The 288,358-nt window shown below is 43.1% G+C and overlaps 2 protein-coding genes across 4 annotated transcripts; one reads left to right on the forward strand and one right to left on the reverse strand.

The window, feature by feature from the left end:
• Nucleotides 1-449: 449 nt before the first annotated feature.
• On the reverse strand, nt 450-31,031 carry NAA35 (N-alpha-acetyltransferase 35, NatC auxiliary subunit). 3 transcript variants are annotated; one of them, XM_054986587.1, is made up of 23 exons: nt 30,950-31,031; nt 30,338-30,471; nt 29,473-29,506; nt 25,398-25,512; nt 24,334-24,408; nt 22,814-22,981; nt 19,709-19,775; nt 19,397-19,440; nt 18,599-18,649; nt 18,158-18,241; nt 16,006-16,120; nt 14,778-14,956; nt 13,079-13,138; nt 12,891-12,997; nt 12,230-12,296; nt 11,304-11,402; nt 10,415-10,593; nt 9,751-9,887; nt 8,481-8,548; nt 7,525-7,665; nt 6,196-6,318; nt 1,397-1,477; nt 450-773 (listed from the first exon to the last, which is right to left on the reverse strand). In XM_054986587.1, exons 2-23 carry the CDS (start codon nt 30,459-30,461, stop codon nt 714-716), a joined length of 2,178 nt encoding a protein of 725 aa, XP_054842562.1. In that variant the 5' UTR covers nt 30,462-30,471; nt 30,950-31,031; the 3' UTR covers nt 450-713. The 3 variants fall into 3 exon arrangements, with proteins under 3 accessions (XP_054842562.1, XP_054842563.1, XP_054842564.1); XM_054986588.1 differs by having other exon boundaries at nt 30,986-31,025; XM_054986589.1 differs by lacking the exon at nt 30,950-31,031 and adding an exon at nt 30,710-30,761.
• A 12,706-nt stretch (nt 31,032-43,737) lies between these two features.
• Nucleotides 43,738-164,922, forward strand: AGTPBP1 (ATP/GTP binding carboxypeptidase 1). Its single transcript, XM_054986326.1, has 26 exons — nt 43,738-44,044; nt 60,316-60,387; nt 74,123-74,250; nt 93,961-94,028; nt 96,032-96,095; nt 96,295-96,441; nt 98,893-99,024; nt 100,081-100,174; nt 103,342-103,379; nt 109,557-109,765; nt 113,502-113,679; nt 116,052-116,149; nt 126,867-126,983; nt 132,737-133,443; nt 143,287-143,370; nt 143,874-143,960; nt 144,044-144,192; nt 145,760-145,847; nt 148,091-148,235; nt 150,781-150,934; nt 151,482-151,662; nt 156,314-156,443; nt 157,855-157,986; nt 159,140-159,316; nt 160,451-160,611; nt 161,905-164,922. The coding sequence occupies exons 2-26, from the start codon at nt 60,356-60,358 to the stop codon at nt 162,080-162,082; spliced, it is 3,678 nt and encodes a 1,225-aa protein (XP_054842301.1). The 5' UTR covers nt 43,738-44,044; nt 60,316-60,355; the 3' UTR covers nt 162,083-164,922.
• The last annotated feature ends 123,436 nt before the right edge of the window (nt 164,923-288,358 follow it).

Raw genomic sequence — 288,358 nt, forward strand, 5'->3', positions numbered from 1 at the left:
GGCTAACAAGGTCTGAGATTCTCTACTTGCATAGCCATATCCCTATTTAAAAGAAAATACCCCAACTATACTCCTCTTTAAGAAACATTTATACTTGTATAAAGCAGGCTTTAAAATGAGAACTTTTTGGTTCCTGTGTTAAGCATCAACAGTGGCTAAAACTAGAATAAAGAAAGCTCAACCTCCTTTTTGGTGTAAGCTGATTCTGGTCACAACCCCTCTAAAACATAATACCTCACAAAGCTGAGAAGGGGAAAATATTAGACCTTTAAGTTGACCAAATTCAGTATAATAAAAACATGCAGCACATCAGAATATTTCAGGATTTGTTGTGTTTAGAGTTCAGCTCTGTTTTTGGCTGTCAAAATGTTACCCCCCCCCAGCTTTAGCACACTATGCTGTCAAGTGTGTTATGAAATGTTTACAAAAATTCCATACAATTCATAAAATTATTTATAGATAAGTCTGTAATAAAATCAATGCACAATGCTTCAACAATGTAGTTGATAAAACAATTTCAAGCAGAAGAACTTTGTACAAGACACTTTAAAACTGGTGGTCATTCAGACCATGTAAAGAACTCAGAGTACAGTAATTCAAGACACAACCGTACTTTTGTCCAAAAGCACCACGTCCTTTTTGAGCACAGTATATAAAAAAGCATACCAGAGGAAGCTCTGGGTTGCACAAGTTACAGAACATTTACTCTCCTTTCAAACAAGCTTCACTACTGGGAAGTATCTGTGAGGGGAGAAGTCAAATTCTGGAGGAACCTAAAAGGAAAAAAAATAATTTATATAATTATATATATATAAATGACTTTGGGGCTGTAGATAATCTTAAAAGAGCCAGCTGGAATTACAGAATACATTGTTTAAAAAAAAGTATGAAGAATAAAGCAAAACCACATCCTAAATATAAATGGCAACAAGGCTAAAAATTAGCTCACATCGCAGGAAGCAAGATCTATGCTAAATTCAGATCTGCTCCATCAGCATTCTCAGAACACTGGCATTACGGTTAGATGCAGCATCAAATTCTATCAGAGGCAGAAAATTTTCATTTCTAGTCCTATCAGAACTACAGACTAGGACTTAGCAGATTCCAATTGTGTCTTTCTCCAAAAGGCATTTATTTACTTACATGGAGATAACCTTTCGATACCAAAAAAATATGTGCACTGTTACTGCAGAATGAAGTATGTTGGTTTTGTCATGAACACAAATCAGTATTTGGAATAGAAAATTGGAATGTCACATGTCACTTGCATCAAAGGAAGGCTACTTGGGCTGAAGGAAGTTTTCAAATGTTACTGAGGGGAATGGTAGAATATACACCACTTCATCTATATGTTTCACTATGTTTTCAAAAAACAGTTTAATTATGATTTGCTTACTTTAGACTCCTTTTTATGACCTCCTGCCAGCAACTTCATCACCACAATATTGGGTTTAGCAACTTTAAGAATTCGATTGACCTAAACAAAAATATTTAAATGTCACATAATTTTTAGATAGAAAATGTTACTAAATATCTTGAGAGATCAACAACAGTTAAAGCTTTCTTCAAGTTATGCTTGCATTCTTTACGTATCATTTATAAACAAAAGTATTTTATACATAGTAATGCTTTGCCATGTAAATAGTTTGTGTATTGTTTCTGTTAATAAGGTTAGGAATGTATGTTGCTGTGGTTTAAAATGCAGACCTCTGAAGTAAAGGAGTGGGCTGGATGGGTGAGTAATGCATGCTGTAATTGGAGGGTAGCTGTACCCTAGAGAGCTGAGTGAACTGCAAGCTATAGTCAGGTTCAATCTGTCTTTTGCTGTATGGTGACAGAGTCATTCTGTGAGGGAAGTGCAGAGAGAAGTATCTTTGTGGATGAAATTAGTCTGTGGCAAATGAACTTTTGGGAAATCAGAATTCCATGTTTTTCTCTTTCACGAATATTTTTAGCATAAGTGGCAATTGTGGGGAAGATTGGTCCTTGTGATGGTCTGTGTATAAACATGTTGGCTGAGGTGGTGGTGCCAGCAGGAGCGCTTTGGGTTTGGGGACCACAGGAGAAGGCCTTCTAGCACATGATGGGCTTCACCTCTCAAAGTCAGGGAAGAAAATGTTTGGAAAGAACCTGGAGAGCTTTAAACTGATGCCGCAAGGGGAAGGGGACGATCGACATGGGGATTTCAATGAAGAAGTGATAACAGCGGGGGCCCACCTGGGTAGGGCAGATCAAACAAAGGTACAAGGCTACAAATGCCTATATACCAATGCCCGAAGTATGGGTAATAAGAAGGAAGAGCTTGAGCTTCTCTTGCAATCAGAGGGCTACAATATAGTTGGAATTACTGAGACTAGGTGGGATGATTCCCATGACTGGAATGTGGTAATGGATGGGTACGAGTTGTTCAAGAAAAAACAGAAGGGTAGAAGAGGGGGCAGAGTGGCATTGTATGTGAGGAGAGGGGCTTGATTGTCAGGACGTTCTGGAGAATATGGTTGACGACCCAGTGGAAAGTATATGGGTGGAAATAAGGGGAGGGAGGACAAAGGGTATTGTTGGGAGTCTGCTACAGACCGCCTGACCAGGGAGAGGAAATGGATGCTGCCCTCCTTGAACAGATTGGTAGAGTATCCAGACATCAGAACCTTATAATTATGGGTGACTTCAACTTCCCTGGTGTGTGCTGGTAGACAAGCTCAGCAAAGGGACAAGAATCATGCAACTTCCTGACCTGCCTGGCCGATAACTTCCTTTTTCAAATGGTGGAGGAAGCTACAAGGGGCTCGGCCATACTAGACTTGATATTAAACAGGGAAGAATTTGTAGATAAGGTAAAGGTGGTGGGGACCTTAGGGGGAAGTGACCATGTCCTCCTTGAATTCCAGTTGCTGTGGGGGGTCAAGGAAATTCGTAGCCAGACTCGTAGGTTAGATTTTCGTAGGGCCGACTTCTATGAACTCAGAGGCTTGATGAGAGTCATTCCATGGGGGAGTGTGCTGGAAGGGAAAGGAGTGAGTGAAGGGTGCGCTCTTCTCAAACATGAGCTTTTGCAAGCTCAAGCCCTCACGATTCCAGCAAGACGGAAACATGGTAAGGGCTCCAAGAAACCGATGGGGATGAACAGAGAGCTCCAGAATAAGCTAATGGAGAAAAAGGAAATGTTCAGAAAATGGAGAGAAGGACAGACCCTATAAGGGTTACTAGGTACTGCAGATCAGCCATTAGAGAAGCCAAACTGGGTCTGGCCAGGGGGGCTTGCTACAACAAGAAAAACTTCTACAGATATGTGAGAAGCAAACATAAGGTAAAAGAGACAATTGGACCACTGTTGGGAGTGGAAGGGGAAACTGATGGAGGACAGAAAAAGCAGACAGGCTTAACGACTTTTTTGCCTCTGTTTTCTCCCTGAAGAACTTCAGCCCATCTGGAGATGGTAGTAGACATGACATCTGGGTGGCTAGTTGACATTGACGGAGAAGTGGTGGAGAGGCACCTGGCTGCACTGGACAAATACAAATCCCCTGGGCCAGATGCTGGTACCCAAGAGTGCTCAAAGAACTTTCTAAAGAACTTGCAGAGCCTCTGTCCATCATTTTCAAGGCCTCCTCGAGGACTGGGGATGTGCCACAAGATTGGAGAAGAGCGAATGTTATCCCAGTCTTTAAGAAAGGGAAGAAGAATGACCCAGGAAACTACAGGCCGGTCAGTCTGACTTCTATTGCTGGGAAGATACTAGAGCAGATTTTAAAGGGATCGATCTGTAAGCATCTGAAGGACTGCTTAATGATCTGGGGAAGTCAACATGGTCTTGTCCCCAACAGATCTTGTCAGACCAACTTGCTTTCCTTCTTTGATTGAATGACGAGCTTACTGGATTGTGGGAACTCTGTCGACGTGATTTACCTGGATTTCAGTAAAGCTTTTGATAAGGTTCCCCATGACATTCTAATGGGTAAACTGGAAAACTGCGGACTGGACTATAGGATAGTTTGGTGGATAGGGAACTGGTTAGAGGACCGCACCCAAAGAGTGGTGGTCAATGCCTTTCATCAGAATGGAGGGAGGTGTCCAGTTGGGTGCCACAGGGCTTGGTTTTAGGCACGATACTTTTCAATATTTTTTTCAATGATCTGGATGAAGGGGTAAAGGGGCTACTCATTAAATTTGCTGATAATACCAAATTGGGAGGAGTGGCAAACACCCAGAAAGATAGAGTTAAAATTCAACAAGACCTGAATGCTCTGGAGAAGTAGGCGGTTATGAACAGGATGCAATTCAACATAGATAAGTGCATAGTATTACATCTGGGCCACAAAATGTGAATACAAGATGGGGGATACACTTCTGGGTAGTAGTGTATGTGAAAGAGGTCTTGGGGTAAGAGTGGACTGTAAACTAAACATGAGCAGTCAGTGTGATGCGGGGGCAAAAAAGACAAACTCAGTCTTGGGTTGTATCAAAAGGGCCATTGCATCGAAATCGCAGGAGGTCATAGTCCCTCTCTATACTGCCTTGGTCAGGCCACACCTGGAGTACTGTGTGCAGTTCTGGAGGCCTCACTTTTAAAAGGATGTGGACAAAATTGAGAGGGCGCAGAAGAGATCAGGGGTCTGGAGACTGAGCCCTACGAGGAAAGGCTGAGGACCTTGGGAATGTTTAGTTTGGAGAAGAGGAGATTGAAGGGGGACATGATTGCTCTCTTTAAATATTTGAAAGGCTGTCATTTGGAGGAGGGTAAGGAGCTGTTCCAGTTGGCAGCAGAGGCTAGAACTCAAAGCAATGGGCTTAAATTACATGCGGAAAGGTACCGGCTGGATATTAGGAAAAACTTTTTCATGGTCAGAGTAGTTCAAAGGTGGAATCAGCTGCCTAGGGAGGTGGTGAGTTACCCTTCGCTGGCTGGATGAGTATTGGTCAGGGATGCTTTAGGCTCATCCTGCATTGGGCAGGGGGTTGGACTAGAAGGTCTGTATGGTCCCTTCCAACTCTGTGATTTAAAAATCTATACCTGTTTTCAAACCACCACGTTTACGAACCATTTTGAAACCAATATTCTGAAACCACTGTGCATATGTACTTATAAAACACTGTTTCTGGTTAAGTAAAATGCCTGTTTCATCTAGAATGGTGGTGGAAAGTGCTGTCAAGTCATAGCTGACTTATGGTGACTCCTGCTGGGGTTTTCAAGGCAAGAGACTAACAGAGGTGGTTTGCCATTGCCTGCCTTTGCAACCCCAGTCTTCTTGGGAGGTCTCCCATCCAATTACTAACCCAAGCCGACCTTGCTTAGCTTCCTAGATCTGAGAAGACTGGGCTTGCCTGGGCTATCTAGGTCAGGGTGTTCATCAACAATAAGTGGCTAAATCAATATGCCCCATGTCATTTTCAAAAATATTTTTCCTCTCAAAATAGCCACTTTTCACACTGAGGGACTGGCAGAGTTCATAATCTTTTAATGTAGACCCTGTGCTAGAATAGGTTGTAGAGGCAGCAGGTAAGCCACTGCTGTACAGCTGATTCCCCTAAAGCAGAAGGAACAAATGGGTCTCAGGGAAAATTTAGGAGGACAAATTGAAACATACAAAGGAAAAAAAAAGATCAAGAGGAGAAGACAACTGAGTGCCAGCATTGAAGGACAGGTCAACAAAAGACAGATACAGTTATCTTGCAATCTACCAGTGGCAACAAAACAATTACTTGATATACTTAAAAGAGGTGCTACTGTTTAAACACCCAGAGAGATTTTCTGCAGATAAGGACCCCACTACAGAATGTGTGACCAAAACAAAGCTAGTCATACTAACAGTAATAACATATTTTGGGAACTAGAAAAAGGCAGGGGTGGAAGAAAAAGATTTTTTTGTAAAACCACCCAAATCAAGTCCACCTACACTCCATTTGGCAACTCAAGGGCAACCTAGAGACTCAAAGGTAGAAGAATCCATCCCTGTCAAAAACTGTCAAAACAATCCATCTCTGTGGAGTGCAGGTACTTGGGGACTGGGTGCACTTACTAGAAAACATTTGCATGACCCTTCCTCCATACTAACTATAAGCAGAAAAAGCAGTAAGTCTGCAGTTACAAAGCTTATGCAAATTTCAGCAGAAACGATTACAAACACTTTCCTATTGTTTAAGTGAGAGCTCATGCATCTAACAACAGTTCATTCTCATGTTTCAAAGGTTTCTCACCTCATAATCTGGATTGGGGATATTCTCCAGTATCATTTTAGCTTGCTGGAAGTGCTTGCTAGCTGCCATGTAAAGATCAGAGGACTGAGGAGGTGGGCTGTATTTGTTTAGATCAGACATTTCCTAAATATTAGAAAACAGTATCATAAAATAGTTACCAAAAAGAGAATAAAGCCTCTTTACAATGGTTCTAATTCCTTAAATAAGTAGAACATTGTTATATTTTAGCACCGCAGATTTTACATGTTAAAGCAGAATACTGTGTAGTTGTAATACGGTAATACACAATAATTATTTGTTCTCAATATAAAAAACAGGACTTTGCTTCTCTATGAAACTTAAAAATAATTCTACATTTTCCTGTTAAACTCATGTCTTTTCCAAGGGAGGAAGATCAACAGGCAGGGCCGGCGTGCCCATGGAGGCCAATTGGGCGGTGGCCTCGGGCACGCGGGCATTGGAGGGGCGCCGGATGGGGGTGTCGGGGGCAGAGGCGCACGCAGCGAAGCTGGCATGACTGGGCTGCAGCTACTGCTGCAGCCAGCCAGCCAGCTCTGTGTTGACACCGCCGCCGCCACCACACACCCCAGCCGGGCGCAGCCTCCGGGCGCCGCCCCAGCAGCGGCTCGCGGCTTGTGCGCCCAGCTGGGGTGCATGGCAGTGGCAGCACGGAGCTGGCTGGCTGGCTGCAGCAGCAGCTGCAGCCAGCCACGCCAGCTCTGCTGCATGCTCCTCCACCCCAGCCGGTCGCAGAAGCCGTGAGCTGTTGCTGGGGTGGCGCACGGAGCAGCCTCCGCGCACTGCCCCAGCAGTGGCTCGCAGCTTCTGCGCTCAGCTGGGGCATGTGGCGGCGGCGGCACGGGGCTGGCTGGCTCCGTTGCATGCTCCTCTGCCCCAGCTGGGCGCAGAAGCTGTGAGCTGTTGCTGGGGCGGCGCACGGAGCAGCATCCGCGCGCCGCCCCAGCAGCAGCTTGAAGCTTCTGTGCTCAGGGCTCTGTGAGCTGCCCAGCCCCCCTGCGGCACGTGATGACATCTGCGATGATGTCATCACGCAGTCCGTGGCGTGTGTGCGCGTGCAGAGCACGCACAGCCGCCTTGGGCGCCAGAACCTCTGGCACCGGCCCTGTCAACAGGGAAGGTCAGCAATACACTTTGGCAATTGAGCATGGAGAGTTCCAAGTAAATTGTTGTGGGCCTCTAGTTCAAGGGAGGGAAATACATTCTATTTGGGAATATTGTCCATCATGTAGAAAGGAAAAGGGCAATATTTTAGCTGTTTAAAAAAGCATTCTTGTAATATGTGAACATCTACAAACTACTGTGGTTCACCTTGAATTGTAAATAGTGTACTGGTGGTGGTGTGATGACACTGTTGAATGGCGCAAACCTGTGCTCATACCGTACTTGTTCACTGTCAAGTTCAAACTTTGGTTTTCTCACTTTGCCGTCCATGTCAAAAGCAATCATAGTCTTCAGGAAAAAGGGGGAGAGCGTAAGAGAAACCAGCACAATGAGAAATTTGCTTGACACAGTACAGCACATACACAGCTGCCTAAGAAAAGCGCCAGACTAAAAATAAATGCAATGAAATCTTACACCTCTAAATTCCACTTATCTGTCACTGCATTGCCTTGAGAGGGACTATGATCTATATGTATTTAATATTCTGTCACCTCAGAGACAAATTACGCTATAACTGTCAACACAACTTCAAGATAACAAGAGAACTGCAAGGAAAGATCCTTCTGGAACACACACATGGAAAACACACTTGCAATTTTGAAAATTCTCAGCACATATTTCCATTTCTTTAATATTATATTTTATCTCATCTCTGCACACAAGCATGAACTCTTTCACTTGACATCTTTAAATGCAAATGAAAAGTTTGACTAACTCAAAACAGCTCTATTGAATTGACATACTAATCCAGTAGTCTGAAAACTATTATTTTACTGGCCTGTGCAGAAATAATACCGGTAATTTTTGAAGCAGTTGGGAACAGAATTGCATGCTTCAGCTCTTCAGCACTGCACATTTCCTCCAACATCCAAATCATAATTAGTTATTATATTGGCACTGTCATTAACCACAATTGGAGCTAACCAATTGCTCTTAACTCAGAACTGAAATGGATTCATATGGCTAAGAAATCAGCAGCACTATGTATGCAGCAGCTCTAAGTATAGCATAATTAACTCAATTCTGGTTTCTTAGCTTAGTTCTGAGACTGAAAAATCTAAAATTTTAAAAAAATGTTTTACGTAACCACATAAATACATCACCTTATACATTCCAGCACACATGTTTTGATAAGCTTGGCTCATGGTGATCTCTCTGCTCAGAGGACGGACTGCAAATTTCACACATAAAAATGGTTTATCATAAAGTTACTATAGTAGTTTCATGGATATAATAAAGTATTGTAAATTAACTGATAAGACAGTTTTCACATCTCAAAGTCTCTCTTGTAAGTGGCACAGTGCCTTGTGGCTGGAGGTAAAAGCAATACTACTGTCAAATCAAATGCTCACTACAAGTCACAAGTTAACATGCTAATGGACAGAAATTACATTGAGCTTTGTAAAGTAAACAATAAAAAAAATACAAAGACTGGTTCTTATAGGGTTTCACCAAATTGTAATACAGATGTAAACAACAGAAAAGGAAGTCTGAGCTTTTATGACTCAGCATCTATATCACTTAGCCCCAGATACTGCAGTTACTGCTGACTGGGAAAATACATTTAGTGATTCAGGAAAACTAGAATTAATTGATAAATTCAATGTACACTAGCAAAGAGTAAAGATTACATTCAATTTAGTTTTGACATTTGATCTCACATACACAATACTCCTCCTATTTTCCAAGAACAAATGTTAAGTTGCCCCATGGGACAGAATAACACACATATAACACAAACATTATCTATCTTAAGTAGCTGAATGAAGCTGAATACAAGTAATAAACTAAGGTTTAGTTTAGATATGACCATCACAGGGACATTTCTATTTTCATGTGACATATTCGTTTATAAGGGCTATCAAGTGCATTCAGCATGGTGAGCAGGTAAGTTGTCCCCGCAGGGATCCACCTCAAAAACTCTAATGATTTCACATGAACTTTTCGACCTGGGGCAATTAGAATGGCTATATTATACTCCCAGTAAAGGATGCTTTTAGAATTGGCTGATCACGGAGTTCTGATTTCAAACTATCTGAAAGAATGAAGAATATCTAGCCTATGCCTCACCTTTCCAATTATTGGCTTCTTCAACTTCCTTTAAGAAACTGCAATAACTTATAGGATATGGGCGCTCCAAGAGAGGGGAGGAGAGGATGCACTTTATACTGGAGAGATTTTTTTTTTTTAAATTACACTACACAGTGCAGACTGATACTTGTGACAATGCACACTCATCTTGCCAGACATCATGCTACCATATAGAACATGTAAGTGGTATTGTGTAGACCAGACTTCAGTTCAGTGTTCTATCAGAAATAAGAGAGTCTAGGTAAGGTAAACCAATGCTTAGGATATTTCATGTACTTATACCTTTTTTCTTTTTCTTTGTTTTTTTATTACTCCGGCCTTTCTGCTGCTCTTCCACAATTCTTTCCTCAGCCATCTGAGAGCTATCGGCACGACTCAATGTTGACATCAACCAGGCATAGAGAAACTCAGAGAGATACCTACAACAGAAAGAATACTACATTTAGGGCCAACTTCCAGATTTAAAAAAAAATATTGAGTTCTTTCTACGAGCAACAGATATTTTTGCAACTTATGGTGATCTGTTACAGATTTGGTGCAGTATACATAGCCACCCAAAATATACATGGACAAGCCTGTGACTTACAGAGCATGAAGGAGATAAATGACTGAAACTTTCCCCTCCAGGATGGTAAGTTCTTAGGATCTTGAACTATTTTCTTCCTTTTTAACTGACTTGCAACATTTTAAAGCAATGAGCATGCTCAACCTTATCAGACAATGAGGAGGCTTTTTAATTTAGGAAGTCATGTTTTTGGCACACCTGGGGAGTCCCCCAAGAACATATAAACCTCCATTTTTGGAGTTTTCATGATTGGCACAAGCCACCATTTTACTACTGATTTTAGTAGGAAGTGATGCTGCAAGAGGAAAGCACTCTGTTTTATTAACAAGAATTTTCTGGGAAGTATATCCTTTCAGCTTCCAAATGTTTTATTCCTCTTACCAATATATGTAGTAATACTCATGCATGCTATACAGCTCCAGTTCAAACCCACTCAGAAGATACTGTATCATGATGCGAAGGTTATGATAAAGGACCCAGGTGCCTAAACAAGCCAAATGTTGCCTTTGGGGTTCTTGTTTCAGTAGCATACTGTGAAGTGCTGCATCTACTTTCTCTGCCTAAGAAGAAAAAACAGAGCAGAGTTAAGCTCAAGTATCAAACTTGCAGGCTAGCAAACAATATAAGCAAAGTGGACTGGATTCCCTGGGTCCATTGTGCTAGTGGAGGTGCTTTCTTCCATTGAGGAACTCCCTAATACAAGAGGCTCTTCTGCTGCATCAGGGGAAGGCCCCTTATACTGCACTAGCTGAACAGAACAGCAGGATCCAAGCCAGCATCTATACCACTATTCACATTTTGTTAATCCAAAGCTGGAAGCAAATATGTACCATGTTATAGTTTTTTTTAATGAGATGAATGGAAGTGTTCAAAGGAATATCATATGACCAAACTATTTTAATTTTGCCTAAAACATCACACGATATTCAGCATCCTGTTTTGCATCAGGCAGGCTTTGTCCTTCTGTCAGCACTATATATTTGTTAAATAATTGTCCCCATGAGTGTAATATGAAATACTGAGAATTCTTATTAAGTGCACAGTCTTTCTGAAAGGGCAAGGTAAGCAAAAGGAACTATTAGCCCACAGACAGGGATGAGAAGCCCTGGGAATGAGCCGGAATAGCCACAGCACGCAGCCTGACCATGAGAAACCCTGCTAAAGGTTCCCAGGTTTTTTGGAGAAAGGGCTGCCTGGGCACTTTGCCTAGAAGGACAAAAGCTAGGAAAAGAAATGGACAGAACGGGCTTCTGTCTGCCTGGTACCTTACCTCATCCTGCAGAGTAGCAAATTCTTCAAGAATGTGGCCAAGTTTATCTCTTTGACGAGCTCTATTATGTCCATGTATCTGAATCAAACTACAGAACGGCTGAAATATTTGAAAATGAGAACACTGATTAATTTTCAGACCTGGAGTTCATTTTTGGATCTCAAACTTTACTTTTATTATAGGTTATAATATCTATCTTTCAGGGAAATAGAAGTGAGCTGACTTTGCCTGCCCAGCCCATGGCCTTTTCATCACTTCTGTTTCATAACCTTCTCTCACTGTATCTTCACTTTGTTTCCTCTCTTCTTTGAAGTCCATGACGAGTGACAGCACTGGGCAGAAATCTCATTGAGATTTATACTATTTTTGATTTCCTACTTTGTTTGTAGAGGGAAACTTGGCTCAGGAGTAGGTGGGAGACATGTAAAAAAAAAGTGTTGACACTTGGCATGTTAACTATTTTTCGGTAATTAATTATAAAGTCTTTGGCAACTTGCCCACATGAAAGAATGTGTGCCATTAAGCATGTGCATAATCCCTCTCAAACACTTATCTTCACTTCTCCCCAAAACTGGGATTAAGGCTAAAAGAGGAATACTGTTCAGGCAGGCTCACAGCCTCTTCATTGCAGAGAGGCCATAACATTCAAGCACTATCACTCTACAGAGTTGAGAAGACATAAATTTGAGCCAAGAATCCCTTGTCCGAATGCAGGTAAACAGAACACTCTGGTCACGTGCATAGTATTTCCCTCACTTCATAGTGACCACACACTTCTACAGACCTGGCATTCAGGAATGAGTTTCTAGGTAAGAGGAACTGATCTGCAGACAGGTGTAACTCTGGAGTATCCCATTTTAAGAATAAAAAGGGAAGAAAGGCAGGATATCAATCACCTAAAATAAAGCAGTACCATCAACACTCACTCGAACACAATGTGTGACAAAGGAGTCAATGTAGTCCTTAGCCTGATGGTTGTTATACAGACAACACCTATGAGAGAATAAAGAAAATTATTGTAAATTTAAAAAAATCAAGGGACCTGCAATGTTCTGAAGAGAAGAGTCTGATTTGGAATCATGGAGCTGTTCCACCAACATTTGAAGAAAGCCACTGGAAAAATCAGCGCAAGAGATTTACTGTATATCTATTTCTTATGACAGCATAAAAGACAGGGAGACCCTAAATGTGGAAATAGCTACTAGCAGGCACTTTAGGATATAAGTACAGTACTTCTAGGAAATTTACATTCTAAATTCTCCTGGCTTGTGTCTGTCTTGAAATGCTGGCATCACTTAAGCATAACTGAAGTCATGCTTAACTTTTCTGGCATGGAAGAAGATGTCAGCTTCTATACTTAACAGGTACTTGGACATAAAAAAAAAGTGGCTTGCCAACATTTATGTACCAAGAATGTATCAATCTCCTTTGTAATTTGGAAAATCATGAACAATTTTCTGCTATCCTAATCTGGAAGGAACAATGGACACAGAGAAAGAACAGTGGACACTGGAATTAAATGACAATGTGTTTTAAGTATTTAGAGATCTTTTATACAAAATACCAAACATACACTGTAATACTCACTTAGGTGAAAGGACTGGAGGACTAACAAAAGATCTCAGGGCATCCTTTACCATATCTTGCATGAGATGAGTACCGAACACCTTTTTGTTATCCACGAGAAAAGTGGTCTGCAAGAAATATTAGTTTTGTTACTGAAATGTAGTTATAAACACACTTAAAACTATATCCAGTATATATTTCCAACTTGCCTGTAACAGTGATCTTGAAAGAACACAAGGTGATTGTTCACTAAATTCACAGAAAAAATCCTATTATATAAATAAAAAGAAAAGAAAGCTAAAGTTAACACTATGCATGAAGAAGCAGACACATTAAACAGAATCTTGACTATATAAGAACCCAAATCTGATTTATGTAAGTATTTTATAATAGCCCATGCCTATGAATCAGTCACTTTGCCTTTTCTTGTTGAATGAATTTGTTGATGGGAGAAGCGGTGGTTCTTTCAGAAAGCTTAGAGGAAGAGATAGTTTGGAGAACCAGCAGTCTTTCACTTGAGATCCCTAATCCTTAGGAACTGTATAAGGGAATATCATAGTTTCTCCTTGCTTCAAGTAGGCCATCACTGCCACTGATACATCTGCAACCATTTCACCAACCCACCACTTGTCTCAGAATAATTTGCATGCTTAGCAATCAATACTGCTCCAGCTACAGAAAAAAACCCAAAGACTGCCAGGCTTTAAAGCTCTGGGCTTATAGAAGTGAGCAATATCCAGCACTGTCTAGAAATACAACTGAATCAAAAAAGGGAAAGATATGGGTAAAAATATCAATACAGTATGCAAAGTTCCAGGCATACAGAAGCTAACAATCTCTGAACAACACAGAGTATAGCACTCTCTATGCTACATTTTTGTAACATTCATATGTGGAATGTCTTGCTAATACTGCACAGAAACAGGTTATTATAACAGAACATAACAGAAGTGGCAAGTGGAAAGCTGAAGATGCCTGAGCTGAGACTGAGAAGAGGAAGCAGGTGCCAATGTAAAACTAAGTCAGAGTTAATCCAGCTAGACAAGGAAGTCGAGGCTGGGAAACACCCACCAAATTACAGCTCGCTTTAAATAACCACATTTCAAACACATTCTCTACTATAGGGTAGGCATGCCACTAGTAAAATTGTAATCTTCATAAAGCCACCATAATTACATTTAATTTTTAAGGCCTTTATCGATAAAGAAGCTCATCAACCTTCAACAAAGTTGTTTTTCCTACCTGAGAATATATATCATGTTTGGGTTCTAAAAGAGTTGGTTTATGAGATCACAGAGTTAAATAAACACAGAATTTTATCTGCTTCAGCTCAGCACAAGACTAATGCTTTACTTCAGTAACAGTAATTTAGTTTATACCCCTCTCTAAACAGCACTGTATTTGTGAGGTCAAATTAACCAGCAACTGCAGAGAAGGATTACATGTTGGGAGAAATCCAGTTTCTAAAGTTCAGTTAGTACCAATATAGTTTACCACCACAAAGGAGAGTCTAAAGTCTGATTTATATATTACCACTGTGATGCGAGATCCCCTTCCAGGTAGTAAATAGAAACCATGCCAACTGGGCATATGGGGTGTTATTACTTATATCAACACAAGCTTCCCTGGGACTAGGGAACAGACTGTATCGACCAGCCCTATCAAATAATGCTGGTTTAGATGTTTCCAGGAAAGTATGGTATAAGCCACTGCAGAAATCACTCACTCCAATGATAATGTATAAATAGTACATTGTCTCTCCTTGTTTCCGAAATAATCATGAAGCAGAAGAGAAACAAGGGCAAAAAAATCTATGAAGACTTATGCACACATGCACAATACCACTGTTTTCGTAACAAGCTCTTTTACTCATATGAATAAAAACAAGTAACAAGGGTAGACACTTACCAGAATGCAATGCAAATTAGTTAAATTGACAACTTCACATACAGTTTTTATTCGGTCTATAAGCTTTGAAAAATAGTTGACCATTTCTTCCCTTTTAATAATTTTTGCATAGCGAGGAAAAGTTGGAGGAAGCAATCTCTGATTAACAAGAGGCTCAAACCCCATCATAATAGGATGATCTAAAAAAAAATTCTCTGTATTAAACTTTGTTAACAGCCAAGTCACAAGCTAGTTATTTTGCCGGGGGGAGATTTTAATTCATTAACTTAATTAGGCTAAAAAGCAAGGCAAGGCCTGTTAAGCCATTTCAAACTGTTAGAAAATAAAACTCCATTGAATTAAGTAAGGTTGCCACAATTCAAGTACACTATGCTTGTGTGAACTATGAAACAAGACAACAAGGAAGCAGAAATGGGATAATATGCAAAGTCCCAATCTTCATTTATAGGAAACCTTTTTTGCACACAGTAGAGAGGCAGAAGAAATCCAGGGGAGAAAGTTATGAAATATAAAGCAAGTGATTAATATTTTTGTATAATAATGGTAGTGTTTAACAGTGTAAGGTGTTTTTACTTAAGGGAGCAGTTTTATTCCTCAATAAGCTTGTCAAGTGCCTGCCAGTGGCGGGCCAATGGGTGGTGCTGCATGTGCTCTTAGCTGGCACAATGATGTCACCTCTGGAACTGATGTTAACAGCTGGCTGCAAGAGTGCTCCTGTGCTTCATGGAAGGCCAATTTTGGCCCAAACAGGCCGATTCTTAAAGAATAAGCCATGTACAAAGTGTGGAGGCACTTCCACAGTCAGTGCAATGTGAAACCAAGTATCCTTTCCTGCACTGGTTGCGGGAGAGACCAGGCAACCAATCTCTGAGGCTTTCAGTAAGTTTCTTTCATACGAGAGCCACTGTGGTGTAGTGGGTAGAGTGATAGACCAGACTTTGAGAGACCCAGGTTGGAATCCCTACTTTGCCATGGAAGTTAGCTGGATAACATTTGGCTAGTAAAACACTCTCAGCCTAACCTTCATGGTTTTTGTGAAGATAAAATAGACTAAAGGAGAATAATGTAAGCCAAGCTGGGTTCCCACAGGGAAGAAAGGCAAAGTATAAATGAAGTAAAAAAAATAAAATAGATAAGCATAACAACAGCCCACAGAGTGATACAGGAATTTTTATTTTAAAAGAACAGAAAAGGGAAGAAGAGAACTCTTCTGAACAAAATTTCTTACCCCCTTTTGTTGTGTCATTCTGAGCCTGGATACCATGATGCAATGAGTTGTGGATAGCAGAAAGCAAGTCAGCTGCTTGAGTCATCAGTTTCTGAGCTTCTGCAACTGCACTGGTCTGTTAAAAAGTAATTTTAAAAATTGTAGTGCATTTTACCAAGTAATAGCTATTAGTTTAATACGAACAGAGGAAATTTTAGCACTCTTTCCATTAATATCTATATACTTAACTCTGAACCTGGCCCCACAGTGTATACCAACATATCCACCATGGGGACCGGGGATTAACAGAGATTTTTCTATACACTTGAAGGAAGCTCTAGGTTTGTAGAAAAATATGAAATCTAAAAAGGTATATATTTGAGGGGAACAACTAACTGAAGTATGGAAGCCTTGTAACAGGAATACGGATTAGAGTATATTATACCTTAGTGATATACATGTATTCTAGTGAACTCTATATGAACTTTAATGTAGTTTTTTTAACAGGTTGTATAATCATACAGATATTCTTTTCATCTTTGACAGCCAATTAAAACTAGCAAACAGTAGCAGATAAATGGTTCTCTAGCTATTAGAATGGGCCAATGATAGTCTGCTCGCTTAACTTTTCCTGTCATCTTCTAATGATTTATACAGGTTATCTTGCAGTTGGACACAGCATCACTTCTGGCCAGATAGAATGTCACGTGATTGTAAATCTGAATAATTAACTAAATCTAAAACCAATCATGTTATATTGTTGTCACGTGTGAAAAATCTTAGATTTCTTTGCAGATCTCGTATGTCAATTACAACGAAAGATGCTAACTCACATAGATCAGGGTCTTGGGGAAGGAAATCTCATGAAGAACTAGATGAAAAAATTGTATTTGTGTGCTTATTGAAATTTCAATGCATTTTATAGCAAATCTAATTGTGAATCACTCTTAGATTTAATTGAGAGATGTTAGGAGAGTTAATCCTTGTTGCTTGTATTTGTTTCATTCTTATTGGGTCTATCTTAATCACTCTATATTTTGATATCTTGCTTTCTTAAAAAGATCAGAGTTTACTTCTAAAGAAAAGTCTGTGTGTGCCTTGATTGGGAGAGTAAAGCAAGGAGAACACACAACTTATTTGTACTAATTGACAGGCTCTCCAAAAGAGAGATCTTTGTTTTTAGGTCTCAATACTAAGGCCTTGGAGCTGCTCAGAGTTGAGATATAAATCTTGATATTGGACAGTTGGAAAGCCTTAATGAGACACAGATAAGCAATCTGTTGCAGCCCCAGCAAAGTTGTCTGGTGTTATCAAGCAACCCCCCAAATGCCCACCAATTTCTCATTATAGAGTCTCATGAGCTCTCAATTGGCAAACAACAAGATCTTCTGAGATTATGTTGCAAGATCTTTATGTCCATTTGGTGGGTTGCTTGGCAACAACAGATAACACTGTGGAGGTTTCCATGCCTCAGTTAGTGGCAGCTGAAGGAGAGAACCAGACATGGAAGAAAATGGTGGGGGGGGGGGGCGTGAATCAAAGTAGGAGGAACAGAAAAGGGTTGGGAGGAAGGGAAGAAAGAAGTTGCAGGAATGCCACAAGGAGGGAAAGCTGAAGACTGGGGAAGGGGACAGATGTAAGCAAGTTGGTGGGAGAGGAATGGGGGGGGGGGGTTCCATAAGGAAGGAAAGAGGAAAAAACATGAGGAAGGAATGGAATCCTATTCGCTGATTCCTCTTGGGTCCCCCTACTTGTAAAATCTATTCTACAAAAAGCTTATAGTCTCATTTACATACTTTTAAAATGTATACTAATTTTCTGTAGATGTACCATTTGATACACATCTCCCATATGAAAACTAAAACGTAATCTTATGGGCTTGATTAGCACAGAAGAAAGCTTCCTTCAAAGAAAATAGCTACTGGTACGACAACATAAGAGCTGCTAATCAAAGGATCTATCTAATCCAATATCCTGATTCTGGCTAGCCAACCAGATGCCTCCAGAATGCCCACAAACAGGACATGAAAGTCACCCTGTATGCCACCAAACCGTGATATTCAGAGGGAGATTGCTTCTGAACAGAGAATGCTCTACTTAGCAACTGGATATTTGAAGCAGCAATATTTGGTATTTCCACAAATGTGATTAAATTGCCACCAGGTAGTCATACCTCTTTTTTGGTAAAGGCTATTAATACAGTCAATAACACTCGGGTAAACTTCACTCTGCTGAATACTGCAAAGCACTGCTGATGCTATGTAGAAAAACCAAAAATAAATAATTTTCAAACATTGCAGAAAAAAGACTGACATTGTTAAAATGTTAATATTCATCAGTGTATTGAAAGCACGAGGTTTTCTAGTTTGCAGTCTTTAAAAGACCAACAAAAAATAAAGTAAATATCTGAATAACTAATCATCGAACTGCTAACACCACACACATTAAAAGCCCTTTACCAAGCACAAATGTTGTGGGATAACTATCCATAACTACGTAATCTGGTGCCCAATTCAATTCCTGCCACAAAAATGGCGATCTGATTTTAAGAAAAAATTTGGGCCAGTAAGGGACAATTTTTATATGATTTCATGTAGGAATCAAGTATCCTTACTTCAAGCTCTACTTCTGGGTCTCTCTCTTCTCCTTGCCGGCTTCTTGTGCTCTGAAATCAAGGGCATTAAGAACTATTCAACAGTACCTTGATACAGTATTCCATAAAACCTCAAAAAGGAGTCTCCCTCTCATGCTCCTATTTCTTAACATAATCTGATTAGATGCCGGTATTCTATATACACCACAATCACAGAATTAAAGGTAGATTTTCTTACAGTAAAAATTAAAAGAAGCCAGTATGTACAGTGCTGACTTTGGGAGAACTGGGTTCAAAGCTCCATTCACACATGAAACCCATGATTAAATTTGATCTCTCAGTAGTAGACATGTTTTGTTTATTCAAGTGTCTGCCTTGTTTATATATAGATCCATGGGAGAGAAGATTGAACAAGAATGTTCAGATATCAGACCATCTCTGCCCCCTTATCTTACCCCATTATCACCCCTAGAGATGTGAAGATTCAGAAAAAAGTGGATTTGGTAGAGTGGTCTCATTAGTTCATGCTTATTTAAGACCATAAGATACTTAAAATAAGACCACTGTAACATTTTTAAGCCCTGACCTGGATAGCCCAGGCTAGTCTGATCTGATCAGATCTTGGAAACTGAGCAGGATTACTCAGTTATTGGTTAGTACTTGGATGGGAGACCACCAAGTAAGACCAAGGGTTGCTACTCAGAGGCAGGTAATGAAAAACTACTTCTGCTCATTTCTTGCCTTGGGAATTCTACTGAGTCATTATAAATTGGCTGCAACTTGACAACAATTTACAGACATGACTTTAAAAAAATGTACCTTAACTCGCCTTTGCATATCATCTTCAACATCCTTTAGCATACCTGGAAAAGAAACATTTTATTCAGTTTGGATATATGAATAATTTCAACAGCTACATGGACATTCCTATCTTATAAACAACAATCTGAACTAAACCAATATCTCAAAATACACAATCCTAAACCATTTATTCTGATTAACATTTGCTAGTTTAAAGACAGTTATTGCTAGAACTTTGACGGCTCTAAATATTCAGAATATTCTGTGAAATAAATGTTGCATTCTTTAAAAAAGTAGTGACAGCATGTCAACAAGTTATTTGAGTTCTACCTGTAACTCGAAGATCTGTCACACTGTTTGCCATCTTAAAGCCATATGTCATGGACTGAAAATCTTCCTAAATACAAAAGGAGAAATTAGGTGCTACCATTAAGACCAAGAACAAGAGCATGTATTACATATGCGTATGGACAAAGTTCAAAACTTTGACATCTAATCAAAATTTGGCTTAGACCTATATTACTCGGTATGTTCAGAATATCATTAAGTCAATCATAGGATGCATGAAATACAACATAAGAGGTTTGTCATCATTCCATCAACGTTTTAAGAAACCAAATAGGTTTTCCTAAAATAATATACACAGGTGTACTCAACATTGCCAAAACCTCATTTGGAGTTCTGCTGAAGAAGCCTATAATGGATAGACAATCCACTGGGGGCAGTTCATACTGGGGGGGGGAAAGTTTAGAAAAAGCCACGGAAGAATTTGATTCTGTGGGTTCGATCCAAAGACCTATTTGCACAAGCACCCTCCCTTACATGTAATGCACCACAGCCCTCACTATTTGGAAGTGTGTTTTGAAATGATTTTTCTGGAAGCACAGGGGTTACAACTGGTGTGTCAGGGACTCTTTTCACAAAGCAGAACTCCATTTTTCTCTAGATCCAGCTCAGTGAAGAATTGGGTTCCTTCTAATTCCAATACAAGATACTTATCTGCCAACTGTTTTCCTAAACTGAAAAATCTAAGTCTGCCTAGAACTAGATAAATACTCTAATTTAAAAACAGAAATAAATTAAATCTATCAAAATCTTCCAAACTGCAAAATGTTGTACAACTGAAACAAGAAATTGTTACTGTTGTATCTCTATATAAAGACATCGAACTTCATTCACTGATGGGGCTACCAAAACTTAGGATATTTCCACATAAATAAATAAATAAATAAATAAATAAATAAATAAATAAATAAATAAATATACAAACATATATGACACTGAGAGGTGACACTGAGAGATCTCTGTCTTTTGGTGCTACACCTCTGAAGATGCCAGCCACAGCTGCTGGCGAAACGTCAGGAACTACAATGCCAAGACCACGGCAATACAGCCCGGAAAACCCACAACAGCCAACAAGAATGTTATTGTAACAGGCTGCCCAGGGTGAGTCACTGTGTGTCATCAGCTGAAAGCATTGCTTGCTGAAAGTGTTGGTAGTAACAGTATTGCCCTTGCTCCAGAATTTAAGTATGGCCAAATGAACCAGAGCTCTAACTGAAGGCAGGCCAAGTTCCGCCCTCATTAGGGCTGCAGGGGTCCCCCTGGGTAGTACAAGCAATCATCTAATAAAAAGATTTGGAATTGATATGTGAACCCAGTCCAAGGGTATATGCAAGGCTACAGAGGTGAAAGGGGCACAAGAATAGGAGCAGCAGCTAATTTACAAAAAGGAATCTACATAAAACCGTGAGTAAACAATGGTCAGCTTCCATGTCCAGAAGAAGTGTGGCCTGATCAATCAGGGTGCCAAACAAAAGACTTCTTTTTGGTGGTGACTACAGCTTCCAACTTGATGAATTCTACTCCCAAAGCTACTGTAGTGCTCATTTCTGATGCCTCCTCATCCAGCTCTCTGGAAGCTTCCTTCTATAAAAGTCCATTTTAGGCAAGACTTTGCTTCCTCAAAGCCTCCCCTTGCCTCAGTCAGAAGGCTAACTTCCACCATCACCTGACCTGTCCCCTGACCTCTATCCCAGCCACAGGGGGGGGGGGGATGAGACTTTTGTTTCTTTTACACTCTGGTCCCTACATAAAGAACTTCCTTCATTGCCTTCCAGCTTGTGCTCAGTAATCTGATCTTGAGGCCCTGCTCTGCTGTATGACTTCAGACTCCTTGCTCATTTCCACCCCATCATGTGGCTGCTTCCATATTTTTCTCTCCTGGATTTGCCTCTTAAAATTTTACCTGAACATGCCAGCTTGGGTCCCATGTGGTCTCAGTGGACACACCTCCTGGTTTGTGAAAGTCTGAGGGCCATCATCTGATTACCTACCTACATAAGCTTGAAAACTATACTCAATGGTTTTTACATACAGAATCATACAAGGAGAGGTTACATAGAACTCTGCTTCTCAGCTACTTTCTCTCTCCCTTGAGTTATGAAGGGCACAGATGTGTGTTATCCCAGGAATAACTGGCATTTCTTGCAGGCCTTTCTCTGTTCATGCTTGATATCATTCTGACTGCATTCACTAAACAAAACTATCCCTGATTATTCTGCTAAATTCTGCCTCTGTCTGCTTCCCTACCTGCCTCGGAGCTTCATCCCTTTGCTTTAAATTTTTTTAGATATTTGTGTGTTATTCTCCTTACACTCCAGAGGAGTTAGCCGTGTTAGTCTGTAGTAGCAAAATCAAAAAGAGTCCAGTAGCACCTTTAAGACTAACCAATTTTATTGTAGCGTAAGCTTTCAAGAATCAAGTTCTCTTCGTCAGATGCATGGTACAGAAACTGGTCAAATATTTGACCAGTTTCTGTACCATGCATCCGACGAAGAGAACTTGATTCTCGAAAGCTTATGCTACAATAAAATTGGTTAGTCTTAAAGGTGCTACTGGGCTCTTTTCTCCTTACACTGGTGGTTAAAACATAAAACTGCAGCTCTCAAGTCAAAGGCAGAGAAAAATTTGTCTTCACTTGGCTTTTCCAAAGTCAATTTGGACCCAAGTAGGAAGCAGGCCTTATTCACAGAGACTTGAGTCTACCACATAAATACCTTCCTGAGCACACACAACAGTATTTGTTTGGAATTTGTTCTTGCACAACTGGTATAAAAATGAAACTTGGTACACATACTGCCCAAGAAACCCCAATCAACAATGAAGTTGGAAAACACAGAACACATTTCATAGATGAAATGGGTAATGACAAATCTTTCTTATGCAGACCAGCATTCCGGCAGAGAGCAAGCTAAACCACAAACGGATTGAATGTAGTGGTATGAAAGGTCTCTATTCACATATGAGAGACACCTTTGGATTGGAGAGGCAGCACTTGCAATGGAAGCCTAGAAACATCTATAAATGCAGAAAACACGCTATATTTATTAACAGAAAAGAAAAAAAAGAACTATCCACTGATTAGAAACTTACCTCTTCAAACACCGCAGCTTTGTTTACTTTTTCTCTGGAAATATCACAAATTTTTAGAATCCCCAGAGCAAATGCCTTCATGGCAGGATCCTCAATAAAGTCTGGATTATGAACATAAAGGCAAGTAAATACTGTCTGAGCCAAAGAGTGGCCTTCCAACCACGTTATCTGAAAATAAGTCAAAAATATAAAAGGTGAACAGGGCAATAGTATATCCCAATTTGTAAATATTTCACTGAACATTAAATATTGAATTTTCTTTCAATTACATTATTGTGAACAGGTGGAGAAACTATTTTATCTTTAAATACTGTTTATTTCCCCCCCATAAACTTGAGAAACAACTGCAGTTTCTAATATTAAAATTTCATTTATTGCATTCCAATGAACTAATCTCTAAATGTTGTGCATTAAACACATTATATCATCCTCTGTGTCATCCAACCTACCTCACAGAGATGTTGTTGTAAGAATACAAAAGAGGAGAGGAGAACAATGTTGTCAGCCACTTTGAGTCCCCATTGGGGAGAAAAGCATTAGGATATAAATATCTAAATATGAATAATAAGAAATGTGCACAATCCAGGTCATGAGAAGGGAGCAGTGGTCTCTCCATACACTAACAGAAGGGATGGGAAGTTTACAATGTGTCATTTGCACGCATTCAGCCCCAAGAGTTGTATATGTACATGATGCTTACTCTACTAAATTTGTACAACAAATCAAACCAACAGCCCAGGAACCGTATGCCTATTATCAGCCTGAGATTTTGTTTTATTGTTCTAATAATTTAAATTGAAAACTACCTTGAAAGCCCTAAAGCAGTATATAACAGCAACAAAATACGGTAACTGGATGCTAAGCTAGCCCAGCACTGGAAAACCATTCATGTCACCCAGCAGAGCACTCAGTTGATTGGGTCCCAGCCAGTCTTTAACAAGCTAACTGGAGGACTTTGCTGCAGCAAATGGTGTGGGACACAACACTTATCAGGGCACAAGCAGTATATGACTGAGAGCAAAAAAAGGGGCCGGCTAGACTGGTAGAACAGCAGCATCTTGGGTCCTACAGATGAACACACACTTACTTCCTGTCCCCAGTACACAGCATCGTAACTAGTAAAAACTATCATCCGCCATGCCTCATAATTCATTCTACATCCATGGGCTTAGTGGTTTAATAGTCAGTGCATAGCTTTCTCTTATTGACACCAGCATGCTAGACTGAAGTGTTGTTTAAGTTTATAAACTGATTTTTATTGAGCAAGCAAAGCAGCATTTCTAAAAGAGAAGGGGGATTTCATACCAAATGCACAATGTGAACATTTTATTCAATGTTTTATTGTCCAAATAGAATAGTGTTTTTAAATAACTAGTTTCAGGATAATTTATTGCAATTTAATATGGATCCTAATTTTAAAAGTTCAAAAATTAAAATGTGAGCTTTTCTAAAGCTTCATTGGCCTTGTTTTTAAACATCTCCCTCTGTCAACAGTGAGCATGAAAATATAATAGTCTTACCAAGCAGCAAAAGCAAGTGTCCATTATTCCTATCAACTCAGGTAAGGATAAGTCTTTAATTTTAATTGTACCATCCTTTAAAAGAACAAAAGACAAAGTGTGTAAGTTTGCATTTATAGCACATGAAGTGGTATTAGCATAAACAAAAATCACTTGCACTCATCACCTATTTAAGTTTAGCTATACATGAGCATATATATGTACCTGAAAAGCGTGGAGACACGTGTAACGCCAGTGGTATATATGCCACGTCTGCTGAGCTTGTGCTTCTGGCAAGCGGAGGAAGCCCATTTGTACAATCCCTGTACATATGACTATAAGAAAGCTCTCTTCCTTTCATTCTCTCCCTCAGTCTTTTGTATGTATAATTTACCACTTATTTATTTCCCTTATTTATAGCTAGCCTCTCACTGAGACACAAAGCGGATTACAGAGTCCAGAAAAGAAACAAAAAGTAATCATACAGTATAGAATATTGAATGAATGATGCAAAAGAACTAGGAGTACAAAACTTAATTACAAATAGAACAACAATGTGAAGAAGAAATACTTGTTCACACAACAGGAATTTGCTGCCAAAGACTGTAGTGATGTCAACATTTATAGAAATCTTTAAAAGGGGATTAGGAAGAATAGATCTATCAGTAGCTACTATCAGTGGCAGTAAACCTCTGAATACCAGTGCCAAGAGGCAACATCAAGGAAAGGCCTCAGCCTCTGTGCCCTGTTGTTGTCCCTCCAGAGTAACTGTCTGGCCACTGTGAAAGAGAGGATTCTGGAGTAGGCGAACCACTGGTCTAATCCAGCAGGGCTCTTCTTACGTTAACACACAGTGTAAGATATACAAAGGAACTAGGAAAACAAAACTGAACAGCAACACTAATGCACTAGGAGTAGGAATACAAAACTAAATGATAATGTGGGGAACTTAGGTCTCTTTTTAAACCTAATTAATGATATTACACATTCCATTAAATATGTGCATTTATTCCCATTTGCTATAATGTTCAACATCAACCTTTTATTTTTTTTAAGAATCTGACAAATACAGAAATGCAGCCAACCTTGATAGCTTGTTCAAAGTTAAGAACTTTTCGATTAACTTGGTTTCCAATCATACCAGCATCCATTTTTGGATCCATCATTTCAATAGCAGACATAGCTTCAAAAAGACCAAAACTAAAGGGCACAATACAGAACAACAACAACAAAAGAATTAGCATTAATTTGTATAAAGCAAAGCATTATTTTCAGATACTCATGTAGAAGCAGAAACTAAAGAATTTGCATACCTCTGTATATAAACAGAGGATTATGTCACATGTGTTATGTGAGAATATTCTCTGATATACATGATACACAATATCATGTAACCTTGCAGGCATATCATGTAACTTTGCAGTGTTGCCAGCCCTCCTCATTTTTGCCTGCGCACCCCCACCCACTCCCAGGCTGAATATATTTTGAAAATAAAAAAGCAAGACTTTTTGAAGGAGAAACTGTGAAGCAGGACTAATGAAATCACATTCTACCAGTTTGGACAATAAAGGCACCTCTCCCTTTATTGTCTGGTACATAGTATGCATCCACTGACTATTAATGTAATCTGGACATTATGCTCTGTGGCACCTTGGGATCCCCGACTCAAATCTTCCCATTGTTCCCAAAATTACTGCCACAGGAAGAACTCACAGTGAAATTCTAAGCAGAGTTACTCTAGTCTGAGACTACTGAAATCAGTGAGTGCTAGGGCTGTGCACGGGTGGGTAGACGTTGAAAATCAAGCGCTCAGCATTAAACATGGTCTCAAATAACAGTTCTTTAGAAACTGGAGAGAGAGAAAGGAGCCAACTACAATCCTCTTTAATTCTCCTTTGTTTTTGCCAGTCGACGTCTCAGGACCATTGCCGTACTGGGACAGGCATGGGAGGAGGAGAAGAAATGAAGAGACGCCTGGGAGGGGTGGGTGGAGCTCGGAAGGGGCTGGTTAGGACAAGCCTTTGGAGCACTAACCTGCCGTTCAGAGATGGGGGCTGCTTTTCTCAGGCCCGACGGGGCACTATAGCGGGGCTCAAGCGGGCAGTGGCCAGTAGTCTTTAGTCCGCGCATTCCGAGACTTACCACGGGCCTTTCCCCTGCTACCTGAAGGGAATGGGTGAGCGAGGATGGCAGATACGGTCTACCGGGCCCCCCCCTCACCCCCCCCCCGTGGCCCCGACAGCCAGGAAAAGAAGGGGCGGGGCGCCCAGCTACCCGCGCCGTTCGCGCTGCCTCGCCGGCTCCATTCACCGGGTGGGTAGATTCGGTATTCCTACTTCGGAATATCCCCAAGCCGCTTCGGATTCGGGGTTCAGGAATCGCTTTGGTATGCTCCTTGAAGATTCGGAGCATACTGAAGCGAGAGGGGGGAACTCCCCCCCACCCCCCTGGGGAGACCCCTCCACCCCCACCCAACCCTGGGAAGATCTCTCCAACCCCTGCCCTCTTACCTGGGTTATCAGCTGGGGAGCAGCGGTGGCGGCAGCACAAGGCTATGTGGCCTGGAGCCTTCTGGCTCCTCTGCCGCCGTGCCGCCGCCCGAGCCTGCGGGGTGGTGGGGAAGGCCAGAGCCGCCGCCTCCGGTCCTTCCTGCCCCTCAAATGGCCGCCGTGGAGCTGGCATGCCGCGGCCATTTGAGGGGTAGGAAGGGCCGGAGGCAGCGGCTCCGGCCTTCCCCACCACCCCGCAGGCTCGGGTGGCGGCGGCAGAGGAGCTGGCCTGGAGCCACCACAAGGTAGGTGGCGGGGGAGGTGGGGGGTTAATTTTTAAAGGGCCCTGCCGCTGCTTGCAAGCAGCGGCTGGGTCCTTTAAACAAGCCCCTAAGCTTTCCGAAGCATTTCCAAATGCTCCGGAAAGCTTTGCTTTGGTATTCCAAAGCGGGGCCAGCATGCTGGCACTTCTTCGGGGAATACCAAAGCATTCTGAATCGGGTTGCTTCGGGTAACTTTACCCAAAGCAAAACCCAAAGCGCACAGCCCTAGTGAGCGCAGACTGGAATAACTCTGCTTAGGATTTCACTGTCAGTGCCATATCTTCAGTTACCCCGGTATTCTGAAATGATTTTTTATTCTGAACTCTAGCTAATTTTACTTGCTTTCTCAACCAGATATTTTGCTAAAAGATTGTGTGATTTTCTAAAGTGTTTAATCAGAATTATTTACATATTTATGATTGACTGTGCAGGCACACCTGATGATTCTTTCATACGCTAATAGTAAGTTTGATCATTTTAGTTGTACAAATGGTTTTCGAATGATTTCTATGAATCCCTAACAAACTTTGGGATGGAATTCTCTGCTTTCACTCCTTTCTGCCTCTCTCTCTCTCTCCACTGTGAAGGCCACCTCTCCCTCACCTCAGTAAGTACCCCACCCCTCTGATTATTTCCCTGCAAACCAAGTTATCCCAAATTGTACTTAGAAGTTAGCTAGCAGGGCTAACTATGACTGTACAAGGCCATGGAACTAAGAGATCCTAATTAGCTGGGCAATAATTTTCCAGAACCATCAAGGAATCTGCTTTACAAGGCAGAGTTCTCTGAACTAATTAATCATAAGGACATCAGCCATCTCCTGGCCTTTTGTTAAGTTAATCAAGCCGTTACCTAGTCTTTCTTCAATAGGTGTGAGCTGGTCAATTGTCAGGTAAACTAGTCATGTTCATATTTGGAATTCTCTTTACCTTCTACTCTAATAAAATTCCAATCAGATTCAAAGTTTCTAGCCTGGGCCCAATCCCATCACAGCAGAGAAATTGCCCTCCTCTCAATGCAACTAGAAGTGCATAAAAGCCATCTATTAACTCCCAAACTTTTGTAACTGGTTTCTAGATCCTACCTGCTAGCCCAGCCCCATGGTTGGCTTACCCTTGCTTAGTTTCCCCTGGGCTTCCCAAATACTGCAACAGACTTCCTACACATTGGATCCTTCCTTTTTCTCCTGATTTCTATGCAGACTAAGAAAGGTATATCTTTGCTTCCCATCCTTACTCTATCTTTCCTTATTTTCCATTTCAAAATGCACCATACAGACAGCTGGCATTCTGATTCTCTAGACACTTCTCTTCTGTCCTGTTCTCCATTTCCCCCACTTTTACACTTTAAGCTTAGAGGTAACTGATGCTGCAATTGGAATAGTTTTGGTTGATATTTTCTGGGCATGTTTTGAAAATGTGCTAGTTACTTGTGCTTTGTTTTAATATTTTCTAGTGGGATAAGTTCCTCCCCCTCTTCCTAATATTGTATCCAATCCTCCAATAAACTCCATATTCATTTTTAAACCTTTAAAATTTGTTTCTGTAGTTCTTTTACTGCTGAATCATGCTCCTCACAGCCACCTCAACAGGAAGAGAGCCTGTTCCCACTCCCTGCACAAACAAGTAAGCTAGCTCCCCATAACAGTCTGAATATGCAAGTTCACATGTTTGCAGGGTTGTAGTAACGTAAGTACAAAAGCAACATTTTTAGTCCAATGTGAGAGATAGTCACTAGTGCCAACAGTACATGCTGCCTTCATCCATTCGCAGAGCTGTCTATGTTCATCTATTAAATCTAGGCACTGGCTAGTCTATCAGTTTTCTTCATGCACTAGTTGAAGGGGCTCAGGATGTTCAATGGAATTAAAAGGTTATGATGCTGTACTTGTTAAGCATGCTTATCTGGAAGTATATTACACCCTAATCAATTAGACATACTCTCGGCTAAAAAGTGTTGATGACTCAAGTGCTTTCGTATGAAGCAACCATTTGTAAAATGTGTATCTTGATCTAAAATATTTAAAATATGTTTAAACTATTGCCTTCAGCACAGTATTAAACATGCTAATACAAAATTAAGTTCCTCTACATTCAATGGGATCCTTAATTCTATTAAGTCTCAGTGTAGCTTTCAAGTTAACAACATCTTAGGATACACAGAATAAATCCTGAATCAGTGTTAGTCTATGTTATTCAGTTGTGGAATACCACCAAAGCTGCAATCAGAAGAAAACAGAATTGGAAACCAGCACCACAAAAATCAACAGAAGCTACTTCTAAATGTTTGTTTTAGACAGTGTGATAAGAAATAGACTTCACATACTTGTATACTTAGGATATACTCACAGTTTGTCATGAAGCAGCTCCCCCAACTTCAGTTCTAAAAGAAATTAAAGATCAACTCATCACACAAGTATTGACATATTTTCACTTCTAAACAAAATAAGCTCCAATTATATAATGTAAGAGAAAGAACACACAATGTTATCATTCAAAGTAGACGGCTAAATGGATAGTTATTTCTTCAGTTTGGTCTTAGTTTCAGTTAGAACCAAAACTCTATTCCTAGTTCCCCCTGGCTTGTCTGTCTTCTGAGCAAGCAGATGAAGTAACAGGGTACCTTGTTTTTCCACTCTGCAATTTACCCTATACTGCTTAGGTCCATTACAAATTCACAGGGAGAAACTTGGTGTGTGAGGGGTGGGGGAGAGCCCAGTTCCAAGCAATCCGTCTGGACTAGCTTAGCCCTTTAAGATGCACTTTTTCAGAAAGGTGGCTGAGATTCTTTGAATGAAGGAAAGGCCTGCTTGCCAACCATCTACCCCAACTTGCTCCAACTAGGGCAATAACAGCACAAGTGAGCATCAGCATGAGAGATGCTTATATGTCCTAGGCCTCTGTATAGAAGAGTCCTCTCCTACATTTCTCTATCTCCATATACGACAGTAGTGCTATGTATATCCACACATGTATTAAAGAAACCATGAGTACTATTTAAGTGACTATCTGGGTATGTACATCTGTCAAAGACTCTGATAGGCTATCAAGGTGGCAGGGAATTTAAAAATAATTTACGCATTCTTATAACAGAACTTTTGCACCAGATTCCACCCACAAGAAAATGCTGGACTCTGCTCCCAAATCAACTACTTTGCCCCAACACCTCCAACAATCTCATTCATTGTTTTCTAAACCTCAAGAAGTACATTACCTCTACAGCAGTCTTCAAAGTCTTGGGTAATGTCTATCCAGCTTGTATTGCTCTTTTCCATCTTCTCAGGTATGCTGGGCTCCCATCCCAAATCATCATCTTCTACGGAGGCTTTCATAACCATGATCCCACACCTGTACAGACGTTGAAAATCAAGCACTCGGCATTAAACACGGTCTCAAATAACAGTTCTTTAGAAACTGGAGAGAAAGGAGCCAACTACAATCCCCTTTCATTCTCCTTCGTTTTTGCCAGTCGACAGCTCAGGACCCTCGTCGTACTGGAGACAGGCATGGGGAGAAGAAGAGACGCCTGGGAGGGGTGGGTGGAGCTCGGAAGGGGCCGGTTAGGACAAGCCTTTGGAGCACTAACCTGCCGCTCGGAGATTGGGGCTGCTTTTCTCAGGCCCGACGGGACACTATAGCGGGGCTCAAGCGGGCAGTGGCTAGCAGTCTTTAGTCTGCGCATTCCGAGACTTACCGCGGGCCTTTCGCCCGCTACCTCAAGGGGATGGGTGAGCGAGGATGGCGGGATACGGTCTACCGGCCCCCCCCTCACCCCCCCCCCGTGGCCCCGACAGCCGGGAAAAGAAGGGGCGGGGCGCCCAGCTACCCGCGGCGTTCGCGCTGCCTCGCCGGCTCCGTTCACCTCCGCCTCCCACCAGCAGCCGAATCGACTTCCCCTTCCAAGCGCCACAGACATTCGTTCAAGACGCATGCGCAAAAGCACTGCTCTAGTCCCATTACCCTCGAACGGGCTCCGGATGCTGTGGCTGCACGCGTGCGCACGAAACGCCGTACTTCCTTTCCCCACAGACTAAAGAAGGTACCGGGCTAATTGTTATTTTATGGGCGGGCCGGCTTGTCTGCCTGTTTTGTCTGTCTCTTGTCAGAGCGGCAGGTGCTTTTAGGCACTTAGGGGTTTTATCATTGCGGTGATGGGGAAGACCGGTTTCCGCCCACTCCGGAAATAAAATTGAAGTAAAGCTAGAAGTGCATACTCAGGTTTTCTTTTGCCGTTTTTAAAAATGTCTTTGTAAATACTTCTTGCACGGGGAGGGACAAATAAGTTATCTGATATTATTGTTGTGTTATAATAGCGTGAGAAAGAAAATAATTTGTGGAATCCCCGGACGGGGACCAATACTGAGAGGCTTACAACAGTCCTAAAGTGTAGTTCAGAGTTATTCCCGTATTGTGCATGGCAGCATGGCTAGAATTGAGGCAGAAAGTTGTATAACTGCCCTGCTGTAACCGTGTGCAGGGAGGCATACTGTGTTCATGTCACTTTAGCATAGATCTCAGATAATACCAGAAACTAGGGGACACGTAAAAGGCGTACCGGCTGAGTTGGCGTACTAGAAAAAAAACCAAACTGTAGTAGTAGCATAATTGTGGAGCCAGCTGAAAGTCAGTAAGTAGTAAGCTACCTTTTAAATTTCACTCTCAAGCTGGCTGTTAAAAATAAAATAGGAGGGAGTAGAGAAAAAGGTAGTACTGGTAAAGCATCTGCTGTATGTTGCAGTCTTAAGGTAGCTTCTGAGGAAACTGCAACTTAACTAAGGCCTGGTTTATGCGTGCAGGAGAATAAGATGGAAGAGTACAGAGATGGAAGAATGGACTGCACCACAACAGATTGCAGACTGAGGATCACGTTTTGGAATACCCCATTTTAAAAACTCCTTGCAAATAGAAAACCAGCACAGTAAACAAAGAGAGGGAGTAAAAGCTTTTACCCTACAGTACTAGTTTTTAAAACTGGGCGGAGCCTTTTTATGTGAAGTAATATTCGGAATGAAGTCTATCACCCACAGTCTGAAATGGTGCATTCTCTTGTATCATCATAGCATCTAGTAAGCATAAACCAGAGCTGAGGTATTTTGTGATGAGTGGAGATGATCTCAGGTTGCACAATGTATACTGCATTGAAGAAGTTCTCTCCCATTGGAAATATACAGCTAGCAGTTATTTGCATCTCTCTAGTCTATCTCCAGTCAGTAATGTGAAAGGAGTACAGGTCATGTCCGTACCACCTAAATAAACATGAGAGACTGTAATATTAACATATATAGAGTTAAAAAATGTCAGTTAAATTTAGAAATCATTGTAATTTTCCTTTGGAAAATAAATGCATGTGTCCTGAGCTGGTGCTATAAATGCACCTCTTTCAGCTAGGCTACTTGCCACCTCCTTCTGTCTTCATATGTTGCTGCATCATCAAGACCAGAGGCAGAGTAATGTAGTCTCTTACTATCTTGATAAATGAACTGACTACTGCCACTTCAACCTGCCCATGTGGCTGTTGTTCCCTGCTGGGTGTAGAGCTTCAATTGTCAGTGATAGTGGAGCTTAAACTCAGGACTATGGCATGTGTGCTGTCCTATTGTCCAACAGTGTTGTTTCAACAATGTCACCTAAACAGGTATAGTTAGGGAGTTGGATTCAAGAGTGATTTTTCTGTCCTGTTGATGCTTGTTCGGAATTTGTTTCCCCACTTTTTAACCTACCCACCCACTGGTTTCTTACGGAGTGCTGTTGATCACTATGATGGGCAACCTCAGGTCAAGTATGCTTTCTTTGTCCTCATTCAGTGAGTCATGCCCCCTCTCCTCCTCTCACCCTCCTATATTTCCAAACCAATTAGTATTTTCAATATATCATTGTGCTTCTTTATATCATTGTGTCTTGTCCTGAAAATGTAACTACAGCAATAGGTTGTCGCAACACAGTTGTGCTGTTGCAGACTGGACTGATGTCTTACCTGGGAAGTTGCTGAAGGATGTTGTCTTGAAGATGATTTCCAACTGTGGTGCCATTACCAGGAAGTCACCATGGTGGGGCACAATGATTGCTTAGAGGTAATATTGCCTCATGTACCAGTGCCACTATATGGTACACTGTTGCCAAGTGTGGTGGAGTAATGGAACGGAAAAATATGTCACTTTTAGCAACCAACATGCTTCTTTCCCTATAATATGCTAGTAACAGTATCCAATAAACCCAGGACATAAATTTTCTCATGCACACCTCCCTCTGGGGCCCGTGCCAAACCTATATAAATAAAATGGTGTTAGTATTTTTGTACGTATTTAAATCAAGTCCAATTAATCCTATTTTTTTAATCTATCTTTCAAGATCATTTTGCACCCAAGATCCTAATTGAGTGATTTTATGTTTGTTTCTTAATGAAAGAGTAATTCAGGGTGCAAAAAGTATGTAAATTATACAAGGTAACAGCCATCATGTATTACAAAATTTAAAACCATGTATAAGTAATTATTAAAATATTGTGTGTTATGTGCCACCAAGTCACCTCCAACCTATGACGACCCTATGAATGAAAGACCTCCAAAACATCCTATCATTAACAGAGTTGCTCAGATCCTGCAAACTGGAGGACGTGGCTTCTTTTATTGAGTCAAGCCATCTCATGTTGGGTCTTCCTCTTTTCCTACTGCCTTCCACTTTTCCTAGCATTATTGACTTTTCCAGAGATTCTTGTCTTCTCATGATGTGACTAAAGTACGATAACTCTAGTCTTATCATTTTAGCTTCTAAGGAGGCTTGATTTGATCTATATGCATTTATTTGTCTTTTTGGCTATCCACGGTATCCACAAAACTCTCCTCCAGCACCACATTTCAAATGAATCAATTTTCTTCCTGTCAGCTTTCTTCACTGTCCAACTTTCACATCCATACATGACAGTGGGAAATACCATAGTTTGGATTATCTTGATCTTCATTCCCAGAGACATCTTTATCTTTAGGGATCTTATCTAGCTCCCTCACAGCTGGTCTTCCAAGTTTCAATCTTCTGCTTTCTTCATTGCAGTCTCCCTTTTGGTTGATGATTGAGCCTAGTAGTAGTAGTTGTTGTAGTAGTAGTAGTAATAGTAGTAATGGATCACAATTACTTATATAACACTTTGCAGCCAGTGTCTTTCTTCAAGCACAAAGTTGCAAACGCTGCAATTTGAAATTAGAAGTTAGTACTTGCTTTCTCCTTTTTCACCCACAGTAAAATTATCAAAATATTGTTCAAAGAATCTGGATAGCGAGAAGTAATCTGTTATATTTTTGTGTCTATATAGCAAAAGTATACTGTCTAGTGGATCATACACACTAAATGTTAAGATGGTATTTGTTTATGGGCAGCCTTCAGCCTTCTATATCCCTGAAGATGAGATAAATTCAAATTTTTCTGATGTGCAACCCACTTTACTCAAATTACTCCTCTTAGCAAAATTTCCTTTGAAATTCTTGAGAAGGATGCATGAGGAAAATAAATTCCTCATGCAAGATAGCATGAAGAATTTATCACTTCATCTCTCTAGCAGCTTATCTCACATCACAGGTTCTGGAGACTTTTGAAGGGACAAAAATACTGATGAAGCTGTATTTCCTTTCATGCCCAAATATCTTAGACACAGATATTTAATAATCTAGGAACATTTTGATTACTATTGAGTCTCGAAATCCTTTGTCCTGCGATGTATTTAGTCACTACAATACTCCATATATTTATTTTAGATGGTCTTATGTGCTGTTGGTGCATCCATGGATATATGCGTAGGTAACCCCCCTCAATACATACTCATTCACCTTTCCCACCCTCACTTTGTCCTAAAGCTTTTGCAATTTGGGAAATGAGAAACAGTGTCTAATGCTTATGAAATTTCATATGAAGAAACCAATATTCAGAGACATAAAATGTTATGAAACATTGAACAGAATTTCCTCTTTTTACACTATTTTATATACTGGCATTGCTTAACTACACTCAGAATTTTGCTTCTTGATGGGCTATGAAATTTGCCATTTCCCTCCAAATTAATGTGAGTGTGGAAGGAAATGCCTGAAATTGTTTACTTTAAAAAGTTGATTGTGGAGAAGCATGTTAGTAAAAATAATTTGGGGGAATAACATTAACCCCTTCCCCCTTTGCCAGAGGCCCAATCTGAATTAGGGTCCCCATTTCTGCAGTTTACCTTTATAAACACTGTGCACATTCATGGGCTTCATAGCATCTCATCTAGGTTAGCCCTTAATCCCCATCTGACTGAGGTTGCAGGTTTATCTGGCATATTGCTTCATTAATTCTTAGAATCCCTATGTAAAATGAGTAACAGTTGCATAATATCTTTTACTAATTTCTCAGTTAGCCAATAATGAATAGTTAATTTACGGTATATACTGTATTTTCTTCTCCAATGTAGTGCCTTTTTCTTGAGGGATGTTCATTCATCTTTGAAATCCTCCACTAATTATATATAATATTTGTGTTTTCAAATTATTTATGACCTCTTCCTGAATTTCTAAAAGTGAATATGATTATGCCAAAATTAATTCAACTGACCAATTTGCCTCTGTATTTTCCTTTTTCATTTTTGGGAATAGATTTTCATTTTTGGGAATAGATTTATAGGCAAAACTGAGAAAATCCCTGACTGTTCTATTTTAGTTGGAAGACCCCTCTCTTTTGAGCTAGTGTCCCTCAAAGAGTTAAGTTGGTTCATATTTGCTGATGAAATAAGTATCCTTCAGACAGAGCAAGGCTTCTCACTTCAGGGAAGGAAGTGGAGTCAACTTATTTTTTCTGTTTGTTAAAACTGTATTTAATAATATCTTATATACAAAATACAATTTTAATCAGTAAAAAAACCTGCAAACATGTAGTCAGCTTCATCTAGAAAACACAAAAAGAAACTGAACACTCATAATATTGCCCAAGTGACTCTCAAGTGTGATGCTAAGTGCACCCTGCTGTTGCACTTCAGCAAACCACTTTAGCATGTGCTGCAGTGGTACACAGCCTTGGAGAAGAGTGAAATGGGTGACCTACAATGCAGACCTGAGGAATATTAGCAGCACTCGGTTAACCTAGAGGCACTTCTCACTTTCTTGCCCTGGGGGAGGCTGTAACATTGGGTATTCTTGCAATGGTGGACAGTGTCTCTTTGTGGGCTACAGTGGACTTACCTTCTCCCTTCTTCTTGTTCTCCTACAAAAGTGGGAGAAAATGTGTTCTATTTACCATGGCATAAACTTTAGGAGGGAGGGAGATGAGATGGTAATAAACTGTGTTTAAGTGGTGGACATAAACCACGTAGTAGTTCTGGGCACTATATCACTACAAAACCACATAGGTGCGATTTCTACTTTTAAAATTTTTAGAAAGTATGTATGACGTGATGACTATTTTTCCTATTGCAGAACTGGGTACTGTACTCTTATTAATTTTTCACTGATCTATAAATAGACTTCATCATGAGTATCTTCCAGCATGGTTTAAGTACTCTGCCCTATAAATATAGCTTAAAGTAGCTAAACCAGAGACATATGATTTTCCAGAGCTCAACATCAAAATGGGTTAGCTATTTCCAATAAACCTGTCTATATTTATTAATAAGATTTAGCTATTTATATCATGCAATATGTTAACTTGCTGGGGACAGCCCTTTAAACTATTCTGCTTATTGTATGTATAGTGTGTCATGTACTGTCAAGTTGCCTCTATCCTATGGCGACCCTATGAATGAAAGACCCCCCCCCCCCCAATGTCCTATCATTTACAGACTTGCTCAGATCTTGCCAACTGGAGGACATGACTTCCTTTATTGAGTCAAGCCATCTCATTTTAGGTCTCCCTCTTTTCCTGCTGTTTTCCACTTTTCCCAGTATTACTGACTTTTCCAGAGAGTCTTGTCTTCCCATGATGTGACAATAGCCTCCATTTTGTCGTTTTAGTTTCTCCCTAGAATCTCCCAGGCTTGATTTGACCTGGAACCCACTTATTTGTCTTTTTGGCCATCCATGATTTCTGCAAAACTCTCCTCCAGCGCTGTATTTCAAATAAATCAATTTTCTTCCTGTCAGCTTTCTTCATTGTCCAACTTTCACATCCATACATAGTAATGGGGAATACAATAGTTTGTATTATCTTGATCTTGGTCCCCAGAGAGACATCCTTATCCTTTTCTAGTTCCCTCACAGCTGCTCTTCCAAGTCTGTCTTCTTCCGATTTCTTGGTTACAGCCTCCCTTTTGATTGGAGATTGAGCCAAGAAATAGAAAATCTTGGAACAATTTCATTTTCCTCGTTGTCAACTATAAAATTGTGTAATTCCTCAGTAGTCATTATTACTTTTGTCTTCTTGATGCTCAGCTGTGATCCTGCTTTGGGGTTTCTCCTTTAACCTTCATCATTAGTCATTTCACATCTTCACTATTTTCCACCAGTAACATGGTGTCATCTGCATATCTCAAATTTTTAATTTTCCTACCACCAATTTTCAGTCCACCTTCTTCTGAATCTAATCCAGCTTTCCTTATGATATGCTCCACATTGAGGTCAAACAAGTAGGGAGATAATATGCATCCTTGTCTGACACCCTCGCCAATTGGAAACCATTCTGTTTCCCCGTATTCTGACCTCAACAGTATCCTCTTGTCCAGAGTACAGGATGTGCATCAAAAGAATCAGATGTTGTCCCCCCCCCATTTCTTTAAACATTATCCATAGCTTTTAATGATCCACACGTTCAAAACCATTGCTGTAATCTATAAAACATAGGTTGATTGTCTTCTGAAATTCCGTGCAGTGTTCCATTAGGCATCATAAATTTGCCATGTGATTTTTAGTACCTCTTCCTTTTCTGAATCCAGCTTGAACATCTGGCATTTCTCGTTCCATATATGGTCAGAGTCTTTGCTGTAGAATTTTGAGCATATTGCTTATTGAAATCTATATAAATGAATTGTGGTGAGGAGTTTTATAATTTAAGTACCATGTTAATGAAAAATAAGTTCATAAAGGTAAAATGTAAAAATGTATATAAAGAAATTAGTAGCACAGTCTATTGCTCAGAAAATTGTGAGGAATGTTTAAGGGATCCAAGAAAAATGGACTAGCGTGGGAAAGAAGGTCACCTGCTATTGCCTATTATTAGTATGTTCATGTTATTCCCCAAGGCTGGATTATTTCTGTTTGTTATTTAAACTTCATTACTTCCTATTTAGGAAGCATTGGGAATAATATTTCAGAAGGGACTAGTTACACGAGACATATAATATGATCAGGTTGGAGATTTCACTCACCTAACTCCTATAACACTCCTGACTGGAAACTCACCTTAAAAATGCTTTAGGGGCTTGGTTCCGCTGCAGAGCATGGCAGAGTTAGAGGAGGGGTTTCAGCCTTCCCTCCTACGTTGCTTTCATGAGCAAAAAATGGCTGGTGGGGGGAGGGATATTTGTTCTCCTGCCAGTCCTGTATACATATTATATGAAAACATACAACATGTATAAAATATAGTTTAGGGGCAGGTTGTGACTCTGTAGTAGAACATCCACTTGGCATGCAGAAGGTCCCAACTCCCAGGTTCAATCTCCAGTTGAAAAAGGATGTGAGAGTCTACTACCAGAGAGCCTGGAAAGCAGCTGCCAATCAGAGTAGACAATACTGACTTTGCTAGACCAACGGTCTGATTCAGTATAAGGCAGCATCATGTCATATCACTATATTTTAGTATGCAAAATATTTTTCAATCCTTATCTCGCCATCTGAGAGCCAATCTGGTGTAGTGGTTAAAGTGTAAGACTGCAATCCTCTCTCTGCTAAGAAAGCTTGCTGGGTGACCAGTAGGTCAGAAAGCTCGCTGGGTGGGCCAGTCACATATACTAGTTCTAATCTACCTCACAGGGTTGTTGTAAGGATAAATGGAGGAGAATAATGTAAGCCACTTTGGGTCTCCATTTGGGAGAAAGGTGAAGTATATATGAAGTAAATAAAATAAAAATCTGAATCATCTGTTAAAACAGATCACGCTATTAAGGAAGATGAAAGAATGCCCTGAAAGTTATTTGCCCACAAACAGTTAATGAGTCCACTGGTAATCAGAAATTCAGTCTTGGGGCTGAAGTCTCTTATGTTGTCTGTCATAATTGTATGAAGGCCCTTCATCAACAAAGGTTTTATTGATACAGAAAACATTACAATACCTTCTTATATACAGGATGCACTTTATGTATCTCTACAGTTGTTTACTGGCCCAACTGAAAACAGACTCGCTATTCTTATTTGGAACCCTTTTGATGCAGGATTTAAAGTGATAGTGTAATCACAGGTCCAAATTGGATATTCTGTTCGATAGAACACATGTTTTCTTCTTACCATAAAAGTAAAAATTAAACCAATGAAATATTACTTTTCTCTGGAAATGATGACTACTTGAAAAGGAAATCTCAGCTATGGCTCACATAGATCTTTAGTTGATATCCTAGGCTGGGAAAGGGTGTTGAAACATCTGTTTCACTCTGTGCGTATGTGTTAAGCTTTGTAAGCTGCATTGAGAATCAGATGTGATGGAAAGGTGGGATAAAAATCTTTAAAATAATGTGTTACATTCATTCAATTGGACTTATGCTCAAGTTTCTGTAGCTTGGGGCTTTTTGGCGGGGCGTGAGCTGAAATCTATCTCAAGGTGGATAGGCAATGTCTACATGATTAGTACTGACATAATGCTATACCTAAAGTATTTCCCTTGTTCTCAAAGCAGCTTAAATATATCCAAATGTCACCACTTCTCCCCCAACTTACCTTGTACCTTTTGATTTGCACAGATCCTAATTTTAATTGTAACAGAAAGAACCCATTTTTAAAATGAACTTTGTGGAAAGGCAAGAGAACAGCCAGCCATCAGGGACATACATTTTAAAGTATTAAGATTTTTCTGTAATTCTGAGAACCAAAAACCTACAAATTTCTTTCAATAAAGTAAACATTTTCTTGACTACAGATTCAGTATTCTCCTGCAGAGAAACAAGTAAGAGTTCTAGCTTTCCAAAGTGTTAAACTCCCTTTATGTCTCTCGTTATGTTTCAGTTATTAAAATACAATATTTGGTATGTGCATTGATCTGGTTTCAATCTTTATGAAAATCCTTTCTTCATTTCTTTTGATGATATCTAATATCATTAGTAATTCTATTTAAGTATTATAGTTTCTTGGGAGCGATTACACATTATTTCCCCTGTACAAGTCTATAAATGAAGATTAATTCTTTTTTCTAATGAGCTATATTTCAGGCCATAAAACAAGGGATATTCATATAGCTATCCAATATGTTCATTCTTGAAAACCTAATAAAAACCATAGCTGGAAAACATGTAGAATGTTATCTTAATCCTCTAGGAATGGTGTGTTCTATGAAATGTTTTAACATTTTAATATTTTGATGACTTCCTCCACTTTACACAAATGAGATCACTGCTGGGTTGTAGCTAACAATGCATCAAAAGCTGCCCATTACTTAGAGAGTGTCCTGAAGATTAGCAGCAGCAAAAAGTGCTTTGAAATAGCATAAACAATATTATTAAAGGGAATCATAAAATTTTACGTTGGAGTGTTGTCATTTAGGTTGACTTAACTTGAAGCAGAAAACAAAAATAAAAAGGTGTGTGACAAAGAGACTGGCTGTGCTGAATCAGTCCAGTGGCACCTAGTTCACTGTCCTATTTCATGCAGTTTCCAGCTACATGCTCCTGGGAAAGCCTACGAGCAGAGCACTGAAGCCAGAGCTTTATACCCTTGGTACTTGTAGTCAGGGGCTTAAAGCCTCTGGCATGGAGGTTCGATTTACTTTTCATGGTTGTCATTAATGGGCCCTTCAGCTATGAATTTGTCTAATCATCTATTAAAGCCAATTAAACTAGAGGTCATCACTATATAACCTGTGGCAGCGAATTCCACAAGTTACTGTTTGAGTGAAGAAATATATCTGTCCTGAATCTACTGCCCATCAACTTCATGATGTGCCCATAAGTTCTACTATTAGGGGAGAGAATGGTCTCTGACCATTTCCACATAACCTATTTGCCCAGGGTTTGATGCTGTTAGGAAGCTGGTTTTTTCCCCAGTTTCTCCACATCATGGTGTAGCTATCTCTGCACCTCCTGGAGTTTCTGTGGCTTTTTCCAAATCCCAAACCTACTTTACTATAAAGTTTTGGGAAAGATTACAGCAAAGTCTGGATGGCTGCCATATGGGCAGGAAAGTTTCCTGGTCTAGCCATTTTCCCCACAACAGTTCTCTGAATTCCCTGCTTTTATTTTTTAAAGTTCTCTTGCCTTTTTTTTTTGCAGAGATGTAAGGGGTAAGGCATATGTCTGCAACAAAAGGGGCTACATATTTTTTTTAAAAAGCTGCAAATTCAGAGAACTTGTTATACATACTGTTATAATATTATATCAATATGATATTAAATTGCCAATTTTTTTTTAAAAAACCCTGAAAAATTCCAGAGGGGAGATTGGGATCAAGGCCAGTTCTTCGTTGGGATTTTGCGGGCAGAGAGTGTGCAGGGCTCCCCCATGTCCAGTACTGGACTCCTTTCTTACTGAGGTATGTGTCCTTGTACCTATGTCTTTCCCCTGCCTACTCGCAAGTTCTCCCACTGCCTGCACTCACAGCTATCCACAGTGCCTGCATGCCTTTTCCCTGATGGTGTTGGGCAGTGGATGATCTGGGTGCTATAGCCACCAGGAGCACCTCAGGTGTTTGTACCATCCTCATGCCCTTCTCCAGCAGTGCTAGGCAGCTGGGATCATGGGTGACAAAGCACTTGTAAGCAAGCAGAGGAAGGGTAGTAATGTGGGTGTCAGCAGCAGTGCACCCACCAGATGTCCTGGGCCATGGCAGCTTCCCCACCACAGAGTATTCTGGCACCAGCGCTGGCTGAGATTATCGTTGCTGGTAGACCTGGGCAAGGAAACAATGGGAAAACCTGCTATACTGAAGCCCTATTGCTTATGCACGGTATTGGCAGCCATAGCAGCAACAGAGAATCTACCATGCCTGTCCTCACATGGAAAACACCTCTGTCTGTACTCTCTATCATGTCCAATATGCCATGCTTGTTCAAATTTGTTGTTCTAGTCCATTGTTTATTAGATGTCTCAACATACTGTGTTGACTTACACTGTTTAATCCTCTTTGAATCTCAGAGAGAAAGGTGGACTATGGATACAGCAAATATTTCATGTATTGTAAACTGCTATCATGTTTTTTCTTAGCCATTTTTTCTAAATTAAAATTTCCAAACTTCTTAGTCTCTCCTTATAGGGAAGGTATGCTAACCTCCTGATAATTTTTGGTCCCCTTTTCTGCATTTTTTGCTCACTACAATATTCTTTTTGAGATGCCACAACCAGAACTGAACTCAGCATTCCAAATGCAGCTAGCCACACCACAGATCTCTTCAAGGGGTTTACAATAATGGCAAGTGCTATCAATCCTCTTCCTAATAATCTCTTGCATAGATTTTGCTTTTTTCTGCCTTTACCACACATTGAGTTGACTCTTTCATCAAGCTAGTAACCACAACCTAAGATCTCTTTCCTGGTCAGTGACAGCTAGGTTAGATTCTCATCAGTGTATATTTAAAATTTAGGATTTTTTGCCCCAATGCACATCATGTTTACTTATACTGAACCTCATTTGCCATGTGAGAAAGACAGCTGGAAATTCTTGCTGATTTTGAGGTGCCATCTCACACAAGCTACTTAGCAATTTCCGATTCTTAACCTTTATTCTTTCTCTTTATGAGTCACACATCCCATATTCCTTGTGTCACATTGTGATGCCTCAGATTTTGTGAGGTAGTTTTTGTCTCCAGGTAAATGCCTCCTAAAGATATTTTCAAGTGGGGAATGTTTTGTATGAACTAATTTCTTTACCGATTAATATGCTGTTACATCTCTGGGAAAATGACTGTGGCAACTGAAAAATGCATTGCCTAAGCCAAAGAAACCATTCCTGCTGCATCTGTGGAGGTCCTACTCATACCAGGTGTTCTCCACATTACTTTGTCCCCAGAGACACTTGGGGAAACACTATGTGGAGACAGAACTGACTGTGTGAACTGGTTTTGAGAGTTCTCATCTAATAGTACTATCTACACACCAGATTAAGATGTCAGGAAATGTTCGTGATGGATGTTCTGGTGTGAGCTCCCTTGCTTACAATTTGCCAAAGACCAAGCAGGAGTATATTTCAGAGGCATTGCAAGTCTCTTATTTAGGTTGCTTTCCTTTCAGGTGTGTGAAAGGGCTGCTTCTTTTCCCCTTGCCAACAGCAGTCCTTCCAATTATCAACGTGCTTTCTAGGGAGAAGCTCAGGCTAGCACGTGTGGGACATGAGATGATGATGCGGCTGTGCTGCAGGCAAGCAGACAATTCTGCCGGGGAGGGGAGCGAGACAGACCGAAACCCAATTCAAAGAGAACGGCGTTTAACCGCCTGCGCTGGACTAGCGCGCGGGCTCGCGGCTCCGGCACCCGCACGCGCCTCTGAACGTGCCCGCGCGGGGAGGGGAGAAGAGCGCAGTGACGTCCCCGGGATGCGGACAGGTTCCTGCCTTGTCCTCCTCCCTCGCTTCGGCTTGGGGTTTGGAGAGCTTGCCGCCTCTGGGCGGAGCGGCTTTCGGCGGCTGTGCTGTCCGGTGCGGACTGGCCGCTTGTCGGCTGCCGGGCCGAAAGCTTCGCTCCGTCTTGTCAGCTGGCGGGGTTGTTGGGCATAGTCGGGTGCGGCTGCGCGGAGGGTGGCGTGGCGCCGAAGGTGCCCGGAGACGAAGGAGGCCGAGCCGAAAGGAACACCGCAGCCTCCCCAGCGGAGAGGGTGGCTGACAGCCTGCGTGGGAGAGACGGGCAGGTTGGTCTCCCCTGTAACGACTCCGTCCTTCCCTCGCTTCCTGCCGGCAAAGCTCCGAACGGTCCCCTTGAAAGCGGGCGGATAAATACGGTGTGGCCGGCGCTGAACCTGGGCTGTGGGAATAGGGTGGGCTCCGCACAGCGCCGAGGGAGGGGCATTCCCACAGGGACCGCGTTCTTGGCTTGTGCGGTTCTCCCTTTACCTTGCTAACTTCATGGCCACGGCATATCTGCTAAATTGATGCCTTAAAAAAAAATTGGTCAGAAGTGCTGGCTCTAGAGTGGAGTTTGCAGCATATAGTCTGCCGAACGTCGGTGTAATGCAAGTTAGTAGTGCTGGTACTAGTAGTACTTTCAGATAGCTCTTCAACTGTTTCCAATTTGTTAAGCAGGCTTTTTGTTTTAATTACTTTTAATCTCTTTTCAGATGATTTACATGAGTAAAAGTCAACCACAATATTCCAAATAATCCAAATTTAAGTAAATAATGCTTTCAAAAACAGACTAAATCAATAAAACGTTTAAGTACTGGATTCACTTGTAGAGAATTCCCTTAGGACCCAACAGAAACTTGTTTAAGTTGGTTTCCCCTTACACCAGTCCTACAGTAAGGGAGTACGAGTTCTCTGATCTTATATGCCTAGCTGGCTCTCCCACTCTGTATATTTCAATTTGTCCCATGTTCAGGAGCATGAGAAAGTTGTAGTGAGGGAGAACTCTGGACACGTGGGAGGTGTCCACAGGCCTTCCTTTTTCCTTAATGGCAAGTTTGCGTTGCCTTTACTGTGTGCCCATGTTGGGTGGAGGAGATGAGGGTTCTGTTGATCCTTATGGGAATCATCCATGCTCTGCGATGTACTGGTGCTACAAGTAGATTAAGTTTATCTGTCTACCTCATATTTTTAACCCCACCCTTCTTCCAAAGAATTCATGAGAGCGTGCTTGGTTACGTCCTCCCCATTTATACAAAACACAGAAAAAAACCTTTAATTTTATCTTTTTCAAGATCTGCTGAATTAAGGTGTTTTGACTTGTTTCTCAAAGGTTATTGCTGTTCTAACCCTGCAGACTTCACTGGGTGCAGTTTCCTAAAAGTTACTATTGAAGATCTGCTTTGAACAGATGTCATAATAGATGCTTGTTGCAAGAAAGAAAGTTGCCAAGAATAGGCTTTTAAGAGGGCACCTTAATTCCCAGAGAGAAGACACTTTCTGTGACACGCTGGACCTAGATAGTTTAGCAGTCAGGGTGAAAACTGGTTGCTCTGATGTGTTTACCAACACCAGTCATGGGAATTTTTAGTTCTAGATCTGAGCTGCTTGACAGTTCATTAGTTTCAGTTTCTAACCCACCCCATCCAGAGTGTCAACATTGAAAGGAATAAATGTCAAAAATATAAAACACTAATATTAAAAAGATGAACTTTTCTGCACTTGTTTAGCATGGGCCATGGAGAATTCTCCTTTAAAAAGATCTTCAGTGCCTTTGAAAGGTGCTGAGGGTCAGATTTGGGCAAACGTCTAGGGGAAAGGAGATAAACAACTGTGAAATGCCTCTGTATACCCTGCTGTTCATACTTCATGTAGTTGTGAAAGCATTCTAAAACACTGTAATAGAAGGCAGAAGCAGTGGGAAACACAAGTGAGTGGCCCGCTCTTGTAAAGATATAGGCTACAAATCTTTTGTTCCAACTGAAACTTCCAGACAAACATCAGTGGCAACTCGTTATAAACTGGGCACCTTATAATAGTCTAGTCCTAAATTGAGATGCTGATAACTTAAATGTGAATGCTCTTGCCAGATGAATTTACTGTAGTCTTAACTCCTTGTTTACATATGTGCCAGTTCATCTCCTTGTTGTTCAAAGTTTGCCTCAAATATCAAGCCAAGTAGTCCTTGCACCTGTACAGTAGCTACTTGTGTTACAGAGTCACAGCTAAGTCATACCCTGGTAAATTACATTTGTAACTTGTGTCTTGCAACAGTGGACATATAAAACCTTCTCAGGCATGTATTCCCTAGGTGCTTGGCTCAGTCGTTGAAGCACCTTAATGGTTGAGGACAGAATCTCTGTGCCCCATCTTGATGCCTGTTATCTCAGAGGCATCAGTTAATTTACCTGCATTGGGTGCACTGCCTGCAGGAATTCACATGTACAGATTGGTCCTGATTAGGACAGTTCAGCTGCCCTTCCCTTTAGGATTGTATGAGAACATGGTGTGCCTGCAGTATTGCGTTTTTTTTAAAAAAAGGGGTGTTTTTTTGTTATTAGTCTAAAAGTTTGAAAAGATGTTTGCAGATGTGAGGAAGTAAGAAACTAAAATTTCCATGAGACAGTGCAAAAGTACAAGTGTGTGGATTTATCCAGATGTAGGCAACTAGGCAGCCATTAACAAACACTGTGCAATGTTGCCATACTTAACTAGTAAAACAATTCTCATCTCAAAATGTGAAAAAGTTGTTTATTTTTAATAGTGTACCTTTTGCTCTTGGAGCTGGTGATGATGGATGTAGCTGGGGGGGGGGAGGGGGAGGAGGTAGTTGTGGCAAATCAGGATGTATATGGTCATGCAGTTTTCCCTTTTCAGAAATCTAAGCTGTTCAGTCACAGACAAATAGTGTTTTGAGCACTGTAGATTGCAAGTAGGCCATACTCTGAATTTATAACAATAACATTTGATTTGTATACTGCCCTTCAGGACAACTTAATGCCCACTCAGAGCGGTCTTTATGTTGTTATTATCCCCACAACAAAACACCCTGTGAGGTGGGTGGGGCTGAGAGAGCACCAGAGAGCCATGACTAACCCAAGGTCACCCAGCTGGCTTCAAGTGGAGGAGTGGGGAATCAAACCTGGCTCTCCAGATTAGAGTCCCACGCTCTTAGCCACTACACCAAACTGGCTCTGTAGGTGATCGAGCATCCATGATCTTAAATACACATGGAAAGAGTGCTGATATTGATCTTCTGATAGAATATGTAAAAAACACTTCTGTCATGTGTCAGTCTGGCCTTCCAGATACAATAATAACAATAATAACTGCACTAATCTGCTCTTCTAGACAGATTAGTGCCTCACCCAGAGTGGTGAACAAGTTAGTGTTATTATTATCCCCACAATACTGCTGGGGAGCTGGGGCTGAGAGGAGTGGCTTACCCAAGGCCACCTATTGAGCTCATGGCAGTAGTGGGATTCGAACCAGTAGAGTCCTGATTCGCAGCCAAACCACTTAACCACTGTGCTACAGTGGAGGAGTCAAGATTTCTAGGTGCTTTAATTGTACTGGAAAGACAGGAGACAAAGAATCTGCACAATTAAGGCAATACATCTTACTGAGAAATGAGAGGAAAGGGTTTCCAGTGAGGAGAAAAATGGAGGAGTGAGCCTCTGACAGGTTTGGAGGAATGACACAGCTAATTCCTGGCAAGGGGAGCAACCCGGACCTGCTAGTCTACCTGGAATGAAGGTCAGATTGTGAGATTTTCTATATGGATTCCTTAGGACTACTTTTGGGGGGAGTATACCAGGACATTAAACTCCCACTTTAAGATTTATGAGAATAATTACCTAAATGACAAAGAGAAGTTTTCTCCAAACAAAAATACTATTCTTTTGGTAAGAAGCCTTTTTACATTAAGTTCTAGTCTTCAGGAGAATTTTTATAAGATGATGTATCTATGGTATATGACTCGTGAGAAATTGGCTAGAATGTATAAGTGTACATCAGATGTATGTTGGAAATGTATTCAGCATGAAGGATCGTTCTTTCATATGTGGTGGTCTTGTAAGTTAGCAAAAACCATTTGGAAACAAATACAGTTATTGAATCAGAAGTTCTTAAAGATTAAAGTGCAATTGAAACCTGAGATATTTTTATTGGGAATGACGGACTTTCGGTTTGAAAAAAGTGCCAGCACTCTTTTTTTATATATGATTGCAGCAGCAAGACTATTATTCACTCAAAACTGGAAGAACTCGAATCTGCCTACAATGGAAGAATGGTTGACAAAGATGATGGAGCTGACTGAGAGCCAAGCTACAAGAGACAAATTACAGGAGGATGCACATGTGAAGGGAGTCTCAATGTTAGCCGGGAAGCTGAGTTTTAAAAGAAATCGGAAGGCTTTGTCAATTTCCCCTCTCTACAGAGCCAGGGGAGTTGGCTCCTCAGAGGGTTTGTTAATTTCCTTTTTGCCTCCAAAGGCTCTGTCAGTTTCACCTCCCCTTCTAGGAGACTAAGAGGAAATTAACAAACCCTTTGAGGAGCATCTCCCTGGCTCTGTAGAGAGGGGAAATTGACAAAGCCTTCTGATCTCTTTTAAAACTCAGCTTCCCAGGCAACATTGCTACTCCCTTCACGTGTGCATCCTCGTGTAATTGTCTCTTGTAGCTTAGCTCTGAGATGGCAAAGCTTACTTCACTGATTAGAAAAAAGTCATTAAGTTCATTTGTTGATGAATGGAAACCCTTCATAGACTGTTTATATGAAATAGATAATAACAATTTGATGATTTCTAGATTTATGGATTTTAATATTAGAAAAAAGAGTTGTTAATCATTACTTAGAGAAAGTGTAGATTTGACATGTTACGAATATTTGTTTTGAAGAAAATCGGAAACATTTTAGTTTGTTTTTGTTTTTTCTGCATTATGTATGTTTTTATATGCTGATCAGTTCTTTTCGTTTGTTTCATTAGTATATATGTAATTGTAGTTTTTTAGGTTTGTTTTCAATTATATAAAACTTATAATTAAAAACAAGAAATAAGATGAAAGCATGACTTAGAAAGACAAGATGAGAGTTCTAAATTGCAGTCCAGGCCATTGTAGAATGAGAAGATTGGAGCACTGATGTAAGCCAAGGAACAAGGGTAAGGCTTATATATGCAGGGAACAAAATACAAATGGGTAGAGGCACATTAGGGAGTGGAGTCTGAGCTACATAAAATGTGTTTTCTGTTTCAGAGACTTTCTAACAAAAATCATGTTCATTTCCCCCTTCTCCCTAATCTCCTTCCCCAGGATTTTATAATTTCTCAGGGGTGAACAGTCCAATTCCTTCATCATCCTTTCTTCCCTCCTCTCCTTCCCCACTTAATTGTCTGTCTCATCAGCTTTCAGTGTTCTGTTCCTCCTACAGGATGCTCAGTTCTCTGCAGGCAGTTTTTGTTTTTGTTTATTTACAATGCTGTGTTATTACGCTTACCTAGGGAATTCCCCCAGGTATATAGGAACGCTTGCGTTGGTTATGGATGGACTTTTTGTGACTGGAACAAACCACTATCTTTACTTTTGGATTTAGTAGTACTGAAACTCAATCACCATCTCCCATGAAAATTGGTGGGTAATGTTAGCCCAGTCACACAGTGTCAACCTAATCTACTTTATGGGGTTGTAAGAATAAAATGAAAGAAAAATTGTGTAAGCTCTTTGGAGGAGAAATCTGATAAAAATGTAATAGAGCACAAAGGAAAATGTGTAGAGATTGTCAAGTGCCTTGGCTAATCTCACATGAAGCTGCCTTACATTGAGTCAGACCATTGGCTGGTCTATCAAGGTCAGTGTTCTCTACTAGGAGCAGCTGTGGTTCTTTAGGGTCTCAGGTATTTCATACCACCTGATCCTTTTAATTAGAGATATTGATGATTGAACTTGGGATCTTCCCATATGGTTTATGTCTCTGAGCCATTATGGGGAGGGGTGAAGCAAGACAAAGATCATTAAGTACTAGAAAGCCTATGTTTTTTAACAGAGACATAATGGTGTTTTCCATACACATAATGTGTATTTTTCTTGTTGCTGCTGCAGCTGCTCATACAGCACCGTGGCAACAGGGCTTCCATAGAGCAGGTTTCCCTAGTATTGCTGCTGCCAAGGGAGCTGCTTCCATCAAGGGCTGGGCTTTCCATCTGCCTGGCCCCGCCCCTTGTTGCTCCAGCCTACAAAGGTTGTTGTAGCCTGCACTGCTGCTGCTGCTGCTGCTGCTGCCAAGGGAGCTGCTTCCATCAAGGGCTGGGCTTTCCATCTGCCCGGCCCCGCCCCTTGTTGCTCCAGCCTACAAAGGTTGTTGTAGCCTGCACTGCTGCTGCTGCTGCTGCCAAGGGAGCTGCTTCCATCAAGGGCTGGGCTTTCCATCTGCCCGGCCCCGCCCCTTGTTGCTCCAGCCTACAAAGGTTGTTGTAGCCTGCACTGCTGCTGCCGCTGCTGCCAAGGGAGCTGCTTCCATCAAGGGCTGGGCTTTCCATCTGCCCGGCCCCGCCCCTTGTTGCTCCAGCCTACAAAGGTTGTTGTAGCCTGCACTGCTGCTGCCGCTGCTGCCAAGGGAGCTGCTTCCATCAAGGGCTGGGCTTTCCATCTGCCCGGCCCCACCCCTTGTTGCTCCAGCCTACAAAGGTTGTTGTAGCCTGCACTGCTGCTGCCGCTGCTGCCAAGGGAGCTGCTTCCATCAAGGGCTGGGCTTTCCATCTGCCCGGCCCCGCCCCTTGTTGCTCCAGCCTACAAAGGTTGTTGTAGCCTGCACTGCTGCTGCCGCTGCTGCCAAGGGAGCTGCTTCCATCAAGGGCTGGGCTTTCCATCTGCCTGGCCCCGCCCCTTGTTGCTCCAGCCTACAAAGGTTGTTGTAGTCTGCACTGCTGCTGCTGCTGCTGCCAAGGGAGCTGCTTCCATCAAGGGCTGGGCTTTCCATCTGCCTGGCCCCGCCCCTTGTTGCTCCAGCCTACAAAGGTTGTTGTAGCCTGCACTGCTGCTGCTGCCGCTGCTGCCAAGGGAGCTGCTTCCATCAAGGGCTGGGCTTTCCATCTGCCCGGCCCCGCCCCTTGTTGCTCCAGCCTACAAAGGTTGTTGTAGCCTGCACTGCTGCTGCTGCTGCTGCCAAGGGAGCTGCTTCCATCAAGGGCTGGGCTTTCCATCTGCCCGGCCCCGCCCCTTGTTGCTCCAGCCTACAAAGGTTGTTGTAGCCTGCACTGCTGCTGCTGCTGCTGCCAAGGGAGCTGCTTCCATCAAGGGCTGGGCTTTCCATCTGCCCGGCCCCGCCCCTTGTTGCTCCAGCCTACAAAGGTTGTTGTAGCCTGCACTGCTGCTGCCGCTGCTGCCAAGGGAGCTGCTTCCATCAAGGGCTGGGCTTTCCATCTGCCTGGCCCCGCCCCTTGTTGCTCCAGCCTACAAAGGTTGTTGTAGCCTGCACTGCTGCTGCCGCTGCTGCCAAGGGAGCAGCTTCCATCAAGGGCTGGGCTTTCCATCTGCCTGGCCCCGCCCCTTGTTGCTCCAGCCTACAAAGGTTGTTGTAGCCTGCACTGCTGCTGCCGCTGCTGCCAAGGGAGCTGCTTCCATCAAGGGCTGGGCTTTCCATCTGCCTGGCCCCGCCCCTTGTTGCTCCAGCCTACAAAGGTTGTTGTAGCCTGCACTGCTGCTGCCGTTGCTGCCAAGGGAGCTGCTTCCATCAAGGGCTGGGCTTTCCATCTGCCCGGCCCCGCCCCTTGTTGCTCCAGCCTACAAAGGTTGTTGTAGCCTGCACTGCTGCTGCTGCTGCTGCCAAGGGAGCTGCTTCCATCAAGGGCTGGGCTTTCCATCTGCCTGGCCCCGCCCCTTGTTGCTCCAGCCTACAAAGGTTGTTGTAGCCTGCACTGCTGCTGCTGCTGCCGCCAAGGGAGCTGCTTCCATCAAGGGCTGGGCTTTCCATCTGCCTGGCCCCGCCCCTTGTTGCTCCAGCCTACAAAGGTTGTTGTAGCCTGCACTGCTGCTGCCGTTGCTGCCAAGGGAGCTGCTTCCATCAAGGGCTGGGCTTTCCATCTGCCCGGCCCCGCCCCTTGTTGCTCCAGCCTACAAAGGTTGTTGTAGCCTGCACTGCTGCTGCTGCTGCTGCCAAGGGAGCTGCTTCCATCAAGGGCTGGGCTTTCCATCTGCCCGGCCCCGCCCCTTGTTGCTCCAGCCTACAAAGGTTGTTGTAGCCTGCACTGCTGCTGCCGCTGCTGCCAAGGGAGCTGCTTCCATCAAGGGCTGGGCTTTCCATCTGCCCGGCCCCGCCCCTTGTTGCTCCAGCCTACAAAGGTTGTTGTAGCCTGCACTGCTGCTGCTGCTGCTGCCAAGGGAGCTGCTTCCATCAAGGGCTGGGCTTTCCATCTGCCCGGCCCCGCCCCTTGTTGCTCCAGCCTACAAAGGTTGTTGTAGCCTGCACTGCTGCTGCTGCTGCTGCCAAGGGAGCTGCTTCCATCAAGGGCTGGGCTTTCCATCTGCCCGGCCCCGCCCCTTGTTGCTCCAGCCTACAAAGGTTGTTGTAGTCTGCACTGCTACTGTTGCTGCTGCCAAGGGAGCTGCTTCCATCAAGGGCTGGGCTTTCCATCTGCCCGGCCCCGCCCCTTGTTGCTCCAGCCTATAAGACTGCTGCTAGGGGACTGCTCGCCTTGTTACTGTTTATTGTTTTTATACTATGTGTGTTAGTTACTGTAGTCTATGTTGTTAATTTGGTAGGGTATTGGGGTTTTGTGTATGTTTGATAGCTTAGTCTGTGATAGTTGGTGGGCTGTTGATTTTGTGAGGGTGGTGGGTTAGCACTATGTTCATTGGTGAGGAGGCCGGCTTGGGGTCGGGGATCCTAGTGATCCGGGGACGCGGGAGGTATAGTGGTGGGAGCAGATTATGGAAGGGAAGGGCATTGAGACATGGTAGGGCTCGGTGCCCTTCCAATCTGCGTCCCATCCCAAGATATACCTGTTGTGGGGCTAGGATATTAAACCACTCTCCGACACTGGCGCTGTGCAATGCCAGGTCCATAAATAATAAGACCAAAATGCTGCAAGATTATCTTGCAGCATTGAATGTGGACCTGGCTTGCGTGACTGAGACATGGGTGAGGGAGGGCGAGACGGTCGCTTTGAAAGAACTAGCCCCCCCCAGGTTATACGGTCCTCCACCAGTCCCGGACAAGTGGTCGGGGGGGAGGCGTGGCTTTGCTCATTCGGGAGTCTTTCTCCTTCAGACCACTCCCCACCCCAAAAATTACTGGCATTGATTGTGTGGGCCTAGTGTTGGACGCCGAGGAGAGGTTGGCAATATGCGTGGTGTACCGACCGCCTACTGCACCTGCATCTTCCCTGTCTGGTCTCTTGGAGGCGGTGGCCAGCTGGGCCTTGGAATTCCCGAAACTTTTGGTTCTCGGGGATTTCAACGTCCATGCTGACGACGATGCCTCCATGCAGGCCATTGACCTGGTGTCCTCCATGGCGGCCCTAGGACTCTCCCAGTTTGTTTCGGCTCCCACGCATCAAGCAGGTCACACTCTGGATTTGATTTTTGGGGCAGGGATGATGGTGGTCCTGGATGCCTATGATGCAGTGCCATGGTCAGATCACTTTGTTCTGAAGGCTCGTCTGAGCATGCCGCTCCTTTCCCAGGTGGGCGGTGAGCGGATTTACGCTCGCCCGCGGAGGCTTATGGATCCAATTGGTTTCCAGGCGGCTCTGCGGGATCCGATGCCCCCTGGCAGTACGTTAGATGAGCTGGTGGATGATTGGCATGGCCGTCTTTCCGAAGCCATCGACGCTATTGCCCCCTGCCGTCCTCTCCGAGCCCGCAAACGGGTAGCTCCTTGGTTTACCGAGGAGCTTCGCCAGATGAAGCGGTCTCTGAGACGACTAGAGCGAGTGTGGAGGCGGGGGGCGCGACGAAGAGGCAAGAACATCTTATAGGACGTTTATGAAAGCCTATGAGGTGGCAGTGAAAGCAGCAAAGAGGGATTTCTTTGCTGCTTCCATTGTATCCGCTAGCTCACGCCCGGCTCAATTATTTCAAACAGTTCGGTCTTTGGTCTCCCTCTCTCAGGGAGACCACCAAATTCTTAATTCAACTATTGGCTGTGAGGCTTTTGCGAGCTATTTTGCGGGTAAAATCTTGTCCCTTCGCCGTGGCCTGCCACCCACTGTTGATACAGTAAGGGAACTGGAGACCCCTTGGCTGTCTTCTGGGTCCGTATTAGATCATTTCAGCCTGCTCTCTCAGGACGATGTTGACAGGATCCTGCAGGGGATGAGGCCAACCACCTGTCCTCTGGACCCCTGCCCATCCTGGCTGGTGAAGGCCAGCTCGGAGGGGCTACGGGACCATCTGGAGGCCATTGTTAACATCTCCCTGAGCTCTGGGGTTTTTCCAGGAGTGTTAAAGGAGGCGGTAGTGCGGCCCCTCCTGAAAAAACCATCTTTGGACCCCACCGACCCGTCCAGTTACCGCCCAGTGTCGAACCTCCCGTTCCTGGGCAAGGTGATTGAGCGGGCGGTGGCGGTACAACTGCAGGAATTCCTGAATGATGCTCTAATCCTGGACCCATTCCAGTCTGGCTTCCGTCCTGGCCATGGGACGGAGACAGCCTTGGTTGCCCTCACAGACGACCTTCGCAGGCATCTGGATCGAGGCGGGTCAGCGCTGCTTGTGTTACTTGATCTCACAGCAGCGTTTGACACGGTTGACTATGATTTGTTGGCCAGCCGCCTTGCCGACGTGGGGATTAGGGGGACAGTCTTACAGTGGCTGGTCTCCTTTCTCCAGGGTCGGGGACAGAGGGTGGCGCTCGGGGGAGATCTATCGGCCCGTCACCCTTTGGTGTGCGGGGTTCCCCAAGGGGCGATACTCTCCCCAATGTTATTTAACATCTATATGCGCCCCCTCGCCCAGTTGGTGCGGAGGTTTGGGCTGGGTTGTCATCAATACGCGGATGACACCCAACTTTTTCTGTTGATGGACGGACGGCCAGACACGGCCCCGGACAATCTGGCCAGAGCTTTGGAGGCTGTGACGGCATGGTTGAAACAGAGCAGACTGAAATTGAACCCAGTGAAGACGGAGGTCCTGCAGCTGGGACGGGGGCTGCCAGATGTTGGGATCCAGCTCCCTGCCCTGGATGGGACACCACTGGCAACTTTGCCAGTGGTAAAGAGTCTGGGTGTGTTCCTGGATGCCTCCCTATCGATGGAGGCCCAGGTCACGGCGGTTGCCAAGTCTGCATTTTTCCATCTTCGTCAGATCAGGCAACTTGCCCCCTACCTGACGCCCCAGGACCTGGCTACAGTGATCCATGCAACGGTCACCTCCAGGCTAGATTACTGTAACTCACTCTACGCTGGGCTACCCCTGGGCCTGATCCGGAAACTACAACTGGTCCAGAATGCGGCGGCGCGGGTCCTGACTGGTATACCTTACCAGTCACACATCACACCTGTCCTGCGCCAGCTGCACTGGCTTCCAGTTGAATTCCGAATCAGGTTCAAAGTGTTGGTTCTTACCTTTAAAGCCCTGAGTGGGTTGGGACCGGCATATCTTCGGGACCGCCTCTCCCTGTACGTTCCCCGGAGATCGCTCCGATCAGCGAATAAATATTTACTTGTGGTCCCCGGCCCTAAGGAAGCCCGACTCGCTTCAACCAGGGCCAGGGCTTTTTCAGTCCTGGCCCCAGCCTGGTGGAACGCTCTGTCAATGGAAACCCGGGCCCAGCGGGACATATTATCGTTCCGCCGGGCCTGTAAGACAGAGCTGTTCCGCCAGGCGTTTGGTGATTGAAGGGGGCGGTGCCATGTCAGCCTCCCACCTTTGGGGTGGGGAAGGTTCTCCCCACCACTGCACCTTGTTAATTTGTTTTATTATTTGTATATTGATTTTAGTTTTTGTTTTTATCAATTTTAACTGTTCACCGCCCAGAGCCCCTGGGATGGGCGGTATATAAATTGAATAAATAAATAAATAAAATAAAATAAATTGATGATTTAATAGTTTACTAGAAAATCAGTAAACTCATGGGTAGCATTAGTAAAGTTACAATGATATAATCCACCTGCCAAATCACATTGGGCTTCTGGGGAGTTTACATGAACTGATGACAGAATTTCTCATTTTCCAGTTTGTACATTTTTTCTGCCAATATTTTTGTTCAACCTTTAAATGTTACATTAAAAACAATATTATGGATAACAGTATATTTAAAAGGGTATTCCCAAGACATCTTTCAGAGATGTTTTATCATACATATCTAACATTTATAGAGATAATTTAACCTTTTCCCATCAGTATTCCAATTTCTCTCAGTGTTTCATAGGTCTGCTTCCTCAGGTCCTTCAAAAAGTTATAGGGGAACCCGCCCCCATATAAACTGACAGTCTTGTTGCATTTCATTTCTTCATATAATGATAAAAACAACTGTGCTTATATACCGCTTTTCTAGACAGTTTAGTGCCCCCATTCAGAGTGGTGAACAAAGTCAGTGTTACTATTATCCCCACAATACAACTGGGGAGCTTTGGGCTGAGATGAGTGGCTTACCCAAGGCCACATTCTGATTCAAACCAACAGAGTGCGGATTCACAGTCCAGCCACTTAATCACTGTGCTATAGCAGCTCTCATATATTCATCACTAAGACAGTCCTTGGTGCCCTAGCCATGGGAATGTTTGACTGAGGTGGTGGGTAACATCCAAGAGTGCATCCATGGAAGATGTGCAGTTTGCCCACGTTCCTCTATGTTCCTGTAGCCCCTGCGGACCTCTGGAGAGAGAATTCCTGGAGTTATAGAGCTTACGTGGAAGAATAGCTTTGTGGACTGAGAGGCTGAATTAAGGAGGGACAAGGGGTTGAAATTGCTCCATCCTCTCTTCCATTTGCAGCACAGGATGAAGCCACGAAAAAGTGGCTCCCAAATTACTGCTATAGTGTATAAAGGAACTAGTATTTTGAACAGTGTGTTTTGGCATTTTGGAAATATTTTCATCAAAGGGATGGCATCAGAGGAAGGGAGCAGAAGTCCCCATTGCATTGTTTAGATTTGTGGATAGGTTTGGTAGAACTTCATGCACTAGCTGTGTGTGCCATTTCAAAATTTGTCATAAGCACAAAACACTGGCAAGGCAGAACAGATGCCAACCCTGGCTGGACTTGGAAAATTACCAGAAGGTGTGTCAGATTGACTAGCTGCCCCTCCTCACCCCAGAGAAGCACTTATGTGAAACAAAGAGGCCTTCCAAGGAGTTCTTGCTATATCTCATGAATGCCCTTCTGTACCTTCCCTCGCCCACCTTCCTAATCAGAGCTGTTCAAGGACCTGATAGCTCTCCCCATTCAGCAATTGCTGGGTCATCAAGCCCCATCCACACCTTTTGTCTACCTCAGGTAGAGCCATTCAGCCTCTCCTAACTTATTGTCCAAACCTCCAGACAAGCCATGAAGCCACTATCTTTGAGGTAAGATGTGAGTTTTGCCTCAGACACATTTTGCCCTATAATTGGGTTGCCTTCATCTGTGTGTTCTGGATACAAACACCCACCTTCAAGTTCACTTGAGCCCCCTCTTCTCTCTGTGAAGTGCTGGTTATTTTGCTGCTGTTCCCACAGACCTTTTCAGGATTGGTAAATATCACCCCATACCAAATACTCTTTCCTACCTTCCTCCCTGTTTTCTAGCTTGCCATGTATGTGTGCCATGTGTGTTTTACTGTATGCTTGCCTTTTATTTCTCTGTTAATAATAGAAATCTTTCCTGTAGAACATCTTCCTGTTTGTTTGAGAGTTCTCTAAGGGAACAATTCTGGTATACATTGGTGGAGATCCCAGTTATCCCCTCTTGCTGTGTCTCCTTGAATGCTAATTCCCCCAACTCAGTCCCCCGTTAGGGTAACAGAGTGTCCGGCGCTGCCGGACTCGGCCCCGAGGACCAACCCTCCCACAGGCTCCCTGACCTCCGCCCCTTACCTGGCCGACGGCATGGGGGGGAGCAAGGCCCGGCCCCTCGGAGGGCCTCCCCGCACCGCCGAAGACTGGCGGGAAGACGCCCGGGTCGGCCACGGCGTCCAGGGGGGCCGCAGCGAAGACGCTGGCCATGACGAGGAGGCTGGCCGCGGCAGCCGAGGAGGCCGCGCCGAAGACGCCGGCCAAGGCGAGGGGGCAGGCCGTGATGGCAAGAGGAGCCGCCGCGGCGACGTTGGCCGCGGCAAGGAGGCCGGCTGCGGAGGTGGCGAGCCCAGCCGCGACAGCCCGGCGGAGCCCCGAGCCGCGGGAGCCGGAGCGGCCGCAGCCGGCGCAACCGGCCGCACCTGGGCCACTCCGGGAAGAGCCTGAGTGGGGGAGGGACTCTGGGGGCGGGGAGGCCCAGCGGGATTGGCCCCAGAGGAAGGCAGACAGGGGAGGAGGCCAACCAGAGGGGCTAGCGGGGACACGGAGGGGTGGGGGGTGGCAGGATTGGTGGAGGTGGTGGGGAGGAAGCTACAAGAGGGCAGCTCCCAAGGACGCTGAGGAGGAAGTGGCTGAGGCGACTGGGGAGAGCCGAGAGAGAGGGACGAGCGCAAACGCCAGAGCTCAGCAGGGAGAGGCGGTGGAAGCCGGGTGCCTTAAACCCCCACCGCTCGCCCATATCTGAGGCCGAGGGAGCTGCCCTCTGCTGGGCCGTGACGGCGGAAGGTGGGAGCGGCGTGGGGACCGGAGCGGGCGCTCACACAGAGGTAGCACCAAAAAAGAGTCCCTGTATCAAATTACCACCTGCCTTGGTTACTCGGCCATTTGTAAAAAATGTGCTATAAGCCCATGTACCCTATTTGGGTAAAGGATTGTGAAGCACAATGAGGTTTGGAGGATGCTTCCTTGAGAGGGGAACCATCTGAGGATCAGAACAAAATCAAACTCCTCAGGAACTGGGAGAGTGGGGCAGTGAAACTGATAGCTGCAGAATCTGTGAACCATGTAACAGGTTGGATCCAGTAGTGGAATTCTGCTAACGACAGAGGTGCTTTTTGCATCTCAAAAGCAGCATTTTGGGCTGCAGTGGGACCAGAATGAGGAGAGGGTCTTGTTCTGCTGATGGGAATAATGATTGGGTCCAACCCAATATCTGCCTCCATGCTAGGATTATCAGGGTTTGGCTGTCCTGAAGGACAGCTTTATGTGATTGGGCAGGGTAGTTTTGAAGATTGTGCCCTTAAAAATTTTCCTTCTAGGTTTTTGACGATTTATCATTCTTAGAATGGAATGCAAGTCTCTATTCTAGAGAGCTAAACAAAGACTTAAGAAAAACAAATAGCTGACTGATAAGGTTCCCTGATGGTTCAAGTGATGTAATATGTGCCAACTAACTTTTTTCTGTTCAGAATCTGCCTAATGGAAAAGTTACTTCACACATAAACATGACAGCTGTCCCTGAAAAAAATATTTTAATCATGCCAATTTCTTATGAAAGGTCTAATGATCTTTAATAGAGATAAATGCAACTAAAGTGCAACTTGTTCTCATATTAGAAATAATTAAATAATTTTCTTGGGAGAAATTACAGCAGTAATTATGGAAGCAAAATACACTGTTCTTATAAAAAAAGTTCAACCCTGTATTAATAGTTGCAGTTGAGAAATGTGCTGTTATCAGTTTTCAAAAACAAGGCTTTCTACAAACATGGGAAAAATAGCTTTCTGCTAAACATTTTTTCCTTTAAAACACTGACATAATAAAAACTGGGTTTGTTTATCAGAAAAGAGAGACTACATTTGTCGAGGCTTTGGGCAGTGTATAAGTTGGTTTGAAAATGAGTTCCAGACATTTTCGTAGAGCAGAACTGTTGGTTTGATGATGTGATGGGTGATAGTAGTCAAAAGTAGGTCTAATGAGGACTGGTCTAAACTTTTCATATGTCATCCCTTAAGTCTTTTATAACTTAGAAAGTCAGTGTTGAAAATAAATCTTGGAAAATCTTGGCTTGAATGAACCCTGTAAATTTTTTATGGAGTTGTACAGTATTCTTAATTTACTGTTTTGTTGTCTTAAACTACAACAGGCCAAAATCTTCATATTGCTGAAAGTCTCTCTTCACTAAGTCTCTCTTCATTAGGTGCTTTACTTTTTCCAACAATACTTTTTAAAGGCACACTGTTTCTCCGTGATGTTTCTAACAGTCTCTCTGACACCTTTGCCACTAATACACCTTCCTCTGCAAACCCTTTCTAGCACCTCGCTGCTGGCTTAACCAAAAGTCTCAACTAATCATTTTTCTACCTCTTTGGCCCCAGAGTTCAGGATGACTATCATAGCCACAGTACTGTTTCTATATCCCTAAGTTTGCAGTTCCCAGAGGCACTCTGTCTTGTTCTCTGTAGATTATATGGATTCTGCCCCTACTTTCTGATTCCAGGTTTTCTTAGTCCCAAATACAATTGTCACGTGAATTTTTAAACAATATTTACTGTGTCAATTTCTCATGCAAAAATGTTACATTTAAGCATGCCATCATGTTCTTCACATCTCATCTTCTTCTTTTTACAGATCACCTGAGATGTTGGAATGAACAGCTAATCTTTCCAAGATGAATAAATTAAGGGCAGTATCAGAAAAAAGGTAAAAAAAACCCACAGATAAAGATATGTATGCTGTTTTTAGGGCTGACTTTTTGGGGCAAATATGTTTTTTGAGAATAAGTTTCAGAGAGATAAATGTATTACTATAAGCAAAGGCCACCGTTGCAACTTAGCCCAACAGAACCAGTGTCATTCACAGGTGCCAGGCAATGGGTTCAGCAAGTGAGGGCATACCACAGAACAGAACCAGGCAGCACCCAGCCACAAACACAAATCATTCCCTTGCTTCAGTTTGGTTTGGTTGGTATGGATGTGATTTTTGTGTGTGTGTGATGTTGGTCCCATTGCTTCATTTTGGTTCTGGGGGGGGGATTCCATTCCATTGCTTCTGTTGGGCTATGTTGCAACAATGTCCCTTTCTTCTAGAAAAATCCTCTCAGTCAGTTCCTGGCCTCTGTGTGTGGATTTTTTTGATCCATACTTTAGGCCTGATTCAAGATTAGATATAACAAGTGGGGGATCCACAAGGACTTAGAGGAGGCATCTCACTCCCCGCCCCATATCATCCTCTTTACTTTCCCTGCCCCTCATAGCCTCTCTCCTTTTTTCTGCTTCCTTCTCTCCTTCCCACCCACCTTTTCCTGCCCTTTCACCTCCGCCACCCGTCAGCAGCCTCTCACTTATGGCCCAGTTGCATGGTGGTGAAGCTGCAAGGACTTGGGGGGGAGTACTTCACTTTTCCATGTATCCCCTTCCCCATGCTATTTCCTCTTTCCCTACTCCTGGCAGCCCCCATATCCTTGCTTTTCTCTTTTACTCCTTCAAACCAACTAAATAACTTTCTTTTTCAAATAGTGACAGGCCCCACACATGAAAGAGACCACACCTTAGACTTTATATTTTGCACTGAGGCTTTGAAGAAACATTTTGCTTCAGGGTTGCAGATTCAGGCTGAACCATGGTCTGTCTGGCCATTATCTGCTGAAGGCAAAAGTGAATATGGCCCCAACACCCCCTAAAAAGGGAGAACCCATTAAAATGGTTGCGCGCAAAATCTTATGGATCCTTCTAGATTCCAAAATGTCCTCCTCCTCATTATTTTTATTACAGTACCAAGACCAATATACAAAAATTATGTTACCAAACCACTTATCAATAAAAAGAAAAACCATCAGTTTTTAAAAAACATTTAAAATACATTTCATGCCGTTTAAAAATTAATGTACAGAATCTGGCTACTTGCCATGTGATCATGTGGTTTTTATCGGCTAAGAGCCAGCAGAGCTTTGCTTTATTTGTAGTTATATGACTGGGAATCCTATCTAATAGTGGAGTAATACTTTTTAAATGAACCTCTCCATAAAATGGACAACTGAAGCACATGTTCTCTGCAGATTCTACGTCTCCCAAAGGGCGTAGACATAGCCTTTCTGCATAGGGGATTTTGTTGTACCTACCCTCAACAACCGTTGATGCCAAAATGTCCTGGAGAATTTTAGGGTTCCAAACATTTGCTCTACTGAGGCTGTGGTAGAAGATTGGAATTTGAAGCTCCTTGAAGCTATTGAGAACATTCATCGCTCCTCACCAAACTTTCCAACCCTTGGGATGGAAACTAGCCCTATGGTTTATCACGGAGCTGGGTGACTTAAGAGGGCTGGAAGACTCTAGGAAGTCACTATTAGAAAACTCGAGGTGAAAATGATATAGCATGCTGCAGAGCCTATTGGAAGACCTAAGAAGTGGTGATGAGAGCAGCAAAGGGACATTATTTCTCTGCAACCATTGCATCAACTAGTTCACAACCATCCCAATTGTTCAAGGTATCTCACATTTTCTAACTCCTAAATCTGAACGTTTACAGTCTCAAGAACTTACAATTAGCTTTGATGCCTTTGCAAAGTTTTTTGCTGATAAAATAGCATGAATACACTGTGATCTGGATGCTAGTTGTAATGCAGGTGAGATGGAAGAAATGCTCCATACACTGCTTATACATGGACCACTTTGACTGAGTTACAATGATGGATGTTGAAAGGATCCTGTGTTGGATCCCTACCCATCTTGGCTGTTAAAATCATATAAGAATCATATAAATAAATCCTTGAGGTCTATCATAAATCAGTCTCTACCTCAGGGAACCTTTCCTCAGCCACTCAAACAGGTGGTTATTCACCTGCTAATTAAAAAACCTTCCCTAGAAAAAATGACATGGCTAATTATGGCCCAGTCTCCTATCTCCCCTTTCTGGGCAAAGTGATTAAGAAAGCAGTAGCTGACCAACTCCAAGTCTTCTTGGATAACTCTGGTGCTTTGGACCCTTTTCATTCTGGATTCATGTGAGGCTATGGGGCAGAGATGGCTGTGGCGGCTTTAGGTGATGATCTCTGCCTGAATGTAGACAAAGGCCATGCTCATTTGTTGCTTCTTCTGTATCTGTCTTCAGCCTTCACTACTATGCCATCTTGCTGAGATGTTGGGAGACAGAAGTTGGGTATCAGGGATGTGCTTTGGACTGGTTTATATCATTTCCCATGGAATGGACTCAAATGGTTGCTGAGGGAGACCGGCTGTCTCCAGAGTGGTATTTAACTTGTGGTTCATCAGCGGTCTTCCTGTGCAGTCCCACATGGGACTGCGCACGCGCAGGCCTGCCAACTTCGGAGATTTTTACAGCTCAGAACCACTAGGGGGCACCCTCGCCCCTTACTGCGCATGCGCGGCCGTCTTTTCCCGCCGAAAAAAGCTCCTAAGAGGCGGGGCGCCCCCGACATACCCTCAGTTCCTCTTTTGCCGCCGACTTGAGAGGTTCTTGCTGGCTCTGCTCTTCGGAAAGTGTTTAATTCTTTGAGTTCCTGAAGATGTCGGATACAGCGTTATTTAAAAGATGTTCTACTTGTGATCGCAAAATGACCAAATCGGACGGTCATTCTGAGTGCCTGTACTGTTTGGGAGAAACCCACAACCCACAGGCCTGTAAGTACTGCCGCACTTTCACACCGAAGGCCAGGGCAGAGAGATCGGGGAGGCTTCAGGCGTATTTATGGCGACGTGCAATGGCGGTGACTGACCAACCTGTACAGGGCAAATCCCCCGCGCTGGGAAGATCCACCACTCCGACTTCAAAATCTTCGGAGAAGTCACCATATCCCCGACGGTCTCCTGCATCGACTATTACGAGGCCCATGAGCCCGACACGGTCGGTTCGGAACGCCTCGATCCCGACTCCTCCCATTCTGTCGGATCCGATTTCGGAGTCAAGGCTTGCATCGGAACCGGCTGGTTCCATGGCGGGTGACCAAGCTAGGAGAGAACGCTCTGTAGCTCCATCGGAACCGAGGATTTCTCAGAGCAGATCGATATCGGACCGTCCAAATACTTCGGGTACACCCTCGGATCCGAAGCGTCCATCGGGCCTGGTGGAAGCGAGTCTGGAAAAGAAAAAGAAGAAGAGGAAGCATATATCTTCTAAATCGGATAAACAGGTGTTAGAGAGTGTTATCACCCCTCAACAAGTTCAGCAGGATGCTTCCAAACCCGATCTTACCTCTAAAGGCCATCGTGGAGCCGGCGACATGTCTTCACCTAGGATAACTCCGGCATCTGAAAGGTCTCGGGAGTCTGATGTGATTATGATCGAGAAACCTCCGACTCCATCAGGGATACCCCGCTCACCTTCCCGTGATCCCTGGTCTTCCTGTTCTTCTCGGACTGACGGGCCGTTCAAGATCTCGTCGCTCCAATAGATACAGTCCGTACTCGGGCAGGCAGCGCTATTACAGAGAAGGATCCTATGGTTCCGAATGGGGAATTAGGAGGCGCTCGCGCTCGCCATCCCTGCATGCCGGCTCCATAAGGGGATCCAGACAAACCCAAGGTTTTTCTGACACTGAATATGATGAGTACCTAGCCTATGGCAAATCTTATGATTACTGACTACTGTTATGGACGAAGGTAGCCACTTTTGTGCCTCACCTGCCGGAGGACCAGAGGGTCTTCCTTCGAGTTATACAAGAAGAGGCCGTTCGATTGTCAAGACACCAGATTACGGTGAGCAGAAATATGGCTACCTCCGCCAGGGCACTCTTATCCGCTCTTGTGTTGAGAAGGTTCGCTTGGTTGAGGACCACTGCCTTGCCCATGGATACACGGGCTAAAGTGGAAGATCTCCCCTTCGAAGGACAGAACCTGTTCTCTGATAGAACAGATGAATACCTATCGAAGGAGCGTAAGAACAGATTGACGGCTTGATCTTATGGCGTGACGCGTCAGTACCAGCCTGGTCGCTCTCAATACAAGCCCTACAATAGGAACCGACAACAACGATACCACCCTTATTATGGGTACGGGTTCCAACCTCAGCATCAGTACCAGAGCCCACAACCTACTTTTCAGAGGAGGAGGCAGGGCACTAAGAACAGGCAAAGCAATAATCAGCATCAACCCAAAGATTCGGGACATGCACAGAAACAATTCTGACAATCACAGAGACCTGACCCCTACTTTGGGGACAGGCTATCTTTTTTCTTTACTGAATGGTGTAATATTACCTCAGATGTTTGGGTGTTGAAAGTAGTTAATGTTGGCTATAAAATTGAGTTTGTTCAGTGGCCTAGTCTCTCGCTCCCTGTTTTTTCTTCTCAGACGCCCCAACCGGGGGTGGTCTCAGAGTTATCAGCCTTATTGTTGAAAGGGGCTATTGAAGAAGTACCTTCTTCTTCCCTCCTTGTTTTTTTCTCGAACCTTTTTGTGGTGGACAAAAAGGATGGGGGTCTTTGCCCCATCCTGGATCTCCGAAAATTGAACAAGTATATAAAGGTTCGAAAATTCAAAATGACCACTCTGCAAATGGTGTTGGCCCTGCTACCCTCTAATACGTGGTTTGGGGTTTTGGACCTTAAAGATGCATACTTCCACATCTCCGTTTTCCCTGAGCATAGGAAGTTTCTTCATTTTTACTTATGGTACTCGGGTTTTCCAGTACCGTGTCCTTCCTTTTGGTTTGTCCACGGCCCCCAGAGTTTTCACTAAGTGTATGGCGGTGGTGATTGCCTTCCTCAGAACTCAGGGCTGCTGTGTGTTTCCCTATCTTGATGACTGGCTGATTGTTGGGAAATCTGAAGGAGATGTTACCAATCAGATTTCAGTCACTTTGGCTACCTGCCTAAAATTGGGGTTATTTGTGAATCAAAAGAAGTCAAAACTTCCCCCGACTAAAGTCATCCAATTCATTGGGGCCATTATTGATGGTTCTCAGAATGCAGGCTTTTTACTCCTGGACAGGGCTGATAAGATTAAGGCTCTTATCAGAAGGTTCCAGAGGTGTAGGTTCCAACCGGCCAGACTTATTCAGGTTCTTCTGGGCTATATGGCTGCCACTACAGCGGTGATACCTCTAGCGAGACTGAAGATGAGACAGCTTCAAATGTGGTTTTCTAGAACCTTTTTTCCTGATAGGGACTCTCAGAGAAAAAGACTTAGTGTTCCCCGCAGGGTTCTCTTGTCCCTGGAATGGTGGTTACAGGATTCTAACCTTCTTGGGGGCGTAGGATTTGGTTATAAACAACCAGACCTTTCGGTCACTACTGATGCTTCTACCCTAGGGTGGGGTGCTCACTGTCAGGGTCTGTATGCTCATGGTTTATGGGATGAACTGGAGTGTGAGGAACACATTAACCTTCTGGAATTGCGTGCAGTTTATTATGCCTTAATTTTGTTTTTTGACCTGATATACAACACGACAGTACAAATCCTTACGGATAACACCACAACTATGTTTTATTTAAATAAGCAAGGGGGCACGATGTCTCGGTCCTTATGTGCAGAGGTGATAAAGATTTGGGAGTGGGCCATTGACCGCTCTGTCTTGCTAATAGCTGTCCACATTCCGGGTATAGACAATGTCACAGCTGATCGCCTTAGCAGGTTGGGGGGGGTGACACCTATGAGTGGTCTCTTCACGACAAGTATTTACGTCCTGTCTTTTCAGAATGGGGGATCCCAGAGTTAGATATTTTCGCCTCGGAGGAGAACTGCAAGACTCCCCAATATTGTTCCAGGGGAGGCGTCGGCCTCGAATCTCTTGGGGACGCGTTTCAGTTAACTTGGTCAGGTCACCTGTTCTACATGTTTCCACCGTTCCCGCTGTTAGCCAGGGTGATATCCAAGATTCAGATGGACAAGACGTCGACCATACTGGTTGCCCTGTATTGGCCACGGCAGCCATGGTTTCATGCCCTGCTGAGACTGCACAGTCGAATGTATCAGTTTCCAGATCGGCCGGACCTGCTGTCATTTCGGGGAGTGTTTCATCACAGAGTTCATACACTCAGACTGACAGCGTGGCTGATTCTTCAGAAGGGGGTTTCTCTGACGGGGTGATGCACGTCCTCCAAAATGCCCATCGCTTATCCACCCGACAGTCTTATTCCCTGAAATGGAACAAATGTACTGAATGGTGTGATAGTAGGGGGATCAATCCCTTGGCCTCCTCCCTTTCTGAGGTCCTGGATTTTTTGTGGGGACTTAAGCAATCTGGCCCATCTAATTCCTCTGTTAAAGTTTACATGGCTGCAATCTCGGCCTTTCATCCTCCAGTTGATCAGAAAACTGTTTTTTCCCATTATACGTCTAAATTATTTTTGAAGGGGCTTAATAATTTGTTCCCCTCGGTGCGGGTGTTAGTTCCTCAGTGGTCCCTGCCTCTGTTATTGGCAAAGCTCCTTTCTAGACCCTTTGAACCGTTGGCTACTTGCCCTCTAAATCTGCTCTCATTTAAAGTGGCTTTTCTTGTAGCTGTCACATCTGCCAGACGGGTGGGTGAGCTGGCAGCTCTTTCCTGCGACCGCCTTACTTGGGTATTCATCCGGATAAGGTAGTCCTAAGAACAAAAATAGAGTTTTTACCCAAGGTGGTATCAAAATTTCATTTAGCGCAGGAAATTTCTTTACCCGTATTCTTTAAGGATTATACATCTGATGCTGAGAGGTCCCTTCATACTTTAGATGTCCGTAGGGCTCTCCTTTTTTATTTGGATAGGGTGAAACCCTTCCGGAAAGATTCCCATCTTTTTGTTTGTTTTGTGGGCCCTAAGAAGGGATTGAGAGCCAATTCTCAGACTTTGGCCCATTGGGTGGTGCAGGCTATTTTGTTATGTTATAAGAGTGCTAACTTACCTTGTCCTTTGGAGATACATGCTCACTCTACTAGGTCTCAAGCATCTTCGGCAGCTCTTCTGAGAGGTGTCCCATTGCAAGACATCTGCAAAGCTGCAACTTGGGCGTCTGCGGATACGTTTGTGAGACACTATGCCTTGGATGTCCTAGACAGGAAAGAGACGATCGTGGGTACAGCAGTCCTGCAGTCCATCTTCCTGTCATAATGCATCTCTACCTACCACCCAGGTATTTTAGCTTTGGAATCTCCCATGTGGGACTGCACAGGAAGACCGCTGATGAAAAACAGTGTTTCATACCGGTAACTGTTGTTCATCTAGGTCTTCTGTGCAGTAACACATACCCTCCCTCCTTCTCCGCTAATTCTCTTGGTACTTACCTTGCAGTCGGCGGCGAAAGAGGATCTGAGGGTACGTCGGGGATGCCCCACCTCTTAGGAGCTGTTTTTCGGCGGGAAAAGACGGCCGCGCATGCGCAGTAAGGGGCGAGGGTGCCCCCTAGTGGTTCTGAGCTGTAAAAATCTCCGAAGGTGGCAGGCCTGCGCGTGCGCAGTCCCATGTGTTACTGCACGGAAGACCTAGATGAACAACAGTTACCGGTATGAAACACTGTTTTTTCCATGGGCTCAGTTTTATCCCCATGTTATTCAACCTCTATGTAAATCCTGTCTGGAGCAGCCCACATCTGTCCCAGACTTGGCCTCGGAGCTCCCCCACCCCCCAAAGACCTGTGCCACCCACAGCCCCCTCATGGCCCCATCCCCCTTACCAGCTGAGAAGACAGGGGAAGAGCAGTTGATGATAATCCCCAAGGCTGCAGTGAGGGCCCCAGAGGCTGCAGGGAAGCCTGCCAAACAGCTGAGCTGCATGGCGGTGTAGCAGCAACCTACCGTCCAACAGCTGAGCTGTATGGTGGCACAGCAGCAACCTGCAGCTCAGCTGAGCCCCACAGTAGCATGGCAGCAGCCAGCACAGGCGCTGCGAGTTCCAGCAGGACTAGGAAGGCTAGGGGCAACTGCCACACCAGGCAGCCTGGCAGGACTACAGCAGATGCCAATGGGCCGGGCAGGGCGGAGGGTGGAACTTGCCTGGGAGAGGGGTCCTGGAGCTTCTGGCAGCGGACCAGCCATTGGCTACAGCCCAGGGTGGAGGAAAGCTTTCTGCCTAATGGACAGGGACAGAGCCAGCCAGAAGGGGAGACCACAAGTGAGGGTGGGAAAACACAGTGGTCAGGGTGGCACAGAGGCAGATTGGCTGCCCTATGGAGGGCCAGACTGCAAGGGTGCTATAAAGGGAAGGACTCCCTGTGAGGCAGGGGAGGAGAGTGCTGGAGTGAAGGCATATAGGGAGCAAGAGAATTTCACTGCACAGGCAGGAGGAGGAGGAACCAGGTGATGCAACCCCCTCCCCTGCCCATTTCTGAGGCTTAGAGAGACCTTCCCTCCTGAGCACCAGGGGAAGAGCACCCAGGGAAGACAGCGGAAGGTGGGGTCAGCGGACCAGGTGGTGCAGTGTCTCACAAAGCCTTTAGAAGAACTCTTTCATAGCTATAGAATTGAATGGCATCAATAAGCAGATCACCTAGCTCTGTAGCTTACTATGCAAATCACCATGGGATGTAATAGAAATGTTGTGCCACTCCTGATAGCTGTGGTCAAACCTAGCGGAAAGCAAACAGTTTGAAACTGAACCTATGCAAGATGGAAGTGATGCTCATTGGGAAGGCAAAGATCTTGAAGAACATTGTGTTCTCCACTTTCGATGGAGTTTGTCTGACCCTTGCAGACTCAGTTAAGAGCCTAGGCACTATACAGGATCCAACACTAGGAAAACAAACTCAGTCTGACCTGGAAGATGGTCCCCTACCTCGACACTGCTGATCTGGCCACCTGGATCCATGCAATGGTAACACTGAGACTTGACAACTATAATACACTGTACATGGGTCTCCCCTCCAAGTTAACTCACACTCCAGTCGATCCAGAACACTGCAGCTTGGTTGTTATTGGGAGCTAGGAAAGTCTTGAATATCATTCCCATTCTACAGTTACTCCACTATCTATCTATCAGTTACTGGGCTCAATTCAAGGCATTGGCTATCACATATAAAGCTCTTCACAGACTTAGTCCATCTTATCTAATGGGACCGCCTCTCTCCCTGTTTTCCACCACAGCAGCTTCACTCATCTGAAAAGGACCTTCTACACGTGCTGTCTTGCCCATGGGCAAAATCAACAGCTGCCCATACACATACATTCTCTGTGGTGGCCCCCAATTTATGGAACAGCCTATCTGCAGAGGTCAGGAAAGCTTCTAATCTCCTGATTTTCTTCAAACAATGCAAAACTGAATGATTCAAGAAGACTTTTTACTTACATGAGACAGCTGTACTATAAGGAAGTGGTCTCAAAAGAGATGCATAAGTAAAGGGTTAGGGACTTTAATATTATGTACTGCCTGTTGCTCTAAGTATGACCCTACTGTTTCTATGTTGTTTAATATGTCAGTCTTAGAGCTGTTTATGCTCTGTTTTAGCATTTCTTAAACTCTTTATTGGATTCTTTCTAGTTTTAAATCTCTGCAGATTTGCATTTATATATCCTATTTAATTGTTTGTTGAAATGTCTTTGCAATTGACTGTACTGTGTTATCTGCCTTGGGTCTCAGCGAGAAAGGTGGGCTATAAATAATTTAAATAAATAGTGAAAAACTAAGATGTTAATAATAAAAAATGATCTACACTCTGGTTTTATGGGAACTCCTACAATGAAGTCCCTTCTGTATCGACGTTTTGTAATGTATGAAGTTTCCCATTCCTGTGTTGATTGTAGGTAAACTTAATTTCAAATAAGTCCGCTTGTCACAATCTCTTCCATTCTATTGACTTAAAGAAAACAATATTGCAGTTAGCTAGTATAACATAGTTACTAAGCTACTGAGGTAATCAGAACATCTCCAGTTCATACTGTCTCTCTACTATCAACTCATTTAGGCAAGCTTCGCTCTCCCTCATCCCTTCCCATCTGCAGTATGGAAATAATAATACTGATTGCTGCTGTAAGGATTGTAAAAAATCAATGTTAATATAAAACATTTCGAAAGCACTATGCCAATCCTAAGTATATATCACTATTAAAGCAAGTTTCTGGTTGCAGACTTCAGGGAACTGTAGTTTTATGACATGGAATGGTTGCCCTGGCAACTTGCCATGATGCCGTTATATCTAGGTTAGACTCAAGAATTAAGTCACTGGGGAGGACATGATCAAGCTGTAGATCATGTTTAGTTTCCAGCTTGGAGAAAACCATTTGTTGAGGAAATAATGGGAACATAAGGCACAGTCATTGCTTCCAACACTGTCACCATGTTTAGACCTCTTGAAAAGTGAGTAGATCTAAACAACTTTGCCAATGGGTTTGCCAGCATGTTTATAATCCCATTTCATACAATACTTCTTCAAAGGCTGAAAAATGTTTCAATAGAAGTCCATATTGTAAGGTGCTACGTTTTCAACACCAAGTTGGCCGAATGTTTGACGGTTAGATGCCGCTCCACTTGGGGTTCTGGTATTGGACATTCACTCATTTGGAAGGCAAATATTTGCTAGAATAGAAAATAGAGAACAATGAACCATCAGTGAATTTTCTTTGATGTTATACCTACTCACCTCCACTACAGCTCCACTTCTTAAAGGAACAGTGATAAAGTTTACAGATGAAAATTTACCAGTTGGTCCTGAAGACTTTTTGTGACTGTGACTCCATTTGTATCTACTTATGATTGGTCTAGAGATATATTCTATCTTATGTATTTATTGGATTGGATTGGATATATGACTATATTTATTGTATTGTATTTCAATAATTAGATGATTGGTACTTTAAGCATGATTGCACTCTGAAATGATAGTAGTCTTATAGCCGTTTGTATGTATGTTACCTTCCTTACATCCCTGGACAGTTTGTTCCTCTGTTCTAGTGACTAAATGAAAATGCATACTAATTGACTGATAGATGGTATTAAAATATGCATTGTATTAGCTGACATGCCTGTTGTATTATGTATTTGTTTTGAAGCAGGTGATAAAATTAACGGATTTTGTGTGTACACATCTCTGCTTTTCTAAACATGCAAAGACACTGACTAGGCTATTTGGTGAAAGACTAAGTAAGGAAGGACTGATAGTTGCAGAAACGGTCATTATTTTTCCATGAGAAGGAAAATGTAAAACATTGATTTAAATAAAGCAGGACTTGAATTAAAAACCTGCTTTTCTTTGTTCTGGTTCTAAGAGAGCACTAATCATAATAGCAGCTTAATTCTAAATGCAGAATCCTTTTCTTACTGCACCAGAACCAGGAGCAGAGCCAGGAACAGTAATCCTTCATAGTCTTGACAGTATTTATTAAACTAGTGTTATATACTTCTGTTTTATTGCAGATAATCATATTTCACAGTGTGTATAAATTAATTGTCACTCGCTGTATAACACACTGAGAGTTAATGACCAGAATGGCTTATACTGCCAAGTTAAAACAGTAGCTTGTGATTTTGTGCAGGAGATGTAAAGAAAGCTATGAAATGGTTGTAGCTTCAAAAATAATGGTGAATTTTATTTGTAGCTTTGCTTTTAGTATGTTATGAATAGGGTTAAAGGTTATATTATAGACACACCTACAGCTGAAACAAGGTGCCTGATGATCAGTAAGAGTTATTCATGTCTTAATAAAATTTGGTATACATTATGATTAATCCCCAAATACTTCATGACTCATCTGATTCCTAATGCTGACCAGTTGAAACAAATTGAGTATAGGCACCAAAGTTCCCTAAAAACATAAAATAACAAAATTGTAACAAATCAGAAACACTAAAACATATTAAAATAATCAGATGTAGACAAACATTTAATAAATAGCAACAGCAGAACAGTAGCTACCTGTGAAAAGCTTTTTCAAACAAAACAGTTTTAATCATTTATGCAATGAAGTATTGTCCATCATGTTTATTTGAAATTAAAGGGAAATGGAGCCAAAATTAAAGATTTATAATTTTAATTGCCCAGTGACTTGGTTCCATGTTAGTAATAAGTAATAAGAGCTTCTAATCTAATGGCAGATTTTGTAAGTCCTGTATAAATGATATGTGAAAGATTGATATATATCGTAAATAGGCACTGAAAGTTAAGGATCAATCCATGTTTGTTTATATAGATGATAGTTATTCCTTAAAAATAAAAAAATATTTTTTTCCTGTAATAAGAATTGTAAAAAACTGAACTGCTATTGTAACCTTGGTTTCTTTTGTTAGAATATGTTAAAAATATGATAGATAAGGAATTTGGAAATAATTATGAACATTTTGGTACTGGTCAGAATTGAAAGATGCAGCAAGAGGACAAATGCCTGATGTACCCACTGATGCAGAATTAGTTTGGAAACTATGGAATGTAGCTGACATGGTGAAGTTCACAAATTCACTAAGAGCTTGCAATGCCACACACATACAGTGGTTTCATGGTGATGGGAAGTGTTTATTAATTATTGGAATACACTATACTGAGGCAAGTTTCTGTAAATGTTTCAAGACTCCTTAGGATGGAACTAGATGTTACAAGGAAACCAGGTAATGCAGGGATGGATGCGTGTACTGATGGTGACAGGTAGGCAGAAAGGGGTGCTTAACAATACTGTCTCCTGGTTCTCCCTTGTATATGCTTTTGACTCCCATCACCACCAGATTTTGAAACTAGAGATAAGCCAAGCACATGGAAAGAGAGTATTTGGAGAGGTAATCTGCAGGGGAAAATAGCAGGTGCAGGAAGGGGTTAAATACCCCACTCTTTCCTGTACTTGCACTCCCCCCATGAACATTTCTGTTATCACAGCAAATGCGGACTGGAAAACATGCAGTTGCCTGGTTGTGCCCTAAATTTCTGGTTTTACTGTTAGATGTCTAAATTTTCTCTTTTTATTGTCTTTCTCTGTTTTTTAAAATTTCTTTTAAGATATTTTGACAGGAACTTTAAAAAATATTATTTGATACAATATACGATATACATAATAAAAAGAGTATACATAATAGAGTATACATAATACATAATAGATATAGACCATGTCTAGCCAAACCATAAAAACCCTGTGAAATTAAGAACTTTCTCACATTTTGCTGCAAGTTCTGTTCTCTGTACAACCCTTGACCATAATGAGTCTAATCTGAAAGTATCTCTGTTTTGTTAGTAGGCCATTGATTTCATCAGTGTGTAGGTCTATCTTTCATTGGCTGGTAATTAATCTGGGGCCTATTCTTTTGCTTCCAGTGATAATCCCATGTAAAGCTACTGCTCGGAGATTTTTAGGCCTGTCAACTACATAATTTAAGAGTAAGGTCTCTAGTTTGTAGAGAATCTTAACTTATGCGAGACCCATAAAAAAAACGGTGTGGGCACACCATGAGATTATTTACTGCACATATGGTAACATGGCCCTAGTATTAAACATCCTCAATCTATGCTGTAGTGGTGGGGTGGGACTTTTACAATGCAAATACATTGTTTATACTATTTCTGTGTTTATAGTATATAATATTCCCCCCTTTCCAGTTTAACTAATAATTCTCGGATTGCAAGTTTATTGACACAACTTGAGAAGATCAATGCAGAATGTTTGGTGGAAACTGACACCGCTAGATACGTTACATCAAAGATACTCCATCTGACTCAAAGTCAAGGTAACTATAAGTACAGTATATTGAAATCAATCAAAATCATACTGTATTGAATTTCCTTTTTAAAGGAGATCTTTTCTTTTACAGCTAATATATAGTGTTTATCATTTTCAGAAATATACACGTTCAGTAAAATGTAATAGAAAGCTATGTTTTGAATTTGTTGTACAAGTCAATGCTGTCTGTAAAGAACAGGAGATCAGGATCTTTTGAAATAGATATATTTGGATTATTGATGGCATGGCTTATTGAAATTGCCATCAACTACTCTTCTGAATCGATCAACAGAACAACATCGGAGACAGAGCAGGACCTAATTCCTCTCTTTGGGGCTTTCAGAGTATAAAATAGCTCTCATCCCTGGAGGGAGATGGTGGAACATTCACTCAGCAATGGGAACTAATCTATTGTGAATGGGAGGGGAAAGGGAAAAATTAGTTGATGTATTTTTTTAAAGTCTTATAAGACATTTTAAGGACATCATATTAAAATGGGATATAAATAAATGTCTATGAAAAGAATTTTCTTTTTTTTAAACGTTTTATTGAGAAGATTATTTACATGCAATAGTTATAAGGATACATAGGAAAAAGGTTTGATTATACATCATAATGATTATACATCATAATAAACTTTACTGTATTAACTGTATACATAGAACTCAATTTTCTAGCACTGATTATATTTAATATTGTTTCTTTTATTTTCCTAAATTTTAAATTGTATTGATTTTGACATTGTGATACCTTCACATTTGTTTGGTTTTATGAGTTGAGAATTATTTGGTATAGCTGGTTTTGAGCCTGTTATAGATTATTGTTATTTTAGGATATATTTTAGATGGTTGTAGATTGTCTGCTATTTTTTCCATGATAAAATGGTTCCATACTTTCGAGAGCCATTGGTCTATTGTTGGAGGTGTTTGTTTATTCCAGCGTGAGGCAATCACTGTTTTTGCTGCTACTAACAAACTGGCCATGAGATTGCGTCTTACCATAGGGATATTGAGATTTTGCCATTGACCCAAGAAAATTAGTTGTAGTGAAAGTGGAATTTTGTAGTCAGTTATGATATATATGTGTTCTGGCACTTTCTACCAAAATTTATTTATTATTGGGCATTGCCACCAGCAACGTGCATACATTCCGATTTATCCATATTTTTTCTAGCATGGGGAGAATATGATGATGTAATTGCAGCTAGTTTTTTTGGTGTATGGTACCACAGTGTTATGATATGGAAAGAATTTTCATGGGTGCTTCCTTTGGAAAGAAGTGTTTCAGAGTTTTGCATTGTAAAGTTCTAAAATGGTTACAAATTATTACATTGTGCTTAAGCATTCAAGTATCAAAAGCTAATCTAGCTGCAGCATTGTGTAGGATTTACCTTGTCTTGCTTCCTCTGCCTGTGAGGTCATTTAATACTGCTTTCCCACAAAATAAGTACTGCATCTTTTTTTTATAATAAATTTTTATTGGATGGGTCAATATATAGTCAAATTAAGATACAAATATAATCCATTTCAATTCCCATGAATATATTCCCCCACCCCTCCCCCCTTTCGATATTGACTTCCAACAGCACTCCAGCCCCCCGTTATTAGTAACACATTATTTCTATACTAAAATTGTTCTTATCTTGTTATTAGTAAAGATCTTAACTATATCTTATCTTACTTAGTATCATTAAAACCCCTCAAAAGACCATAATTGTCCCTTAACATCCCATTTCTTTTCCATATATTTTTTCAACTTTTTCCAATCTTCCAAAAATGCTTTTGGATCTTGATCCTTCAAGTTTCTTGTTAGTTTGTCCATTTCAGCCATGTACAACAATTTCCTTGTCCATTCTTCAATTTCAGGTATCTCTTCTCTCTTCCAGTACTGAGCATATATTATTCTAGCTGCTGTTATCATGTAATATAACAATATCTTATCATTTCTGTTAACATCTTCCAAATGCAAAGATAGTAACAACATTTCTGGATTTCTAGCAAGATTATAGCGAAGTATCAAAGACATCTCAGCACATATTTTGGTCCAAAAGTCTCTAGCCTTATGACAAGTCCACCACATATGAAATAGAGAACCTTCATGCTCCTTGCATTTCCAACACTTATTAGATAGCTGTTTATTGGCTATGGCTAATTTTTCAGTGTTAAATACCATCTGTATAACATTTTATAGCCATTCTCTCTAATACTGGTACATGTTGATATTTTAAAGGTATTTTTCCATAGTTGTTCCCATGCTTCCATCGTTATTTCATTATTACAATTTATAGCCCACTTTACCGTTTGTACCTTGACTGTTTCATCTTCTGTAAACCTCTTCAATAACAATTTGTGCATGTTAGAAATTGCTTTACTATTATCTCCCAACAATAGTTCTTCAAATTCTGGATTCTTGGTTCTAAAACCTGTCTTTCTTTGGTCTGAGTCAAATAAGTCTTTAATTTGTCTATATTGTAACCAACCATATTTGAATGGCAACTCCTCATTTGGTTTGAGTTTCACCTCCTTATCTGCTACTTCTGTTAGGTCCTTGAGGGTAAGCCACTCTCTTCCTTCGTATTCTAGGTTTGGGTTGATCACCTCAGCTGGTATAATCCACAGTGGTTTCTTCTGATCTATAAATTTTTTGTGCTTTAGCCAAGTCAACAGTAAATTTCTTCTCAAATAGTGGTCCTGAAACATTGTATCCATTTTATACTTATCGTATCACATATATGCATGCCATCAAAATAGTTTATTATAACCTTCCAAAGTTACTAATTTATGATTGGTTAACGACACCCATTCTTTTAACCAGACTAGACATATCGCTTTGTGGTAAAGTCGAAGATCGGGTAACTGCATTCCACCTCTTTCTTTAGCATCACAAAGTACTTTCATCTTTACTCTTGGTTTCTTTCCTGCCCACACAAATTCTGGTATCTTCTTCTGCCATTTTTCAATTTGTTTTTTGTCTTTTATAATTGGCCTTCTATAAATATTATGTGAAACTATTCCAAAGTAAGGCAGTGAATTTGGAAGAAATAGGTCGCTATTTCCAAAAAATAGACCCACCAAAAATATCAGAAGAAATGAAAGAGACTGAATGCTCCAGTAACAGAGGAAGAAATTTTACAAGCAATAGAAGTAGCAAAGATTGGGAAAGCACCAGGTCCGGATGGGATCACAGCTAAATTCTACAAAGTAATGAAGGAAGACCTTGTACCGATATTAAAAAAATATAATGAATGATACACTTCAAGGAAAAGGACTTCCAGATACATGGAATGAAGCGAGCATTGCTTTGATCCCGAAAGAATTACTAGACTTGACAGATGTGAAAAATTACAGACCAATTTCGCTTATAAATAATGACTATAAAATAATGGCAAGAATACTAGCAGACAGACTTAAAATATGGCTAATGGACTTTATAGGAGAGGACCAGGCTGGATTCCTACCAAACAGACAACTAAAAGACAACCTGAGAGTGGTTATAAATGCCATTGAATATTTTGACAAGTGACCAGACAAAAGAAGTTGGCCTTTTCTTTGCAGATGCAGAGAAGGCCTTTGACAACTTGAACTGGGACTTTATGTTCGCATCAATGGAAAAGATGGACCTAGGTAAAGAATTTATAGAAGCAGTAAAAACAATATATAAGGAACGACGACCTGACAGAGAAGTTTGAAATAAGAAAAGGTACAAGACAAGGCTGTCCACTATCACCGTTGTTATTTGTGATGGTCCTAGAAATATTACTAAGGCAGATCAAAGGAGATGATAATATAAAAGGAATAAAAATAAAGGGATCTTCTTATAAGTTAAGAGCGTTTGCAGATGATGTGATGTTTATAGCAGAAGATCCACTACAAACTTTGCCAAGATTACTTGATAAAATTAAGGAATTTGGAGATTTGGCAGGCTTTTATATAAACAAAAAGAAGTCAAAAATAACAACCAATAATATGACCAAGAAGAAGCAACAGGAACTGAGTGAATTAACAAACTGTGAAGTGGTACACAAGACTAAATATTTGGGAATAGAGCTGACAGCTAAAAATATTGATTTATTTAAGAACAATTATGAAAAGCTCTGGACACAAATTGAAAGAGATATAATAAAATGGAATAAATTAAACTTATCGTGGTTCGGTCGGATTGCCACAGTCAAAATGAATGTGTTGCCTAGAATTATGTTCCTAATGCAAACAATACCAATTATAAAAGACAAAATAAGTACTGCATCTTTTGTAGCTGTTAGTAGACATGGACACGAATGGGAAAAAAACCCAAACATGCTGTTCGTAGTTCGTTGCCATCGACGAAGACGAACAGTAAAGAACATGTCCCGTTAATGAACATTTTCAGTGTTTGTTGTTCATGGGGGCCAGAATGGCCCCCATTGGACTTAGAGAGGCCATATTCACAGGGAGTGTTCAGCAGGCTCCCCTCCAGCCATCATCCAAGTTTGCTCAAGATTGCAATACGGATCTTGGACTTATATATTCCCAAATCCAATGACCCTAGGAAACTCCCATTTGATACAATTTAAGCCATCAGTTGACATTGGCCTTGTTCACAAGTGGAGGACTTGAAGGTGGGCTGGCTCCCCTCTAGGGGGCGGGGGGGTCTGGACACTCGCTGGTGTCACCCTCCATGTGCCCGCCCGCCTGCCCAGCCTCAGGGTCCTGCAGTGTACTTTCCTGTGCAGACAGACATGGGTGATGAGTGTGGATGCTGGGCCTGGTGGGCTCGGGGAGGTGGCTGTTGGCCACCTCCCCTCTAGAAGGTGGGGGGTCTGGCGGTGCCAGCTAACATCACCCACCTTTCTGCTTTCGCGGAAAGGACAGGAGGGAGAGGAGAGGTTGTTTGGAGGGTTTGGAGTGTTCCAGAGAGGGAGAGGTCAAAAGAGGGACCGGGAACTGGGAAGATCCTAACTGTTGTGAGGCCTCATCCAAGGATCCCACTGAGGTACTCAGTGGCAGCAGCTAACATCACCCACCTCCCTGCCTTTGCAGAAAGGATGGGATGGACAGGACAGGAGAGGTCTTTGGGAGGGGCCGGAGTGGTTCCAGAGAGGGCAAGGTTCAAAGAGGGATAGTGAACTTGTCAGGGAGAGAAGGACAGAGGGTTACCACTTCCTGGCTGCCTTGCGGAGAAGGACCAGTAAACACCCAAACATTTGTGAGCCTTCATCTTTGAAACCCACTGATCTTGTCAGTGGTGAAAGCAGCCATCATCCACCCTCCTGCCTTCATGGAAAGGACAGGATGGACAGGGCAGGAGAGGTCGTTGGGAAGGGTCAGAGCGGTTCCAGAGAGGGTGAGATTCAAAGAGGGACAGGAAGCTTGAGAAGGAGATGAGGACAAAGAGGACCCCAACATCCACTGTGTCGGATTGTGTAGACTGCTCCGGCAGAGGCTTGTCCGCCCCTCCTGTGTCGCAGTAGAGACTGTCGCCAGCATCACTCACCTTCCTGCCTTCACGGAAAGGACGGGATGGACAGGACAGGAGAGCTCGTTGGGAGTTGTTGGGTGTGGTTCTAGAGAGGGAGAGGTCGAAAGAGAGACCAGGTACTTGTCTGGGAGAGGAGGACAGAGGCTTCCTGGCCACATTGTGCAGCAGGACCGGGATGGAGGACCCCAACATCCACCCTGAAGGAGTGCGCAGACTGCTGCTGGAGAGGCTTGTCCGCCCCTCCTGTGTTGAACTGGAGGCTGCCGCCAACATCACTCACCTTCCTGCCTTCACGGAAAGGAAGTGAGTCACGGGACCCATTCCCCCCATGCACAGGGGCAACAGCAGGTGCCCATGGATAGGGGGTCCCGTGCTGTACAACCATATGCACAACAGCTCTTGAGGTGCCCCTTGTGCCCAAAAGCAGCAGCAGCAGACAGCACCCACCTTCCTGCCTGCATGAAAAGGGTGGGTGGGAGGGGACAGCGGGTGGGGACCCATTCCCCCCTGCTCAGAGGGGACAGCGGGTGCCCATGGATAGGGGGCCCTTTGCTGTACAACCATATGTGCAACAGTTCTTGAGATGCTCTGTATGCCCAAATGCAGCAGACAGCACCCACCTTTCTGCCTTCATGGAAAGGGTGGGTGCGATGGACCCATTCCCCCCTGCTCAGAGGTGACAGCAGGTGCCATGGAAAGGGGGGGTACCGTGCAGTACAACCCTATCAGCAACAGCAGCAGAGCTGTCCCTCATGGCCAAAAGCGGCAGCAGCTGACATGACCCACCTTCTTGCCTTCATGGAAAGGATGGGGTGGACAGGACAGGAGAGGTCATTGGGAGGGGTCATACTAGTTACATCCAGAGGGGGAGAGGTTGAAAGAGGGAACGTCCACTACCTTGTTGGGGAGAGGAGGACAAAGGGTTGTTTGTCACAGCCACATTGCAAGCGGGACCGGGAAGGCCCAAAGGCGGTGGCAGTGCCATGGTAGTCCCCCGTGCCCAAAGGCGGTGGCAGCTGACATGGCCCACCTTCCTGCCTTCATGGACAGGACGGGATGGGCAGGACAGGAGAGGCTGTTGTGAAGGGTCGTTCCAGTTCTATCCATAGAGGGTGAGGATGAAAGAGAGACCGTCCAGGAACTTGTCAAGGAGAGGACACGATGGGCAGGATAAGTTGTGCGGAAGGGTCTTATTGGTGCCATCCAGAGACGGAGAGGTTGAAAAAGAAAAGCATCCAGAAACTTGTCTGGGAGAGGACAACGGGTTACCAGCCGTGAAAGCAGCCCTGAGAACAGAGGAGGGCTGGAGCCCGCTGCACAGGAGCTTGGGGAGGCTCAGAGGCTAGATAGGTCCAGGTCCAAGGAGGGATACCCAAGGAGGTTGAGGTTGACCTTGAAGAAAGTTAACATGTCCACCAGCTCCGGGTGCAGATGTGCACGGCGAGGACGGAGGAGGTTTCCCAGGTGGGAGAACACCTGCTCGCTCTGCATGCTGGTGGGAGGGCAGGACAGGATGTTGGTTGCCACGATGGACAGGTCTGGCCATACGGCAGATTTACTCACCCAATACTCCAAGAGGTTGGAGTGGGGGTGCTCGGTTGAGCTCCTCAAGGTACTCTCACACCGTAGCCCCCGCCAAGTCCTCTGCTGTGAGAGATGCGCCCACTGTGCTGCAGCCAATCACACAGCCCACCTATGAGGCTCAGAGATCAAGTGGGGCCGTTTGTGTGGGTCTCTCCTGGAGTGGCTCTCTTCCCAACTCCCCACTCCCTCTCCTCCTTCTCTGCCGCCCGCCCCTCACCCCTGCCCAGTTCCCTCTGTCCTGCCTTCTCTTTCCGAAAATGGAGCACTGCTGTGCGTAGCTCCTTTTTCCAGCACTGCATCTGACCCACCCACATGGCAATGCTGCCCTTGATCCAGGGGTCACAGAGGGAGGCCATTCGGTACAGCACATGCGTGCAAGCGCTTGGCAGTGCATGCCTGGATCCTCCTCACAAAGTCCGAGACCCTGGGGAGCAGCTCTTTCTCATGCTTGAGCTCGTTGGCCAGGAAACGGTCGAGCCCATGGATCAGGGGGATGACCTGACCCAGGCTGGCCTTGTAGGAGCACAAGAGCTCTGTGGCCTCTTTAAAGGGTTTCCGCATCCGGGACATCTGGGCAAGGACTCTCCATTCCATGATGCTGAGGCTCAGCTCCTCTCCCCTCCTCAGAACATCCTGAGCCTGCGAAAGCAGGGAGGGCGGAATATAAATATAATAAATTAAATTAAATTAAATCCATGGATGACCGGATGACCTGCAACAGGCCCCTTTGCTCCACCAGACGACATATCATGTCGTAGGTGCAGTTCCAGCGGGTGGGCAGGTCCTGAAAGAGTTGGTGTTCAGGGTCCTCCCCCTCCCCCTACCTCTGGAACAGCTCGCAGGAAGAGTAAGTGGGAAGCAATGTGGCAGCAGCTGTCCAGCAGATTGCACGTCCACAACGTTCCCTCATCCCAGCTGTCCCTTGGCTTGCTCCCCAGCCTGAGCACATCCCTCTTCACCAGGTGCATCTTGTGCGCCATGCACACCAGGCCCGGGAGGGATGCCTCTTTCAGGGCTGCCAACATGTTGCTTCCCCTGTCCGTCACCATAAAGCCATGAACAAACCCTCCCCCCCCCGGCCATCCACTCCCTCAGTGCTGCCTTTATGGTGGTGGCGATGTTCTTCCCAATATGGACCTCATCCATCCCCTGGGCCTGGAGAAGAACTGCCCTGTAGCCCGGTGTCAAGCATGGTACCTTTTTCCAGGTGCCAGTTCTTGGCCTGGGGCGGCGGAGCTCCTCTGGTTGCCACCAGTGGGCAGTGATGGCCAGGTAGCCGTGATGGCAACCGCTCCAGAGGTCAGCCATGAAGTGTTCTGTACGGCCTTTGGCGACTGACAGCTCCCTGAGCACCGTGTCTTTCACAGTCTGGTAGAGGGCAGGCAGGACTCGACGCCCAACGGTGCACCGTGATGGCATGGAGAACCATGGGGCAAAGTGCTGAAGCAGCCTTTGGAAGCCCACGCCCTGCACGACCGATAGGGAGAATCTTTGGAGGGCAATCGTCTCTGCTATGACATGAATGCCCGCCTCCTGAGCCCTTGACCTCACCCTTTTCAACAGCACTATCCTTGACCCGATGGAACAACCTCCCCAAGGGCGGCCTGCCTGACCGTTCTGCTCCCACCAGCAGCACCCTCGGGGCAAGGCTTCTTGCTTGGGGTGGATTCCAGTGACCCTCCCACTGATCCAGGCTCAGAGGAGCTGGTAGCCCTCTGTCTCCCCCCACCAGATGTTTCGCTGGCCGAGGACGGAGACCACAGGCTCGGGTGTCGCGTCTTCAGGAGCCTAGTCAGGACTGTTGATGACAGGTGCTTCGGGTAATTACCCCTGTGCACCAGGCCATCACAGACACAGCACCGCACCACACGAGGGTCATTAGGAAGGGCCTGGAAGGGCCTCCATACAGACAGTTTGAACCATGGCCAACTAACTGTTCCTGGGGAGGGAGGACGAAGGGTTACTGGCTGTGGTGTGGAGCAGGCAACGGAAGACGGAGTGAGGGGTGGAACACAGGCAGGGATAGCACTGGGAGTTTGGGATGGGGATGGGATGGATGTTACATCAAACCCAAACCATTCCTCCATGGATCCCTCAGCTGACAATCTTTGCACTTCCCCCCCATGACCACCCTTGGCCCCTGGCCGAAGCCTCATTACGACAGCAAACAAGAAATAAGTAGGAAAGAAAAGGAGAAAATACTGCGAGCCCTTGGGCAAGGTGCCCACTGAGCTTGGCCCCAGGGCCTGGCAGCAGCCATGAACCAGAGGGAGGGGGTAGAGCCCTAGCCCAGCACTCCCAGAGACCTGACCAGATCAGGCACTAATAATCAGGGTGAGCCCTCAGCCAAGATGCCCACTGAGCTTGGCCTCAGGGCCTGGCAGCAGCCCTGGAACCAGAGGGAGAGGGTAGAGCCCTAGCCCAGCGCCCCCAGAAACCTGACCAGATCAGGCATGAATAATCATGGTGAGCCCTCAGCCGTGGTGCCCATTGAGCTTGGCCCCAGGGCCTGACAGCAGCCCTGGAACCAGAGGTAGGGGCTAGAGCCCTAGCCCAGCACTCCCAGAAACCTGACCAGATCAGGCACTGGTAGTAATAATAATCAGTATGAACCTTCAACCGAGGTGCCCACTGAGCTTGGCCCCAGGGCCTGACAGCAGCCCTGGAACCAGAGGTAGGGGCTAGAGCCCTAGCCCAGCACTCCCAGAAACCTGACCAGATCAGGCACTGATAGTAATAATAATCAGTATGAACCTTCAACCGAGGTGCCCACTGAGCTTGGCTCCAGGGCCTAGCAGCATCCCTGGAACCAGAGGGGATAGATCCCTATCCCACCCACCACACGCAGAAAAAATCTAAGCTCCAATGCACTCTCCCTGTCTCTCTCCCAAAAGGCTATCAACAGCTCTGTCCCACTCCACTGCCTGCTGAAACTGAAAGCCAGAACTGGGAGCACAGTGCCCTTTTATAACCAGAGGTCTCATAGAGAAAAGCAGGAGGTCAGTGGTTGGCAGTCAAAACTGCGTAACAGGGTTTGCAGGGATGAGATTGGAGTGCCCATGGGTACAGAACACCACCCCTCCCCCCTCCCTCCCCCCTGGTGTCTGCTCCCATGTAACCAATTGTAACCACTTTGGAGCTTCATACTTGGAAGGAAGACCTGCCCATCAAGCTAAGTTAGGCTTAGATTAGGGTTTCCAGAGCGGCAGAAGGAGTGCAGACAGAGTTCAGGCAGTCCCTGCCTCCGTTGACAAGGGAATTGATTGAAGGTATTTGACTGTCTGGCTTCACGAACAGCGGACAAAACCAGGCTTGTGATGACCATTTGTTCGTTTACAATGAGGCCTCACGAATGGCTTGTTCGCGAACAGACAAACGGGCTGTTCATGGGGTTTTTGCATTTGTAATGCTGTTCATGCCCATGTTTAGTGCTAAAATTGCTAGTTCTGGTGAGCCAGTCAGTGATCGTCCTTTCTACCATGCTATCCAACCTGTCTTGAGGCTGTACAGTTACAGTAATTACAGTTTTTCCAGTCTGAGGCCGTTGGTTTCAATAGATTTAGACTGGAGTAACTCTGCGTAGGTTTGCACTGTTAGCTTTCTAAATTTAGTTCCTTTTAGGCTTGAAGATATCTCATCTAATGTATGTGATACCATCTCCCCCTTTCAAATTCCTCAGTTTGGGGTTTGACAGAAGAGACAGCAGATTATTTGAAACGTGAGAAAAGAAAAAGGGAGGGTAGTAATTCCTATTGAATTCCTATTATTAGGGGTGTGCAATCCAGGTTTGGGAACCTGGAAAAATAGCCCGTTTTATGCTGGTCCAGTTAAATCCGATTTTCCCAGATCATATTAGAGAATCCCAGATCCAATCCAAGAACATAGATCAAGACCCTTAGATAAATCCAGGTTAGTCCAAGAAATGCAGCTTGGTTAGCTGTTTCCCTGTCTTCTCGTGCATTTTTTCCAAGAGGGGAGGGGGAAGGAGGCAGAGAGTGGGAATTGAACGGCCAATCGATTCAGGAGCTCTCCTTGCCTAGCCATTGGGACTCTCTGAGAAGGAGAAAGCCTTTTTTTAACTTCCTGCAAGAGAGTTAAAAAAGAAGGCTTGGCTCACAGCAGCTTCTATTTTGTATGGTCTGGTCTTAGAGAGAGAGAGACTGCTGTTGAATGCTGCTGGCTCTCTTGCTTGGTTTGCTCTCTTCTCTTTGCCTTTGGGAAGGAATTTACCAATGGATTTGCTGCCTGCCTACTGTTGCACTGCTAAGAGACCTGCGCTGCCTGCTGGAGGAACTGGTTTGAGAGTTGTAGACTCACTTTTTCCCCGTCTTTTAGGGGAGGGGAGTTAGCCTAGTGTCTGGGAGGAATAGGGTGGGAAGAGTCAAGTTTTATCTTATAATTAACCGTTTAAACTGTTTTTACTGTTGAGGGAGAGTGATTTGGCTTTTTTCCAAATTGTTGGTTTGAACTTTGCTGTTAACGTTCTAGACAGTTGCTGTTCATTTATTTGCTGACTGTTCTGCCTGGCTTCTGTGAGTTACACTGGTTCTGTTGTGCTAAGTTGCATCAGTCGTACTTCAGTTTGGTTTCGGTGGAATTAGCTGGTTTAACATGCCTCTGAGGTTTGATGTTGGTCTTGTTGCTTCACTTTGATTCTGGGAGGATTCCATTCCCTTGGTTCTGTTGGGCTTTTTCTAGGTTGATTTGGGAGTGTGCCTTTGGCCAGTGGCAGTCTTGCCTCTATGTGTTTCTGCCTGAGAGCTGGCTTGAAACTTTTCCCACTATAGGAAACAAAGAAGAGTGGCTGGAGTCCATAGAATTGGATCCTGGGGTACAGTTGACCTGAAACTTGAAGGGTTATTTAGAGAACAGTCAGGAGTAGGTTCCCTGCAAATTTGGTGGCTTGATTGAACCCCCCCCCCCAAGTCCCCAGATAGTTTTCCCCATAGGGAATAGTGGCTGAATAAATTTGATATTCTTTAATCTTGCCAAATCTCCCCCAGATTTCAGGGATCCTGGATTTTCGGTGGATCTTTATACCTGGATCTAGATAACCCAATTTGGGGGGGGGGGTGAACACTACCCTCAATGACTTAGAGCAACTCTGTCACTATTGAAGGAGAGTCAATGGTGTATTACCTGCAGTGTATGAAGATGTTATATTTGTCAAGCCCAAGTGTCACCATGTGTAGTTAGGTAGATGTGTATTTTAGACACCTGCCTGTGTGAATGGGGCCTGCTTTCCACCTTGATTCCAAATTTACACTGGGATAGCCTGACTCTAAAGAAGAAAATCTTCTTGCTGCCTCCCACTTCTAAGAGATGGTGGTTTAGATTTTACACCTGTTTTAAGATAATACCTTGGCAATGAGAAAGCCAATGTAGTGTAGTGGTTAGAGTGTTGGATTAGGATCTAGGCAAACCAGGTTTTAATCCATGCTGCCATGGAAGCTTGCCTAACTCTCAGTATAACTTACCTTATACTGTTGTTGTGAGGATAAAATGGACACAAGGAGAATGATGTAATCCATTTAGAGTTCCTTTGGGGAGAAAGGTGGGGCATAAATTAAGTCAAATAAATAAAATAAAAAAAAATGATTCAAAAGATGGCAACATGTAAAGTGACAACACTTCTGACACAAATTTAGAAGAATTAAAGTCTTGGGTAGTGAAAATTTAAGTAAGGGGAATAATGTGCAAAACACTATTATAATAGTATCATGCATACAGCAGCCAAGAATAGAATGCCCAAAAGAAGAGCTAATATTTCACATGCCCATGCATGCATACATATTGTGCAACATTTATCAATCAGGAAAAGGAGGTAAGAGACAGAGTGAAATGGGAAATAGCTACCTATGGGAATGGGAAATAGCTACTTACCTGTGCAGGTTCTAGGCAGGGGTCTGGTATTCAGCAGACATTATCCCAAATTATACATCTAGGGGAACAACAGTGAAAACCAAACCTTGCGGTGCTTCCCAAATAGCTTAGAGAGGCCAGAGACACATCACTGTGTTTAGAACCATGAAGCCTTTGTAGTTGTACGTAAGAATGAAGCCAGCAGGAGTGCATAAGAACTTTTTTGTTATTAAAAATTTTTTTTTTATTGGTGAGTTTATATTTCATATTTAATACATACATACATTCCCATCATATCTAACTTACTCTAACCCCCACCCTTTTCCTCCCCCCTCCTTGTCGACTTCCAACAGCTTTCCAACCCTTAACCCTTATTACTTAACTTCACTTATATTCTTCTATAACGCATATGTCATGATACCTCTTACTCTAAGCATATTCATATTATTTTATATATATACTATATTAAATCCACTAATATATCCATTTTACTCTTCCTTAATTAAACTATATGTTCTAGACGAAAATTTCCTTAAACATAATACTAGCTTAGGTTACAATAATTAAATTTCCCCCTTAATGGTAAAGTCGTTTCTCTCTTCTGTTTTCAACATCACATTTTAATAATTCTCAAACTGCCGCAGTTCTCCTTTCACATCCCATTTTTTTTCTAAATATTGTTTCAATTTCCCCCAATCAGCAATAAATTGTCCTGGATCAAGATCTTTAAGTTTTCTTGTCATTTTATCCATCTCCGCCATGTACAGCAATTTGTAAATCCAATCTTCTATAGTTGGTATTTCTTGTATTTTCCATGTCTGCGCGTACAAAAGTCTTGCCGCTGTAGTCATATAAAATAACAATGTTCTGTACTGCATTGGAACATCTTCCATTCCCAAGTTCAGTAGCAACAATTCTGGGTTCTTATTTGTTTGGATTTGTAAAATCTCATTAATTGCTTCAATTATATCTCCCCAGTATTGCTTGGCTACCTCACAAGTCCACCACATATGATACAATGAATCCTTCATGCTTTTTACATTTCCAGCATTTGTCTGACATGTTGGTATTTCCTAGCGCAATTTTCTTTGGTGTTAAATACCATCTATAGATCATTTTATATACATTCTCTTTAATATTCGTACAAGTTGAGATCTTCAATGTATTTTTCCACAAATGCTCCCACGCCTCCATTGTTATTTCTTTATGAAAATTTATTGCCCACTTCACCATCTGGACTTTTACTATTTCATCCTCCGTGTGCCATTTTAGAAGTACTTTATAAATCTTTGAGATTTCTTTCTTGCCTTCTTGTAATATCACTTCTTCTAGTTCTGAATTTTCCATTCTTATTCCTCCTTTTAAACAGTCCGAGTTAAAAAGATCTCTGATCTGTCTGTATTGAAACCATCCATAACAAGAAGACAACTCTTCTTCTGTTTTTATTCTTAATATTGAATGTTGTATTTGTGTTATCTCCTTGTAAGTTAGATGTTGCTGTTCATTATCGACAGTTCTCGGATCTATTACTTCATACGGAACCACCCATGAAGGAATTCCATCTTCCATGTAAACCTTATACTTCTTCCAGATTGTGTAGAGGCTTCTTCGAATGTAATGATGCAAAAACATAGAGTCCGCTTTTACTGTATCATACCACAGATATGCATGCCATCCAAATATTTTTTTATGTCCCTCCAAAGCCAGCAATTTACGTTTTTTTAACGTTATCCAATCTTTTAACCATGCCAGACATATTGCTTCATAGTATAGTCTTATATTGGGCAGTTGCAAACCACCTCTTTCCTTCGCATCCTGTAATACTTTCATTTTCACACGTGGTTTCTTGCCTGCCCGCACAAAGTCTGAAATTTTCCTTTGCCATTTGTCAAATTGTTTAGAGTCCCGAATAATTGGAATTGTTTGCAACAAGAACATCACACGCGGTAAAACATTCATCTTTACTGCTGCTATTCTTCCCAACCATGATAAATTCAATTTGTTCCATTTTATCAAATCTCTCTCTATTTGTATCCACAATTTCTCGTAGTTATTTTTAAATAAATCTATGTTTTTCGCAGTCAGTTCAATACCAAGTTATTTTACTTTGTTAGTTACCTCACAGTCCGTTATCTCCATTAGTTCTTGCTGCTTCTGCTTAGTCATATGCTTACATAATATCTTCGACTTCTTTTTGTTCACATAAAATCGAGCCAAATCTCCGAACTCCTTTATTTTGTCAATTATTTTGGGCATGTTCTCAATTGGATCATCTACTATTAACATTATGTCATCTGCAAATGCTCTGACTTTGTAGGAAAATTCCTTTATTTTTATGCCTCAGATTGTGTCATCCTCTCGTATTTGAATCATCAATATTTCCAATATCAAAATGAACAACAATGGAGACAGAGGGCAGCCCTGTCTTGTACCTTTACTTATTTTCAGTTTTTTGGTTAAATCATCATTCACTACAATCGCTGCACTTTGGTCTCTATAAATTTCTTTAACCGCTTGTATGAACTTTTCTCCCATTTGCAGCTTTTCCATAGTGGCAAACATAAAGTCCCAGTTCAAATTGTCAAATGCTTTTTCCGCGTCCACGAAAAGGAAACCAACTTCCCTGTCACAGTGCTTATCATAGTATTCAATAGCGTTTATTACTGTCCTTAGATTATCTTTAATTTGTCTATTGGGTAAAAATCCAGCCTGTTCTTCTGCAATAAATTCCAACAGCCATCCCTTTATCCTTTCCGCCAAAACTTTTGCAAATATTTTATAGTCATTATTCAACAACGAAATTGGCCAATAATTTTTAACATTGGTCAAGTCCTGTCCGTCTTTCAGAATCAGTGATATATTGGCTTCGTTCCATGAATCAGGAATCTTTTGGCCTTGCATAACTTCGTTCATTACCTCTCTCAAAAAAGGTGCCAATTCGTTAGCCATCATTTTGTAGAACTTTGCCGTCAATCCATCCGGTCCCGGTGCTTTCCCTAATTTCGTTGATTGGATGGCCTCTTTTATTTCTTCCTCTGTCACTTCCCTGTTTAATTTTTCTTTCCATTCCTCTGACATCGTTGGAAGTTTCATTCTCTCCAAATACTCCGCTATTGAATCTCTATTCACTTCTTTTTTCTGGTACAATTTTGCATGAAATTTATAAAAAGCTTTACTGATAGCTGGTTGATCCAATAATGTTCTATCTCCTTCTCGAATTTTAATTATAGTTTTCTTCTCTTTTTTCTTTTTTAATTGCCAAGCTAAATATTTGCCAGGTTTGTTTGCACCTTCAAATATTTTTTGATTCATTTTTTTCAGATTCCACTCCAATTCTTTGTTATTCATTGCCGTCAATTGCTCCTGCAATATTTTTATGTCCTGATATATTTGCTTCTTCCCTGGTCTTTTCTTAAGTTGCATCTCTTTGGCTTTGATTTTTTCATTTATTTCCTTTCTCTTTTCTTCTTTTCTCCTTCTATCTCTTGCATTCAAGTCCATCAATATTCCTCTTGTTACAGCTTTGTAAGTATCCTATACCTTATAAGTTGACACATCCTTGTTTATGTTATATTGTATAAAGAACTTGGTCTCCTTTCGTAGCAACGCCATATTATCTTCTATCTGCAGCAAGTCCTCATTTATTCTCCATCCTCTTCTTTTAGTATTTTTTCCAAATCTCCACATGATTAGGTTATGATCTGAGCCTGCCTTAGGCATTATCTCCACATCCCTAGTCCACAACATCAGTTCTTTGGAAGCCCAGATCATATCAATTCTTGATAATGTAGCATGCCTTGCAGAGTAGAAAGTATATTGTCTGTTTTTTGGGTTTTGTCTCCTCCATACATCTTCCAGGCTTTCCTGTTCCTTGATCGCAAAAAACGACTTTGGCAAAAGTCCTCTTTTTTTGTGTGCAATTTTAGATTTCTTATCTTCTTCCAAGTTTCTAACTCCATTGAAGTCGCCTGCCAAGATTATTTGATCATAGGTCAGCTCGTCTAATTGTTTTTGTAGATCCTTGAAAAAGTTTTCTTTTGCACCGTTGGGTGCATAAATTCCAATCACCAAGGTCTTCTTCGAGTTCCAAATTATTTCCACTGCTAAATATCTGGCTTCTACATCACTTAAAACTAATTTTGGCTGCAGCTCCTCCTTTATATACAATATAACTCCTCTCTTCTTTTTGGAAGCAGCTGCAAATTCATTTCCAAGCTTTACAAGTTTCAAATACTTTAAATCCTGCTTTCTAATATGTGTCTCTTGGAGACACACTATGTTACATTTTTGTTTTAAAAGCCAGTGGAAAATAGCCTTACGCTTACAAGGTGAGTTTAGTCCATTTACATTCCAAGATATAATTTTACACTCCATGATCACATTCTTATACTTTTTGGTAAGTCCTTTTCATTGTCCCTAATAAAATTTTCCATCTCCTGACCAGACCTGATGTTCCTCCTTACTCCACCGAATTCAAATGCCAGTCCTTCTGGTATTTCCCATCTGTATCTAATTTTCAAGTCCTTTAACATCTGGACCAGCTCTCTGTATTTTTTCTGCTCCAACAACACCGCTCTGGGCAGTTCTTTCATAATTCTCACCACCTTCCCATCGACTTCTAATGGTTCCTGGAATTGTTTACTCACAATTAACTCTCTTGTATTTCTAGTCGTAAATTGCACAATCATATCCCTTGGTAACTTCTTCTGAGCTGCAAATTTTGAGTTAATTCTGTATGTCACATCCAGGAGAGCTGCAACCTCCTCTTCTTCTTTCCCCAGGTAGCCCGCCAAAATTTCTGTAATCTGCTCTTGGGCTGATTTTTCTGCAGTCTCCGGGATCCCACGAAATCTAAGTTGCTTTTCCATTTGTTTACATTCAACTACGGCCATTCTTCCCTTCATTCCTCGCATCTCCGTACTCTGCACGTCTGCTAAGGTGTCAACCGTGTTCTCTACTACATTAACTCTGCTGTGTAGCTTGCAAGTCATTCTGTACTTGATCCATTTTTTTTGTGAGTTCTGCCATCTCCGATTTTAGTGTCTTTAAAGTTCTCTTGCATCATTTCTTTAAGCTCTTTGTTTCCTTCTGAAACTTTTTTGTCCAAATTTTCCAGCGCGGTTTGCCACTCCTTCGACATCGTGGGGCTAGCTCTACTTCGCTCCCATGAGTCCGCTCTTTTCCTCAACTCTGTTGATTTGTTACTCTCTGTTATTTTTAAAAGTCCAAATTCAGTTAATTTTTTTAACAGTTAGTGTTTGCACAGTCCAAAATGTTGGGCGTCTTTTCTCTATGGTTTTATATTGAAGCAATCGCCCTTACCTTCATCCAAGATGGCCTACTTCCGTTTTCTTTGAGGTCACAGCTTTGCCCTGTTTCAAAATGGCGACCTTCTACTTCCGTTGTTAACAAGCCGCTTCTCGCCAGTCTCTCTAGGGTTCTGACGCACTTCCTGTTCCTCTTCTTTTCACAGCAGTTCTCGCGATATTAAAACTTTCTCACAGTCCAATATCTCTTCCTAGCCGCAGGTATGTAAACAATTATTAATTTTCCGCGCTAACTTCTCTTTACAATGTCACTTTTTAAAGTTTAATTTGCTGGAATTTCCTCCTTTGTATAACAAGTCTCTTGCAGTTTTTAAATTCTCTTTATCACTTTATTGCTTTTTTAAATCAGTCCCGTATTGAGAGATAGCAATCTTTACCTTCTTAGACGTTTCTCTTGGGTTGTAATCGCTGCTTCAATTGTCCAATTGATTCTTATTCCCTTCTTGGTTTGCTGAAGTTTGGGTCTGTAGGTCTTATGCCAGAAAATGACTCCAGAGCCGCTGCAGAGATTTTAGCAACCTTTCTTCGGGTGGGACCTCAAGAGCGGACGGGGACTCGTTGTGTAGAACCCCCCTCACACCCGAGATCAACGTGCCCTCAGGTTCTTAAGCGTACTTGCCTGTTCTCCGCCTGAGAACAGGGGGCTGCGGGCAGTTTGCGCCCCTCCAGCCTCCACAAACAGTGGCACGGACAGCCCAGCTCCCTGAGCTGCGTTAGACCTCCATGAATCCCAAACCAGAAGTCAGTGCATAAGAACTTGATTGGGAACAGATTCTCTCCACAGTTATAGGGAAAGATGCTTGTGTAAAAAAAATACATTTCTCTCTCCAGACTTGACAAGTGGGGAGGGGGCAAAATGAGCCAGCAGGAATGCCACAAGATTAGCCAAAGGTGAATCAGGAGGTGGTCCGGAGTCCTAGGAGTATTTCCAAGTAAGGAAGGGGGGCGATCTCCAGGCAGTGGAGGCAGTTTTAGTTTCCTCATTGAGATGAGTTTTTAGAGGGGAATTCAAACCAATCCAAATTGGATTAGTCCGAAGTAAACTTTTTAGCAGTAAAGCTTTAGAGCTAGGGCAATCCAGTCCTTCATACTAGATATTCTTATATTAATTATTGAGAGATCCTGACTGATAATCTGCTGGCCATGTAACAGAAGGGGCTTTATTGTCAGTTCCAGGAAATGAGTGTAAAGTAATGATATTAAGGTGAAGTTATACTCAGTCCTGACCTCTCCCTGCTGACATTCAGTATTTGTCTAGGAGATAGCACCAAATAATTTCAAGGCCTCATGTCACTGGCAAAAAAGAGTTAGTTTGATCACCAAGATGGGCTGGAGTGGGGAAATATATGCCAGAAATGAAGCTTGATGTCAATGGAGGCCTTTAAACAAATCTGCATCTTTTTATATCATCCACACTTGTAATTAATTTCCTGCCTATAATATTACTCATATACATATGCACTAAAAAGCACGTCTTTAATTTTCAGAAAAAATAAAGAAGGAGATGACTGCCAAAGGTTCAACAGGCATTGAAGTTATTCTCTCAACTTTAGAGGTACTGATTTTTATTTCATGGTGAATCAGTTGGACTTCCTTACACTAATCAAAGCTCGTTTCTCAGTTACATAAATAACACTAGTTTGACAAGTCAGTTCATTGAGGTTATGTGTTAGGATTTGAATGGGACTGTTGCTTAAATTTCTAACTGTGGAAACTTATTTTTAAACAACATTGTCCTGTATTGTCGAAGGCTTTCACGGCCGGAGAACGATGGCTGTTGTGGGTTTTCCGGGCTGTATTGCCGTGGTCTTGGCATTGTAGTTCCTGACGTTTCGCCAGCAGCTGTGGCTGGCATCTTCAGAGGTGTAGCACCAAAAGACAGAGATCTCTCAGTGTCACAGTGTGGAAAAGATGTAGGTCATTTGTATCTACTCAGGAGGGGTGGGGTTGATCTTACAGGATGACTCAGCTCAACCCCACCCCTCCTGAGTAGATACAAATGTCCTACATCTTTTCCACATTGTGACACTGAGAGATCTCTGTCTTTTGGTGCTACACCTCTGAAGATGCCAGCCACAGCTGCTGGCGAAACGTCAGGAACTACAATGCCAAGACCACGGCAATACAGCCCGGAAAACCCACAACAGCCAACATTGTCCTGCTTAGGATATTAAGCTAGCCTTTAGATATGGGTCTGGCCTCTAAGCCAGTTTGGTGTAGTGGTTAAGAGTGCAGGACTCTAATCTGGAGAGCCGGGTTTGATTCCCCACGCCTCCACTTGAAGCCAGCTGGGTGACCTTGGGTCAGTCACAGTTCTCTGGAGCTCTCTCAGCCCCACCCGCCTCACAGGGTGATTGTTGTGGGGATAATAGTAACATACTTTGTAAACCACTCTGAGTGGGCATTAAGTTGTCCTGAAGGGCAGTATATAAATCGAATGTTATTATTAATTCATCTCTCTACCCAAGCCCTGGGAAAGCAGATCTCAGGAAGGAGGGCACAATAAAAGTTGGCAAAGCGGTTTACCATTTGCTTAAATTGTCACCTCTCTGAGGGATGTTTTGTTATAACTGACATCCTATGATGAGGAAATGTATGTTTTTGTAATCTGTTGGTCCATCATAAAACCTAGCTCCATGAGATATGTGCCTAGGTTAGACCCCAGCTATGGAGGACTGGTTTTAACTCACAAGGAGGAAAATTCCCCCTTCTAAAGAGAGGGTTTAAAAATGGCTGGAACCATTTGTGTGTGTAGCTCATTGGTGACAGAGAAAGAGGAAGGAAGAAGAAGCTTGTCTCAGTCCCCTGCCTCTCTAAGGAGATGTGTACCCATCCTGAAGGGATGCCAGGTATCTTTTGTAAGTCTCAAGAATAAGTTTGACATTTTCCTTTCCTTTTCATTGGTTGGTAGCCTAAGTGTGATGTGTCTTCTTTTACATTGTACATTCTCTGTATTTTAGATTCTACTGTAATCCAATATAGATCTTTCTTTGGTTAAATAGGAGCTGTGTCAATGGTGTCTTCCTCCACGGGTTTCCTGTTCAGCCATTTGCTAGTACTTTGCACATGCTTAGAGGTTCACCAGTTTCCAAATGGCTGGTGAGGGGTTAAAGCTAAGAATGTTTGGTGGTGGCAGCCTAACCAAAGGAATGATAACAGCGGGGGTGGTAGGAGAAGACCCCCCCCCCGCTTGCAATAAACACACACTAACCATAATAAACATATTCAGGTCATTAAAAAACTTGGTGTGCAGTTGCAATGTTTAAGATAAATGAAAACTACTTGGACTGCAGTTGGAATATGAGTAGAAAATGTAGGGCATGGTACAGTAAGAGTAAAGCCCTTTTAAGTCTCATTTATGTCAGAATAGAGATATGTAATATTTAATATCTAAAACGTTCTTGTATATATTTCTTATCTGTTTGATTCTGAAGGAGAGGTATTTTACAAGGATTTGAATTTAAACTTTGATTTAGTAAATGGTACTTTTTAAACCTTTACTGCAAGTTTAGATATATGGAAGATATTTAAATAATGAAACCCTGTTTTTCATTTCAGAACACAAGAGATCTTCAGACCACACTAAATATCTTAAACATCCTGATTGAGTTGGTAGCAGTGGGTAAGTTTATATCAAATTGCAATCTGTAGAGTTTGTGTAGACTTGGGATATTTTTGGATTGTTGTATTCTCAGATAATTTTAAAAAATAGAAATCGTTTTCCTGACACAAATAAAATAAATAGTTGGTATGGGCTGGAAAATGTCCTCCCACAAGGTTTATATATTTTAGGACTGCTGTTGCTTATATGTTATTTCTAGGTGGTAGCCGGAGAACAAGTATTCTTGCTTCCAAAGGAGGGACACAAATCTTACTGCAATTGCTTGTGAATGTCAGCAAAGATTCCCCACCAAATGAAGACTTAATGGTGCTACTTCATTCCCTCCTTGCAAAACTTGGTCTAAAAGGTGAGCCAAATCTAAATAAAGTCCTGTTACAGATGTGGAAGAAAAATAAATGCATAGTGCTCATTAATATGCTATCTTATAGGATTTTCCTATCTTGTCATGATTACATAGCAGTAAAAAAAAAAGTGGCAATTATACTTTTGAGAGAAACAAGATAAATGATTGATCTATTGTTCCATCTAGGGATGTCTTGGCATCATAGATACAAAACAACAGTGTTTGATACTAATGTTAGGTGAACCCCACCAACAAGGTCCAGTTTGGAATTCGTGCAGTTATTTTGAAGAAAGTCCATTTTCATTTTGAAACTACTTAGAGTTCTCCCTGTCCACATCCCTGGGGAAATGAAGGGCAAATGAGGTCCACAGCAGACGGTTTCAGATTGGCCCTGGAATGGAGGAGTGAGCTCAATTCAGAATGAATCAGTAGGCGGGTATATGTATTCATGAAATCCAGCGTCCGCTCCCCGGTCAAAATTTTAACTCTGTCTCATCACTACTTTATGACAGGCTGTTTTCCTTGTCATCTGCACTGTATGCTTTTTGACAGAGAGAGAGGTGTCCCAGCAGTAGAAGTGTGCAGTTTAGTTCAGAATTGAGATTAAAATACCAAATTTTGGCTGATCTGGTAAAATCTGAGTATTCTGAATAAAAAAACAGGCATCTGGAATTTTTACTTAATTTTCAGAAAAAAATGGTAAAATTTGACCATTGTTTTCTGTGAGAAAATTACTCTGGGGACTATCCAGTGGGCTGAGGGATTCATTTTTCAACCAAACTTCACCAAATTTGAAGGGAACCTCCTGGCGGTTGTCGAAATACCCCAAATTTCACAAAAATTAGCTTGCAACTTAGTCCAACAGAAGTAAACTGAAGCAAGAGCGTGCCTTGTGCTTGTGACTGGGTACTGCTTGGTTCAGTTCTGTGGTGTTTCCCCACTGGCTGAACTCAGTGTCTGGTTTCTGAGATTGATACTGGTTCTGTTGGGCTAAGTGGCAACAGTGTTACTTGCTTCAGTTTGGTTTGAATGGAATGGGTGTGATTCTCTGATGTAATATTGGTCCCCCTCTTTCACTGTGGTTCTGGGGGAGATTCCATTCCCTTGTTTCAATTTGTTTCTATTGGGCTTTCTCTGAGAGCTTTTATTTGGGATTATGCCTTGGTCATGGCAGCCTTGCCCTAGTATGTTTCTGCAATGGGGTGCCAGGTTTGACTTTTTTTATATAGGTAACAATGGATTGGCTTGGGGGTACCTAGTTCAGGGGCCCATAGAATTGGCCCTTGGAGTCCAATTTTCTGGAAACTTGTGGGGTCCTTAGAGGACAGGAGTAGGTTTCCTACAAATATGGTGAAGCCACTTCCAGCCTCCCCCCCCCGGGTAGCCCTCAGAAATTTTCCCCCATAAGGAATAATCAAGAGCAGGAAGGGACCTTCTTTGGGGGCCCATGAAATTGATCCTGGGGTCCAATCTTCCTGAAACTTGGGGGAGGGGCTTTAAGGATAGCCATAAGTAGGTTCCCTAACCCACCGGATAGCCCCCAGAGGTATTTTCCCGTAGAAAGCCATGGCTGAATTTTTCAGAAATAACTGAACCAAATTAGAGAATCAATTCAGAATTCAGGGAAATCCTTTTTTTTCTCAGATTTAATTAAAAAAATCAGATTTACCAATTTTTTTTTATGCATACCCCTGCCCAGAAGTTTCATCTGTAAAGCTGGTTTCTTGAGAAACAGCAGTTTTCATTTCAAGCCATCCAATCTCTGTTCATCATCTTTATTAGACAAACAGTTAACAATGGATTAATCAATATGCAGGTAGGAAACTGATAGATAAACAAAATACCTGAAATCTGATTAGGTCACAGCCATAATACTGTCACTGAGGTAACCAAGAAGGCATAGGTTGGATTTCAAGAGAAAATGCATATAGTTTTAAGTGTTAGAGTAACTGAGTCTTGAAACTTAAATCTTTTGATTTAGTACTAGTCTGGTATTCAAGGTATATAGGGAAGAGGGCCGATCTGCTGTACTGGAAAGGAAGGAACATTGGTTATATGGATTTAAAGAAACTTGTTAAATAGTGACCATTGGGTGAAATAATGACTTGATTTTCTGTTTTAGTTAAAGTAGTGCCATTGGCATGTTTCCAGAGGCAGAGGAGTGGGATTTCCCTCTTCTCACTCTAGCTGCAGTCCACTGAGCCTTCTCTAAAACTGTGTTCCTAGGTATCACTATACCTTCAGGAATAGCATAGGATGCAAATTGGGAAGAATTGTCACCCTTTCATTTGCAGATGGAAATGCTGTTCCATCAGAGGGGACTGTATGGTTGTATATATGCCTCTAAAATTAATTACCTTAAACACAGTAGTTTTTATAATTGAATTCTGAAAGTATATTTCAGTACATTTTAATTGTATATGTACAAAGATTTCTGTTGCTTTTTATTTTCAGATAAAAAAATTGGAGTAAAAGCCAGAATTAGTGGTGCTTTAAATATAACGCTAAACATAGTGAAGCAAAACTTGCAGAATCAAAGATTAATACTGCCTTGTCTTCAAGTGTTACGAGTATACTCAACCAACTGTAAGAACTTTGACTTTTTTCCCTCTGATATCTTCATATTACATTTATATTAATGTTGAAAACTAGTAAAGGGGAATATGCTTCCATACACTGGCACAGTACCAGATCTTGTCTGTCTTTAATTGCTGGTACATTGCTGTTTTATGTTTTCAAGAACTTACCTGCCTCTGTTGTGGCACAAGAGATCTCTTGTTAATGTTAAGTCTAATTTAATTGATTATTAGTCAGGAGAAACATGGATAGAGGCAAAAGGGTTTAGCCAGTTGTAACTATGACTAAATATTACATTGGCACTGTCATTAGGAATTCTTGCAAAGGTGGTTAGGAAAGCCTTGTTGATGTTAATCTGACTAACATAATGTTAAAGTAATGTTTAACAGTGGGTATACAGAATTCAAGAACAAAAATTGAAGTGCTTAAAAGCCTATAATCCCATGGTGTAACCCTATGACAAAAAAACCTCAATGTTTTATTCATGGTTACTAGCATTATATATGTAATTTCTCTAAAAGCAAATAGTGCCAGATGGTCACTTTTCTGAGATAGTGGCTTTATTGCTTTAGTCAGTTTTCAGTCTACCAATTCTAGGTGCTCTGTACGCAAGCCATAAGATTCCATTGATATTTTAAAATTTACAGATAAGATGAGTGCTGTGTAAATGAGAAATCAATTTAAAGAACAATTGTATCTCGAGCATCTTACACTACAGAGCATCATGTAAACATATATGCTTTATATTCCAGTCTGCCCTAGTAACTGCCCTAGTAACTTGCAAGGAACCATTTACTAGGATTGCTCCCACCACTAATGCTTAACATCCAAAAGATATAACAACTATTTTATAGCGTAACGCATACAGACAACTGCATATAGTATTCTGAAAGTTCACTAGACATTTGTATACAGCATTTGAGGAAGCAGGCGTACAATTTATTTCTAGTGATAGAAAAGCTGTTAAGATTGTGTTTAGCTAGATTACTCTTGTTTTAAGTATAAAGGATCACAATAATACTATTGTACTTCAATTAAAAAATCTTTTTTTGAAAAATATTTCAGCTGTAAATGCTGTGTCCTTGGGTAAGAATGGGGTTGTGGAACTGATGTTTAAGATCATTGGTCCTTTCAGCAAGAGGAACACTGGCCTTATGAAGTAAGTAAAATACTCAGTACATTGAATAGAACTTTTAAAATGCCACTGAAATATTTATTTAAATATAAGTGCATCTTGAGATAAGGAACAAAACAACATGATTGAACCTATGTGGCTTTTGTCCAAATTAAAGGAGTTATATGGCTACAGTCATCTTTGAAAATGTTTTGAGAAAAAAGGAAAACAAACTGTAAATATGCTTTTATTTTGTTTACCTTATTTATAGTCCTCCTTTCTCACTGAGACTCAAGGAGGATTACACAGTGTAAGTCAAGGCAATCAATAGGATAGGATGCCCAATAAGCAATATACTAGGACTGCAGAAATCTAAAACCAAGCAGAAATCTGAAGCAAAGTACAAGTATTAACATGATATGATAATTTCTGATAATACAGAAATTTTACAGTAGCATAATATATACAGCAACTGATAATACATATATTATAGTGTACTCTGCTGTCCCATTCTCTTTATTAAAGCATCTTTATGAACCATTCTGCTATAATATAGTCCTCCTATCTTTGTAAAAATGCCCTCCAGAACAAGTCTGATTTGCATAATGCCAGGAATGTGGGAGCTTTCCCAACCTAATCAGGCAGGCCATTCAGAAAGATTGGGGACACAACAGAGATTGCACATGTACAGGCAGTTTAGAAAAGAGTCCAATAGCACCTTTAAGACTAACCAACTTTACTGTAGCATAAGCTTTCGAGATCCACAATTCTCTTTGTCAGATGCATCTAACATGGCTAACTCCTCTGGTACAGGCAGTTGTTGATCTTGCCTGTTTACACGGTTGTGCTTGTAGAAGGCCCTGCACAGATAAGTGAAGCTGTTGTGGCGGAGTATATGAGGAGAGGCTGTCCTGCAGATATGTGGTTCCAGAGCCATGAAGGGTTTTGCATGTGAAAGCCAAAACTGAACTTGTCATTCTGCACCAGCTGGAAGTTCCAAGCTGACTTTGAGAGAGAGACCTATGTAGAACACATGACAATAGTTCAGTCTCAATTTTACAGAATCCTACCTGAATTTTGATATAGCAACAGGAAGTATATAAGAAAATTTTGGACTTTTTTTGTAGTTTCTAACATTTTGCATTTTTATGTTTTTTAATTTCTGACATGCACAAGAGATCCCTTGTTAATGTTTAGTCTAATTTAATTGAGTATTAGTCAGGAGATACATGGATAGAGGCAAACGGATTTAGCCAGTTGTAACTAGGGGTGTGTGCTTCGGGTTTACCCGAATCGGACCTGATCCGTAAAAATTAGGGATATCCGAATCCATTCGGAAATCCCTAATCAAAGCTTTCTGAAGCATTCGAAATGCTTTGGAAAGCTTTGGGGCTGCTTGCAAGCTTTGGGGCTGCTTGCAAGCAGCGGCGGGGCCCTTTAAACTCAGCCCCAAAGCTTTCCGAAGCATTCCGAATGCTTCGGAAAGCTTTGATTAGGGATTTCCGAATCGATTTGGATATCGCTAATCTTTACGGATCGGGAAGCAGCTTCCCGCTTCAGAATTAAGGTATTTCCGGATTTTCTCCCGCTTCGGCTTTACCCGAAGCGGGAAACCCAAATCTCCCCGTGCACACCCCTAGTTGTAACTATGACTAAATGTTACATTGGCACTATAATTAGGAATTTTTTTATTCCTGATTTTCCTTTTACAGTATCTTCTCTTTTTAATATAAAACCTGTACTTGTAGACTTCCACCTACTCACAAACTGGCTGCCTTAGTTATGCTGTCAAAGTTTGTTCTCTGGTGATACTGGGATTTCTTCTGCTCTTTATATAGGCATCTTAGCAATCCTAAACTGGTCTACTCAGAATCAGATCCACTTCATAGGATTATTCCATCACCTGCATTAACTAAGACACCAAAACAGTGATCCATAAAGATAAATGAGCTTTATTATAATAAAACCCAGATGCAGATACCTTCATTAAGACATATGCATAAAGATCTGTTACAGCAGAGAGTCTTATATACTTATCACAACTAATTGTTTACAGAATAAAATATCAAAGGTTAACACAGGGTTTATACAAATAATTCTTTGGATATGCTGTCTTCAGGAATTATGGCACCTGATGGGTCTGAATGACAAGACAGTAAACACTTTTTAATATAAACATGTCAAAAAGTTTGGCACCTTCTTCTTACAGTGTGAGTGTTAGGGACTGCTTTCCAAGGCTATTTCTTGATTAGAGAAAGGGAAAACAAGAAATGTTGACATTCTTGTAGTTGCTGTAAGGTTACAATGACTTTTAACCAGAGACTGCTAAGCTAAATAATGTTCCCTGAGTGCGTGTGAAGGTCTGCTTCAATAGTACTCATGTATGGGTGAAAGGTTATAAAAATTCCCTAACATATTCCCAGGAAGGTGTTTTTAGCTTGTGCTAGTCACAAACCTAATTGCTGTGCGCAATTTGCTGTGCTGGTAGCAACTACTGGTAACAGATTTTTTGTAAGGCTTGGGATGGCAGCCAGGGTGGAAGTGCAGGAAGAGTACTTTGCATTCTCCCATGTACCCAAGGATCCAGTTACATTATTAATGGTGGGCTCTTGTTTGTCTTTAATTCTATGTATTCGGATTTTTTTTTCTTAAGCCAAAGTCAGGGTAAAATGGAGAGCCAGTTTGATGTAGTGATAAAGAGCAGGGGGACTCGAATCGGGATAACCAAATTTGATTCCCCCTCCTCCACTTGAAGCCAGCTGGGTGACCTCGGGTCAGTCACAGCTCTCTGGAGCTCTCTCAGCCCCACCCTCCTCACAGGGTGATTGCTGTGAGGATAATAATAACATACTTTGTAAACCGCTGTGAGTGCCTATTAAGTTGTCCTGAAGTGTGGTATATAAATCAAATGTTATTATTATTCATGAGATCCATGCATACATAATCATAAAAAGAAATACTTGTAAAATGAGAGGAGATATTGTTCTGAAAAGATACTCATAAAGCCAGTAATCTTGTCTCTGTGTGCGTTTATATGCATGTGTGTGTATACCTGGATAAAAAATCAATGAATGTAGAACAGATAAAACGTTTTGAATTAGTATTTTTAATTTTAACAAGGAATTGTATTATCAAAGTTTAGGACTGCGATTCTGTTATATGATGCTTAACAATGATCACAATTATTCCCTAAAGCTGTTTTATATTTACAGGGTTGCTTTAGACACTCTTGCTGCTTTGCTAAAATCAAGTAAGTGTATAGTTTTATATTTAACTATATTTTGAAAATGCAGAATAGAAGCAGTTTCATAAATACATACAATGATAAACTGAAGGATGATATTTTATGGATTGCAGTGTAGTATATCATCTTGTGTGTCGAAATGCTTTGGAATTTCTTGCTGGTAGAGGATTCTGCTAAAGAAATGAAGGAAAAAAGCAAGAGCAATGCCAGTCTATCATATATATTAATAAAATCTTCTGTAATAACATGTTTGTAGTAGGTTTCTTGAATCATATCTCACTGATGCATTTGGAGCGCATAATCATTTTATAAAGGCCCCTTTACTCAAAAGTTATTCCCCCGTCACTTTTGAGTATAAAAGTGTCTGTAAAATGAATGTGCTTCATATAAGTCTGAAAAAGTGAGGTATGACTCACAAAAGCTTGTAACTAAATAAATGTTGTTAGTCTTTGAGGTGCCACTAGACTTCTGTTTTATTTTTACTGTGAAAGACTGTTTGTAGTAGGCAGGCTCATATTAGAATTTATTAAGTTTTTATCTTGTCCTTGCTCCAAGGAGCTCTGGGTGTCCTACATAGTTATTCCCCTCTGCCCTTTAGTCCTTATAGTGGCCCTGTGAGTTAGCTGAGGCTCAAGAAGTGACAGATAGATGATGATTGACCTAAAATAACCCAGACAACTTCATAGCAAAGTGGCAATATCAACCTGTGTCTCCCCCAATCTGAATCCGACATGCTAACCACTGTGTCATACTAAGCTACATTAGCTCCTATCTATTAAGAACAAAAACTTAGTCTTGAAAACATTGGACTCTGTGTCAGGTTTAAGAAAGTTTTAAGAAGCACTTCATATGTTTTATCTTTAATACTTGTATAAACTGGTAATGCGAAAATAAGATAAATATGTATCACAGAAGTGTACTTCATTGTCGTGTCTTCTGTGCAGTCCCATTTGGGATCTGCGCATGTGCAGGCCTGCTGCAAACGTTCCAGAGCTCCTAGAAGTGCAAGATGCTCACCTAGCTTTTTCGTACACTTTTCACTCAGGTATAGCAGCTCCCTCCCTGAGTTCTTTTTTTACTGCTGCTGAAGAAGAATGTCTCTTCACTCTGTTCCTTGGATCCATTTACTGAAGGCGAGTCCAGGCCTTTGATTCCATGGCATTGAAGGCCCTCTTCAAGAAATGCTCCCCATTGTGACACAAAGATGGCCCAATCAAATGGACGAGACAAATGCCTATTCTGCTTAGGTGAAGGCTGTGACACCTTATGGTGTGCAATCTGCAAACAGTTCATGCCGAAAGCTCTCCATGAAAGGGTGTCATGGCTGAAAGTGGCTCTTTGGGAGTTAGCCCTGAAGGGCTGTACTGACTCATATCAGACAGCCCCAGATAAAGAACTGCAACGCCCTGAACAGGCCTCCTCGGTTCCATCTACTTCTTCAGTACCTGACTTATCTTACAAAGACCAGTCAGTTCCAGCTACATCTTCATTGGTTCCACCTCACTGCCATTCAGAGCCGCCTACAAAAAAGACAAAGCTCAAGTCCAAACATATTGAACAGCCATCTACATCAAAGGGGCATAGGTGGAAGAAAATCCTCTTCTTCAGGCCCAGCTACTTTGGATCCTTTGAGCTTGCTCAGGATTCTAAGAACTCCCTCCCAGATGCTGAGATGTCATTCTGCATTGGTACAGTCTCTCTCAAATTCCTGAAGTCACTGAACCATCCACAGCTATTTCCCGCTACCACCATCTCTTGTACAACCCTCTGAAAACCATAGAGATTCCTTAGTTCCATCTGACAATAATAATAACAACCAATTGGAACTGGCACCTCACCAAAGAGGCTATCGGTTTCATTACTCCCCATGTAGCTCTCCATACCATCATTACTATGCCTATGAATATGAAGGCTTGCTAGGCATGTACCCACCCCCTCACTGTTTCTTCCATGAGAAAGTCCCATATGTGCCTGTACACGCCAAACTGAAACAAATGGCAAAATTTTCATCAGTTCTTACTATGGTTCCAGAAGATAATGCAGCTCCAGAGCCAGTGTTGAACCCTTCCACACAATCCAGTGATGACTCCAGTCAGTTCCAATTTTGTGCGGGTACCATCTCCACCAGAATTCCTTACAGAGGGCTCTGCTGTTTCACTGAGAGAAGACCTCTTACACACTGAATAGTTGGTTTAAATGGTGAAGTCCTTAGAAACTGAGGTGAACTGTTTCGTACCAACCTGCTCAGATCTGGCCTTCAAAGTCCTGCACTTGGAGCAATTGACTTTGTAGCATTTCCAGTTATGCAAAGAATGCTTGATGTGACTAAGTATGTGTGGTCAAAACCAACTTCGACTCCAGCAACGTCAAAAACATAAAATCAAACAAGAAAGGTCAGGTTTCCCTTTCAGTCACTCCCTCAGCCAATTCCATTGTTACAGAATCCCTCCCTCCAAGAAGAAAGCCTCCAGAAAATCACAGGCCATTTGGCTGCGAATGATAAAGAAGGAAGGAAATTTGACATATTAGGTAGAAAAGTGTATGCTTCTGCAGCATTAGCCTTTTGAGTTGGCAATTATGAAGCCATTATGGCCCGGTACCATCTTTTCCCATACGTAAATTTAATTCCAGATGACAAACAAAGGCTAGCTAAGATTTTGCAAGCAGAAGCTCTAAGGCTCTCAAAACAACAAATTAACACAGCTAGGCATATTGGAGATTGTTCATCCAGAGCTATAGCCTCTGCTGTAGCCATACGTAGACACAGCACTAGCCCCTCAACATAGGATGAGGGTGGAAGTCCTTGCCTTTGAAGGATTAGACCTGTTTTCGTCTACTACAGATGAAGTCCTGAAAAAGAACAAAGATGGTAAAGTGACAGCTAGATCCCTTGGTATCATGTCTCTCTATCCAAATCTGTTCAGGCAAAGATTATTCCCTTGGCTGTATTTCCCTTATAATAGATACCATCAGTTCAATTCCCAACCATTCGGTTTCCAGATGCATTCAACAGCCTTCATCCTCTACCACCACTCAGCCTCAGAGGGAGATATTTCAGAATGAAGTTAAAGGATGGTTCTCGATTCCCCAAGGACCAGTCTGGTCCAAACAAACTGACTTTTTGATGCCAGACCACCCTGTGCCCCTTCAAGCAGTCCAGGCCTGGGAGCCTGTAACTCAGGAGGCTTGGGCGTTGTCCATTGTCAGCCAAGGCTACTGCCTAGAATTCAAGGCAACCCTTCTGGGCATTCTAACTTTGTCCAATCCTCCAGCTCCCTCCACCTTGTTCATAAAGGAAGTACACACATTGCTGACAAAGGGGGCCATAGAACAGGTTCCTTCTGCTTGCATGGATGGAGTGTTCTCTTGTTATTTTATTGTATACAAAGTCAGCGGGCTCCCACCCCATTTTAGACCTCTGCTCCCTAAACAAGTTCATAGTGTTCAAATAGTTCCGAATGTTATCATTAAGAAATGTTTTACCCCTGTTGACAGTTCAAGTTTGGGTCACTACTGTGAATTTAAAAGATGCATATATTCATGTTCCAATAAATAGTTCAGAAAATTCCTTCACTTTCAAAGTGGCTTCAAAAATATCAATACAAGGTTCTTCCTTTTGGTCTCTCCTCTGCCCCTTGTATCTTTACAAAGGTTATGGCAGTATTGGTAAGTCATCTTAGAGAAAAGGTTTATATTATTTTCCCCTGTCTTGATGATTGGCTTCTAGTGGGCCAAATCAGGGGATCACTGTCCCAACACATATCTCTGGTTCTGAACATACTGGGCCAAATGTGCCTCAGGGTCAATCTGGAAAATCCAACTCTGCATCCCCAACAAAGGGTGGTTTTTGTGGGCGCAGTCCTAGACTCCGCTCAAGGCCTTGTCTTCCCCACTCCGGGCAGGCTAACCAGTTTTCTTCTCACTCTGAATAAGGGCCTCTCTTACAGATACCAAAGCACAAAGCAAATACAAATTATGGCCTCCCATGACTCTGATAGTACCGTTTGCCAGACTGAGGCTTCGTTCCCTCCAAAACTGGTTTGTCAGAGTGTTCCATTCACACAGCTAGAATCTGTACAAGTGGTTCTATATCCCACAGCTCATCTATAGGTCTCTGAAGTGGTGGAGCAACAAGCAGAACCTCCTAGTGGTACACAATTTGGTTCTCCTCCAGTCCAAATTTCCATCAATACAGATGTTTCCCTATCAGGTTGGGAAACTTGTTCTAGAACCAACTAAGTAAAAGATACGGGGTCCTCAGAAATTGTCTCTGCATATCAACCTTCTCAAGCTCATGGTGATAAAATATGCCCTGAAGGCTTGCGTTCGCCTAGTAGAAGGCAAAAAGTACAGATATGGCCCAAGACAGAACTCATCAGTTTCCTCTAGCCCCAGTGCTGCTTCAGAACAATGAAATTCTCCACCACAACTTGATCACTCTAAAACTAGTATCGTAATTTGTCTCTCCCCTGGATTAGATTTTTCCTCCCCAGTCCAAAAAATCCCTTTAGAAGTCAGAAAAACTTCTACCAGAAAGTCATATCTGGCTAAATGAAAGAGATTTTCCCTTTGGGCTAAAGCTAGCAGATTGAACCTCACCTCTTGTTCCTTACCATCAGTTCTACACTACTTGACCCAGCAAAAGGACTAAGGCTTAGTTAACTCCTCTGTTAGGGTCTATCTGGTTGCTGTTTCTGCCTTTCTTGACAATATAACTGGGAAATCTCTCTTTGCCCAATCAGAATGCAAATCATTCCTCAGAGGTTTAGCTAACCTATATCCCCCAGCTGCCAGGCCCATACCTCAGTGGAACCTCCATAATGCATAAGCCCTTTGAACCCCTGCTACCTGCTTGCTCAAAATGCTGTCAGCTAGAACAGGTTTTCTGGTGGCCATAACCTCAGCTAGGAAGGTGAGTGAATTGCAGGCCATGAGATCTGACTCTCCTTTTATTAAGTGCTCTCAGATAAGGTTCTCTGTCAAAGCCTCCCTTTTCTGCCGAAGGTCATCTCTGCTTTCCACATAAACTAAGACATCGTTCTACCTGTCTTTTTCTGACACCTCAGGACAACAAAGGCTTTTCAACACTCTGGATGTTAAACATGCCTTTTGTTTCTATTTAGATAGGACAGCAGTTTTTTGGAAGAACCATAACTGTTTTATATCATTAATAGAGAACAAAATGGGTCAGAAGGTCTCTGCACAGACTATTTCCGAATGGATAGTGGGACTCATTAAGACTTGTTATGAAGAGTGTAGCCAACCATGTCCACTACACATAAGGGCACACTCCATGAGGGTGTAGTCCACTTCCTCTGCTTTCGGAGTGGGTATCCCACTAGTCTACTTATGTAAAGCATCCACCCGGTCAACACTGTCTACATTCATCAAACATTATGCCATTGATGTAGACTCGAGATGGGATGCAGATGTAGGCAAAGCAGTCCTGAAGAGTCTCTTCCAGTAAAGAGCTTGACAGCTTCCTCCTAAGTAAGTCAACTCACTAATCGCCCATGTGGGACTGCACTGAAGACACAAGGATGAAAACAAGGTTGCACTTAGCTGTAACTGTTATTCATTGAGTAATCTTCTGTGCAGGCACACATCCCTCCCTTCTTCCCTGCCATGAGCTCCTGTTCTTATTTTCCTCCTGTACTGGCAGCTTAGAGAACTGTGAGAAGGAACCTCTCACCTTGCCTTTATAGCTGTGCCTGGGTAAAAAACACATGAAAAGACTAGGCAAGCATGTCATACCTCTAGGAGCTTTGGAACATCTGTGGCAGGCTTGCCCTGTAGCACAGTGGTTAAGTAGTTTGGGTGCAAATCAGCCTACTGGTTCAAATCCCGCTACTTCCATGAGCTCAGCAGGTGGCCTTGGGTAAGCCACTCCTCTCAGCCCCAGCTCCCCAGCTGGGGGATAATAATATCACTAACTTGTTCAGTGCTCTGGGTGAGGCACTAATCTGTCTAGAAGAGCGGAATATAAGCACAGTTGTTGTTGTTGTTGTTATTGCACAGAAGATCACTCAATGAACAACAGTTACAGCTAAGTGCAACCTTGTATTCCTGGGTATCCAGGACTACTACTAGGTTGCAGTCAGTTTTTTCTTGAAAAGATCACTTATTTGAATCTTACTGAGTTTGATGGCTTGATAACTTTTAAACCTTTCCCCCCTCGCCAAGAAACAAATGCCAGGAGAGCAGTAGACAGAGGCTATATCCACATGCTTTTAACCATCTATGTAGACTGGCACCGTCATGATAGCCGGCATAGGCATATGTTGATCCGCAAAGGAATCTTGCAGTGCATTAAAAATATTACAAACATCAAACTGGGAAGAAAAGCATTTCTTGATGTCAGTGGGATGAAAATTCTGTACAACACATCACAAGTAAGTACTTGCATCGCTTTAACTGAACAGTGAAGCTTTTTTATATGCTCTTTAGGTGTCAGTGTAAAAATACTTTTATAAATGTTCCAGATCTTTGTATTGCCTAAAATCTTAAAAACTGTGCTAATTATTATTGTTCTTCCCTAACTGAAAAATCATCTTCCTTCATGAGGAAACCTATTCATTCTGATCAACTACTTTTGACAGGCATTGTGCCCTTCAATATACATTTAAATAATTTTGTCTCATGATCAGTATTCTTGCCCTGTTAATTTAGGCTGTTTATTATTATAGTTATAGCCTATGAATGTACATCTTTTAAAAAGGAAAATTGTTGAAGACAGAGGCAATGTTGATTACAAGAACTTTGTACAGAAGCTGTGTCCAACAGTGGTATAACTTGTTCCAGTCTCTGGTGAGGGACAGGCCCAATTTCAAGGTCAAACAATTGAACAGCAATCCTTGCCAGAACATCTCCCTCGAGACAGTGTGTTTGTGCCTATTTGTTTGCTGCTTGGTGTTCTTTTGCTTAAAGTGTGCACTTAAATGAAGTTGTTGGAAAGATTTAATGTTCTCAGTATTGCTTCAGCAATCCACTGTAGACCTTTGCCATTTATTTACATTGCTTTCATGTGCTGTGATACTTTCTGAATGGTTAACTGCAATTATCATGTATGTTGTTCACAGCAATTATGCTGCTATTGTTGTTGATGGTTTCAAGCCCCAAGATGACATAGGAATAGCATTAATTAATAATATCAAAATTGTAGCAAGAAAGCCTCCAACTGAATCATCTGTTTCAAGATCCTGAACCTTATTGAGCTTATGAGAATTTTTAAAATTTTGTACCAGCACAAAATAGCTGCCACGAATGACATGACCAAGCCACAAAATTTCTTGTCCCAGTCCCTATGATAATCCCAAAATATTGTTTTAAATTCCAAGAAGTATGGCAACTAAAATAACCTCAGAGTTTACAGAATGAAGAGTTCCCAGTTGGGAAAAGATAGCAGATAGGCATTCACATTGGGGATCACTGATGTGTTTACTGCAAAGCTTGTTTGCAGTTCTGCTGACCTCAAATTTACTGTAATGCCTAAGTTTGAAAAATATCTGTGCTTTATATTGACTTCTGCACAGGTGGAAAATACAGAAGAGAGCAACGAAGATGCTTGGGTGTTAGAATTAGACATGGGCACAAACGAAAAAAAACCCGAACTCCCTGTTCGTCGTTCGTTGCCATCCATGAACAATGTGTAGCAAGTAGAACAATACTCGGGAGGAACAAAAATAATAACTGTTATAGTAAAGTCTATTAACACAAATATTTACATTGGCAACACACTCCAAAACTTATATAGATTACAATGGATCATACAAAACACAGTTACAGCAGGCAGATCCTATCTGCAAACATAATATACACAGCAAAGTAGTTTTCTTATGTATTTTGAATGTCCAGAAAATGGATATGCACAAAAAGATTCTTAAAGGTGCAGGATGTCTCAGAAATGAGGACATGCAAGGTGGATGTTCCACAGGTAAATTCTTCGATAGTTCAGCAGAGATAGTCAGATCACACCCGATCCGGGGCCAGCTAATTACCACAGATTTCGTGCCCTTGCTTCCTCAGGGGCGTGATTCTTAAGAATGACGTTAATTCTGAAATCTAGTGCAAACAATTCCAAACATCTGTTGCATGTAAGGCGTTATTCTTTAGCGTGCAAAACATTTCTCTGCAACATATGTAAGCTGCTTCTTCAATTTATAAACATGCACTTCTGAGACCTTGGAACTGGCGGCAGTGAATTCTCATGATTCCGGGAGTTGCCTACTCTTGTCCCATCCATGAACAATGAACAACAAACATGGACGAACATGAACTGTTCCCAGACATGTTTGTTGTTCATTGTTTGTGGGAGCCAGAACCACCCCCGATCCCAACCCCCCCCACTTAGCCCCCCTCCCCTCAAACCCACTTACCTGGCCCTTTAAAGATCCCTTTAAACTATCAGCTAGCAGGCAGCGGGGGGGATTCCCCCCTGCCACCTGCCAGCTGATAGTTTAAAGGGCCCTGTCCTGGCAAAAACAGCAGTGTCTGCTGGCAGCTAGTTTGAGGGGTTACAAACTGACCTTCCCAATGTCCAGTACGCACCAAATTTGCAGGGGACATAGTCCTCACTGTCCTCTGAAGACCCCCCAAGTTTCAGAGAGATTACACCCAGGGAAAGGCATGATCCACGGGTCTCCTCATTGGCTGTCATTTTCTCTTCACAGTGGCAAAAAATGGGACTCTCTGCTGGAAGTACTTTGAAGGATTAAAGCCAGAAGGAAAGCCAGGAGTTCAGACAGAGTTCAGTCTCTGCCTCCGGTTGCCAAGGGGATTGATTGCAGGTGCCAGACTGTCTGGCTTGACGAATGGCTACCGAAGGCAACCAACGAGGCTTGCAATGACTACCTGTTCATTTAGGATGGGGCCTCATGAACAGCTTGTTTGCGAACAGCAAATTAGGCTGTTCGTGGGTTTTTTCTGTTCGTAATGCTGTTTGTGCCCATGTCTAGTTAGAATACCTTTCCTATGAGGAAAGGCTGAAGTGTCTGGGACTTTTCAGTTTAGGAAAAAACCCATAATTAATTGGAGGCATGATAGACGTTTATAAAATTATGTACAGGGTAAGGAGGATGGACAGAGAGCTTTTCCCCCCTGTCCCATGATGGAATCTCACTGGATCTCACTGGGTGACTTTGGGCTAGTTATTCTCTCTCAGCCTAACCTATCTCACAGGGTTGTTGAAGTGAGGATAAAATGAATGAGTTTTGTGTGCTGTTTTGAACCCCCAGTAGGGAAAAATGAAAAATAAATACAGACATAGTTTTGTTTCTGTGTTTCTGTCTGCCACGTTTTTTATTTCACCCTTCCTCTGGTTAGCTGGGGCTATGGTACATAGGGTTGTCTTGATTCATTTTATCTTCACAATCCTATAAATTAGGTTAGGCTGGGAATGACTGGTCCAATGTTACCCAGTGAACTTCGTACTGAACAGATCAGAGTCCAGCAATCTTACTGCTATGCCCAACAGGTTCTTAGTCCATGTATCCTTCACTTTTTAAAGTTAGCAGATTAAAAAAAACACCTTGGGAATTAGTGCATTCTGGTTGCTTACTGAAGAAAGCTTTTGTGCATGACTTCAACAGTTAACTACTTTATACATATTCTAGTGCTTTTGCAAAATGGCCTAGATGCCACTGTACCACAATCTTCCTAATCTGTCTTCCACTGAAATAACTACTGTTTGACTGTAATAAGAGTTGCACACTGAAAGTGTTTGACAACAAAAACTTGATTTCTCTCCTGGCTTGAAGGTGGTACCTGGTGGTACATTAGCACAGCAAGTCAACAGGCTAGCAGTCTGGAAGAAAGTACTGAATATAACCAGAACCTGTGTTTATCACTGAGTAGTTCAGTACAGAAATAGGGCAAAAGACTTAACTTCAGATATAATCATAAACATTCTTGTTGATATTTGAAAATAGCTTTCTCTGAAGGAAGTACAGTTTAGTTCATCTTATTTTCTTAAGCTTCATGCACAAATGAAACAAATGTTGCACAATCAAACTATGTGTATCTTTTAAAAAATCACTTTGTTGCGTGTTACCTCTACAGCTGTACTTCATAAAGAGCAAAGCACGTGATATGCAGTGTTTTTAATTTATTGTGTCTTATTTGTGTTACTAGGAATGCCTTGCAGTGAGAACACTTGATCCATTAGTCAACACTTCTAGTCTTATAATGAGAAAATGTTATCCCAAAAATCGTCTTCCACTGCCAACCATTAAAAGTGCTTTCCATTTCCAACTACCTGTCATCCCTGTTAACGGACCAGTGGCTCAGTTGTATAGTTTGCCTCCTGAAGGTATGGTTAATTCTGAAACATAATGGTTTGCTCTGTTTTCAATAGTAGAAAAAAATTATTTGGCTATAGACACTTACAACTAGAGATGGGCATGAAGAGGAAAAACCCCCGAACACAATGTCCGTTGTTCGTTGCCATCCACGAACAGGGAATCACGAACAAGACCGTGTTCACGAACATGTTCGTGGTTGGCTGTTCATGGGAGGCAGGAGGGAGACTTTGAAGGGAAGAAAGTTCCCTGCACCATTTGCAAACGGCATGGGGAACCTCCTTCCCTTCAAAGTCTCCCTCCTTCCTGCTAGCTAGAGGGAGGGGGGGGAGACTCTGAAGGGAAGAAGGTTCCCCATGCCATTTGCAAATGGCATGGGGAACCTCCTTCCCTTCAATGTCTCCCTCCTTCCAGCTGGCTGGAGGGAGGGGAGACTCCAAAGGGAAGAAGGTTCCCCACGCGTTTGCAGATGGTGTGGGGAACCTCCTTCCCTTCAAAGTCTCCCTCCTTCCAGCTGGCTGGAGGGAGGGGGGGCAGACTTTGTCAGGAAACCCCTGACAGGTGGCTGAGTCGGGGTGAAGTGCCTCTCCCTGCTGCTGTGCAGCAGCAGGGAGAAGGGCATTTCACCCCGGCAGCTGCACTTAGCCGCTTGTCAGGGGTTTCCCTGACAAGCAGCTGAGTGGGGGATTTAAATGTCTCTCTTCCTGCATTGCACAGCAGCAGGGAGAGGGAAATTTAAACCCCAGCAGGCTGCAATCAGCCCTTGTCAGGGTTTTTCCTGACAAGCAGCTGAGTCGGGGGTGAAGTGGCCCTGGGATTAGATTGGGGTTTCCAGGGCAACAGGAGTTCAGACAGAGTTCAGAAAGTCTGTGCCTACTGTTGCCAAGGGAATTGATTGAAAGGCACCAGACTGTCTGGCTTGACAAACAGCTGATGAACTCCAGGAACAGGGCTTGGAAACAGCTGATTAGGGTGTTTGTGGCTTTTTTTGGTTTGTATTGCTGTTCGTGCCCACCTCTACTTACAACTACTATGTACTCTTTTTTTGGTTGTGCTACTCAGATACAAACAGTACACAGTTTAACCCAGATTCGTCTTAATATGTACATTTTAATGGCTTGAGAAATACTGTAGTGTAAATTTTTGTGAAAAATGAAATTTATGCATGTATGTAAAAAGATGAAAATGAGAAACCTTAATTTTAATTGTGATCTGTTAAGCAAATAACAGAAATTTCATTTAGGTTTTCTCATGAATAAATTGCCTAATATATTTACCTGCTTACTTTGATAAGTTAGTTTTCAAATATGTTCTGTATATCACCAAAACTTTTTTGACCTCTAGATTAATTTTAAAAAAATGAGTGGGTTTTTGTATCTGGAATGAAATGATTTTCACAGGAATTTCACCATCATCTTAGGTTTAACATTGAGAATGAATTTGGGAATAATCATAAGTAATGGCTTCCTGATACTGGACTTTTTAAAAAGCCACTTTTGCCTCCATTCATACATTACTGAACATGTCATTTTTCAGATATGAAAATAAAGAAAAAGTGGTCCTGAGAACATTGCCAATTATAGATGCTCCTGTGCTTAAGTCTTAGCAATTAGATTGTCTTTCTCCATTCATTCTTTACTGTTCCTCCAGCCATATCCATGCTTTTAATTCATTGCTGCTGCCACTTGTGCCTCTGTGTTCATATCGGGTCAGCAAATGTAGGCATCAGACGATATGTTCACCAAAATAACTAGTTCTGCCCTTAAAGAGCTACAAGAATTCAGAAATTGCTCCAGTTAAATAATCTTGTATTTCCCTCGTGTCTTCCTGCATTCCCTTGTGTTTTCCTTTGAAGTAAGCACTTCAAAGGAAAACAGTGAGGCCCTGAAAGTAAGAACATTCCTGGCATCTTTCTGAATTGAACAGTATGAATTGTCTGCCATTCTTTTCTTCCTTGCATTGTCAATGTGCTCTTATGGCCAGTCTATCTGAGACTGGACATGCAGCATAAAACCACAATGTACGTTTTATGAAATCCACAGTATAATGCTGCTACTTCCCTTATGAAACTTTTATGTTGCAAACAGAATTTTTTCCCTTTTGTGAGAAGACTTGTAAAACAACATGGCATGTGCTATGGGGCTACTACAGATCTATCTGCTCCACATTAGTCTTACTGGTGAAAAAATTAATGGTTTCTGTGCAATGAGGAATCTGTGTAGTCAGATCTACAGCATGTGGTCTCATGGGGATTTTAATACATATGTAGTATTAGGTTTCAGTTGGTGAGTGAAAAGATTCACATTCATCATTTCTTTTCTGGAATGTACATGTTATAGAAAACATACCATCTGCCCTACTTATAGAGCATTTTATATCACAGTGGATGACGTAGTAGATGAAAGTGATGACAATGATGACACCGAAACAGATACTGAGATTGAAAATGATAATGAAGATGACATAGAGCAACATTTTAAGGTTAGTACTGGAGTTAAGGAATTTTGTAGCCTGTTACAGGAATATTTTCATTACCTATATAAATTTTATATATATGCTATATTTTTCAGCATCGGTAATATGTTGAATACCAGAATTTATCTAGCCAAGCCAATAAAACTTGTTCCCCTCTAAGCTTTGGGATTCCTCTTAAGACAGGTGGCCTGGATTCATATTTCATCTTCGTTCTTCTGTGCCTCCACACATGGGGACTGCGCAGGCGCAGGCCAGCCGCCGGAGAATTTTCTACAGCTTCTATAGCTCCGAAGGGGCCGTTTGTCACGCGCCTCAGCGACCGCTTTCCCGCCCAAACGGTCACATGCTCCTCCAGCGACCAACGGCCCCTTCCCTCAGTTCTCTTCTTGCCGCCGCTTGGAGAGAACGTGAGCTTTGTTTATCTGTCTTTTTGTGTGCTTTTTGAACTTCTTGATTGATCTTTCGGCTTGACTTCGGACTTCGGACTACTCTTCTGCTTACTGATTTGGACTTTGTGTGACCTCGGTAATTATAACTCGGACTGTCTGACCATTCTTTTGCCTGCCCCTGAAGACGGCCTCCAAGGTGCTCTTCAAACATTACATTCAGTGCCACACTAAGATGGCCCAGACCGATGGCCATGAGTTGTGCTTATTTTGTCTGGGGGAGACCCACAATGTCCCGGCCTGTAAAATATGCCAAGGCTTTACCAATAAGGCCAGGCAGGAGCACAAGGCCCGTCTGAACTCCTCCCTGTGGCAGAGGGTCATGTCCGAGGGTACTCCGATGCCTTCCCCCACGGCTGGCCCTAGCCCCTCTGCTGAAAAGTGTTCCCGAGCGGGCTCAGTGGCTTCGGCGAAGTCGGCGTCGAGATCTCGGCCGCCGAGTGCTGCGGCGTCGAGAGCGGCCTCTCCAGCACAGGGTTCGGTGAGACCGCCCCGAAGCGCTTCCGAGTCTCGATCGGATCCGAGGGCGTCTGACTCTGAGACGAGACTAGTGGTGCCGAGTCCACGGTCAGATCCGAAGAAGGCGACATCGGTTACGAGGAAGTCGACGTCGGGCAAGCTGTCGAAGCCGGGTTCTGGGGGAGCATCGGTTCCGAGGGCTTCGTCGGAACCACCGGCCAAGAAGCCTAAGAAGGCGCACCGCCATCGATCGCCGCGCTCGGTTCCGGCGGAGGAGGTGATTGAGATCCCTCGCACGCCTTCTCCCCATTTGGATTCGCCGGCTCCGGAGGAGGTGCCTGACCCGGTGGCCTTCGAGGAGGTACCACTCGGGCACCCTGTGGCCGTGGATCCGAGCCCGTCGACTAGCCGTCGGCTCCGACCATCGCCAGCTCGTCGGTCCCCAACAGCTTCCAGCCGTGATCGGCGCCATTCCGGGGCTGGGAGTGTCAGTTCCGGGCTCTCGGTGGAGTCGCGCCATCGTCAGGCCTCCTACATCCCTCCAGCCTACCACTGCCAGTGGGAAGGGGCACCTGTCGGCTTCGGGTACTCGGATCCGAAGCCATCCACGTCGACCCAGGGTTGGTTCCCTCCGCCGTTCTGGGGAGAGGAGTCGCTGCACGGTTCCGAGGAAGGAGAGGCTGAGAGCGTCGGGGACTACGGGTCTGAATCCTGGTTGGAGCCGTCCCCGGATGACAACGTAGCGCCAAGCACCAGCTCTCCTTATGAGGACCTGAGAATTTATTCGGACCAGATGGCCCGTATGGCTCAGGCACTCGAGATGGACATCTCTTCAGCAACTCCCCAAACCAAGGATAAGCTTCTGAAGAGAATTTATGGCGACAACCCGGCTACCATTGGCTTCCCCATGTTGGAGGGGATTGAGGAGATCGTGGATAAGGTCTGGAAGGTGCCCTGTGACCAGCCTGCGACTTCGAAGAGGATAGAGCAGCTGTATAAAATCAAGCAGGGCACCTGGCAGTCACTGGCAAGACACCCTCCACCCTCCTCGTTGGTCACCGAGGAAATCCAGCCTCGTCGGTCGGGCCCACCACCGGACAAGGAGGGCAGGAAGATCGACGCGATGGGTAGGCGCCAGTACTCCATCTCCTCCCTGGGCCTCAGGATCGCCAACTATCAGATGATCATGGCAAGTTACCAACTGTATTTGTGGGAGAAGCTGGCATCCTACGTCGGAGACCTACCTCCTGATAAGAAAGCTGTGGTCTCCCTGCTCCAGACCAAAGCTGTGTGGCTGTCCAAGCAGCAGATGAACGCAGGAAGCCATGCTGCCGACACTGCTGCGTGTGGGATGTCGTCGGCCATAGTCCTCAGGCGTCACTCCTGGCTACGGTCAACGGCCCTCTCGCAGGAGGTGAGGTCGAGGGTCGAGGGCCTGCCCTTCGAAGGGGACTCTCTGTTCTCAACATCGACAGACGACGCCCTCAAGAAGAAGAAAGAGGACAGGCAGACGGCGCGGTCCTTGGGGCTGGCCCCAGCGGACAAGCCCTCCTCCAGGCCACGGTACGCTTCACGGTACGCTCCATACCATTACCAGGACAGGTTCCAACAGCAGCGGCCTGGTTACCAGCAGTATCCTGCCTATCCGCAGCAGCACTACAACCCCTCACAACAACCCAGGAGGCGTAGACCCTTCAAACCTCGCCCGTCACAACCTCCGGCCCAGCAAAAGGATCAGCAGGGTCTTCGGAGGCAGTACTGACGGGTCAACCCAGCCGTACCCCTGAATTTTTCGGACAGACTGAGGCCTTTTCTCTTTGAGTGGGAGTCGATAACATCTGACTCATGGGTCTTAACTATCGTTGATAAGGGATACGGGCTGGAGTTCATTGAGCGGCCTGAGTGCAGCTCACCCTAGTCAGCTGTAAATAATACTATGGCCGAGCTGGATGCGGAGATCGTGTCGCTCTTGGCCAAAGGTGCTGTGGAAGAAATGGCCTATGAGGAGTCTGTAAGGGGGTTCTTCTCTAGGTTCTTCCTCGTCCCCAAGAAGGATGGTGGTTTACGCCCCATCCTAGATTTGAGGGGCCTTAATGCCTTTTTAAGGGTTACCAAATTTAAGATGGTCACTCTGTTAACTGTGATCTCTTTGCTAAAGAAGGGAGATTGGTTTGTGGTCCTCGATTTGAAGGACGCCTACTTCCATGTGGGGATACGTGAGGAGCAGAGGAAATACCTGAGCTTCATTTACCGGCAAAGGGTTTTCCGGTATAAGGTGCTGCCCTTCGGCCTATCCACGGCACCACGTGTATTCACCAAATGTGTGGCTCCTGTGGTCTCCTTCCTGCGGGAGGAGGGCTGTACCATCTTTCCCTACCTCGATGACTGGCTCATCGTGGCTGGCTCGGAATCTAAGCTGGTGCAAGACATAGAGTTGGTACTGAGCACTTGCAACCGCTTGGGGCTCCTGGTAAATTTTGAGAAGTCCAAACTGGTACCCAACCGCGCGGTCTCTTACATCGGTGCACTGTTAGACTCTGTGGAGGGTAAGGCTCTGCTCCCCCTGGAGAGGGCTAGGTCCCTAAGGGGTCTTGTGTCCATGTTTAACAGGAACGGTTTCCAATCCGTGCGTACTATCCAGTGCTTATTAGGTCATATGGCAGCGACCACCTCTGTGGTCCCCTTCGCTAGGCTGCATATGCGCCCTCTCCAGAACTGGTTTGTACAGAGGTACGATGCCATGCAGCACCCTCCGTCCCTCAAGCTCTCCATCCCAAGGGTCATCCTGTCCTCCTTGGACTGGTGGTTGTCTGATGACAATTTATTTAAAGGGACCCCTTTTGGCTATCAGCATCCTGACGTCACGGTGACCACTGACGCTTCTCTGCTGGGATGGGGGGCTTATTGTGGTGATGTATGTGTGCAAGATGTCTGGTCTGAAAGGGAAAAGACCCTCCATATTAATGTGCTTGAACTAAGAGCCATTCGTTTTGCACTTGTGTCCCTTGCAGCATTGCTACAAAATCGCCAGGTGTTGGTACAGACGGACAACACGACAGCCATGTACTACATAAATCAGCAAGGGGGCACAGCATCCATGGCTCTCTGCCGGGAAGCCACGCTCACTTGGCAGTGGGCAATCAGGAATGGTGTGATGCTTCGAGCTATACACGTGGCAGGTTCAGACAACACTCGGGCAGATGCCCTGAGCAGGGTCCTCTTGTTGGACCATGAGTGGGAACTGAACGCAGAGTGCATTGGGCCGATCTTTCAGATGTGGGGCCATCCGGACATAGATGTGTTCGCAACTGCGGGCAACACCAAGGCCCAGAGGTTCTGTTCGAGGGCTGGGAGCAACCCCCTCTCTATTGGGGATTCCTTCCAATTTATGTGGACCCAGGGGTTGCATTACATGTTTCCACCGTTCCCCTTGATTCCCAGGGTGCTGTGCAAAATAGAGGAGGACAGGACAGATTGCATCCTTGTGGCCCCCTTTTGGCCAAGGCAGGTTTGGTTTCCCAAGCTCCTGCGGATGTCCCAACGGACATATGTGAGTCTGCCCCCTTGGCAGGATCTCCTACGGAACGGGAGCCTGGCCCATCACGACCCCGGGAAGCTGCACCTGACAGCTTGGCGGATCTTTCCCCGCCAGTAGCATTTTCAGATCAGGTGGAAAGGGTCTTAGCGAATGCTAGGAAGCCGTCCACTAGGCGCTCCTACACTGCTAAGTAGCGTAGGTTCGAGGCTTGGGCACTTGCTAAAGGGATGGTGCCTGCCAGTAGCCCCCTTGGGCTCGTATTTGATTATCTGTGCCAGCTGCGGGACCAAGGGTTGAAAGTCACCTCCCTCAAGGTCCATCTGGCAGCTGTCTCTGCTTTCCATTCTCGGGTGGAAGGTAGCACAGTGTTTTCTCACCCTAAGTCCCGCCAGTTCCTGAAAGGGATGTTTAACCTTTACCCGCCAGTGTCCCCTCCTGTACCTCTGTGGTCTCTCTCCCTGGTGCTTTCACGACTGATGTTGCCTCCTTTTGAGCCTCTGGCAACCTGCCCCTTGGACCTACTATCATACAAGGTGGCATTCCTGGTGGCCATGACTTCTGCCAGGAGGGTTAGCGAGCTATCGGCTCTACGATCTGACCCCCCTTTCCTCCTATTTCACTCTAATAGGGTGGTCCTGCGCCCCTGCCTAGGCTTCCTGCCTAAGGTGGTGTCCGCTTTTCACCTCTCGCAGGACATTACGCTTCCTGTGTTCTTTCCCCAACCTTCTTCAAAAGGGGAAAAAGCCCTTCATACGTTGGACCTGAAAAGGGCCCTAGCGTTCTACTTGGACAGGACTAAGGTCTTCCGTGCTAGTCCTCACTTGTTTGTGTGTTTTGGGGCCAAGGATAAGGGTAACAGGGCATCTTCACAGACCCTGTCACGGTGGATCGTGTCGGCCATTGCTAAGGCCTATGCTCTTGCTGGGGTGTCTTGCCCACTTCAGGTCAGAGCCCATTCCACTAGGTCCCAGGCTGCCTCTTCGGCACTCCTCAGGGGTGTGCCCCTGGTTAGCATTTGTAAGGCGGCCACATGGTCCTCTGCTGACACTTTTGTGAGGCATTATGCCATTGATGTCAATGCAGAGCAGGATGTGTCTGTGGCCAAGGCTGTCCTACATTCCCTGTTTTCCTAAGGGAGTCTTGTATGGTATGGTGGTGTTACACAACCTCTTGGGTTTGTATGTATGTATATATATGTGTATATATATTTATTGGACCTATTTATTGCACATGTTGTGTATATGTATATATAGACATTACCTGTATAGTTAGTAGTATATTTATTGCACGTGTCGATTGTTACTGTGTTATAATATAATAAAATTGAGTTGGACTTCACCCCACCTTCCTCATTGTGTGAAGCTTGGTACTCTCCCATGTGTGGAGGCACAGAAGAACGAAGATGAAAACAGGGTTGACATACCTGTAACTTATGTTCATCGAGTTCTTCTGTGCTGACACACAACCCTCCCTCCTACCCCGCTGTGAATTCCAATGCATGATACTGTGATGGCTATAACGGAAATTGGTGTCTTTGAAGGTTTATGGCTATGTGTATTGGTTAAGCGGCGGCAAGGGAGAACTGAGGGAAGGGGCCGTTGGTCGCTGGAGGAGCATGTGACCGTTTGGGCGGGAAAATGGTCGCTGAGGCGCGCGACAAACGGCCCCTTCGGAGCTATAGAAGCTGTAGAAAATTCTCCGGCGGCTGGCCTGCGCCTGCGCAGTCCCCATGTGTGTCAGCACAGAAGAACTCGAAGAACATAAGTTACAGGTATGTCAACCCTGTTTTATCTTCCCTACAGGCACCTCATCTTTGCAGAACTTTCTCCCTTGCAAGATTCAACACGATGCCTTCTGCAATCTTATATGATAGATATAATAAGACTGCATAAGCAGATAGAGTTTGCCACTGCGATCACGGCAGTATTGAGACAGTTTCGCACGTTTTGCTTTATTGCCAACTGTATGCAGACTTGCGTCTCGAATACTCAGAATTAACAACAACAACAGGAACATTTGATTTATATACTGCCCTTCAGGACAACTTAACACCCACTCAGAGCGGTTTACAAATTATGTTATTATTATCCCCACAACAATAAACACCCTGTGAGGTGGGTGGGACTGAAAGAGTTCCGGAGAGCTGTGACTGACCCAAGGTCACCCAGCTGGCTTCAAGTGGAGGAGTGGGGAATCAAACCTGGTTCTCCAGATTAGAGTCCTGCACTCTTCTTAACCACTACACCATGCTGGCTCTCTTTTTAGTTAATATGAGGGGCCTCCCAGATTCCTTAAAAGGTCTATCACCTTCTGAATGACTCCCTGCCTAAAACCACTGAGCAATGTTTCTCTATACAGCTATAAAACATTGCTATAAGTAGCAATGTTATAGCCACTATAAGCTCTATACAGCTGTACAATGTATAGCTCTATACAGCTATAAAACATTGCTATAAGTAGCAATGTTTCTCTATACAGCTATAAAATTCCGTCAGGAATGGTTCCAGAAATAATCTTGTTTTTCTATGTTTTTTGTATTGTGTATATTGTACCAACTGATGCCAATAAAGGCTGGCTGCCTGACTATGTTGTTTTGTAGTGCTTGTGGTTGAATTGTTAAAACAATCTTGGAAAAAGTAGGTCTGGATTAGTTTCAGTGTATCCACAGAAATTTGGGTCTATGTATGCATACTAGTGTTTGACTGCAGTGTTCCATAAACTTGTTAAACTTTTGTTCATTCATTCATTCATTCATTCATTCATTCATTCATTCATTCATTTTAATGCATTTCTGTTACCCGAATGGCTACACAAGTTTATCCCCTGCCCTCTCGAGGTGTTTGTCTCCTGGCCTCTGAGCGCTTGCAAAGTCCAAACCAAAGCAGCACTGTTGGGTTAACATTTATATCGGGATCTTTCCTGTGTATATTGGTTCCAATAAAAGGCATGTTCTTGATTACTGAAGGGAAAACACCACTCACAAAGGAGAAAAAGATCTCATAACTCTCTCAACTTGCATCTGTCTATTGGGAAATTAACATCATTAGACCAACTTTAAAAGAACCACTTTGACAACCCATGAGCACCTGGTTTAAAAATGCTCACTAACTCAAGATAGACTTACTATCTCTCTACACGAGACGAATTACACGAGAATGCTAAAGTAAAGGGAGACACAATGTTAGCCAGGAAGTAGAGTTCTAAAAAACATATTGGATGACTTTGTCAATTTCCCCTCTCTAGAGAACCAGTAAAGATCGCTGCTCAGAGGGTTTGTTTATTTCTTCTTCACTCCCCGAAGGCTCTGTCATTTTCACTTCCCCTTCTGGGAGGCTCCCTTTAACGGGGTTGTCCACCCCAAGGCTCAGTGTGCGTGTCTTGGTACCTAATCATGTTCCCCCACTCCATTGGGCTCCTTCTGTTTGTGAAATGCTGGTCATTTTGCTCCTGCTCCATGGATGACCTCCTTCTGCCCTCTGAGACTGGTAGATATCACCCCTTCCCTGAAACTGCTTTTCCATTTCCTCACTGTTTTCTTAGTTAGCTCTGTGTGATTATCAGTGTATTTGCCTTTTACTGCTCTGGTAATAAAGAAACCTTTCCTTTAGAACATACGCCTGTTCATTTAAGAGTTTCTCTAAGAGAACAATCCTGGTATACATTGGTGGAGATCCCAGTTATCCTCTTTCACTGTGTCTCCTTGAATGCTCATTCCCTCCAACTCACAAGGGGACACACACACCCATTTGGTAGTTTCTTGTGCAAAAGAAATAATGTCATCCATTTGCTGGAAGCTCTTCCATTTGGTATGACCATGGAAGAATAATTACCCATTTTAATCAAAGTGGTGAAGACAGAGCTTTGTGAACTTTGACCTTAAAAACAAAGCGTTCCTGGTTCACTATGAGGTTTAGTGACATGAAGTCCCTTTCATTTCTTATAAAATAAGACATCTAACTATCTAAAATGGCCAGATTAATCTTTAGTGTTCATGAGTAGGATATGGTACAATGATGAGATGGAAGGGGGTAGAGCTAACATATGTGGCTGTGTCTCAGTTGCCTTTGTTGCAGAAACGGACAGGGTTGAAGCCGTTCCTCTCCTTGGCACATGCTCATGCTGGTCTTCTTCTATGGATCTTCAAATGTCCATTCTTCAAGGGGGGAGCATAGTGCAGACTTGCTTCATTCTCTCCTCTTTCTCTTGCATATATCATTGGACTACACTATCCCCTGGTGGTGCCCGCTCTGAGAGCTAACATTAAAGTATAGTTCATTCTCAAGGCATAAAAATAATATATAAAATGGTGGCTATGACATCATATTTGTATGCTGCCTTGTAATGTTTTGCATCTAAATAGTCTGAATTTTATTTCCACTTGTTAATGTGGGGTTTGTTGATTGGGACCAGGACCCTCCTGACGTATAAGTTTAAGGTAAAGTAAGGAGGTGCCAGATAAAATTTCCAAAGGCAAAAATTTTAAAGGCTACAGAACAAACACACAAATCATTACATGTCTTTTTACCCAAATTGGGCCGCAAAGACAGTGAACATTAATATCTTAAAAAATTAAAAACATTTTATACTGTGCCAGATTTCTACATATCAAAATTATCTACTAAAAGATCCGTAAAGAAACCTATGAAAACTCAATAGAAGCTACAAAATCTTTAATTTAAAAAGTTTTTCATTACAGAATAAAAAATAACATTATCTGTTGGCACTACTGAAATATTTTTCAAACTCATTTTTCTTATTTATTCTTGACTGCTGTGTCATAAATAGAGATAGGCACGAACAGAAAAAAACCCAAACATGATGTTCGTTGTTCGTTGCCATCCACGAACAGAGACTCACGAACAACCACAAACATGGCCCTGTTCACGAATATGTTCCTGGTTGGCTGTTCGTGGGGGCCAGCAGGCTCTCCTCCAGCCATCATCCAATCAAGATTCCCTACTTCACTACTCCCAGAAACCCTACGTGAGCAGACACCAGGAAAGGTACCAGTAATAAATAATAGCTTGGCCCAGAGCCTGGCAGCAGTCCTGGAACTTGAAGGGGTAGATCCCTATCCTACCACACACAAAGAAAATTCAAGCTCCAATGCACTCTATCAAAATGCCAACAGCAACTGTCTCTTCACTGTCTGCAAAGTCAGAGCTGGGAGCCCCCCTCCCCCCTGCTCTTTGCTCCCTTGTTGTAACAAATTTGCAGCTCCACACTTGAAAAGAAGACCTGCCTATCAAGCTAAATTGGGCTTAGATTGGGGTTACCAGGGCAACAGCAGGAGTTCAGACAGAGTTCAGACAATCCCTGCCTAAGTTGCCAAGGGAATTGATTGCAGGTGCCAGACTGTCTGGCTTGATGAACAGCAATGAACAGCAAATGAACAATGCTTGCAATGACCACCTATTCATTTAGAATGGGGCTTCGTGAACAGCTTGTTCGCGAACAGCAGACTGTGCTGTTCGTGGCTTTTTTTTTGTTTGTATTGCTGTTCATACCCATCTCTAGTCATAAATGCAATTGTGACACGTAATGTATAGATTTTCATTTTACTGTATAGCACAACACTCTTGATACGCTGGAGCATTAAGCAGTATGGTGAGTTCTAATTGTATATTCCAGTTACTCAACACAAGTCAGTAAGAATCTTTCTTGTGTTTCATCCTGAGCCATTTGCAATAGTGCTTTAGACTATTTAGATATCACAAACTTATATCTAAAATCCTTTGACACTCATATACTTTACATTCTTCCCTCATGTGAGATGCAGATTTAAGACCTCATGGTTTGATACAAACAATAGTTGGTTGTGATATCTGAATTGGACAAAACTGTGGTTCATTTCTTCCTACAAACTGAAATTGTTTTACCCTGTTTGGACGTAAAGTGATTCCACACACGTTGGATAATGCACTTCCAATCCTCTTTATAGATCATTTGGAATGGATTTTTTTGTGTGCGGAACAAAAAATCCACCTCAAACGATTGATAAAGTGCATTGAAAGTGCATTATCCAACATGTGCAGAATCAGCCATAGTAAACAACTGCAACTTACCCAATTAGAAATTTTTCAATCTGTGCTCTGCACATGAGAAAGTGGAAAGAGGCCCTGAGTGCTTGAGAAGGCTTCTTTTTCTCATAAACAAAACTGTTTGTTCATGATTTCTAAATTATTAAGAATTGCTAAGCATTCTTAGTGACCTTAAACAGAAAAAAGTAATTCCTCAAGATTTGTTTTTATAATGCAGGTTTTTCTTTCTTGTTTTTTAGAATGATGATATAGAGACTGATATCAGCAAATTGAAACCAAAGCAGGAGTTGGGACGACCTATAGAAGACCTAAAAATGTATGAAAAATTTTTCCCAGAACTTGTGGAGGACTTTCAGGTACACATATTAGTATTTTAAAAGGTATTTTTAATAGCTTGTGAGATACACAGAGAGGTAAGACTTTCTAAGTTTATCTGCCACTTTTATTGAAATATACATGTCCTCCACACAGGGATAAGTTTGTGTTTTGCCCATTTCTGCTGCTTTTTTTGTTTCCCCTTTGCTGCTGCTGATACAGTGCAATGGTCATTTTTCTCCTCTCCACTGGGGCTTTTAAAAAAGATATAATGATATAGCAATTTAATATTGCTATATCAGTATAATATTATAACAATCTGTGTATCAGGTTCTCTGAATTCCCAGCTTTCATGTTCAAAAGGGACATTTCTAGCCCCTTTTATTGCAGAGATACATGGGGGAATGCATTATCTCGATAATGAAAAGGGTTAGAGACTAGAGGTATTCATAGAGAAAATTTTCGTTACAGTTTCAAATCCAGGGTTTCCAAATGAACTCTGTTCCATTATTGGTTTGTTTGGGGCGGGCTGTTGCTGGTTCAGATCTAATCTGTTAGGTTTTTCCGTTATCTTGAGTTTGGGCCTGTTACACACATGCTCAAGGGAAGTGTTGGCTGTGCACAAGCAGATGCACGCTGTCCTTTTCAAGGGGGGTGGGTGGGAAATGAGGCTCTAGGGCAGCTGTTTTTTCACTTAACAGGACCAAAATCCCACAGAACACAGTCTTCCCTCTAAACCATTGGACCAAGTTTTTCCTCAAGTATATGACCCCATACACAACCCCACACACAACAAAAGAGCCCAAAGAAGGTGAGAGTCGGCAGGCATGCATTATAGCAGAAAACTGGTTAGCAAAGTGGTAACAGTGTTGTGGCAGCAGCAAGGCAGTGCTTAAGCAGGAGAGCTCTTCAACTAGTGCAAAGCAGTGACAGCATTAAATAAAATCCTGCTTTTATATTCTTTTTTTCATTTTCCAAGTGGTGATTGCGCCTATAATTTTTTCTTACCTTTGTGTTATTCTGTTGTGTGTTGCTGCCATGTTTCATTGTGCTTTGCCATTTTGTTCCCACAATGATGGGCAGCTGGCAGCACATCCTTCTGTTTGCACTTAGCGTTCTGCTGCAAACTGGAGTGATCTCGCCTTAATTACCACCAAACTCCTCCATCGTCCAAGTGCAGGCAGGCAGCATAATCTCACCTTCGCTACCTGAACAGACTTCTGTTTTTCCATAACTTTTTGTTTTGCTGTGCAGGCCGATGCCAAAAAAAGATACACTCCCCCCATCCCTTCCTATGGAATTGAAGGAACATTTCCAAAGCTGATGGGCAGGGGTGGGTGATGGTGCCCCTCTCCTTTTGATGACCTGATTGGCAAGGAGACAGTGACATTGCCCAGGAAGTGCTCAATAAAAATTCACTCAAGTGCACTGCACACATTCCCCTTCCTGCCAACAGTATTAACTGGTATAATGCTAAGAGCTCTGTCTCTCTCCTTGGGGTCCAGTTGGTTGGTAGACTTATTGTTTAGGAAAAGAAGATACTGCCAGCCCATTGTTTGCCTGCCTGTGCTGCTGCTGTGCAGATAAGAACTAAAATTAGTTTACTGTATTGGAAGCCGCTGTAATGAAACAAAACAGCTAATTCCAGGTGTATTTCTGGCTCATTTGTTTTGTTTTGCACACCCCTGCTTGAGACATTCATTAAAAAAAACAACTGAAAAATCAGACAACCTGATAATACACATTATTATAATAATATATTGATACACAATTGCCAGTTTTAAAAAAAGAGTCTCCTGGTGGTGGGAGGGGGGCAGGAATGGGACAGGTGCTGGGAAAATGGCTGCCATGTTGATGGCACCAGGAAAATCCAAACATTTCTACCTACATAGCAACTATCCAGGTTTAGCTGAGATCTTTCCCAAAACTTTGCAGCAGAGCAGGTTTGGAAAAGACCAGAGAAAGGCCTAGAGAAACTCAGGTTCAGGAATGCACCACTATGGTGTAGAGGAATGGGGGAGGGGATCTTCTTCCCAACAGCATCGAACCCCTGGCTAATAGGAAAAGGTCACAATATAAGTACTCAGTACTGACAAGGTTTTTCAGATGGAACTTGAAGGTACAGTGAATTACAATTGCCTTATTGTGTTGGTACATAGCAAGTTCATAGAACTTAGAAATATTTCTGTATGCTCAGATAGAGATCTTAAGTATTTAGAAACTACCCTTTACATTTTTATGTCAGATTTCCATACATTGACTGCTGATTGCTTCCCTTCTGCTTTCAGATCATCAAATATTTCTTATACCAACAGGAAAACACCTCTTTAGTCAGCTTTTATCTAGCAAATGTTCCTCCTTCTTTACATAGATTTTGGGGAATGGATGTTCCCTATCATGCCCCCTGCACTATTTCCCTGAACTGAACAGCTGGATGCGGGGGGAGGCTTGTTAGCCCTGCAGTGGAGCAAGTAGGACTCCTCTGTTGAGGTTGTTTCAGCTCAGGAAAATGGCATAGGAAGGAAGGTTGAAGCCTCCTTCCCTGCACTGTGGGCCGAAGGGAGATTGGGCACAAACATGCTTGGGAACTTTGGTTTCTTGCTGTTGTGTTTGACTGTGCAAACATCAGAGTGAGGCCTGAAAAACTTTGCCAGATGTAACATCTAGTTTGGGCCTAGCAAGTGATCTTTTCTGAGACCTTATAATTGTGATCTCTTTTCTACTTTTCTTGATTCGTCTTACTTGGCTTAGTGATACTCCTATCCTGCTTCTTCAGTTGCTTGTCCAACTGATCTTTTTCCAGTGACTTTCATTTTCTTCATTCCTTCCTTTTTTCTTATACTTAAATCCAGAACTTGGAGCTGTGAACAGACGAGGCAGATCTTTCTACAAACTTCTGAAAAGCCCTAGGTCTGCAGAAAAATCTGAAATCTTAAAATACATTGGGGGATTGAAACCTTCCAAAATAATAGAACCAGCACCTGTAGTTTTAAGAAATGAATATCCTCAGTATTTGGGAGCCTTCAAGCCTTGTTTTATGTTAGAACAAGGCAGGCAGAAGTGTCAGGACTAGAGATGGGCATGAACTGGGGAAATAGTGGTTCGTACTGGTTCATGGTTCGTCACGTTCCATGAACCACAAACTTTCATGAACTTGCCCCAGTTCATGAACTGGTTTGTTCAGTTCGTGGTTTGTCACTTCCAGAGGTCATAGAACAACCTCCTTGACAGTCAGAGATGCCAAACTCACAGGCAGTCTTCAGCAGGCTGTCCTCCAGCCACTCTCCAAGTTTGGCAAAGATGTCCAAGTTATAGATGTCCAAGCAGGTGCCCTGAAGAAAATACTATTAGATATAATGGGAGCCATGAATGCCAGCTGACTTGCATTGGCTCCATTGGAATACATTCCAGCACCAAAAAGTTGCAGGATGGAGTTAGAGTATCTTCATCTGAGAATGGAATGTCGGCCGCCAGACATGGGTTATGACGGTGGCCGCCCCCTCCTCATGGGCCCAGAAGGTGGTTAACAGTAGCGATCAGACTTTCATACTAGGATTTGGGAGACCCAGATTCAACCCCCAGTTTGCCCTTGAAGCTCACTGTATGAACTTGGGCCAGTTATAAATTCTCAGCCAAACCTATCTCACAGGATTGTGAGGATAAAATGGATGAGAGGAGAATGCTGTAGCCTATTTAGGTCCCCATTGTGGGGAAAGGTGGGGTATAAATGAAGTAAATAAATAATAAACGTAGCTGAAAATGGGGGGAAGATAAAGGGAGGGTGAGTGTGAAGTAGAAAAGGAAGGATGAGAAAGTGAGGATAGGAAGGGGGTTACAAGGAAGGAAAAAAGAGAAAATAGTATGGGCAGAGGGGTACAGGGGAAAGTGTGGCAGTTCCTTCAAGTCCTTGAAGGTTCCCTAAAACGCAACTGGGCCCAGCCTGGTGGCCAGTAGTGCACTGCTGGGCTCAGCCTGGCCCGTCTCAGTGACTGGAACCTTGCAGTGTTTTCCAGGGGACAGGGAAGGAGGGAAAGCTGAAGACCTTGGGGCAGATAAAAGTAGCTTGATCAGTGGGTGGGAAGGCATTAAGGAAGCAGGAAAGGGGAGAAGAGGAAGAAAATAGCAGGAGGCTGTCCTTCCAGGTCCCCCACTTGCCATCATCATCAATATATCTAATTCTCAGGATGGCCAGATCTGTGGATACTGGAGACTAGAACCATGAACAGATGAGAAACATCTTTCTATAATCTGAAATATGCCTCAGGTTTGCAGAAAAATCTGAAATCTTTTTTAAAAAATGTTCATTACTGCAACTCGACCCGCCCCCCCAGCAGTGCCCATACCTTAAAGAAACAGCACCTGTACATTAAAGAAACAAACACCTATTGCTAGGCACCCACACAATATTGCCAACCTTCAAGTATTGGTTTCTATAAAACTGTTGGTTTCAGTAAAAGGAGGAGGAGGGGCAAGGCTCTTTCCAGGATTATTTTGGCCTTTGAGGAAGGAAGAAAGGGCAGACTGGGAATGAGGAGAAGCCCTGGAAAAGAGCCCCAACCCTGGCCCCCTGAGAGGGAGAGAAAGAGGAAGTCCCCTTCCAAAGGCGATGTGTCCCCAAATTAACTAGGTGCCACCTTCCTTGTCCCAGGCAGGGCTTGGGTGGCCCAAACACAGTCTTTCTGGCATAGGATTTGCCAGACTCAAGTGAAAGGAAGATCATCAGTCCCACCAGGAGGCATTGTGTTGCCTATAATGGCCAAGTGACTTTGGTCCAGTTACACATTCTCAGCCTAACCTACCTCATAGGGTTGTTATGGTGATAAAATGGAGGAGAGGAGAATGCTGTAACTTGCTTTGTGCCCCCATTGGGGGAAAAGGCAGTGTTTAAATGAAATAAGTACAGTTAAAGATGGGTGGAGATAAAAGGTAGGTTGGTTGCTGGGTGAGAAAGCGGAGAAACCAGGGAAAAGTGAGAATATGGGAGTTGCTAGGAGGACGGAAGGAAGAAATGCTGTAGGGAAGAGGATACATGGGAAAATATACCCCATGCAAGTCCTTGCAGGTTCCCCTCCTTGCAACTTGACCCATCCTGGCAGCTGGCACCAAGTTTTTCACCTATAGTTTTCCCAAGTAGAGGCTTCCAGGAAAAGGAAGGAGGAGAAGCTGAAGAGAGGGGCCAGATAAAGGGCTAGCTTGGATGTAAGAAGGAGAGGAGGAGTTAGGAAAAGGAGATGCTATGGGGGTTTTCAGGGAGAAGAAAGAGGAAACACTGGGAACACCATGTCTTTGTAGGTCGCTTGTGGGTAAAATTATGAATGGTTTGAAGAGAGCAGATAGAAAAAAATCATCCATAATACTAGAATTTGAAGTTACCCATTTAAATCGATTGGTTGTGTGTTTCTACACATGGTGATGGCCATTAGTTATTAAGCAGATTTAGGGAATGTAGGTTTATTAGTTGCTATTAAACATAGATGGGAGTTTCATGTAGCTAATGTTTCTGAATTGAAGATACTTAGGCAGAGAGATTTGCATCATCTTCACACATACTTGTGATATTTAAATGGTATCCAGTTGACCACTGCCAGAAACATCCTCATCCTTTCACACAGTCAATATTCCCGCCTCGAAGCAGTTTCTCTCTTGCAATTCATTAAGCCTCTTTCCCTGCTAAAACATTAATGTAAACCCTGTGGAGAGGGATCATAATCATTTTGGTGTTATTTCTGCAATTTATAATTCAAGTGATCAAGCATTCCTGACATTCTTTTTCCTTTTCCTTTTTAATATTGAGGAATACAACTTAGTTTCCAAGGAACCAAAGCCTTTTTCGACCAATGTATCATTAGGAAGACCCATTATTGTTCCTACAGCTGGTGAGGAACAGTTGCCCACAAATCATAGCATAGAAATTCCTGTGAAGGAGAGTCATCCCTTGCAAATGGAGGACTATAATAAAAGACCCATGTCTTTGGCTCTGGTAAAGAAAAACAGCAGCATGGACAATAGTTTACAGCATCAAGATGATCAGTTGAAATTGCATTCATCGTGCCAGTGCCTAAACCATGAAATAATCAAAGGCTTGGACAGAATTACTTTGCAGAACACTCCCCAAAATGAACAATCTTACAGTTCAAGAGCAACGACCCAAAAAGAGTGTAAAACTAGCTTTAGTGAAGTCACATGTAATAAACCCTTACAACACATTTCATCCTGTGGAGGTCTTTTGTTTGAGGGCCGGTCTGTACAACTAGGGAAGCTGTGCTGTACTGGAGCTGATCCTGAAGAGGAGGAAGTATCCTGCTCAATATCTTTGGGAGAGCAAGTGATGCTTGATGTGCCTGACCTATTACAGCTCCATGACCCAGAACTTTATATTGAGATAGTGAAAAATACAAAGTCTGTTCCTGAATATTCAGAAGTGGCTTATCCTGACTATTTTGGACACTTGCCACCACCGTTTAAAGAGCCCATTCTTGAAAGGCCTTATGGTGTACAAAGGTGAGTTTTCCTTTAATATCTATTGTTTTGTGTTAATATTAAAGCTATGACCTGCTGCATTTTTTGTGAGTCAAAAGGTGATGATTAATTTTAAAACACTGATTTCTTCCTATCTTGAAAGAAATCTTGAACAATCTTGATTTCATAATTCTTTTTTTTCTTCATCTGAAGGTTGTGCCTTCATATTAGACGACATTCCCTTTAAATAATGATGGCTTTAGAATGGTCAATGATATTAGTAACTTTGTTACCTATAATATAAAGTAGGAGATAGTTTGTTGAAGTCCATTTGAAATCTCTCCTTAGACATGGTGTGGCCTGAAGCAATCTTTTATTTCTTATGCCCATCCTTCTGCAAATATAGAATAGCAACTTAATTACTGGAATATTGTATACATTACACAGTGTATAAAAATTGTTTTGACCATTTATAGGTATTGCATAATTTATAAAATCGTCAAAAGAATAGGGAGCATAGAATTCACAGTTTGTAATCTCAAATGTATTCCTTTTCTTCCACAAGGAAGAAGAGAATGGCTGCCAAGCATATGCGAACTCTGATGTATGTGAAAGAAATACTGGATATTTCTCCTTCATAACATCGGGGTCTCTTGAACTATTTTTGGGCAATAGTTGGTAGTGACTGGGTATGTGCACTTTCCTTGAGCCTTGTGTTCCAAATAGATGGGACAGAAAATTCAGCTTACTTCATCCAAGCATTAGGTATCTTTCCCCCTTATCTCTGATACAATCTCTTTTCTAAAGCCAAAAATACATGCTTTACATTATGAGTTTCTACTAAAGCTTAGGGAATTGTAGTGCATAGGATCTTAGCCATTCTACAGCCCAACTGATGCTGACAAAAAAAAGCATAATCATAATCCATAGAAAGCTAATCAAAACCATAGGTTCTAGTTTTCTCTCACTTCAGATCATATGCAAATGCCATGGTGTGGTAATTGTTTAACTCATTTTTGTGTTGTCATTTCTGCTACCATGTTTGTGGTAATGAAAGTAGTCAGACATTTGCTGTAGACTGATAATAAAGGTGGATTGTATCTCAAGTTATTACTTAGAGGGAAGTGCTTGCTTGAACAGTAAGATCAAGATGTATTTTTAGTGAGAATGCCAGAGCCTCATAGGCTCTTTTGTGCCAAGGAAGTGGGGGAGAGGGGCTTGCCATTCTGGTACAATTCTAAGCTAATTTTAATGTATAAGATCTGACTCAAACACAGTCCTATTTTCTGAAAAAAAGCAAATATTCAAGTTAGTATTGTAATTCTGAATGTCAAGCTTGTCCTAACAAACAAGGCTAATATAAGCTAATTACATTTAATGGAGTAATTAAGACCTTTTCAAAGCAGTATGCCCTAACATTTGTAGTAGTTAAATATTATTCAGCTTGCTACAGTGGGCTTTTTAAAGGAACTTTTCTAAACAAGAATATTCAAAACTCTTTGTAGTGAACTGGCACGCTATAAATTGAACAAATAACATATAGATTGGACAAATAACATACAAATAAATTCCATCAGCCACATGGTGATCTGTTTGGTTGGTACTTACACATTTATATATTTTGTAGTCCATACATCTGATGAAATGAAATCTAGCCTATATAAATGTATCTCATAATAAACATGAAAATTGTTTCTTAATACTTTTGTTATAACAGGCTGACACAGCAAACTATTGGATTTGGAAAATATTGACTTTTAACATTTACTTAAGAGGACGTGGTTATAAACGAACACATTTTGGGAGCCTAGCATTTAATAAGATGTTACTCAGACATCAAGGATGATTCTTATGTTCCTCTAAAAAATTTTTTTATGATTTTCAAAGATGATTTTTTTTAATCTGCTAAAGTTTCAGCTTCACATTTAACAAATGTTCTCAGATACCGGTGCAATTCCCAGATTAATATAGTGTTTGTTACAATTTGCCAGAATTACAATTTGCCCTCAATATGCTGGAATACTTTTGTGCATTTTGATAAGATTGTTCTTATGTGCCTCTAAAATGTTTTTTGTGATTTTCAAATATGATTTTTTCAATCTGCTAAAGTTTCAGCTTCACATTTAACAAATGTTCTCAGATACAATATTGCATATAGTGTTTGTTGCAATTTGCCAGAATTACAATTTGCCCTCAATATGCCTGAATATTTTTGTGCATTTTGATAAGCTTGTTATGTTCCTGTCATGGGTGTGCGGTTTGGGTTTGATATTCAGTAAAAAAAATACCGAATTTACCTGACTTGGTAAAATACCTGAATTGGTACAATTTGGTAAAATTCAGTATTACTGAGCTTAAAAGGGATTACCAAATCAGGTTTGGCAGTCCCAAATTTAAGTTTACTGAATTTATTCAGTAAAATTTGACAAACTTAAATTCAGGATTACCAAATTTGGGATTACCGAATCAGATTTGGTAATACCAACTTTAAGTTTACTGAATTTAGTCGGTAAAATTCGGTAAAGTTCAGATATTGTGGCTGGGCTGTTCTTTGCTATTCCTTTGCTAAGGAACAGTAAAGAAACACTGCTTTCCACCTTTTTTTAACCAGATGGAAGGAGGAGAAGTGGCAGGGAGTGAGGCACAGGCAGGAACTGGATGGGGGAAGGGAGGGGGAGTAAGTGGCCAATCCTTGCAGGAGCTCTCCTTCTCTGACCAATGCGATTCTAAAGAAGGAGAGTGCCTTTTTAAACTTCTGCAAGGAGTTAAATTAAGCAGGCTTGCCTCAGAGTAGCCTCCATTTTACTCTGGCCTGGAGCGTGAGAAACACTGCCTACTTGCTGCTATCCATGGTCTTAGATCCAGAGGAGTTAGCCGTGTTAGTCTGTAGTAGCAAAATCAAAAAGAGTCCAGTAGCACCTTTAAGACGAACCAATTTTATTGTAGCATAAACTTTCGAGAACCACAGTTCTCTTCGTCAGATGCATGGAGGGCAGAAAGAAACTGGTCAAATATAGAGGAGGAGAGGGGAGGGGAGGAGAGGAGGGATGTAAACAACTCCTTTGATATGGAGATGCAAACAGCTCCTTTTGATGTGGGGATCAGTTTGCTTGTGTAAAGGTTCAAAGGAGTTTGCCGTGTTAGTCTGTAGTAGCAAAATCAAAAAGAGTCCAGCAGCACCACCAAGATCATACAATTCCACTGCAGCACAAGCCTTCAATAACCACAGCCCTCCCCGCCAGATGCATCTGACAAAGAGAACTGTGGTCCTCGAAAGCCCACGTCAGGTGCCACTGGACTCTCCCTGACCCCGCCTATGTAAATGAAATCAGTTACCTGTGATAATGAGATAACCATTCATAGTCCCTATTCAGTCCCAGCTTGACAGAGTCACATTTACATATGAATTCCAATTCAGCAGCTTCCCGTTGGATTTTGTTTTTGAAAGGTTTCTGTTGAACTACAGTGACTACACCAGGACATTCCATCAAAGACTTAAAGGTCGCAGTTTACACAAGCAAACTGATCCCCACATCAAAAGGAGCTGTTTGCATCTCCATATCAAAGTAGTTGTTTACATCCCTCCTCTCCTCCCCTCCCCTCTCCTCCTCTATATTTGACCGGTTTCTTTCTGCCCTCCATGCATCTGTAGAAGAGAACTGTGGTTCTCGAAAGCTTATGCTACAATAAAATTGGTTAGTCTTAAAGGTGCTACTGGACTCTTTTTGATTTTACTTGCTGCTACTGGCTGTTGGCTCTCTCTCTGTGGGCTGGGACTCTGGCTAAACTGCAACTGGATCCTGGAGTGAGTGGATTCCTGTTGCTGGCTGCTGAGACCTGCTGCACCCAGATGGTGAGCCAATCCACTCAGCTGAACTCATCCTTCCCCCCTCCAAATGTTGCTCTGTAAGAACCACACTGTGAAGCCGGCCTGCTGCTCCACCAAACACTCAAGCATGGCACAGGTGGAGTTCCAGGGAGTGACAATATCAGTGATCAGATGATGCTCCAGCACGCCTGTCCTGTCCTGCTTCTGGCACAGTTAGTGAGTTACTTTCATGCTGTGTGAGAAGGGACTCATGAGTTGCCGGCATTTAGGGAGGAGACACTGGAACTCATGAGTTGCAGGTCCCTTGCAGGTTCCCCAGAACAAGCATATCCTTAACCAGGAGGTGAAGTAATGCACCTGAGGCCCACTTGCACTGCCGCTTTCTTCATGTTTGCGTCACCATCAGTCACCATGTATCCTGTGGTGACGATACCCTCATCTACCCAGTCCACTAATTCCCTCTTAATGATGGCAGCAATGTTCTCTGCCGTGTGCTCCTCGTTGAGAACCTCAGTGTGGAGGAAAGCCTTGCAGTTGCCAGCCTGGTGGTCTCCCATCTGGCCTTGCCTGATGCTAGTCATCCCACCCCACCCTGCAGGTCATTGGGTTGCCACCAGTGTGCAGGAAGCAAGAGATTCACATGCTGTGATGGAGGGCAAGTCCAGATGTCCGACATGAAGTGCACAGTTCTCCAGACAGCATAAGACAACTATGCCTTCACGTTCTCCTTGGCAGCCCTGAGCAGCCACAGTCCTGCTCAGCGTATTGTGAGCAGGGGGCATGTACCAAGGACAGAGTAGCTAGAGCAGCCCTTGAGAAGCCTAGAGAAGTCCTCTACTATGGAGAAAGGTTGCCCGTCTATGGCAATCACCTCCATGATCTTCCAAGTGATGAGCCTAGATGCTGTCTGGATCTCCCCTCTTGACACACTAGTACCATGCGCACCAAACATCTCTGACAGAGATGCTTGGCATTCCTTCTCTACAGGAAATCTGGGGGGAAGAGTCCCACAGGTGGTCGTGGGATGACTCCTGTTTGCTTGCTGGCAGCCATGTGGTGCCAATGTTTCTCTCTGAAAAAGTACTGCCCGGTGGTGCTTCTTCATGTGGTTAGGCTGGTTGTCAAGAGATGATTCACATCCCTCCTTTGACTGACCTGGGACCTATAATGTTGGCATTGTGCACGACGGGGGTCCTCTGCCTTCTGGAAATGCTTCAAGATGTCCATGCGCCAAGAGGACAAGGGTTGCCTACGCTGCTCTGCAGCTGCAGGCACACCTTGCTTCACTTTGGTTCTGAGGGGTGGTTCCATTTCCTTACTTCAATTTGCTTCTAGTTTCAAGACTGTCCCTTGCTTCAGTTTGGTTTGGGTGATTCTCTGGTGTGATGTTGGTCCTCATAGGTAACAATGGAGAGTGGCTAGTCAGCCTGGTCAGGGGGCACTGGGTTTTTTTGGGGGGGCATCAGTTACGTTCTGTTGGACTGTTTGGTGTGGAGCTTTTATTTGGGAGTGTGCCTTTGGCCAGCTTGGAGTTTTTTTTCCCACAGTAAAAACAAATGGAGTGGCTGAGGGCACCTTGTCTCTGATAATTGGGTGATTTTTAGAGGACAGTGAGGAGTAGATCCCCTCCAAATTTGGTGGATTTTGCTTGCAAAATGCCACCCCAGACCCCTGGATAGCTCCCAAACGGTTTTCTCCATTGGAAATAATGGACTTTGGAGATGGCTGGTGGCACCTTCGTTGGGGGAGCCATAAAGTGCCCCTCGTGGTCCAATCTTCCTGAAATTTGGACTTGTTACAGAACAGGTAGGAGTAGGCCCTCTGCAAATTTGGTGAAATTTAGTCAAAAAATGAACAGGATATACCTGAATTGAGTTTCCCATAGGAAACAATGGCCAAATTTTACCAAGTTTGCTCTGTATTACCAAACTTAACTGGAGAATGAACCCCTAGTTCTTGTACTTACGTTTGTTTCATTGTTTTTTTGTCTTATACAAATTTTCCTATGTAGCTTTTGAACAAAAATTCTCTCCAGATTTTGCAACTTTCCTGAACAATATTATCAAGTATAATTCTGATTCTGTGCCACGGAACAAACATTTGACAGTACTATCAGTCATTGATGGCTAATTCATGGGAGATTTCAGTTCTAAATAGATGCTAAATTTGGGTAGAAAGCTGTGTATACTTGGTATGCATCTGTTTAATGTAATATCAATCATACTTATTTTGATACACACATATGCTGTGGGAACTTCTAAATGAAGCATGGATGACTATATGTGTACAAGCAATGGACCCACAAGGACTGGGTGGGGGTCTAATTTTCCTCTTCCCACTGTTTCTTCTTTCCCTTCTGTGACAGGTCTCATAGCATCTCCCGCTTTCCTACTTCCTTTTGCTCTTCCTACCCACCAAACAACCTACCTTTACTTGTCTCCATCTTCATCTTTCCCTCCCCTGACAGTCTCTCCTCAGAAAAACTATGACCTAATTGTGTGGTGAAGAACCTACAAGGACTTATAGAAGCACCTCACTTTTCCCTATATCCCCCCACTCCAGACTATTTTTTCTTTCCTTCCTCCTGACAACCTCCATATCCTTATCTTTCCCAGCTTCCTTTGCTCTGACCAAACCTCTGACCAAACTTCCTATTATCTGCCCCCTGAGTGGTAATTGGAACCTGGGTCTCCCAGATTCTAATCTAAAACTCTAACCACCACACCATACTGGCTTTCATGTGGTGGCTGCTGTTGAACAATAGAAAGCAAGGATAAGGGAGGAACCTACTCAACCAGAATAAGCTATGTCTTATTTTGAAGTACAAATTGCATATCAAGCTTAACCATAGGAACCACGACTTCTTAAACATGTGGGTAAGCTTGATATGCAATTTGTACTTCAAAATAAGACATAGTTTAGTCCCTTTTAAAGATATTTATTGAATGTACTGATATGTTTTATAGTGAGGTGGAGGCATTTTGCCCCTGAGGAGGTCCGTTGTGACGAAAGCGGAACAAGCCAGTGCTGCGTGTAGGGTGTCGTGGCTCTGCCTTGTGCATCCCCTTCTACATCAACTCCACCTGCAACAATATAAACTTTTCATTACATGGACTTTGAAACTGATATTTATTACTAGAATTTCATACTTACCTGGTGATTGAATCCTTATGGTGTAGCACCTTTGTATGTGATATTTTGTAAACATATCGATTTAACTGCCAACTTACTAACCTGATTGAGTTAAAATAACATTTTGTATTTAATATTTAAATTTCTATATTTATTTATTGTTTCCTAGTTTGGTATTGCACCCTACTCATGTGGTGTCACGCTTTTGTTTTGAAGAATAGAAAGCAGCATGGCCTGCATAAGTCATGCAAGTTGCATGATAGCAAGTTACCTGGTGGCTGTTGCTGGGCCTGGCTCTGATGAGTTAAAGGCCAGGACAGCCCGGGAAAAGGCACCTACCCTGCTTTTTACTAACATAAACCAAGACTTGAAGGCTTTAGGGAAGGGCTATTTACAATGGGGTATAATTTGATCTTTTCTTATCTGATCGAGAAATATGCCTCCAACAAGATCACTTCTCTTTATGCAGCATTTATCGATCTTAAATCTGCCTTCAATTCTATTTCCAGGGAGAATCTTTGGAAAAAGTTAGGGGAGACCTCAATTGATAGGAGACTTCCGGATCCAGGTATTACACACAAATACTGCGATTAGGGTCAGATGTAACAGGAACAGCCTCCTTACCAATCCTATTCCAAGAAACAATGGAGTTAAGCAAGCTGTTTTTTAGCCCCTTCGTTTTTTGCCATTTATATTAATGATCTGATTGGTCTCCTGGGGTTAGTGGATAACCACCCTTCCTCCTTGGCGGATTGTCACTTGACAGCCTTACTTTATGCAGACAACACAGTTCTGCTATCCAGGATACCAACTGGCCTAGAAAGGGCACTAAAGCAATTTGGCTCATTTTGTGATTTAAACTATCTGGAGATTAACTATCACAAAACAAAAATAATGGCCTTTGGCCCAAAACCTAAGGTTAGGAAATGGAGCTTAAATGGTCATAGCTTACAACAAGTAACAACTTATAAATATCTTGGAGTCATAATTCAGTCCTCAGGGGCAAAAAAGGCCCACCACGAGTATGCTGCGAACTCTGGCTGTAAATCTACCCACAGTATTATTAGATTCTTCCATGCAAAAGGGGGGCAATATATACCAGTGGCCCTCAAATTGTTTCTCGCCAAGACTGTTCCACAACTCCTGTATGGGATGACGTTGGGGCCAGTTCCATCAAGTTCTTCCGCCCTTGAAAGAATCCTGTCTAAATTCCTGAGAGCCATATTCCAATTCCCAAAAAGTGTTTCCAATGTTATTCTGCACCTGGAAATGGGATTGATGAAAATAGAGGCTAGAATAACCCTCGCCTCAATTATTACGTGGTTCAAGGTTAGACACTGTCCAGCGGATATCACTTCCGTAATTTTGAAGGATGGGCATAATTCATGTTGGATTGGGGCTGTATGTCAGAAGCTGTCCACGCTTTGCTTCTTTCCTGAGTCTTTACAGATAATGGCCCTGAACCAAGCTAGGGCCTTAGTTAAACAGAGGCTATTAGATGCAGAGAAGCTGAATGATATTTCCAGGGTTTTGAATTTCCTAGCCTCCCCCGCACAAGAAAATATATAGTCTCTCCAGCTCCTTATTTGTCAAATTTGGAAATCCCTTCCCACCGAAGGGCCTTCTCTTTTTCCCTCAGAGGTTTTAGTGGGCTGCTCTAGAAAGGTACCAATGGTCAAACGTGTCTGTCTGTGTGGTACTGGCAAAGTAGAAACAATCAAACATATTTTACTCAGCTGTGGGTTTTATCATCAAATATGAGACAGATTTATTCACCCCCATACAGGAAAGACTGTCAAGTCTCTCGGATTCTGATACTAGTAAGATGCTTCTACTAGATTTTAATCCCCAGGTTACACTCGCAAGTGCCAAATTTTGGGCAGCAGCTTATAGGATCCATAGAGAATTTGTAACAATGTGGTATGAGTGACTTTTAAGTTAATCTATCATATTTTATTTGCTTGGGAATTACCTAGATTCTGCTTTTAGATTGAAATCTAGATATTTTTATTACTATGGTCGTATTTCTGTCTGCTCTATATGCTGGTTATGAACGGCATTAAACTTTGACTTGACTTGACTTGACATTAGTTTCTTAAAGCTACAGATATTGCTTTTATTATTGGGGGTGGTGTTTAACCCCCCTATGTGTTTGCGTGTGTATTTTAGGTTTCAGATTTTTCTACAAACCTGGGGCATTTTTCAGGCTTGTAAAAAGATCTGTCTTGTCTGTTCATGGGTCTAGTCTCTTGATTTTAGTATCCACGGATTTGGCTATGTTAAGAATTATATATTTATATATCTTGGCATCTGGTTCAAAAGTTCTGCAGTACTGCTTGTGGCAAAATACCTATATTGGACAAAACAATGACTGCATGAAGTGCACACAGTTTCTAATACAGAGGTGCTAACATGTAGCAAATTCATATTGCATTAAGCACCTATTTCTTATTTGTGACCTCATCAGGTTTAACTAGAGGTTTCCAGAGGTGAAAGGTTCGCATGCTACCCAGTCACTGCACAATATAGTTTCTAAATTTTTAAAAACTTTATCTACAGTTGTAATTGCATGAATTGCTAATATAATTTGTTCTCTAATCTTAACCTGACTAAATACTACTAATAATTGAAATATGAATTAAACTTATATGAAGTAATTGAAATTAGACAAAATGAAAGGAAAAGAAATCTTTAACAAGGAAACAAAACTTTGGATTCCTAACTCTTGGTGCTGTGTGTACAAGCTGATTCTTCTCTATGTAGAAAGGACTAATGGGCTGGCATAAGTTTTTTAGCAGGCTTGTGTGCCTCCTTTCAATTTCCTTTCCTTTCTTTGTAACTTAGATTTAATAGGCACCACCACACCTTTCTAAATAACAGTTGTGAAGTTGTGCGAGCTCTTTCTGGTGTTTTTTTTTTTATAGGACAAAAATTGCCCAGGATATTGAAAGGCTGATTCATCCTAGCGACATTATAGATAGAGTCGTGTATGACCTTGACAGTCCCAGGTAGGCTTCATTGTAAGAGTCCTCACTCTTCTCTTCCAGTCTTGTATTCTCTTTTAAATTGTTTTACATATGAAGCAAGAATTAAAAGAAGGCAAGTGAGGATGTGATAGTCAGACCATTTATACTGTTCTGAAGGTACTGGGAACCTATCACTATGGTAGATAGTAACAATTATAGATGAATAAGAATGATATAGATGTTTCAGCTAGTGTTGAAGCCATTTGCCCTTGGAATTATCCTATTGATAAGCAGTAAACCAGTCTTACTTCCCCTTGTTTAGATATATCTGATGGAAAGCAAATTTCAGAAATATTAAGGGTTTGTAATTTAATAATTAAGACTAATATTTATAAGTGATGTTTGTAATTAATGATATGATGAACTAGATTATTTTTTTTATCTTAAACTGATGGTATGTGCTCAGGACTTTTTGAAGTCTGCTACTAAGATAATTGCTGAGTTATTTATAAAGGTGGTTCTATTTTTCTTGCAATGTCTTTCAGCTATATGGTGCCAGATGAAGGAGGCATTTTGAAGTTTAATTCCAAATTTGAATCGGGGAATTTGCGCAAAGTTGTTCAGATCAGAAAGTAAGATACTTTTGGAACTTTTATTTTATTTCTGTGTTTTTGGATCTCTGAATTTTAAGACTTTTGTTTTTGCTTATCTTTAGAAACGAGTATGATCTTATTCTTAATGCTGATATAAACAGCAATCATTATCACCAGTGGTTTTACTTCGAAGTCAGTGGAATGAGAACAGGCATTGCTTACCGATTTAATATAATCAATTGTGAAAAGTCAAACAGTCAGTTCAATTATGGTAAGACCTGTTTTAATTTTCCTAGTGCAAAGAATGATTTTGGAAAAATGAGGTCATATTCAGACATGCAAATGCTTCTCTCCCTGCACTCCTGGTTCCTACTTTCTCTTCTCTTGTTTCCCTCTTTCCCCCAAGCCTCCTGTTGGATGAGATTTTTTTGTATTTTTCTGTAAATTTAGGAATTTCCCTGGATTTGTAGAATCATCATCTCTATCTCTACACAGTCCCATTATGTGGATTTTTTTTTTGGTCTATATCCTGGAACCGTAGTCAAAATCAGATATGTAGATCAGTTTTGAAATTTGTGGATCATGGACAGCCACATTAACAATTATCATCATCCAAAAGAGCCCCATGAATACCGTATGCCCTATGTGTGCCACCCCACCAAGTACACGCATACAATCATATAACCATTAATATTAGTTATATAACTAGTAGTATAGAATGCCTTCAAGTAACAGCTGACATGGCAACCCCTAGAAGGGTTTTCATGTCTAGAGACTAACAGAGGAGGTTTGCCATTGCCTGCATCTGCAACCCTGGTCTTTGCTGGAGGTCTTCCATTCAATTACTAACCACGGCCGACCCTGCTTAGCTTCTAAGATCTGACGAGGTCAGGCTCAGCTGGGCTATCCAGGTCAGGGCAGTTATATAACTATATCCTTTTTATTACCAGAGTACCTCTGAACATATAGAATAGACTCTCCCTATCACTGTTTAACTTTATGGATCTGTTGAATTTCTGGGTCTGGAGTAAGAGAAAGGACTTTCCTTCTTTGCGTTCTCATTCTCTCCTCACCATGAGGCACAGCAGCTCAGGCAAGAGAATGAGATCACCAAGGCACTCAAAGGAGAGAGCAAACTGGCTGTGAAGAAAGGGGAGTAAAACAATCATCTCTCTATTGTGGCTAGCTTGCTCTTCTTCCTGGGTGGAAGTGGTGATGGTTTCAGCCTTCTCTGCACTCTGCATACTCTCCTTCCAGCAGCCACCTGGAAGGTAGGATGAGAGTGCAGAGGCTCTGGAGAAGAGTGAGAGGTTGTTGGAGAGGAATGACCATTTACTTCCACCTCAGGCATAAGGCTTGCAGCTTAGGGAGGATTGCAACTAACCCATCCTCCAGGACCTCCAGCAGCAGCTCATTGAAGGTAGGAAACACTTCCCACCTACAAGCCTCAACAGGCTATCGCCTTGTCCACTTTCTTGGAACATGGGGTGGGTGCTACATTGGGGAGCAGTGCTTAAAAGAGCCACAAGTGGCATATCGAAGAACCACATGTGACTCCTGCCCCTTTAAGTATCACTGTATCATAAAATTCAGATATAAAGAGAACAAATGATCCAAAAGAATATTGCAAATATAAGAAGTGTGTCATACTATTTATTAATATTTTCATCTGATTACTTTTATTAAAATACCTTCAGAATGCAGATTCATTCAGTAATATCTTAAATAATATTTTTTCCTAATTAAAGTAAGTGTCTCTCAAGTACTGGAAAACAAGAGGTCAGTGTAGTCTGCTGAATATGTGCATTGTATTCAAGTAAAAATCATTTCTCTTGAAGGTATGCAGCCTCTCATGTACTCTGTTCAAGATGCGTTAAATGGCCAACCCTGGTGGATTCGTGTTGGAACAGATATTTGTTACTACAAGTAAGCATATTTTAATTGAAGGAATGAGAGATTAAATTAATGAACCAGAAAAGTATTTGGTAGGAAAGAAAAGTATTTGATAGGCTAGGGTTTTTACAGTTGGTTAATTTGAAGGATTTTTATGTTGCTTCATGATTTTATCATGTACGCTGGAGAGACAGCATATATATTTTGTAAATAAACAGATTTAGTAATTACTGTTTTGAAAGCCTATTAAGTCAGTTAATAATTTAAAGATACTGAGTTGGTTAGGTAAAGGTAAAGGTAGTCCCCTGTGCAAGCACCAAGTCATTACTGACCCATGGGGGGACATCGCACCACGACGTTTTCTTGGCAGACTTTTTACGGGGTGGTTTGCCATTGCCTTCCGCAGTCATCTACACTTTACCCCCAGGTAACTGGGTACTCATTTTACCGACCTCGGAAGGATGGAAGGCTGAGTCATCCTTGAGCCGGCTACCTAAACCCAGCTTCCGCCAGGATTGAACTCAGGTCCTCACAGAACACAGTCCTTCACAAGCATTGACCCACAGAGTTTGAGAGTGGGGTTCTGTGTTTATGAACTCAGAGGAATGCTTGGGGAAGGCATGCATCAAGGTGAATGCTGAGCTGCGGACGCACACACTGTTCTTTTCAAGGAGGGGAGTGGGGGAAACAAGCTCTATTTGCACTTAACCAAAAACTGCATCCTCCAAACCCCTTTGATCCAATAAGTTTCTCCTCAAACACATGAAAACTCGCACAACAGTGGACCCCAAAGAACTTGAATGTTGGCGGACACGCACAGTGGCGGGAAATGTACTGGCAAAGTAGCTCTGGCATGGCACGCCAGCATGGTATGCAAGCAGGAAAGTGCTCCATTGCCAACCAGGATAGTGCAGCAAAAAAAATGCTTCTTTATGATAGTGACCAAGCCAGTAAATTATTACCTTTTACCTGCTCTTTTACCATATTTCCATGTGTCTTGCTGTTTCATTTCCACAATGAGGGGCAAATCCTCCTCACTCTAAACTGCTTTGCAGGGACCTGGGAATCCACTGGCCTGTCCTTGCACTGTGCGAAAAAGCACACAGAAAGGAATGGCTAGACGCTGGTTGGTTTTTTCTTTACAAGAAGGGAAATAGAGGAAGGATGGCCCTCTTTTTTTCTTATTTTTTACTAGTAAAAGTGGGAGACTGGACAGGTTGCTGGCTGCCAGTCTCCCTTTTTGACTAAAACCATTAACCCAGAGTTAACTGAAGAAGACGATAAACTGGCAGAGAGAACTGAAGTCCCCTAGATCTGTGCTTCCATATGGATTACTATTCTGGAAAAACGGGGGGGGCGGGGGTGCTACTTCCCCGTCATTTAACAGTGGGTTAACAGTTTTAATCAGAAAAGCTTTCTGGGCAAGATGAAATTCCTCCTGCTGTTCCTCAGCCCGCTATCTTTGGGGAACTTCTGTAGTCACAGTGAGTGGCCTTGGCACCACGGCACGTAAGCGAAGGACAACAGCAACATAAGGCCTCCCAATGAGCATGAACGAGCTCCACATGCCTGGGACCTCCTCAATGCAACTCTCCTTTAATAATTTGCTTTTTCTTTCCAATTCTTACCCTAATCTGTATAACATGAGCCTTTGCAGCAGCTGAATACTCAGAGGCTGTAGGATTCCCCTCCCTCCTCAAACTCATGGATGTTGCTGGCCTTTCCTTGCATTGTGAGTAAAAAGCACAGAAAGGGATGGCATTGGTGATGCTGGCGCTGATGGCACCATGCCGTCTGCTGCTCCCCTCCCCAGTGCAAAGCAAACGTTTGATTCCTAGGAGCCACTTGATGCCGTTGCCCAGGAAGCACTGAAGAAAAAATGCACTCGTGCACAGTATACATCCCCTTCCCACCAAAAGAGTTAACGCTAAGAGTTCGGTCTCTTCCTTTTGGATCAAATTGCTTGCATGATAAGTGCAGACAAATTTGCCGTTAAGGAAAACCAGATGCTGCCGGATGGCTGGGCCCTCCCCGCTGCTTGGCCTGCCTGTGCAGCCTCTGCAGGTTAAGAAACTGAACAAAACACATACAAACTTCTTGGCGGGGTGTAGGGGAGTCATTACAGCTTCATCGCCTGGTTTTGGTTCAGCATTCCAGAACCTTATTTAATAAGCCGAACTGGCAATTTCTGTGTGTATTTTTGGCTCGTTTTTTCATTAGGTACACCCCTAATATATACTGTATATTTTAAACTAATGTTTACGTTTTGTTCTAAGGAATCATTTTTCTAGAAGTTCAGTTGCAGCTGGAGGTCAAAAGGGAAAATCCTACTACACAATTACCTTCACAGTCAGCTTCCCACATAAGGAAGATGTTTGCTACTTTGCTTACCATTATCCATATACTTATTCAACTTTAATGGTGAGTTAATTTGAACATGCATAATTTATGTTAGTATATGTGATTTCCTTACGCACATTTATGATTTGAAATATATGTGAAACTACTGTGTACTCATTTGACAGTGATCCTAAATCCTAAAGCACATTCTGTTAGGAACAAACTGATACACTTATACACTTGATCTTGTATATGATGTACAGGTTTGGCATTAAGCTCAGCATTACTGAATAATTGCTCTAAGAAATGCATAAATATTGAGATTAATACTCCTTTTTTTACCTCAATGGTAGCTTTACAATCTGTGTTCAAACCTCTTCAGGATTATAAAATGGTCCTTACACATTCATTTTATGACAAAATTCTGATTTCAGAATAGTGTGCTGACTTCATTTCATCATTTTGACCCAAATCTTCCAGATCTAGGCCCTTTAGGAAGTTGATTCTTGGGAACTATTAAAATGGTCACCTAGGAATAATGTGCTTCACGGAGTAGTTCTTTTCTGCTTATGGTTCCATTTTTTTTAGAGGTAGAGACACAGGCACATCACAACACTGGAGAATATTAAGTGAAATAGAAAGGATCTTTCTCAGCATTTTCCCCCCATTTTGGTCCTGAGAAGTAATGTCTGTTGCTCTGCAGTCTTGCAAATGCTCATACTGAACTACTAGTGGGGTTTCATTCTCTCTTGATGTGTGGAACACTAAGGGTTTTCACTGTGACAGTAAACATATAGCTCCTACACAACTTCAGTGAGCTAGCTGGAAATAGCTGGTATACTTATTTCAGTTACAGTGCTGCAGTAAGGGTAGAAATTGCACTCACATTTGTGTTTCTGCTGTTAAAGGTACAAAATCTCTTGTCCAAGATGGAATTTGATAACCTTTTCTGTGGTTCCTTTTTTTTGTGATTCTTTCAATCTAATATTTCTATTGATGCATAGAAAGCTAGTCTGATAAAGTTAATATTCTTCTTTCCCTGCAAAAGGCAGGATGGGAAAGACCACATCCCCAGACTTAAGAGATGAGACTATAGTCTGTAACAAGTGTCCTGTGACTCAGTGCAATTACAATGCAATGTACCTGCAGCAGTGGGGAAATTATCCTGCCTTTTGGGCCCCTTTATTGTCATGATTCAGGCAAAATTCGTTCAGTGCTAAAGGATGTTTGGAGTCTGGCTTAATATTCATTAAAAGCTTAATTTTCCCTTTTAGAAAGCAGCTCTAATAATTTCTAGACCATGCTTTAGTCAGTAGAATTGCCTAAATTAGGTGTGTCTTTCAGCAACATTCACAACTCTGTTTTACCATGGGTTTCTTTATGTATTGGTATTGCTTATTCAAAATACAGACCCACCTTTGGGCTCTCTTCACAAACATTCTCTGAAGTACAGGAAATTGCACTTGTCCCCTGTTGGCCATTTAATATGTATTAGCCTGTACATTAAGCATGTTGTGTATAAATAAGCAGAGAACTAGGAATGACCTGAGTCTCAGCAGCTACTCTGCTATTCAGACTGTGTGTTTTTGGCTGCTAGTACCATCTGACTGCTTTATGGTCAAGTTGTATAATAAAGTTGGCAGCATCTAGCATTAGGACTTCATTGGTATGGAGCACATAGCCAGTTTGTGTTAAGCCATAACAATAGAGATAACTCTGAATATGATAAAATAATATCAGTAAGAAATACTAGGTAAGTTTCCATCAACAGAAGGTGATATGATTTCCACCAATTTCCGCCTCTCATGGTAGATCCCCAGTTCACACCTCATGAAATTCCTGTTTCCATCAACAGAAGGTGGTATGATTTCCACCAATTTCCCCCTCTCATGATAGATCCCCAGTTCACACCTCATGAAATTCCTGAGGATCTGCAGTATTTTTTGAAGCTGAGCAGACTACATGGACTGCAGTGGAAGGGGAGGTAGAAAAGCTTTCTTTCACTGACAAAAGTGCCTTCCATCAGCGGAAACTAAACTTTGGATCTAATCCAATAAGTGTAAGAAACCATATATCCAGTTTGCAATCTTAAATGAATGTGGATTGGCATGCAGAAAAAATGTAATGTTCCTAGTTTTCAGTGTGGAATTATAGTTTACATCTCAGATTCACATTCTAGGTTTCCATTTAGAACAAAAAGGAAAAATGACTCTACAATATCTAATACACTTATCTGTCTACTGTGTTTCACACATGTACAGCTATAATAGCTAATTTTGTCTTTCTGTAAGCAAAGAAGAGTATGAAAGTAGTTTGACCAGGTGCTGTTATTTTTAGGTAACCTAGAGATATCTTTAAAGTGTGTATCACTGTATTTTTAAAAGGTTATCTATAATGAAGGGATTGTGTGAAAGGGAAAAATATTAAAAGCTATCTTACACAAAACTAACATTAGGAATAGATCAGTTTAATAACACTTAATAGTTAATAACTACATGAGGTTTTCAAAATACATTCAAAATTATTATTATCTAGAAAGCACCTAAAATGGTGGCCTTGCATACACTGATTAAAGCATAAACTGCTGTCCTCAGAGGCTTACAGTTTGATTTTTTTTAAAATAAAGATGCATCTTCAAAAACTGGAATCTACATACAATCCTCAGCAGATATATTTTCGACAAGATGTTTTGTGTGAGACCCTTTCTGGAAACGGCTGTCCTTTACTCACTATAACAGCCATGCCAGAATCCAATTACTACGAACATATCTGTCAGTTCAGTAAGTATAATGTATGCCTGTGTTATGTGCTGTCAAGTCACTTCTGACTTATGGTGACCCTGTGAGTGAAAGACCTCCAAAACAACCTATCATTAACAGCCTTGCTCAGATCTTGCAAACTGGAGGATAAAGGTGTAAGTACAATTGTTTTTTCCTAATCACTTAGATTAATTTGAAGTTATTTTAATTCACAATGGGTAACTTGCTCTTCTGAGTTTGTAGGCTATTTATATAATCTGCATGATCCACCCTGACATTAAGCACCTTTAAAATTTCATTTATTTCAGTGGGTGTTAGGTCACTGTTTAAATTACGCAGTGATGGGAAAATTAAAAATGTTTAATTATGTCTGGAATATTAGATTGTTGATAAATGTCGTACGCTCATAAATTGCCTTAGTATATGAAAAATGTTGCCAGCTGTTAACTGAATTGCTTGAATGTATGTCATGTTTTTAAATCCTATTTAGGAATTCATAGTACTTCACATTTAATTTCTTAAGACAGTTACTACTTAGTTGTACCATTCTTCTTTATGTTGTTTTTAGAAAACCGTCCTTATATTTTCTTATCTGCTCGTGTTCATCCTGGAGAGACTAATGCAAGCTGGGTTATGAAGGGAACACTGGAATATCTCATGGGTAATAATCCCACTGCCCAGACTTTACGAGAATCTTATATATTTAAAATCGTTCCAATGCTTAACCCAGATGGGGTCATCAACGGAAAGTAAGTTTTTTTAAAAAAGTTTTAAACTGTATTTAGGAATTGAGCTAATAAGCTCAAACGCTTCCAGACTGACACCCCTCTTCCATTTCAGTGTGTGTGTGTGGGGGGAGGGGGCAGTATGGACATACTATGTACTTTGCCACAGAACATACCGATCATTTTTAGGGCTTTTCCATCAGAATCTTCATCAACATTCATGTTAGTGTTAGTGAATCTTTACCAACTATCATGCAAGTTTTCATTAACCTAAGTGTACACACCTTTCAGTGGTCCAGTTATTATTTGAATCTCTCTTTTGATATACATATACAATACAGTTTGGTTTGAAATTTTTCCTTTACAGAGTTGAGGTAAAGTCTGCAACACCATTTTTTAACATAGAGTGATCAAACAATGTACTGCTGTATATCTGATAATGAGGGGGCGATACTGTTTTCCACAGAATGGTAAAATGGACGCTGAGTGTAACAGGAACAGAAATGGGCTGAGAAACCTACCTCCCTCCTTATAGAAATGAGATGTCTATGATCCTTTCAATACAGCTTCTGTTATTTTTCAGCATTAGGAACATCTGATTCTCCTTTCTTTCAGAGATGTGGACCAGGTCCAGCGCAAATCCTCAGGTCCTCAATATGTTTATTAATCTAGTTTTATCCAGCTATTTTGATTCAACTCCCTGAACTAGATCCAGGATTCTCTGGTGTGAAATGGCATGGCTGAGTTTTGCAGAATCAGCATAAATCCAGCTATAAAAGTCAGAAAGCCAGATTGCACACCACTAGATGGTATACTTCAGAACAGTACTTCTGATTTTCCACTAATTCTTGTTCATTTTTAGTAAGATCTTTCCTTATCCTATTCCTTCTCAGTTGCCAAGATACAAAACTTTTAATTTGCAGATACCTGAGGGTTGATATTTTATGATTCTCATTTGAGCAAATAGTGTCCTAAGGAAAAAACCCATTACTATTATTAAAACCTTCTCTCTGCCATTGTTTACCATTACCTATATCCACATTCTGGGCAAACTCCTTACCTCTTACCACTGATGCTAATGTGGGAGGTGGCAGTGGCCAATTAATTACTGCATTTACCACAAACATATATTATGTCATTAATAATCAGGTTATCCAGTCTATAACATTTCTCCTTTTTATGCTGATCTAACCATATAACAGCACCATAGGGCAACATATAAAGGCATTTTAATATACTCCTTTTGTTTTCTTGCCCATTCTGATATTAGTTGCAGTTTTGCTGCTCTGAAATGAACAGTATATTTGATAATCCACATTCTCTTTTTTCTTTAATATTATGCATTATATTTGCTGTATTTCCTTCCCAAATAAAGTTGTTCAATAGTCATTCATTGCCCGTCTCTCAGAAGGTAATCAAATACAGTAGTTAATACACTTCTTAAAAGGAAGACCAGTTTAGGTAGTATTATCATTTTAACAGCATTTATATGCTAAAAAAGGTAATTTTAAGGTTGACTGTAATGTTTTGCATGCAATTAAATTTGAATATTTTATGTCTGCTGGTTAATGTGGGTTTTTTAAAATATTTGTTGCTGTGGGTTTAAATGCAGGTCTCTGAGGAAAGAAGGAGGGTGGCTGGATGGGTGAATGGAGTCTACTCTGATTGGATGGTAGCTATACCCTGGTGGCTGGAGGAAACTGCAGTTTTTAGTCAATGTGCTGAGAGAAAGTAGGACGTTCCGGCCAAATCAGGCAAACTGTGTGGAACCTGAGAGAGTCTGTATCTGTGTGTTTCTGAGACAGAGTTAACCAGCCAGGAGATTCTGGCTTAATCAGGCAGCCTGTGTACAGCCTGAGCTGTCTGTGTGTATCTCAGAGAAAATATTTATTCTAAGTCAAGCAAACTGTGTGGAACCCTGAAAGGGTCTCATTCTGTCTAGGTGATGCAAGCTGTGTGGAAAATCCTGGGTGAATTTATGTCATGTGGATGAGAGGAATGTTTGTTCTGTTAGTGAAGATCTGGAAAATAAGTTTTTGTGACTGGGAAACCACCAAGCTTAAGAACTATTCTGAAACTAATAAATTTATCAATACTCTTCAACCATCACACTTAAGTTCTTATAATAAATTATATTCCTGATAATGCAAAAAAAAATCCCTTTACCTCACAACCACCCTCACATGCAGACCATTCTGTCATACTACCGTCTATAACAAAGCCTTCCTATAATTCCAGTTTGGTGTAGTGGTTAAGAATGTGGGACTCTTAATATGGAGAGTCGGGTTTGATTCCCCACTCCTCCACTTAAAGCCAGCTGGGTGACCTTGGGCTAGTCACAGCTCTCTGGAATTCTCTCAGCCCCACCCACCTCACAGGGTGTTTTGTTGTGGGGATAATAATGACATACTTTGTAATCCGCTCTGAGTGGGCATTAAGTTGTCCTGAAGGGTGGCATATTAATTGAATGCTGCTGCTGCTGTTGTTGTTATTAAACAGAACTGATTGAAAATGGAAAGCCTTTGGTGGCAGCAAGAACCTTTTGGGAAGCAGCAATATATAAGCCACACAAATCAGGGCAAAATGCCACAGTGATTTTAGCAGTGGGATTCAAATAGAGTTGCCAATATATCATCTTTCTGGAAATCACCTTCCATATTTTTTTTGTAAAGTGTGGAAAATAAATAACTAAATATTTTTTTAAAAAAACTTTAAAAAATAAGGTTGCCAGGTCCCCTTAACCTCCTGCAAGGTGGGGAGGGGGCAGCACTCATCTGAAGAATTTTGTCCATGCTGCCAGTGAGATGTGATAATGTCACTTTGGGGAGTGATGTCATCATGCTGGCCATGGGAATGTTCCTGGCTTGGCATGGGGCCAATTCTTTAAGAATCAGTCCATTTGGGGCCCAAATCGGGCCCAAGCGAAGCATGAGAGCATTCCTAAGGCCAGCCCAATGCATCATTACCAGAGCACACTCTCTGCAGGCTTGCCCGGGGAGTATTTTGCCTCCCTGACTTGTTCCCTATGCTTCCCCCCCCCCCGCACCAGCCAGGTGAGTGGGAGCGGGGTATCCTTCATCCCCAAAGGGTGACCAGCAGCCCTAGATTCAAACTGCAAAGGGAAGGTGTTCTTCAGGTATAAGCCTGGTTAAAGTAAAGAACAAGTGAAGCTCTGTTTGTGTGGAAATAAAAGGAATGTTGGTTGTGACTAGGACCCTCCTGAGGTAAAAGTTTAAGATAACATAAGGAGTAACTGAATTTAAGGTCCAAAGGCAAGGTTATAAAAAAAGCAAATCATTACATTGACCAAATAGCACATTTAGCCTCATTTGATCTTAATGAGTTTTTAAAATTATTTGTCAGTATTAATATGCTGAAATATTGGGGGTGCATTTCAAGTAAACCGATTTTATGGAAGGTATCCTCTGATAGTTCACACGGTATTGGCTCAACTTCATTAAGTGAGCACAATGGCAGAATGGGGATTCAAACCTGGGTTTCCCAGATCCTAATCTGAAGTGCTAACCATTTGAAAGGCTTTTGTGTGATGGCTGCTATTGAATACTAACAAGCAGTCAGGCCTGCCAGTGGATGCTGCTGAGCTTGGTCCCAATGAGTCCTCTCTCAAAGGCCAAAACATCCCTGGAAATGGACCTGTCCCCTTTGATGGCAGTGAAAACCTTTTGAGAAGCAGCAATATATAGGTCACCCAAACCGGGTTAAATGCCCCAGGTGGTGTTAACAGTGGGATTCAAACCTCCAAAGGAAGGTGTTCTTGAGGTAAAAGCTTGAGTAAAGAACATCTGAAGCTCTGCGTGTGTGGAGGGGGAGAAATGTTGATTGTGATATGGGCCCTCCTGAAGTAAAAGTTTAACAACAACAGACAAAATTGTTACATTTTCATGTATATAATATACCATACTTTTCTTAACTACACCTCTTTACTTGGTAAGACCAGTATTTTCCACATTGACAACTTTTAAATTTTAGTGGTTTTCAATTACCTGATCAAAATAAATCAAAGATTATTGGTACAGTGCTAGTTATATAGCACATTTAGTAATTAAATTATCATTTGAACAAACCTCTTTAAACTTTTCATTGTAGTATGGAAACACATTTAAAAGACTTCTTACGTATGAGCATATTCTTGAATGTCTCTAACTGTAATGAAATAGCTTGATCAAATATGTGAGAATACTTTAAAAAGCACAGCAGTACCATGTGCCACCATTCATGAAGATTTGAAATCATAGGGCAAATCCACACTTATCAGCACAGCGCTAAACAGGTGGAGTGAGAGCATTTTTCTGGCGCGTTTTATGACGTCATCGCACCACGAGAGTGGCATCATGGCTCGATGATGTCATAAAATGCACCAGAAAGACACTCTCACTCTGCCTGTTTAGCGCTGTGCTGGTAAGTGTGGATTCAGCCATAATCTTGAGAACACTTAGATTAGATTAGTCCTTTTCAACAGCTATTTTACTTGATAGTATCTGAATGGTTTTAAAAATGAAGTAATTACTAAAACAATATTTTAAAAACTTTCCTTTGCCTTAATAAACCTTAGGGGAACCTCTCCATAATATAAAATAAATTGTTGCTTAAATTTATTTGCAGAGTAAAATATTTTTCTTTAGGATGTTGAAATCTTATTGTGCTTTTCCTATAGCCATCGCTGTTCCTTAAGTGGGGAGGACTTGAATAGACAATGGCAAAACCCAAACCCAGATCTGCATCCTACAATTTATCATGCCAAGGGCCTGCTCCAGTATTTGTCAGCTATAAAACGTTTGCCACTGGTAAGTTTGTATATGTTTGCCCAGTTTGGTTCACTGAAAGTCATTCTGTCATTGAAGGAAAGTGCCACTCCTTTCATATTCTAAAATCTCATGCAAACTTAGTAAAATTTTACACTTAAGGTTGACAAACATCTCATTAGAAATTTCTCCACCTCATTCCAGCAAATCCTATGATGTTTTTTTTAAAATATAATTCATATTGTAGAAACCATAGATACATGTGAATGTTTGTTTTCCTCAGAATGTAGTTGAAGTATAAGGCTGATTCTCTTCTTTGGATGATTACAAGCAAATGTTAAAGTCTTAGGTTGGAGTAAGCAAATGTCCTATCTGTGTAAAGACCAAGCTAGACATGATTGTGACTGCCATGTTTTGTTTCTTCACACGTTAAGGGGTAGGGGTGGGGAAAACGTCTAACTGTATCATCCAAAGCAGGTGCATAGATGAGGAAAACTGAAACTTCACTCCTTTCACCTTCTTCTGTGTACTTCATCATTTCCATTACAAATCCCATAGATCAGCTTGCAGGGAAGTGGAGAGGATTCAGCATGCACCTCACCCTTTTAATCTGAAAATCAGAGTTCACTAGAGATGGGCACAAACCAGGAAAACGACAGTTCACTGTGGTTCATGGTTCATCACATTTCACAAACCGGCATGAAATTGCCTGGTTCACGAACCAGTTCGTTTGGTTCACAAAAATGTCACTTCTGGGGCAGCAGAAGGTCTGCAGAAAGCCCATCCCCCCTGTCGCCTAGCTAGCTGATTGATCGGCGCTGGGCTGTCTGCAGTGACAAACCGAAAAACAAACCAAACGAACTGGGCTAAAAATTATAGCAGTTTGTTGCAGGTCATCGGAAATGCCCTCCAACAAACCACCGGTTTGCAAACCGAAAAATGGCCAAGTTTGTGATGAACTTTGAAGCGCATTTCAGTTTGTGCCCTTCTCTAGTCTTTGCCCATTATTTTAGATATGAATGGGACAGGCATGTGAACAACAAATATGGCCATGTGCCATCGTGTCTAATGTTTTCTTTTGGCAAAGGGAGACTAACATAGCCAGGGCAACTTGGAGAGTGTAAAGAACTTTCAGAGATGTGAACATTATTTTCCCTTGGAATTAATCACCAGAAGATTCTTGAACAAATTATCTGTTTTATTGTTGCAATTGCTTCTATTGCCTCCCTGTTTTTACATCAGATGGCAGCATCAGAATTTTTCATTAACAAAAAATAGATAAAGCAGGTTAATAGAAGGCGAGATAGAGATCAAACAAATACTTGTTTTTAAGAGCTGGTATGCTTGGAAAAATTATCTCTGTCTTTAGTTATATGAAAGGCATTTTAAATGATTTAGTTAAAACATTTTGAAATGCATTGTTTTTAGTTTTTGGCAAAAATATTTCTTGTAGGTTTACTGTGATTATCATGGTCATTCTCGCAAGAAAAATGTGTTCATGTACGGCTGTAGTATCAAGGAAACAATGTGGCATACGAATGTTAGTGCTGCTTCTTGTGATCTGACTGAAGATCTAAGTTACAGGGTGAGCTTTCTGTTTTATTATGGCTGTGTGCATACAGCCCCAAACTTTATGCAGTAGCTTTATAATTCTTAGATTTTGACTAATCCTTAAATGGTGTTCATTGATACGCCATCAGTAATTTGTATATCAAATACTACCATGTTCTTGCTTGCATTCCATTCTTTTTCAATGGTTCCTAATAAAAATTTATTAGTGTTCAGCAGGAAGAGTTGTAGCTTGATGGAGGAGTGTGTTCTTTTCATGCTGTAGATTGCATGTTCAATCCCCTCCTTCCTGTTCACCTCTGTGGTTCCAGCTGAGACCCCTGGATTGGCAGAGTCCTCAGATGCAGAGTCAGGAGGGGATTATCCACACCATGTTCCTCCTCCCTTTCCAAGTCTGCCCTCTTAGTCTGGAGAAAACTTGGAGCCTCTTCCTGCCGCTTGCCATCTTATATTGACCAGGATTAATTATGTGCATGCCCCATAGCCTTCCTTGAGCTTCCACATCTGTTCCCTGTGTGCCTGCAGCTGCTGCTGGCAGCTCCTTTAGAGAGGCAGTGCCTGGCCTAGTGATGGCAGCCCACTAGCCATTGAGGTGGCTGTAGGAGCTGATGGCAGCCTGACAGTTGGGGCCAGAGTCATGGCCATTTGCTGTGGCCTAGGTAAGTCTGAGAGAAGGACTAGCCTTGGACATGTCACTTACACAGTAAAGAATCTTGCTTAGCAGAGCTGGGTAAGATTCCTGACTTAATAGTTTAGAGAACTGCTGTTGGCTGGAGAAGACAGACATTGGCAAGATAATTTGATATGTTAACCTCACTTACTCTGTGAGGGCAATTCTTTAAACTGACTCACAGGATTAATAAGGTAATAGGATTAGCTGGAATTACATTTATTGTTTAAATCAGGTGAACAAAATTAATTCATTTTGTACTTGAGACAAAATAAGCAATATTCATTAATAGTATTTTTTTGCATTTCATGCTCTACTGAGATGTACATTTTTTCTAAATTCTTATATTCTTATGTTTAAAACATAAATATGTCAAAATTCAAAGAAATTAGTCCCCCAGAACAATGAAAATATATGGTCAGGTAATAGTTAATTTATGTTGTGCTATTTTTACTTTAAAACTATTTCAGGCCCCTTTAAAATACTTTTTTTCCTCTAGACACTTCCTAAGATTCTCAGTCAGACAGCTCCAGCCTTCTGCATGAGCAGCTGCAGTTTTGTTGTGGAAAAGTCTAAAGAGTCCACAGCACGCGTGGTAGTCTGGAGAGAGATAGGTGTTCAGAGAAGTTATACCATGGAAAGCACGTTGTGTGGATGTGATCAAGGGAAATACAAGGTACAGCTTTTGATGAAAAGCAATATAACATCTATGCTCTTAATACTTTTTGATATCTAGGCCCTTTTAGAGGTGTGTACTAAAAAGAAAATAAGTATTTTTCAGATTCAGATAGCAGAAATCCAATAAATCTTGGTGTTCCTGATCTCAGGTCAAAAATATCAAGTTAGTATTTGGATTTGGCTTTTCCCGAGAATATGAATATATTTGCCTCCGTTATTCCCTATTTCTAGAGGGCTAGTCTGTTTTTCAAGCTAACAACACCAAAATTGCAGCATAGTGAAGGCTGCCCTTCCTGAAAGACCCCCCACCCAAGTTTCTAATGAATCAGACCCGGGGACCAAACCCAAAGCCAGAAAATCGTCGTTGTTGGACAGACAGTGCAGCAGCTTTTTCTAACATGCAATCCCATTCGTCTTTGAGAGTCACCTCTCCCCCCCCCTTTCTCCTTGGCCAGGAAAGCAATGGAAAGGGGGGGGGAACTAAGCCACCTTTCAGGGTGAGGAGTACTACCAGGTGGGTTCTGCTGAGATTCCTTTGTTCTTGGGGATGCTTTGGATCAGTTGTTGCTCTTTTGTGTCTGGGTAAGTCTTCTTTGTACTGGAGAAGGAATATAATCCCCCCCCAATAGGTTACAATGGAGAGTGACTATGGGGGATCTTGTTCAAGGGCCTTCAAGCTTGGGGGGGGGACTTTAAAGGATAGGCAGTCTTCACTGTGCTGCAATTCTGTTGTCATTTGTAAGAAAAACAGACCCTCCACCCCCATCCCCCAAGATTTCCCCATAGGGAATAATGGACCCAGTTAATTGTGGTATCTTTTGTCAGAAATAGTAGAAAGATAGAAAATAGGGTTTCTCTTTTTTGATCTTTTGATTTAAGGTTTTATTTTATATACTTTTAACAGGGCACAATATACTAGGAATTAATGTTTCAGTGGGTGGATCCAACCAGCATTTCTGCTGATGAATCATTGGGCCTATGTATATAAAAGCTATGTGCGATGAGAGTTGTAGTATGGAGTAGAATTAAGACTGAATTTAAAAGGTGGCTGGATCCAACCCAATATTTGCTCTATAAATCTGACATAATTGCTATAAACTAACACTCAAGAATATATATTCTCTCTATTTAGGGTTTGCAGATTGGGACACGCGAGCTTGAAGAAATGGGAGCTAAGTTCTGTTCTGGTTTACTACGTTTGAAAAGACTAACATCACCACTGGAATACAACCTTCCACCTAGCCTCTTTGACATTGAAAATGATTTGATTGAGTCCAGTTGTAAAGTAACAAGGTAGTTCAAGTTGATTGTTTTTTGGTTTTCTAAACAGCTTGATCAGGAGCTTCTTTAGTCAGGAAGTAGTTCAAATCGCTGGCACATTCTCTTGCAAATGAACATTTTAAAGAAATGTAACAAATAGCAGCAATAGTAAACATTTTCATCTGGATCCAGAAAGAAGTGGATTGCTCCCACCACACATATGAAAGACTGTACTGTTACTATGTGTGCATGTAGATACCATGGAACATAACTGGATTGCCTCATGTTCATTCTGAATCTGCTCCAAAAAATTGCATCAGGCTCTCTATCTAAAGTACAGAAACACTGTAATGTCAGGTTTTTATAAAATATGTATGTATTAATATTTCTTCAGTTTTTAAGGTTTTTTTAAAATTTAAAATTAAAGTTTGAGGACAAGATTGCTTTCAGAGAGAGGTTTTAATTATTGTTTGAATTTTGAGATTAATTTTGTAGAACTGAGTGATGTCCTACTAAATGAGAACTGATAGTAGCCAAAGGTTCCTATTGCTGAGAATCAGTAAAACTTCTTTTTGGGACCGGTTGGTAGGAAGCTGGACTTCTTACCAGAGAGGGGAGGCATTGCCTTCTGTGGCTTGGTATGCTGACATGAATAGTTTTAAACTTTTTGCTCTCCTAATACCATGTTGTGGTGCAATCTGTTCTTCCTGTTCTCTCATGACATACTATGGCCAGGATTATGTGTAATCTGTTGCATCCTTGTCTGTATTATTCTGCCACTACTTTGAATTTTGTATGGTGGTCTCATTTACTTTACAAAACAATTGAATTTGGAAACAGTATACTCCACAAAATCTAATGAGGAGGGTAAAGCTTTAGTGAAGAAATTTATGTCTTTTTGATTATTGTAACAAAAATTGTTTTCATTGATTTATTTCCATTACTTATACCCTGCCCTTCTTTGTTATACATAGCACAAAAAGAAGCTAACAAATATAAAATTGTATGCCACTCCCCTATCATTTCTCTGCTTAAACTGCAACTTCCCACAGTTGCTTTTCATTATAAGAAAAATAAAGATGGGAGACTGTTTATGGATCACCTATGTAACATCTAGTTTAATCAGCAGTGACAGATTAAACAATCTACATATAAATGTATATAATTGCGTTATCGTTCTAATGCTTCTTTGGTCCCATTTTACTAACTCTTTTTTAAACATGTTTTGTTTGTTGGGGATTATTTCACATGCTAGTGGGGGTGAAGTATGCAGCTTCATTTCAGTATAACTGGCTTAAAACCTTCTCCGCGGTATTCTTGCTCTAGCCCCACTACATATGTTCTGGAAGAAGATGAGCCTCGCTTCCTTGAAGAAGTGGATTATAGTGCAGAAAGCAATGATGAGCCAGATGTTGACTTGACAAATAATGCTGGTGACTATGAGCCCAGTCTTCAAGAAGAAGGACTTTCTGACTCTGAAATTACAAGGACACATTTGTCTTAAGACATCCTTGAAATACAAGAAGAAATCTAAGTATTGTGGCTTTTGGAAGATGGACAAGGGTGGGTTCTATAACTTTGCAATTTTGCTCAAGCAAATTAACTTTGGTCGGTCCAGTTAAAAAACAATAAATGTTCTGGCTTTTAAACTAATTGACAGTTGTTTTATTTGAAGAATCCAGCTTCCATCTTTAGCACTGACATTTCTTTATCTCTTGATTGCCTGCTAAATATTGTTGCATGGCTTTTTGTCTTCTGTATCCCTATAATCACCAACAAATTGTATAAGAAGCTATTGGTGTGTCAGAAGGCGTAAACTAAACCTCATTCTTTGTGATACTGTCTGGTGAGCTGGTTATTAAACACAAATACATACTTTTTTTTCTTAAATGTTTGCAGTAATATAGGAAGCAGTACATTTTGCAATACTGAATTAAAGAAAATACATTTACTGCTTAGTATATATCTTGAGCCTTAAATAAAATGTAATTTCATAGTTTTACTATAGTTTTGATTTGGAAACAAACTGTGATATTGACAGTGGAAACCTAAGCAGAATTACATCTTTCTAAGTCTATTGAAGTCCATTTGTAAGTATTCTCAGGATAACACTGAGAATTTCTAGTTTAAAAAAGGAAACTGCACTGTGAACAATTGTTCCATGGTGAACTGGAGTGTAGTGCTCACAAAAAAGTGGATGAGGTGATGGTTGGAGGCTCAAATAACTGAATATTCATCTGTGCAAAAATATTTTCAGCACATAGAGGATTGGCATGTCACAGAGAAAGAGTCTACTAGGACCTCTTTTCTTAATACTTAACATCTTCCAGGGGAGGGGGGAATTTTTTTTTAATGGAGGCACATTTCAAGCATATGATCAGCCACTTGCAGTCCAACTCCAGACAGATTTACTAGCTTTTCTGATATGTATGAGAACTATGATTTTATATATTTGTAAAACATAGTCTAAGGTACATATTCAAATGTTCCTCCTGCAGTAAATAATATGAAAACTAATATATATTCTTGCTAAGCATAACTATAAACATTACATAGTATGTATACTTAATACTTGCTAATTTTTTAATTTAATATGGTCATAATGAGTTCTGTGTGTTCTGAATATATTGCTGATACTATTCTACATATGTTAAGATTGTAGAATGGTGCTGTGTGCCTGGATTAAAGTTTCTCTATGTAAATAACTTTGGAAGTTATTTTGGTGTGATTCGGAGAAAGTGAACTATGCTTGTATTTAATGCTGAACGTGGCACTAGCAGTGCAATTCTAAGCAGAGCTGCACCCTTCTAAGCCCATTGGTGTGACCATGCATAAAATGGCACTGTTAAGCATGCAGATACTAAAAAAGCTCATGTATTCAGTAAGTACTGCATATACCTAACTTCTTCCTGATCTTTCATAATAAGTTTATGAATCAAAGCAGATGTGAAATCCGTACAATGTAGCTGATACTGAAGAGAGGACATTTCTGCATGTGTAGTCTTTCTTCAATAATTCCCACTCACAGAATTTCACTCATGCCTGTGCATGTGTGCACATGCACATGAACACACACACCATCTTTTCATATTTTGAAGGGGCAGTAGGAGTGGAGTTGGTTTGCATTTGTTTCATAAATCAAACCAGACTTTCCTTTAGAAAAAAAAGATGGTCTAATTCTGTAACTGACAGAATGCAACTGTTTCCCTCCACAAGACACTAGAAGTATTTCACAGCATAAGCTAAAATTAATGAAATATTTGCAACACATGGATCATAATTATGAGATCCTGTTAAGTACTGGATTGGCCCAAACCAAACAGGATAATCACTCCATACACAACTTTGTTTCATATGCAGCAATGCAAAGTGCCATTCAGGGCCTTATTTGCAACCCGAGCACATCCAGCCATACTTGAACTCCAGGGGTGACTCCCTCAGTGAGAGCACATGGGGGTTTGTAGCTCCGGGCTGAGTGGGAGGCAGGTTGAAACATCTTCAAAATTGACCAGGGCACTCCCAGAAGCAGACCCAAGCATTCTCTGGACCTCAGAAGGTATTGAAGGGTGCTGTGCTGAAATTATGTGCTCAGGCCCAAAGTTCTCAGACTTTCTATTAAACTTAAAAGTGGGGGGAAGAGAATGGTGATACAATATTAGCATCAAAATAATTGAGAACTGCTGCTATAATTATTTGCTGTTTACACTTTTAAAATGATCACCTGTGAAATGTGAGGGTTTATAAAATGTTAATGGGACAAGTTGTATCTTTTTTCCTTTTGCCATCTTCTATAATTGCTGAGGTTTTAACAATCTAGTAGTTAATTTGTGGGACTTTATGGAATCATTTCCTTTTTATAAAAATATTTGGATATCTTTTAACTTAATTTTGATTTTATGAAATGGCTTTGATGCAGACTTGATATAAAACACAATCAATATGAATTACTATATAGCTCTGTGTTGTATTTTTATCAGCTTCTGAAAACTTTCTAAATTGAACAAACAGAAGCTTATCAAGATGTAATACACTTTTTCTTCTTCACTAGTAATGTTTTAATGAATGCTGGAATATTCCTCATCTTCATATATGACCTCTCAGGCAAAGGTTGCCATTTGTGCCAACTTTGGATGTAAGTTTAATATAGAATATCAAACAACTAGATGAACAGAGAGAGCGCAGTTTAAATAAGGCTGTCATAATGTTAAATACTTTTTACTAAAGCCAGGTTTCAAAATAATTACTCATTGTGATGCTGTAATGATAAATTGTGGCAATATTACTGTGCATGCCCCAAATATATAATTTATCAAGTAAATGTAATAAAGTAAATTATTATAATCACCTGGTTTCCTTACATGTTTTATTGAGTTGTTAAGAAGCTTTTTACTTGGTAAAGTTTGGGTATGTTTTAAGAACAGTTTATACAGACTATTAATAGGCAACTTGTTTCCTCTAGAAATATTTGTGTAATTCTATTAAACTTGTAGCATGAATCTGATATACTGAAAGTTTCAAACTCGGCTTGAATTGTGGTTGTTGTGGGTTTTCCGGGCTGTATTGCCGTGGTCTTGGCATTGTAGTTCCTGACGTTTCGCCAGCTGCTGTGGCTGGCATCTTCAGAGGTGTAGCACCAAAAGACAGAGATCTCTCAGTGTCACAGTGTGGAAAAGATGTTGGCAGGTCATTTATATCTACTCAGGAGGGGTGGGGTTGAGCTGAGTCATCCTGTAAGAGTTTCCCAGGGTGTGGAATGCTAATGGCGGGAGGCTTCACTGTATCGATGGTTGTTGTGGGTTTTCCGGGCTGTATTGCCATGGTCTTGGCATTGTAGTTCCTGATGTTTCGCCAGCAGCTGTGGCTGGCATCTTCAGAGGTTTAGCACCAAAAGACAGAGATCTCTCAGTGACACAGTGCGGAAAAGGTGTTGGCAGGTCATTTATATCTACTCAGGAGGGGTGGGGTTGAGCTGAGTCATCCTGTAAGAGTTTCCCAGGGTGTGGAATGCTAATGGCGGGAGGCTTCACTGTATCCTGAGGGATTGCATATGGATTGGTCCTGACATTTCACCACAGCTGCTGGCGAAACGTCAGGAACTACAATACCAAGACCACGGCAATACAGCCCGGAAAACCCACAACAACCATCGTTCTCCGGCCGTGAAAGCCTTCGACAATACATCTGCTTGAATTAACATAAATACAGTTTATCCCATGACTGCTTATTCAGGAACCTTTGGTAACTGACTGTCAGAAGCTTTTCTGGAAGTCTAAGCATACAACATCTAGCAGCTCAGCATTAGACACATGCTTATAAATGTTGCTGAAAACTCCTTAAAGTTTGAAACAACTTACCTTTGTGAAAGCTGTGCTGACTCTTTGTATGTAAACTATCTTTAATCTTGGCTTCTCCCATTTACCCAGACCAAACATCAGGCAAAGTGATCTGTAATTTCCCAGATCTCTCCTAGATTCCTTTTTAAAAATCAGCATTATGTTTGGTACTTTCTACTTCTCTGAAAGGGAGGCTGATTTAATGATGTTGTAAACATTAATTGTTCACCTCTGAGAGACCAACAATTTAACATTTGATTTTCTTAAGAATCCTCAGTTGCATGCCATCTGGATTGTGTCTTGTTAGTTTTAATTTGTCCTTTAACCCCAGAACTTCATCTCTCATCTTCTCTCTGTTCTTTACACACTCTCTGAAAATAGCATTTTTGTGATGGATAACCTCTCCATGAGCCACAGTGAAAAGATATTAAAAAATGGTCTTCTCTACAATCGTTCAGTCTTCCTCTAACAATCCTTTGTCATCCATGGGCTCCGCTGCCTCTCAGGTCAATTTCCCATTTCTGATATATGAAGATATTCTATAATTTGTCTCAGCAGGATTTTTGAATCAATATGCTTTTGAATCAATATTCTTTTTGTTAATGTTATTGTCAGTTGACACTTGTACTGCCAGAAACTGTGGTCCTTATTTTCCCCATTTAGTGAAGGCTTCCACTTATAAAGGAAGCTATTTTGCTTTTTATAGCTTCCTTGACGTTGCTTATTAACCATGATGCCATTTTCTTAGATTTTGTGATGCAGTTCCTAGTCTGAGGTACATATTCTATCTGAACTTCATTTACTGTTATTTAATACTTTCAAGAACTCTGAAAAGATTTTTACCTTCTTTAATCTTAACAAATCTATTTTTGAGAAATTCCAGGAAGTCATGTTGGTCCAAAAATAAAATTCATGCAATACCAGCGGAGAGCCAATGTGGTATAGTGGTTAGTGTGCCAGACTAGGATTTGAGAAGCCCAGGTTCAAATCTGCACTCTTCCCATGAGAGCTTGCTGGGTGACCTTGGGCCAGTCATAATGGAGGAGGGGAGAGGAGAATGATATGCTTACATTTTAAGGCCCCATTGAAGGTTGGGTTATAAATGAAGTAAATAAATATTTTAAAAATATCATTTAAACCCCAAACAGAGGGGTTTAAATGGGTTTAAATATCATTAAAATGTCATTTAAACCCAGATGGGGTTTAAATATCATTTAAACTAAAAACAGTGTGCAGGCTTTTGAGTGCTTCAGAAGTGAACTCTTCACCCAGCTGGAAAGGAGGGGGGGGGGAAGATTTCAGGCCATGATGTTGAGGCCTTCTCGGCTGCAGGACGATGATCTGGGAAAAGACTACTTTATAAGTAAAGTTACAGTTTGGCTTTCATTTACCTAATCCATCATATAAAATTATATGGGCTCTCAACTCTGGGCTCATGCCCTAGCCATACCCAGGCTTATAAGTACCTGCAACAAGAGAGAGAGAGAGAGAGAGAGAGAGAGAGAGAGAGAGAGAACACTCAGCCTAGTTAATTCAAGTTTGTAGCCACATTCTCCCATTTCCTCCTACTGAAGAGCCACTGGCAAAACCCAAACCTTAAGTACATGCAGCAGGAAAGAGAAGAAACGCTCAGCCTTGTTATTTCAAGCTAGCAGCCATTGTTTTTATCTTTTAAAAAATGTTTTCATCTTTTTTTCAGAAGGCCAATGATATCGACTCTACCATATGCCTCAACTTCCAAAATCTGTGGATCTATCCAAACAGAAGCAATGCAAAAAGGCCTCAACATTATGGCTTGAAATGTCTTTCCCTTCTCCTCCCCCTTAAATGCTTATCTTGATGAAAAGAGCTTTCCATTTGCATAAATAAAACTTGGTTGCACTTGCCTGTAACTCTTGTTCATCAAGTGCTCTTCTGTGCAGGCACACATGATCTATGCACGCACAGGCCAGCCACAGATGTTCCAAAGCTCCTTGAGGCTTGAAACACCTTTTATCTATCCTGAATCTACTGCTCATCAACTTCATTGGATGCTTCTGAGTTCTAGTATTTTGGGAGAGGGAGAAAAAAGATCTCTCTGTCCAATCTCCCATGTGCATAAAGCATCATGTTTTCTCTACTTTTCATGTGGGCAATTGTTGCACATTTATGCTGAGAGGATTAAGGACCATGGTCAGGGCACAGGTCCCCTTGGAGACTGGTTGTGGGGAGTTTATGGAATGAAGTGATTTAGGAAAATGGAATAATTCTGGGAGGGTTCTCATCCTGCACTTCTCACTTCACCATTCAGGGCTCATTTGGAGCCGGAACGCACAGGAACAGCGTTCCGGTAGATCTGAAAAGAGGTCATGAGGGTTTTGGCCCCGCCCACATGATTCCTTTTCCTCTGAGTGCAAGCTGAGTGGTGCTGGGCTCCAAAGGAACGTAAGCTGCTTCTGCTCTGCTGCTTTACTTTCATTTGTGACTCGTGAGGGCGGGGAGAGAGAGAGAGAAAATGAGTGAATGAGTGCAAGCCGAGTGGTGCTGGGCTCCAAAGGAATGTAAGCTGCTTGGAATTCATGCTGCTTTATTTTCATTTGTGACTTGTGAGAGAGAGTGAGTGCGTGGGTGCAAGCAGGGCTGGCTCTCCAGAGGAGGGTAAGCTGCTTTGAGTTCATTCTGCTTTAAGGAAATACCTGGAGATTTTTGCGGAAAGGGGCCTGAGGGGTGGATGTTGCCTTCTGATACACTTCCGGTGATGTCAGGGGGTGTGGCATATGCTAATGAGTTATGCTAAGGAGTTATGCTAATGAGTTATGCTAATGAGTTCCTGCAGTTCTTTTTCTAGGAAATGACCCCCATCGTCAGTCATCCAATTCAATGCACCTTGAACTAATTCAGAATGTGCGAGATGCTCACCTAGCCTTTTCGCATGCTTTCCCCCCAGGAGCAACTATCAAAGGTGAGGTGAGCAGCTCCCACCCTCCATTTTCTAAGTTGCCAGCGTAGAAGGAAGGTAAGAAAAAGAGCACACAGCAGGGAAGGAGGAAGTGATGCATATCTGCCCAGAAGACACAATGATGAAAACAAGGTTGCACTTACCTGTAACTGTTGTTCATCTCCCACATGGGAGTTTAGTGAGCTGACTTACCCAAAAGGTGGGCATGAAGCTCATAATGGAAGAGACTCTTCAGGACAGCCTTGCCCACAGTTGCGTCCCTTCTGGAGTCTACGTCAATGGCATAATGCTTGATGTGTGTGAACGGTGTAGATCAGGTGGCTGTCTTTACACAATTCCACTAGAGGGATGCCCAAGTTGAAGATAGATGAGGTGGATTGAGCCCTTGTAGAGTGCGCTCTTACGTGCAAAGGGCATGGTTGTTTAGATTGATTATAAGAATCCTTAATGAGCCAAACTATCCAATTTGAAATGGTCTGTGCAGTGACCTTCAGACCCTTTTTGGGCCCTTTAAATGAGACAAAGAGATGACGGTCTTTTCGGAAAGGAGCTGTCCTGCCCAAGTAGAAGCACAAAGCCTGTTTAACATCAAGGGTGTGCAAAAGTCTCTCTGTGTCAGTCACAGGAGTAAGGAAAAATACCAATAAGACAATGTCCTGATTTAAGTGAAAAGCAGAGACAACTTTTGACAGAAAGGGGAGGCTTGGATGGAGAACAACCTTATCTGCAGATATCTTTATGAAAGGAGGGTTATGTCTAAGGGCTTGCAATTCACTCACCCTCCTAGTCGAAGTTATAGCCACCAGAAAGGCTGTTTTAGCTGTCATAACCTTAACAGATCATGTTGCTAGGGGCTCAAAAGGTTTATGCATGAGTGAAGAGAGAACCAAGAAGATACTCAATTGGGGAATCGGCCTGGATGCTGGAGGATATAGGTTTGCTAAACCTCTGAAGAAGGACTTGCATTATGGCTGGACAAAGAGAGATTTCCCAATTATATTGTCATTATAGGCCAAAATGGCCTTGATCCTTTAGTTGGAGTAAATAGTGCAAAATAGATGGTAATGAGGCCAAGACTGGGTTTAAGTTGTTGCTTGTGGCCCAAAGATAAAATCTTTTCCATTTGGCTAGGTATGATTTCCTGGTGGATGGTTTCCTAGCTTCCAACAGGACATTCTGGACTGAGGAGGAAAGTCAGTCCAGGGGGGATATGAACCAGACCATCAGTTTCAGAGTGCCCAGCTTGTGGTAGAGAACCATATCGTCCTGTAGCAGGTGTGGTGTTAGGGGGAAATGGTAGATTCTGCCCTGCGCCATTTGGAATAAAGTAGCAAACCAGACTTGCCTCAGCCAGTAAGGCTATTACAATCACCGAGGAACCTTCCCTCATTATCTTGCTGTGTCAATGTCATAAGATGAAGAGGGGAGAAAGCATACAGGAGGGTGTCGAACCAAGGCATCTGAAAGGCATCCCCAATGGAGGCCTTCCCCTTTCCTGCCCATGAGCAATATTTTATGCATCTCCTGTTGAGGTCTGTGGCAAACAGATCTATGGTAGGATATCCCCACATTGCAAAAACAGGGTGGAAAAAGTCCATGAGGATGGACCATTCATAGTTCTGGGATTTGGATTGACTTAGTGCATCTGCCAGAACATTGTCCTTGCCTGCTATGTGTATGGCAAAGAGAGTGACTCAATGCTAGATAGTCCATTCCCATATCAGTGAGGATTCCCAGTTCTCTGCCCCCCGTCTGTTAAAGTAATGAATGTCCATGCATATCTGAACATCCTTGCCTTCCACTAAGCAAACCTTATTGCCCTGAGCTTGAGGATATATATAGACAATTCTTGGGGGGACCATGCTCCCTTTACCTGGGCAGTCCCAGAACAAGCCATCCATCCTGACAAAGGTATCTGTGTAGATCGAGATGGGAAGTGGGGAGGAGCCAAAAGGGGTCCCCACTAAGAGGTTCTGTGTGTTGTTCCACCACTTCAGGGGCCTGTGGATAAGCCTGCCTCCTAGAGAACTACTTGTATCTCAAGGGTTCTGGCAGTGTGGATGGAACATTCTAATGAACCAGTTCTGCTGGGGATGAAGCCTCAGCCTGGCAAATGGAACTATCAGAGTCACAAACCATAAAATCTAATTTGCACTTTGGTGTCTGGTTGAAAGGACTTTTCTGGGGTATGGAAGGCAAGAACTAGCGAGGAGTCTAAGACTGCCCCCACAAATATCACCTTTTGTCAGGGAACCAGGGATGACTTCTCCACATTGACCCTCAGGCCTAGCTGGTGAAGGATGGTAAGAACCAGAGATGTGTGCTGGGACAGGGATTCTCTGATCTGGCCCTCTAGAAGCCAATTGTCAAGATAGGGAAAACTGGTACACCCTTTTTCTCTGAGGTGGTTTACTACTACTGCCATAATTTTTGTAAAAATATGAGGGGCAGAAGAGAAGCTGAAAGGAAGAACCTTGTAGTGGTAGTTCTTGGAGCCACATTGGAAGTGAAGGAACTTTCTGTAAAGAACATTTACTGGAGCATGAAAATATGCATCTTTTAAATCAACAGTAATGTACCAAACTTGACTTTTTAATAGGGGTAAAATGTCTTTTAGTCTTTTAATGACAACATTTGGAACCTTTTGAAAGCTATAAACTCGTTTAGGGAATGGAGGTCTAAAATTGGACGGGAACCCTGTATGTATGTATGTATGTATGTATGCATGCATGCATGCATGTCATTTGTGGTCCGCCTCTCTCACTGAAACTCAAGGTGGATTACATAGTGTGTGTTTATTACAATCAGTATCAAGGACATTTCCATACAGTGTCAAGGGTATTTCCATAAACAATGCCATATGATAAATAAATACAAGTTTACAAAGACATAGTATTAGCAAGGATTCAATACAGAGCTGGAGAATTGCTGAAACAGAACATAATAAATTCTAGGAATGACATTAGACAACATGAAGCATAGGTAGTATATAGGAGTACATATTTAAGGTAACATATCATATGTAAGGCAACATAGTGGTGAAGTCTATGGTCCCTAATATATTAGCGAAGCATCTGAGACCCCCCTACAATACTGCCCTCCTATCTAAATAAAAAGCCTTTTTGAATAATTCAGTTTTGCATCATTTGCCAAAAGCCAGGAGAGTGGGGGCTCTCCTAACCACCTCAGGCAGGCTGTTCCACAGAGTAGGGGCCACCACAGAGAAAGCCCGTGTACCAGCTGCTGTTGATTTCACCCATGTGCAGGCTGGCACCTGCAAGAGACCCTGTTCAAATGAGTGAAGCTGCTGTTGAGGGACATAGGGAGGGAGGTGGTCCCATAGGTATACCAGGCCAAGGTTGTGAGGAGCTTTGTATGTAATAACCAATACTTTGAATTGAGCACGGTAATTGATAGTTAGCCAATGGAGTGACTGTAGGATGGGAGTGATGTTCTAGCTCCTGTTAACAGTCAAGCTGCAGCACTTTGCATTAATTCAAGCCTCCTAGTTAACTTAGATGGGAGATTAATGTATAGTGCATTACAATACTCAATTTTTAATGTTACCTTTGTATGGATCCAGGTGGCCAGGTCGGCCGTGTCGAGGTAAGAAGCCATCTTCCAGGCTAGAGTTAGATTGTAGAAAGCATTTTTTGTGTCTGCCTTAACTTCTTTTTTTAGTAGTAGCGCTGGATCCAGTATAACCTCTAGGCTCTTAACCAAGTCTGCAAGAGTCAGACGAACTCCATTGAAAGTGAGGTTCTTTCTCAGACCTCTTGTCCACAATAAAATACCAGGAAAAGACCCTGTTGGCACAAATGGATAGAACTGGTTCTATGGCCTATTTCTTCAGCAATGACTGCACTTCCTCTAAGAGTAAGGCGAGAGGAGGTGGAGGGTTAGGCAGGAGGAATTTGGGGTGTTGTTGTCTTGAACTCCAAGCAGTAGCCTTGATTGACTATAGACAACACCCTAGCCTCCTGGATAATTGACTCCCAAGGCTGCAGAGGAAATGAGTGGCAGAGTGACATGGCACAAGAAGGTGTGGCATCAAAAGCCTTGCTTATTGGATCCAGACTGGCCCCTTGAGGATCGGGAACCATCCCTTGATTTGGTTCAGAAGTATCTCCTCGGAGGTTGAACAGAGGCCGAAGAAAAAGGCTGTTGAGAGCCTCTGGAAGATATATGTATTTATCAGTTGGGGATGAAACTGGTTGTATTTACTATTATAAGGCACATATGTCTTTGGGGGAAATCTCTGTCTAAAAGGATTTGGGTAGAGAGTAGAGATGGGCACGAAACTTGAAAAAACGAAATGAGAGTTTCGTGTTTTGTCACATTCCACGGATCACAAAACACAAACTTCCATGAAATTGTCCCGTTTCACGATATGATTCATTAGTTTTGTGATTTGTCAGAACCCGGGGCACTTCAATGGCCCCCTTCATACTCAAGGGTGCCAAACTCGCAAGGAGATTTCAGCAGGCTCTCTTCCACCCACCCTCCCAGTTTGGCCAAGAATGCAAAACGTTGACCGGAACCCACAAAGCTGGGATCCAGAGCCAGGCAGTGGTTCTGAGACTGGGCTTGGAGGGAGGGACTCAAAACCACCACACAGACACCTGCCCAAGCGGGAGAGGTGCACAAAATAAAACCAAAGGAAACAACAAGAGTGTGAGCCCTCAAAAGAGCAGAGAAGGAATTAAGAAGAAACAAAGACAAGCAAAGAAAAAATAAGAGAGGCCTCAATCAAGCTAGGCCCCAGAGCCAGGCAAAGGCCTGAGACTAGGGTGAAGTGGAGTGGAGGAAAAAAGGCACCCATGCCTGAAGGCCTTCCCAGCAAGGACAAGTGAGGAAAATAAGAGATTTACATACAAATTTATATTCATATGTAAATTTGACTCAGTCAGGCTGGGCTTGAATAGAGATTATGAATGGTTATCTCATTATCAGAAGTAACTGACTTCCTTAACAGAAGCAAACTGATTTCCATATCAGAAGCTACTATTTGCATCTACTCCTCCCTCCCCTCTCCACCTATATATCTGACCAGTTTCTTCTTGCCCTCCATGCATCTGACGAAGAGAACTGTGATTCTCGAAAGCTTATGCTACAATAAAGTTGGTTAGTCTTAAAGGTGCTACTCGACTCTTTTTGAAAATAAGAAAGAGGCTTTTCAGTCTCTTTTGAAGCAGCAGCAAATCCAGCCAAAAGCTCCCAACACCACTCTCTCTTACTCCAAATCCCATCAACAGATCCTTGCTCTCTCTGTGTCTACTGGAACTAAAAACACGAGGCAGAGAGAGGTGCCTTATATAACAAATGCTCACATAGAGCAGAACAGGAGGTCTGTGGTTGGCAGACAGACATGCCTAACGAGGTTTGGAGGGATGGGATTGGTGTTTCCATGGCTACAGAAGGCCCATCTCAGTTGCCTAGGAGATTAACCCTCCTGCTCCTCACTGTATAAGGCAGAATGGAAACTCTCCAGTTGGCAAGGAGAGCTGCCTATCAAGGTTATGTGGGTTAAGATTGGGGTTTCCAATGGCAACAAAAGGTCTGCAGACATTCCGGGCCTATGTTGCCTAGGGAATCAATGGATTGGCGCCAGCCTGCCTGGCACCACAAATCGTTCATAAACGAATTGGGCCAAAAAGGCACGAATTTCGTGAAAACTGCGGCCCCACAAAACGCATTTCGCCAAGCACAAATCAGCCCGATTCATCACGAAATTTGATTCCCATGTCTAGTAGAGAGGTGTGATACTCTTGCTGACCTTGCTGTCACTTTATCATCCTTGATCTTTTTGAGTGCTTATCCATGGTAGATGAAAATAGGTCTGTACCTTCAAAGGAAAGGTCTTCTACCCTTATCCTATGGTGAAGTGCTAGTGCTGTGGTTCTGAGCCATGCATGCCTATGTATTACAATTGTGGAGGCTATAGCTCTCAAAGAGCAATCTCCAATATGTCTGGCCATATTAATGTATTGTTTGGAAAGCCTTAAAGCTTCTCCTAGCAAGCATTTTTTCAGGCCTTTGCTGATCATCAGGGATTAGGCTCAAGTATAGGCCTATCTTTTCCCATAAAAAGAGCTGGTAGCAGGCTATAATGGCCTTATAATTATTGATTCTAAAGGCTAAGGCTGTGGAAGCATAAACCTTTCTACCCAATATGTCTAATTTCTTTCCCTCCTTATTGATTGGGGCTGAATGGCCAGTGCTTTTTGGGAACCCCTTACCTTGGAGGGTCTCAGTAACAATAGAATTGGCAGGAAGGTGAGTAAACTGAAAACATGATCCTTCTTGTTTGGTTTTATGCATATTATCCAGCTTTTGTGATGTCTCTAGAGTTGAGGTCAGTCTGGACTACAAATCTTTGCTCATGTCAAGCTTGCCTTGCATGATCGGAAATGCCATCAGTTTGACTGCTTCTGCGTGGCAGACCTTGAAGACTGAATCTGAAGAGGTTGGAGCAGAGCACATCACCTCTATGTCCTGAGTTCTCACTATCGAGACTAACTGCTTGGTGTATAAGTGGAGGTGTTCATTCTCTTCATAGCAGAATCCTCAGTAAGAAATTCTGGTGGAGAAGGTTCTGACGCAAGATCTGAGCCAATATCAGAATCTTCATCAGAGTGTATAGTGTGGTTCAATGTTGTTTCTGGAGCAGCATTGTCTTCTAGAATCATGGCTGGAACTGATGTAGGTTTAGTTTTGCCTCTTAGTTCTGAGCGAACTGAAACATAAGGGTTTTCCGTCATGGAAGAAGTAATGAGGGGTTGGGTACATGCACAGAGAAACTTCAAACCCATAAGCATAGTAATGGTATGGGGAACCATACAGAAAATAATGTAATTGATGGTGTCTATGGTGAAGAGCCAGTTCCAAGCAACTGTCATTTTCAGATGGGCCTGAGGAACCCCTCTGTCTTTCCACAGGTTATATTGTTGCTGGCAGCAATGGAGAAATGCCTGTAGACGGTTCCATGAATTCAGGAATCTCACTTTCTGAAAGGGATGGAACTAACGTAGAATACCTTCTGGGGGCTGGAGATGGAGTTCTCTGAACCCTGGTGGACTCAATGCAACCAAAGTATTCAGAGTTGAAGAAGAGGGTTCTTTTCTTCTTTTGCAACTTAGAAGTTGATGTCTTATCAGCATGCTTGAGCTTTGCCTTTTTTGTAGGCGGCTCTGACTGGCACTGAGGTGAAACCGATGAAGGCAGGGCTGGAATTGACTGGTCCTTCTGATGGTTATAGGCGCTGAACATGCTGGAGGAACTGAAGAGGCCTGTTCTGGGTGCTGCAGTCCATTAACTGAAGCATGATTGGAGTCAGTAGAGCCCTTCAGGGCTGACTCCCAAAGAGCTGCTTTGTATATATGTGTTGGAAAACACTAAAAAATATTTTAAAACCAAAGAGCTGCTTTAAGTTGCGACATCCTTTCATGGCTCACTTTGTGCATAAATTGTTTGTAGACCCCACACCACACACTTCTTGACGAGGGCCTTCAATGCCATGGAATCGAAGGCCCTAACTCGCATCTATAATGATGGAACTGAGGAGTGGAGAGAAGACATGTCCTCCTTCAGTGGTGGTGAAAGAAGAACTGAGGGAGGGAGCTGCTCTCCCCACCTTTTATAGCCACATCTAGGGGAAAAGCATGTGAAAAGGCTAGGCAAGCATCTCATGCCTCTAGAAGTTTTGGAAGTCCGCAGCTGGCCTGCTCATTTACAAGTCCTATGTGGGACTGCACAGAAGACACAATGATGAACATTTTGATCACTGTTCCATTTTAGCAATGCTTACATCTTACACTAGGCCCTGAGCCCTATTCAGGTCAAATAGAAGGTAGTCACTTCTCTAGTGAGTTCTGAGATTTAACTGTTAGAAGGCACAATCATTTAGCTTTTCAGTGTGAAGCTTTTGAAAAAGAATGTGCTTTAATGTTTGGGGAAGGGAAAGCAGGGCACATGTCCTTCAAAGAAATTGTGTGTAAGCAAAAAGTTAATCTCTCACTTTGGAGATGGATCTAAATGGTGCCATGAAAGTTCATGCGGAGGATATGTATTGTTTACTGAAATAAAAAATGTAACCCATTTTAAAATTGTTCCATATCTAGGCATTGTAGAAGAGAGGGGGCATCTTGTCATCAATAATATCACAAAAGTTGTCCAAGAGCTGTTCCTGACAGTAGTATAGTGGTTGACCTTCAGACCAGAACAAACTGGGTTATGGCAGTGTGCCTTCTCAGGTTCTATAAAAAAAGCAAGTGATGTCAATCTGTCACAAACATGTAATGCACATAACAAGAAGAAAAGATTGAATCTACATTTCTGAAAATACCATGCAAGCCTAAACAAAGTTACAGTCTTAAGTCAATGGACTTAGAAGGGTGTAACTTTTTTTTAGGATGGCACTGTAAAACCACTAAGCATGCTCTTATATAATTGTGCATTTATTCATCTCCTGCCCTAGATGGCAGTCTTACACTGTCTGTTTCTTCACATCAACAAGGTTCTGTTTTTATGAGGCCAACAAAATACAACAGCTCTGATGAAATGGAGATAATAGTACTTAGATTGCCATCCCCTAATACATCTGTAATAATTGTGTGGTTGAGGGAAGCTATGCTGTCATGCAACTGTTTAAAGATACAATGGTACCTTTCAATACCAGATTTCTGCATCATCTGTAGGTAGTTGTAGTAAACTACATGCAACCAATAATGCACATAGTATGAACTAGAATTTTTTTTGTAGGTAAGCTCTCCTCTGTAACTAGATCATCCTTGCTTGTCTAAGCAGAAATCTGCACATCCAGCATCATATCATTCCAAAATGGAATTAAAGATTTTGTATACCTGTGACTTTGATCTTTGAAAACGTTATAACATTAGCCATCTGCCTGATAGCAGAATTCAGTCCGGCAATGATAAATGCAAATACTAGGCTACACTTACACTCTAGGAGAATTTATTTCTTTAAAAATAGGAAAAGTATAAGTAAAATATATACAATCATCAAATAAATACAACAGAGCAGCATCAGCCACAGAGCTCTAATATCTTCAATTTTCAACAAAAGTTCCTAAAAAAGGAAGCTGCTCTAAAGAATGCTGTTATGCACCCACTGCCCGCGCCAGGGTTTCTGGCGCCTGTGGCAACCCCCCCTTGTGTGTGTGCAGTGCGAGCGCACCACAGACTGTGTGATGACATCATCGCGCAGTGCAAGCTGGGGGCATTCGCCAGCAGATGTTTGGGGTGGCGGGTGGAGGCTGCTCTGCACTCTGCACGCTGCCCTGGCAGCGCTTGCAAGGTTTAACTTCCTCCCTTTGCTGCTGGGAAGGGGTGGTAGTTTTTGCTGGCTTCACAGACGGCTTTCAGTTCAATTTCCAGGCTGGCTTGTCAAAGGCAGATTGGGTGCTGATTAGGCGCTTTGGGCACTATCGCCCGCTTGTAGACAGACACCGAAAAGCCGCGCAAAAGGAAGCCAGAAAGCCCTTACCTTTCCATACAGCTCCATTGAATTGTGGGCAGTGGCAGGATGCTCTGATTCCCCCGAGGACAAGACAGTTCTGCAAAGAAGTGCCGGTTGAACCGAGCAACCGATGGGGCTGAGTCAGGCAGGCGGGCGCCCCCCTGCACCCAGCTGGGGGCGTGTGGCGGTGGCAGCGGCATGGGGCTGGCTGGCTGCAGCAGCTGAGGGCCAGCCACAGCAGCTCCGCAGCGCGCACCTCCACCCCTGACACCCCTCCAGTGCCTCTCCAGTGCCTTCGCGCCTGAGGCCACCACCTACCTGGCCTCTATGGGCGCGCCGGCCCTGTATGCACTCCATTTCTTCTACCAGCTAGAAGTCCAGTTGCAATACTGCCAGGTTCAGTTGCCTTTGGAAACTTTATGATATATAACCAGAGGCCTTGGGAAGTACGCAGATGCCTAAAGCAGACAACACATTCACTTACCATGCATCTTATTCCCAATGCACACAAGTACACTGAAACATGAATACATCCTGTCCAATGCTACTTTCATTACAGCTAAATTTTCTATCCTGCCTTTGTGTGAATTTAAAACTGCAACTGCTTCTACATACTACACCATATCCATCTCTGAATACACTGTTAAGGTACATTGCTCACTCAGAAAATCCTCTAATAATCATTAGCACCCACAGAGAAAATATTAACTGATTATCTTTGGCAATTAACAAGCAATCTGCATAATAAAGGATGATCTGTCTAGATTGTCCATTTCACTCCACCCCAACCTTCTTAAAATGTTTTAAATTCAGGCTTTTAAAAACGTTTAATGCTTTACCTTTTCTTTATATAAAGGCCAAATATTTTCAACAGATTATTTTTCTGTTTTATACTTCATGCTAATGTTTTCTCTGTTATTGACCTTCAACAACACACTGCTAATTTAGCCATCACAAAGTAAGAGTACCATTGTGCAGGACCTCCAATAGTATGGTTTGAAGTGGTCATCAATAGAGAATCCCAAGCACTATATTTTTATATCACTGCAGGAATTATCCAAAAGCACAAACTATGGGTAAACATTTCTGTGTGCCAATAGAAAGCATAACAGGATGATTCAGGAAGAATATTTTCTGTGATATATCTCTCACTGTGATATATCTTCAATACTCTGTTAAAAAAAAAAGCAGCAATAAGCAACATCTGAAAAAATGACATAAAATGCTGAACCCTTTTAACCATGCAAGTCAATCTTGAGGCATCCCCAAAGCCCAAGTTTATGGATGATTCCAACAGCAATACTTTTTCCAGTATATTCACAGCTATGACAAGTAGTCATGCGCATGAATCAAAATATGAATCAAATTTCGTCATGAATTGGGACGGTTCGTGTTTCATGAAATGCATTTCATGGGGTTGTGGTTTTCATGAAATTCATGACTTTTGGGGCTGATTTATTTGATTCATGAATGATTCATGATGCCTGACAGGTTGGTGCTGATCCATTGATTCCCTAGGCAACATAGGCCCAGAATATCTGCAGACCTTTTGTTGCCATTGGAAACCCCAATCTTAGTCCTCATAACCTTGATAGGCAGCTCTCCCTGCCAACTGGAGAGCTTCCATTCTGCCCTATACAACAAGCAGCAGGGGGGTTAATCCCCTAGGCAACTGAAGAGATGGGCCTTCTGTAGCCATGGGAACACCAATCTCATCCCTCCAAACCTTGTTAGGCAGGTCTGTCTGCCAACCAGAGACCTCTTATTCTGCTCTATGTGAGCATTTCTTATATAAGGCAAAGCTCTCTGCCTCGTACTTTTCAGTTCCAGTAGACAGAGGGAGAGGGAGGACCTGTTGCTGGGATCTGGAGTAAGAGAGTGGAATTGGGAGCTTTTGACTGGATTTGCTGCTGCTTTAAAAGAGACTAAAAAGCCTCTTTCTTATTTTCAGCTCTTGGCCTTGCTGGGAAGGTCGTTGGGTGAGGGTGCCTTCTTTCCTCTACCCCACCTAACCCCAATCTCAGGGCATTGCCTGGCTCTAGGGCTTAGCTTGACTGAGGCCTACCTTTTTTCTTTAATTTTCTTTGCTTATATTCTTTAGAGCATTTGTTCTTGCTGGCTTGTTGGGTGAGGGTGGGTGGAGGAGAGCCTGCTGAAGTCTCCCTGCAAGTTTGGCATCTCTGGGTATGAAGGGAACCATTGAAGTGCCCTGGGTTCTGATGAATCACGAAACTAACGTATCATTTCACGAAATGGGACAATTTTGTGAAAGTTCGTGGTTCATGATTCGTGGAACATGATGAAACACGCAACGCTCATTTCAGTTTTTCCCCATTTTGTGCTCATCTCTAATGACAAGTATTAAATGGAAAACACATGATATATCTCTTGGACAGTTTCTCACAGTTTATTTCCTATCTCTGGCAGTGGTAATACAAACTGGGAAAGTGGTAGAAATGTAACTTTTAAAAATCAATATATCATTAATGATTTTAAAAATACAACTTCATAAGTATTCTATTTTGCTTTTTCCAGATAGGGGCTGTACACACATTGCACAGCTGGGTGCAATGTGTGTAGTTCCATCCCTGATCCAGTTGCTGCTTGGGCTGGTGCATACAGGACAAAACAATCATAGAGCCAATAGGCTGTTTGGAAGTGCAGTGAGGCTGCATTTAGTTGCCCCCCTCACCAGTTTTGAGACAAAGATGTGCATGAACGTCTTGCCAATTTTGAGACAAAGATGTGCATGAACCTAGTTTTCCTTCTGCTGAATATGAAGGACTTTATGCTGTCCCTTAGTCTGAGGTTACAGAGGAGGCCTATATAGAGTCAGAAAGATAGAAGGGTCAGGGCCTGTGCATCCTTTCCTTTCTACTATCCTGATGCTATCCCTTTGAAGTGCAGATTGCTACTCTTAGGGCCTTTGTTCTTTCTGTTTTCATTTTCCTCTCCTCACTCTCTTCTCTGTCTTACAGCTATGAGTAGGGTTGCTAGATTGCATAAAAGAATAAACTGGACCCTGAAGTTCTTCATGCAAGCCTGCTCACAGGCCCAACATTGTGACATCACTGAGTGATGTCATTACCAATCACTCCCCCAGTGCACAGGAGGCCAAGTGGGTGAGTGGGCCTGCTGCTTTCAAGGCATGCAGGAGGAGGCTGGGTCAGCTGGTCACTCCTGTGGCATTCAGGCAGGCAACCGGGTCTGCCACTTCCCAGGTTAGCAGAAGGAGGCCAGGTGCTGGAAGTAGGGGGGAGGGGGCTGCACAGAAAGCACTGCTGGCACTGCTGCCAGCTCATGGATGCCAACAGCCAGCTGCACCTCCTCCCCCATGCACAATTTATATGTCCAATATTTTAACTGTATTTCCCTTGGACCATTCGATAAAAAAATGGACTGTCCAGGGGGAAAGTCAAGATCTGGCAACCCTAGCTATGAGTCCAGGACATGCTTCCTCCATCTCTCAACATCTTAGCCTAGATGTATAAAATATAATACTATCTTTATTCCTTTCCGATCCCAAGTGGCGCTTCTTAAATAAAAGACTCAATGTTTTTGCTAAAGATAAACCCAGGCTCCGTGTGAATATTTGTTCCTCAGCATGCACATGTTTTGCTTTGCTGTGCTCACTACTAGGCTCCTTTGCACTTCACCATCCATTACAATCTCTATGAAAAGAAAGGCAGTGGTTTCAGCGGCAACAAAAGTTAAATAAGTTTAGAAGCTAAGATATATTTTATATGATTTGATTTAAATATCTTTAATTTTTTTTCATCAAGTCCATCTTCCATGTGGGGGGCGGGGCAGGAATGGGCCAGATTTAGGAAGGGTTAGGCTGCAGATTTTGAGATGCCATCAAAGAGAAGCAAACTGTTGAGTGTTTATTATATTTACTCATCCATCCCTCTATAGAGGGGGCATTTGAAATTTGTCTCAAACATCAAAATGTCTTTGCCCCTCACAAAATGTATCATAAAACAAGCCTTTTGACGTATAAACTCAGTAACTCAATTGTCTCTTTAACATACAGGGCCATTGTATATCTTAATGAAAGAAGACATTTCTTATCACAGCTAAAAAATCTGGAACCCTTGCCAAGTTTAATCCTGTGTTTTTTAAAACATCAGTTATGCAATACAGGTGTTAGACTGCTTTCATAACATTTCCATAGAACATTCTTTTTATTAAGAGGCAGGGTCAATTCACTTCCCAGGTAGTCATCAGGGATGCCAAGCTGGCAGAGAACCGTGCACCATCTGATAAGAAGCAGCAGGTGTGGCTTGTGCCAATCCTCACCTCACAGACCAGGACCAAAGCAAGTTGCAGAGTACATGAGAAGAAAAATGTACTCTCCTCCCCTTTTGGCCTCTCCTGCCCAGCTCCAGGGGGCACAGAAAATTTCTGCAGCTTGCTGGAATAGCACAAGTGGGGATACAAGCTGCACCCTTCCTGTTCATGTTGCTGCAGCCTGTCTTGTAAATGGGGGTGGGTACTTGGAAGGGAGGGGGTAAGTTCCCAAGGTGGGTCATCTTGGACCTGGGTAAGCCTCCTCCCATGCTGCACACCCACTGTTTGGGGAAGCAAAAAGAGTTTAGCTGGCCTTGTTAACAAGTCTCAAATTCTCCTGCTAAGAATAACAGTGCAATCCTAAGAACACTTTCCTGAGAGTAAGTCCCATTAACTGAAATTGGACTTACTTCTGAGTAGACCTGTTTAGTTCTCTAAATCATGTCGAAAAAGGCTAACATGAGAGAGCTTTCGTTGGCTTTATTTTGGTCTCTTTTCTATGTCATAAAATTGTCCTTGAAAAGTTTGACAGCATCTTGTAATCTGGAAGGAGGACATCCAGTTCTTGTATGTGGTTGGGAAAGGAACAGTCATCTTTCCCTGTAGCAAATATGAATACATATGAGCCCAGATGTGAGTGATTATCATCCCCACAATGTGTTTTGCTACTTGGACAACATTGGAAGCAACCATGGAGCAAAGCACTTTTTGTGTTTTATGTAGTGTTTTGTGTATAAAAACTATTGCATGGCAAATGAAAAAAGACTGAATGAAAAAAATATTTTTACAGGGGAAATGAGGGGAGGGGAGAACAAAACATGGCAGCCTTCAGCTGTGCCCTAGTTGCTGTAGTTTCTATGGTTACCTGAGATGCATTGCTGTCTGCTGCTAGTTTTAAAGTCAGCTTCAGAATTGATGGGTTCTTATATGACTTTAAATGACTGCCGCTAACGTTCCACTGACTGAGCTGAGGAAACCAAAAGAAGAAACAGTGGAGAAGTGGATTTTGCGTCATAGTAGCTGATCAAAAAACCTAGGGAAAAACACAAGTTATATTACAGCAACTTCTCCCCTGGTTCTATGCACTGTCAGCTTGCAGACTACAGAGATACAAACATTGGTTTTCAAGCATGCTTCATTTTGTGATTTACAAAAGCAAATTGCCCATTTAAAATCATCTTGGCAGCTCCCAATGGCTAATTTTTAAAAGGTAATACTCCTTTTTGAGCTATTAAGTCAAGTTCTGTATTTTTAAATAAATCCACAGGGCTGCTAGACCTGCCTGTAGACTCCCAAGCTTGAAAAATATGTTAAAGTAAAGAGGCTGTTATATTCAAGCCTCCAAAGGTGGCACAATTATGGTGTGGATGGGCACCACTACCTTGAAAAAATAAGTGATTCGATCCAAAGTAGCATTTATAAAAGGAGAATCCATTTTATCTCCTTCAAGGGAAGATTGACAACTTCTTCAATTGATCCCTAGAGTTGTTTTTTGAGTGGTCTCTTTACACAATACAGTAAAGAACAGGTCCCCAAGCACAGGGTGGCATCACTGTATCTCCCTTCAATTTGAAGACTTCAAACATTACAGGAGAGATGCTAGTGAACCCAGAAATCCAGGGCTCCCTCCTTTCAGAAAGATGTGAAGCAACCCTAACATTCCCATTTAAATGAAAAAGAATGAATGTGCTTAGCTCTGGCTAGATGACTCCTTTCTCTTTAGTCCCCTGTCAGTCTGCGTTATGGATCCAGACACATTTAAATACTGAAGAGTGTTGACTATGTAATACAAGGAGTTAACTTTAAAGACATTGCCCTGGATTTCCTGTCAGGTGAGATTTCTAATAACATATACAGTGCAATGTTATGGCATGTTTCTTTTTTCTGTTAACTCATCCAGGGCAAAGGATGTCATGGATAAAAACAGCTCCCAGTACCATTTTATATACTAATATCCAAGTGGCAAAGATCTGAGGATATTATTTCCGGAGACTGGAGCCATGACCAGAGAAGACCAATCTTCCTACACATCTTAAAAATGCCCCAGGTTTGCAGAAAAATCTGAAATCTAAAAAATACATTGGAAGTTACAAAAGCCCCATATGATGAACTCCTGTAAATTTAACCAAATGCCCTCAGTTGCTGTTGCTAGGTAACCGTTTAGCCCATATTTCAGGCTTAGTTTCTGCCAGTAAAAAGCAGGACCCTTACCAGGGCCGTTTTGACCTTTGAGGGAGGACTCGTTGGGGCCAGGCCCAAAAGTAAGTGGGACACCCAGGTTCGAATTGCCACTCAGCTGTGGAAGCTCACTGGGTGATTTTGATCCAGTCACATACTCTCAGTCTAACTCACCTCTCAGGGTTGTTGAGAGGATAATATGGAGGCAAGGAGAATGATGTAAGCAGCTTTGGGGACCCACTGTGGAGAAAGGCAGTATATAAATGAAATAGATTAATAAATATAGATGAATATGGGGTCATATAAAAGGTCAATTGTTTGATGGATTTGAAGGAGAGAAGGATATAGGAAAAGGTGAGCATATGGGGGCTGCCAGAAGGAGGGGAAAAGGAAATAGTGTGGGGAAGTGAATACAAGAAAGTCTTTGCAGATTCCCCACCATGCAACTGGACCATAAGGAAGAGGCTGCCAGGGGGAGGTGATGACTGGGGAGCAGATGAAGGGGAGTAGGAAGGAGAGAAGGAAGCAGGAAAGGGGGGAGAGGCTATGAGGGGCCAGGGAAGGAAAAGAAGACATGGGGAAAGGAAAATGAGGTTAAACCCACACACAAGTCCTTGTGGGTCCCCACTTGTTCAACCTAAACCAGGACATCTGGCAGTGTCAGCAGCTAACATCAATCAGAGATCAAACTTTGCAGGTATAATTCCACCCTTTTAAAAAATAAAAGTATATGTAGCAAAATCATTGTCTTCTTTTTGTTTTGCTGCCCTCCTACCAACTGAGTGTGCTTCTCCCAAGTTTAAAGTGTTCAGTGTTTGCCTCGTCTCTTCCACTAGGTATTTTGCCAGTTACCCATATAATTGAGGGTATATAATTAAGGGTATATGCACAAGATATTTTGTGATTATGTCCATTTAATGCACTTTTCAGCCCTGTTGTACATACCCACAGATGCCAGAGTTGCCGGCTTTTAAACTGATCCCTGTATCTGTACATCCACTTCCTTTCAATGTAACAAGTTTATCTTTTGGCAAGACAGACTTCACTGGCTCATTTATGTACATCAAGATTGAAAAGGACAAGCCTTTTTCAGGTCAACTGAAAATCAGGTTGTAATGATTTGCTTAATTATTATACCTTTTAAATCCTTATAAACCTCTGGACCTTTAATCCAGCTCTTCCTTACTTTAACTTAAACTTATACCTCAGGAGGACTCTGGTCACACAACCAACATTTCTTATCTTTCCACACAAACAGAGCTTCAGGTTTTCTTTACTTTACCAAAGCTTTTACCTAGAGAACCCCTTTCCTTTTGTGTTTGTATGATCTATATATTGCTGCCTCCCTGAAAGCTTTTTGCTGCCACCAAAGGCTTTCAAATTAGATTGCTTCTGCTAAACTGATACTCCAGGAAGGCTTTGTTCTAGATGGTCCAACAGAATGGTCAACACATGAGGGTGGGTGTGAGGTGAGAAAGGATCTTTTTTCCTTAAACAAAAACTGAATTTTAACGTATGTAAGTGTGATGGTTTTAGAGTTTTGATAAATGTATTGGTTTAAGAATACTTCTTAAACTTGATGGTTTAACAAATGATTATCTTACTATATAATTGAGTAAGCGTGTTTCAGACGACTCACTTTATACCCTGGTGCACCACCAGAGGGTGCTGCCACAGAGGAAAGCCCAGGTAACTCACCATATCACTCCAGAAACATGCTGTGGTGGGAAGCCCAGGCTGGGAACAGGAGCGGAGCAGGTGGCAATGCCCACCCCCACCTTAACACAGCCGGTATTAGGAGTGGAGCAGGTGGCAATGTCCACCTCCTACCTTAACACAGCCAGTAATAGGAGTGTAGCAGGTGGCAATGGCCACCTCTGCCTTAACCCAGCTGGTATTAGGAGCAGAGCAGGTGGCAATGCCTGCCCCCACCTTAACCCACTGGTATTAGGAGTGGAGCAGGTGGCAATGCCCACCCCCCACCTTAACACAGCAGATATTAGGAGCATAAAGGTGGAAATGCCCACCCCTGCCTTAACCCAGCTGGTATTAGAAGCAGGTATGAAAGAAAGGGCAAGCCCACGGGGAATACAATGAAACAATGCTTCACAAAGTGTTCAATTTTTAAAGTGCCAGTGCTGTATAATTTAAACTTTCATACATATTTGTGCAGTTCTTACAGGAACAAGAATGAATCCAATACACAGAAAGTGCATTCAAAATTATTGCAACATGTCCGGGTGTAATAAAGTTTGTATAAATTTAAATCCTCGCATTAGTCTCTTTCCTTCTTTCTGGTGTCCTTTCCATGCACAGAGCAAACGCAGAGGTGGGAGAGATGTAGAAATCCTCCTCAGGCCCAATCTGGGGCCGGCTTAGAAACCACAGATTTCGTGTCCTCTTCTACGGGAGCACTGCCTCTGGTTCCATATGGTCGGAGATTCTCATATTACATCAACCGGATAGGGCGGCCGTCTATTCCAGGTATTAGAAGCAGAGCAGGTGGCAATGCCCACCCCATCTTAACCCAGTTGGTATTAAGAGCAGAGAAGGTAGCAATGCCTGCCCCCCCTTCAGCCAGCTGGGATCAGGAGTGGACTGCAAGAACCTGGGTGGATAACCACGTCTAAGGGAACAACCAATATACCATTAAAGACTCTCTTCAAAATTATATTATGTATATTATATTACCGATGCATTTTATTACAGCTTTGAAAATGCACGGGGAGAAGGTCTGATGCCCCCTGATGCAGTCTGGAAACAAAGTGTTTAAAATAAACAGTTCCTTTTCGGGTCCTTAGTCCTTCAAGTTGCGTCATCTCCTTGTTACATCTGTCAAGAAATATGAAAACAACAACATAAATATCTACAGTCAAACAGCAACTATTTGCACATTTCAGCGTGGACTTGATTGGCAATCCCCTATTGAACTTTCAGCACTTTGTGGGAGCCAATCCTACTCCCATTATTGGTCGGACTTTGTGTCTTATAGTCACTTTGTAAATTGGTGTGAATTAAGTACGAAATTGTAAAAAATATTTATTGTCTTATATGCACTGTGCCACTTTAAGAATATTTCACATAATATAATTTTGAAGAGAGTCTTTAATGGTATATTGGTTGTTCCCTTAGACGTGGTATTGGGAGTGAAGCAGGTGGCAATGCCCACCCCCACCTTATCACAACTGGCATTAGGAGCAGAGCAGGTGGCAATGCCCACCTCCCTTAAGCCAGCTGGGATCAGGAGCAGAGAAGGTGGCAATGCCCGCCCCTGACCTAACCCAGCTGGTATTAGGAGCAGAGCAAGTGGCAATGCACACACCCTGCCTTAACTCAGCTGGTATTAGGAGCAGAGCAGGTGGCAATGCCAACCCCCACCTTAACTTAGCTGGTATTAGGAGTGAAGCAGATGGTAATGCTCACCCCCCTTTAAATGGCTGCGATCAGGAGTGGGGCAGGTGGCTATGCCCACTCTCCACCTTAACCCAGCTGGTATTAGGAGCAGAGCAGGTGGCAATGCCCACCCGCCTTCACCCAGGTAGGATCAGGAGCAAAGCAGATGGCAATGCCCACACCCTTCACCCAGCTGGGATCATTAGTGGAGCAGGTGCCAATGCCCACTCAGAGCCTTCACCTGGGTGGGATCAGGCACAGAGCAGGAGACAATTCCCTTTTGCCCTTCACCCAGCCAGGATAAGAAGTGGAGCAGGTGGCAATGCCCACCCCCTTCAGCCTACTGGAATAAGGCACTGAGCAGGTGACAACGCCCACCCCATCTTCACCCTGTCAGAATCAGGTGCCAAGCAGGCAGCAATCTCCGCCCCCCTTCAGTCTGCCAGAATCAGGAGCAGAGAAGGTGGCCTGCACCCTCTTCACCCAGTTGGGATCAGGAGCAGAGCACGTAGCAAAGCCCACCACCCACCTTTGCCTGTTAGGATCAGGCGAGGAGCAGAAGTTAATGCCCACTCCTCCCTTCACCTGGCAGGGAACAGGTGGCAATGCCTACCCCCTTTCACCAATCTGGGATCAGGCTTGGAGCAGACAGCAGTGCCTGCCCCCCTTCACCCAGCTGTAATCAGGTGCAGAGCAGAAGGCAATGCCCATTTTCCCTTTACCTGCCTGGGATCAGAAACAGAGCAGGTGGCAATGCCGACCCCATTTTACCCGGCCTGTATCAGGCATGCAGCAGGTAGAAAAGCCCACCACCCCTTCACATTGCTGAGATCAGGTGTGGAGCAGGTGGCAATGCCCACCCCCTCCTTCACCGGCCAGGATCAGTGACAGAGGAGCTAATGCCTGCCTGTCCGCTCTCGCCTTTCTAGAGCCCATTGTATTTTTTCCCACAACGGGCGTTGTTTCTAGTCTCTTCATAAAGATATAGTCACACAGAAATCTTCATTAGCATACTAAGCTCTGTTCTTATCCACACAGACATAGATTCTATGTAGCTTGCCTGACCTAGACAAATTCAAGTATTTCTCAGATATACACAGACTGCCCCCGGCTCACACACAGTTTGCCTGACAGACATAATTTCTCACAACTTTACACAGACTACTTAGGATCCACACAGATTGCCTGACTGAACCAGAATAAATATTTTTTTCTCAGAAACACAGACGCATGCTATTTCAGACTCCATAGAATTTGGCCGTTTTCCCATAATGAACACTTTCCCTCACCACTCTGACTAAAAACTGCAGTTCACTTTGCCCCCTAGGGTACAGCTACAGTCCAATCAGATCACACTCCATTCACCCATCCAGCCCCTCTTCTTCTTTCCTTGGAGGCCTACATTTAAACTCACAGCAACAATCTTAAAAACCCAACATTCACAAGCAAAAATAAAACTCAAATTTAATTATATGCAAAACATTACACCCCTCTTTTCCCACACTCTACCGCACAAAAGAGGATCAGCCAGATATTGTGGCTCCCCTGCTTTCTAAAACAGACCCCATTCTGCTCTGCTTTCTGAATGGTGAGCTCCTCATAGGGGGAGAAACTTTTTTACTTTTCAGCAGGAATGAAGGTAAGACCCCCTGAGTCCAAACCCCAGAAGTGACCATCTCTGGATTGAATTCACTTGTGGAATCCACCCATTTTCTGGTTCCTGTGATGTGCTCACCAGTAGAAATAATAGTCCAGCAGAAAGTTTTGGAAAGGTGAATAGAGTGCTCAACTACAAGCCAGTAGGTCTATCCCTTTAAGACCCTCTGAAGCTGGGTGGCAAACTCTGAGACCAGTAACCAGGCCAAGGAGGATACAAGGGCTTCTTTCAGTCTGTGGATTTGTAGTTGTCTGATCCCTGTGATCTCTCCAGCAGTGTGCTGAACTTCTGACATCAACTTCCCTTACAAGCCAGCAGAAAATCTCATGACCTTTGACAAGGTCTACTTTTGCTTCTACTGTGAGCAGGCCAGATCCCCTGAGGGATCCAGCCCATTCAATTCTCTGCATGGGCCCCACTATGCCAGAACTGGACACTGACCTTACATTGTCATAAGTGAGTTGCCATGTCACAGAAGCTTTTGATAGTTCTTCAAATGAGTTTGTGTCTTTGGCATGCATATTTAGTGCCTAGACCCATTTATTTATAACAACAGAGTAAATGTTTAGAACCATTGAATTGGTTCCAAGGAATAATTGCAGGTGAACTAAAACACAGAAGGAAGTTACCTTCTTTCACTAGTGTTCCTGGGTTAGTCCTAGCATATGATGGTGTGAGGATGTGTTGCCAAACTAGGGTTGCCAAACTCTGGTGGTGTCTGGAGATCGCCCAGAATTACAACTGGTCTCCAGCTGGCAAGAGATCAGTGTCCCTCAGAAAATGTCTGCTTTGGAAGGTGGACTGTATGACATTACACCCTTCTGATGTCCCTCCATTCCACTCCCCACATCCCACACTCACTAGGCTTGACCACCAAATCTCCAGGAATTTCCTAACCCAGAGTTGGGAGCCAAAAAAACACATTACGTCATGGAGGTGTCATTCTAAGCCACAAAATGTTATTTAATATTAGAAAGCAGCTACAGTGGACCCTGAATTGCATCAGGGCCATGGGACTGAGGAGAGGGAAAGTTTAACCATTCAATCTGACTGTTTCTTCCTCAGAAATTACTCTGCGAGATGATAGCAACAGTAGTGGGGTGGAGTGGGAAGTCCAAATCCAATCTTACGAGAATTCATAACACTGATGGGAGGGGGGTAGATTCCTATGTGGCAAATGGTTAACTCTCCCCACCCCCCATATCCAAACTTCATGGCTGTTTTTAACTTTTTTTAAAATTGGGAAATTGACCAATCTTATATAACGTGTAGTTGATCCATACTTCTTGTTTAATTTATATGTTTTCTGAATTACCCTCTTGCTTTAGCCTTCATAATCTCTTAAAGCCCCTCTCTGCTTTTCATCATGAAAACTGTGTGGAGTTCAGATCTGGCTTTCACATATTTGTTTTGGCCTCCCTTTACTGGGCCAGAAGCTTTTGTGAATCACACGTCAATGCAGGGCTGCCTTTGTTCATTATGCTTCATGTAGGCAGCTTTCCATAATGCTCCACAGTACTCTTCTAGCTGTTTTGGTATGTGACACTAATGTCTTGGTTGTACTTAGCATTCTTCTCATTCAAACATACAAAAGAAATGTCCATTTCTAGACTGTGCTTCAGTCATCCAGACACAGCCAAGATGGACAACCCCTTCAGCTGCTCATGCATTTTGTGAACATTTTCAGCCAGACATTACAGAGTTCTCTGCATCTGGGTGTCCTAGTAAACAACCCCCTTGTAATTGCTAAATAAACAAGGCTCTTTCTCTTCATTCATGAATACACACACTTGAAATCTGTTGTATCTGTTGATGGGCGGCCAGCCCAACTCCGCCCCAGATGCCTTAGAAAAACACTTTTAAAAAAATTACAATGTTTTTCTCAGGGCTGAACTTTGGGGAAGGGCTGTGTCTCATCAGTGACAGAGCATCTGCTTTCTATGCAAAGTGTTCCAAATTCGGACCCTGGCATCTCCAGTCAAAAGGATCAGTAGCAGGTGATGTAAAAGACTGCGGAGACAGTGCTAGTCACAGTTGCCAGTACTAACCTTGATAGACCAATTGTCTGTGTCCATGTAAGGCAATTTCATGTCTTGAAGACACTGCTGAGTTATGATCAGTGTCAGATATCCAAAAATGTCTTCTAATAGCAGCCCTGGGGGGAGGGGGGTTTGGATTGGGGCAATGGTACTGCAAGAAAGGGAGGTAAACTTTTTCATCCATGCTATTTTCTTCATGTGAAATATATCCTTGAAACTGCTACTTGCCTCACGAGTAAAAACAAGTATTTCCTGTCTATCTTGGAGAAAAGAGCAGCTTTGGAAGGAAGATGTCTACTTTGGGAACTCAGTGCAACAGGAAATGTCCTGTCCAAAACCTTCCTGTGGCTGCTTTTTAAAGAAATTAAAAGGGCTCTAATCTTAGATCTCCAAATGTCTCAGTTTGATTCTCAGACAGTTGTATATTTCCTAAATTTTACTTTGTTAGGTATCGATTGTATGTAGATTTGATGTGACTTGAGACATATTTGCAGTAAGAGAGAATCAAAGACTGTCACTGAACTTTAATGGCATTATAATAAAATATTTTGCATTTTATTGGCCAAAGAAAAGATTTTATTTGACATGTTGTCCCTAATCTTTACTTGTTGTGAACTGCAAATTCCTACTTTTTAGGGATTGTTTCATATACATTGCCTGTAATCTATTTATTACCCAACATGAAAAGGCTCAGTACCCTACCTCATGAGGTCTCTCTTTGTCCTCTTCTATCTTGCAAACGGCAAAAATCAAACACCCTCCCCACAATAGCCAACTGGAAAAATAGGAAGTGTTGTATTGCAAATTATGATGTACTTATTTTTTCAGCTAGACAACTCAAAAGCATCATCACTCATGATGTAGTGTACTTAACACACTCATCTCATAAGCTATGTCAGGGTTTTACAGGCAGTATGGGAAAGAAGGTACCATGTGTATATGGCTCAATCCATCTTCTCCCACATGCATGTCTCACACCACTTCCTCTCTGCAAAGCGCCAGATTCGCAGATGGTTCTACCTAAATAAATACATCTATTTTTCATCTTTCACCATTCAAATTTACATGTTGCAAGTTTGTAGTAAAGATTCTACACTGCAGTCCACTTTAAAATGTATGCTCAAGTTGCCAAACATCTGGTATTTTACTTTTCTATTCATTACATCATTCTGTTCACTCTGTTCATTGCAACCCCAGCCGGAAGGAAGAGACAGACACAGGCTTGGAATAAAGGGCCGTTTATTAAAATGACCATAAAGGTAATGCACGGCAAGAGCTAACTAAGCGGTACAGGTCAAGCCCTGGGGTCAGCACACTGACCACCACCTTGCCTGTCTGGGCGAGCCCCAATGCCCCGGGTGTAGGCCATCTCAGGAATGGCTGCAACCCGGCCAGCTAGGCCATAGGATCCCCACTCAAGCACCTGTTGCGCCCCAGCCATCTAGCATGAGGTTAGGCCTTGTGCCAGGGGATCCCCTCAGGCGTCTGCCCCCTGACGGTAGCTGCCACAAGCATACCGCCCTAATGACAGACCCTGTTCCCCAACCTTGGGGAATGCCACAGGGGCTCACCGGCCTGCACCCTATTCCCAAAATCTCCTGCCACCGCAAGGGTCAAGCCTCTGCTTAGACCCTCGCGCCCCACAGGTGGCCTAGAGCCACCCGAAGCCCTTGCCGTAGGTCATCTAGGAATATATCATTGCCCTCAGGTGACAGATGGACACCATCTCCTCTGTAGAGGTGGGCAAATTCAGTCCTAATCTTGGGGTGTGGCAGATAAATGCCCAAGCCTTGCCCCAAAGACCTCTTAATGGCGTGGTTAGCCTTGCGTCGGGCCCTCTCTATTGCCTTGGGATCTAAGGCCTCCTGCCAAACCCGTCGTTGTAGCATCTCTGACCATACTATAAGCACGCCCGGCCATCGGCTGCTTACGTATTCCAGGTCCTCAGCTACCTGTATCGACAGGGCCCTGCCCTGTACGAGCCCAAGGTCATTACCACCCAGGTGAATGACCACAATGTGCAGGGGAGGCTTTGTCCACCCCCTAAACAGGAGGGGCAGCAGGCCAGGCCATCTGAGGCCACGCCAGCCCTGCCACTCCACCGTGGCCACAGTGCTCAATCCCAGCTGGGATCCAATCGGCTTGCTCTTGGCTTGATTGGCCGCCCAGAACACCATGCTGTGGCCACAAATCAGGATTCTCTTCCTCGCTTGGCCCGTCATGGCACCTGAGGAAAGAGCAATTAGTTCGCCATTTAAAACTGCTGCAGGGGCCAGACATAGGACCAAAACGCCCTTGACCACCACCTGCCCACTCTCTGAATCGCCTGCTTGAGGGTATCCCATAGCAGCTGCTGTGGAGGCTGCACCAATCCGGAAGGAGTGGGTTCCAAATTTGACCCCCGACAAGCCAATTTTCTTCAATGCCCTCTCTGTCACTGCCCAAAATTGATATTTAGTCAAAGGGGCTTGATCTTCATGGTGGAATAAGACCCCTTGAGCATCCCCACAAAGTGTGACATATTCCCTGAGGGCCTTAACAGGGCACAGCTCCTGCTCAGCGCAGGGTCCCAAATGCAAAGTGCTCTCCCGCTGCCGCTGGTCCGTCTTGGACCGTCTAATCCCAATAGAGACTTTGTCCTCGATAAATTTAACGTCTTGAGCGGTCAGGGCCCGGCCAGAAGCGTCCGTATGTGATGAGGCCACCAGCTCACTGACTCGCAGGGCCCCAAAGAATGCCGTTAAGGAAGCAGCGTGAAAAAACTTCCTTTCAAACATCGAAGAGCACACTTCCACCCACGCAGTCCCCAACCCCCTCAATACTGATGGGGAGATGGGCTGCCTCGGGTCACTCGTCGTTTTGACTTCCCTGGCCCAGCCTTCCAGCATCTTTCAAATCCTGAAAACACCCGTGAATTCAGGTAAGCCACATGCTGTTCTGGCAAGGCTAAAGTGGCCAGCTGACCCCTGATAGACTTCACAGCCTAACCCCTCCCACGCTGCACTACACAAAGTGCATCAGGTGCTAAGGTGGGATGGGCCACGACTGCTGGAGCCCCGTCGTGCCCTAAACTGATCAAGCTGCCCCACTGCACAGTCGTACGCCCAGCGCGTGCTGGGGGCAAAGGACAGCTGGATCACTCTATTTACTTCCGCCGTCCAAGCTCACATAGCTCGTGGGGCATCCTTGCTAGTTGCCTGTCGGCCCAGGGGGGCAAGCTGCCAGAATCGTTCCATCTGTTGGCGAAACAAAGCGTCTGCCACACCATTGTTAACACCTGGAACGTGTCTGGCCCTAAGTAAAATGTTCATCTGCAGACATTTCAAAGTAAAGGCCCTCACTAGCCTCATCACCCTGGGGGATCCGGAGGCCAGGGTGTTGACCACGTGCACTACAGCCAAGGTGTCACACCAAAAGTGGACAGGCTGGTTAGCCAATTGTGGTCCCCAAAGCCACACAGCCACTAACTAGGGAAAGACCTCCAAAAACATAAGGTCTTTGGACAATCCCTGGGCTACCCAATCAGCGGGCCATTGGTCAGCACACCAATGCCCCCTAAAAAAGACTCCAAAGCCTGTAGACCAGGAGGCATCAGAGGTGACTTGAAGTTCGGCTTCTAGCAAAAGCTCCTCCCTCCAAAAAGTCACCCCATTAAAGGTGTCAAGGAATTCCTTCCCCACCAACAGGTCATCCTGCATGCCCTTATTAATTCTTAAACGCTGATGGGGCAACCGTAAGGCCCTCATAGCATCGCACAGCCACCTGAGGAAAGCCCTGCCAGGTGTAACTGCCTTACAGGCAAAGTTTAAATGGTCAACTAATTGCTGCAAATCAAGGAGAGATATCTTGGCTCCACTCAAGCAGCCCTCCAATCGAGCCCAAGATCTACCACCGTCTCTAAGGGCAACCTTAAGGTCTGTTGAACTGTGTCTAGTTCTATTCCCAAGAACATTATGACAAGAGATGGTCCCTCGGTTTTCTCATGAGTTAAAGGAACCCCCAGTTCCTCAGAAAACTCCATGAACCCTGCCAAAAGCCTGGCACACTGCCCCAAGCCAGCTGGCCCAGACATCATAAAGTCGTCTAAACAATGGATGAATAGTCAGCAGCCCTGCGCCTTGGGGAGACCTGAAGAAACCGTTCAAGTACCCTCAGCTTTACTGGGCTGGGCCCCTTTTCCAGGCCCTTGTTGGCCACCACTGCCCCCAAAGCATTTCCCACCCTGTCTTCCTTTGGGGCAGGCAGATTATGGGTGGGTTCCCATGCATGCAGGGCAGTCATGCATATACTTGCCCACTTTCTTGTTGCAAAGCTCCTCGGACGTGAAGTCCCAACAAAGCAGCTGTAATTAAACCTGCTGCCCCGCAGAAGTGCGGGAACCTGAACCCTGAGAGGGCAGAATAATCATATGACCACTCTCGCTCCTATTTCTGAGGTTGGACTTGGCAAGGGCCATGACCTGCTCCCACAGCTGTATCAACCAAGCCGCCCCCTCAAAGTCCATGTACCCCCTGTATATAATATTCATGTATTGGAAAAGGGGGAGAGCCCTACCTGGCTGTGCCCTAGCCAATACCCCTGCATAAACCAGGAACCCAGACAACCAAGGAGTCCAGTTCCTGACAATCTGCCTACAGCGGATCTTCTCCTTATCCCTATCATACAGATCATCTATATCCTTCTTCTCCAGTTTCCTGAAGAGAAGGGTAAAGACATCCATGTACTAACCCTTTGTATATTCTCCCCCCCCTTGCAGGCAATGCCATATCTCCCAGGGGAAGTGTCCTATAAGGAACCATGCCATATCCCTGGGGTCCATAAGGGGCCAGGCCCATCTGCTTGCCATAACCAAAAGGCCACCCAGTCACAGACAGAGGGAAGGCCTATCCATCCCAACTGGTAGCACAGCCCGATACAGGCAGTACTTGCGCCTGCTGCAGGTGCAAGGAGCCACTGGCATAACTAGGCCAAATAGTTGGGCCTGCAGAAGGCCAACCGAGCATGGGATATGTCTCCAAAACAGAAGATGCAGGAGTGCCGGTAGCAGCTACCTGCCCCAAAGAGCCCCAGGGCCAAGTAGCACTCCACTTGGGCAAAGGATCCTTACCGTCAGGCATGGGTTGTTCCACTGCTATGGCAACTTGCCCACTGTCAGCTGACCATTCCTGGTCAATGTCAGCCACACTCTCAGTTGATGTTGGATGGTCCTGGCTGTTGCTTCCATCACTTGCCACCACTCCTGATACTCTATCCAGGGCAGAAAGACAAGAGGCAAAATCCTTATTAAAATCAGCCCTTGTAATTCTTTTAGCACCCTTGCGTGACTGAACAGGTGCAACAGCTGATGCTGTACCACTCCTAGCCCTCTCAAGAGCAACAATGCGCTCCATAAGTTCCTGCCTGCTTGGGCCATCATCCTCGTCTGAGGAAGACAGAGCTCGAGTAGGGTTCCGCAGCACTGGCCGTTTACAGGCCACTTCCCCATTGATGGGCCACCCCGTTTTCTGGGCGGCATAAACATTCCCAAATGATGACACAGCAGCCGTTAATAACGTGTTGGACTGGCTCGCAGCTTTTCCCCTTAACCAACTGTTAACGCTAGCCCTGACAGGTAGCACTAAGCCCCTGCAAAAGTAGCAATTGCAAGGAGCAGTACCAAGCTGCCACACAAGATGGCGCCGAGCATGGCCCTGAGCAAATCTGCCTGCCAACAGAATGGCTGTCAGGCACAGACAGGCCACCAGGCCCTCTTTTATGGCCCACAAGAATATAGGCTTAGGTGCCGCTTTACCAGTAAGCCAAAGTGAAGAACACAGGCTCTGTTTTTAAGTTACTTTATTTTACTTCTTGCCAGGGGTGGGGGGAGGCTAAATGGAAACAAATAGGCTTATGGCAGGAAGAGGGGTTTATGTGTAAGTGGGGGGGGGAGGGCTCTCACCACCCACTCTCTCCAAGACAACTATTCAGGGGAGCGACCACACCCAAGTTGGGCCAAAGTCCCTCTGAAACAGCCTAGCTGCCCGCCACCCCAGTGCCCAACCAGCCTGCTCAATTAAACCGCTCAATTACTCTAGCCCCAAAAGGCCCTGAAGCCCTGGCCTGTATTGTGCGCTGCAGCTGCAGGTGCCAGCTGCCTCCGACAGCCTCCAAGAGCTGACTGCTATCGCTGCTTTCCAACTGCCTCCACTGCCGCCATCAATGCTTGTTCAGCACACATTCCTCCCTTCAGCTTCACCACTCAAAGGAAGGCAGAGCAAAGAGCTCTTGCTTCACCGAGCACTCAAAGAGACTGCAGCTGGAGAGAGCGGAGCCGCCTGGATCAGGCTCTTGGCTCCGTCCCCCAGCTAAGCCCAGGATGCCAGGGAAGGAAGACTGTCTCCTTTCCTCCAGGGCGGGGCCGCAAAGGACGGCTCCCAGCTTGAGCGGCATTCTGCTGCGCTGGGAGAGCCGCATTCCCTTGAGTTTGGGATCAGGTGAAATAAATTGGATATTTGGGGCTACCTTTTTGTTTGGTTAGTCCCACCACCTGATTTGCAGGCTAAACGGCCTCTTGATATGGCAAATTGAACCAAGCACCATTCCTTGATGCACCACATCCTGTCAGGCCCCATTCTGTTCTGCCCAAAATTTATCAGCCTCTGCTTCAGAACACTTCCCTGGCTCAATGGGATCAGACCAGTGAACTGTCAAATCTAGCATCCTGTTTTATACAGTGGCCAACCAGTTGTCCTAGAGGTCTAAGAGAATAAGGCATAGAGGCCTCTGGCTGATGTAACTTCCAGATATTTTTAAAATCATAAATTGTCAGCTCTACACCCAGCTATGTTAGATAATGCTGTTTGACTTGGTGTTCCACTGTACTGAAAATGCTTGTTAATATGGGTAATTTTTACTTTATAATGACACCCAAAATGGTTAAATCCATTCCTCAATCAAGATCAGCTCCCTGCCATTATTACACACAGTCAGTTCCATGTTTTAAAATATAGGACTTTAGGGGAATAACAGTGTCTTTTCATACAAAGTAAGGATGAAAATAAATACATGCTAGAACACTATGGTGGTAATTTTTTTACAGAAAGTAAAGAAATAGCTCATGCTAATTGCTATGAACAGCCATGTATACATCTCACAGCTGGAACTGCTTACTGTTTTGTTAAAAAAGTAATAATTTGTTTTCTTTTACTAGCATTAACTAGGGCAGTAATACTGCTGTAAAAGCATTGCTTTCTAAAACCTTTAACCATCTAATAGCTCTTTAATGCTCCTATTTTTAAAGCACATATTATTTGCCCTGCTGTTAAACTCAAAGTTCTGACCAGTGTTAGAGCTTTAAACTTGCAGGGCATTTTCCTCTCTTTCAATGAAGCTGCCTACTGGGTGGTTAGGGGAGCAAACCTAAGCCTATGTATACTTGGAAACAACAAGCCCTTCTTGATTTAATGGGGCTAAGGATGGGGTTGGCAGGCTGGCAAAATCTTTATATTTTGTTCTGAAGTATGTTTCTAAGTTTTTAGAAAAAGCTGTACAAACAGGTGATAACAGAGATTATCATGCTGAATTGTGCAACATGATTTTACCCTACACATAACTGACTTTGCTAGTTTAGATTGTTTGTCATTGAATTGGTTTTAAAGCAATGTGAGATGTGAATTGAATTCATTACGACGAATACCAACTGCAGCTTCATGTAGAAGCTAATCATAGCAGTAGAAAGTTCAGTCAGTTTTGCCCTCCTGATGCTTCCACTCTTGCTTAGTTGCCTTTCTGCAGTGATTGCCTCTCACATCATATTACTAAAGTGTAATATTTCTACATCATGTTGGGTATTGGGTTCTTTTTTTTTTTGCCGCTCAATTCAAGTTTAATACTAAAAGTCCAAAAATGCAGAGGTGGAGGAGAAAAGTACCTTTTCACTCTTTTAAACTAGTGAACATTTTAAAAACAAAGAAACTGGCTTCCAGCTCTGCTACCAGGAAGGGCAGTCCTACTTGTGTCCAAAGGAAACTTGTCAATGGAAACTCTTGCACCATGAAAAGGAGGGTTCTGTGGTCTTGCTCCAAGTTTGCCGTTCAACCCGAACAAGGATATATTGATGGTCCTATTTTCCATGAACTTGACCAACCCACTTTTTAAAGCCATCTAAGACCTAATTTATACATACAGAAGAATAGAGTGGAATTAAAAAGTAGAATGAAAAGGTGATAGAATAGATTCACCACTTCTTATTGTAGGTGGAGGGTCATGGTGGCTGAAATTGTGGAGTCCCCTATATAAAGAGTTCACTGCAAACAGAAAACCAGCACAGCAAGCAAAAAGAGGGCGAGAAACTATCTCCCTGGTGTGATAGTTTTCTGTTTGCATGGAGATTTTTTTAATATATAAAAGGAACATTCAAAGCTGGAATCCGTCACCAAAGCCAGCAGCCACCACAAGGTTGAAGATGATTATGGGGATAGAGTCCTGACTATCCGACTACATCTTGGAGAAGAGTGATAAGGCAGGAGAGAGAAGAAGCAGGATATTGCCCTGTTTAGTCCAATAGGAGACAAGACAAGGAAATGACCCCCAGGAAACAAGAAAGATGCTGCTCTCTCTGTCTAAACTAAGTGATCCTTGCTGCCCCCTGCATAGAAGGCTCTTCTTCCCTTCTTGCTGCTGCAGTACACCAGACATTGTAATTTCCAGCAACCAGAACTTCTTTCTATAAGCTTAATCACTTCTCCTCTCTTTCATTTTTGACTATTAAATATATTTCAGAACTATCAAACTTTAGATTATTTGTCCTGCTCTAGAATGGCTTCTTGCTTCAAGGTAATTTAAGGAAATCTGTGACAATTTGAAAATGTGCTCCCTTTATATCTTGTTCGTAATCATGGTATACATTATCTTCATTGACTCACACTTGAATTTACAGAGAAGAATATTACAACATCAGCTTTCCTTAGAGCTATCACCTTTATGTCCTACATTTGAACTTCCTAGTCACAGCATTTGGCTGGCCAATGTTACAGGAGAATGCTGGACTTGGATTTGCTTCAGAAAGCCAATTCTTGTTTATGTTCATAGCTCAAGCAAACTTCTACCTTTTGGAACAATATTAAGGTAGTTAGCAACCCTCCAGAATAACATGGTGGTGGGGGTCTGCCCCCTCCCTTCATTTTTCACAAAGTACTGCCTTGAGAGTGCCACAGTTCCAAAAGTAAGATGCAGACCATCCCTATTTCTATAACTTTTAACAAATTCCTTTTTATTTACAGAAAGCATGACCTCTTTGTAAAATTAGGATTTATAAGAGAAATAAATCTCTCAATTGTTCTCAGGGGGCACAGCTGCTTTAAAGTGTAATCATGGGAACTAAAACAGGTTTCCTTCTGCAATAACATTTATATTGGTTTCCTGACATCTTATATATTATAAAATGAGCTTCTTCAGCAGATTCCATTAAAAAGAAAACAGAATAGCTGAGCATTTTGATTGCCAAAGGTACTCAGGACAAAGTCTCCCAAGTCTTTTAATCTTTTATAGTCGCTGGGCAGCCCAATTCAGATTTTTATCTTTTCAAAAAGTTCTGGTTTACTTGTATGCTGCCTTGGGCTTGGTTGACCATGAAAAGATGGTATATTCCAAAATATATGTTGTATTTTGAACTGTCCAAAAGTAGCAGGGGCTGCAGCTAGCTACAAAAGCATTTCTCATATCCAGCTTTCCTTGTATCTGAAATATCCACCTCCAAGGGTCTCATGAAGATAATAGAACTGGAGGTAGAAAAAGGCCACCTAGTTCAAATTTTAGGTCTTTCTATAATTATATTCATCAGTAGGTCAAACCAATGTGCTACAGAAGGCGTATGCATTGCAGAAGATACTTACAAGGCATTTTAAGCTCATTGTTGCGAACATCAGATTTCATTACGTGTTAGACACAAAGGTGAATACTTCCTATAGTCACTACCAATCTGGCCTTCGAGAAAAATTCTTTGCCTGCCCCAAGCATGATGAGGGATCAAATCCTGATCATAAGAAAACTCATCCACAATGCTATGCCACCAACATCATCCACCCAGATGTCTTCCCAGGACCTCTGTTTTCTTCTATTTGTCCTCATTTTCATTGGTCATTTCCTCCCGGATGGAAAGACAATATATTCTATTGCTTTGAAAAAAATGACAAAGAGGTTTTGCTGCTAAAGTATCTGTAATGAAAATTTAGAGGCACTTGACATGCTACTGAACATTGATGGTAGGTTTCCGGCCAATGACTGGCCATTGGGAACTGCTACTGTAGATGATGAAACATGACTAAGGGCCAAGCTACACATGACAAATGACACTTGAACGGCAAGTGGATTGAGTGGAGGGCAAGTGAACAGGGAGAAATACACTTGCCATTCAAGTGTCATTCGTCATGTGTAGCTTGGCTCTAAGATTCTATCCTGTCAAATATGTAGCACCATGATTAAACTAGCCCTAAGTCAACCCAAGCATCTGCTATGTCTGTAGATGAAGAGTTGTGCACTATTTATTGCATGTTTTCTCATTACTCAGTCAATGACATGAAAGCTACTTAGTTGCTTCAAAAAAGAACTTTGTTTACAGTGTGAAAAGAACACATATACTGTGGTTGAAGCTGCATGATGTAACCACCAAGTAGAGGAAAAAGGCACAGCAAGAATTCTTAGAGCACAACGGGATTGTTAGAAAGGCTACAGGTAAAAAGAAAGGACATGATAAAGCAGAATAAAAGCACAAACTACCAGTAAAGGGAACATCTGTAAGAGTCTCTGTACAATGTCAGAATCACAATGTACTTATTGTACATCGAAGAGTATTTCTGGCAAAGGCTTCTAACAACTCGTCCTTTCACAATGTGCTCCTTGGGATGAGAACAAGACACTGAAACAGAGGATAACTGATCCAACAGACGAATATTCACAGAAGAGACTCGTAACAGATACACTAATATGTACCTCTCTTTATAGCTATTTTATGGCCTGATTCTGTGGCTTGCTATATTATCAGCCAAGTCCAATCACTTAGGCTTTACATTAATACCCAACACTGCAGTGTCTGGATTTGTGTCACAGGCAGGAGCAGACACAATTCATCATTCCATGCATAAGCACTGCACCAGTGCTGATGTGCAGGATGAATTCCCAGCCAATTGTGAATTGTCATAAGATTATTTGTATAGCACCAGTATAGGTGTTTACAGCAAACTTGAAGCTTGGGAACCATTTATACACTAGTCCTAGTAAGTAAAAGATTAGTAACGCCTGGTTTTAGGGGCTTATAAGGTAGTCCCCCATTGACAAGGACAGGACAGTAGTAGTAGTAGTAGTAGTAGTAGTAGTAGTAGTTCAGGTACCTATTACTAGACTACCAAATATTTACATATATTGCAGCTTTCAGGTATATAACAACAACAACAACAACAACAACAACAACAACAACAACAACAACAACAACAACAACAACAACAACAACAACAACATTCCATTTATATACCGCCCTTTGGGAAAACTTAATGCCACACTCAGGGCAGTTTACAAAGTCTGCTATTATTATCCTCATGACAATCACCCTGTAAGGCGGGTGGGGCTGAGAGAGCTCTGAAAGAGCTGCAACTGACCCAAGGTCACCCAGCTGGCTACAACTGGAGGAGTGGGGAATCAAACCCGGTCCTCCAGCTTAGAGTTCTGCACCACTACACCAAACTGGGTCACAGGAGGTGCTGCTGATGGAGGAAAATTTTGTCCAGGAAATGGAATCTCTTCTGTTCTGGATAGGGTTGCCCACTCCCTATAGGAGCAGGTTTATAAGTTAGGGGTACTGCTGGACCCAGATCTTCTGCATAAAAAGGTGACAGCTGTGTCCATGAGTGCCTTTTACCAGCTTCAACTTGTTAGCCACCTAATGCCTTTCCTGGGCAGAAAAGATCTGGCCACTGTGGTGCATGCCCCGGTTATGTCTAGATTAGATTGCTGCAATGCATTCTACATGCAGCTGCCCTTGACATACAGACTGTATTACTCCAGTCTTGACCCATCTACACTGACTCCCAGGCTCTTTCCAGGCACTTTTCAAGGTGCTGATATTGACCTTTAAAGCCATATATGGCTTGGAGCCAGGTGAGGACTTCTTTATTTCCTTTGGCATACCTAGGGTTGCCAGGTCCAGGTTGGGAAATTGCAGGAGATTTGGGGGGTGGAGCCTGGAAAGGGTGGGGTTTAGGGAGGGGAGAGGCCTCAGAAAGGTATAATGCCATAGAATCCACCTTCCAAAGCAGTCGTTTTCTCCAGGTGAACTGATCTCTATAGCCTGGAGATCAGTTGTAATTCCAGGAGATCTCCAGCCACCACCTGGAGGCTGGCAGCCCTGGGCGTACCTCTAGGATTACCAAGTCCTCTGGGGTTCAAAGCAGGGCTGGGGGGGGTTGAGGGGGAGGTTGCGATGTTATTATGTTTTAATTGAAATATTTTATATATCATTTTAAATCCTGTTGTATGTTCAAGTGTTTTAATGTTTTTATGTTTGCTGCCTTGGGAATCCTATTTGGGTGAAAAGGCAGTGTTATGACCCCTTTCTTTCTCTTGGGTAGATTTGGTCTTTAAGCCTTTTATTCTTGCCCCTCTTTTTAGATTGCTGCCACTAGGAATTAAATTCCAGAATAACTTAAATTTCTCCTTTTAGTAACATGCCCAAGGGTCAGGCTTTTTCATGGTACTATGTGTCCCTGAGGAAAGGAATGGGATATAGGAATGACAGATACTCTGGGATTTAAAAAAAACAAAGTAAACTTTTTTTATAAGAAGCATATCAGTTTATTATTTCTAAAACTTGATGGTTTCAAAAAAGTAGTTCTCGATTCTTAAAGTTACTTTACTTAAACCCAGTCACACAGATCTTCTCTCAGGCTTCACAACACAGTTTGCCTGCTTTTGATATTAATTTCTCTCTCAATTACAAGTAAGACCTTTCCTTAGGCGCACGCAGTTTGCCTGCTTTCTCCTGACTGAATGTTCTTTCACAAACACACAGTTCAGGTTTCTACATAGGTTATATTTCTCTCAGACGACATACACAAGCTCAGGCTGCACACAGCTTGCCTGCTTTCTCCTGACTAAACATTTCTCTCAGAACTGCTTAAAAATACTCAGGCTGCACACAGCTTGCCTGCTAATACCAGACTCTATATTTTTCTCAGAAATGCTTAAACATGCTAAGGCTGTACACAGCTTGCATCTCTTGCCCTGATTGAATCTTTTTTCTCCACTATTCAGTCTAAGATGGCATTCACTCCGCCCACACTCTCAGTCATCAACCAACCATCCACTCACTCATCCCTCTCTTTCACCCCCACTCTTCATCTATACCACACCAAGCATTTAAAGACACATACACACATTTACTTAAAATCATTACAGGCAGCGTTAAAATATTTTAAATAAATTTTAAAGGAGATCCACAATGAAAAGGGCTATGGACATACTTTTAGAAACATGAAAGCTGGGAATTCAGATAAACTAGTGAATCATGACAATAGATTGTTTTAAGTGTAATGGAATTTCTGAGTGACCACATCTCAATAATCTGAAACTCACATAGCGACAGTTGCCTTTTTCTGGGCAGAGAGGGAGAGAGATAAGAAAGGAAAGGAAAAATAAAACTAGAAGATCTGGCCTGTGAGTATTGCTCAGGGAAGAGCGGGGATTGAAACAGTTGCAGGAAAGAATGTGTTGGAGTACAGTGACCAAACTAAGGCTGAATGTAGTGTCTTTATTGACTGGGTTAGGAGACCCTAGGAAGAAGGGCCTGCAGCCAGTGCATTCTGCTTCTTAAAGCACAAAAAGCCTAGTTAAAGTAATAACTAGGATTATTACTTCCCACTCCTTCTCAATTGAAGCTTCCCGGTTTACTTACCTCATTAAAGTTCTTGTTGCTATTAACTATGCGTCCTCCTGACACTTGTGAGGAATTAATATTTTTAGATACACATGTATCTCTATACTCATCATAGCTATATTGTAGAATTTAACTAACAGTACGATGTAACTTTTGTAATACCGCCCCCCCCCCCATGTCCAGTTACTGGAAACAATTTAGCCACAACTGATATTGCGGACAGCAGGCTGAGAAAGAGGAACCCTGGCTTTCCTCTTTCCTCTCCTTTCCTCTCCTTTTCTCCCTGTTGCCTAGAGAATGGAGAGATAAGAGTATCCCAATGGCACATCCACCCTTGAGAAAGAGATAAGGAGAAGGGGTAGCCCTCCTCCCCCTTCCAGTAAGGTACATGCTGTCCTGTTTGTGGCTTATGGGGACTGGACTAAGGTGTGAGTGACCATATAAGGGAAATAGGTAACAGATAGTAAGGGGATAGGTTTGGGATGCTAAATGCACTGTCGCGAGAATAAGTCTGAGAACTGGATATTAGCCAATGATATGGTATGCAACAGGTCAGATGTATGTAATGACCAATTAGTAACTGTATTGAAGATGCTTTCTTTTGTGATGTAACCTGCCTTTAAAACTGCTTGTAATCCTCTGTTTCGGTGTTACACACTGAAGCTCACTTTAAGATCGTGTACCCAATGTTGCAATATCTAAATACATTTCTTTGAAGTAAGCCCTTGGTCTGTCTCATTCTTGCTCTGAAGAATTGGGTAGGAGCAGGAAAGCACCTGTTGGTGTAACACTTGCTGGAACCCACCAAGCTTGATAACAGAAGTGCCTGCCCTGAAATGAAGTGCCTTCAGCATTTGCCTCAAAGTTTATCTCCAGGAGCATGCTATAATCTGTATTAATATTACATAATGTTATTGCTCTATAGTTAAATAGCAAGGACCAATTTTTAAAAAGCCCCCAGAAACCTGCTGGTGGCCTAGCAGGAGGAAACTGCAGGGAAAATGGCAACTGATGAAGGAAACTGTACACAAAATGCCCATGGGGACACTCCATGGCCAATGTGAATTTATCTGCATTTGGTGGCATTGACACAGAAACAGAGAATCCTTACTGTGTAGATACAGCCTACTAGAAAATTTAGTGGACTCTTGCTAATCAGCAGGGCCTTGAAACTACCTATTCACAGAAAAATAGTGAGTTCTCTATACTTAGGGGATACCCAAATATGCAGAAAACATTCATTTCTAAAAAATAAAAATACAAATAAGAGAAAAAAATTACCCAAAGACCTCCTGTAGGAACAGAATGTTAGAAACCCTGACAGTGGATAAATCAGGGTGTACATGAACAGAACTTGAAGTTGGGAAACTGTTGGTTATCGTTAGAAATGACAGTTGGTTCAAAAAAACTACAACTAACTATTCAGAACTGTTTCAGACTTTGTGGGAGAAAGAAGGATTACAGATTGAATCAGGATTTTTTTTTAAAGTGCCAGTATATATCAGGTTGCTCCAATTTCCACCAATTTCCCTTCCTTCTACAGATCACCTCTATGCTGTTCATATGGTGGCTGCTTCCACACACGTTGGATAATCCACTTTCAATACTCTTTAGTGAACATTTGGAACTGCTTTTCCATGGCCGTTTCCACATGCTGTTTAAGAGATGGGCTACTTACTGAACGCTGGTGTTTTTTTTCACAGAGCCAAGCTACAAGTGACGCCTGACACAGGTTGGACACTTGTCAGCTTCCCTCAAGTTTTGATGGGAAATGTAGTTATCCTGTTCTTGCAGCTGTAATGGAGAGCCAAGCTGTAAAACCAGGACGCCTATATTTCCCATCAAAACATGAGGTAAGCTGACAAGTGTCCAACCTGTGTAAGGTGTCACTTGTAGCTTGGATTCCAGATGCCTCCGATTTCAAAGCAGAAGCAGGCAGTTTGTCTTCGTCTGATCTGCATCTTTGACCCGGCACAGGAAGGAGCAGGAAATCCCGGTCTCAGAAAAGATGCTGATCAGATGAAAGACAAACTGCCTGCTTCCGCTTTGAAATCGGAGGCATCTGGAATCTGTGAAAAAAACCACCAGCATTCAGTAAGTAGCCCGTCTCTTTAACAGCATGTGGAAATGGCCACGTGTGGAACAAAAATCCACTTCCAAAGGATTGCTAAAGTGCATTGAAAGTGCATTATTCAACGTGTGTGGAAATGGCTGGTGTCTCTTTCTCTGGATGAACAGTGGGTAGGTAGGTGGTGGCGCAGGAGGATCAGGACTTGGGAGAACTGTGCCAGTATTGGAGAAGAATGTAAGATCTGAACCTTCGCCACTAGGGTTGCCCACCACCTTGTGTTTTGTTTTGCTGAGTTGCACCTGCTGTTTTATTGCTTGCTGCCATCTGGTTACTATATCATTGTATATTAGTGTATATTTGTATTTTATGATTGAATGTTTTTAAAAACTTTTATGATTTTATATCGTGTACATTAATTTTAATGTTTTCAAATTGTTGTAATCTGCTTTGAATCCTTTGTGGGGAGGGTGGAATAAAAATCCAAAGCAAGCAAGCAAGCAAGTAAGCAAAGAAACAAACAAATAACTGGTGAGAGCCATCACACATTTATTTATTTATTTATTTATTTATTTATTTATTTATTTATTTATTTATTTATTTATTTATTTATTTATTTATTTATAGCCTGCCTTTCTCACTGAGACTCAAAGTGGACTATATAGTGTGAGATCAGTAAAATCAGTAGCAAGGACAAGGGTAGGTATTTCCATACAGAGTCAAGGACATTTCCATAAACAATGTCACAGGGTAGATGAATACAAGTTTACAGAGACAGCATTAGCAAGGATCCTATACACGGTTGAAGGACTGCTGAAACATACACACCCACAGACAAACACACACCAACCTGGCCTGAACCTTAAGAAAGTTTCTTAGATACATAAAACAGGCAGGATTCAAAGGGAAGAATGAAAAATTATATAAGCAGGGAGAGAGATTAAAATTGTAAAAAGGAATAAAGATGAACACTGTTCACTTAAATTGGAAAGGAAGAAAATAAGGCACAATTAGAAAACCATAGGTAAGATTTCAAAATTAGGAAAGAAATTATAGGCACTTGAGTAGGGAACAGGGAGAAAAAGGAAGGCTATAAATATGAATGTCAAACTGTAAATTATGTTAGAGGAAAAATTGTTGACAACCATTCTTACACTGTCCCAACGATCCCAAAGTCTAGAAATCCATAGCACAGTCTGTGGGCCCATAAAGCATCACAGGATGGGAAGGAAGAATTTAGAAATATCACTTGCTAAAATCTTCCTCTCCGGATTATCTAAACTCTTAGGAACATGAATAGGCTGGTTCCCTTCCTCCATTTTTCTTTTAACTGACATGCAGTTGCATTTGGTATTCTGTCCCTTTTACAACATATTAAACCCTCATCAGGCTCTTTTACCTACTTTAGAAAAGCATCTTTTCCAGCATATTTTGAGAGTACCCAGAGTAGCATATCCTGGGCCGTTTCCAGACGGCTTACCTGCCTCCGGAACGTCACACCATGTTGCGGGGAAAACGCGAAATACCGCGTTTTCTCACGCGAGTTTTGCGCGACATTGTGCAAAACTCGCGCGAGAAAACGCGATATTTCGCATTTTCCCCACAACATGGCGTGACGTTCCGGAGGCAGGTAAGCCGTCTGGAAACGGCCCTGGTTTTGTGCCCAGGCAGTTTGGTTTTATAAAAAGTTAGATAAATTCAGTGAAATAATGGCATTAAAAAAGATGTTCACATATCACCCCAACAGGCAGCAAAAAGAAATCTACTGACAAGAAAAAATACCCAAACCAAACAAAAAGCCTGCATTAATGGACATGTGGCCAAAAAAGCACATAAAAATGTGTGCGCTCTTAAAAACCACCCTTATATTTCATGACTTCCATGTTGCATGCCTGATCATTTGAAATACCTGAAATTAATTGCTCTGTAGACCAAAGTGAAAGTAACTTAAATTTCTTACCAGTGTTGTTGCTCTTGGTTGTGGTGGTGGGGAACTAGAAGTAGAAGCAACATGTTGCAGAATACTTCTGGCCCGGCTGACTTGGTAGAGACTTCATTTGCCTGATTGGCTAGACAGGTAGTTGTGTCTTTGGACATGGGATCAGCTCTCTTTGGTTTCTATTATTACATCATTACATTTAGGATGCTGTGTTTTACAGCTTCCCAAATTGCTTTCTGTTTCTATATAATTTTTAGGTGTAGTTTTGATTTAATGGCTAAAAGGTGGGATTGGCTGTCCAGCATTGTTGTGGTACTTGGATCCAAGATCCAAATTAAATAGCTGGTTTAAAGACTAAGAAACGGAGTTGTGAATTGGAAAGTTCCTGGTTTCATTCATGCCTCTGTTATAGATGTCTTCAGCAGGGCCGAATTTGGGGGAGCAGAGGGGGTCACTTGCCTTGGGTGCCACCAAAGAGGGCAGGAGGCATGGCTGCTGGCCAGGAGCACACAGAGCTGGCAGTAGCAGTGCAGGTGGCTGTGCGTGCGGGAGGGCTGGGAGGCCTCTTGCACTGCCCTGGCTGATGGGGTGGCCAGCTTGCTGGGCACTGAGCTGGCCCTCCTGCAGTGGTTGCTGGCCAGGAGCATGCAGAGCTGGTGGCAGCAGTGCAGGAGGCTGCTCAGGAGGGCTAGGAGGCTGCTCGCACCACCCTGGCCGACGGGGTAGCTGGCTGCCAAGCTGGCCCTCTGGCTCCTGCAGTGGCTGATGGCTGGGAGCTCGCGGCCAAGTAATGGGTGGGGAGGCTAACGGCCTGAATCGCGGGAGCACTCCTGGGGGGGCAGGTGTGCCCTGTGTCAGACTGTGGCTAAATAAGGCACTCACTACAGGGTTCCCTTTAGAAGCAAACACAAGTCCATTGTTTGGAAAAGGAAACTTTACTGCAGAAAAGGTCCATTATAGTCCACTGTCCTGAATAGGAGAATCAGGATGGTACATGATCATTGTTACCAATGAAGAGCAAGCATAAGATACAGAGTAACAATACCCATCTGGATCAGCCTCCCCCCACAGTTCTCAAAACAACATCTCTCAGTCCTGGGAAGCTGCTCTCCTTCAAGGCCAATGCTTGGTGGAACGGTGTTAGACAAAACAGTCTCCTCCGGTGGGAATGCAGCCTGGGAACTGGTGCACCTGGGAAGAGAATACTCAAACACTAGAAGCATTAGAAAATGGAGTCAGTACAGTTTAGATATACACTGGACCTGACATTCTGCCCCCCTTAAAACAAATCCCCCCCTGGCTTATATGGATAGCGAGTATGAAAAGCTTTGGTTAATCTGGGAGCATGAACATGTGCAGAGTTCACCCATTCATCGTAACCAGAATCAAAGTCCTTCCACCTAATGAGGTAAAAAAGCTGATTTCGTTTGAGTTTAGAGTCCAGGATTTGTTGTACCTCATAGTGTGTTTGGTCGTCAATCAACGTTGGAATGGGTGGAGCTTTGACGTGCCATTTGTTGTCGGTGGGAGCTCTTTTTAGAAGACTGACATGGAACGTATCATGCACATGGCGCAGGTTCTTGGGCAGAGTTACAGCAACAGTCACTTTATTTATTATCTTGCGCACAGGAAAAGGTCCTAGGAATTTCAGAGCGAGTTTGCGGCTGGTCTGAGCAAGTCTTAGATTTTTTGTGGAAATATACACATGATCTCCGGGTTGTAATTCCCATTCGGCCGCACGATGGCGGTCTGCGTATTTTTTGTAATCCAGTTTGGCTTTGTCAAGGTGCTTCTTAATAAGATCCCATTGCTGCGCCGCCTCCCCCCACCACGAAGATACATCTGGCAATTTAGAGGAATGGAGGGGGGGGGCATCCAACGGGAAGGGATTGAAGTGAGTCCCGTAGACAATTTTGAAGGGGGCCTCCCCCGTTGAAGCGTGTACACTGTTGTTATAAGAGAACTCGGCCAGAGGGAGAAGGTCCACCCAATTATCTTGTTGAAAATTAATGTAGCAACGAAGAAACTGTTCTAAAATTTGGTTTGTTTTTTCGGATTGCCCGTCGGTTTGTGGGTGGTGGCTTGAACTGATGCCTTGTTCAATATTCAACATTTTCAAAAGCTCCCGCCAGAAGTTGGCAACGAACTGTCCGCCGCGATCCGAAATCACCTTGGACGGAAAAGAATGTAATTTTACGATGTGTTTTAGAAACAAATCTGCTAGTTTTCGAGCGGAGGGTATAGCAGTACAGGGGATAAAATGAGCTTGTTTGGAGAACAGATCTACCACCACTAAAATGCAATTATGTCCTTTTGAGATAGGTAGATCAGTGATAAAGTCCATAGATATTATTTCCCAGGGTCTGTTTGGCGTTTCCAATGGTTGCAGGAGACCCGGAGGCTTCCCTTTTCTGGTTTTGGCGCTGAGGCAAATAGGACAGGAACTAACGTATTGGGAAATGTCTTTGCGCATGCCCGGCCACCAGAATTGTCTTTGGATTAGGTGCAAAGTTTTCAGATACCCATAATGTCCAGCAGTGGGAGCGTCATGACAGCGCTGCAAAACTTCCAGTCTGAGGCTGTCTGGGACATAAAATTTGCTCCCGGCTAGCCAATCCCCTTGTGGGGCTTGGGTTAGTTTGCTTCGCGGAGCCTTATCCCCCTCCTTCTCCACCTCAGTTTTAAGTTTCGATTTCCACTCTTGGTTGGCCGGGAGGGGCTGCTTGGCACGGCTGCGAGTAGTCACCACGCCCCCAAGTTGCGTAGGCGAGAAGACAGTGTCGACAGTCTCCTCCCGTTTGCTCTTATGTTGGGGCATGCGCGATAGGGCGTCTGCCAAAAAGTTAGTTTTGCCTGGGAGATAATTTAGAGTGAAGTTGAATTTGGAAAAGAATTCCGCCCATCGCAATTGCTTGGCATTCAGTCTGCGTGGGCTTCGGAGGGCCTCCAGATTTTTATGATCTGTCCAGACCTCGAAAGGGTATCGCGCCCCCTCCAGCCAATGTCTCCAGTTAGTAAGGGCCGCTTTTACGGCAAAGGCCTCCTTCTCCCACACATTCCAATTCCTTTCCGCCTCCGAAAATTTTCTAGACAAGAAAGCACACGGCCGCAGCCTGCCATCCTCCCCCTTCTGCAGTAAAACCCCCCCTATCGCCGTATCGCTGGCGTCAACCTGTACTATGAAAGGGGATTGTTCGTTGGGGTGGGAGAGGATGGGTTCCGTTACAAATTGCTTTTTTAGACAATCGAAGGCCGCTTGGCAATCGGGGGACCATTGCAGTTTGGCAGAGGGTTTTTTAGCTTGGTCCCCTTTATCTTTGGTTTTCAGCAAGTCTGTTAAAGGGAGCGTGATTTGGGCGAAATTTGCTATGAAGTCTCTATAGAAGTTGGCAAAACCCAGGAAGGATTGCAGTTCTTTACGGGTGGTGGGTTTCTGCCAGTCCTGGATCGCCTGTATTTTGGCTGGATCCATTTTCAGGCCTTCTTGGGAGATACAATACCCGAGGTAAGTGAGTTCGGTTTTATGGAATTCACATTTGGACAGTTTGATGGGCAGCTTATTCTTCATCAGGGTGGCTAAAACTTTTCGTACCGTTTGAACATGTTCTTCCTCGGTGTCTGAGTAAATTAACACATCATCAAGGTACACTACCACCCCTTTGTACAGAAATTCGTGTAGAACTTCGTTTATCATGGACATGAATACGGACGGGGCTCCCGTCAAACCAAAAGGCATAACTAAGTATTCATATTGTCCGAGGGGCGTATTGAAAGCGGTTTTCCACTCATCCCCTGCCTTGATACGAACGTGGAAGTAAGCATCTTTTAGATCTAATTTCGTAAAGATCTTACCTTGGGCCACGACGTTGAGAAGGTCTCGGATGAGCGGTATAGGATAGGCGTTGTTGGTGGACACTGCATTCAAGCCTCGGAAATCTGTGCACAGTCGAAGCCCCCCATCCTTCTTTTTCACGAAGAGGACTGGAGCGGCGTGGGGGCTAGCGGCTGGGCGGATGAACCCTCGTTGGAGGTTGGTGTCAATGAATTTCCGGAGCTCTTCGCGTTCATGGAGACTCATAGGATAAAGTCGTCCTTTGGGCAGTGAGGCTCCGGGTAAAATTTCTACCGCACAGTCCGTTCGTCGGTGCGGGGGTAGAGTATCTGCTTCCTCTTCAGAGAAAGCATTTAGAAAAGGCCAGTACGGTTCGGGCATTTGGTTGACTTCTTCTTGGGTGAGAAGGGCCTTTTCTTTATGAGTCGGATCTTCGCCCCAGTTCTGATTCCAACGGTGATTTTTGCAGTTGGTATGACTGAAGGTAATACATCCTTGTGCCCAGTCTATGTAGGGATTGTGATCACACAGCCATTTGCTGCCTAAAATTAACGGGTACTTGGCAGTCGAGCTGATGACAAAGGACCTCTTCTCCCAATGTTGTCCCATGCCTGTGATCACTGGGATGGTTTCAGTTGTTACAGGATTCATATTGGTACCATCCATTTGCTCAAAGATTACTGGGTTTTGTAGATCCCGAGTTGGTAGGACTAGTCCATTGACTAGAGCAGGGGCAATGATGTCTCTTGAGCAGCCCGAGTCAATAAGAGCTTGCACCCGAATATGCATCTTCCTCTCTGGGTTGATTAGAGTCACTGGCATGAATAAGATGGACCCAGGCGGCCGGTTCCGTGCAGGGACGGGCTTAGGACGGATCTGTCGTTTGGGTCCTTTCACGACAGATCCATTTCGTTTCCCGACTGGGGACTTTCTGGATTAGCTTCTGCGGTTGGGGAAGCGGGATCGTATTCCATGACTTCTTCCGCTTCCAGCCCTCTCTCCGAGGCTGGCCTTTGGGAAGCGCCGCGGCCTCTATTTGCTCGGGGTGCTGGAGTCGGGCGTTGGAGCGTAGGAAACGGAGCAAGGGTTGGACGCCGTAATTGGAGCGGAGGTCTTTGCACAGGCCGGTAAGGGCATTGTGCTGCAAAGTGACCAGCTTGTCCGCATTGCAAACACAGCCCTTGTTGCCATCTAGCATCTCTCGCTCCACGGGTGGCGTAGCTAGCTCCCCGTGTTCCCCTCTGTAAGGTCAATGATCTTCTTTGTCCCGTTTGTTGTTGTTGTTCAACCAAACGGACTTCCAACATGCGATTTTCTACTTCGCAAACAAGTTGGATCCACCCTAACAACGTGGGGGGATTGTCTTGCATGAGAGCTCTGTCCAAAAGTCTCGGGTTAAGGCCTTGTTTGAACAGAATAATCTTGGTGGACTCCTCACACCTAGGGCACTTGGCTGCTAATTGCCGGAATTTTGTGACATAGTCTCTTGCTGACATGCTGCCTTGTTTGATGGCTTGCAATTCTGTTCGGGCCCGGGTTTCTTCTAAGGGGTCTTCATATTGCGCTCGGATAGCATCCACTAACCCCTGAAGAGTATCGAGTTCTGGGGCCCCAACATTGTATAGTCCTACATACCAGTCTGCTGCTTTGCCCTGTAAACGAGATCCAAGATGTTCGATTTGACTGGCCTCACTGCCGAAGAGGTGCCCCCACCGGTTGAAAAACTGTACCACTTGGACTAGGAAAAATCCCAATTTGGATGGATCCCCATCGAAGGTGGCTTCCAGCTTCACCCAACCCATCGGGAGTTCCTGTCTCGGAGCAGGCGCTGGGTAAAAGTCCATCGGCAGTCTTAGTTGCGCCTGAGGAACAGGAGGAGGTAACTGGAGTCTCGGTCGGGGCAACGGTGCCTGCTGTACGGGTGGCGGTTGAACCGGCGGTGCCGGCTGGGGTTGGGCTGGTTGTGCGGGCGGAGGTTGCCGTGGTTGTTGTGTCGGGGTTGGTCTTGGTTGGGCCGGAGGCTGTAGTGGCAGGCTCGCAGGAGGCGGCAGTCTCGGTCTGGCCGGTAACACGGGAGGCGTTAGTGGCAGCTGTCGAGGTGGAGGAGGTTGGTGTGGGAGAGTGGAAATCGGCCGCTGAGGAGGGGGTTGAAGGTGTCGTAGTGGGGCAGGCCGTCCCGGTTGGTTCGGGGGTGGTAAAACGGGCTGGTCCTGGGGCTGCTGCAATAGTATGAGCTGCGGTCGAGGTGAGAGAGGCCGCAGCGGCGAGGGTTGAACCGGTGGAAGGCCGCGCGGGCTTGCCCCTCCGGGTGTTGTTAATCTGGGAAGCAGCGGCTGGCCTCTTGGCGCTGTTAGACCGTCCCCCGTAGGTTGCCCGGCGGGGACAATGTCTCGCGGTTGACGAGGGGCTCCCTCCTCAGATGGAGCCGCGTGTGCTCCCGCTTGGTCCGGCCGGACCGTTATAGAAGAAGTAAGAGGGGGTCTCACCGGTGTATCACTGGGCTTTTCTTCCCCTTCCGTAGGCCTCTCAGCGGGAGTCCCGTCTGGCGGCACATCCCCTGCCTGGTTAGGAAGTTCGGTGGGGGTCTCTCCGGGTGGCTCAACCGGGTCTCCCTTGCTCGGTGGAATTTCCTGCTGTGCTGGAAGTTCCTTGGGTTGCTCTCCCGTTTCGCCCGGATGGGTGTCCCCTTCGCCGGTAGGTAACGGCCGCTGCTGGACATTCTCCATCGGATAGGAGATAACACTTTGAAGGGTAGCTATCTGTACCGCCATCTCTTCAGGGGACAGTCTTTCCCCTGCTCCCATTGCCGAAATTAAATGGATGGCATGAGCCAAACTTTCTTCCATATCCATCAGTTTAGCTTCTAACTGTTGCATTCGACTTGCCCCCGGTTGCTCGCTTATGGAAGCTTCATTCGTTGCACTCACCGGGGACAAGGGGCCCCAAGGAGGAGGGTCCCCTTGGACGACTCTCGATCTCGCAGCTAGGATTCCCTTGGCCATACCCGTCACGGCCGAGATGCTGGTATCCACCGCATAGGTGCGACCTTGTATCTGCTCCCAACTTTGTTCAGGGACCTCCGTTGGCTCTTTCCACGAAACAAGTTCGGAGTAATCCCAACTCAGGGCGCCGCGGCGAGACGTGTCCCCCTCCGCCTGTTCGGACGTCCTGTTCCAATATCGCCATGGTTGGCTGCTGTCTAGCTCCGGGACGGTTCCTAGGCTTCGGCGCCCTTCCATCGAAACTCGTGGATGGAGTCCACCTGCCCGACGCTCTCTGGTTTCTCGGGGTCTGGCTCCCCACTCCGACGGGGTGGGTACCGAAATCAAAGGGAGAGCAGTCGCTTTCGGCCTTGCCCCGAGGTTGGCTTCGGTCTCGGCCCGAGTACTGAGGTCGATGAGAGGCGGGGTGGAAGTGGAGGCTCCGGTTCCGTTCCCGGCTGCTCCCAGCTCCTGGGAGTCTGGGGCTTGCACGGGTTGCACAGGTTGATTGTCGGGAGACGCATACGGATCAAACAAAGGATCCCTGTCCGGGACAACCTTGGATTCCGCTGGGCCCGACTCAGACATGATTGGTAACAAAATGTCAGACTGTGGCTAAATAAGGCACTCACTACAGGGTTCCCTTTAGAAGCAAACACAAGTCCATTGTTTGGAAAAGGAAACTTTACTGCAGAAAAGGTCCATTATAGTCCACTGTCCTGAATAGGAGAATCAGGATGGTACATGATCATTGTTACCAATGAAGAGCAAGCATAAGATACAGAGTAACAATACCCATCTGGATCAGCCTCCCCCCACAGTTCTCAAAACAACATCTCTCAGTCCTGGGAAGCTGCTCTCCTTCAAGGCCAATGCTTGGTGGAACGGTGTTAGACAAAACAGTCTCCTCCGGTGGGAATGCAGCCTGGGAACTGGTGCACCTGGGAAGAGAATACTCAAACACTAGAAGCATTAGAAAATGGAGTCAGTACAGTTTAGATATACACTGGACCTGACACCCTGCATCACACAGTCCTGGGACCATGCACACACAAGTGTGACAGGAGCGCCACCTGCCAGGAGTTGCCCCAGGTGCCTGCAACCCATGCTATGCTGCTGGTCTTCAGTGCTTTTTTTATTTTTAGAGAGTGCTAGTAGTATTAAGATATAAGATTGCACTGATTTCTACCAAATCCCCCAGGTCTTGAGAAAGCCCCAAGAAAAGGTGCTAGTATTCAGTACCAGTGAGAAATATCATAGAAAAAGCCCTGGATTTCCTTAGGTAAGCCATACCCCCCCATCAGCAATATAGAGAAAACAGAATTTGCTTATCTTACAGGGATGTTGGGAGAACCACAAGGGTGTCTGTAAAAATAATTTGGAGGGAGGGCAAGGTCTATTAATTATAACAGCAAATCACCTAACTATTTGCAGTCTTTATTCAACTCATTTTAGGATTCTGAAGGGCAAATATACCTCTCTCCCCACACAGAGACCCAGTGTATAGGAAGCTCTGACCACTTGAAAATATAGTGCTAAATATTATTAATACAAAAAGGAATTATTTATTCCTGTTCTGGGTGATCATCTAGTTGGGTGGATATATGGAAGTGGTATAAAGGAGCCAGTGTTTTTCTGTTTTTTTAAAAAATTAAAATGGAATTTTAAGACTTCCATTTTGCATATGTTTGCATATAACCTGCTAGCATAGGCTTTGGTCCTCTTTCTCTGCTGATATTTCCCTCTTGGGTGTTCCAAGCTGTGCCAGAGTCTGTTCTGAGTTCTGCCACTTACACTACATGCACAAGAGTTGTCTCTCTCAGTTATTAAGGTTGCCAACAGGCCTGGAGAAAAATGTCTTGCTCCTTTAATATATAAAGGGACAGGTGAAGCTTTTCATGACATAAAGGCAAATAACATCTCCTGGAAAATAATATCTCATGAGGCCTCTGTTAAAGGGACATGATGATACTTGTTCCTCCTAGCAATCCTGTCAGTTACCATCAATGCTTAGCTGTGCTATATTTAGCGGGTATACTGTAGAGCAAAAAATAGGAGGAAAAAAGAGCACTGTGTTCTCTTTCTCTAGTATTTCAGTACATCACTTTGATTTCTCAAAGCAAAAGTTTAAAATAGTCAAAATCAAAATGTTTTATCTACCTTGATAATATTAATAATTTCCTAACTGCTGATGGGTGATTTTTTTTTAGACCTATGAGCAAAACTAGATAAGAAGTTGAATAAATGTTTCTTTAAAATTCATGGAGTATTATTAAAGCTTCTTTGATAAACGCAACAAGAAGGGCTTATGTGCTCTTTAATCTCTCATCATTGTCCCCCCCCTTCTCCTGAATTGTCTTTTTTCTTCAAATAAATTCCTGCTGCTGTACCTGTTCATCCATTCACCTAGACACATTGTTAATTTTATGTGACAATTTCATTTAGCAGTCAATTATTTCAAGAGCCTTTCTCAAGATTCCCTCATTTTCCCCAAGCAAATGGAATCAAATGCTGTACGGGTCCAATTACACAAATTAAGCATAAAAAACCTCATACCTCACAATCTGCAATTCCAGGAGGGGAAAGCAAGCATGTTTGGGAACATAAGTGAGCTGATTTGTTTGCATCTTTTCCCCATTGTGCCAGGTTTTTATTGATAGGGTGTGCATATTTCTTGTATGGCAAAATGCTCTTTCTGTCTAGTATTAGAGCAGAAGGCTTTGCAACTGTTTAAGGAAAAGTTATTGGACTGGCTTGCTTCTTATGTAAATGTTGAGTTGTAAATAAGAGAGAGAAAACTCCTGAGGAAGATCTACTAAGATCAACTTCTGAGGAAGGTCTGCTATGAAACTGGCTTACATCTAGATGCTCATCTTATGATTAGTACAACTTATTATAGAAGTTGTTCTATAATATCACAAGGATGGGATTTTTTCAAATTTGTGATACAGGATCACATTTATTGCTGTAATTTTCTGACATTTATGCAAGGACGATATGGAATTTTATTGGTTACAATATATAGTAGCTATAAATCACAGTGGTTGCTTGTCTGCTTGTCTTTTGGTTTTTTTACACTGTGATCCCGGTTTGTTTTTCTGCGTTCATTTCTTGTACAGAGCACTGTATGTAAATAAAAATGAGTCTTGTGGCAGCTGAAAGGGTTAACAAGAGAAAGCCTGAAGTCTGAAATTCTGCAGAGTTTAATTCAAACTCAAAATGAAAAAAACCCACATTGAGGGGAGGAGTTAGACATACACACCTTGTTTGGTAAGAAACGTTTTGCTCTTTCAGAAAGTATGTTTCGGCTGGTAAACAAGCATTAGAATTCTGAGCAGATCTGCATAGTTTGTGGGAACAAAACCTCTCCAAACAGCTGCAGCTTCCTTCCAGCAGATGGGAGTTAATAATAGCCTTTGTTTGGTAGGCTCTGTCACTTGCAACCGAATAGCAGGACAATCCCTACTTTTATTGAACTTCTTGTAAATAAAAGCTAAATGGACAAATCTGACCCACCTTTGGAGGATCAAGATGCCTTTAAAAAATTATAACAAACTGCTTCATTCCTAAAACATAAGCAATTAAAAAAAAAAACTTTACCTTCCTATGATTGTTTATTCATGCTGCCCTCATTTTGGCAATATTTTAAAAAGATTCTGCTTTTTGCTGTTATATCCTCTGTAATTACAGAGGACTTAACTGTGAGGTCTGTTGTCTCTGGATGATCTGTTTCTTGTGCTGGCACTCAGTCTGTGTGCAGTTGTGTTACAGAACTCCTTAGATGTCAGAAGAGGAGGTCTTCAGTCCAGACATCCGTATGGGAATTCCGTTTGAAAAGAACAGGGCAGCACGTTGGCTGTGGAGTCTCCTAAGGTTCAGTAAAGTCTTGCAAGCACACTTTGTCCCTCCTCCAAAGTGAAGGGGCTGCTGTTTGTCATAGTCTGGCATTCACTGAAGATAAAGAATTAGGTAATAGCTGTATGGAGCTCTTGGGAATCTGCTGGAGAGAGAAATTTGCAGCTCCCTCTTTGTTTCCCTCTAATGTTTTTTAAACCAAATTCTGTAGCAACAAAGGACATTTTTAAAAGCTGCAGTTTTCTAAACCTGATGACAAGAAATCCACAGCTATCCACCAAGAGTACCTCAGGTCTGCAGAATTCAGCTTCCGCTATCTCCTCATATAGATTCAAGATGCTGGTCTTAGTTCTCAAAATCATCCTAAACATCAGCCAAAATGCCTACGCCCATTCCCCCCACCCCAGAGAGATAATGAAGAGAATGATAATGATAACTGGAGAAAGAAGCTCAATATTGCAGTAAAAATTACAACTGCATGGTGGATTGAGAGAAACAGAGAAGACAATTCAAGAGCCTCAGGCATCCTACACTGTTGCACTGTTATTACTGAATCTTTCCCCCCAATCACAAAACTCTTCTTCAAAGGAATTCAGGGCAGCATAGGTGGTCTCCCCTATTTTATTGCCACAACTACCTCCTGAGAGATGTTGACCACTGTAAATCTGCTGGTGAGTAAACCTTCTTGGAGGCATGGGGATTTGAATCTGGGTCCACCTGGTCCTCTTTCTTTGAGATACCACTGTAGAAATCCACCTTACAGGCTGTGTGGCTTCTGGCATCTTTCATAGTAAACTTAGAATAAAGGCTAATTGATGGGTATTTAGTGGCGGGATGCACTAAAAGGAATGACAGGATTGCCCACTGAAAATAATGGGAGAGGCTTGAAGGCCCATTGGAAATAATGGGAACCAAGAATGCCCATTTACTTACATGGGCTCCATTGAAACACATTATAGCAAAAAAAAAAAGTTGCAAAGAAAATGTGGAATGGATTTTGAAAAAAGGTCTCGGGACCCAGATAGACTATTCAGGGACTGGAATGACAGTCCCCTCAGTGGAATGACAGCCCTTGGGTGTATCAGAAAGGGTCTGGGACTGGAATGACAGGGCCTTCAGTGGAATGATGATCCCTGGGTGTGACAAAAGGGCTCTGAGACTGGAATGACAGGCCCCTAACTAGAATGACAGCCCCTGGGTGAGACAGAAGGACCCTGGGACTGGAATAACAAGCCTGTAACTAGAATGACAGACCCTGGCTGTATCAGAAGGACTCTGGGACTGGAATGACAGGCCCCTAGCTAGAATGACGGACCCTGGGTGTGACAGAAGGACCCTGGGACTGGAATAACAAGCCTGTAACTGGAATGACAGACCCTGGCTGTATCAGAAGGACTCTGGGACTGGAATGACAGGCCCCTAACTAGAATGACGGACCCTGGGTGTGACAGAAGGGTTCTAGGACTAGAATGAAAGCCCCCTAACTGGAATGACAGCCCCTGTGTGTGACAGAAGGGCTCTGGTACTGGAGAGTGGAGTATAAATCCAACAAAATAGACAAATAAATATTTTAAAGGTCCTCAGACTTTTGAGCCTTCAGGTCTTTTTATAATTCTGACACACCATGGTTAGTTCAGACCCCAAATAACTGCTGCAGCAGGTGAGCCACCCAGGAAAGAATGGCCCCAGTGTACCTTCATTCACACAGTGAAGATTCTTGTAATGTGGTGGCTGCTTCTGCCAAAGTAATGATTTTAAAAATCTGAACAGCCAATCATATCTCAAATGTAGAATCAGAAGACCTGCTGAAATGCAAAAGCACTAGGCTAAAGTCCATACATTTACTTGGCCCCTTCTGGGATAAACCAAGTAGGGAAAGAGAAACTGAAAGTAAACTGAGAGAAAGCTCCCGCTGCAATCCAATGTTTACTTCTATCCAGTCTCTGGCATTCTCACTTTGTAAGGTACCATATTCTTCTCCTGAAATAACTCTATAGGCATTCAATGTTGTGTATACTCCACAGTCATAAGTATTGTTCTGTTGAACTGTGTCTGCACATAACATTATTTTCCACTCTGCATGCCCCTGCAAGCAAGCTCAGAACGGGTAATAACAAACCAAGTACATAAAGGGATAAAACAGTAATAGCAGAAAACATGGTAAAACCCTAAAAAAAATATGTTAACTATTTGTCAAGTAGAGTATGAGATGGGATTTTTCAAAGAGAGACTATGGAGGGGTGCTCTGGGTCAGTGGTCATCAGAGTGTGCAAAAGTGAGCAAGGAACTCAGGCAAGGTGTGACACATTAGGGGAACATGGAAGCCTGGAATGCTGCTGAATGGGAGAGGGAAACAAGAAGGGGGGACAAAGAGAGGATTTATGTTTGAAAATAGAGGAGATGGCTGATATTAACCGCATGAAAGTAAAATAAAACCGAGGAGCTGACTGGAAGGATAAATACACAGATGGAACTGGTGATACTTACACATCGTCCAGAAATATCAACTAAAATGTAAAGTTGTCCGGGAACAGGCCTCCCCTCACCTGGAGGAAGCCCCCCCCCAGACTCACTGCCACAATCCCTCGCCCCCTCCACCGACGCCGGCACTCACCTGAGGCGAGGGCTCCCGCTCCCCCGCCTGCCGCCAGAGGAGGGAGAAGTGGCCGTGGAGGAAGAAGTGGCTGCGGCCCAGGCCGACGAGCAGTGCGCCAGGCCGCAGCGAGGAGCCCAGCAGCAGCAACGAGCGCGAGGCCAAGCCCGCAGCCCCGGAGGAGCAGGGCACCATGGAGCCAGCCCGGGGCCGCCCGCCTCTGCACCCCCGATCCCCGGGCCAGCGGCAGATGGCTGGGGCTGGCGCTAAGCGGGGCGACTCGCTGCGGCGTGCCCCGGCTGGGAGAGGGGGTGGCGCCGGGCGGAGGCACGCCAGGCCCAGCTCACAAAAGTATTTTTCCTTGTCTATTGTTTGAGACTCTGGTTGCAAACAAATATTTCTACTCCTAGGGGTTGTTGTTTCACTCAGGTGGCTGTCATTCAGGTAACAGAGCCCTTCTTCTATACCCAGGGGTCATTCCCATCCCAGAAGGCTTCTGCTACACCCAGAGGCTGTCATTCCTCTTGGGGGCATGCCATTTCAGTCACAGAATGCTTCTGCTAGATCCAGGGGGATCATTCCACTCTGAAGCCTCTCATTCCAGTCCCAGAGCACTTCTGATACACACAGGAACTGTCATTCCAGTTAGAGGCCTGTCATTCCAGTCCGAGAGCCTGTCTGATACACCCAGGGGCCATTATTCCAGTTAGAGGGCTTTCATTCTAGTTCCAGAGACCTTCTGTCACACTCAGAGGCTGTCATTCCAGTGAGGGGCCTGTCATTCCAACCCACTGATACAGCCAGGGTCTGTCATTCCAGTTATCATCCTGTCATTCCAGTCCAAGGGCCCTTCTGTCACACCCAGGGGCTGTCATTCCACTTCATGGCCTGTCATTCCAGTCCTAGAACCCTTCTGATACACCCAGTGGCTATCATTCTACTCAGGGGCCTGTCATTCCAGTCCCAGATCCCTTCTGATACACCCAGGGGCTGTCATTCCACTCAGGGGCCGGTCATTCCAGTCCCAGAGCCCTTCTGTCACACTCAGGGGCTGTCGTTCCACTCAGTGGCCTGTTATGCCAGTCCCAGAGCTGTTCTGTCACACCCAGGGCCTCTCATTCCACTGATGGGCCTGTCTTTCCAGTCCCAGAGCACTTGTGTCACACCCTGGTGCCGTCATTCCACCCAGGGGCCTGTCATTCCAGTCTCAGAGCCCTTCTGTCACACCCAAGATCCTTCATTCCACTCAGGGGCCTGTCATTCCAGTCCTAGGCCCCTTCTGATTCACCCAGGGGCCATCATTCCACTCAAGGCCTGTCATTCCTATGGGCATTCAAGCCTCTCCCATTATTTTCAATGGGCAATCCTGTCATTCCTTTTAGTACATCCCTTTAGTGGCCTTTCATAAAGGCCATTGTTTACCATCAGGGTCTTTCACTGAGAGGAAGAGGATGTTTTGTGCCACCCCATACCACCTCAGTCAGCACTTGAAAGTGTAATGGAGCAGACTGTTAACAGTTCACAGCCAATCTTGCAATGAGACAAAATCAAACAGAATTCCCTAGGCAATGTTGCCTAGGGAATTCATTCTTGCTCCTTGCTTGCATAGAGAAGACTGGGAGCTCTCTGGTTGGCAGGCAGAACTGCCTATTGAGGTTTTGAGGGCAATGACTGGCTGCAGGAAGTCCACCCCTCTCTTGCAGAATGGGAGCTCTCTGATTAGCAGGCAGAGTTGCCTATCAAGCCAAACAGCCACGTGCCTGCTCTCCTCCTCACTGCAGCCTCCTAATTGGTCGCTGTGCAGGGCTGCTCACTCTCATTGGCTGGAAGGCCAGCTGGGCCAAGAGCATGCTGGGAGATGTAGCCCCACAGGCACCTCATACACAATGCTGGGTTGCCAGACTTCAGGCAGTAACTGGAGATCTCCTGGAATTAAAACTTCTCTTTAGAGTGCAGAGATTACTTGGCAGGTTTAGCTGGTGGATGTTGGAACAGGCGACTCAGCCTGCCTTTGGACACTGGGGGGCGCTGCATGTCTCTTTGAATGTAATGTATAAGGACAAATCCACGCTCACTCATCTTCCGCTTATCTTGTGCTGTCGTGGCAATCTCCTTTATTCCGCTACCAGGCTGTGCATCCTCACATCCACCCTTCCGGTGCATCTTCATGGCGCAATCAGTTCTCCACATGCCACTGAGTAAAGCGTTACCGTGGGAGGTTCCATCCTCTGCCGTCAGAATTGACGGCGCACATCACTTCCCTTTTTTTTTTTAAAAAACGGGGTCAATTATGGGTTGTAGGTCACTGATGATATGTTGGATGGGTTTGAACTGGGAACTGTAGGTGACACCCAGTGGTGTTCTGTTGTTAGTTCCTTTAGGTTTGTCCTGGAGCAGACTGTTTCTGGGTACTAGTCTGGCCCTGTCGATTTGTTTCCTCACTTCATTAGGTGGGTACTGTAGCCCCAAAAATGCTTGTTGTAAATCTCTTAAGTGGGAGTCCTGATCAAGAGCATTGGAGCAGATATGATTGTACTGTAAGGCTTGGCTGTAGACAATCAACCGAGTGGTATATTAGGGTGGTAGCTGGAGGCATGTAAATATGAGTATCAGTCGGTGGGTTTCCAGTATAAGGTGGTTTTTATCTGTCCATTATGTAGTTGTACAGTGGTGTCCAGGAATTTAGGTCCATTTTCTGGACTGTGCCCTTATCCTAAACAAACACGCATACAAACATAGAAGACCCCTTGAACTCAATAGGTGTTTTGAGGTTAACCCAATCCTGTTCGAGAGATCTTTTCTCTGCCTCCTCAACTACTTGAAAATGGCCAATTAATCTTGAAAAATGTCACTTATTCCCTGTGTTTATAGTAAATATACTTTCTCACTAAAAATGTAATGATACAATTTTCTTTCAGAAGGTGAATCTAATTTTCACAAAATTAGAGAGCTTCCCATATACATCAGAAAGGAATTGTAACCATCTACAAATGATTTTGATAACTTGTACCACATACATGGGAAATGCAATTAATGTTTACTGTAGAAATGCACAGATGTTTTAGATCCCAGAAACTGATTTCACAATGAAAAAATGTTGTTTCAAAATCATAGTTTCATGCTCTCTACTTTCAGCTTCATCCCAAAATGATAGGCATTTGGATCAAATTAATATTAAGCAATCAATCAATTAATTAATAGTATGAACAGGATTATTGTGCAACCCTAAACAGTTACATGACGTTAATAGACTTAGAAGGGTGTAATTCTGATTAGGATGGCACTATGTATCCACAACCTCAAAAAATAAAGACTGGATTTATATTTCTCAAGCAGGATTCCACACACCAGTCTGGTTAACTGTCTGCATACTTTTACACTGCAACAAAAGGTATCTTGATACAGCCAATTGTATCTATCACAAGAAAAATGACAGAGATATTGTCTTTTACTAATAGCGATTATATTTTATTCAAAGGTTCCTGCGTTGCAATTATTTCACAATCATTGATGTATATCAATAAAGCATCATTATTGGGATTTCAAATCTTCCAGATTAACTTCTATGTTAATTTTCAGTCTCTCTTTTGTTTATTATTGCAATAAATAAAAGTCCCCTTCCTATGAGAACTTCTCATTAATGCCAAATATTGTCTAGTTACATGCTCCATCATACTTAATAGGCATTTGGGAACATAAAGGGCATATAAATATTCTCTGACATGCTTATCTTTCCTTTTGTCTAAAACAAAATAGCAGAATAAAACAGCAGACTAAAACACAGTATGAACTATATTATTCAGAAATAACATCTCTCTTGGGTATTTGTTTATGGGCTGCTGTTTTTCTTCAGTACAGATGTTTGAAGAATGGCAGAAAACCATTTTCCTAAGTCTCTTATATTTCAGGATATCTCCTTTGCCTTATACAGTAAGTATTATCATTAGACATGGGCACAAACAGGAAAAAAACCCCGAACAGGCTGTTCATCATTCGTTCTCAATGATGAACACGAACAGATGAATGGAACCGAACATGTCCTGTTAACGAACGTGTTTGGTATTTGGTGTTTGTTGGTGCCAGAGCGGCCCCCTTAGCATGTAGAGAGCCCATATTCACAGGGAATGTGCAGCAGGCTCTTCTCCAGCCATCATCCAAGTTTGGTCAAGATTGCAATATGGATCTTAGAGTTATACATTCCCAAATTTGACACCCCCAGGAAACTCCAATTCAACACAAATGGAGCCAACCTCCCCAGTTCACTTTGGCCCTGTGCAGTGGTCCTGAAGGCGGGCCACCTCCCATATTATGGGCAGGGGGTCTGGCTGCTCACCAGCGGCACCACCCATGTGCCCGCCTGCCAGGCCTCCGGGTAGGAGGCATACAGATTATCCACTTATGCAGCAAGGTGGTTGATGACTGCGGCTGCCGGGCTTGGGGAGGCGGTGGCAGGCTGCCTCCCCTCTCAGGAGTGGGGGTCTGGCCGCTCACTGGTGGCACCCCCATGTGCCCGCCCACCAGGCCTCCGGGTCAGAGGTGGACACTTCTCCGCTTATGCAGCAAGGTGCTTGATGACTGCGGCTGCCAGGTGGTTAGGAAGAGGGAGACCAAGGGCCGTACCTGGGAGATCCTGCGAGGGGGCCTGGAAGACCCTGATCTGTCAGTGGCTGCTGGCATCAACCACCTCCCTCCTGTCACGGAAAGGAGGGGATGGGGTGGTGCAAGTGGTGGGGAGGGGTCGTGGCAGTACCTGAGAGGGAGAGGAGCAAAGAGGGAAGACAAAGTGTTCAGGGTGGAAGAGGGCGACCAAGGGCTTCCAGCCACGATGATGAGCTGTACCTGGAAGAGCCTGTGACAGGGCCTGGAAGACCCTGATCCATCAGCGGCTGCTGGCATTAACCACTTCCCTGCCATCATGGAAAGGAGGGGACGGGGCAGTGCAAGTGGTGAGGAAGGGACTCATGGAAGTACCAGAGAGGGAGAGGAGGAAAGAGGGAACATGATCAGGGAAAGGGGGAACAAGGGGATCTGGCTACAGTGACAAGCCATACCTGGAAGATCCTGCGACAGGGCCTGGAAGACCCTGATCCGTCAGTGGCTGCTGGCATCAACCACCTCCCTGCCATCACAGAAAGGAGGGGATGGGGCAGTGCAAGTGGTTGGGAAGGGACTTGTGGCAGTATCTGTGAGGGAGAGGTATGGACCAGAAACTGGAAAGCTCCCAAGCGAGAGGTAGATGGGAGAGGTTGGAGTGGTCCAAGAGAGGGAGAGGAAGAAATAGGGCAGCAGCAGCAGCTGCCATCACCCACATTCATGCCTTAGCGGAAAGGATGGGAGTTGCGGGATACATTCCCATCCAGCTCAAAGGGGTCCAGTCAATCCCATTGATAGGGAAGCCACCATGCTGTGCAACCGTGCTGTATCCCTATATGGTACAATCAGCTGTGCAATCGCAGCCGAGCTGTCCCTCGTGACCAAGAAGGGAGCAGTAACATGATAGTCCCTTGTGAAGCAGCAGCTGACATGACCCGCTGTCCTGCCTTCACGGAAAGAAGGGGATGGGCAGGACAGGAGAGGTCATTCATAAGGGTCGGAGTAGTTCCACAGAGGGAGAGGTAGAAAGAGGGACAAGCAGCCCTGAGAAATGAGGGGGGCCAGAGCAGTTCCACACCGCTCTGAGACACCTCACCTGTGCAGACAGTACGGGCACTAGTCATAACAGTTTGGGCGGCACCGCCAGACATCAACCGCTTTCCTGCTTTCGTGGAATGGAGGGGATGGACGGTACAGGAGACATTGCTTGGATGGGTCACAGTGGTTCCAGAGAGGGGGGAGAAAGAAATAGGGCAGCAGCAGCAGCTGACATCGGCCACCTTCCTGCCTTTGCAGAAAGGAAATGAGTCGAGGGACCTATTCCCTCCTGCTCAGAGGGCAGAGCATTTTCAATGGATAGGGCCATCGTGTGGTTCAACTACATGTGCAACAGCTCCTGAGCTGTTGCAGAAGTGCCCAAAGGAGGCTGCCGCCAGCATCACCCACCTTCCTGGCTTCACAGAAAGGAGGTGTCATGATGATCTGGCTGTGCCAGGAAGGCCTAGCAAGGCCTCAGAAGCCTGTTAGCAGTGGGAGTGGGCCTGGCTCAACCTGATCGAAACATGCCAGCCCTCATTTGAGATACCCACAGGACTCAATGGGCAAGGGTGCGTGGCGACGGCATGGAGAACCAAGGGGCCAGATGGTTTAGTAGCCTGTGGAAGCCCACGCACTCCATGATGGATATGGGCAAGCCATGCAGGACAATAATCTCTGCCAAGACATTAAGGCCCACCTCCTGAGCCCTCAACCTCGCTGTTGTAAGCGGTGCTGTCCCAGATCCTGAGGGGACAACCTCCATGAGCATGGCCTGCCTGAGTGCTCTGCTTCCACCAGCATCACCCTCAGGTTAAGGATTCTTGCTTGGGGTGGATTCCGGTGACCCTCCCACTGATCCCCGCTCAGAAGAGCTGTTCGCCCCCTTTCTCCCCCCAACGGATGTTTCGCTGGGCGAAGACGGAGACCACAGGCTCGGGTGGTGCGTCTTCAGGTGCTGAGTCAGGGCCATCAAAGACAGGTGCTTCAGGGTTTTGCCCCTGTGCACCAGGACATCACAGGCACGGCACTGCACCACACGGGGGTCATTAGGAAGGGCCCAAAAGTGCCTCCATACGGAGGCATTGAAACGTGGACCACTAACTGTCCCAGGGGAAGGAGGACGAACGGTTACAGGCGCGCTGCGGAGTGAGGGGTGGACTGCAGGCAGGGACACCACTAAGAGTTTGGGATGGGGATGGGAGGGATGTTTCATAAAACACGAACCATTCTTCCAGGGATCCGTCACCCACCCCCTTCTCAAAATGTTGAGAGAGATTCTCTCCCACCAGCTCGTCCCCAGCGGAAAGACATCTTTGGCCTCCTCCACAGCCCCCACAGGTGAATCTGGGGGGGGGGTGAGAGTACTCTCTGCTGCCCCCGAACCACACCCAGTACTGCTTTCCACGAGTAAACCAGGAGGACTGTCTTTGCACTTCACCCCATGACCACCCGTGGCGGCCACCACAACCTGAAGACTCATTGTGCCACCAAACTAGAATTAAGGAGGACAGAAAAGGAGAGAACACTGTGAGCCCTCAGCCAAAGTGCCCACTGAGCTTGGCCCCAGCGCCTGGCAGAGGCCCTGGAATCAGAAGGGAGGGGCTAGAGCACTAGCCCAGCACACCCAGAAGGCTGACCACCAGATCAGGCACCGATAATAATAATAATAGTCGGGGTAAGCCCTCAGCTGAGGTGCCCACTGAGCTTGGCCCCAGAGCCTGGCAGCAGCCCTGGAACCAGTGGAGAGACAGATCCCTATCTAACCGCACAGAAAAGCCCAGCTCCAATGCACTCTTCCTCTCTCTCTCCCAAAAGACTATCAAAAGCTCTGTCCCACTCTTCTGCTTGCTGAATGTGAAAGCCAGAACTGGGAGCACAGTGCCCTTTTATAAGCAGAGGACTCATTGAGAAATGCAGGAGGTCTGTGGTTGGCAGTCAGAACTGCCTAACAGGGTTTGCAGGGATGAGATTGGAGTTCCCATGGCCACAGAACACCCCCCTGCTCCCTCCCTTCCCCCTGGTGTCTGCTCCCACATTACCAATTGTAACCGATTTTGCAGCTCCACACTTGGAAGGAAGAGCTGCCCATCAAGCTAAGTTGGGCTTTGATTGGGGTGTCCGGGGTGACAGAGGGAGTGCAGACAGAGTTCAGGCAGTCCCTCCCTCTGTTGCCAAGGCAATTGATTGAAGGTGCCTGAGTGTCTAGCTTCCCGAACGGTGGCCAAGCGCAAGGAACAAGACTTGCGATGACCACCTGTTCAGCTGGAATGGCGCCTCACGAACAGCCCATTCGTGAGCAGCCAAGTGGCCTGTTTGTTGGTTTTTTCCATTCGTAATGCTGTTCATGCCCATGTCTAATTATCATGCTTCATTTCAGCTGCATTTAAGAACTTTAACTGCACTCCTGTGCAAATGAGGACATTTACCTTAGGCAATGTTAAATTCAATGTTGTAAGAAGGCAGTCCTTTGTCTATCACAAATTGCCAGATCTTGAGTTTGTTGTATCAGATATGTGATATCTCCTATATGGTGACATTGGGGTGTGTGTGCAACATCCTGTGTGGCTCTCTCACTTCTGGGCAAAACCTGGAAGTGACATAGGGTAGCTTTAGGAATCCCCAGAAATGGTATGGTTTTACCCTAGATTTTCTGATGATTCCTAGAATTACTCTGGAAGTAATGTAGCATCTCACAGGACACTAACATTTTCTTTTTTTTTTCTCCTGGCAGTGAACAAGGACAACTGCCAGTGGAAGACCTCCTGCCATAACAGGCAGCCTGGCAGCCATATGTTCCAGGGTCATGTGGACTATCTGCATGTTGAGATCCCAAATGTGTGGATCCTCCCATTTACCTTAATGGATGGTGCAATTTTGCCTTCTCTCTCTTTGTGTGCACAGATTTACCTTCTGAAAACCCTTGTAGAAAGAAAAAAACAATTTATGCATACAACTCCACATAACAGCAAGGGATTGCTAGTTAATGACCATTGTGTTGATGAACAAGAAACTCTAGGTTTAAAAATTCCTGGAGATTCTGGAGGTAAAACCTGGGGAGGGAACTCAGAGGGGTATCATGCCAGAGAGTCTACCTCCCAAAGCAGCCATTTTCTCCAGGGAAACTGATTGTAGTCTGGAGATTCTAGGAGATCTCCAGGACCCACCTGGAGGTTGACAACACTAATAAGAAAATACATACATACATTTCATGGACTCCTGGAAACCTCTTGGCCTGAGGTAAGAATCTTGCCCAGTGAGTAACCTAGGACTGAACTGCCTGGGCTAGGCCTGAGCTATCTAAACATGTAAGAGAATAGGTGAATGTAATATTGACCCTTGTGATTGGTAGACAGTATGAAGCTTCTAGATTGACTACATCTGATATAAATATTAAGATCCTGGTCTTCTGTCCTTGCCTGAACAACTAAGCAGCATCTTATGCTTGCTGTATAGGGTTACCATTCCCCTGCTGGGGGCAGGGGATCCCCTTCTCCCACCCTTCTGCCCCCATGCCCATTTACTTGGCTGGCAGGGGGTGTGCCCCAAGCTGTGTCACACGCTCCTGCTCCCACAGTGGGCCCATTTGGGGGAGAATTGTGCCCCACAGGGATCAATCCGGCCCTTGGTGAGTGCAAGAGCGCTCCTGGCTGGCCTTTGACCCCCACATGATGACATCACTTCCGTTTGCACAAAAAAAGAAAAAACCTTGAGCTGCAAGGTGAGTGCCAGGCTCCCAATCTCCCACTAGGGGAGTAAAGGGACCTGGCAAACCCCTGGTTTGGGCTCCAGGGGACCTGGCAGCCCTATTACTGTGCTTCAGGTAATTAGGCTCAAGCTTTGAGATTCAGCAACTGGCTTCAGGGACCCTGGAACAGAGAACAAACCCTCCAAGTTTATAGCTGGAGGAGCTGCTTGGTGACTCAGCCTTGCCATAAAATACTGTAAACAAACACAGCATCCATGATTTGAAAAGTTGTGTACCTATATGCTGTACCTTTTCCTGAGGGAACTGCTTACAATTTATTAGCCATGTGACCATTTGTGAGTATTTTACACAAAACAATTGCTATAGAAAAGATGTACAAATGGCAGCTATGTCAACTAAAATTTGTAGCTACAGGCTGTTCAATAAGAACAGTTTATCAGCTTTGCACATTAATTTAAAAATTAGGAGTAGAATAAGCTGTCAATGATTTATGGAAATGAAAGTCAAATAAGAATTCACTGCTTTGCCTAGTGAATCCTTAGACCAGTAACATTCAACAATATAGAGTACAGAAAAATTCCTATTGAAAACACTTGTTGGTGTAAATATGTTAACAAAGCCAAAAATATATGCCATAATACAATCAAGAGAGTTATGGGCTATGGTGGAGGGGATGAGAGATACAGTTATTCCTTTTCATGACAGGATGCCAATAGTTAACAAAAGGCTTCAATTTTTTGCACAATAGAAAAAGCTGTAGGAAGCATGCAAGAAATCATAGGGTTCATTCACTATTTTTAATATAAATGAAAAGTATTTTAGTTCTCAAAGAGTATCAGTGGGTGTAGAGATGGATCTGAGGTAGGTGCACACACGTTAAAATTGCAGTTGACGAATGGTATAGCGGAGAATGTAATCTGTTGGAATTGTTTAGAGTAACAGGGTATTATTAATTGTAGTAATTTTGCTTCTTTCAAAGGAGAGCTGGAATCTAGTGGGAATGGAAATATACTCTCTGCAGCTTTATTAAGGGGTTTCATAAACAAAATCTCATTAGATGGGAACTCTGCTGCAGTCCATCATGCTGCTAATATTCCATACAAAGAGAGAGGCTGTATGTCCTGGTAGCCAGAGAGAGGGTGATTAAGAAAATCCTTGCTGGTTTGGAAAGATATTGAAAGGTCTGCTTCATTGATACAGTTCAGACTCGGCTCTCACTGGAGTGCTTTGGGGCACTGATGAACTAGCCATAGGAATGTCTAGTATTGAGTAGAAGAGTAGCTATTTAGAAGTTAAACACTGGTATGCTGCAATCCAGTATGCATTCTTAAATCTTTGGATTTCAGTGGGAGAGGATTCAATCAGGGTCTCACCACACAAGACAAAATATACTTGAATTACACAGGTAATTCAAGTGTATTTTGTAATTCAAGGGTCTTGGAGTGTTATTCCAGCGTAATTCAAGTGTATTTTGTCACGTGTGGTTTGACCCTTGGTGCTTAACACTCCCACAAAATCAATAGAACTTCTACTCCCTGATAATATATTTACATGTATTTGCAGTTGGTTAAATTTCTTTTGTCCTTATTTAAAACAGACTAGTGTATGTGGATGAGAAAGGTATTGTTTATGCTTTTATACAAGAAAATTTCTGAGACACTGTGTTTGACCAAAAGTAAACCAAACTGCAGTTTCCAGGTATATGCCAGTGCTAATGGGATGGTACTAGAGCAAGGCTCTTTGGCAGAGGAATGCTATGCTGCCTGATAGTGTAATGCCCTAGCCTCAAATCTTTCCATGCCAGAATTGTTCTTTTTAGAGCAAAGCAGCAGCTAAAAGTATCTTGTACTTCCCCCCTTTTCTCTCTTTCTCTTGTACTTATTTTCTAGCATACAAACAGCTAAATGGAGGGGGCTCTCCCAAGCTCCAAGAAACTCAAGAATGATAAAGGTTTTTGCTAAATGCTGTTGCTAAGAGGCTGAATTGCAGCAATTCTTAGGTACGCTGGAAATGCCAAAACAGTACAGTAAATATGCCGGCCACCATCTGGGCAGTGGAGGTAAAAAACTTTCCTTATTATTTATTGTAACCTTTAGGAAATAGGATTTTATCTTCTTTGACTTTAATTATTAAAGCCAACTGTATATTTATTTACATACATCATGTGTCTCATACTTCCTCATAGGGTTTCTTTTGGTCACTGGCTTGGATATCACATAAAATTTCCACTAATGGAAGGGTGTGTGTGAAATGGAGTTTTGGAAAACACATCCAAACCCTAGCTATAGTCCAGGTTCCTGTTCAACACCTCTCTTTTTCTGAGAGTGTCATGTTTTATAGAAAAATAATTTGATCATATTTATATGAAAAATTAATCTTACTTGATGGGATCCAGTAACGGAATAAGATCAAAGAATGGATCTCTCCACCTTTTCTTCTGAAGCCATCCTACTTCCTCACCCAGATACCTGCTTCTGATTCTCAGGGTTGATATCCGTGAGATGGAGTTCACAGGTGTATGTCTATTGCAGTCCAATCCAGAGTGAGAACATGCAAATCCCATATGACTGTGACAGAGTTTCCAGGTTCCATTGTGGAAATTGACCTTCAGGAACAGAAAGTGTGTTGGGAGGGATAGCTCAAAGGGAAATGAGCAAGAACCATTTCTTTCCCCTTTTCTACTAGCCTTCCACAAGAAGCAAAAGTTCATATATTTTTGTTGATTTCTTCTTCAAGCTGCCACCCCGCTGCATTGTATTCCACTCTATTCCTGAGGGCTTTCCAGCCGTCATCGGGACTAACTCTTTATCCTTAAAAGTAGAAAAAAGATGTGCCTCATGTAATTCATTTAATGAGAGAAAACAATCTTCCTTTTTCAATATAAATGGAGCCTTACTATTGTGAATAGCCATATTTTTCATTTTCTTTCTCTGGTTTTGTTTTGTGTGTGTGTTTTTCTCAGTTTTTCCTTTTCCTCTTTCCACATGTAATTTCTGTACATGCATCTAGTTTATGTCTTTGCCAGTACAGTTTTTTGTTTTGTTTTTCCACTTCATGATATCACAATTTGTTTGAATTTTATTTGGCCATTTTAACTTTATAAAGATGTAAGAGAAAAAGCACTTTCAAAATTAATACTTCAAAGAATTCAAAATCAGATCCAGTCTCATCAATGTGACTGGTGACAGATGAGAATGTGCGTTAATCATATACAGAACAATTTGTAATAAATCACAATTACTTACATGAGAAGCACATATATGGGCGCCTGGATATATTCATGAATGAAACTCACAGACCTAAGTTCTGCTTCTAGTTTCCATAATTACAATTCCAGTTGGCCAGCATCTCCACTTCTTTAGAAGAATGCAGGATGCTGCTTCAGAGGAGGACTGGTAGTATTCACTTACTCTTTTAAATAATTAGGGAAAGATGACCCAGTAAGTTTTAGATCTGCACATTCTTTTGGGAGTGTATGACATCAGAACTTCAATAATTGCTATGGGGTACATTCTTTCTAGACTCCTTTCCATTTGGTTTTCAGCTTGGTATTGAATGCATTTATTAGTCTTGGGAGATAAGGAGAATATCTCTCTGTTAGGTTCTGTTATGCTCTCAGTAGCTTTTAACAACAAGTCATTTTAATACTAATTTGACTCACTGGTTGAGTGGCTAGACTAGTGCTCCAATGGTTTAAATAATTTGCATCGGACTGCATTCAGAATGTGATCTTTGGGGAGGCTATTTCAGCACCATGGAGACTGACTTGCAGTGTCCCACAAAATTCAGTTTAATGTTATTTCATATCTTTGGAGGAAAGGGAGGATAAAAATGTATTAGACAGACAGACAGACATGATGCAATTGGGCAAAAACATCCAGAGCTTTGGGGTATGGTGTCATTAGAATATTGATGAGCCCAATATTCTTTACCTAAGTATCCAGAGTAGCTGTTCAACACTTAACTGTGTCTAGAAGCCATGGGCAAGGGGAGATAAATAAAATGAAGTTGAATCCAGACATAATATAGGTGATGCTGATAGTCCCATTGTTCCTGAGGGAATTGTTAGGTCTACTTACTCTAAGGATGCTCAAATACCTGCTGGTTCAGTTCATGTCCTGCATGCTGGCTGTGAGCTGATTTTTTGGTGATCAGTTTCACTGTTCATTGACCTCTTCATGGCTGTTCATTATGTTGCTTCAGTGTATTGCTTCCTAACCACGCAGCACAGCACAGCTGGCTTTTTGTGCATGCACATTCTCATACAGCCTGATTGAGTTCTACTACTCCCCATCCCTGCAGCAAAATTACTCCTCTCAGCAGAAAATTGTTTAAATATGCTATGTTTTAATAAAATCCTACCCTCTGGAATTCTTTTACAAAGTTCCAAGTAACATTAAAGGCTGCTGATCAGTTTGACTTTGCACATGCACGATTTTGCAAAAACCTGATGCAGACCTGTTTGACAGTCAGTCACATGAGTATGACACGACATGAATGGAACAGACTGGGTGATTGTCTCACATTTGCTTTAGTGTTGGAAAAACAGGTGATGGCAGTGGCCACATTTATCCATGATCTACTGGGCAAGCTCTGACCCTTTTAGAAATATTACCATGCATGATGATGATTTTGTAACATGGAGGTCTGGCTACTGTAATTCACTTTATCTGAATCTGCTCTTGAAGATGCACATAATACAGAATGCCATAACCAGCCTCTCGATGTATTGTGGAGATGAGACCATATTAAAACAGTTTTGCAACCACTGCATTGTGCTTTCTGGGGCTTTATTCAAAATGGTGGTGCTTACTTTAAAGGCCATCACAACCTTGGCACAATGTACTAATGAGACCCCCTTTCTTCCATGTATCCTTGTATCAGTTAAGATTTTTAGATTAGGCCCAGTTCTGTTTTCTCTTATTAGAACAAGTAAAACCAAAAGCTAAAAACTAGGCCTTTAATGCAATTGTCTGTAGGTCAAGATTGTATGACCTTCCAAAAAGCTGTGGGACTATCTCAGGTGACGTTTGGTGGCTGATTTGATGGAGGGCTGCTCTGAGTCACTATTATTTGACTGTTTGCTTTGCTTAGTTGTGGCATCTTTATTAACAGTCGTTTCTATTGTGTTTTTATGTAACACCTTAAGCCTCAGGAAAAGGTATACCTCTGTTAAAATAAATGAAAATGAAAGGCTACTTTAGTAGATGTCAATTTGGAGTTGAGAAGTGTAGGGGAAAGGGCATGTTCCCCCACCACCACCCTAACTCCTACAAATATGCCCTTGGAACCCTGTTTATGTCAGAGCCTTGCAAAGCTTTATTTTTATCTCAGTGTATTTTATTTTATTTACAGTCTCCCTTTCTCACTGAGAGTCAAGGCAAAATACACAGGGTCGGTCAATACGATCAACAGTTGGGAAATTCAATAAACAATACAACAGGATTGCAGAAATTTGAAACAAGCAGAAATCTGATACAGAGCTGAAACAATGCTGAAACAAACAATTTAATGTGACATATTAAACAATGCAAAAACTACTTAGGAGGAGCATACTTGCAGTAACAAACAGTACACAGTAGTAGAGTCTAGAGTCCTTATTCTTTTAGCAAAGCATGTCTGAACCATTTTCTTTTAACACAGAGCTATTATATGTGTACAAAAGCCCTTCCTAATAATTCAGTTTTGTATAGTTCGTGGAAAACGAGGAGAGTGGGAGCTTTCCTGATCCTGACCTCTTCAGGGGTCACCACAGAGAAGGCACATGGCAGCTGTTGATTTTGCTGATTTGCAGGGTGGCTCCTGCAGAAAGCTCTGTATAGATGAGCAAATGTGGGGAGAACAATGCCCTTCAGGATCTCCACTTTCTCAACCAGAATCACTTTGTCTTGTCTGGGTTCAGTTTCAGTTTGTATACTTTCAGACATTAGACTACAGCAGTCAGGCAGCGACTCAAAACTTCTAGTGTATCACCCAAGGATTTGGATAGTGAGATACAGAGCTGGGTGTCATCTTATTGATAACATGCAGTTCCATAGCTATAAACAATTTCTCCTAAAGGCTTTAAATAGAAGTTTAATAATCTGGGGGATAAGATTATGTCCTGTGGAACCCCACACTGAAGGTAGCTGGTCTTCAGCTGTAACTGTGGCAATGTCTAGACAGTACTTATCAGAACTGTACACACAACTTTGTGATTTAGTTGTCTGTGTGGAGAAAAAAGCCCCCTAGTGTCTAAGTTAGTGCTCTTTCCACTTCCTCCACTCTTCCCCACTCCCCCTTGTTACCATGGTAAAGACCAGAAACCTACCAGTGTACTCTATGGGGGCATCTTGTATCCTCTCCTTTCCATGAAAGAGTAAGATGGACTGTCAGTCACTGTCAGCATCTGGAGTTCTGGTGTTGTCACTGACTGAGATGGATGCTTGAAGTCCGAGCTCTGCTCCCCATCCTCCTTTTGACATAATTTGCTTATCTTAAGAAGTTCCAACTGCATCTGCTCTCAAAAAAGGAAGAAAGCAGGAGGTGTAAGACAAAAAAAAATTGGGTAATTTGCCAAGATCTCAAACAATTAGGTCTTATACTAAGGCAAGGGTTTTGACAGCTGAGGGGCCTAGCAACGGTCAATGGAATTCTATCATGGCTGCAGTAACTGCTGTTAATGCTGTCTCCTCACCAGACACCACAGCCATTACAAAAAAAGATCTTTCTGAGGCTTTACGAGTCTTTGAGACTGGGATTTTTGTCAAGCCCTCTGTATTTTTAAAACCACTTTCCGATCAACTAGAAGGGATCAAAGAAATTAAACTGAATTTAAAGCAAGTCAGCGATTGAAATGGGCATCACAATGTAGGAGAAATTACAGTAGAGGGAACTAGGTCTGTCTGAAAAGGTGATGACTCTAAAAAATAAAAGATTCTGATTTGAAATTCAGAGGGTTTAATGAGGGGAAGGAAGAAAAAAATGACTTATTTTCCTAGCATCATGGCTCACCACAATTCTAGATTGTTGCCTCACGAATCAACAAAGCTTATTGGTTTGGCAAGATAAGCAACTCTCAGCTCACTAGATCTTGGGATATACTAGCTGAATTCTCAGATGCTAGGACAAAGAAGAAAATATTGCAGCTTGCTCATTTCTGTGGTTTCCTTCCATTTAAAGAATACAAGATCTATGTATTCCCTGATCTTTCTGCTGAGTCCATTTCAAAGCACAGAGAACTGAAGTTTGTTACAAGCACATTCACAGCAGCTAATATCTGCTACAAGTGGTCTCCTTCAAGCAATGTAGTAGTAAACATCCAGGGAAAACCCCTCATTGCTTCTGATGTAGACATGGTTCATGGCTTGCTACAATCTCTGAATCTGGATATATCAATGGAAATTTCTAATAAGTCACAGAAATGTAAACTGGATAGCACCTTGACCCCTCAGAAATGAACAAAAAGCCAGTTCAGTAACTTGCTTATATTTTGATTTTAAGCTTTCACATCATAGCCTGATCCTGAATCATTCTTTCACTTCTGTGCATCTTTGATAATCATGGATCGTATTTATCATTGAGGTAACTGAGGTCAGAATAAGTGAAAGACAGGGAGTGAAGAGAAGAAAGACAGTGACGTTACAGTCTATTTGGTTTGACGCCACTCCAGTTGAAGCAGATTCTCCAATAGTATGCATATCTCAATAATAGAACTGAAAGTCTCTGAAGAGATCTACCAATATCCTCTGCAGCACAAAGAGATCAAGTGTCTTTCGTCATATTTCTGATTTGTTCTGAGCTAACAGATCCTGCTCTTATTTAGAGACAATGACTCCAATAGTGAGTATGGCAAAAACTGATCTTGAAAATTTATTCTTAATGTTGGTTCCATCTTAGATTATTTAAGGGGGGCTGGGGGGTTATAGCTTGTAGTTTGATCTCGTTACAGTTTAACGTTTGAAGTCTCATGTAGAGGACAAGAGTTCTTTCTTTCCGGATTTTCTCCAATCTCCTGGAGGCTGGACCCCATGGGGGTTCCTTTTTAAGTTTTTTCATGTTTTTTGTTAAGTTGCTTTTTCACAGTGGGTTAGCTGAGAACTGTCTATCAGACAGTGAAGAGGACTTGGGTCAGCCCATTATTATTTATTTATTTATTTATTTATTTATTTATTTATTTATAGTCTGCCTTTCTCACTGAGACTCAAGGTGGATTACATAGCATGAGATTAGTACAATCAGTATCGGGAACATTTCCATACAGTATCAAGGACATGTCCACAACGTCATAGGATTTTACAAAGAGGTAGCATTAGCAAGGATCCAATACAGAGTTGAAGAATTGCTGAAAGAGAATGTAATCAATTCTAGGACTGACATTAGATGAACATGAAGTACAGGTAGTATAAGAGTACATATTCGAGCAATTTATAATGTGCAAGGCAAAGTAGTGGTAAAGTCTATGGTCCCTAACGCATTAGCAAAGCATTTGAGACCCCTCCCTATAATACCTCCCTCCGATCTAAGTCAAAAGCCCTTTTGAATAATTTGGTTTTTCATCGTTTGCGGAAATCCAGGAGAAGGTTGTTTTATTCTTCTCCTTTTAAATTCATTATTCAGTAATATGTTTGCTCTTTTACTAATGTTTGGTGTTGCCACAGTCTTATTGGGTGTTTTTGCAATATTTTTACCTGTTGGTCATCTCAACTGTTATGGTTGCTTATTCATTAGATTAACCAAATTTTATCTAAAGGTAATTTCCTGTCTTTCTTCCACTACTTAATCCTAATACAAAGGGTAAATGTATCAATTCTGACTAGAGGTGGGCATGATCCAAAAAAAAATACCGATCAAGCTGTTCATGGATCCGCGCTGGCGATGACCCCAGATCACCGATCCACACTGAACAAATCCCATTTCCGATCAGGGAGGCCAAAGCAGAGGGGTGCCCCCCCACACACTTAAAGCAGAGGGGGGAGTTTTTAACCAGACGACAAGCCGCCTCCCCTCAGGGAGGGGACATTTTCACACACACACACACACTTAGAGCAGAGGGGGGGGAGTTTTTAACCCGTCCCTGCCTCTCCAAATAGAGAGAGACACCCCACCAATATATTTCAGCCAGCTTTTAAAAAAAAGCAGGGATAGAATCCTCCATCCCACCCAATTTTAAAAGCAAGCAGCCAGTCTTCCAAAAGCATATTTTAAACAGGAAGAAAGTAAAACCAGGATCCACACAGATCCTCGCGGATCCTATGGTTTTTTAAACAGGAAAAACACAAATGAAAAATCAAATCACATATCACAGCCAGGTCCACAGACTGAAATATAAAAAACACAGATCCAAAAATATTTGGCGCTGCCACGGTGAAAAAACATGAATCTGAGACACGGATCCTCATGATAATTCATATGATTTTTACATTGAAAAAAAACCAAAAAGGCTGTCATATTTTAGATCTTTTGGTCCTGTTTGTGGCATTGGACATGATCTGGGACAGTATACTGGATTTTGGGTGGCCCCATGTAAAAATCAAGAGGATCCATGAGGATCCGTGCTTTTGAACCATGTTTTTGCACTGTGGCGCTGCCACAAAGCAATGGATGAATATTTTTTTGGTCCCATTTGTGGCAATGGACATGATCTGGGATTGTATGGTGGATTTTGGGTGGCCCCATGTAAAAATCAAGAGGATCCATGAGGATCCGTGCTTTTGAACCATGTTTTTGCGCCGTGGCGCTGCCACAAAGCAGTGGATGAATGGTTTTTTTGGTCCCATTTGTGGCAATGGACATGATCTGGGATTGTATGGTGGATTTTGGGTGGCCCCATGTAAATCAAGAGGATCCATGAGGATCCGTGCTTTTGAACCATGTTTTTGCGCCGTGGCGCTGCCACAAAGCTGTGGATGAATGATTCTCTTGGTTCCATTTGTGGATATGGACATCATCTGGTTTTGTATGGTGGATTTTGGGTGGCCCCATGTAAAAATCACGAGGATCCATGAGGATCCATGCTTTTAGACCATGTTTTTGCACCGTGGGAGTGCCACGAAGCGGTGGAGAACTGATTTTTTTTTGCCCCTTTTGTGGCAATGGACATGATCTGGGATTGTATGGTGGATTTTGGGTGGTCCCATGTAAAAACCTAGAGAATCCATGCGGATCCGTGCTTTTGAACCGTATTTTTGCGCCGTGGCGGTTCCACGAAGTAGTGGATGGCTGAATTTTTTTGGTCCCATTTGTGGCAACAGACATGGTCTGTGATTGTGTGGTGGATTTTGGGTGGCCCCACTTAAAAATTAAGAGGATCCATGTGGATCTGTGCTTTTTTAGCATGTTTTTGTGCCGTGGCAACGCCATGGATTAGTGGATGCATGATTGTTTTGTTGCTGTCTGTAGACTAGGACATGATCTATAATATGACATCCTTTTTGTTTTGTTTTGTTTCAATATAAAAATCATATGAATTCATGAGGATCCATTTAAAAGCATCTGGATCCAGCTTTTACCCACTCCCTTTTAAACACACACACAGAGCCATGAATTAGGTTTTCCCACAAAATACAGTGTTTTAAAAGCAGGTTAAAAACAGAGAGTGACAGACAGAAAAACAGCCATTCCTCCTACAAAGCCCCGTTTTTTAAAAAAGCAAAAACATTTGGAGTGCCCGTGGTGGCTACAGAACACCCCCCTCCCCCTCCCTCCCCTCTCTTCTCCCAAATGGAGATGCGTTGCTGGCTGCTCCGTGGTTGGAAGGAAGTCCTGCTGATCAAGGAAAGCTGGGCTTCCATTCGCGTTTCCAGGGCGACAGAAGGAGGGCAAACACAGCTCAGGCATTCCCCTGGCTCCGTTGCCCCAGGAATAGATTACTGGCACCTGAGTGTCTGCAATCCCGAACAGAAACCGATTGATCCGATCAAGCCCCGAACAAGCAAACCTCCGACCGCTGGATCGGTTGCTGTGGACAGCACTGATTAGCTGAGTCCCAATGGCGCGAACGCCATTATTGCGTTTTTTTTCAAATCGTAATGCTGATCATGCCCATCTCTAATTCTGACCATTGATAGAATTGGGAAGTATTCTATTTTAACAAACAGTTTAATTTTTTTCTTCTTAGTTTTATTTAATTCACTACTAACCAGATATGAGTTATGTATTAATATGCTTTTACTGATGATTATTTGCAAATTAATTTCTTGGAACAGTGTTCTTGCTATCAAATATCCCGGAAGGAATTCACACTCTCCTCCTGAAGGTAGCTGGATTGGCACATCCAAATGGTCCTCCCTTACAAATTATGAGTAATTTTAGTGATTTTACCAAAGATTCCAACAGCCAATTGATTTATCAATATGGATCATTACTAACATGAATAAAATTTTTGATTCCTGTTCTCATTAATGAATTTGCCAATGGCTAATAGAGTTAAACTTTTATCTATGAATTGTAGAGGGCTAAACAATAAAATCAAACTTAAAAGAATTCAAACTAATCTCACTAAATTAAGACCAGTCGTATTCCTCCAAGAATCATATCTTAAGCCAGGTTCTAGCCAATTTTTTAAGATTTCATGGTTTTCCTATCAATTTTATGCAGCAGGGTCCACTAAACCGCATGGGGTAGCAATCCTAATTTCCAAAAATTGTAGAGTTTCTCTTAAAGAAACTGAATTAGACCTGCAAGGTTGTTATCACTTTCTTACAGGTTCTTTGGAGGAAAGACAAAATACTCAATTTATGTCCCAAACTGTAATCAAATTTCTTTTTGATTGAGGCCTTCTCTAAATTGATCTCTTTTGGTATGGGTGATTTCCTAATAGGTGGTGACTTTAATCTCATAGCTGATAACACGATAGGTTCAGGCTGAAAGCATATTTAACAAATACTGCTAAAGGCCCTTCTGAACTTAAATCTTTGTTTGACAACTTTGGATTGGAAGCTATATGGCGAGTTCAACATTTTAAGGAATGGGACTATACCTAGTATTCTGCACACTATGATATTCATACCAGAATAGATTATATCTTAATTTCTAGAATTCTAGTAGATCTGGTTCATTCTACATCCGTTGGCCAAAGAGTATGGTCTGACTATTCCTGGTTAGATTGTGTACTAAAAATGGGCAAGGATGATACTAATACTGCAGGATGGAGATTTAACACTTCACTCTTATATAACAACACTATAAGTTCAGAAACTGCCACTCTATACAGACATGTTTTAAAGATAATGCTGACTGTGGAGTCAGTTCTGCAATAATATAGGAGGCAATGAAGGCTGTGGCTAGGGGGAAATCATATCTTTGGCCTCTTCCTATAAAAGGAAAGGGCAAGAGGGGAAATTATCTCCAAAAGAACCTATTTGGAACAAAAGCATAAATTGATGGGAAGTAAAAAAAAAGCTGTACAAAGTTGAAAGCTGTGAGGAAAATCTTGGAAACATTGGAAGCTTCTAAGATCCCAAAAGACCTTTTATTCCTAAAACAGAAGTAATGGCATTCTCATCCTAGGTTTTTGCAACTTTTAGCCTGGAAAGTCAGGCAACAGAAATCCTCAAGTTTTATCAACCACATTATTGGCCTTAATAAAAAAATTGTAACAAAATCTTCTCAAATTTTGAACATATATGTTAATTACTGTAAGGATCTATATGTATATACCAATCCAAACTCGTATCAGATTGGGGAGTATTTGATCTCCAAATAAGCCATTCCAAAACTTATAAAAGAACACAGAGACCTAATGGAAGCCCCTATCACAGCTCAAGAACTTTTAACTACTATCAAATCCTTGAAAAACAATAAATCCCCAGGCAGAGATGGATTCCCAAGTGAGTTTTACAAGAAATACGCAGATATTCTTATAGATCCCCTAGCCAAGGTTTGCAATGATGTCTTATTCTATGGCAGGGTTCCTCAATCATGCTGCTTTCCAGAATAGTAGTCATACTGAAACCGGATAAGGACCTAACTAACCCAAGTTCTTACAAACCAATTTCATTAATAAATCAAGATGCAAAAGTATTTATAGCCACCATCTCTAATAGGTTAAACATTCATCATACATTATGTTCACCAAGACCAAAATGAAATATAGTAGATAATATCCGTAAATCACTTAACATCATAAATTATAACAGAAAAAAGAAAATTGAATCCTTTATACTATCAATTGATACAGAAAAGGCCTTTGACAAACGATAGCCTAAATATCTAATCTCACTTCTGAGTCACATGGAATTTGGGGAATGTTTTTTGCGCACCATCCAAGCCCTCTATTTGTCTCCAGTAGCCCAAATTCAAATAAACAACCTATCTTTGAAAGACTTCTTGCTGTCACGAGCTACCAGATAAAGCTGTCTGCTCTTTCCATTGCTTTTTGTCCTTTCTATTGAACCCCCTAACCATAGTTATCTATGTTAACCTCCAAGTCCTTGGTATCAAAGTAAAAGATAAGGAAATGAAACTCAGCCTGTTTACAGATGATGTAGTATTATACTTGTCTAACCCATTATAAACTGTTTCAGCTGTTGATATAGAACGTATCCAATTCTCAGCAATTTCTTCAAGTTAATTTAACTAAAACAGAAATATTTCCTATACATCTTTCCCAAGCAACTACCTTCCAAATCAAGAAGGCCTATGATTACAAATGGGTCTGTACATTCTGATGTCATTTGGTGATCATGATGCCCTTTGATTTAAATGATTTGTTTAAATGTAATTTCCTGGACTTGTACCATTCAACATTGTCCCTCTTTAAGCATTGGAACAATCTACAATTTTCCTGGCTACAGAAAACAAATTTGATTAAATCATTTATTCTACCTAATTTTTTTTCTATAGAACTTTACCAATTCCTCTATCAAACTCTTTTCTTAAGAAAGTTCAACTATCTTTTAATGACTTTGTATGGAACAACAAAAAAACCTAGAATTAGTTTTAACATGCAGAATAAGTCTAAGAATCAGGGAGGACTAGGTTACCTAGATCTAAAATTATATCAAGATTTATCACTCCTAGCAAGTCTATTAAAAACTCTAATTCCAATTCTGACTTTAGATAGGATACACATAGAGCAGAGTTTTGTTTATCCAAAAACCTTGCCTGTAATATTTTGGAATAATCCAAAGGAAAGACCAAACTCTGTTGTTGATAACACTTTCCTTTTAAATTAGCTTCAAATATAGGATAGTTGGGGAGAAAAAAGTAATAACTAAGATTCAAGAAGATGGTAAGACGTTAATAGACCAACTGGCCATAAGTAGAGCCTTTTTAAGTATTATGCAAAGTTGTATCAAAGGAAAGAAGTGGATTTGGATACTATTGACCAATATCTGAATAAGATCAACTTACCAATACTATCAGAAAAATGGAAGGAAAAATTAAATGCAGAAATAACGGAAATGGAAATAAAAGAGGCTATCCGGTCGACTAAGTTAGGGAAGGCACCAGGTCCGGATGGAATTACGGCTAGATTCTACAAATTATTGGAAAACGAACTGGTACCTTTTCTGAAAGAGGTAATGAATGGAATTTTAAAAGGACAAAAGATACCAGAGTCTTGGAATGAGGCCAACATATCATTGATTCCAAAAGAAAATCAAGATTTGAGTAACGTCAAGAATTATCGACCTATTTCGTTGTTAAATAATGATTACAAAATTTTTGCAAAAATTTTGGCGGAGAGATTAAAGGACTGGCTAGTTGAGATTATTGCAGAAGAGCAAGCAGGGTTCCTTCTAAACAGGCAAATCAGAGACAATTTGAGAACTGTAGTAAATGCTATAGAATACTATGACAAACATTGTGAAAGGGAAGTTGGTTTCTTCTTTGTGGATGCAGAAAAACGTTTGACAATTTGAACTGGAATTTTATGTTTGCCACAATGGAAAGGTTGCAAATGGGAAAAGATTTTATTCAAGCAGTAAAAGCAATATATAGAGACCAATGTGCGGCAATTGTAGTAAATGATGAGCTAACAAAAAAATTGGAAATAAGAAAAGGTACAAGACAGGGATGCCCATTATCTCCATTGTTGTTCATCTTGATTTTGGAATTGTTATTGATTCAAATAAGAGAAGATGAGTGTCATGGCCCAGTCTGAGAGTGAGGTCTCCTCTGGAGGAGAGGAGCCTCGTGTAGCCAGCCAGGACTCCTCTGGAGAAGAGGAGCCCTGTGTAGCCAGCCCTAGCCCTGATTCAGCAGAAACCAGCAATCAGGAGCAACAGCTGCTGGCTGATCAGAGCTTACAGCCAGCAGCTGAGGCACCAGCACCCTCAAGCTCCAATACTACAGAGGAAGCTCAGCCAGGGACTTCTACAGGTGCAGCGCAGCCAAGAGCCTCCACCCCCCCAGGTTCACCCACGCCCAAGGAACGCCGCAGGCAGCGCCAGAGACTGGAACTGCAGGAGAGACGGCGCAGTGCTCGCCTCTTAAGCCAACGCCAGCTGCTGGAGAGTGATGATGAGTAGTGACAGGATAGAGCCCCAGCAGCTGGCTGAAAACCACGCCTGGCTATAAGAGCCAGTCTGGAGGAACTGCTGGGCGTGGAAGCAACGTGTCTACTGCTTGCAACCACTCCGTGTTTCGTGAACCTTGCCCGTGCCTGCTTTTGGACCTGACACTATCGGTGACTGACCTTGGACTGTGCCTGACCTTGCTTTTGGACTCTGGACTCACTCCTGGCTTTATCTCGTGCTCTGACCACCGGTTTGACTTGGCTTTTGCTCTTGGAACTCCCCTTTGACTTTGGCTTTAAGGTTTGGACTTGAACCACCCTGCTTGGGCTGGCCCAGCCCGTGACAGATTGCTTCCACCCAAAACTCCCTGGCATGGACATGGCAACACCCACCCCAGGGAGCCTGGCAATGCTGCAGGACCAGGTACTACAACTAACCCAAGCACTGGTGACTTTGCAGCAGCAGATTGCTACTCTCCTTGCCGCCCCTGCTGCACCTCTGCCTGCAAAATGCCCAGTGAAGCCTCCTGACAGTTTTGAGGGCAATGTGGAAGAATTCCCAGCATTTCTCGCCCAGTGCCAGCTATATATTGAACTCCGGGCTAGAGACTTCCCCACAGATCAAGTCAAAGTCGGCTTCATCCTCAGCCTGTTAAAGGGGCAGGCAGCAAGATGGGCCACACCCTTGTTACTGGCCAAATCCCCTTTGCTGGGGGATTTTCCAAGCTTTGTGGCTCACATTACCGCCGCCTTTGCAAACCCACTGAAAGCTGTGAAAGCAAACCAGAAAATACGTGCCCTCACCCAGGGAGATGGGACTGTGGCCCAATATACCACTGAATTCCAGCTACTGGCTCAGGACTTGGACTGGAACGAAGCAGCCTTAGTCGACCAGTACCTGGAAGGACTGTCTGACGCAGTATTGGATGAAGTGGCTCGATCTGAACGACCAGGAGGGCTGCAAGCGCTCATTCTCCTATGCCTCCGTATTGATGGACGACTGGAGAGCCGGCGGCAAGCATGTGCGCTACGCCAGCCACCCCCGCCCCAGACCTTGCCTGAAAGGACAGCGGAACCCACACCATTGAACATGCCTTCTACCCACCTGCCTCCAGAGGAAAAGGCGAGGCGTCATGCCCACAACCTCTGCTGGTACTGTGGTGGGGTGGGCCATTTTGCCGATGGGTGCCCTGCCAAAAGAAGGACCCGAGCTATAGTCCAGGAGCAGACTCCCACTAAACAACTTGTGGGAACGGCCAATGCCTCCAGTGTTCCTCCTGAACCCTTCCTGGTGCCAGTAAAGCTGTGCCTGCCTGATGGCCGATGGCTATTTGTGTATGCCATGATAGACTCAGGGGCATCCCGCTGCTTCATGGACGCCAAGTTTGCCGCACAGCACCGAATTCCCTTGCGGGCAAAAAAGACCCCCACCGTAGTTGAGGCCATTGATGGGCGACCGCTACGTTCTGGGCCCGTGGTCGAGGAGACCCAGGACCTCCTCTTGCAGATCCAGCAGCACCGTGAACGGCTCTGCTTTGATGTGGTAGGCATCCCTCAGTTCCCGCTGGTCTTGGGACTTTCCTGGCTTTGCCGCCATGACCCGGTTATCCGGTGGGGCCAGTTGGACCTCTGCTTCCGGGACCCATGCCCACACGAAAATCAATGCCCAGGTCCCATTGCAGCCGCTGTACAGGAGGCCTCTGTGATGCCAGAGGAATACGCAGAGTTTGAAGATGTGTTTGAGGAAAAGGGAGCAGACCAACTTCCCCCTCATCGGCCATATGATTGTGCCATAGACTTGATTCCTGGAGTCCCCCTGCCAGTGGGACGCCTGTACTCGTTATCAGAGCCTGAGTTGGCTGCACTCCGGGACTTCCTCACCACCAATCTGCAGCGAGGGTTCATCCGGCCCTCTACCTCGCCTACCTCTGCCCCAGTCCTCTTCGTCAAAAAGAAAAGTGGAGAACTCCGGCTGTGCAATGATTACCGGGCCCTGAACAAGATCACCGTTCGCGACCGGTACCCACTGCCTCTGATCTCCGACCTCTTGGAGCAAGTCAAGGGAGCCCAGATCTACACCAAGCTGGATCTTCGGGGAGCCTACAACCTGGTGCGTATCCGAGAAGGCGATGAATGGAAGACCGCCTTCAGTACCAGATATGGACAATACGAGTACCGGGTAATGCCCTTTGGCCTGACTAACGCGCCAGCTGTGTTCCAGAGACTGATGAACGACATCTTTCGAGATATCCTGGATCAGTTTGTCATTGTTTACCTGGATGACATATTAATCTATTCACGTGATGCGTCGCAACATACTCGGCATGTGCGGACGGTGCTGCAAAGACTCCGGCAGCATGGCCTATTCGCCAAACTGGAAAAGTGTGCATTTCACCGGCCTACCGTGGAATTCCTTGGCCATGTGCTATCACCCCACGGAATCCAAATGGACCCAGCTAAAGTCGAGGCTGTACAGACTTGGCAAGCCCCCCGTTCTCGGAAGGATGTGCAGCGATTTCTGGGGTTTGCCAATTACTACCGGCAATTCATCCCCCAGTTTGCATCCATAGCCGTCCCTCTCACTCGACTTCTCCGGCCTCGAGAACCTTTCCGTTGGACACCGGAAGCCAGCGAGGCATTCCTGACCCTGAAGACACGCTTCGTCACGCAACCAGTCCTTCGATACCCGGATCCCCAGCTACCCTTTCTAGTTGAAGCAGATGCCTCCAGCACCGCCATTGGAGCGGTGCTCTCACAACGGGCAACCCCCTCTAGCTCTCCACAGCCTTGCGCCTACTACTCTCGCCAGCTGACCCCCGCTGAAAGGAACTACACCATCTGGGAGCGGGAGCTGCTGGCAATAAAGGCAGCCTTTGAGGTTTGGCGGCATCATCTGGAGGGGGCTCGGTACCCAGTCCAAGTGCTCACTGACCACCGGAACCTCGAACACCTCCAAACTGCCCGCCGTCTCAACCAGAGACAGATCCGCTGGTCGTTGTTCTTTTCCCGTTTTGATTTCAGGATCACCTATGTTCCCAGCTCCCAGAATAAGAAGGCCGATGCTCTGTCCCGAAAGCCAGAGTACAACACATCCCCCGACCTGGAACAACCTCCAATGACCATCCTGGCTCCAGAAACTTTCGCCGCCACGCAACCCCCTCCGGGGCTGGTGGAGGAGATACAGACTCAACAGCTGCTGGACCCCGTTGCCCAGAAGTACCTCCAGAACGTCCGGGGATCTCCCCATCCCCAGGCAGAGGGATTTGCAGAGGAAGAGGGGCTACTGACCCACCGAGGCCGGATTTATGTACCCCCAGGCTCTCTACGAACAAAGGTACTGCAGCTGGTCCACGATTCTAGACCTGCCGGGCACTTCGGCCGCCACAAGACAATTCATCTCTTGACCCGTGACTTCTGGTGGCCCCGGGTGCAATCGGATGTGGCCCGGTATGTGGCAGCCTGTGAAACGTGTAGACGGGCCAAAGACGTCCCCGGCAAACCTTCTGGTCTCCTGCATCCACTCCCCACACCCACTGGGCCATGGAGGACTATTTCCATGGATTTCATTACAGACCTGCCCTGCTCCAAAGGCCACACCTGCATCCTAGTGGTGGTGGACTTGTTCACAAAGATGGCCCACTTCGTTCCCTGTTCTGGACCCCCCACTGCTCAGGAAACGGCACACCTGTACCTTCAGCACATCTTTCGACTCCATGGGCGTCCGGATCATATAATTTCTGATCGGGGAGTTCAATTCACCTCTCGGTTCTGGCAGGCCCTGCACTCCCTTCTTGGCACCCAAGTCCACTTATCCTCAGCACACCACCCCCAATCTGACGGGCAGACAGAGCGCACCAATGCAACCCTGGAGCAATATCTGAGATGCTACACAAACCATCAACAGGATGACTGGCTAGCTCTACTGCCTTTGGCTGAGTTCGCATATAACAATGCAGTGCACTCCTCCACCCAGCAGACCCCCTTCATGGCAAACTATGGCCACCACCCTCGTTTCTTCCCTAGCACAGCACCATTGTCGGGAATTCCAGCCGCTGATGATCGCCTCCAGGAACTCCAATCCATGCATGAGCTGTTGCGGGAACAACTCCAGCTTGCCAAGGGAAGCTACAAGGAGGCTGCGGATCGGAAACGGCAACCTGGTGTTCCCTTGTCTGTGGGTGATCGGGTCTGGTTATCCACCCGCCATATCCGCAGCCAACGGCCCTCCAAAAAGCTAGATGCCCGGTTCCTTGGACCCTTTGTGATCACAGACCAGGTGAACCCTGTGGCCTACCGCCTGCAACTACCACGAACCCTCCCGATCCATCCTGTGTTTCACCGGTCCCTTCTAGTCCCGGCTTCACCCCCGGACCCGCACCATCCCGGGCCACCGCCCCCTCCGCCTCCGATTACCATCGAGGGGCAAGAGGAATATGAGGTTGCCCGGATCCTAGACTCACGTCGGCGGCGGGGGCAAGTACAGTACTTGGTGGACTGGAAGGGGTATGGGCCGGAAGACCGCTCATGGGAGCCTGCCGTGAACATCCATGCCCCCCGTCTAGTCCGACAGTTCCATCGGGCCTATCCTCAGAAACCGGGGCTGCCCGGGCCGCAGAAGAGGGGGGGGCCTTGGGAGGGGGGATGGTGTCATGGCCCAGTCTGAGAGTGAGGTCTCCTCTGGAGGAGAGGAGCCTCGTGTAGCCAGCCAGGACTCCTCTGGAGAAGAGGAGCCCTGTGTAGCCAGCCCTAGCCCTGATTCAGCAGAAACCAGCAATCAGGAGCAACAGCTGCTGGCTGATCAGAGCTTACAGCCAGCAGCTGAGGCACCAGCACCCTCAAGCTCCAATACTACAGAGGAAGCTCAGCCAGGGACTTCTACAGGTGCAGCGCAGCCAAGAGCCTCCACCCCCCCAGGTTCACCCACGCCCAAGGAACGCCGCAGGCAGCGCCAGAGACTGGAACTGCAGGAGAGACGGCGCAGTGCTCGCCTCTTAAGCCAACGCCAGCTGCTGGAGAGTGATGATGAGTAGTGACAGGATAGAGCCCCAGCAGCTGGCTGAAAACCACGCCTGGCTATAAGAGCCAGTCTGGAGGAACTGCTGGGCGTGGAAGCAACGTGTCTACTGCTTGCAACCACTCCGTGTTTCGTGAACCTTGCCCGTGCCTGCTTTTGGACCTGACACTATCGGTGACTGACCTTGGACTGTGCCTGACCTTGCTTTTGGACTCTGGACTCACTCCTGGCTTTATCTCGTGCTCTGACCACCGGTTTGACTTGGCTTTTGCTCTTGGAACTCCCCTTTGACTTTGGCTTTAAGGTTTGGACTTGAACCACCCTGCTTGGGCTGGCCCAGCCCGTGACAATGAGGCTATAAGAGGCATAAGGATTAAAGAATTTACCTACAAGGTTAGAGCTTTTGCAGATGATGTGATGGTCATAGAGGAAGATCCAATACAAAATATGCCAAAGTTGCTTGATAAGATAAAAGAGTTAGGAGATCTGGCTGGATTTTATGTTAATAAGAAGAAATCAAAGATACTATGTAAGAATATGACTAAACGAAAGCAGCAAGAATTAATGGAAATTACCGATTGTGAAGTAACACATAAAGTTAAATATCTTGGAATTGAGTTAACTGCGAAGAATATTGATTTATTTAAGAATAATTATGAAAAGCTATCGCAACAGATTGATAGAGATATGATTAAATGGAATAAACTAAATCTATCATGGCTGGGAAGAATAGCGGCAGTTAAAATGAATGTGTTAGCACGGATCATGTTTCTATTACAAACAATTCCAATTATTAGAGACACTAAACAATCTGAAAAATGGCAGAGGAAGATCTCTGGCTTTGTGTGGGCAGGCAAGAAACCACGAGTAAAAATGAAAGTTTTGTGTGACGCTAAAGAAAGAGGTGGACTGCAGTTGCCAAATATAAGACTATACCACGAAGCAATATGTTTAGTTTGGTTAAAAGAGTGGATGTCACTGAAAGATTGTAAGCTCTTAACATTGGAAGGTTATAAGAAGCTGTTCGGATGGCATGCCTACTTGTGGCAGGATAAAATAAAAGCTGATTCTATGTTTTTGCATCATTATATCAGAAGGAGCCTCTTCACGATCTGGAAAAAATATAAAAAATATCTGGGTGAAGGCATCCCCTCTTGGGTGGTACCGTTTGAAGTGATTGAACCGAAAGCTATCTACAATGAAGAACAATGTTTATCATATAAAGAGATATTGATTATGGAACAGAAAATGATAAGAATTAAATCAGAGGAAGAGTTATCTTCTTGTTACGGATGGTTCCAATATAGACAGATCAGAGACCTTTATAATTCGGATTGTTCAAAAGAAGGAATTAAATGGGAAAACTCAGAGTTGGAAGAGACTATACTACAAGAAAGTAAAAAGAAGATATCTAAGATTTATAAAACACTTTTGAAGTGGTATACAGAGGATGAGACGGTCAAAGTACAGATGGTGAAGTGGGCAATTAATTGTCATAAAGAAATTATGGAATCATGGGAATATTTATGGAAAACTACACTGAAGATTTCAACTTGTACCAGTATTAAAGAGAATGTTTATAAAATGATCTATAGATGGTATTTAACGCCAAAGAAGATTGCGCTTGGAAATGCTATCATGTCAGATAAATGCTGGAAATGTAAAAAGCATGAAGGATCATTGTATCATATGTGGTGGACATGTGAAATAGCCAGACAGTTCTGGGGAGATATTATAGAAGTAATAAATGAGATATTGCAGATTCAAATAAAGAAGAACCCAGAACTATTGCTATTGAACTTAAGCATGGAAGATGTTCCTACTCAATACCAAACATTACTATTTTATATGACAACGGCAGCAAGACTTTTATATGCGCAAAAATGGAAGGTGCAAGAAATACCAACTATTGAAGATTAGATGCATAAATTGCTGTACATGGCGGAAATGGATAAAATGACAAGGAAGCTGAGAGATCAGAATCCAGCGGGATTTTTTACGGACTGGGGAAGATTGAAAACATATTTAGAAAAGAAGTGGGACGTAAAGGGGGAATTATGGCAATTTGAAAATTATTAGAATGGATTTGTTATTAGAAGAGATAAGAGTCTTTACCATATGAAGTGAAGTATTAGCTAATTGTTAGCCCAAATGTAAGTGGACTTAGAGTTAATAGATATTGTTAGAATTACTAAAGTAGATATTTTATCCGACAGTTAGTTTAAATTTAAATATATGTGGAGCTAATATAAAGTAATAGATAATAAATTTTAAGTTTATAACAATATTTTTGAAGTTAATAGATAGGGCTTAGTTGAATAAAAGAGTAAGTAAACATGAGATAAGGAGTTAACAGAAAAAGGGGACAGATTGGGAATAGATTAGGCTATAGGGTTGGAAAGCTGTTGGAAGTCTTGGGAAAGGGGGGGAGGGAAAGAGTGGGGGAAAGGATAATGAGATTCTATTTGAAAGTTGTATATTAATATTCTCACCTAATAAAAATTTTCTAAAAAAAAATATATATATAGGATAGTTGGAGCACCAAGCTTGCACCCCAATATCACCCTTTCTACTTTCATAAGTCAGTCATGGTATGAACCAGGGTTGCAGATGTAAGCTTACAGGTTTTGGAGGAAAACTCACTGTACAAGCTTAGTTGATTTAACCAAAAACACTGTCTTAGAGGTCAAATTAGATTCCCAGATTCATCGGTATCAATAATTTCAAGTAAGAAACTTAGTTAACACATTTAAAGAATGTTTGTTAAAACCCTTGACTGACTTTTAAAAATTGTTAAAAGTAACTCCAGCAAGTGACAAAGGAATTATCTCAAGCGTATACACAGTCTTACTAACAGCCTCCAATAAGAAACCACCATCATATGTGCAGGCTTGGCACAGATACCTTGATTTTAAACTCTCTAAAGTTCAATGGCAACAGATCTGGCAATCTAAATTGGCTACTTCCAAATCAATCAATATTAAAACCCAGATGTTTAAATTATTAATGAGATGGTATCTTACACCAGTTAAAATTCATCATATGAACTGCAACCAGCAATCAACCTGCTGGAAAAAGTGTGGAGACCAAGCTTCCTATTTTCATAGTCGGTGGTCTTGTAAACATGTCCAATCATTCTGGTGTCTAATTTGAACTCAAATATTTACTATTACATGTCTAATTCCTTTTAAGACAGAAGTAATGTTGTTGAATTTCTTTCAAAATACAGGTGTACCCCAGTTAAGACTTAACCAAAAAGTGGACTTCCTGTTTGGGATCCATGGAGGTCTAACGCAGCTCCACTTGCGGAGCTGACCGGACTGCCGTTTTAACCGGCCGGTGGGGTGAAAATAGCCCGCGGCCGACTGCTCTCAGGCGGGGAGCAGGCAAAGAACGCTCAAGACCCTAGGGTGAGCTAGATCTCGGACGAGGGGGGGCTCTACACAACGAGTCTCCCCCCGATCCTTGAGGTCCCACCTTGCGACGGGTCGGCTATAATCTCTGCGGCAGTTTTGGGGCCAATTCGGCTGGCATAAGACCTACATACCCAAGCATCGATTGGGGGAAGAAGCTGAGAGGAGAACTTAAAATCGAAACAGCGATTACAACCCGAGAAAAGTGAAGAGAAGGTAAAGATCATTATCTTCTGAGACGGGACAGATTGATAAAAACAGAGAGGAAAAAAAGTAGATTTTTAAACTGCAACAGACTAGTGAAAAGGAGGGGAAGACTCGGCAGGAATCGAATTTAAAAAGAGACTAAGTTTAAAGAAGTTATTAAAGAAATGGGACTATTGTTTTGAATACCTGTGGCTTTGGAGCTGTGAGAAAAAGACACCATCGCGAGATCTGCTGTGGGAAGACGGGAGACAGGAAGTGCGTAATAACAATAGAGTGGCTGGAGAGAAGCGGCCCTTGCTGGAGGGCAGGAAGTAGGGAATCGCCATTTTTGAAAGGGGAAGGGTCGCGGCTTCAGCGGAAGAGGAAGTAGGCCATCTTGGATTACAAAATCATAGAGAAACCATAGAGAAAAGACGCCCGACATTTTGGACTCTTTAAAATTTAATTTCTATAAGAAGACCGGGACATTTAAAATAGAAAAACGTTAAATTTTACGCCACGGAGTTAAGGAAGAGAGCGGATTCGTGGGAGCGAGCTAAAGCAAGCCCCACGATGTCAAAAAAAGAGTGGCAATCGGCAATAGAAAACCTGGATAAAAACCTGGACAAAAAACTTTTAGATATGATTAAAGAACTTAAGGACACGAAATTGGAGCTGATAAAAGAGGTTAAAGAGGTTACACAGACAGTAAAATCGGAGCTGTCAGAAGTGAAAAAAGGTATGGAAACAATACGAAGTGAATTACAAGGAACGCAGCAGAGAGTTAAAACAGTAGAAGACGCGATGGAGAATTTAGCAGACACGCAACAAACAGAGATGAGATTGGTGAAGGGGAGAATGTCAGTTGCAGAAACTAAACATATGGAGAAGCAGCTACGTTTTCGTGGCTTGCCAGAAGTGGAAGGAAAGTCAGCGCAAGAACAGATGACTGAGGTGTTGGCTGAGTACCTGGGGAAGGAGGAGGAGGAAGTTGTGGCTATCCTAGATGTGGCATACCGTGTGAATTCGAGAATAGCAACCCAGAGGAAACTACCAAGAGATGTGATTGTGCAGTTTACAACACGAAATATGAAAGAGAGGATTGTGACAAAACAGTTTCAAGATCCATTGGAGATTGATGGCAAGACGATTATTATAATGAAGGAACTGCCCAGATCAGTGTTACTGGACCGGAAAAAATATAAAGTGCTAATTCAGATTTTGAAGGACATGAAAATCAGGTACAGATGGGAGTTACCGGAAGGAGTGTCCTTTGAGTTTGGAGGGGCCAAAAAACGCATCAGATCTGAGCGAGAGATGGAGCGATTTATTAAGGACAATGAAAAAGACTTACCAACAAGATCATGAGTATGGAGTGTAAAGTATTATCTTGGAATGTAAATGGACTAAACTCACCGAATAAGAGGAAAAATACTTTTCACTGGCTACTAAAACAAAAATGTGACATTGTTTGTTTGCAAGAGACCCATATCAGAAAGCAGGATGTAAAATATTTAAAATCTGGAAAATTGGGCAAAGAATATGTAGCGGCCTCCAACAAGAAAAAAAGAGGAGTGGTGTTGTACATAAAAGAGGAGCTACAGCCAAAATTTGTTATGAGAGATGTGGAAGCTAGATTTGTAGCAGTGGAATGTATTTGGAATTTAAAGAGAGTGTTGGTAGTCGGACTTTATGCACCTAACGGTGCAAAAGAAAGCTTCTTTGAGGATTTAAGGAAGCATTTAGACGATCTTGCATACGACCAGATAATTCTTGCTGGAGACTTCAATGGAGTGACAGACTTGGAACTAGACAAAAAGACTACAACGGCACAAAAGAAAAGAGGACTATTACCAAAGCTTTTTTTTTAGTTGATTCAACAAGAGACTCTTGAAGATGTATGGAGGAGAGAATATCCTAAAAGCAGACAGTTTACTTTTTATTCTGCAAGGCATTCTACATTATCAAGAATTGATATGATCTGGGCCTCAAAAGACTTAGCATTATGGACTAAGGAGGTAGAAATAATGCCTATGGTAGGCTCAGATCACAACCCAATTATGTGGAAATTTGGAAAAAAGAGAAAAAGGAAAGCATGGAGAATAAATGAGGACTTGTTACAGGAAAGAGAGAATATGGAAATACTGAGAAGAGAGACAAAGTTTTTTATACAATACAACGTGAATAAAGAAGTACCAACCAATAAAGTTTGGGATGCTTACAAGGCGGTTGTAAGGGGCATACTAATGGACTTAAATGGTAGAGCAAGAAAGAAGAAAGAGGAGAAAAGACAAGAGATTGAGGAGAAAATAAAAGCCAAAGAAATACAGCTAAAAAAGAGACCAGGGAAAAAGAAGGTATACCAGGAAATTAAAATACTTCAAGAACAGCTAACAGCAATGAGCAATAAAGAATTGGAGTGGAATCTCAAAAGACTGAATCAAAAAGCGTTTGAGGGTGCTAATAAACCTGGGAAGTACCTGGCATGGCAATTGAAGAAGAAAAGGGAAAAGAAGATAATAAATAAAATTTGCGAAGATAACAAAACGTATTTGGAGCAGGCTACCATTAGTAGAGCCTTTTATAAATTTTACGCTAAGCTGTATAATAAAAAAGAAGTAAACAAAGAATCAATAGCGTCATATTTGGAGAAAACCAAACTTCCAGAAATCTCGGAAGCTTGGAGAAATAAGTTGAATAGTGAAGTAACTGACGAGGAAATAAGTAAGGCAATACAATCTGCAAATCTAGGAAAGGCGCCAGGGCCAGATGGACTTACGGCTAAATTCTATAAGACTGGTGCTAATGAACTGGCACCATTCCTAAAAGAGGTGATGAATGGGGTTTTAAGGGATCAAAGGATTCCAGAAACTTGGAGTGAAGCGAATATATCATTGATCCCAAAAGAGGGCCAAGACCTGACTAATGTGAAAAATTATAGACCTATATCGCTACTCAACAATGACTATAAAATTTTTGCGAAGATATTGGCGGAGAGATTGAAGGGGTGGCTCTCGGAAGTCATAGAGGAGGAACAAGCAGGCTTTTTGCCAGACAGACAAATAAGAGACAACTTAAGGACAGTGATCAATGCTATTGAATATTATGACAAGCGTTGTGACAAAGAGGTTGGTTTCTTCTTTGTTGACGCTGAAAAAGCGTTTGACAATTTAAACTGGGACTTTATGTTTGCCACTATGGAAAAGCTACAATTGGGAGAAAGATTCATCAGAGCAATTAAGGAAATTTATAGAGACCAGACTGCAGCAATTGTGGTGAATGATGAATTGACCAAGAAATTGACGATAAGTAAAGGAACAAGACAAGGTTGCCCGTTATCTCCATTGTTGTTCATTTTAGTATTGGAGATTCTGATGATACAAATACGTCAAGATGATGAAATTCGTGGAATAAAAATAAAGGACTATTCATACAAGGTCAGAGCATTTGCGGATGACATAATGTTAATTGTAGAGGACCCATTGGAGAACATGCCAAGAGTGATAGATAAGATCAAGGAGTTTGGAGACTTGGCAGGTTTCTTCATTAACAAAAAGAAGTCAAAGATATTATGCAAAAATATGACTAAGCAGAAACAACAATTGTTAATGGAAACAACGGATTGTGAAGTAACAAGTAAAGTGAAATATTTGGGAGTCGAATTAACTGCAAAGAACATAGATCTATTCAAAAACAATTATGAAAAACTATGGACTCAGATAGAGAGAGACTTGATTAAATGGAATAGATTGAATTTGTCATGGTTGGGCAGGATTGCAGCAGTTAAGATGAATGTGTTACCAAGAGTAATGTTTTTGCTACAGACAATACCAATCATCAGAGACTCCAAACAATTTGAAAAATGGCAGAGGAAAATATCAGATTTTGTTTGGGCAGGCAAGAAGCCTCGAGTGAAAGTGAAAGTTTTACAAGATGCAAAGGAAAGAGGCGGAATGCAACTGCCCAATCTGAGACTTTATCATGATGCAATCTGCCTAGTTTGGTTGAAAGAATGGATGACATTAAAGAACAAGAAACTATTAGCCCTAGAGGGATATAAAAAAATATTTGGATGGCACGCATATTTATGGCATGACAAAGTAAAGGTCAACTCGATGTTCCTGCATCACTTTGTTCGGAGAAGTCTATACATAATCTGGAAGAAGTACAGAATTTATCTACAAGAAGGAACCCCTTTGTGGGTGGTTCCATATGAGGTGATAGACCCGAGAGCTGTTGATAATGAACAACAATGTTTAACGTATAAAGAAATAACTAAAACTGAAGCATCCAAACTTAGAATAAAGACACAAGAGGAACTATCACCTAACTACGATTGGTTCCAGTATAGACAGATCAGAGACTTATATAATTCGGACTCTGTAAAGGGAGGTATACGAATAGAGAATTCGGAACTAGAGCAGACCCTTCTTAAAGAAGATAAGAAAAGAATATCCAAGGTATACCAAGTACTGTTGAAGTGGTATACCGAGGATGAGATAGTTAAAACACAAATGGTGAAATGGGCTATAAACTTTAATAAAGAAATAACAATGGAGGCATGGGAATACTTGTGGAAAACTACAATGAAGACAACGACATGTATTAATATCAAAGAGAACATTTATAAAATGATCTATCGTTGGTACATGACACCAAAGAAGATTGCGCTAGGGAATTTGAATACTTCTAATAAATGCTGGAAATGTAAGAAGCATGAGGGCTCCCTCTATCATATGTGGTGGTCGTGTGAGGTAGCCAGGCAGTACTGGGGGGAAATAATAAGAGAAATGAGTGAAATTTTACAATTTCAAATTAATAAGAACCCAGAACTCCTGCTACTGAACTTGGGAATGGAGGGAATTCCAGCCCAACACAGGACGTTGATATTTTATATGACAGCAGCAGCTAGACTTTTGTATGCGCAAAAATGGAAAGTACAAGAAGTGCCAACTATTGAAGATTGGACTTACAAATTGCTGTATATGGCTGAAATGGACAAGATGACAAGAAAATTGAGAGATCTGGACTCAGGGCAGTTCAACACAGACTGGGAGAAGCTGAAACAATACCTGGAGAAGAAATGGGAGGTGGGAGGAAAACTGTGGCAGTTTGAGAACTACTGAAGTATTGAAGTAGAGGGGGGAGACTTTACCGGGGGGAGAAGAGATAAATGTGAATTAATAAGCAGTCAGATTAATAGATTGACATATATATAGATATATATAGGTTAACAAACAGAACATAGAGAAAATAATTAATTATAAGGACTAAATATAAGGAGCGATTAACTAACAATATTTTCTTTTTTTTCTGACAAGTTTTGTACCAAACTGAATGTCTGAAGATATAGATGGGTCAAATTGATTGACTACGTGAGGAGAGATATATAGAACTATTATAAAAAGATAGAATGAGTAATATATATAGAGAATAAGTCAAATTGTTTGATATAAACGAATGTATGATCTATATGGTTTATGATATATAGAAATACCTGAAATTGAAAAATTGGGATAAATTGTTTATCTAAGATGGAAACAAAGGCTTACAGTTTGGGCATATAATGTTAAAAATAGTTAAGGATGTACTGCTTAGAATAATGGAGAATATATATTTGTTTTAGATAGAGGAAGCTAATAAAAGTAAGGGAAAGGGGACAAAGGGTTGGAAAGCTGCTGGAAGTCAACAAAAAGGGGGGGGAAAGGGAGGGGGTTAGAGATGAAAAAATTGGGGAAAATTGAATGTAAATGTGGAAATAATGGATTCTAACCCAATAAAAATTTTTCAAAAAAAAAAAAAAGACTTAACCAAAAAGCATTTTTATGTGCCGCAGCCCGCTTAGCCATTGCAGCAGCTTGGAAGAGCAGTAAACTCCCTTTGATATCTGATTGGTACAAGAAGAAATGGGACATATTTGTAATGGAGAAAATTCTAGATCAACAAAAGCAGTTCAAGTCAGACCAATATATCTCTGATTTTGCTGAAACATGGCAACCTATAATTGACTTTATAGCAAGAAATGAGGCAACATTCCACTTTACCAGCCGCAAACAGTTCTTATGATGTAGATAAATTGTTAGCTGTAGTTCTAATGACTGTAAATTTAGTTGACCCACTGTTCTTTAATAATTTAGTAATTCATGTATATACTTTAATATTTAGCATCTTTCAGTGTTTTGATTTCTAACTTCTGATGTATATTGTTTTTAACCTGTTATTGTACAATTTTTCTCTGTTTTAATAACATTTATTTAAAGCTAAAAAAAAACTTGATCTGTGCTATGTGTTGAAGTGAAGGTCTGGGAGAGGGCAAGCACATGTGGGATACAGGTATATAAGATGAGCACAGAGTAAGAGATGTGCATAAGTTCCAGATTCTGCATAGTGATCTTCCCAAGGCTGTGAAACTACGTATCTTCTAAAAAGAGGAAACCTAGCTATTTCTCATTATCATATATTCATGTTGTGTAGAAGCATGCAAATTGCTACAGAAATTTTAACTTGCCCATTGCCAGATGTTGACAAACAGCTAAAAAATATCCCATTCAGAAGTCCAAATATATATAGCGTAAATGGTTGTGTTGGCACATCCTACCACAGTGATCTGTTTACAGCCTCTGTAATAGCCTGTTTCTCCTCTGATGAGTATTTATTGTTTCTAGATGTTTGTTGCTTTCTTCACAGTCTTTTTCTGTTCACTGGCCACTCTCTTTCCCCTGGAAATACCTTTTTCTGTACCCTGCAACTCAACAGGAAGTGTAACCCACTCTGATTATTTTTGTCTCTTGAGATGTAGGCAGGTCTACCTGCCCTAGGCGCTTTAGATAGCTCATAACTGCATCACTAAGTGAGCACTTTTGTTCCAAATTCTTTTTCAAGCTGTTGGGAAAAAAGGAGGGAGAGAAAAACATACGCACACTGAATCCTGAATAACTCCGTTTCTATCATCTGTTGTCATGACACACAGATGACGTGGGAACATTTCTCGGCAACAAGGCTGATTGTTAGATGAGTTTAATTTTGGTGCAGAATTCTAATAGGAAAGGATGTCAAAAATATATCTGGGTGGGAGAGAAACAGGTGGGCCCCAGCTCTGTGTACAAAGGAGGTGGTAGCTGGTTAATTGCCATATTTGCCCACGAATCATTACATATTCATTAGTCCTTTGATTCTTTCCTTACTTTGTGGGAGTGGGGAAATTTATGATACTCTCTCTCATTCTCCTTTAGTAGTTTCCTGTTGGAGAAGTTGTTTATGGATCACACAGTGCAGTGAAATCTGAGGTTTAGGATGCTTGATTCATGAGATAGCCATTTAATTTTGCACTTCTAATCAAGTGGCTGTATAAAGCAATATACTTTGGAGGGGCAGAGAACATTGACATTTTCATTGTAAAATAAGACAGTTCTGTCAGCATTAATTCAATCCACTAATGAGTACATTTCCTTCTTTATACTTTATGGCCCTCCCAGCCGGCAGGCAAATGCTGCTAAGGTTGGGGGCCACTTTTGCAGCCCCGGAAGGAGAAAGCAGCTTCCCCTCTCCTTCCCAGTGCGCGGGCTTTGTGGGAGGCGGGGCTGAGCCTCTTTAAGGCAGCACCGCCTCCTGAGCCCTGCAGTTGGCTTTGCATGTTTGGGAAGGAGGTAGCTAGCTTCCTAGCTGTTCTCTGACCGAGTGGCGAAGAGCGCGGCTGTGGCAGCGGCTGCAAAGTCAACAGCGGCGAGGCGAGACGTTTAGTGGCGCGGCGATGAGGCACTCGTCCTGGGAGGAACAGGCGGTGGCGGTGGCGGCGTCTTTCGTTGCGCCCTGTGGGCGCTGTTGACTGTAGCAAGAGAGGGCGTCTTGTTACCTGCCACGGAGGTGGTGGGCAGCAGTGCCACTAGGCCCTTCTCAGCCCAGCCAAGCAGACGGGAGGGTTGTGAGGTGGCGGCTGCAGAGACGATTCCTTTGTCTCACTTTGCCAGGCGGCGGCCAACACAGCGGGCAGTTGCGCCACTGCTGAACTGGCAGTGAAGCGGAGCCATTAGGCCCTTATTTGCGCAGGCAGTGGGGTCCTTTTTCAGCCTGTTGAAGAGCGTTGGCTGGTTGTGTGCCTGCCCCCTCCCCCCAAAGTGGCAACATGGCTTTCCCCCAACCCTCCCCTTTGGGAGGGAAGCGGCCTGGTGGTGTTAGTGGGATAGCTGCCTGGGGGTATCATTGGGGGTTTAAGGGGTAACAAGGCCGTGTAAATCACCACCACCACCACCCCACCTTTCCACTGATGACTGGAAGGTGGCTCCTGCAGTGCAAGCTTAGGGCCTAGTGCTGTTTGGCTGCCATTCTGAGAACTTACTTTAGGGGGCCATTTTGTGATAGGCCTTCTTCTTGGCAGCCGTTTTGTGTAGGTCTTATTCTCAGCAGCCATTTTGTTTAGGCCTTTTTGGGTGGCCATTTTGTGGTAATATGGTGGTAATGTGGTGTATGAATATGGTGGTAATGTGGTAATGTGGTAATGCAGTGGCTATTTTGAATATTGAGTCATGCCTAAGGGGAAAGCGAGGAGACCTTCCAAGGGCAAGCAGCCTGTTAAGATGCCTGCTCCAAAGTGCGTTGCCCCAGCACTGTCTTCATTGGATGATGAGGATGGGGACGTTGCCAGTAGGGACATTTTGGCATGGATTGCTGTACTTGAAAAGGCCAAGGTTGCCACTCCGACTACAACTGGGGGTGGGGGGAGTGCAGCAGAAATCTGGTAGGTTGGCAGCTAAAACAGCCTTGCGGCATGACATTCTAACCCGTCTTTCATCTCTTGTCGGCAGGTTTGGCGACTGGCAGGAAGAGTAGCCATGTCCAGTTGGCTGAAGGGGTGCCAGAGGTTCAAGATTCTGTCGACATGGAACAAGCTTGGGCAGATGAAGTTGGTCCCATTGCATTCGCTGTAGAACCGCCTGCGACTGAGTCAGTTGAGGATGCTGGTAAGATTACTCCCACACTGCAGAACTACACATGGCCTTGGGGGTCTTGGCCTCAAGTAGCTGCCCCCACACTGCCAAGACAGGCACAGGCACCAGGTTCGCAGGCTAGCTCTTCCCAAGCCCTGGCCATGGTTACAGTTACTTCACCGTGGAGCCAGTCTAATTCATGGGGGCAATATGGGATTAATGCCTCAACTCTGTGGGGACAAGCATTTGGCGCTCCCCATGGTTGCTATGGGGGTGTTAATCAAGGGACTGCGGGGCAGTCTGCAGTGTGGCAGACTTATCCGCCCAGTTATTGGAACCCTTAGCAGGGTGCAGTTGGGTATGATGTGGTACGGTCCCCTTCAGTGCAGTGACACGGCGCTCCCCCTCGGGGATCATTTGACACAGGCCACCAGAGACAAAATTTTGAATGGCGAATACGATGATGTCTTTACCCTTCTCTTCAGGGAACTGGAGAAGAAAGATAAAGAGGATTTGGATGAGAGGGAGAAGGAGAAACTTAAATATAGAAAGATGGATAGGAATTGGTCCAATTGGCTGCCAGGGATGTTTATTTACGTGGGGGTCATTACTCAGACTCAGCCCTGGCAGGCAGCCCCTCTCTTTCAATATATGGATATTATTTATAAGCGCTATATGGATTTCTTGGGTGCAGCGTGGCTGCAATATGATGAGGAATTTTGTATGAGGGCAGCCCTCAATCCAGCTATGCCTTGGGACCGTATTCACCAGCAGTTGTGGCTGCAGATCATGTCCCCTGCAAAACCCAACCTAGGGGATAGATCAGATAGTGGTCACTTGTTGCACAAGTCCCAACCCCCTGCAGCCTCCCGCACCACTGCGGGGCAGGCTGTTCAACCCCAGCTGCTCTGTTGGGAGTATGGTTCCCAAGGGGTTTGTTCCTGGAAATCCTGTTCCTTCCGGCACCAGTGTCCATTCTGTGGACACTGGTGGGGTAAGCGTGGTGGAGGTGGGGGCAGGGGTTCACATCAGCCTTTTAACAAAGGGCCCCAGCCCAATAAGACTGAGGGTCCTTAGACAGCTGCTGGAACCTTATCCTAGGCGTCAAGATAAATTATTTTTGTTGCAAGGTTTTCAGTTTGGTTTTAGAATTCCATTTCAGGGTATTAGGGCTCCGTTCATGTCATCAAACCTAAAGTCTGTCGTTGGCATGGAAGAGATAGTGAGTGCTAAAATTACCAAGGAATGTGCTGAGGGCTGGGTATTAGGCCCTTTCCCCGCTCCACCAGTCCCTTGCTTGCATGTTTCTCCTCTGGGTGTGGTGCCTAAGAAAGCGGCTGGTGAGTTCCGTTTGATCCACCATCTGTCATACCTCAAAGGCGGCTCTATGAATGATGCCATTCTGGAGCATTTATGTTCAGTGCACTATACTTCCTTTGATCAGATGGTCAGGGTCGTTCAGCAATGCAGGGTGGGCGCTGAGATGGCCAAATGTGACATTAAGTCGGCATTTTGCCTTCTTCTTGTTCATCCAGAGGATTTTGAGCTGCTAGGATTTGCGTTTGAAGGTCAGTATTATATGGACAGGGCACTACCTATGGGCTGCTCTATTTCCTGTGCTGCCTTTGAACGGTTCAGCTCATTCCTTGAGTGGGCATTGAGGTACCGGCTACGATGCAGCGATACTGTCCACTATTTAGATGATTTTCTTTTCATGAGGCCAGTGGGGATTGGGCAGCGTGCCCACCTCCTGGCTGGCTTTGTCAGCCTGGCAGAGGAACTGGGAGTTCCATTGGTGCATGAAAAGACAGAGGGTCCAGCTTCTGTGCTGACCTTTCTGGGAATTAAGTTGGACACCAGGTGGCAAACCTTACACTTGCCTTTGGAGAAACTGAGTGACCTATGCCCTCGGCTTGCCTCATTTAGAGGGAAACGCAAGGTTTCCCTCCTGGAGCCTCAGCAATTGGTGGGGCATCTGAACTTTGCATGCTGGGTGGTGGCACTGGGAAGGGTGTTTCTTAGATGCCTGTGTGGTGCTATGAGTAACATCTGTATGCCACACCATAGAATACAGATTACTAGCGGTATGTGGGCTGATATTCAAGTTTAGGAAGAATTTTTGAGTTCTTTTAATGGTGTTACTTTTTGGAGAGAGAAGTTATTACTTGAAGTGGAGCATCAAGTTACATCAGACGCCTCAGGGGCTACTGGTTTTGGTGTATATTTTCATGGGCATTGGTGTGCAGAGCAGTGGCCAGCCGATTGGGCACCTCAAGGGCTTAACAGGGACCTTACATTTTTAGAGTTCTTTCCCATCCTTGTAGCAGTTTGTTTGTGGGGGAGGGACCTTGCTAACCACTCCGTACACTTTTGGTGTGACAATATGGCAGTGGTGCAAGTTGTTAACTCCCTTACATTTAAATCATGCAAGGTTATGAGGCTGGTCAGGGTTTTTACCCTTCAGTGGTTATGATTAAATATACTGGTTTTGGCGAAGCACGTTCCTGGGGTGAACAACTACATTGTGGCCACTTTGTCGTGCTTGCAGATGGAATGATTTCATCAGCTTGCCCTCGAGGCCGACTTGCAGCCAGCTCGGATGTCACAGTTTCTATGGCAGATTGGCGAACAGAGGCATGCAGGGCAATCCGCCTAGCAATTACCCCCAGTACCCAGAGGGCTTATGACTAGACATGGGCACCATCCAAAAAATAATCCCGATTTAGCTGAATGTGATTCCGCGGCAGCGCCGAACCCAAGTACCTGAACCTCACCGATCAAGTCCTGTTTCCGATACAGAAACGGGAATCGGGAATCGGGAAGGCCGATGCGGGAGGGTGCCCTGCGGTTTCCAGTGCTAAAGGAATGGTGGGTGAGGAGGATGGCGGCCGCTGGGCCTGGCAGGCCCGTGGAGGCAGCGGTGAGCCACCTCCCCACAGGGGGCGGGGGGGTCTTTCCCCACGGGAGTGTGCCGGTACTGTCACGGGGGGGGGGGAACCAGAGGAGATAGCTCCCTATTCCCTAATTCCCTATCCGCTGAAGCCCAAAGCTAAAGCTCCCCCCCTCTCTTGCGCTTTCTCTCTCCAAAAGCAGCAAGCAAGAGCTCGCCTCTGTCCCACTCCACCCACGAGCGGAAAGTGAAACTTTGTTGTGCAGCACATGGCTATTTATAAAGCCTGGGTCTGCTACGCAGGAGGGCTGTGTTTGGCCATAAGAGCTGCCTCTCAGTCTTTGCAGCAATGAGATTCAAGTGCCCATGGCTACAAAAGAACACCCCCTTCCCCCGCCCTCCCTTCTCTTCTTCCAAATGGACGAGATGGGCACGCGCTTTTCTGACTGCTCCGTGGTTGGAAGGAAGCCTTGCTGATCAAGGAAAGCTGGGCTTCCATTCGCATTTCCAGGGCGACAGAAGGAGGGCAAACAGCTCCAGCATTCCCCAGGCTCCGTTTCCACGGGGCTCCGTTCCCTCAGGAACAGATGGCTGGCACCATACTGTCTGCAGACTGCAATCCCGAACGTAAACCGATCGATCCGATCAAGACCCGATAGAGCGCCCCACCCGAGCGCTGTACCAGGAGCCGTGGACGGAACCGATCAGCCTGGTCCCGATGGCACAAACGCCAAAATCGGGGAAATTTTCAGTCCGTAATTCTGATCGTGCCCATGTCTACTTATGACCGTGCAGTTCGGCAGTTTGCCACCTTTAGGCAGGAGGCAGGACTGCAGCAGGTATGGCCCATTCCGGCAATCTACCTTATGCAGTTCTGTGTCGACCGTAAAGGAAAGGGACTAGCGGTTAAGTCAATTCAGAGCCAGCTGGCTGCATTAGCTTTTGCCAGTAAGGCTCAGGGCCTGTCGGAAGCCACTGGGGACTTTCGAGTGAAGAAAATGCTAGAGGGTTGGTCTCGGGAGATGGGAGCCCGGTGGGATAATAGGCAACCCATTTCTCCTGCTGTTCTCTGTGGCCTGAGTTCAGTTTGGGGGGAAGTTTGCCACTCTCACTTTGAGGCACTTCTCTTTCATGCAGCTGCCTTAACAACATTTTTGGAGCACTGTGGGTGAGCAAGTTGGTCTGCCTTTCCATCAGGGATGTTTCAGGGAGAGCATTGATGACTCAGGATCTTAAATTTAAGGGGAAGTTGGCCACACTCAGGGTTTGCCGCTCCAAAACAGATCAAAGGGGTTGGGGGACTGATGTAATGCTCAGCCCTTGTGCAGATCCAGAGTTATGTCCAGTCCAGGCCCTACGTCAGTACGTGCGAGCCCAGGGGGAGAAACCAGGGGTCCTCTTCTGTCATAGTAATGGTGCACCCCTTAACCGCTAGTGCACCCCTTAGGCCAACTACAAGGAGGCAGAATTGAGGTAAGGCACATAGAGAAAGGAGCCACCAGCTTAACAACAACTAGGCATGCACCTATCAAGTTAAGAAAATTACCTTTACATGGCCAGCAGGTACTTTACTGATCCAAAGCAACCAACTGGGAAACACCACAGGGCAACTAAACAGAAAGCAAGATATTCTAGTAGTGCAGGTCCAAGACATTGAGCTTGATTAAACTGACCACATTTAGGGCTGATCTGTCTCATTTTGGTGCCCACTTGAATCTTTAGACAGTTATTTTCACACACCTCTACTTCTTTACATACCATCTATTTACATCATCAATACATCTAATTGTCATTTGTCAACATGGCCAAATTTGTCAATTCTTAAATCCAGAGACTGGAGCCATAAACAGACAAGACAGATCTTTCTAGAAACCTGAAAAATAATCTAAGTTTGCAGAAAAATCTGAAATCGAAATAAGTAAAATTTAAAAATGGGGGAAGAGAGGTTAAAACCCTCAAAAATGATAAATGGAGCACCTGTAGCTTTAAGAAAGAAATGCCCTCAGTGGCCATTGCTAGGCAACCACAGCAGTTTTTTTTCAGTAAAAGGCAGCAGGAAGAGGCAGGGTCCTTTCTAGGGCTGTTTTGGACTTTGAAAGAGGCCTCATCAGGGCATTACTGGCTGCTTGCTACTGTAGTTAAGAAGAGTTTCAGACTAGAATCTGGAAGATGCAGGTTTGAATCCCAACTCTGCATTGGAAGTTTGCTGGATGCCTATGGAGAAGTTACACATTCTCAGCCTAACCTACCTCACAAGGGCTGTTTCCACATGCTGTTAAAGCAACGGGCTACTTACTGAATGCTGGTGGTTTTTTTCACAGATTCCAGACGCCTCTAATTTCAAAGCGGAAGCAGGCAGTTTGGCTTTTGTGTGTTCAGTGTCCTTTACCCAGAACAGGAAAGAGTGGGAAATCCCGTTCTCACAAAAGATGCTGAACAAACAAAAGTGAAACTGCCTGCTTCCACTTTGAAATCAGAGGGATCTGGAATCTGTGAAAAAAAACAGAAGCATTCAGTAAGTAGCCCGTCACTTTAACAACATGTGGAAACGGCCAAGGTTGTTGTGATTCTAAAATGGAAGTGAGGAGAATTACGCAAATAGCTTTGGGTCCCCATTGTGGACAAAGATAGGGTATAAATGAAGTAAATGCATACCTTTGACAGAAGAAGTGGGCATATAAAATACAGGTTGATTGGTGGGCTGGAAAGAAGGAAGCAGGGGAAAGTGTGGATATGGAGGTGGCCAGGAGGGGGGAAATAGGAAATAGTGTGGGAAAATGGATACAGAGGAAAATGTGCCCCTACAAGTCCCTGTGGGTTCTGCACTGCACAACTGGGCCCACCTCAAGTGGCTGGCACTGTGCAACTGGGCCATAGTTTTCTTGGACAGAGGCTGGCAGTGGGAGGGGAGGAGAGAAAGCTGAAGACAGGGGCAGACAAAAGTAGGTAGGAAGGGAGGGAAATAGAGAAGGAAGCAGAAAAAGAGGAGAGGCTATGGGGGCTTTCAGGGAAGGGGAAAGAGGAAATAGTAGGGGAGGAGAAAATGAGATGCCCCTTCAAGTTCTTGCAGATCCCCCAATTGCTTGTTTCTAATAGTAAACTGGCTGGCCTCTCTGTGGATGGTGAATGCATAGGACTGACATCTAGAAGCAAAGCAGGGGGCTGTATACATGTGGAGGACTCCTTAGGTATGTAGAAAAATATTGCATGAATTTACTAAAAGAAAGGGGGGGGGCTCAAGCAGCCAGATGAGGACTGATTATCCTCCAGAAGGGATGCAATGTTAAAAGCAGCTGGATGTCAGTTAAAAGAAAAGAAGGAAGAGAGAGTAGAAATCAATCTGACTAAGCATCTGGGACTTCAGATAATTCTGCAGAGGAGGTAGGGGGATATATCTAAATTGTTCCTTCCTCCAGTGATGCATTGTGGGCTGCCCACTTGTCTTCTTATTAATATGTAAACTATTTTGTAATAATTTGCCTCATCTGTATACAAAGCAGAATAAGATGAGAGGATCCTGAGATGGTACAGTGGATAGTGTTACTTCAGACCGCAGATAGTGGATTAGATACCTGAATGTGTTCTTGTATGAAAATCTTGCATGCAACACATAAATCAGAAATGTTCTAGCCCTATCAATTATTTTGTTGATGTTCTCATTTTCCCATTGCAGGGAGCTTTTTATACCGGAAAAACTAAAAAATGTGACCCCCCCCCACATCATCTATCTGTTGTGGTACAATCATTTCTACCACCTCACAACTCCTACCAGCTCTTTCCCATTTCTACTGCACCTACAGAGCAAGCCATCATCTCTAGTTGCTCAGAAACCATCTTTGAGGATGCTTATTTTTATTTATTCAGTTAAGATACTGATTATGAGAGAATGACAAATCCAGAGCTATTGGAAGAATTCAAAGTTAAAATAATATTTGAATCCCAGCCTACTAGATACAGCAGATGTTCACTGTATTCCATTGCCATTACTTTCAAGTAAGCATACCTGATCCCATTGAGATTTGCATGCTTAGGGCTTTGCAGTACAGTCCTAAGCAGAATTATACCTTCTGAAGTCATTGAAGTCAATAGGTTTAGAAGGGTATAAAGCTGCTTAGGGTCACACAGCAAGTCACATAAGTTCTGTTGAAATCTAATGGTGTTTGATGTTCTCTGAATTGTGTCTAAAACAAGGGTAAAGTACTATAAAATGATTGATTTTACAAACTCCTAATATTAGGCTGGACATGAAAGGCTTTCAACCATTAAAACAAGACTTTATGAGACAAAAAGCCTCATTCAAATATGTAGAGGCAAATTATCTGCTTGTTTACCTAAATATAACATTTCTGGAGGAAGCCTCCAAGATGGCAGGTACACTGTAAATCTCCACAATTAACATATTTAAATGAGTTAATAAAACACTCTCTAGCAGTGTCTAAATATACATTTCCCTGTGAGAGAGACTCTAGTCTCTAGGGCAAATTAAACTTGTTTTATAAGTCTCTGTAAAGAACTTTTTTTTAATTAGGAGTTTTATATAATAAGAAAAAACATAAAGATACAATTACACAACAACTGCTAACAAATAAACAAAAATAGACAAACAAAAACAACAGAAAAGTTCTTCTTTATAGTTCTTCTTTATAAGTCTCTGTAAAGAATATTCTTTTGTTTAAAACATAATATTGCTTGAGTAATTAATATGCTACAAGCCGTCAAGCACACAAAATATGATGTATTCAATTCACAAGTAAAACACTTTTAAAATTAATGCTCTGAATATTGCTTTGGCTAATCAGTGTTTAATAAATTGTAACATACAGACTTAGAGGAGAGATAAAAGATAACGTTTTTTGGTGGCCTTAAGTGTTGTAGAGATTTGGGTTTGGGGCACAAAGTAACATAAGCCAGGAAATCAAACATGAACTACTATGCCAACACAGTCCCTGATTCCCCCTCTTGTTTTTTTCTTTGGAGGTGCCACAGGTGCATTTTCTTTTTGTTTCCTACCTTCTCCCAACATGCTGGAGATATGTCACATGATGTATATCCTGTTTTATTGTCACATTGATCCTGGGAGAGCAGTGAAACTGAGAGAGTGCCCCTTGTTCAATGTTACTTCGGGAGCTGTGTGTCTGCCCAGAATTTGAGACCAGGCCTCCTATTCCATATTGAACACTGTAGACTGAAAAATCCTACTTTGAACCAAACTTTCTCATGGTAGCTCTTTGTTTGTGCCAGGTAACGTCTATAATTTCAGCAGGAGAAATTTCAGATAATTTATTGCCATAGGTCATAGTATTCATAATTGGTTTCTTATTCCCAAACATATTGGAAAACATACATTATATTTTTGTGACTTCCTTGTTAGGCCTGATTGCTTGTAATTATGGGAGGCCAATTGCTCAGTGGTACAACAAATGTCTCAAGTTTAATGTCTGAAATGTTTCATTAAAAGATCTCAGACAGATCCATGAATGGGACCTTGAAGAGTCAGGGGCAGTTGGAGTAACCAGTACTGGGCCAGATGGATCAATGGTTTCACTAATGAAGACTGCTTCATTTGTTCATGATGTTTCTGATCTTTGATGAGACTGTAATAGGGATCCTAGGTCCCCTGGTGGGGGTGGGGGATCCCCTGCTCCCACCCTCCACTCCCACCACCACTCACCTGGCTAGTGAGGGGAAAGGCGGGGGAACAGGCCTCCCGAATGCACTCCCAGGATGGCATGATGATGTCACTTCAGGGAGTGAAATCATCATGCCACCCCAGGAGTGCTCTCCTGCTTCGCAGCAGGCCGATTTGGCCCCAAATTGACCAAAATGAGTCCATTTGGGGCCCAAATCAGCTCACTGCAAAATGTGGGAATGCTTCCCAGCCCTATGCAATGATGTCACATTATTGTACTGCCCTGGGAGCACATGTGCGCTTCGCGCATGTGCAAAGACTTTCTGAAAGGTGAGTGCTGGGTGCCCCCTCCCACAGGGAGAGTAAGGGGACCTGGCAACCCTAGACCATAAAGAAGTGGCCAGAGGTGTATGTCTTGTGACATATTTTAAGAATTCTGGAATGCCACCAAGACGACTTTATATGTGGGCAATTGACACAATATAACTACCAGCCTGGAGGGAAAACTTATTATCTTTCAAGGATGAAACTGCCAGGGGAAGATTAGGCAATGCTACATCTAAAAGTATCCTAAGTTCTTGGCCTTTAGTACCCCTTAACATTTGCTCATTGCTACCAGGGCAAATTAGGTTATTATGGGTACTGTTTACTAGAGATGGGCACACACAGCAATACGAACTAAAAAAAACCATGAACAGCCCAATCTGCTGTTCATGAACAAGCTGTTCGTGAGGCCCCATTCTAAATGAACAGGTGGTCATTGCAAGCTTCGTTCGTTGCTGTTCATTGCTGTTCGTCAAGCCAGACAAACCTGCAATCCCCATGGCAACTCAGGCAGGGATTGTCTGAACTCTGTCTGAAATCCTACTGTTGCCCTGGAAACCCCAATCTAAGCCCAATTTAGCTTGATAGGCAGGTCTTCCTTCCAAGTGTGGACTGGAGCTCCAAATTCGTTACAAGAGGAAAAGACCAGGGGAGAGGGGCTCCCAGCTCTAGCTTTCAGGGAGAGACAGCTGCTGTTAGAGAGGGTGAGTGCATTGCAGCTTGAATTTTCTTTGTGTATGGTGGGATAGGGATCTACCCCTTTAAGTTCCACGGCTGCTGCCAGGCTCTGGGGCCAAGCTATTATTTATTATTGGTACCTTTCCTGGTGCCTGCTCAGGTCAGGTTTCTGGGAGTGGTGCAGTAGGGATCTTGATGGCTGGAGGAGAGCCTGCTGGCCTCCATGAACAATGAACAAACATGTTCGTGACAGGATCATGTTTGTCAATGTTCGTTGTTCATTGTTTGTGGATGGCAAAGAACAACGAACACCATGTTCGGGTTTTTTTTCCTGTTTGTGCCCATGTCTACTGTTTACCCATCTGTTTGGGGGCACACTATTCAAAGTACTAGTTCTCTTACCTTTAAGGAAAGGACATTTTCTGTAGTGGCACCTTGACTTTGGAACAGCCTTCCCCTTGAGGCTCACAGTGCCTACTTTCCTTTCCTTTAGGTGCCAGTTTAAAGCATATCTTTTTTACTCAGGCTTTTAATTAGGGGTCTTGTCTTATTTGGTTTTTTAATGGTTTAGATCGTTTTTAAGTTGCTTGTGTCCAATGGCTTGTTTTTAATAGCTGGATTTTAATGGCATTTCTTAATATTGCGGTTTTAATCATAAGCTGCCTCAAGAAGATCGCTGAAGAGGAGCAAACAAACAAAAAATAGAACTCAAACAGACAAGGCTCTGGACAGAATGAAAAAAAATCAAGATAACAGCTATGTTCATGGGCATTATAGGTTCTACACTATCTACTTATAAGCAGAAGTAGTTCCCTGGATGCTAGCAGCATTATTGGTATTACAGATTCCATTTTAATTCCTACCAGTCTCCATACGTATTTCAAGACACCATACCAGATCCAAAGGGAAGCAGTCATCAGCCTCACTCAAGGACCAGACTTCTAAGTCTAAGCCTTTCTTGTGGCTAGGCGACATCTCTGCCATTTGTCCAATCATTTGGAAATGTGGCAATCCATCATTTGAAAGTATGAGTGCTTTCTGTAGTTAAAATGGGTTACTTCCTGGGATCTAAATACCACCCATGTTTTGCAGCATCTAGTTTGCTATAGACCGCCCCCCCCATCCTGATTTAAAACTGGAAACAGCAGAGTTACTGAAAAGAGCCTGTTCTGTCTTCAGAATGAGATTCTGGTTTCTTCTCCAGATATTTCTTAGTAGAGAAGAAAGCGAGAGGCAAAAGGTCTATTCTGGATCTGAGAGAGTTGAAGAAGTGTTTAATGGTAAAAAAGTTTACAATGATTTATCTTTGTAAGTTTTTACAAATAGATGACTGGTTTGCTGTTTTAGATCTAAAATAGGCTAATTTCCACTTCTGAATTCATGAGGACTCTAGGAAATTCCTCAAATTCAGGTGTGGTGAACACTTCTGCATATGCATGGTTCCCCCTTTTGCCCTTGCCATGGCTTCTAGAATCCCCCCCCCCCAATATATGTAGTTATGGCATATTTGAGCTTGCAGTGATGCTCCATTTATCCTTACCTGGATGACTGGTTGCTTGTTGTCCCTTTGAAGGAGTTGTTACAAAGGCATATTACCCTAGCACTTTGTCTATTTCAAGACTTGGACTCCAAATCACATCCAAATCTAAGTCAGACCTTTAATGGCATAATAGCATAAAGGATAGACTGGCATAACAGATAGACAAATTATGATGATCTGATGATAAATTTAAATTTTATCTGTGGAATTTTTATCTTCTTATTGTACTCTTGTAATTTGTACCAGTCTATCTTTAATGCTATTAAGCCATTAAAAGTCTGAAATGGACTCTTTGTTAATTGGGAGAAATCAAAACTGCAACCTGCCCAATCTATTCAGTGGGTGCAGTGTTAGATTCTATTGTCTGTAAAGTTTTGCACTTTCAGATAGGATGTGAACCATACATGCCCTGGTAACTTCTGTTTGCTAAAAATGTTTTCAATCAGCCTTTAACACGCAAAGGCTGCTAGGTCATATTGTGCCCTCTGCTTCAGTCACATCCCATGCATGTCTACACATGTGAGCCTTGCAGACTGCTTTATTAGAAGGTTTATTCCATCATTACACTCCCAGAATAAACGTTTTTCCATCCCTAGATCAGTAATGCTTTCTGGGATTGTGGTTTCAGGCCTCTCATATCCCCTTTGGTTCTGTTCTTCTGACATCACAGTCAGGGTTGCAGATCCTCCCCCAGCAACCAGCAGGAGACTTACCGTGCTGGAGGGGGTCCTTGCCAGCAATGTAATGAGCTTGCCTGTGACATGCTGACATAGTTGGTGATGCACTGACATCCTGTGTGTCAGTGTGTTGCTGGAAAACCTAACATTTGGGCAAAACTCTATGGTTTTTGGAGTTTTGTCCAAATGCTAGAGCATCCCTGGCAATGTCACTTTTGGGTGAACAGGGAGTAACATCAATACGTTTCCCAACATTTTATCTCCCACTGTGGTAAAAGGAGTAACATCAACACATTTCTCATCATTTTATCTCCCACTATGGTAAACCCATAGAGTTTTACCACAGAGTTGCAGTGATTCCTAGAGCTACCCATTGTCACTTCTGAGTTGTACCCGGAAGTGATGAAATGACATTGGTGACATTTTTACCACCCAATTTCCCACCTCAGCCTGCCAAGCCCATTATTTTTCCAGTCTTTCCCCCCTCCCCCTCCTCAGAGGCAAAGAAGATACTGCATATGTTAGATATCAGTAGAGCACTGCTCTTTTATATTGACAGAACAAGGCAGTTCAGGCAGGACCCTCACCATTTTTCCCCCTGGTTCCTGGAAGGATCTGGAGGTTTCATCTATGTCTCATTGGATGGTCTCTATTATTAAGGTCTTCTATTACTATAATTCCTATGACTGTGCAAAGACTTCTTGCCTGCTTCCAATCTCCACTCATGCTACAAGAGCTCAAGTATCTTCCACTGCTATACACAGGGGTCTCTCTCATTATCCGAGATCTGTAAAACTGCTACATGGTTGTCACCAACTGCCTTCATGAAGCATTAAGCGCTGGATGTCAAAACCCATCAAGATGCAGCTTTGGAGAGAGCAACGTTACATATCCTGTTTGACTGAGACCTGACACCCAAATCCTAGTGGTAAGAACGTGGGACTGCACAGAAACCACATAGGTGAAAACAGGATTGCACTTATCGGTAACAGTTTTCATCAAGTGGTCTTCTGTGCAGCACATATCCCTCCCTCCTTTCCTCGATATGGGCTCTTTTGAGTTTTGACTTTCTTTCCATGGTGCTGAAGATAGAATGGAGATTAAATGTGCCCCCCCTCCCCAGTCACATGTTGGTTTTGTGGGAAGCAGTAGTGCTGAATGGGGCAGGAGTAAGTGCTCTTTTAGCTACTGGAAGTGCAGTTATCACAGGCAAACAGTATGACCTTAAGTTACATGTGAGCAGGGCTTTTTTTCAGCAGGAATGCGGGGGAACGGAGTTCCGGAACCTCTTGAAAATGGTCACATGGATGGTGGCCCCACCCCCTGATCTCCAGACAGAGGGGAGTTTAGATGGCCCTCCGTGCCGGGCAATCTAAACTCCCCTCTGTCTGGAGATCAGGGGGTGGGGCCACCAGCCATGTGACCATTTCCGCTGAGGGCAACCCACTGAGTTCCACCACCTCTTTCCCCAGAAAAAAAGCCCTGCATGTGAGTATTGAAAAGCATTTGCTTATGAAAGTTGTACCCTATATCAGAAAGCTATCAAAAGAAAGACTGTATCAGGGGAAAGGAGAGAGGCAGAGGTTTATTTGTCAACCTAAATAGATATCTTCTACAAATATGATATGGCAGTCTAAAAATTCTTGTGAAATCTGTATTAACGTTATTATTGTTTGCCTGAGCCTTAAACTCGGTGAAAAAATCAGGGTGTGGAGGATATTTCTAAGTTGAAAAACAAGAGGGAAATGGGTTAAGAACCCTTACTTCTTCCATCCTTCTTATGTCAATACTCAGGGCCAAACTAGACCTGTGACAGCCTGATCCTGATTGGGCCCACAGCGCAGCGGTCTAGGGTGCTCTTCTCCCCACCCCATGCCTTATCAAGTGCCATAACTGCCACGAACACCTAGTGAATGTTTCTGGAATGGGGGGGGGGAGAGAATAATGTGCCTCAGGCGGCAGTTTAAAATCACTTTAAAATGGCAGCAGCCTTGCAGTGGCCACAAGGATGTCATCATCACATCTGGTTTTGCTCTCAGCCAAACTCTGGAAGCTTAGAGGACTTTATTTTAAAAAAGACCAGAAAGCAAAATCACAGAACTCCCTGTATGAATCTAAATGTGTTTAGACTCAGAATGTCATTCATCTAATAAGTTCCGTGAATAAATATTGATACTCGAATTAAAAAATAAGAACAAAGAAAATGGAGCGAGGTAATAGATATAATAACATAGAAAATGGAATATTGAAATAGGGAAAAGGTGTTCCTGAATGCTTAGAAAAAGTAACTGTAAGCATATTTTCACAACATAACTGAAACAACCAGAACCACGTTTTTCTGGTTCCTCATTAATGTTCCACTTTCCTTGCTATCATGCCTCTTGCCTAACTCCATTTACTTTACCCTTCTCTTCCTATTTTCTGAGAATCATAAGTGTTTATTTCTTAAACATCCAAAGCCTGGAAGGTGCAGGCCATAAAATTAGATGTCTCAGGAAGACAGGCACGGTTCTGTAAGACAGAAACAATGACAACTCTTGGGTACTTCCTATTAGAATGTGCCATTGCCATAAAATATGCCGGAGAGTTAAATCAGTTAATCACTTGGTGGCAGTGCTCTATAGCTATCCTGGCAATGCGTCTTCCTTTATTTCTGCCTCAACCTGCTCATGTACATGCAGACATAGTCATTGCAAGGAAAAGGTACAAAGCAGAAGATTTTTTTCTAGTGAATATCTGCCTCATTAGCCATGATTCTTCTATGTAAGCATGGAAGCAGGCTTCTGCATGTTTATTTCTTTCTGAAGAAGAAACATGCAAATTGATGGTGTTTGAAGATGTTACTGAAATTCTTTTGATTTGATTCCAAAAGTTTGTTTTTACAAAATAAATGTTTGTCCTGTTAACAGACATCTTCCCAAAGAACTGACTTTGCACTCTAAATGTTATCCAATGTGGCAATGCAGTTTTTCAGTGCCCCTTCTGCACTCAGGACGGAGTCAGAAGAGCCAAACAGTATGAGATGTGATCTATCCTCTGTATACTTCTAAAAGCAGCCGCTTTTAGGATTCAGATGTGCTGATCTAGATCTGCATATGTTCCAGCCTATGTGGTTCTATGTTGCTAGTGTAACTTCTCCTTGTATGGGGTCTATGGGGCTTAGGAAGCAAACTTTCACACAAATTTAAGTGAAAAAATCTTTTTAAAACCTTTTAACAATTAATACAATACTACCATTTTTTTCTTTAACTAAACTCATGTGCAATCATACAGAAACTTTAAATCAACAATGTCTTTGAAAAGGGTAAATAGTTCAATTTGTTCAATGGATAGAGTCCTTTTTCACTATCCTTGCAATTTGAAGCAACTGTAGCCCAGGTTTCTGTCCTCTTCTTGGGGAATTACAGCCCTGCAAAAATAATACAGTCCCAGTGACACCAACCAAACACAATACACAAACACCACTTTTAGTCATATTGTCCACATACAACATTTCTGATTACCTTATTCAAGGTGGTAAGAGCACATTAATTATTTTTAAGCTCCTCAGCAACCAGCTTCTTCCTCAGCTGCCTGGCTCTAGCCACTGACTCTGCCCTACTGGGCTAAACCAATTACCTCATAGGGGTTACACTAGCAGGGCAAAGACTTCTCATATCACGACCTTCTTCTGTGTGTTCTGTGTGCTAGCAGGGTGAAGAATTAGTTTAGAAAACCTTTTGCTTAAATAGGAAGAGCCTGCATAGATTTCACGTCAGTTCTACTTGCTCCTATATTTAGGTTAACTAATTATCTTATCTTTGTTTGCCTAGAAAGTTGTAACCTTCTGATAGCTACCGCTGAGAGAGCTAGCTGAGTTACACTAGTTCTGTTCTTGAATGTGTAAAGGAACCCTCAGAGCTAGGTTGTAATATGAGAAATCTGTTGGCTAACTGGATCAATCACAACATGATGGAAGAAACCTTGTGCTGGAGGAAACTGTGTGGCTGTAAATGGTCATTATTGCCATAGGGACCGTCCAAATGAGAAAATTCTGGAAAAATGCACATCAATTAAGTATGATTTGGAACCTCCTCGATGACAGCAATCCATGTTTATGCAAGATGTAAATTGAGCCAAAATGTTTAGGCTCTTTCTTTTTTCACATCTCAGATTTTGTTGTTTGAACAACAGCAAATCCTCAAGATATAACCAAGTGTAAACACATTTAGCACAGTGCTGCCTTTGTCAATCAGCCCATGCCTGTCTTCTTTGTGCCTGTTTATTATAATTGAATTGGTGGTTCGAACTCCTTGAACTTTGTATTCCATTAAAAATTGTATTGCGGCTGGGCAGGCAAACAGGACACCTTCAGAAAAGAAACATGTTGGAAGGAGGGGGAGGGAAGATCAAGAAACAAAAGGCTTTTAACTTGTGCTGTACATGATAATGATAGACTTCCTTCAAAGAGCACTGGGGCTTTCAAAAATCACAGGAGTGCAGAGAGGTCACCCATAGATATTTGAATTATTAACACATCTTTAAACATTAAAGAAAGATGTATTGATAGAATATCAATGTGATTAATTATTTACTTACAGAAAGTAAAGCATGGAAGCAAAATTAACTGTTCATTGCGCCTTGGTAAGGAAGGCCTTCTAGAAAGGCCTCATAAAAGGATTTGTTAGTACCAATAATCTCGTTAATAGTTTCCAAAGTGGATGACCTTAAAGCAATATGGAAGCTGAAAAAAATCAACAAATAGGATAACATCTTGAAGAGTAGATGAGTTGCTATTGTTGTTCAGGTTATGAAGGGTTTGGAGTTGAACAGAATCAGATCATCAGAAACAGAAGATAGCCAAATGAGGTTCTAGTAGCACGGTAGATTCTAAGTGTTTAGAACAATTGCATTTCCATGAATGTCCTAGTCACAAACCATTTAACTTGTAAGAGCAGAAAATATAGCAGCATACTAAATTTGCCAAATATGTGTTGGGAAATTCCTGGAGATGTGGGTGGTGGTGTAGCTCAAGACAGGCAGAGTTTGGGGAGGGGAGGAGTCCATCATGGATGTGATGCCACATGGTGTGTGTTTGCCCAGGTTGCCTGTTGGTGGTGGGTGACTGCCTGTCACTTCCTGCTGATCCCCAGTGATTGGCAGGCATAGCGGCACACCACTGGGTGCTTGCCTGCCACTGGTGGGCACCTGGGACCCCTATCTACCATACTAACCTGGCTCTGATTTCAGTGTAGATTTTTGCCCTCACTGTTCCCTCTCCTGGTGTTCTGTGTATATTTGACTTATTAAAACATTTTCCAGTTTATTCTATACTTTTGGGGGGAAAGAAAGTCAATTTGTTTTTTAAACTTTAAAGAAACCTTTTGAGGTAGTTATGATTGCCAGAAGGGCTAGCCAGTCAGTGCTCTGTGCAAGCAAATGGGAAAAGATGGAAGGCGACTTCTTGATTGGCATAAAGAATTAGCCAATCAACATGCTGCAGAGTGGGCTGTTCTGGTTGTTCATCAGCCTGATTCATTTTGAGGTTTTCTGTATGTCTAAAGAGGCTGTAATGATTCAAGAATCCAGAGGAAGGGAGTGATCATGTTGAGAAAAAGTTTGACCCATTCATATCTAAGATAATATTGCGATAGGAATTCATTTGCAATCTCAGAGGCATATTTCTTTGAAATAGTAGATGAGCTGATAAATCTATACCACTTCATAGTACATACAGGTTTGAAAAGGGTTCACAGAAATTATGATTGGGCCCTGAGCTCAGCAGAACAAATTATTGAAGCCTACCAATGGCAAGCCATTCTGAATCAACTATCCTAAAGTAATGGTAGTGTGATAGTAAAAGTACAAGCATTAGCAATAGGAGCACCTTTTGCAGAGATGAACTGCATAGGAAAAGGAGATCTAAGGGGCTGTTTCAGTTAAGTAGTTATTTTTATTGGTTATCATAAATTTATTTTTCTTAGTTTCCCGTTGCCTCCTCATCTTCAAGAAGACAGAGGAAACCATTGCTCCTAACTATCTTTCAAATGTTTGATGGCTGTCATATCTCCTTTAGGCTTAAGATTCCCAGGTGTTGTTTTTTCTTCTTCGGGCAAATCTCAGTGCACCTACCATAGACTATTGAAACCTTCTGAATATGTATACAAAATAAGATAAATCAGGGATGGCTAACTGGAAGCCCAAGGACCTGAGCAATTTTATCTAGCCTGCTGAGAATTCTGTCAAATTTTAGTTAAGATGTGATAAAAAGTTTGCTTATGGTTTTAGTTATTGGGGGGGGGGACGACTTCATAAGCTGTGAAAATAGCAATATTGTAGTACATGCACCTACAAGGAAGTTTCCACATTGCTTAACATGTCATGTAAATTAGTTCCACATTGTTTCAGAAAGATTTCACTTCTGTGCTCGCTTAATGCTTGTTTTCCAAATTTACTGCTACCATACCCTATTGTATCTCTTTCACTGATTCATAACTGCTGTTCATTATTGTGCTTTGCTCATGGTTGTTGTGGGTTTTCCGGGCTGTATTGCCGTGGTCTTGGCATTGTAGTTCCTGACGTTTCGCCAGCAGCTGTGGCTGGCATCTTCAGAGGTGTAGCACCAAAAGACAGAGATCTCTCAGTGTCACAGTGTGGAAAAGATGTAGGTCATTAGTATCTACTCAGGAGGGGTGGGGTTGAGCTGAGTCATCCTGTAAGAGTTTCCCAGGGTGTGGAATGCTAATGGCGGGAGGCTTCACTGTATCCTGAGGAGGTTCTTTTGCATATGGATTGGTACTTGATGTGCTAATCTTCTCTGCAGGGCTATTGTCGGGGATAGAATGTTTTGTTAGCCTGGTGTTGAAATTCACAAGCATAAGCAAAACTTCAACAGGAAAGAAGAAACCTTAAGAATGAACAGAGCATGGCTTCCAGTTCTGAAAAACACCAGGCTAACAAAACATTCTATCCCCGACAATAGCCCTGCAGAGAAGATTAGCACATCAAGTACCAATCCATATGCAAAAGAACCTCCTCAGGATACAGTGAAGCCTCCCGCCATAAGCATTCTACACCCTGGGAAACTCTTACAGGATGACTCAGCTCAACCCCACCCCTCCTGAGTAGATACTAATGACCTACATCTTTTCCACACTGTGACACTGAGAGATCTCTGTCTTTTGGTGCTACACCTCTGAAGATGCCAGCCACAGCTGCTGGCGAAACGTCAGGAACTACAATGCCAAGACCACGGCAATACAGCCCAGAAAACCCACAACAACCATCATTCTCCGGCCGTAAAAGCCTTCGACAATACATCGTGTTTTGCTCAGTTAATGTCCTAGCTGTTCATTATATTGTATTTTCACTTGCACTTTGTAATCTGCCTTGGATCTCAGTGAGAAAGGCGGACTATAAAAAACAACAACAACAATAATAGTATGAGGCCTTAGTTTTTCTACCTCAAGAAACACCACCACCACCGGTCATAATGTAGGTTATAAATGATATTGCAACATCTCACGCACGTTTCAGGAGGTAAAAAGACTGCTGCCAGACTATCTCATGAGAGAACTTTTTGAGAAGTACATTAAACCCTATCCAATATGAAGCCATACAATACTCGTGTCCTATAATTATGAAACCCTGTTGCTAGGTAGAACAGATACTTTCTCGCCTCATGTGTAAAGTCTGGGAAAGACGATGACCTTGTACAATATCAATTTATACATTTATTTCTCAGAGTGCATCCCTGAGAAAATTTGATCACTTCAGAAGGGGAGCTTCACTCATATAGAGAAATAAATGCCTATACATAACTGTCCAGAGAGTAAGGAGTGTAATGTTGCTGTGGATACTAACACAACTACTTGGGCTTCGCCACATGTTCGACTTATTCCTGATTTTCTTAGCAGTCACTCCTCAAGCACTGAAATCAGTTTGGGTATGGTTCTTCCACACGTCTGCCCTCCTTTTGCATTTTTACAGTTGTGGAAATGGATTATTTCCTTCCTCATGTGCCTTAAATAACCAGGATTTTCAAGCGAGGGTGCGGTTGACATTTGTGGCATTATTGTGATGTCACAGCACCAGCACCCCTTTTTATTTTTTTATGCACGCTTGTGTCTCTATTAGAGGTGGGCACGATCCAAAAAAAATACCGATCAAGCTGATCGTGGATCGGCACTGGTGACGATCCCGAATTAACGATCCACACCGATCATCTCCCATTTCCGATCTGTGGATCATGGAGGCAAAAGTGGAGGGGCACCCCGCTTTTCCCAGTGATACAGGAATGGTGGCTGATGCCGGCGGCATCTATGTTTGTGTTTGGCTGTCTGTGTTTGGCTGTCAGAGCTGCCTGTCAGGGTTTGCAGGGATGAGATTGGAGTGCCCATGGCTACAGAACACCCCCTTCCCCCTCCCTCCCTTGGGTGTCTTCTCCCAGCTGGTGACTGCTTTGCTGCTCCGTGGTTGGAAGGAAGCCCTGCTGATCAAGGCAAGCTGGGATTCCATTCGGGTTTCCAGGGCGACAGAAGGAGGGCAAACACAGCTCAGGCATTCCCCTGGCTCCGTTGCCAGGGCAATAGATTGCTGGCGCCCAAGTGTCTGGCGATCGCCCCAATCAAGCCCCGATCCAGCCCCCCTCCCTACCCCTGGATCGTTGGCCATGCCCGAGCACAATCCGCCGGGTCCCAATTGCGCGATTGCCATTATCGTGGGTTTTTTTTTCAATCGTAAAGCGGATTGTGCCCATCTCTAGTCTCTATATCATTGTAAGGGCTGAATTTTTTTAAAGATAGAAAATAAATGCACTGCTGCTCTGCCACCCATACATCACCCCTCCCCCTCATGGTCCAGACTGGAGAGTGGCAACCAAGCTGACCAAGAGCCCGGTAGCAGAGGCTGGCATTGGCAGGGCAAACTAACTTCCATTGGGTAGGAGCCCCGGGCAGCCACAGTTATATACTTTTCTGGCACCTCACCCCCCTGGGCCTCCAGGCTTTTTTTGGTCATTTTCATATTGATATATCAACCTTCCATTGTAGTAATAGGTACAACAGAGTTTCTGAATTCCCAGCTTTAATTTTTTTAAAAAGCAAGTCTTTAGTTCCTTCCCTTGCAGATATATAAAGAAAACATCTTTCCACAAGGAAAGGGGCTAGAGAGTATGTTTTTTAATATGAAAGCTGGAAATTAAGAAAACCTGCTGCACCTTTTATTGCAATGGTAGAGTGATATCTCAATATGAAATAGATTATTTTTTTTTAGTTCAAAAACGTAACTGGGAGGGGGAAAGAAGGTGGGAGGAGGAGGAGTTCAATGATGGCAAATGTCTAGTCACCAAAAAGTGGCCAGGAGGTGGGTGGCAATGGGTGGGACAAACATAACTGAGAGAAACATTATGTATGAGAAAAAAATCAACTTAAAATAGGCTTCAAGAAAAAGATTGGGGTAAAAGTGGTCTCAAAAGTACTGGACAAAAATCAGGGAAAACCAGAAGAAGAAGAAGAAACTAAAGGCAAAAAAATGTGTGCAGAAATCAGTGGATAAACTGACCATCTTTATTGAGGCATAAGCTTTCGAGAACCACAGCTCTCTTTATCAGATGCATCTGATGAAGAGAGCTGTGGTTCTTGAAAGCTTATGCCACAATAAAGATGGTTAGTCTTAAAGGTGCTACTGGACTTTGTACTATTTTGCAACTACAGACTAACATGGCTAACTCCTCTGGATAAACTGAAGCAATATAAGGCCAGAACCAATGGGGGTTAGTGGGGGAGAACCATGTGGAAAACCCCACTTGTTTGGAATCTGATCTTCAAATTCTTCACCTCTGACTTCCCCTTTCCACTCTGCTCTCTACTCATGTCTTAGAAGGCCTTGGTAGCACCAAGAAATAACTGTATACAACTCAGCAGCTGAATAAGCCTTGGGAGGAGAACATACTGGTACAGCAGTCCTATATTTCTACTGATACCTGCAATGCACTTCTGTGTATTCACTTCAACATTGACACTGAACATGTCTTGGAACATTGCAGTGCTGTAGTTTGTAAGCATGCCTCATCTTAAACACAAACGTACAGGCACTGCAAATCTTAGGCTCAGGCTGTTTAACTGTGTGGAGTTCAGCTGCAAATCATGTGATGCCCTCTGTGCTGTATAAAAGTACAGCAAAGTTTTTTATACCTTCACAGAAAGGACACATGAGACAGAATGCAGGGAGAGAGGGACCCCAGGCATTTTTAGCCCATCATCACATCTCTTTTGAAGGTCTTGATCATTCTTAGTACATAGATTGCACTTTGCATCTTCAAAGGACTTCAGAAGCATTAAGTAATTATGTTTTTGAGCACCCATGGGATGCAGGCCTAAGTATGTTATTACTAAGTAGACTTTTGGTCTTCTGGCAGTATTATTGTCTCCAGTGCTGGCCTGTTACCTCTGTTCTGTGCTGCAGTACCACCGCCTGTTTGAATTTCAAGTACATTAGCAATTGTAAACCACAAAGTGGCAGTTTAAAACATGGCTAATGCCTGTAAGAATCTATTCACACAAAAATACCAGCCTTCTTTCTCTGAAGTATGTGGCCATTTCTACACACGTTGAATAATGCACTTTCAATGCACTTTAGCAATCCTTTGGAAGTGGATTTTTTGTTCCACACATGGAAAAGCCATTCCAAATGTTCACTAAAGAGTATTGAAAGTGGATTATCCAACGTGTGTGGAAGCAGCCTGTTATATAACTCTTATAACTTTCTTGTTTAGTTTTCCTCTTTCCTTGAGGTCTGGCATGCTGAGTAACAACAGTGTTTTAGTGGCTTCAAAAACAAAATTATAGAACTGTATCAGAACAGCATCTCAACTCAGACGCAGGAGTCACTCTGTACCAACTTTTGATATATGAATGGACATAAAGCTGCCTTATACAGACTCAGAGTCAGACCATTGGTCTATCAAGGGCAGTATTTTCTAATCTGAGTGGCTGCAGCTTTTCGGGGTCTCAAATAGAGCTTTTTACATCATCTACCAACTTATCCTTTTAACTGAAGAAGTCAGAGGTCAATCTCTATTTCTCACATGAAAACAGGATTGACCTACCTCCATATTATGAGGGAGAATAAAACAAGAGACCAGAAAGTATTTCATTAAAAACAGCCATGAAACAGAATTCTCAAACTCAGCACTGCTGAACAAAAGCATATTAAATGGTTTATGAGTATATACTGCACCTTTTGCCTTACCCTCTGTCCTTCGCTTGCCTTGCT

This window comes from Eublepharis macularius, chromosome 8, assembly GCF_028583425.1.
Source record: "Eublepharis macularius isolate TG4126 chromosome 8, MPM_Emac_v1.0, whole genome shotgun sequence".
Taxonomy (NCBI): domain Eukaryota; kingdom Metazoa; phylum Chordata; class Lepidosauria; order Squamata; family Eublepharidae; genus Eublepharis; species Eublepharis macularius.

Excerpts from the sequence above, each read along its gene's own strand:
- NAA35 (XM_054986587.1), bottom strand. The coding sequence starts at position 30,461 with ATGGTTATGAAAGCCTCCGTAGAAGATGATGATTTGGGATGGGAGCCC. Across the intron at positions 10,594-11,303 it reads TTGCTACTCTGCAGGATGAG|GCAGAGAAAGTAGATGCAGC; the intron begins GTAAGGTACCAG and ends TTTTCTTCTTAG. Across the intron at positions 774-1,396 it reads GTCATAAAAAGGAGTCTAAA|GTTCCTCCAGAATTTGACTT; the intron begins GTAAGCAAATCA and ends TTTTCCTTTTAG.
- AGTPBP1 (XM_054986326.1), top strand. The coding sequence starts at position 60,356 with ATGAATAAATTAAGGGCAGTATCAGAAAAAAG. Across the intron at positions 60,388-74,122 it reads AGGGCAGTATCAGAAAAAAG|TTTAACTAATAATTCTCGGA; the intron begins GTAAAAAAAACC and ends CCCCCTTTCCAG. Across the intron at positions 109,766-113,501 it reads TTCTGTACAACACATCACAA|GAATGCCTTGCAGTGAGAAC; the intron begins GTAAGTACTTGC and ends TTGTGTTACTAG.